At 39.8% G+C, this 288,358-nt stretch overlaps 2 protein-coding genes, 1 long non-coding RNA gene and 1 pseudogene across 13 annotated transcripts in view; 1 reads left to right on the top strand and 3 right to left on the bottom strand.

Annotated features, from left to right (window-relative positions):
* Nucleotides 1-15,409, bottom strand: part of SOX5 (SRY-box transcription factor 5) — a 993,819-nt gene extending 978,410 nt beyond the window's left edge. For 3 of the 6 annotated variants that reach the window (XM_079938029.1, XM_079938030.1, XM_079938035.1), the window contains exon 1: nucleotides 15,037-15,409. The gene's annotated coding sequence lies outside the window, so the exon portion shown is untranslated. The remainder of the gene's footprint in view (nucleotides 1-15,036) is intronic. The other 3 variants (XM_079938031.1, XM_079938033.1, XM_079938034.1) reach the window with 1 other exon arrangement.
* An 84,216-nt stretch (nucleotides 15,410-99,625) lies between these two features.
* On the bottom strand, nucleotides 99,626-110,333 carry LOC307194129. The gene is made up of 4 exons (XR_013830517.1): nucleotides 109,671-110,333; nucleotides 109,021-109,216; nucleotides 107,611-107,714; nucleotides 99,626-100,999 (listed from the first exon to the last, which is right to left on the bottom strand). It is a non-coding gene; the product is annotated as an uncharacterized lncRNA (long non-coding RNA).
* Nucleotides 110,334-137,150: 26,817 nt separating this feature from the next.
* On the bottom strand, nucleotides 137,151-288,116 carry BCAT1 (branched chain amino acid transaminase 1). 5 transcript variants are annotated; one of them, XM_079935900.1, is made up of 11 exons: nucleotides 286,820-287,137; nucleotides 286,674-286,745; nucleotides 276,626-276,826; nucleotides 269,359-269,469; nucleotides 266,591-266,710; nucleotides 257,752-257,915; nucleotides 250,295-250,437; nucleotides 244,117-244,202; nucleotides 241,338-241,478; nucleotides 237,519-237,593; nucleotides 137,151-137,260 (listed from the first exon to the last, which is right to left on the bottom strand). In XM_079935900.1, exons 1-11 carry the CDS (start codon nucleotides 286,820-286,822, stop codon nucleotides 137,222-137,224), a joined length of 1,155 nt encoding a protein of 384 aa, XP_079792026.1. In that variant the 5' UTR covers nucleotides 286,823-287,137; the 3' UTR covers nucleotides 137,151-137,221. The 5 variants fall into 5 exon arrangements, with proteins under 5 accessions (XP_079792026.1, XP_079792027.1, XP_079792025.1 ...); XM_079935901.1 differs by lacking the exons at nucleotides 137,151-137,260; nucleotides 286,820-287,137 and adding exons at nucleotides 222,945-229,147; nucleotides 287,836-288,116; XM_079935899.1 differs by lacking the exon at nucleotides 137,151-137,260 and adding an exon at nucleotides 222,945-229,147.
* LOC307193909 (MARCKS-related protein-like) lies at nucleotides 232,923-233,625 on the top strand (annotated as a pseudogene). Its single transcript has one exon. The product of its transcript is annotated as an MARCKS-related protein-like (transcript).
* Nucleotides 288,117-288,358: the final 242 nt, after the last annotated feature.

Below are 288,358 nucleotides of genomic sequence, written 5' to 3'. Positions count from 1 at the left end.
CCTATCATGTACTTTATGTTCTACCAACACCAAATTCTCTGTAATTTCACAAACACGCCACACTATTTTTCACCTTCTTGCCTTTTTACTCACGTTGTCCTGTCTGCTTGGAATACCCTCCTCCCTTCTCAAAGCACCACCCTCTTCCTTTCTTAGCTTAACTCAGAGCCTTTCCAAGGGCAGGTTGGCGGAAGCAGAGTGCCCAAGTACAGGCAATAAGGGAGCACAATGTCTGCAGAAATTTTAAGAAGCACAATATAAATAACTAAAAGTCAGTGGTCTTTTTATTATCTAATTCTAAGACTAACTCTAAATTATGTCAGTGATAAAATGATCCTTCCAACCACAGCGGACTGCCCCCAAGGCCCACCCTGGATATGTCACTCCACCTTTTTCAGCCTAACTCAGAAATTCCAGTAAACATTGGGCACTTCTAGTAAAACCTGTAAGTTTGAACATAAGCCATTATTAACTCCAGGAAAACCAAACAAGTTGTATAAAAAGTAAAAGTAATCAATATATAATATTCTCAGTGATAAATAACATTTTAAAGAGTCAAAGTAACTGTGTGCTTTTTGGGGTATTTTTTGGTTTTTTATTTATTTTGGTTTTTTGATTTTTTTTGGCCTCGGGGCTTGCGGGATCTTAGCTCCTGGACCAGGGATCGAACCCAGGCCCCCTCAGTGAAAACGCCTAGTGCTAACCACTGGACTGTCAGGGAATTCCCGTAACTGTGTTTACTGAACTGATTTAACCCTAAAAAAGGGGGGAGACGAAAGTCTATTGGGACAATGGGAAAAGGAGTATGTGTGGTTTTAGGAAGCAGGGGTGGGGGAAGAGTAGAATAACAAAGCCAAATAATAGGAGGTTAATCAATAACTAACATTTTTTGAAAAATAAGGAGTAAACATTTTATTTAGAAATACAGAGTTGGAAGTAATAGGAATGGAGTGGCATGATCGTCAGTAAGACAGGAGTGCTATTCTGTTATGTAGCTTTGAATTTTATACGATATACATACTTTATTTTAGTATGTATTTAATTGATTGATAAAATACTCAGCTCATACATCAATTCACTTAGAAAATCTTCCCCCAACCTCTCTTCTGTGCTCTCAAAATACTCTATCGCTCTACCTATCACACTGATATATAATTACCAGTTTATGTTACTAGCTTCCCTATCAAATAGAGGTTTGTGCAGACAAGAAGCAGGATTTACTTATATCTGTATCCCCCTGGCAGAAATGATACATAAATTTAAATCCGACTCTGAACTCAATAATTTTTTTGATCTCCAAGTAGACAAAAGTAGTAATAAGATACAGGTTTCTGATTTCAAACAATAACATTTATGACCATAAAATGTCATCACATGGTGGAGCTCATTATGGCCAAGGATTGTTTCATAGACTTTGTACTCCTTCTCTCATTAATCCCACACAACTGCTTTATGAAGTACATCTAATTATCCCCATTCTGCAGATGAGGAATCGCACACTGAGAGAGGTTAAGTAGGCTGCCATGCTAACGACGTAAATGATGATCCAAAAGAGGAGTATAACATTGAACTACAGCATCCACATCCCTAGGCAAATTCACAGTATCCCTCAACGGATAAGGCATATTCACGACATGCTTACGATACAGTACAGTATACAGTTAAAGCCTTAAAAGTGGTTATAGGTATACATATCATAAGATCAGAAGGAGAGATCTTCAGTCAGTATATTCTGTGGGGATGCTGTGGAAAAGCAAAATTTAATGTGGAAATTAAGGAATGGGTAGGGTTTCAGAAAATCTATATGAAGGGATGATATATACAGAAGGAAAGCATAGAAACGTGAGAGCAAATACATATGCGTAGACGGGAGGGACTGTAAGTTTTGTATCAAATCTCTCTGCTTGAATACTCAAGAGCAGGTACAGATCCAGCCAGCAGGATCCCTCGGAGGTGTATGGACTTATGCATCTCTTTTCTAAACCTATGGAACATGGAAACAATGGGTAATTCCCAGGTGGAATATTCCATTAGGTTGGTGGAGGGGGAATGGCCGGGGGGCAGTTACAAAGCACCTGAAACTGGGCAATTTCCCCTCCAAGTGTGCTTGTGAAACCTTTCCTTTTGTCTCCATCTCAAACACAACTGCTAAAGTCCAAAATCCAAGCCACTATCTTTCTCTTGCGTGAGTCGCTACAATAGCTTTCTTACTAGCTTACCAAATCCATTCCTTCCTCTCTTAAATTTGGTCTACATGCTCTAGCCACAAATTTTATTAGTCTTTTGCTTAAAACTATTCAATAGGTTTCTTATCAGCCTCATTAAGAAGACTCACCTTTACAGCCCCATCCATGTCCATTTCCCAGTCACTTTGCTCCAGCCATGCTGGCCTTCTAATTCCAGGAACACATCCTTCTCCCTCTCTCTTTGGAGCTTTGGCACATGCTATTCCCTATGTCCTCTTGACGTCATTAACCATCCTTCAAACGTGACTTCCTCATGGCATCCTCCTCTGACTGTCCTGCCAAAATATCAGATACTTGTCCTCTATGTTGTATATAATTTTGTGAAATATAGTTCCACAATTTGCCATCAGAAATGCAGCTGATTATCTGATTAAAATTTATTTACCCCAATAGAATTTAAATCCTTGCATGCAAGGTGTGTGCCTGTTCCACACATCACAGACTCCCTAGCAGTTAATGTGGCATCTGGCTCATAGTAGGTGCTCAACAAATATTTGTTGATTACTGAATGAATGAAGGGACAAAATCAAAAGAGAAAGTTGAAAGAGAGAGTCAAGTGGATTGGGAACCAAGGAAAGTCAAATGATGAGGAGGTTTGAAGCAGATGGAAAAGCAACTCCGGAAGAATTCCCTGTCAGACAGGGTTCAAATGCGAGCAATGGCTTTTAGTGCAACGCCCGTGGAAGGCCCCTGGCATGAGCATTGTGAGAGGAGTTGACAAGGCTCACATGTCACAGACAGTTTGAGAGTCATCTGGGAAACTGTGCTCAGCATGAATCCTGATCAGAAGCAAACTGTTCTCAAAAGGAAGGTTTCAAATACGAGCCTGAAAAGGTAGAAGAGTTGGAGAAGATGGTAAGGCCCTTAAAAAACAGACGTAAGGGTCTGGGTCCCATCTGTGTGTAGTATTCAGGCACCGTGAACGTTTAAGAAAGGGACAACATAACCTAAATAGCACGTTAGGAAGATTCACCTGACAATTGTACAGAGTACAGATTGTAGGGAGAGATCCCACTTTGGGGAACTTTGCAAAAGTTCAGAAATAAGCTGAAAAGAGCCTGTCCTAGAGTGACAGAAGTACATATATAAAGGAAGGGGGGAAACACAAGCATAATTTTGAGGGATGACTCAGCAGGACTTAAAATCTACTTCCTATATTACAATGGGTAAGGGCCCAAGCCTCAGAATCAGACCACTCTGGGCTCGAGTCTCAGCTCCACTGCTTTGGGCCAGCTCAGTTTCCTTATCTGTATAATGGAGCAACATCTGTATCTACGTCCGAGAATTCCTGAGAAGAGTCAATAAAAATAAAAATAAGCTGTTTGGCACAACGCCTAGCAACAGTAAACTATCAGTCAACATCAAGTGCTACTTCAAGCTAGACAGGCAAAGGGGCACAATAATGGCATGCCAAGGAACTTACTTTGGGGGGGCTTGTCTTCATGTCACAGGAAGATAGTCGCCGATATGGTAAAGATTTAACTCCTGTCCTGGCTTCTGCCTGATCTTCTTTATAACACATTCGCCTTTCTGGCTTCTGATTTGAATGCATGCCAAACACAAGCTCTGCCGACTCTTTCAGGGACCTTATTCTTCAAGCTGCTTGAGCCATTTCTAAACTTAAGCTTTTAACATTTCTTTCCAACTTGCCCTCTTCCTCTAATGCCGCCCCCTAGAAGCAATCCTGGATACTAGGAGACAAAAACCCTCCGTGGCTAAATACACCGCTTCTCTCCTCCTGAGAAATGTCAGAAAGATTATGTTGAAAGCAAGTGCAATGTTAAACTCGGTTTTTAAGAGTTAACGGAGAATGATTTTTTTTTTTCCTCCAAGGATGGGTAATAGCATCAGATTCTGAAATTAAGCACAGCAGGAAGAAAAAGCCTGCATAGATTTCACAGAGTATCACAGGCCTCTGCAATAAAGCACTTAAAAATGCCTTGTATTGCTAATTCTTTACACAATCTCCTTTTATTTCCAAAGCAGTATGCGGGGCTTGAGCCACAAGACGCGCATTGATGTTAACATTACACCGTTTGAATTAGAGCCATTTTTCTACTGAAACTCCAGTTAGGTTTAGAATTACTTTTCACCGTTTTTTCCCCAATACATTTTCCAGCCTGACTTTCGAGATCAAACGAATGGTTGCCTCTTCAAACAATGCTGAACCCACCTTTGCAGTCATTACCTTAGCAAGCATCCTTCCTCTCAAGATTACAATAACCAGGCTTTGAGTTATATGGAAAATATGCCTACTAAAGGTCACTGGATCACAGGTCACTCTGGGAATTCTAAGTGAAGGAAGGCAACTCTCTTCATCTGCCTCCAATTTCCCACCTCCCCTGCCCCCAGCCCCAGTCAATACGCTTCATTCACAGATTGAACTCTTCAGCAAATACTTATTCAATAGCTAATATCGGCAAGCCACTGTGCGAGGCATTACCGTGGACTTTCGACAACAGTAAAATGAAAGTGACGTGAACAGCAAAGCACTGCTTGGTGACAGGCAAACAATCCGACGGACAGCCTACTGAACTCCAAACAGACTAAGAACTTCCAGTTTTATGAAGATTTGCTATTTTCACGATCACCAAGCTACTGGTTAGCATTTGTAAAGATTTTTTTTTCTCTCTTTTTACAAGACATGTTTGTATCGTTTAAAAGCTTTCTTTTCCAGTCCGTGTAGAAACCCGGTCATTTATTCAATAAATATTTATTAAGTACCATGATCATTTGGAGAACAAAACAGACTCAGTCCCTATCCTCATGTAGTAATTGCTGCTTCCAAGATAATACACACAAACAGCAGCCTGCTGATTCGATCCCATACAAACCTCAGGTTTGTTTCTGCGTTGTTTATCTGTGTGTATGAAGGCACTCTCCTGTAAGGACCAGATTAGTCTAATTACAACCTTGTCCTCGTCTGATCTCACTAGGATTCCTTTCCAGCACACTCCTTCTCGATTTCTTTAACCACAATAATCATAATCAAGCTATTCTAATCTGTTCTCCACATATTGCTCTCTCCCTCCATCTGTTTTTATTCACTCGTTAAGCAAAGGTCTTTCCGCACCTACTATGTTCCAGACACTGTTCTGAACATTTGGGATACAGAACTGAAAAAAATAAATCAACCCCTCGTCTTCAGTTTACTTAACCACCTGTCCTTGAAAAGAAAGATCTTTTCAAGCCTGGAATGCACAGAACTGCCACCCTGCCCCTGCCCCAACCCACTCTGTGTTAGGTCCCCTCACTCTGGACCTTAAGCATGCTACTGTTCTATATACTCAAATGTACTTAGGTTCTTTAAATTTTATTTCAAAACTCCTAACACCAAATCACCAAAAAACTCTTTCTAGCAATCCAGCAATCACCTGTGCTTTATCTTGGCCCTGCCACTACTCTCTGAGCATCTTACTTGATCTCCGTATGCCATATATATAACTCACTACCAAACTAAATCAATAAAAGGTTTTTTATGACTGGTTCTCAAACTTTTATGTGCAAAAGAATCGCCAGTCATGCTTGTTAAAAATTCAGGGTTACAGGGCTTCAACCACAGAGGTTCAGGTTCCCTACATCTGAGGGGGAGCCAGAAAGGTAGATTTTCAAAAACATCCCAAGTGGTTTTCAGCGAGGTGACAGGGTGATCACCTTTGAGACACTGTTCTATTAAATTCCTTTGATATCAGTTTTTATGTAGTCAGAAACTCTGCTTCAAATCAGAAAATATTTCCTGTTAAGTACAGCTTAAGCAACATCTAACTGTGTGTTCAGTAAATACTCATTTGGTTAATAAATGGATCAGTGGGTACCTGATAATAGTAAGTGACTTTTAGAAATTACAGCTCAAGGGCTTCCCTGGTGGCGCAGTGGTTGAGCGTCCGCCTGCCGATGCAGGGGACAAGGGTTCTTGCCCCGGTCCGAGAAGATCCCACATGCTGCGGAGCCACTGGGCCCGTGAGCCATGACCGCTGAGCCTGCGCGTCCGGAGCCTGTGCTCCGCAACGGGAGAGGCCACGGCAGTGAGAGGTCCGCGTACCGCAAAAAAAAAAAAAAAAAAAAAAAGAAATTACAGCTCAAGCATCACTTCCAGTGACCACTTCTCACCTGCTCCTAAGTATCCCTGTGGTAGGTAGGCAGGCATTAGTGCTCCCATTTCATGGATGGGAACCCCACACCAGTATCTTGGCCGCAGCAGGATGAAAGAATACATGTGGTTTAGTCAAAAAGACTGAAATCCAGGCAGTGATTCTCCTGTTCACTAACTGAGGAAAATGAGTGAGTACCTGACCCCCTGGAGTTTGTCTGGCCATCTGTGAAAAGGGGATAATTGCCACCTAATCTGTGGGCTGTGAGGATTAAAGGGGATTATCCATGTAAAGCACCTAGCACGTGCCTGGAACATGGTCGAGGCTCAACCACTGTTAGTTTCCCCACCTCCCCATCGTGCAGGGCTGCCTTGAATAGGAATGAAGCTCAGTTGGCAAGACAAGTTGGCTCAGCAATCATTGATTCTGTGGCTGCCCTGTTCCAGGTACTGTGATTGTGCTGGAAACACAACACCGTGCCCTCAAGGAGCTTACCTTCCAAATGTCTGTCACCTATGGCTACCCCTTTCGAACCAGGCAGCAGAGTACTTAGAGAACTCTCCAGTTCTCACTTCCTCTGGTGAAGTTAACTCAATGCACAATGCTGATGGTGCCAGAAGGAGAAAGACCTTGTGGGAACAGAAGGGTTAAGAAAAGTCCAGTAAGCAGTGACAGGGGAAGGGAGGCACGTTTGCGGGGCTGAGGAGGTCCCTAGAAATAAAGAGTGAGCCCATTAACTTTCTTTACAAACTTAGAGATTGGTTTGGTTGGTTGGTTCGTGTGCATTAAAACTGTCACTTTACTTCCTGTAAAGTGTACATTTACTTAATGTAGAAAAGGCACTACTATTCTGCTAGTAGTAAAGGTACGGTGGAGAGGAGGCTGAGAAAGTGAAGTATGGAGAGTCAAGACAGAGTTATAAGAAATGGTATGCACTTGTTCCAAAGCAGCTCCCAGTGCAAGAGTAAAGTAATGAGACTGACTGTGCCAGATACACGTGAAAGGCTGCCAATACTGCACAGTGACACCGAGCATCGCCAGAACATACATGCAAACCCCAGTCAGCCCCTGATACCACACGTCAAACAAGTTCAGCTTTCAGCAGCCGTGAAGTGCCCCAGGGAATCCTAGCAGGCATCCGATCTGAGGGCAGGCCCTAACCCAGAATGGGGATGGACCAGCAACTGCAGAGGGTACAACGCCTGGCTCAGCAGAGAGTCTCTCCAAATGTTCAGTTTGTCAACCTTTTTAACTAGCGACATTGAAGCAACCAGCACTCGCTATTTGGGGAAAACTATGCCAAAAGCCTCACAGTAAGCAGTCCTTATCCTGGGCACAGATTCCCTAGAGGGGGCACTTGTCTGAGGAATGTGTCAAAAATTAGCTCTCTCTTCCTGCCTCCCATCCTCCTTGGATTCTGAAGCTGTCCCGGTGCCAGTTTCCCACAGTACCATACACAGAACCACCTAAAAATCAGGGGCAAAATACCAGTGGTCTCATGTATCCCAACATGCTAAGTCAATGTCTTCCATCCCCCAAATGCTTCCCAGCAGGCACAGAAGGATCGGCACCCCGCCAGCCGTCCTGCCACGACATTACCGAGAGCCTCGTCCTCCCCCGCAGCCGCCCCTCCCCCGACGCTGGCCCCCCAAAAATAGCAACAACTCAATTCTCAGTCCAATAACGTCTTTCCTCAGATGTTGTTCTCCCAGTAGGTAGAAGAATGAACTGCTGCAAGGCCACCAGCTCCTCTACAGTTTCTTTTAATTTAAAGTTACAACAGGAGGGAAGAAAAGAGACTTTCTATTAAGGGACAACTCCCTGAAGGGTCTCTTAGCTGACAATCGAAGGACTGCTCATGGCAGTGATCAAATCTAACGCAACAAAGTGCTGGTGGCTCTGTGACTCGTCACAGCAGGAGCTCGCGCTGAGGGCCACTTGAGTTCAGTGCTTTGTGCCGCGCGCGGCAAGTTGGTTTAGGAACAGTAACACAGGGGAGCAAAGACTCGCAAGGTGTTTGAGGCTCAAGATAAAATGCAGACTTACAGTGCAAGCTGCTTCTCAACTGAATAGGAAGCCTAGAGGGGTAAGGAAATGAAGAGACTGTTCTGTCTACCTCACGCTTTAGGGCAAATTACCAGAAGATGGTCAAGGTCAGTTGGTCTATCTGTTGCACTGTTTACAGCCTTATAAAAATAAGGACTGAAGCACGAGAACCGAAGTGAGCTATTCTGAAAAGGCATTAAGGATGTCTGCTTGCATAAACAACACCTTCTAATTACATGAACTACCTACCATTTAAATATATTTACCATCACCTGATACGATTCATCTATACCTCTCAATTGCATTTTATGACTACATTAAAAAGAGAGAAATATATGTTGAGCATTTCACCTGTACCATGCGTGGTACTATGTGTTTATATATAATCTCATATAACCTCATTTAATCTTGACTAGCACTCTGTGAGGTGACAACAATCATTATTCTCATTTTACAATGGAGGAAAATAAAGCATCAGAACTCAAAGAAATGCCAGGTCTTTTTTTTAGTGGCAGGTCCACCCAACCAGAGCAAGTGGTCAGGGCTATACTTCCAAACCACAACTACACCAGTCACATCTCCTGTGGCCAGAATATAATGGACTCAGTGTCCCACCGGCTGCCCCTCTCTGTCTCCAGTATCATTTGTGCTCCAAGGCCCTGCTTCCAGGGGGCTGCTCCTAGCTAAGGACTGAGCACAGTGGGGGCTATGAATGCAGGCCATTCCACTGAGACAGACGGTTCCTCCAATGGCTGACTCCCAGCTCCCTAGCCAAACCCTTCTCAGACTGCACTACAGTCAAGTTCTTTCTACTCAATCCTCTTTCCTTCCCTTCCTCCTTACATAAGTGTCAAACCTGGGTCATGCTAAAAGGCTCTCCCAGTCTTCTCCCGTGCCCTCCCCCCAAAAACGTCTTACATGTCTAATCCCATCTTGGGGTCTGCTTCTTCATGGACCCAAACTAATGCAATAACCAAGTCATTTATTTGCATTTTTTTTCTTCTCTTAGCCTTTTCTTTATCTTTGGTCAGCTGTACTTACAGAGAAATTATCTGAATCACTGCGAGAAGAAAACAAGCACTAAGTTTTCCATGTTACTGTACATCATCTCTTCAATAGACAATGGTACACTGATTGTACCTTTCTCCTTGCATCCAATTTAAACAAGCAAACCTATGAGGTTCCCGATGAACGAACTGTTAACTCTTTAGGGCAAAACATTGCAAAGTCAGACTTATCTCTTTTTCCAAGTGGAATTTCTCTCTATCCACATGGGCTAAACTTAACATAACCCAGTGGTACATGACTCTGAATGGATAACAGCACAATACATTTTCACTAGTTTATATCTGTAACAAGAAATCAAAAATTATAACAAGAAGAGAGATCTATAGTTAGGTCCTAAAGTTTTTGCTCCTTTCACGGAAGGAACATTTATATGAATAAAAGATAGAATTCACACTTGCACCAAACACAGCATCTTAATAAAACCACATTGTCAGAGATCATGTATAGACGTTAACTGAATCACCATTTTAAAGTGTTGATCTCAGCCTCAAGAAAGTGATATATTTTTCTTCTTGGATTCAAACAAGTTCAAAGCAAATACAAAATGAAGCTTCGAACATTATAAATGATCAAAATCTAGACTTGATTGAAGGGAGAGGAGAGTGTAGCTAACATTTACCAAGCACCTCGTTCATGAGAGACCCTACGCTAGGAATCTGATATACAATACCTACTGTAATCCGTGCAATATCCCTACAAGAAAAGGATTATAAACCCGAGCTTCAGAGGTTAAGAAAAGGGGCAGAGCACTAAATGTTCAGAACTCCAAGTGAAGTCTTGCAAGAATTATAAATAGACCTAAACTGAAAAACTCCAAACGCTAGTGGGCTGGCTTCTTTTGCATCCTGGGTCCCTCCTGAATTCCCTAGCTCCCAGACTTGAACTGCTGCTGCAGTGAGCTTCCAGGGAATGCCAGGTAGAGGTCATCCCTTTGACTGCTGCACTGTCTGTCCCCTTTGGAGATGGGGTAGCATAGAATCACGAAGTAATTGAATGACAAGTCATTGGGCCTCAAAGATATAATCAGGTAGGGTTTTTTTTTTTTAACTTATAATGAACTTTCAGCAATAAAGAATGAATGGACGTCTATCTGTAGAATTCAATACCAACACTGTCACCACCACTGCCACTTCCTGGAGACTCATTTTTTTTCTGGGTGTTTTATTTAAAGACTCAATTTTTAAAGAGTGGTTATTTCATGTATTCTTTAAATGTATTCATTTTTCCCCTAATTCCATCGATACACTGCCCCCACTGAATGTCATCCTTACTCAAAAGCAGAGTAATGACTTTCCTGTAAGGTATGCTTTGAGAGGTACAACAAAAACTCCCTATGTTTACAAGTATTTCTTCCTGGCAGCTTCACATGACACTCCACGTCTTTCTCTAAGGAATTAGATAGTCATGATAAACTGCAATAATAATAACAACTTTTAGTTAGAGAATTAACACATAATAAGCTGTTATCACCTGTGAATCCATTGGCTTATGAGCCAGAGGTTAACTTGGGCAAATGGGGCAGAAATTCAGAAGAGTCCATTAAAGCAAACTGGGAGGTAATCAAGGGCCCATCCTAAAGTTCAGGCCCCAGATCAGGAAAGCATTCAAGAGCACCCATATAGGCCGCTAAAGGGGCAGGGGTCTGGAGGAAACAACCCAAAAAAGCATATTCCCCTTTCTTTTAAAACAAGAACACTGAAAACAGCCAAGTTTATTAAAAAGTCTCACGGAAACGTCCCAATATGGCCCAGCTGAAAGTGACTAAAAGTGCCTGAATGTCCGCCCTGCTACTGAGCCTTAAGGGCTCCATTTCTGCCCCTTTAAATATAAAAATTCATTATTTTTAAGCAAAAGGTTAGATCCTTGCTTCACAGTCTTAAAAACTTCATTTTATTCTTCCATGAAGAGCAACTTTACATGCAAATGAACTGTTGGTTTAACCGAAGATTGTTAAATTGCATCTCTTCATCTAAAATCCTTCTCCTAAATGTTAGGTATGAGTGATTTAAGTTATATCACACACGGAAAATAAACAACAAAGATTCCACTCACATTTGAGAATCATTTGCCATCCCCACTCCCTAAGCACCCTCAAATGGGAAATGGAATAACAAGACTGATCATAATTGGATTAAGAACTATAATTCTTTAATTCATTCATCAAATTGAGGCATTTGGAACAGTTTATTTACAGAGTTGTTTAGACAGTTTTGCATGGTGTTTTTTAAGATAAACCAAAATGCCTTTCTGAAAGAAGCTTCAGATCCCAAATCATTAACATATGAAAACCAAATGTAGACAATTTACAAATGGGTGTTTTAAAACAATGTTTGGAACAAAATTGGACTTTTATTTTATTAACTATCTACAACTCTAAGCTCAGGGGATAGTTTATTTGAAACAGCCAAGCACTCTCTTTGCCTTTAAAATAAATCTACATTTCTCAGGCTAAAAATTGTGACGAGTATGTGAGGGAATGCACTGACTTCAGGCCTAGACAATAAGTTTTCCAGGTTACTCTCAAAACTCTAATTATAGCATTCTCTACCACTAGAGGTGATCAGATATTGGGTGAACCATCCAGGTTACACCAATCGATCGTATCCAACAATGCTACCTGCTGGAAATCTAAATAGTGTTCAACATTAGAACTCTAAGTTATTTGAAATCCAGTGTATTTTAGACTAATAAAAACAAGTTTTATCCTGCCCTGCATATTACATTTTTTATATAATCTAGACATACCTTGAAAACAATGACTGTCTATCACTCAATAAAGGGATAGAGCTTTTACAAGAAGACGGTATATTCTTTTATCATTATATTTTTCATTTGCTTTAGAAGAGAAAAAATCCTCTAAGCGTTCAAATTCTTTGGAAAATGAAATTTTAAACTCTCCCGACAGCTTGTGCTTTACGCTCAAAAAGGACAAAAAAAAAAAAAAGGAAGAAGCCATACCTGAGCATAAATTTCACTCTTCTTATTTACTGTTTACTCCATATTCTCCACAGATAACATCTTTATAAGCGTATATTCATTTTTTTTCTTTTACAAAACCATGTGTCAGTCTAAACAGGATATGCATTTACATGTATAGAACTAAGTTAACTTGAAATAACCACTGGATCTCAAACGCCTAGTTATTTACCAAATAAGTTTGAGAGTTTTGAATCCTGTATGGCATTCAACCAGAACTGCTTAATCTCAACAAGGAAACTATATAGGGTTTCCGTATTAAGAGCTGAAGTTCTTTTTTCCTGTATTAAGAGTACTCTTGCAAGTCTATATCAGATTGATTCATTATTGCCCATTCAAAAAGGCTACAAAAAGAGATTTTTTTTAAAACCCCCAGGCAAACAAAAACTCTGTTATTTCTTCATGTACAAGGTTGTTAGAAGACCACTGGAAAGAAAGGACAAAAAAGAAAGAATTTCAAGCAAGTATGTTACTATATAATTAACACAAATAACTAAATAATTATGCACATGCCTTCCCACGCCCACAATTAAATGTTTTTAAACAACTCATGTGATGAAAGATCTACCTTTTAGGCAAAAAAAAGCAATCTCCACCAGTGTAAGGATTTAACTGATGCTGTGTTGCATCAGTTTTAAGTGATGCTTATGATTTTTATCTTGTATACTTCTGAGGAATAAACAGTTGATGACATAATCTGCAGGAGAACTTTACACAGTGCCTCAGAGAACTTTCAGTGTAAGTACTTACGATTTTAAATCACTGTGGCTGAATTTATCTAGGCTTCAGCCTCAGAGCTATATTTAAATCAGGAAGAAGCACCCCCAGAAACTCTGTCCCATGTATCTGCATTTGAAACCAGATTCCTTCCCTATCAGAGCTAATAGCAGTTCACGTACAGCTGAATTCCTTCAAAATTAGATCAAAATTTAGCAGCTCTGTAAAGACTCTAAGAAATCGTCCTCCTTCTAAATGCTATAAAAGTCAAACTTAAAAAACATTTCTGTATACTTTAAAACCATCTGGCCCTTAACCTAATCACGTTTGGCAATCGAGCCTCACTCCTTGTCATCCTGATCAAAAACTGCTCTGGTTTTTCTGATTGAAACGTCCATTGCCTACAAATCTCCCACGCGCCTACTGGATTGGCCTGTTTCGTTTGTGGGGAGGGGTTTTTTTTAAGGATACTAGGGGCCATTATTTATGAACAGCAAGGAAACAAATCACTCTGTCTAGTCCCTTTGCAGATTCCCACACTTATTACCCAAAATCCCACAGATCTCCCTTGGTCTTGCCTTTGACTCAAGAACTGTGCTGGGCCTAAAGGCAGTCTCTGGGGAAATCGGCTCATGCCTTTCTTGACAAACTCCTTTGGATATCTGGATATTGTGAGGATTCCCAACGGGGTGACAACAAATCGCTAAACTTTTCTCAAGAAGTACTGTCGACTGCCACCCAGAGTGCCTGAGTTGGTGGACACTGAGAATATCGTTCTGCAACATTCAAAGAATTCCTCAGTTTGACCCCTTTAATTGAGAAAGGAAGACATCAAAATGGATTCACATTCACCACACTCTGCATTTGGTCAGGGGCCAACGTCTTTAGATATTCACCAGGGTCAATCTATTTATTAATAGATTTGCTTTGTAACGTTGAAGGAAAATGACTCAAAATATGTAAACAGTGCTTCGTGTGCATCCGATGCCAGCAGACCAATACTCAACAAACTGCTGCTATCAAACGCAAACATTTCCAAATCCAATTTGATTTCAACTCGTATAACCTCTTTTCCTGGCTTATTACTGTAGCCCAAAAGTGCAAGCGAGATTTCCCAAACCCGCGCTTAAAGTGACACAACACGTGAGCGGTCTCCACTTTGTACACGGAGTGGGGTGAGGGGGGAAAAGTAGTTGCAATTAAAAATTAAAGCTTCCGGTGTCTGAAATCCCTAGAATCCTGAAGGATGAGACTCGTTTCCGAAATTCCGCGCCGGGGGGACGGGGGAGGAGGGGGGTACTTCTGGGGACAGGGATGGCAGAAAGCGAAACAAAAAGACGAACAGGGGGAGCGCTCAGGTTGTGGGGTGGGCCGCGGGTCGCGCTTCTGTCCTGGGAAGGGTCAGGCCCTCCGGCCAACTTTGAGGGGCTGCCGTTTGGCGCCGGCCGAGATGCACGGGCGAGCCTAGGATTTTCCCTGCGCTCCTGCCCTCCTGGCTCATCACTACCTCCACCGCCACCACTTGCAAAACAATACCGGCAACAGCACGCAGGCTCCCCAAGCAAAATATAAAGTTATCGCATTTCCTGAACTGGGTCCAAGCCCGCACGCCGGGGTCCCCGCGGACGGCCGCCCCGCGAGGGGGACCGAGCGGCTGCCAGCCTCGAGCCGCCTCCCGCCTCCCCTCGCCCCCACCCCGTCCCCCTCCCTCTGTACTTGAGGAAAACTCCGGCGGCGGCCCCCGCCCTCCTCCGCCGGCTCTCCAGCTGGAGCCGCGAACGAGTGCGGAGCGGCGGGCACGGCGAGCGGCAGAGGGGAGCTCGGCGCCTTGGAGGGCTGCCCACCACCACGTCGGGACCGACAACAAAGTTAAAACGCTGCGATTCACGCACCTTACCGGCTCTCCTCAACGTCTCCTCAGGCGCGGGATGCAAAGTGGCACAGTGGCGGGCTGGGGGCCCCCGGGAGGAGACTGGAGATGGGTTTGGTGGCTCGCCTTTTTCACTCTGTGTGTGTGTGTGTGTGTCTCTGTGTGTCTGTGTGTGTGTGTGTCTGTGTGTGTGTGCGCGCGCGCGCGCGTCCCTCTCCCCCAGCCTCTCGCTCGCTCTCTCGCTCGCTCGCGCTCCCCGTGTAGCTCTCAAGGACGAGGTGAAATCCCTTTGCTGGTCATGAGGCGGCTTCAGAGACAAACAACACAATGCGAGTGCAAATAACAAAAGGCAAAAAGACAGTCGGAACAATGGGGGAGGCGAGGGCAGCGCACCCGCAGCGGGTCAGCGCGGCCGGCGCCCGCCCCGGGGGGGTGCGGCGGGGGCGGGGGCGTGCGCCGGGGGGCGGTGCCGGGGGCTCGCGTTCCCTCCAGGTCGCCCCCGGGCTCCCGCAAACCCACCCTGACCTCCTTCCTGCCGCTCGTCGCCCGGCCGCCCTCTCTGTCCATCCGAAGGGAAGGAGCCCCCGAGTTTGCTTCCCCGGCTGCTGCAGGGTAAACTAGATGGTAAATAACGCGGCGATGACCCACACCATGCAGGAATGTTTCAAAACAAAACACAACAAAACAATCTGCCCTCCACTTAAAAGAGCGATAAAATGAAATGGCAGAAGGGGAAGGAGGCAGGGAGAAGGGGAATCTCTCCAGATCTCGGTGGAGCTCGCGTTTGTAAATACGCCTTCATGTTTGGTCAAGTCCCCTTTGTCAACTTCTTCCCTGCGCTGGAACCTCACCCGCTGTCCTGTAACCATTACCTGGGCCCCTTCGCGCCCCCCACCCCCGTTTGCACGCGGTAAAGCCGGCACGGAGGGCGCGCGTGGAGGTCTGCGGGTGTCCGCGGAACCTTCCGGGAGAGGCGAGCCGCCGTCCGCCCAGCGCCAAGGCTGGAGCGGCGAGAGGTTGGGTTTTTAAAGCGACCAGTGCCTCCCCGAGAGCGGCTCTGCGCCCGCGGGTCCCCGCCGCCGGCACTTTGCACCCACCTACTCCTTGGCGGAGGGGGGAGGGGGGGAGAAAAGTTTTGAGACGCTCTCATCTCTGCCTCCCGGGCGGTTGAACTGGTTTTGTTTTGCGTGTGTGTGAAGCCCGAAATCCCAGTGCCCAAGAACCGGGGAATGATGTTCAGGGGTCTAAAAAGGCTCGGCCCTGGGCTTCGACTCCTTCGTCTGCGACAGTGGAGTCGGCGCAGGAAGGCGAGAGCGAGCCCCTCGGAGTTGCATCACCATCGGAGGAAACTCCGTAGGTGATGCCCCGAGCAGAAGCTGTGGGGCTGATTTGTGTGTGCACTGACAGCTCCCGGGCTGCTCCAGCGCTTCTCTCTACCAATCTTACTTTCATTGACTTAAAACAGCTGCCGGTTTGCCCCGGGGCGGGGTGGTGGGAGGGGGGAGGGGAATCGTATTAAATCTCAAAACTAGGGTGGAGCGGGGGAATCCTGACAGATCTTCCCAGATTTGGTGTCCAGAATGGAACAGGGAGGGAGGTGTCTCGAGGGAGGCAGCGGGTCTGGAGGAGGGTGGCGGAGAAAAGGACTAAGACACAATACGAGCAACACGTTTCTTTTTCTCGCTGTTCCCTTCCTCTTCTCTAGCTTGAGGCTGATTTGCATGTTCTCTCTCCTCTTCTGGGCGATTTTTTTCAGGCGCGCATCCATTGACTGAGCCACGTCCCTCGGCACCCCCAGCATTTCCCAGAGTGCAACAACACCACCCGGAGATCAATGGCCAGTCTGTTTATTCTTCACGCTCCTGCAAGAGCAGGGCACTGAAGGAGCATGGGAGGGAGGCTTAGGGCTTGCCTGTCTGCGATCTCTCGCAGACTTTTTCTAGCTGATTTCTAAACGGCAGCTAGCAAGCAAATAAGAGTTCCTTAAAGCACGCAACACATACCCATCACAATATATTCACCGAGAAAAGTGATACATCCTTTCTCCCCCTTTCCACCCTTGGTAGATTTGTCTCTGGAGGTGGATTGCTAATACCTGAGGTTTTTGCACTTGTCTAGGGCAGAAACTTTCTGGGGTGTTTGACGATTGATTATTTGGTACCTGCTTTCTAAAAATGGCTAAACACCTTTCCTTAGAACAAAAGTGAGAAATGCAAATCTTAATAACTCAAGGCAAAAATTTCAAAGTGTAAGCACAGTTATTATCCACTCCCACAAAGAAAACTTCCTCTTCCACAAGTATTTGATAGCATAGAGCCCAGTAATTAAGAGAACAATCAAATAAACTCCAGGCTTTCATGGGGACTCTAAATTATCATCTGCCTGGAATTTATAAGCAGGGTAGTCATTTGCCAACTTGGATATTGCTCTAGATATAGCATTCTAAATGTGTATCCTTAAACAATTTTACTATGTTTTCTTAAGTATTTAATGAGAGAGACCACGGATAATAATAATATTCAAATTGCTGGATCAATGTGGCCTCACCAACTGTGTGAAAAAATTCTGTGCATGTGTGCATGAAACATCTTGCCTGTATGTTACTTTTCCTCACATTGACTATATCATGCAAGCTTCAAGTCTGAGCCACTTGTGTAATAAGAATACAAGAACTCATAAGAATGCATCAATAATTGTATCATACCTGGAATTTAAGTGTAATTTTTATTCTAAAGAGTTCTTGGCATACATTAAATGATTTATTCTCATAATACATATGTAGCTGCTTTTCACAGTTAGCTATCACTACCCAGATCCTTATATAATGTGCAAGAAGCAAATCAGGCCGACTGCAAAAAAAAAAAAAAAAGGGGGCCCCTCACTACCAATTATATGAAAATAAGTAACATTTGACAGGGGGTTGTTATTTACAGCGAACTACTTCCTCTCAGCCCATACTCAGTGAAAATAAAGGGACAGAGTGAGTCCTTTCCCCCTACCTCTCTAGCCAATGGGTGACAAGCGTGCCTGGTTGGCCTAACCTCACCAAGCAGAGCAGTGCTGCCTTCTCAGGGTTTCAGCTTCTTCTTCAGCGTAACAGCTTCGGGGACCAGCAGGCTTCCTACTTGCAGGAGAGGAGAGGCTGGGCAGAGGGAAGGAGGGGCACCGTCACAAGCTGCCTGGTGAGATGTTGGTGAAACTTGAATTACACCAACCTCTCCTTTTTTTTTGCTCCTACAGGCAGCAGAACTTCCAACCATTTACGGTTATTGAAACCACATGGCCTTAAGACTAACACATGATCGTTATATAGCAACAGCATAGCTGATCAAAAACCTCCAATGGAATGTTTGTTTGTGTTAAAATTTTTAAAAATACCCATATTTAAAGCGGGACTGACACAAGAAAGATCAATGTTTCCATTTATCAAGCATTTACCACGTGCCCGGCTCTTGGCCAAGTGCTTTTTTTTTTTTTTGCGTTACGCGGGCCTCTCACTGTTGTGGCCTCTCCCGTTGCGGAGCACAGGCTCCGGACGCGCAGGCTCAGCGGCCATGACTCACGGGCCCAGCCGCTCCGCGGCATGTGGGATCCTCCCGGACCGGGGCACGAACCCGTGTCCCCTGCATCGGCAGGCGGACTCTCAACCACTGCGCCACCAGGGAAAGCCCCCAAGTGCTTTTTTAATGTATTTGTTCCCTACTTCTTACCACAAACTTGTAAGAAATGTTACATCCCTGTTTTGCAGATGAGAAAGCTAGAGCTCAGGAAGGTGAAATGACTTGTCCCAAATCATGCAGCTTCTGTGGGTGTGCCAGGATGCCAATCCACACTGCTCCAGCCTTAAGCTTTTCCACTGCATCTGGGCTCACTGACACTATATTAGGGCAAGTTTCTCAGTGAGAAATATTATTTCATTAAATGCGTAGATTTAAAATACGAAATTTATACTATGTGCAGTCCAGACATGAGCTATGATGCTATTCTCACTCATGTTGGTTATTAGATAACTGTGAAATTTCCAAGAAAATCTAAATGTGCCTTATAAAGGTATCCATATATATTAAATACAAAAGGTATTTAGCAATATATACAACTGTCTTATTTTGTAGGCTAAGCACTTTATATTATATGTATATATTCATATGACGTAAATAATAATAATAGCTAAAGTTTTAGAATCTGTATCATTTTACAAGCATTGTTCTAAATGCTTTACCTGTATAAACTCATTTAATCCTCACGACCATCCCATGAGGTACATAATTTTATTATATCATTTTATAGGTAAGGAAACTGAAGCACAGAGAGGTTTTATGATTTGTCCAAGATTACACAATTGGTAGGTGAGGGAGCCTGGACTCAAGCCAAAGGACTCTAGATTTAAGACCTTATCCACTTTGGTATGCTACCTTTCAATATATATTGAAATATTGTATATTGTATATGCAGTGTACATACATGTACTCATAGAAATATATACTACAGTTGTTCCTTGATTAACACAGGTTTGAACTGCACAGGTCCACATATACGCAGATTTTTTTTTTCAGTAAATACCACAGTACTACTCCATCTCCAGTTGGTGGATCCCCAGATGCGGAGGGTGGACTATGGGATTTGAGAATCCAGGGATTTTGGTATCCAGACAGATCCTGGAACCAGTCCCCCATGGATACCAAGGGACAACTATGTAGATATGACTCTCAAAATTTGGGGGAAAGACAAAGGCATATCAACTGAGATTTGTTGCATCCCCATATTCAAATTGCCTCCTAAGGCACTAGAAATATTATTGATGGGAGAGGTATTTACATTTGTCCAAGGTATTAAAGATTCTCTAAAAGTTTTTGAGGCAATCTCAAGCCCCCCAACATATTTGGAGGCATCGGGGGAGTGCTAGTAAATACGTATTAGGAGTGGACGATATTTGACCCCAGTTGACTTGTACAAAGTTCATTTTGGATGTTTTTGGTCGTATATGTTAAAAAGAGCAGAGACAGGGTGCTCGGCAATCCTAAAGAAGATCGAGAAGGATGCTAATAAATACGAAAATCTGTGACCCGAGAGGTAGAGGGAAATTTAGAGAATGCAGGAAACCAAATATGTCATGTCATCATAAGGTTTACGAATTATCCATTTTTATTATTTTTTCAAGTTAAGGTACTTTGTCAACCCTCACTCCATTAACAAGAGTATATTATAAAATGGTGATTTATGTTGAACCATTATGGGCTCAAACACTGACATCCTTCAAAGGAACCTTAAAATATTTGATAAGAATCCCAGGTATATGAGTGGTTTATGCCACGTCTATTTTTACCTGTCTCACCAAACACAGCGTGCATATCAAATTTGAAAAGTGAGCTTCTCCAAATCAAACAGCTTTGAGAAAGTATTGTGAGATCTTCTCTTTCTCTCCTTCTCTCCCTAAATACAATAAGGAAGGAAAAATAACTGACAAAAATCTTCCTTCCTTGGATGCTCTTAATGTTGGTAACTCCTGAGATGCTGACATCTAAACTATTAACTTTACTGGGCCTAATGTGCCTCTTCAGAAAAACTAAAAAAGACACCGTATACCTAACAGATGCCACACATTAAGTTCTTACTGAAAAAAACTTTTAAATCCCTATTACAGATACATATGTTTTCATTTAAAAACTACTATGAAATCGAGTGTTCTTTTATTTAAACATTCCCCTGTGGTTCTACGAATTAAGGATCAGTAGTACTATATTAACTGGGAACCAGACCTAACTGGTTAAAGACAGTTGGTAAAACTGCCAACACTGGTTTTGTTACCGAAGTTGACTGAAATGTCAGGCAGCATATACATTTAAAAGTGAATTCTAATTTTTTAAACTTTCTCATTTTAATGGTAAGTATTTAGAATGAACTTTTTTTTTATTTCAGTCACAGTTCTGGAAAGAGGAAATAATGTATAAAACCCCAATACTTTACACAACCAAAACCACAATTGCATTGCTTTTATTAGGGAAGTGTGTTTATTATTCTGATTGTTAAATTTTCCTTTCCTGGGAGAAAAACCAGAGAGAACAAGATTGGTTCTATTCAAGTGAAACAACTTGTAGTTCCCACATCTTGTCTCTTAATTTTACTGTTTTTCAATTTGACTTCTGTCCTTTAATTTTAAATAATGAGTATACAGTGTGGGAGGATTTAAACATGTAAAAATAGGTTTTTTTAATATGTGGATTTCTTTCAGGTGTAGCTTTCACAATGTAGTCTGTGTTCTCTCTTGCTACAAATTTTGTAGCAAAAGTATAATGAAGGTTTACATGCAATGAGACACATTGATTTGATTTATAAGGATAAAGGTAATGACTGATATATTTTGCTGATTTAGAACTGGTAACAGAACGAGTTATCAAATGAGACAATAATATTTTAAGCTTGAGTTCCAGTAAGTTTTAGGTATTTGGGTGTAGGAACTCATGATTACTCCCGTTTCTGTTACTTCTCTCAGATTTTTGGTACTGTATTATCAAATGCAGTATGTGAAATGCAGTACAGTATGTGAAATATGGTGGGCAAATGAAAGAACGAACAAATTGAAAAGTCAACAAAAGCACATAAAACAAGGAGGGTGGTTAAAAAAAATCACTAAAAAATGTCCTTTGTAGTTGAATTTCAGTATATTATTTGAAGACAGTAAATAAAATTTCAATCTCGAGGTATCTGGGACTTCTACCCCCTATTTTCTCATTAATGCTTATGCACTTAAACAAATTTAGAATTTAATTCATAGGTTGATTTTTTTTAAAGGATATGGTAAGTTACTGCACTCTAAACTAAACTGTGTTACATGCTCAAAATTCCTGCTTTCCAGGTGACAGAGTAATCAATTGATCACTACCCCAGAGGTCAGATTTTGTCATGCACCACTTCTAGTTACTTTGTGCAATATATCTATTAATTTTTCAGCTATTTTTAATTTTGTTACATAAGTAAATGATCAAGTATTTATACAATAAAAAATATTTTATTTCAGTAGGCCGTTTCTGAATTCTGAGTGTTTATCTGGACACAGCTAGGGCCCACAATGTTCTTTTTCTGCCTTCCTATAGCAGGAAATTACAATATATAAAGACTCATAAATCTTTCAGCCCAAAAATAAAGAAATAGTGAGATGATTTGTCCAAAACAGGATGAAGGGCAATGGACATAAATGAGTATGGTATTGCTTGTAGGAAAAAAAAAATAGCTTTAAGATGGTTTTTCAGTAATATATGTAACTAAAAGGTCTGAGAATGTTGAATGGGCTTGGGAAAAAACGAGAAGAAATCTTCAAATTAACATCAGAGGGTCTGGGTCTACATGTACAAAACGAGAGTATCTGGACTACAGAGGAAAATGACAAAACTGACAACCATTGGAAACAGAACCAATAGGGTAGTGACAGAGGAGGGGACACAGTATGGGTGATTGCATAACTTTCTTCAGGCATATTTTAAGATAAAAATATTGACCAGGTGTTTTTCAACTCACAGAGAATAGAATTAGACACAAGATAGAGCACCAAGATTAGAACACCTGGATTTGAAATCCAGTTTATTAAAAATAAAATGTGTTGATCTTTGTTACCATTTTCAATTAAAGTAAGAAAAATGAGATAAAGGGATAAAAGAGCAGAGGAATGAAATGGAACCAGGAGTGAGTTCCCCACAAAATGCACATCTCACCTGACAGTTCTGTATCCTTCCTTAACTTTGTTTATTGAAGACCTCCTTGTGCCAGAGACAGTGTTAGAATTGAGCCACATATTGAAGCTACACTTCAACCGCTCCAGCAGCCTAGAAGGAAGAAAAAGGGTCCATTTCCATATTTACAATTGTTCAGGAGAAGACCAATTATTCCTGACCTCAAGACTAAATAGAAAATTTTCTTGGGGAGTTTTCATCTCAATGACACTGAGTAACATTAAGAAGTACTTCCTAGGGGTCAAGACAGTAATGAGTTTCAGAAGACTGTTTCTTATAGTTCTGTTGGGAGAAGACACTTCTCCATGGGTCTCCTGCACTCCTACAGGAGACCCTGTAAGGGTCTTTACCACTCTTTACCCCAGGCCATTTCTCAGGGTTATGTTTACAACAAGCAAACTCTGAGGGGTGAGATAACATCTCCTTCCAAAACGAAGAGTAAGTTTACTTACTGGTTTTTATAAAAGCAGTGAATTCTCCAAGCTCAGTGTTCCTCATCCTACATGCAAACCCACTGCATGCATAGCATCTAACCTGGTTTCCTAGACGTGTGACATCTTTCTTCCCCTGACAGCATTCCTGGCCTATTCTGGTTGGCTACCCTCTTTGGATGGTAGCCCAGACAAAAGTGGATATAGGGAATTCAAACCTACCTCTGGTTCAACCATCCAGAATATCTCTCCCGAGAGATATTCAATGGGGTCTTAGATCCTGAGATGATGACCACTTGTTTTAGTGCATTGTTCATTGAGCTCCTCTACATGGCCCTCTTTGGTCAAAGTGGGGGACATAATGGGTCTCTGTAACTTTTGTAAAAATGCCTTGTTTCATGTGCACCATATCTTTCTAGACAAAAGTGCTAGGTCTGAGTCAGAGGTGATTAGAAAAAGATGAAGTTATAGTTATTGGGATGAACACACCAATTTTATGGCTGTGGAAGGAGAACAATAATCCTGGCCCTTGGAGAGGGAACACCCCAGACCTGGGGTGGTGGTAAGAGAGGGGTGGGAAACAATTAAGGCTCTCCTTGTGTCCTAGATCCAGCACCACAGTCTGGCAAGAAGCCGCTGCAGCTGGCAATCTGACTACCTGCTGGCTCATCAGTTCCATCAACATGTTATAAGCGCAGAAAAACTCAAGTGGACCTGGCTGGCCCCAAACTCTTCTGCTGTACCTGATGCCATCAAGAGCAGCTTCAAATGCGGCTCCTCTCAAATAAGTACAAACACACACACATTGTCACACTCTTGTTTCATTCTGACTAATACAAATTCAAACGCTTCCCCTGATGCCCTAGCTTCCTTGGGTTATGTCGTGTACAACATCATGGCTGTAACTACTTGGTGACACTGCTCATGTGGCTTAAACAAAACAGTGTAACGGTGATCCAGACTAAGCTCCACAGCACATCCCTGACTGGAGTGACCTGGATCATGGGCATGAGGTTAGAGGTTAGAGCAGCCATTCAGTGACCCAGAGGGACAAGTGCATAAGAAGGTTGGCTCAGAAGAAATAAGGAAGTGGTTGGGTTCTAGAAGTGATTAGGAAGTTTCCCAGGACTGCATGACTGCCTGCCTCTGGGTTTCTCATTATGTGAGACAAATAAAACCTTTATTTTTATGCCACAATTTTGCTGTCTTCTGTTACTTGGAATTGAGTACAGTTACTAAGTAAACATTTTTCTTTGGGTTCAGCATCCTTTCTCATCTTCCAGAAATTGCTCTCTATTCTCTATGTGAGCAGGTCTTCCCATTACATTAGTTATGTGGTCCTTTTCTTTCATGCTCCACCTCCTAGGAGACAGGTATAACTAGGCGAAATAGCTAGCCCTTTTTTTCCCTCAGGACTCATTTGTGAGAATTTAAGCCCAGGAACTGCTTTCAGCCATTAATCCAAGTTTATGATGGCAACTAACTTGAAAGAATAAACTAGCAACACAAAAAAGAGACTGAGAAATGTTCTTCACACACTTGAGGCCATTATTCCAACCTGAAACGTTGTCTGAGGTCAACCTAGTTTCTATTGTTCACTTTTTTCATTCTTCTCATTTTGATCCACTCTGGTGTCTTTCCAATGGATTTCATGAATTTTATTTTACTTCAGTTGGTTTAAGTTCAATGTCTGTCATATGCAAAAGTATAGTAACTAATATAGGTATTAGAGGAATCTCTCTGTAATAGACTGAATGTTTATGTCCCTTCAAAATTCTTAACGTCCCTTCAAAATTCTTATGTTGAAATCCTAACCTCCAATGTGATGATATCAGGAGGTGGGGCTTTGGGAGGTTATTAGGTCATGAGGATGGAGCCCTTATGAATGAGATTTAGTGCCCTTATGAAAGAGACCCCAGAGAGTTCCCTGCTTTCTGGAGTACCCCACATCCAGACATCTTCATGCATGTCCCATACCGGAAATTGTCTTTTCCTCTTTGGGAATGAGAATCCTAGAGACATAGAATGCAAATCCTCTGTGCATCTCACCAGGAAACATCACACCCTTATGTAAAAACTATTCCTAGAAGACTGCCTAAGTACCCCAGCAGTTCTAGATGAGCATGCAGACTGCTTACATCAGAATTCTAGCGACAGCTGCTTGCCCTCCCTCTTTCACTTGTTGTTATAAAGATCAAAAGAGATGATGGTTACAAATGTATTTTGTAACCTTCAAATATGATTACATCAAGTATTACTGGATTATGAAAGAAATCTGACAAAATTAAATATCTGTACACTTATCAAAATCATAAAGAGGTTATAGAATTCCATTCTTGTTTATTTTAAATGAAAGCCTATAAATCAGTCAGTCTTTGATAAACTATTAGAATGTAGCATACTAGGAGCTGGGCTAGACAAACCTTTGCTGTCCCTTCAAGTGTCCCACTGATGGTATAAAACCATGAAGCACTAAAGCATTTATATGTGTATAAAAATTTACCATCATTTTCATAAAGGAAATGATAGTATTATGAAAAAACTGGAATAGACTCAACTAATTGAATGTACCAAAATAAGTAAGAAATTATGACATTAAGGCTAGATTTCTCCTCTCTTTTACATGTAAATGCAGAAAACCTGCCAATTGAAAGTTCATCTAAAGACTTTTTAAGATTCAGGCATCCTTTAAAGTTGACTTTCTTTAAAAGTGCCCTGGGGGCTTCCCTGGTGGCGCAGTGGTTGAGAGTCCCCCTGCCGATGCAGGGGACGCGGGTTCGTGCCCCGGTCCGGGAAGATCCCCCATGCTGCGGAGCGGCTGGGCCCGTGAGCCATGGCCGCTGAGCCTGCGCGTCCGGAGCCTGTGCTCCGCAACGGGAGAGGCCACAACAGTGAGAGGCCTGCGTACCGCAAAAAGAAAAAAAAAGTACCCTGGTTTGTACTGGTGCTCATCATTATTCAATGCCACAGTTTTCCAGGGAGAATGCTCCCCTAAGGCATTGTCAGAACTTCCAGCCTTGGCCCCTGCTGTAAATGGAGTTTTAGAAATGGGCTTACAGTTATGCAGTTCTGAATCATGCAAGACCTTTTTTGAAATTGCTCACCCCATCTTCTTTCCACCACCAATACCTCAGTACAATACAATACTAGCAAAACCGAGAAAGAACAGATGACTTCCTAGGAAAATAGAATTAAGGTAAACCAGTTGAAATCTTATGAAATATAACATTTATATCATAACTGAAGTCTAAAAAGTTTCTTTTTTTTTTACTTTTATTTCACATTTTTAAAGACTTTAGAATTTGCTATTATAAAAAAGCAAAAAGGAACTTTAGACTACAAATAGAATATTAAATATATTTCAAATGGATTTCTGGTTTTAGCTCTGACACGTAAAGATCTTGGAAGTGATCACTCGAGATATTCTTAAGACAAGAAAACGCTGAGCAAACTGAAATTTAATGACTTTTCTTGGACCCATCAGAGAACTAAGGTCATAAGGTAAACAGTCACTCCAAAACCTGGAGAGATGGGCACATTCCAAGCATCACAGTCAAGTTCTGCTTACCTGGATCAGAAGACGCTGAAGCCATAAACTTGCAGGAACACTTCAATGGTAATTATGATGAATTGCTGGAGGCTGTATGTGAACTAGCCTGAGAGTGAGAAACTCGTATCTTAAATAGCACCCATCCCACTTGGGTGGGCTTTAACTCCAGGTAAAGTTCTCATGATGTAGATTCACTGACTCATGGCTCTGGCAGGGGGAGGAAATAAGTAATCATTGTGAAATAATATACTTGGGGTCTTCTCCATAACAAAGGTCTATTCTCCAGGGGAAAAGACTACCAGAGTTTTATTCCAGCTGGAGGAAAGGCATTCCACCCATTCAGCCCCTCTAGCCCTCTTGTCTCACCTATCTCACCTCAGAGGGAGAAAACATAGTCAATAGGACATCAAGGAAACAGACGGGGGAGCCCTGCAGCCAGGGAAGGGAGCTGGGAGGAAAGGCTATACCACAGGAGAAACACTTGTGAAGGTCATAGCCGAGCCCAAGACACAGCCCCACTAAAAAACTGAGATTTAATTCAGGTTATAGAATGTTTCCCCCTCCCGTACACCTTACCACCACTGTAGCAAGGCTTCAGTGTAATAACAGTGGATCAGAGGTGAAAGAATTGCAAGACACAGATTCCCTCTAAGTAGGAATAATTAGGGAAGCCCAAAGTAAGGAGGGGAAATAAAAATAAGGACACTGAGAGAATTTGAAGCCTCTGGCACCTACAGCTACATCAAACATAAACCCAGCCTGAATCCTAGCCATATTAATAGAAATTCTCACTGTGAGGCCCTATTTACACCAGTTTCCAATTATCTGATACACCATGTCCAACTTTCAACAAAAAAAATTACAAGGCATGGCAGAAGGCATGACAAAACACAGTTGGAAGAAAAAAAGCAACCATCATAATCAGACTCTGATATTAGAGATATTAGAATTTTCAGACTGAAATTAATACAGGTATTTTTCAGTTTTTGAAAATTGATTATATGCCACTTCACTTTTATGAAACACCCATATTAGTACCTGTTTTCAGTAACCAAAAGAAATCCAAACAGGATCTTCACTTTTACGAAAAAAAAGGAGAAAACTGAAAATAGCAATCAGCATTCATTTTTCAGTGACCCATTACAGAGGCCGCACACCCTGAGCAGTGAGAGTGGTACCACCAAGCTCCTTCCCCAGGAACCACACTCAGCATCTCAGCATCAAGCCGCCATAGCTTTGAACTGTGTCTGTGAGCATCTGTGCTTTCATCTCAATTTATTTTGTGCATCTGTTAGCAAGATGTGTCCTACGGTAATTGTTTCCTCGCTTTACACCATTTCAGCTCATGAAAGGTTTCATAGGAATGCTCTAGTTTTGGATAGCAGGGGAAACCTGTATAACTATGATCAGTATGTTAAGGGCTCTAATGGAAAAAGTAGACAACATGTAAGAACAGATGGGTGGTGTAGCAGAAAGGTGGAAACTCTAAGAAAGCATCAGAAGGAAATGTTGGAAAGAAAATATGCTGTAACAGAAACGAAGAAGATCTTTGATGTGCTCGTCAGTAATTAGAATGTCTGATGAAAGAATCAGTGAGCTTGAACATAGGTCAGTAGAGACTTCCCAGAGTGAAACGCAAAGAGAATAAAAGAAGGAAAACACAGAACAGAATATCCAAGAGCTCTGGGATCATTTCAAAAGGTGTTACATACGCATAATTGGAATACCAGAAGAAGAAGAAAGAACAAGGGAGAAAAAATACTTGAAGTAATATTGGTCAATAACTTTCAAAATTAATTGTAGACACTGTACTGGGTTGAATTGTCTTCCCTCAAAATTCATTTCCACCCAGAACCCCAGAATGTGATCTTATTTGGAAATAGAGTCTTGGCAGATGTAATTCATCAAGAGCAGATTATACTGGATTAGGATGGGTCCTAAATCCAATGAATGCTGTCCTTATAAGAAGTTTATGTGAAGACACAAACATACACAAAGGGAAAATATCCATGTGAAGATGCAAACAGAAATTGGAGTGAGTCAGCTGCGAATCAAAGAATGCCAACAATTACCAGCAATCACCAGAAGCTGGGAAGAAGCAAGAGAGGATTCTTCCCTAGAGCCTTCAGAGGGAGCATGGCCCTGCTGACACCTTGCCTCAGACCTCTACACGCCAGAACTGTGAGAGAATAAATTTCTGTTTTATCAGCAACCCTGTTGGTAGTAATTTGTTATGGCAACCCCAGAAACTTAGCAGACATCGAAGCATAAATCCAGGAAGCATAGAAAACACTAAGCAGAATGAAAAAAAAAAAAAAAAAAGACCCACACCTAGGCATACCATATTCAAACTTCAGAAAACCAAAGTCAAAGTCTTGAAAGAAGTCAGAGGGGAAATATAAACCTTACCTAGAGGAACAAGGTTAAGAATTTTAGTGGACTTCTCACCAGAAACTAGGCAAAACAAGAAAGAAAATGAAGTGAAAATCTAAAAGCATTGAAGGAAAAAAAATTCACCACTCTAGAATCCTATATCCAGCAAAATTTATCCTTCAAAAGTGAAGGAGAAACAAAGACTTTCTGAGACAAACAAAAACCGAATAATTCATTGCCAGCAGACCTAACCTGTAATAAATGTTAAAATAAATTACTCAAGTGGAAGGAAAATTAATACAGGTCAGAAATTTGGATCTATATAAAAAAAGGGAGAGAGTTAGAGAAGGAATAAATAAAAGTAAAATAAAGGCTTTTATTTTCCTTACTCTTAATTGACCTAAAAAATAGTATAAAGTAATAATAGTAACAATGTATTGGGTGATTAGAGTAAATGGATCAATGAAATGAGCAATGTCACAAAGGACAGGAGGGAAGAATTGGGAATAAGGAACCTGCACTATATGTGAAGTGGTATTGTGTTATTTGAAGATGGACTTAGATTATTTTAGAACATATATTTTAAACTCTAGGGAAAACCATTAAAAATTATTTTTAAACAGTATAATTTATACTCTAAGAGAAAAGATAAGATGGAATCATATATGATATTCAATTAAACCAGAGAATTCAGGGGAAGTGGGGGAAGGGAGAAACAGAACAAATGCAACAGAGAAAAAAGTTACAGATATGATAGATATTAATCCAATTCCATCAATAATTCCTTCAATGTGAATGGCATAAATACACAAATCAAAAGGTATACAGAGTGGATAAAAAAGAATATACAACTATATGTTATCTATAAGAAACACAACTTAAATGTAAAGACCCAGGCTAAGAATAAAGGGATGGAGAAAGATATGCCATGCTAAAAGTAATCAAAAGAAAACTAGAGTAGCTATATTAATTTCAGCCAAAGTCAACTCCAGAACAAGCAAGATTATCAGGAATAAATAGGGGTACCACATAATGATAAAGGGGCCAATTCTCCAAGAAGACATAACAATCCTAAACATGTAAGCACCTAACAACAGAGTGTCAAAATACATGAGGCAAAAACTGATAGAATTGAAAAAAACTAGATCAATCCACTATTACAGTTGCAGTCTTCACCATCGCTCTGTTAGTAATTGATTATTCCAAAAAGGTAGAAAATCAGTAAGGATATAGGTGACCTGAACAGCACTATCAATCAATTTGACCTAATTGACATTTATAAAATACTCCATCCAACAACCCAGTAGCATATACATTCATCTCAAGCTCATATAGAATATTCACCAAGATAGACCACATTTTGACCATAAAACATACCTCAACAAATTTAAAAGTATAAAAATTATATAAAGTATTGCTTTCAGACCACAATTTTTTTTTCACACACACACACTGTATTTTATTTTTACAAGAGATAAATAAACTGACACCATGCATTGTAAATGGGTGACCACAACAAAAGCAACAATGTTGCAGTTACCAAACATGAAACACACTCACACTATGTCATAATATTGACATTCAGTCCAGTAATCCTCCACTGTAACAGCTCCTTTACTTTGCAGTGAAAATTGATTTGTATATTTTTTGCCTCTGAGTCCTTGTGAGATTTTTTTTTTAATTCAAACAGAAAGTCACAAAAATTATAATCATCCTCATCAGTTCACTCAGTCCCATGTAATTAATTTTTTTTCATCTTGATCTTTTGTTAGCACTTTATGAATTCATCAGTTTTCCATTAGAGTTCTGAAAATGCTTATTCATTCAGTTCAGCAGTATCGTCAGTTACCAGAAACCTGTACTTGTCAGAGTCTTTTTTATGAATTCCTTGAAGATGAAACCCTTTTATAGGAACATTTTTGCAAAAGCATCAGAGTACGCCCAGAACTGTCTGTAAATGACAAAAGACTTAAAAGTGACCATGGTTAAAGATTTGATGAAAGTTTATAATAATGCAATTGACAAGGAAATGTAGTTATTTCAGAGATATACATTTTAAAGTAATAACTAGAATTATGATTTATAACATACCAGAACATATAAGATTTTTAGAAATTTCATGTAATGTCAGACCACAATTTAACTAAAGTAGAAGTCAATGACAGGAAAAACAGCTGAAAAATCCCCAATTATTTGGAAATATAAATGTTAATCAAGACACTTCTAAATAGCCCATAGGTCAAAGAAGTTTAAATACAAATTAAAAAACATTTTGAAATAAGTGAAACAGAAATCACAATTTACTAAGAATTGTGGGATGTAGGAAAAGAAGTGCTTAGAGGGAAATTTATAGAATTTAGTGAATATATTACAAAAAGAAAAATATCTAAAAATCAATACTTCAGCTTGCTTTAGGAAATTAGAAAGAGAAGAGAAAAACCTAAAGCAAGCAGAAAAAAAAAAATAAGAAGGATTAAAGCAGAAATCATTGAAACCGAAAACAGAAAACAGTAGAGAAAATCAACAAGACCAAAACTTGATTCCTTGAAAAGATCAATAATATTGATAACCTCTGCCTTGGCTAACTAAAAAAAGAAAAAAGAAAAAGAAAGAGAGAGAAGATACAAATTATTAGTATGAAAAATGAAAGTGGGATCATCACTACAGATCTCATGGACAAGAAAAGGATAATAAAGGAATACCATAAACAGCTACATGCCTATAAATCAGATAACTTATATGAAATGAACTAAACTGCCAAAACACACACAAGGAAACATAGATAACCTGAATTGCCCTATAACTACTAAAGAAACTGATCAATAACTGACCATCCAAAAAAGAAAGCACCAAGTCCAGATCGTTTCACTGACAACTTCTACTAAACTTTGAAGGAAGAAATATGACAAATTTTCTACAATCTCCAGAAAATAGGAGTAAAAAGACTTCCCAACTCATTCTTTGAGCCCAGCATTACCCTAACTCCAAAACCAGATAGACATTACAAGAAAAGAAACCAGATCAATATCTCTCATAAACATAGATGCAAAATTCTCAACAAAATATTAGAAAATTGAATCCAACAATGTATAAAAGAATAATATCCTTTCCAAAAAAAGTAAGAATTTCACATTTAATTTAGTATTTTACTCCGTAGATTGATCAAGGTTGAAATGCCAAAAAAGGAACCATATAAGGAAGCAACTCTACAGTAGCAACTAAGTAGTTTAGCTAATTATATATTTAACTAAAGGAGCAAATATATCGTCCTGCTCTTAAATTCATTCACTCATTCATTCATTCATTCATTCATTCATGCATTCTACTGTACTATTACCAATACTAGACTATTTAGGACCTGTAGTTCTTTTATACATGCCTAGACTATAAATATCTCTCAAATTTCATTTATGCTTATTTTTGGTATGTGAATCAAGAATTAAAACACATTTTTTAAAGATCAAAGAATTCTAGCTCCTACATATAGTTCTCTTTATGGTTTAATAGGCTACATCAGAAGCAATGATAAAAACACTCTGTTAATTAATGGGGTGCAAATTATATGTGAGGAGTGTGTCATAGGTTGAAATCAAGACCTATAAATTTACTCTTTCTCTTCTGCATTTTCCCAAGGTAACAATACTCGCAAGAAATAAAAACTTTCTAGGCACTTAACAAGCTATAACTATAGTCCCAGCCAGCAGAGAGTAAATGAGTCCTAGGAGTGTCTGTATTATGCTAAGTGGGGGAGGGAGTGGGGGAGGGTGGGGAAAGGAAGGAAGGGAGGGAGGGAGAGAGAGAGAGAGAGAGAGAAAGTGAACGAAAATCACATATGGTAGCATTGGAAGAGGACCCAATGCAAGAATATCCAAGTCAAATCCAAATTTTTATTACAAATGACTTCCAACTGTCAGAGTTGGAATGGACCTAAATCTTAAAATTAAACAAAGCATCATGTATTAAATATTTACTCTGTACTAATCACTGTATTTGAATTTCTCACTTAATCTTCTCAATAATCCTGAGTTAATTTCTATTATTTTTATTTTATAGATAAAGAAACTGGGGAACAAAGAGGTTGTATACTCTGTCAGTGTCACATAGACTCTAAATGTTGGGTCTAATTTGTTTGACTTCAGAGAATGTAACTTTATTGGTTATAATATACTGTGTCCCAGGCCTTAAATATTATCTAATACATTCATCCTTCTGATGTTGAATTCTTTAACATCCACACCAATGGTTTTCCAGACTATACTTGAATTTCCCCCAGTGGGGAACTCCTCCATAACAACCTGCTCTAAGTTCAGACTAACAGTATTTCTTTATGTTGAGCCAATACCTATCTCCTTGCAACATCAACTTATTAATTCCACCTCTACCCTTCATGAGAACATCTGATTTCTTTTCCATTTAATACACTTTCAGATATCTGATGAATAATTGGAAGTTAACTACCATTGCCCAAGAATATTCTCTTCTCTAGGCTAATATTTCCATTCCTTCAGATGAAACTCATGGAAAATTATTGTGAGTTTCCTTATCCAAGAATTGTTCTCCTTTGAATACAGTCTAATTTGTCTATGTTTCCCAGATTCTCAGAGCTGAATGTAACACACCAAGATTGTTCAAACCAGTTTCTGGAGCAGGACAATCACTTCCCTCATTCAAACCATTATAGGTCTATTACCACACTCAAAGGTGCATTAATTAGCTTTCTCAGCAGCCACACCATACTGCCGGCTTTTATTGAAATAAAATCCATAAATCTTTGAAATCTTTGTTACACAATCTCCAATAAGCCATGCTTCCCTCAACTGAGAGTAATGCAGGTTTTTTGTTTGTTTGTTTTTTTGTGGTACATGGGCCTCTCACTGTTGGGGCCTCTCCTGTTGCGGAGCACAGGCTCTGGACGCACAGGCCCAGTAGCCATGGCTCACGGGCCCAGCCGCTCCACGGCATGTGGGATCTTCCTAGACCGGGGCACGAACCCGTGTTCCCTGCATCGGCAGGCGGACTCTCAACAACTGTGCCACCAGGAAAGCACAGTAATGCAGGTGTGTGTGTGTGTGTGTGTGTGTGTGTGTGAGAGAGAGAGAGAGAGAGACAGAGAGGGAAGGAATGGGATGGGAATAGGGAAGGGAGAGGAGGAGAGGGGAGGGAAGGGAAGGGGAAGGGAGGGGAGGGGAGGGAAAGGGAGTGGAGGGGAGGGGAGGGGAGGGGAGGGGAGGGGAACTCAAGTGTTAAGTTCCAAATTTACCCCTATTAAATTTCATATTGTTAGATTTGTCCCTTCTTTGCACATGTTGGAGTTTTGGGGTTTTTGTGGATCTTAACTCTTAACTCCATCATACATGGAATTTCTCAACTCCCAAAATTATGCTCAAACACATATTTGGTAAGTATTTTTTTATGTTGTCATCTAAGTCTCTGACCAAAAAAAAAAACAAACCATTGACTAGACTAGACAGAGCCCTTTGGCTTGCCTCTAGAGACTATCCTCTAGGTTAACATAAGAACTTCAGTCCTATTTTTTGTACGTGTAACTAATAATGTATATAAATACAAGGCTATGTAGCCCATAATTCTTCATCCTATCTGGGTTCGGTAAGTGCTATGTATTAAAAATAAGCAGGAGACAGGGGAAGAAATGGTGATTTCTTTCAGGGGAGTGCTCTCTGTCAACACAACTGATTTATGTGGGAGACAGGTTTTCAAGGCAGGACAGTTGAGCAGCCCTCCTGCTGTTTCCTAGAAAAGCAGGTTTTCCATCTTTGAAGTTGAAATGAAAACAAACTTGGACCATCAGGGCAGATTTTCTTTGTTTTTCATTAGTTTTGGAAACAAAACAATACAATTCCCACCCCTCCCAGTCCTTCCGACACATGTACAAAATACATGGCAAGAATCAGAGTTATAAGTCAAATTTATTTTCAATGTATTCTAAATTTTAAAAAATGCATCCCATTTGTAAGTGCGGTATGACCAAGAAGCCACTGAACAAGGCAGAGAACTAGATGGGGAAGTAAGTTGTTGGCTTATAAAACTACCCATCAAGCAGTTATCTAAGATTTTGGTAAAAGCTACAGGATTTTCGGGCTTCCCTGGTGGCGCAGTGGTTGAGAGTCCGCCTGCCGATGCAGGGGACACGGGTTCGTGCCCCGGTCCGGGAAGATCCCACATGCCGCGGAGCGGCTGGGCCCGTGAGCCATGGCCGCTGAGCCTGCGCGTCCGGAGCCTGTGCTCCGCAACGGGAGAGGCCACAACAGTGAGAGGCCCGCGTACCAGAAAAAAAAAAAAATTTACAGGATTTTGAAGTAGATGAATTAAAAGTGTTACTTATCTATGCCTGTCTCATACCTGGTTAATGCCTCAATACTTCCTGTAGGAAGGAAAAACAAGTCTCTCAGTCCACAAAAGGCCAGAGATGACATTTGGTATTCTATGTCCTTGCCTATGTAGGTAGGGAAGAAAAAAAGTGTCTGGAAGAATTCAGAAAGAGCTACCATACAAATGCAGATTATAATGTCATAAAATTGACATTTTTCTCTCACACTCTATAATTTTCATGATTTATTTTATTTTGGTAAGAGATCTACCCTCTTAAATTATTAAGTGCACCATATAGTGTTGTTGACTATAGGTACCATGTTGTTTGGCACAGGTCTAGAACTTACTCATCTTGCTTAACTGAAACTTCATACCCGTTGATTAGTAACTCTGCTTTTCTCCCTCCAGCCAGCCACTGGCAATTGTCATTCTGCATTTTGAGTCTATGCATTTGATTATTGTAGATGCCTCATATAAGTTGAATCGTGCAGTATTTGTCTTTCTGTGACACGCTTATTTCACTTAACATAATGTCCTCAAGCTTCACCCATGCTGTCCCATATTGCAGAATTTTCTTCTTTTTAAGTTTGAATATTGTATGTAATATTAATTTATTTTTAAAAAACATTAATTCTTAGCCCATGTTCCTTTCCTAGAACTTTTTCCTGTCACACCATCCCAATCAGGCTTTTTCCCTCCTCTCTCTCTGTGTGTGTGTGTGTGTGTGTGTGTGTGTGTGTGTGTGTTACTCCTCATACTTCTTCAATCTCATTCTATTTCTTCATCTCCTGCTTTTTTTCTATTCTAGTTTCATCAACTTTTCATTCTCACCATTTTCTCTCTTTTCATTTTTAAAATTCTTTTGCTGTTTGTTTTTTTTTTAAACTTGCCTCTCCTGTCTCTTCCTGTTTTTAACTTATTTCCCAACCCATCTCCCTATCTAGGTCTTCAGACAGCATTCTCCTCCCACCTGTATCACCTCCTATCCTCTGGGTAGACTCTGGGCTCTCATGTTCATCCCTTCTGATTCAGCCACTGGGTTTTGTTCATCCTTTCATCTTCAGCCACTTGTCTTTGGTTGAAAAATGTCTGTTATTCGTTTATTCTTCTTATTTTATGCAGTTCACTTATTCTGGGAAGAAGCAGCCTCCAAACAACAAAATAAGTGAGTTTATTCTTGGACGAATGGTCAGGAATTGACATTCAGTACATTGGAAACTTTGACAAAGCCATAAAGAATACACCACTACCTAGGGCTGCCAGATTTAGGAAGAAAAAATATATTTATATATATTTTTTTCCTCCTAAATCTGTGTGAGTATATATATGTATACATACATATACACATACGGTTAAATTTGATTTTCAATTTCAAATAAACAATGAATGATATTTTAGTGCAAGTAAGACCCACCAATATTTTTATTATTTATCTGAAATTCAAATTTAACTGGTTTTCCTACATTTTTACCTGGCAAGCCTACCACTACTACATTTAGTCATATAATCGGTCAATAAACAAATACTTGCTGAATTTGAACTGTGTGTCTAAACAGGATAGCAAACAATGTGAAAGATAGCACATGTGTACAAAAGCAATCCCTGCCCTCAAAGAATTCACAATGTCGAGAGCTAAGAAGTTAAAAAATATAATAAACAATTAGAAAACAATGCAAAGTAGCACATAATTAATTGTTTAAGTGGTTCCAGTGATAAATCTAGTAGAAACTCAGGAGTTGATCTGAATGGAACAGCTCAGAAGTTATTCCTGGAGTGAAGAAGGATGTGATCTGGGTTTAAGGGACAAAATACACTCTCCAAGCAAACTAGAGAAAAAAAGCATCCCCAGATTGTCGCCACGTTTTTTTTTTAAATTAATTTTTATTGGAGTATAGTTGCTTTACAATATTGTGTTAGTTTCTACTGTATAGCAAAATGAATCAGCTATACATATACATATATCCCCCCTTTTTTGGGTTTCCTTCCCATTTAGGTCACCACAGTGCATTAAGTAGAGTTCCCTGTGCTATACAGTATGTTCTCATTAGTTGTCTACTTTAAACATAGTATCTATAGTGTCTATGTGTCAATCCCAATCTCCCAATTCCTCCCACCACGCTCCCTTTCCCCTTGGTATCCATACGGTTGTTCTCTACCTCTGTGTCTCTATTTCTGCTTTGCAAATAAGATCATCTATACCATTTTTCTAGAGCGTTAGTATATGATATTTGGTCGCCATGTTTTCCTGCCTGTGCCTTCTGATGCTATTCCTTTCTCCAGAAACAATCTCACCTGGACTTCAAGTCCTGGTTAATGCCACATACCTCTTAAGATCTTTCCTTCTTTAAACTCGCTATAGCACTTTCCATCCTCACTGTCATTCATCATTCTCTGCATTGTTCTTCTGGCTAGTTTTCATCTCTCTTAAGGATTATCTGCTTTTTGAAAAAAAAAATGCTGCACACGTGCCTAGTAAGTTCTCTATATACTTTGATGAATTTAATGAATGAATCCTGAAACTATTTCTGACGCTTCATTGATTTTCCACAACTGCCACCTTCACCACATCTGGACTTCTTAGAGGCAGAGTTGGACACTTTTTCTTCTGGGAACCCATAGCTCCCAACATCTTTAATACATGCAGAATATGCTATTGCATTGCAAATTGGATACATATTAATTCCTTCCACTGGCCCTGTTGCTCTTTGTAGCCACAGCGCCTTTTTAGTAAGTGTAAAAAAAGACTTTCTAGGAGAAAAAAAATAGCATCTTTCTCTAATTTACAGTAAATTTGTTCTTATATTGATTAAAGTAAATCATGCACTGTAAATTAATAATAAGTATCTATAACATACATAGGAAATCTTATTTATAGTAAAATAAATTATAGGTGGCACATATTTCATTGTGAAAACAGGCCGAATTCGTTTTAGATGCATATAATTTAACTTCTCAGTTATTATAAAGTCTCCATTTGAGATGTGACCTCACTGTAATTTGTTTTAATGTGTATTGTAGATAAAGCTATTGCTTACTTTTAAAATAACTGCATTTTTATGGTAATATATTTACAAGAACACAATAGTTATTTATAGGGTTTGGGGTCTATTTGGAATTATTGTTTGTAAATATTTGTTCTTGTCTATAGCAAAAATTTTTCCATAATGCTGTAAGTCTTTTCTACAAGCCTTTGTTAGCTGTCTTTGGAAAATCTCCAGGCAGCACAAATTACTAAGAAACAATACAGAACTTCAAAAGCATGTTTATTTGCACTGTAATGTGGAATTCACTATCACACATAGGTATTTTGAGGTCTTTACTCTCATTCATACAATAGGAGATTTTCCTGTAAAAAGTCATAATAATTCACAGTAATTTTCTTCTTTTGCCTCCAAAGACTTTCTAATATATACTTTCTAGGGGTCAAACAACAAGGAGAAAACCCTAGTCAGGTACAATTGGGCAGTGCAGTGACACCCAGCCAGGGCTACAGATTAGAATACGGAGATTTCTTTTTACAAGTCCCCATGCTGAGATCCCAACCCAGGTCCACTGAATCAGCATTCCTGCAGGGGGGCTCTTGGCATGAATATTTTTAAAAGTTGTATGATAAGTATGGTATTCACCCACCACTTGAAACCACTGCTGTAGCTATTATTCAAGGGAAATAATCTCCAGGAACTAGAAATATTTTTTATTTTAGAAAATGATTAGGATTATGAAAAATAAGGTTGATGTAATATACTTGCTTTTCACAAATTATATCTCTTCTTTTCGACTGAACTAATTATTCCGCATTTTGATGAGGCTTTTTCTTATTCACAGAAATAACTAAACAACTGACCTAATAGCACAGTTAATTATAATTATGACATCTCATCAGTGTGGCAACTGGTTATTTCTAACCAATTACTTTGATTATCTTTTAACAACCAAATATGATTGGCTATTCTGCCAATTCGAACTATTTTCAGTAGGTTTAAAGAAAAAAACATTCTTGTCTTATTGACTTGGAATTTATTAAAAGAAAATTTTACCATGATAAACAGCGACAATTACATAGTTATATGTGAAAAACCAGTTCTGTATATATGTATTGATCTTTAAGTATTCTGAATCCTGTATCACTATTCAACCATGTAATATGTCAAATTCATGTATTTATGATGTTTATTATAAACTTCTATAAATCTATTTAATTCTTTAATTATTTCTTAAATGCAACCTTAAATGTAAGGAGGTGATTTGCCTCCTTGCTGAACCAAACAGACAACAATCCAGTTACCAACTCTAGTAAGGAGAAATTAATCACATGAAAAAGAACACAGTACTTTTTGGAATGGTCATAGAAAACATTACTTTATGTAAAATTTTCCTCTCTTAGCTAAAACACATTTAACCCATCCTTTTTACAACCACGGATTTTGCAAAGTTTTAGGGTGGACAAAAACAACCATTTCTGATCTTGGGGTCACAAATGTTTTTTTTTTCCACAAATGTTTTTGAAGCAACTTTCATTGGTATTTTTGGCATCCATTGTATTATATTATTTAATTAACCTGGTTTCAAAAGAAATAAGGTCACTGTGCGCATTTAAATCTCATTGGGATAATTCCATGTCCTTTTAGGATGGAGGGACATTACCCCCTCTAGTGGATAAAGGCAAAACTGATGGCCTTGATGCGTGGAAAAGATAAGACTGCATTTCCTTAAACCGTCATCATCTAATAGACTGCTGGATTAATTTCCCTAGTTCATCCTTCATTTCAAACATATTGTCTTGGAAAATGTGCTATGTCGCACATATTTCTTATATTAAGATGTATAACTGTATTTGGAACTTAACAGAGTGCAATAAAGGAAATATAGTTCATGCCAGGCATCCTGTTTCATGTCGGAAAAAATGGACTTAGAGGGAGCCATCCTTAAATGTTTACGTCCACTGAGCAAAGTACCATGAAAACATGTTCTTTCTAATTGGAGAACAGGGAAAAAAGTAGTAGAAATCAAACTCACCTTTTTTAACCAAAAAGTTTTAATCATTAGGTATACCTAAAGTACAATTTAAAAAATTAAGTTGAATCAGCCACCTTTTGAGTCTAGGATCTTTATTTATATAGAAAGTTGTTTAGAATCTATCACTTTAATTTTTCTACAAAAGAATCATTTGTTTTTAGAGTTGAGTAGCAAAGTATATAGTATATATAGTATACCCACACACATATTTGGGAGCTGGTTTATTTTCTTGAATTCATCTATCAGCAAATGGTCCATTAAGTTCTGCTCAAATACAGAAATTTAAGGTCATTCAACTTACTATGATAGTTGGCTTTAGTTTCAGATAAATAGAATAAACAAATCCCTGCTCAAGCATTAACTAGTTTTACTTCCTCTATTTAAATCATCAAAGGCAAGTTTCAAAGGTAGAGTCTGATGAGCCTCTACCATTATCTTGTCTATTGTATGTAGCACTAGGGAAGTGAAGTTATCCTCAGTTGCCTCATCACTAATAGATCTCTTTAAAATATGCCGTGGATAATGTTCAATTACTCTTAATATTTTCCCCTTCATTAGGTCAGATTTGATTGGCTCATTTAAATATATTTTGAAATATTTTCAAATAGGACAAATCTTAATTATACCTACGTATAACACCCTGAGGCAGCCCACATAAGTGAGGCTTATCTCTTTTCCTTGGTAACCCCTCCATAGCCTCTTTAGTGTCAGGTATGTGGCTGCCTCCTAATAGGCAAAAATGGAGGAAAGAAAATTTTAAGCTCCTCTGATGGAAAAGTAAAAATCATCAATCAACTATCACATAAGCTGTATATCAAAATAAACCTGAAAATATTTACAAAGCAATTATTAACTCTAGTAACTATCATGAGAGGATATACTCTAAAGAAATACATAAAATCATTTATACCTTAAAATGTAGTTGGAGAAAAAGTTAAGATTGCATAAAACAGAAGATTTAATAGGAGGTCACAAACAGACAAAAACACACATTTTTCTAGCTGTTTCTCAGTTTTCAAAGTATTTACATACAAACGATTGCCTCAGTTTCCTTATCTGTAAAATGAAAATAAGATCTACCTCTATCACAGAATCACTGGAAGATTTTAATAAGGCAACACGATACCTTATTGAAACTAGCAAAGTGTTTGGCATATAACAAGGAGTCAATAAAATATTAGTTTCTTTGGTCCTCAGAAAGAGCCTACAAGTTTGAGAGGTTAGATATTTAAAATTTCATTTACAGTTGACAATCAGACTCAGAGACATTCCAAGAACTGTCGAGTGCTGCACAAAGCTTAAATCTGTAGTTGTGTGGGTGTGTGTGCGCACGCGCGTGTGTGCATGTGTGTGTGGAACAATTATGAGTAAATATATGAAACTGGAAAAATGAAGAGTGGTTAAGGAGGGGTGAGTAAACCATCCGGACTGAAATAGAAGCCTTAAAATAGTGGTTATACATAAGATGGTAAGGATAGGGGGTAGATAAATTTAATACCAAGCTAAGGGGTTCAGGTTTTATCTGAAGCTCAGCAAGGTTAAGGGTCGGCTGTAGCACAATTTGAGGTACAACAACGGCCTGAAGCTAAATTTTAGGAGTGTTTACCTTGCAGCAAAAGGACGAAAAATATGATCAAAATGATTTTATAGTGGCAGCTTTCAGGATGGATAGTAGAGGTAGAAATGCCGAAGGCAGGGAGATGACTTAAGTTGTTGATACATTAGCTCAGATTGAGGCAGAACATAGCGGGGAGGGAAGGGATCGTAGAAGGAGAACGAAAAGAACATGGCCAAAATGGAACATGGGAGGTGGGAAAGAGGATTGGAACGTGTAGTCCAAGGTGATTTTGTGGTTTCAAGTCTTGTGTCTGGTCCTATTTACAAAAATAGGGGAGTTGGCTTGATCAGGAAGATGAAATTTTCCATTTTAGATTTGCTGAACATATGCGTCTTAATATGTTGAGCAGCTTCTTTGGGAGACTAATTGGATTCTGCCACTGAAGGATTTACAGTATAACATTTTTTAAATGCTAAGGAAAACTTGTTCTCCACCAATGAAATCTTGGACTCTAGGGAATCCTGCACTTCCGAAGTCAACTTCCCTTTTTCAAGGCAGCTTTTTGCATGCTTCACCAGTTGTGGTTGAAGTTGGACACCTGTGGGCACTGCCAGTGCCAGCTTTAGGCAAAACTCTGAAGTAGCAGAGTAGATTTGGTGAATGTCTTTTCCCTGTTCCATGCCTCTTTCCCCACTTTGGGTAACTTCACCAGCTCAGTGTTCTGCTGCCAAATGGGGATGTGCTCCTCTCAAGGGCTCCCCTCAAGATTTCCATCACCTAGAAGAGCGCTTGGCCCATAGAAGGTGCTCTATCAGTTGTAGGAATCAGTTAGATGAATGAGTGAATGAAAAATTAATGAATGAATAAAATTAATGAATGAATAAAATGCCTAACAAATTTATTCACTCTAAAATTTGGGGTATTTAATTTGGGCATCCCTCCCCAAATTATTTCCAATGAAATGTAGCCATCCAGAGCAGTATTTATGTTCTCCAATGGAAGGAATTATTGCTTTTTCTGCATCTATTGAGATGATCATGTGGTTTTTATTCTTCAGTTTGTTCATGTGGTTTATCACACTGATTGATTTGTGGATATTGAAGAATCCTTGCATCCCTGGGATAAATCCCACTTGATCATGGTGTATGATCCTCTTAATGTATTCTTGGATTCGGATTGCTAGTATTTTGTTGAGGATTTCTGTGTCTGTGTTCATCTGTGATATCGGCCTGTAACTTTCTTTTTCTGTGGTGTCTTTGTCTGGTTTCGGTATCAGGGTGATGATACCGAATTATTGCTGATAGATTTCAGACAACAGAGGAGACTGAATTTTGGGAGCAAGGGCTGCCACTTACAACTTGAAATCACACGATAAAAACAGTCATTCACATGTAAAATTGGCTCCTTTGGACAGTGGTTCTCATTCGGGTTGTCATCCACTTTTTAGCAACTGTTGGTGAAATGAAATTATATTACATGTAAAGAAAATTCTGTATAACGGGTAGCATCCATTCAGTATCACTACCTAGGCCTAAAATATGGCTCTATTCTCAATATCTCTTCTTACAATAGGCAACCTGAGTGTCAGGTTGAATGTGAATGTCGGTTTTGTCCTGTCTATACTGTATGCCAGGAGGCTCCTCTGTCAGAGCTGCCAAGCTGCACAGCCAGGAACCATGAATATGATGAGTTAATTCGGGCTTCAGTTGCCTGAGTTAGTCATTGAGGAGAGAGCCTAGACTAAAAACGGAACTAAATTTCAAGTTCTGCTAGTAGCACTGTACATAAAAATACATTATAACATTTATGGTCACTGATTTTTATTACTTTCATATAAATATTTGAGTAATATTTCTTACAGTCAGTGATGGATAGACACATAATACATATTTGGAAACATAGTTCTAATGACTAGCCAGGGATTTCAATATTTCTGAATCCCTCTAATTTTGAATTCGTGGCTAGACGTCTTAGGAGAAAGGCTCGGTTTCCAGCTCTTTTCAACAATGCCTTTCCTCAGAGTTTTTGGTGTTTCTGCTTATGGCTGTGCACGTGACCAAGAATAGGAAGCACTGTCGAGAGAGAGGACAGAAAGAGCTTGAACCAAGTGTTCTGACTCACTGAAGAATTAGAATGAAATTTTGCTGTGAGTTATATCAGATAGTAATGGCATTCCCTGGGTGACTCTCTGGTTCTTATTACTCATATTCTTGGTTAAGTAATAAGTTCATATATTTAAAATAATCTATGCGTGTAATACTAGTATCCAAACATGTAATAGGAGTTTAGATTTTCTACGCTGAAAGAATGAGAACAAAAATGTGAACAGTAAACTAACATGTGAGGCTTAGAACTCACAAAATTATGTATGGCACTGTTTATTTATATTTTAAATGTGTTTAATAGAAGTGGGTAAATTGTAATTTTTGTATTTTCAAACATAACAAAATATTACCTAATGAAGTCATAACCATACATATTAGAATACAATTTCTCAGTACATTTTGGCTAACTTTTTAAAAATGTGTACAGCTTTACTTAATTTATGCACACTTTTAAGATCTGAGGCCTTATTATAATTCTCCCTATGACCAATCTCAAAGAAGGAGTAACTGAATTTAATGTGACTTGCTAAATATGAGACAATGGATTTCAGAAAATATAGAAATAAAATAAGTTAACAGAACTTGAAGTTTGTCAGTCATCTTGGTTTACAAGAAAACTAAGACCCAGAGTTTGTGTACTCCAAAAAATATATAGAGAGAGAGACTCCAAAACCACTGCATGGACTTACCCATTTAAAGATAGTGTTAATTCTTTCAAAGCATTAACAAGCTATGTAGCTCTTTATGGAATCAAATACTTAATAGAACATATTTAATCTGAGTTAACATGGGACTCACGTATTAAAAAGTTCAGTGTTTAAATGCTGCTCATAATGACATCAGTTGGAGATCATCAGAGTCAACATCCCAGTGTTCAATCCTGTTGTGTTATGGAAACAGTAGAGGTCCTTTTATTAAGTTGAAGTCTACTGATCAAGCCCCCTACAACAATAAAAAAAATAGGGTGCATAATAAGTTAGGGCAAAAAATTATGTTTAAAGAGAAAATTTAGGTATCTGCATGACAAATTTATATTAAAAAAAAGTGCTTGAAATGCCTTGCAGTTTTATGCCTAGTTAATTTGAGAAACATACAAAATACATATATTGGGAAACTAAAAATAAGTAGGGGAAAGTAAAAACATAAGGAAAGTTAGAGACCCAGTGACTCGGGGAAGGACCTAGAGAAGAGATAGAAGAGGGACCCATCTACATTAACAAACTTTCAGAGAATAATATGCTCATTGTATTGTTCTAGGACTCTGGTATAAAGACTCAAAAACAGCGCTGCAGTTATATAACCTTGGTCATAAACATGCAGATTACACCTAAGTATTTTTCCACCCAGATGAACTAGCTCTGGAAGAACTGGAGGCTAGAAATAGCTAATAGAACTGAATTCCCTATTACTCTTACTGTTAAAAAAAAGTGATGGTCCAACCTTTGCTTGAAGTTGGAAATTAAGCTTATACAAACCTGAAAGCATTGGTCTCTCTTGGCTTTAGTTAGGCTAATGCGAAAGGAGAGAGAGCTTACTCTATGTACGCCTTCTCTCCTGGTGCTGTCCCTTTGAAGCAGACTGATTTTGTGTTGCGTATCCATATGTACCATTGGTTCCTCAACCCCCTCAGTTCTCTCCTCTGTGGCTACTGTACTTAGGGCACTTTTGTTACAGGTCCATCAGAAAACACAGGGGATGTGTTTAGCGTCCAGCCAGAGGATAAGCTGGACTGCCAGACATCAACATACATCACTGCTGTGATACTTTTGTATAAAAGTGTGATGATGCCAGTGAAGTTAATCTAAAAATCAACTGTGAAAATACTGTCTAGAAAAGGTTGAAACATTGACATTTCTTTAAAAAATCGAGTAGGACTGTACCTTCAATAGTCTTTAGAATTCTTTTAATTAGCTTTGCCTACTTCCTAATTTGCTGGCTGCCTATTTCTTTATTACAGCAGATATTTTTAACCTAGAATCTATATAAAGCATCAAGATAGGCAAAGAGTGGAAAATCATTACCGGAACGTTTGGTTGTTAAAAAAAAAAAATTTGCATCTTCTCTTTTCTATTTTTTTTTTTTCTCCAAGGCATAGTGGTAACAACTTTTTAGAAATTCTAATAATGGCCAACTCAGGGTTGATAGGATGTGTTAACCATTTCATGGATTAAGCAAGGGATCTCACATGTTTTCCTGTGGGCTTTCATGTCCACTTAAAAAACAAAGTAGAAAAATACACCTTAAGTGAGCATGGTATTGAAAGGAACAATTCTCATCTCGAAAATTTATGACTGGAAAGATATAATGACTAAACCAAGGTCACTCATTTTGGATGTGGTTGCTCTGACAATTGCTTTTCCAAATGATAGTCTAGCATTTGCTACCCTTCTGCTCAATGGTTTCCATGAGTGTTGGTGTTTTTATGATGTACTTTAAGGGGGACAATTTATTACAATTAATACTTTAATTTTTAAAAATTTCTAAGCATTAATTTTTCAACCATTGATATGGTCTAAATTCATAACCATTCATAATCATATGTGGTAGATTATATTATTCTTCCTAACTGTAGCTCCCATGCATTATAAATCCACACCCTTTGCCATGTAACTTCCCATGTGTATGGCTGTTAGCATAACTGAATCCATTTTGGGCCCTTACACTTTCTCCTGTCCTTCCGCTGACCCTGGCCTGTACAGTAGACCCAGACCCAGGACTGTACTGTGCGGTAAATCACTTCTCTGTCATCAAGGGCTTTGTAGTTAATAGATATTGTTTGATAATCATTAGGACCAGGTAGGCTCTATGTTCTGCTACTCCCCAAACAATGATGAAACCCTTCACTGACTTATTCCCAGTGGCCACGAGACTAGTTATCCTTTCATAAGTCTTGACTAAGGAATGTATGTCCTGTTTCCAAGCACCTACCCCCCCTTCTCTAGGTTAACCGTAAAATTCTCCCAATGGCCTGTCAACGGTGCAGAGTGTAGCTGAGAATTTTCTGGAAGCATTGTCTGCCTGACGCTGGTACCACCCTGTACTAACTTACTGTATAAAACACTGATCCACTGATTATATGGAGCTGTCTGCCTCTTTTTTCAGTGTCAAGACACTTCTCAGTTTGGTGGGCAGTTTTCATTCTCTCTGTCCTCCAACGCCATGCCTCTTTAGGCAGCATATTCTATCCTATCACATTGTTGGGCTGGCTAAGTGATTGCTTTGGCTAGTGGAATGTGAGTGAACACAACGTATACCACTTCTGAGCAGAAACTATAAATGTATTTAAATGATTCAGTCTGGCCTCTTGTCTTCCTGCCTCTGCCATGAGAACAGCATTTCCAGCTAAGGACAGCTTCTTTAGCCTTGGTCCTTCAGCCTGGGATGTGAAGATACATAGAGCAGAACTGAACAGACCTGAGAAGCATCCAGCCGAGCTACAACCAACTGACAGGCTCGTGAACCAAATATAAATGTTCAGTGTTCAAGGCCACTGAGATCTAGGGATGTTTGTTACCACAGCAAAAATGTTTCTTCGACCATACCCTTAAAAATAAAAGAAGTAGTGATGCAACTTTGTTTACAAAAAGAAAGGAGACAGGTTGTACTGAAAATTGGGGTAGAGATAAGAATAAAATGCAGCTAGACAAAGTTTTGGGATAAGTTTCAATTCTGAATTTGGCTACTTACTTACTCTGATCGTTGGATACTGTGTTCATTTTCTATTGCTACTTAAAAACTCTCCCTTTACTTAGCAGTTTAAAATAATAAACATTTACTATTTCACAGTTTCTGTAGACCAAGAATCCAGCTGTGGCTCAGCTGGGTGTCTCTGGCTCAGGGTCTCTTACAAGGTTGCAGTAAAGCTATCAGTCAGAGCTGTGGTCTCATCTGCAGTCCTGACTGGGGGTTGAGGGGGAAGATCCATTGTCAAATGCACTCACATGGTTGTTGGCAGTCCTCGGTCCTTTACCATATGAATTTCTCTACGGGGCCACCTTACAACATGGCAGCTCTTTTCCCTTAGGGCAAATGATTCAATAGAAAGCGAGAGAGAGCACAAAGATGGAAGCTGCAGACTTCTATAATCTTATCTCCAAAGTGAAGATCCATTAGTTCGTCATATTCTATTCATTAGAAGTCATTCACTAAGTCTAGCCCACACTCAAGGGGATGTATTCCCTGCCTCCTGGAATACACAAGGCCGTGAATACCCGCAGGCAGGGATTGTTAGGGGCCATCTTAGAGGTTGCACACCATAGATACAGCATTTGATTTCTCCGAGCTTCAATTTCCAAACTTGTAAAATGGGTATACCTGGACCTACCCCGCTTACCTCACAGAACTCTGGGAAGATCAAATGGGCAAACATGTGTGACAATGCTCTGTAAACTGTAAAGCACTATACAAGCATAAGATGCTTTTGTTAGTCTGGGTCTTATAAGAAGCAGAAGCCCAAATGGGATTAAAGGTGCAAGGATTTTATTAGGGGAAACATCTGTGAAAAAAAAATGAGGTGGAAAGGGAGTGGGAGAGAGCTGTCAGATGACAACTGATGCTGAGTGAAGAGAAGAAGGTGTTATGTGGAAGCTTATTATACCACAGCCCAAGGGAGGTTGAGCCTTGGTGCAAACATGGTGATGGCTTCAGTCCCGTTAGTAAGGGTAACTAGATCTGTCTTGTTTTCTTTGCTTGAATTCTATCTTGGTGCCATTTCCAGTATTTCTAGTTCTAGAACAGGGGCCATATTAACAATTGTTTATCTCTCAACGCTCTTGTTTGACCTTTTGGAATCCCCCAACCCCAGGCTGAACCTCTTTGAGTTTGACTGTGGGACTGTACCACCACCTGTTAAATACTGCCACACCCCCTGGACACCATGCTCTGCACACAGGACTGAACTTCCTGCACCTGCATTTGGGTCTGTTCTTCCAGGGATCAGCTCCATCCTAAGGGCAATTTTCATTCTAGATCTGGGTCCCTCCCACGCTACTCCATTGGCCTGTGGTTATTAATACTAGTTGGAACCAGATTTCTTGGGTTTTCATTCTTGCTCTGTCACTCTCCTCTCAAGCTCTGCAACCTTTGGCAAGTCATTCAAACTGCGTCACTGTAAAATGGGAATGATAACGGTACCTATCTCATAAAGCTTTTTGCTTTGATTCGTTTTGTAAAGTGCTTAAGACAGTGCTTGGCAAGTAGAAAATATACTATAAATGTTAGTCATTATTATTATTTATTACCTCAAAGACTCCCCAGTGTACAAACTAAAATACCCTATGCCATTTAGAGTCCTGTGACAACTCTGATTTTTGTCAATGCAGTTTCAGATTTGGATAAGGAAAGAAATAACTGCAGGAAGACAGGGTGGGAACAGAGCATGGGGGGAGGGAGAGAGAGAGAGAGAGAGAGAGAGAGGGAAACAGAAAGAGGAGAAAGAACATTTTTAGGTACATTAGTTCAACTTCTGAAAGCCTCATTAGTTCATTTCTAGGCGGTTGCACTTACTTACTAATTCTGTGTTAAACTCTAAGCCTAGTTGGTTTAACTCATCTTCTCTTTCAGCTTTGGTTGGGTTCTTCATTGGCTAGCTGCTCACTGGTTTGGTCCTGGGTCCAGCTACCAGGCCTTTGCTCCTAATGTCAAGTTCCAGTTACCAGGTCCTGGAGCTGAACTCAGCTCCAATCTGAGTCAGAGACTAGGAGAGATAGGGATTGGGGAAAAGCAAAATTCATTCTTAGGTGTTTTTGTGCAACCTGGTCCCTTCTTCATCTGCTTTCACAATAGGTTTGTTTTCTTAATTGCCTTGTTACTCCCTGAAATAGGACCATCAATTAAAAATAAAAACAAAACCAAAACCAGTGTAGACTTTTGTCTGAAAAGATGGAGGCGCTTTTGCTGGTCCAATTTGGGTTTTTTTGTTTTTGTTTTTTAATATTATACCTGTTCCCAAAGGCACTAATTCAGTATTGTGTTTAGGTTTCATGAACACTGGGTGGAGAGGTTTAATTAAAAACACTTTTCAGAAACAGCCTCCTAGCTTAACACAGAGCTTCCACTGCCTCTTTCTCACTCACAGTTGTGCTCCCCCCACTGCTCCTTTTATCACTTCATTATCTCAAGCCAAATGTTGATTTGGTCAATTTCCTGTTTGAGTGTAAGCCAATCTCCTGAAGTTATTTCAGTATTGTGGCTCTTAAAATACAAGGCTTCCCTGTTACATTTCCACCATTTTAACACTTCATCTATTGTTTCTTTTTTTCTTAATGACAAGCACCATTGGATAGTTTCAAGTCTACCACTTAATAACCCCATGTGTTTTTGATACCCTAAACTCCACTGGTCTGTGTTGATAGTGACTAATCCTCAGCACTGTTAAAATATTCTGTGCAAATAGAGGTACATCAGAGGAATTTTTTTATATGAAAACTTTATTTACAGAGCCACTTTCTTTCCTGTGTTTTCTTATTCAACCTTTCCATTTCAATTTGTTTTGAAACACTGTCAAGCTACATAAATCAGAGTTTTCCTTTTTTCAATTTTATTAACACAGCCTGATAAAAAGGAATCAAAATTCTTGATTAAATGCTCCTCAGAATTGGCTCTCCTTGACATAAGAATACCCAACCCTTTTGTCAATTTCAGAGCTATAAAGAAAGGCCATTTTGTTCAATCTCTGCAATTTGTCTGGGAAAACTGAGGGTCAGAGAAGTTATGTGATTTGTCCAAGATCACCAGTTTGGTTATTGAGACAAGGATGCTTCTGCTCCAACAGGTTTACCTCCCTCAACTTAAAGCAGGACAGTGTCTGGTCTCTTTAATTTCTTCCTTCACTGGTTTTGCTTTCAAGTTCAGTAACTTTGAGTCAGTTTTAAAAATCAGATTTATTTAAGTATAGTTTTCATGCAGTAAGGTTAATGAATTTTAAGTGTATATTTTGGTAAGTTTTGCCCAACAGATACGGTTGTATAAACACCACCATAACTGAAACACAGAACATTCTCACTACTCCAAAAAGTCCCCTCACGTCCCCTTCTCTTTAGCCTGGCCCCTGGCAGTCACTTTTCTTTCTCTCACTATAGTTTTGCCCGCTTTGAAATTTCATAGAAATGGTATCTTTACGGCATGTAGTTTTATGTCTGTTTTTTTTACCTATGTTGTATATATGTGTCGTTTGTTCCTTTTTGTTAATGAGTAATATCCTATTTTATAAGTATACCATAATTTGTTTATTCACCAGTTGATGAATACAATAGTTTCCAGTTTCTGGTCATTTCAAATACAACTGCTATACACATTCATGTACAAGTCTTTGTGTGGTTAAATGCTTTCAATTCTCTTCAGTAAAAACTTAGGTATGGGATTACTGGATTGTATATTAAGTGTATGCTTACCTTTATTAAAAACTGCCTCACTGTTTCAAATTGATTGTACCATTTTACGTTCCAACCAACTATGTATGAGATTTCCAGTTGCTCTGCATGCTTGTCAACACTTGGCATGGTCAACTGTTATCACTTTAGCCATTTTAATTGGTATGTAGTGGTATCCTATTGTGGCTTTTATTTCCCTAATGAGTAATGATATTGAGCATCTTTTCTTGTGATTCTTTTCCATCTGCATTCTTTCTTTGGAGGAAATACGTATTCAACTTTATTGTCCATTTAAAAAAATTGGGTTGTTCGCCTTCTTATTAAGAATTCTTTGTGTATTCTAGATTTAAGCTCCTTATCTGATATATGATTTAAAATTTTTTCTCCCAGTCTGCAGCTTGACTTTTCATTTTCTTAACAACTTCTTTCAAAGAACAAAAGATTTTAGTTGATTAAGTCCAATTTATCAAATTCTCTTTTATGGTTTGTAATTTTTGGTTCTAAGATATCTTTGGCTAACTCAAGATCTCAAAAACTTTCTCCTGTGTTTGTAGTTTTAGGTTTTACATGTATGTCTACAATCCACTTTGAGTTAACTTTTGTGTGTGGTTTTGAGTCCATTTTGAATCTTTACTCTTCTCATCACAGCCTTTAACTCTGCCAATTCTATCTCCTGCTTCGTTTTCTGCTTGGAACAGTCTCTTTCTCTGATTATACCACTTTCAGGTCACAGATCTTCATCTCTAGATTCCTGAAGTCTGCTCTAGATGGTTTCTTCAAGTGATCAAATTACCCCCTTCAAAAAGTTCATCTCTTTTACAAACTTCTCTTTACATTTAAGTGTTTGTTCTTTAACTATTACTTTCTTTTTACAGAGCTCAGGGAAGTGGCCATAGCCAATTCCGTTAGGTGAAAATAGTGAAAGTACAGTAAAACCTCAGTTTTTAAAAATTTATAGGATGAAGTTCTTTTAGTTAATTTGGCTGGAGTTCAAGGAATATTTTTAAATGTGTCCTACTTCTTCAACTCAGGGAAAATGTTGTTCTCTCAAACAGAAGATACTTTCAGAGGTGCTCTGACTTAGGTCTCATATATGAATGCAGAGTCTTTGGGGATCCCATGCAGCTTTGTCCCCTTGATTTCATTCAGCATCCACAGTCCCTCAGTGAGGGACCAAACTGGAAGGAGTGGGAGCACCCCTTATAGAGACTTAGAGGTTTGGCAACATACAGCAGTATCTTCAGGGGCGTTTATCCACAGCTCACCCTGGAGGCGCTGCATACCTAGTGTCACCAACACAAACGCTGGCTCTGAGATATGTGAGATGGGTGGCTCACTCAGTTCAGGATTGTTTTCTGAAGCAAAGTAGGAAAATTGTATGATTTCTCTTCAAGCTCACCACACCTCTCAGAAGTGGGAGAAGTGGTTGTTCTGTGTCCCTTAAAATGATTTTTCATCACTGAAATCTCAAATCTTAAGGAATCTCCTTGGATAGACAGAATCCTACTGTAAAGCAGGTATGAAGATTACATTTAAATGTATAAGAAAACGTGATTCGATTTGCAAAACTATAAATTTACATATGTCTTTCAAGGAACACTATTACATTAAGCCAATGTACCTGGAGCAGGCTTAAAAGATCTTTGTCTCTTTTTAATAGAGACGCTTGAACACAGGGATCATGTTCTTGTTTGACCGTCATTTCCAAGCACTTTGAAAGTGTTCAACAAATACTACTAGACTAATCTCCCTAGAGGTACACAGAGCATAAACATACTCAACCTGGAAAAAACGGAGAATAACTATTCCTAAAGTTTCGCTATTCATACATTGCTGTTTTTCTGTCTCCAGCAGTATTACTTTTATACAGGCAATTCTATGTAAAATTAGTGGATACTTCTAAAACATGATGATATTACCACTTCCCGAGCACCAGCCTCTGCAGCTGAGGGAAGAGGAAATTCTTGCCATCTGAGGGACTGGGATTTAATATTCTTATTCTAACTGGCCCTTGGCCAATATAAGTATCTAAGGCAAGATTGTATTTCTTCTTTCATATTAGTTTTATTGTGAGCAAGGGGGAAATGACATTATTCTAAACTCTTCAGGACTTTGTCTCTTGAAATGAAGAGTAAAGCTATGTCAAAGTAAAAATTTCATAAAATAATACAGACAATAGTAAGAGATTTGTGATATATACATACATATATATATATATATATATATATGTAATCACCACCACCCCTAAAACAAGATCCATCAGTTAACAGTAATATATTTGAATGCTGAAATTTAGCAGATCATGGGTTAATTAAATCGATAGAGAGCATCTCCGGAACTTGTTAGTATTATTGTTCCAAGCTAGGCTGCAAAAAGGCAGAGGGATTAATTAAACCTAATATTGGACAAGACTAGAGCCTGAATTAAAAGGCTCCTAACTGTAAGTCCATGAGGGGCACTTACTAGTTGAAGGTCATGCTGCTGGTCACACAGCTCCATTACTCACTTTCAACTGTAAACTAACTAGACTATGGTGAGTCAGGTTTGTTTCCTTTCTCTTCTCTTCTGGCATCCCTGGGGGGCTTCTCAATTCAAAGAAACTCCAGGAGAAACAGGTCACTTACTGTGAATACTCCGAAACAATCTATAAGTTCAAAAGCACTTGAAATTCCTAGAAGAGATTGAATGTTATAAGAATAAACGGTTTAGTATTTTAAAGACAGAACTGCCCTTGTTTAATGTCAAGGGAGTATTAGCGGGACATGGGTTTTGCAGTTACTTTCATTATTTATGTAGCGGCCTATATCACTCTACACTTCAGGAAATGGAGTCTATGCACTCAGTCCAAGCAAATTTTAAAACAAAGGTTTTTTTCTTTCCTTTCTTTTTTTTTTTTGATGATAACAATAGCGGTGTCTGTAAGTAGTAGTTTTTCTACTTATGCCACCGATAAGGCCAAATACACAGAACTCTTTATTAGAACATTTAGACAAATTCAACCTGCTGCCCCAGGAGGAAAAGATAATGTGTATTAGGACACATTTCTTAAATTCAAAAGTAGAAACTTCGTAATTTATCAGAAATAAGAAGAATGTTATACATGATGGGTGTAGGGAAAGAAGAATTGTTTTGCACTAGACGAGTCTAACTAAAATATTTTATTTCAACATTTCATTTTCTAAAAAATAGAGATAACACTCTCCTGAGTCTCAAGTCTACTTCCAATAGTAAAGAATGACAATTGCAGGTTGGGAATATCTTTCCAGAAACTGGCTTCCAAGGATGCCATCAAAGGTTTACCCTCACAAGAATTAACATCATCAAATACATATTATCACTGGAAGAGAGAAAGGAGGGAAAATATCAAATTCTATATTTATTTTTAGATTTGTACAATGGAAATACTTTTTCTCGAGATAACACATGGAACTCAAAAAAAAGTTACATACCACTAGAAGCCAAATCAGAGAAATATGTCAAAGTTAGTTCATTTCCCTTCTAATATATATTGAGATTTTACTTTGTATAAATTAGTTAGTGGAAAGGCAAGCAGAATACAATTCCTACTCTAATAGAGCTTAGGATATCACTACAAGTATACAAATGCTAAGAATAAATCAAAATGTTAATTTTACAGGAATAGGTACAAAGTATTTAAGAGTATAAAGGAGAGAGTTCCCATTTAATCTGGGGGTACCAGAAAAGGCTTTAAGAAAGGAGAATTAATTTAAATGATACATATTTTCAACATGCAAAAATAACAAAGGGAGCATAGGTAGGAGGAAAACCAACAAATGAATGATGGGAAGAATTCCGCTCAGAAAGTCAAGCCTGATTTGGTTTCCAGAGGGACAAAAAGGAGAGAAAAATGTGGGCAAGATTTTGTGAAAGTAGTTTGGGACTAAATATGGCTTTGAACATCATTCCACAGAGTTTGTCTTAACTTGATAGGTCATCAGGAGCCTGTATTTTGAGCAACACATGGAGAGCTGTTATCCATTCATAGATTTTAGTTGTACTGGGTATCTGCCATAGTACATAGCGTGAATATTCATTTTCAGGTAGAGATGACTAACCTAGTAGTCATCTGCTAGGTGGCTAACGTAGTAGGTCAACAATTAATATGTGTTGAATTAACCAATGACTAATGAGGTTCTGTATGAAATTGCCATTAATCACGATGATCTCTGAAACAGCTGAACCAAAACTGAAGGTGGAAAGAAGCATCACTCGGACCTCTACTCACTCAACCCCACCCTAAAACAGAACTTGAAAATGAAGCAGCCACCCCTCTGCTATGTCCTGGAACTGATTTATGAAGAGGCTACTCTCTGTCCCGTCAGCAGTCCTCTTCCCACATTTGCTTGAAGTCTACAACTACCAGTATTGCAGCTCAACCCAGGAAAGGGACAGAGGGCAGAGTGGCATTGCATTCTGGGAAATGAAGTTGTCAGAGACAGAGGTGTCCTGGAAGCAATGAATTTGTGGGTTCTAGATTTACTCTGTACTCTTCTGGCAGAAAAATGATGACAAATGCTTCATGTCACCCAGAAACAAGCCCTTCCCTCATATAATATGAGGCAGCGGGAATAGGAGATCTCTTCCTGTCCACTAGAGCCACACTTCTGTATTTCTTTCTTTCTTTTTTTTTTTTTTTTTGCGGTACGCGGGCCTCTCACTGTTGTGGCCTCTCCCGTTGCGGAGCACAGGCTCCAGACGCGCAGGCTCAGCAGCCATGGCTCACGGGCCCAGCCGCTCCGTGGCATGTGGGATCTTTCCGGACCGGGGCACGAACCCGTGTGCCCTGCATCGGCAGGCGGACTCTCAACCACTGCGCCATCAGGGAAGCCCCATTTCTGTATTTCTGTTAGATGTTAAAAAAAAAAAAAAAAAAAAAAATCTCGATAGGGCCTGTGCACAAGGACGTGCCTTCCTGTTTAAGATCTGAGAAGATTCTTGTAGCCCCCGGATGGAGAATCAGGAGAACTGGGGTAAATATGTACGCCCTCTGCATTGGCAAATTGCATGCCTACATGACTCTACATTTCTGAGAAATAATAAACAAGGGGTGGGGATGGGAGGGAAGTCAACAAGTAGTTTACATAATAATTAATTCTTTAATATTTATCAATCTATTTATTTATTGGCTGAGCTGGGTCTTAGTTGCGGCTCGCGGGATCTTTTAGTTGCAGCATGCGAACTCTTGGTTGCAGCATGTGGAATCTAGTTCGCTGAGAGATTGAACCCGGGCCTTCTGCACTGGGAGCGTGGAGTCTTAGCCACTGGACCACCAGGGAAGTCCCAGTAATTAATTCTTGAAATACTGAGATAAATTCACTCAATTTGTCACCTTCACAAGTTACCCTTGTCCTCTTTTCTTTTGCTGGGAAAAAAGGCAAGAAGAATCATGAATGGCCTCATGATGACCATTCCTCACTTCGTTAACTTTTCATGCAAGTTGCCGTATCAATAAGATTTTTTTTTTCATTTTAAGATGGCATTTATTTTTCTAGATATAGCATCACTTTACAACCAGCTTAATAGGAGAAATGTTAACATTATATAGAACACATACATACAGAAACTTTATACAGTAACTGGGAAAAATCTTGTAGTTATTCATACTACTTGGTTTGAATATCACAGTAAGTGTTTGCATTTAAGCTTTTTTTTACAATTGGGTTCTAAAGATTCTCCCTAATTCCTTTGAGCATTGGTAGTTAAACAAATAGCAATTGAGGCAAATAAAACAGTAGGAATTATTTTTAAGAAGATAAAAGTTGGTGTTTAGCCAAAGGCTGCCCCTGTTGATGTCTCATTTGTGTTAAGCTTAACCTTTGATGAATATATCGGGAGACACATTTCCCACAGTGTGTTATCCCAGAAAGGCAGTATCCTCCCGAAGGACCGTCCATAAATCTGGCTGCATTAACTCAGAAAAGTACTCTACTCACAGGTATCCCAAATGAGGTTCTATCATGTAGATAAATAGTGAGCTAAATGTGTAAAAGCCCATTATTCAAGTAATATCAATATTTCCCAACTAAGTGCCCTTTTCTGCACTGTAGGCAACTTTGATAAAAGCATTTCTTTTTTTCTTAATTAAAAAAAAATCATTTGGAAGTAAGAAAACTTAGAAATGACTCGCTGAAATTAGATGCTGTGTATTATGCTCCCTTCCCAAGAAATATATTGTTTTTCTGCTAGTACATAAACATAGAACAATGTTCTAAGACAACTCCATTTCATATTTGGTATGTATATTATACCTATTTAGAGCAAACATGTGAATTCATTCTTAGTCAAATGAGGAAGTTTTTATAACCTTACTAAGCTCATTCCATATGCAATTTTAGAAAAATGCATGGCCTTTCACAAAATCTTATATTTGCATTTAATTTTGGAAGGTGAGAAGGTCAAACAATCTAGGTCAGATGCAATACTTGCTGATGTAACTGCACTTTGTGTTAAATGATTCCACTTCTATGCAGCTTTCTTGCCACCACTCCCTACCTTTTCCGTGTGTCTGTTTTCTTCCATGTTTTCTTTCACTGTGCACCCAGGGTTCTCTCCTCAGTGTTTTCTGAATATACATATCTTCATCTTTTTATTTTATTTTTGCTTGTTTGTTTTGTTTGTTCCTTTTGCTTTACTCTTTCCAATGCACGCACGTGCATGTGGTGAAGCATATATATTTGTATGTTGATATATGTATATATGTTTGTCTATCTGTAAATCTTTGTCTATTTGTAAAAATATATGTATGTATGTGGTTGGCTAGGATGATATAGCATGTACATATTAGGCTATGTAGGGGCACTTGGGACCAGAAAAAATGTAATTATGATCTGAATCCATGATGTACAATTTAAAATGTATGATATGATGGAACAAGTCATCTTGTAATTTTCTCCCTCTCCATTACCATTTAAAAGACAGTATACTTATAAGGAACATTTTTATGTGCCAAACTTTGTCAGAATGTTGAAACCTTAAGGCCATAGTTGTTTCGTGGCTTCATGCGGGAGTATATGGTCTCCTATTCAACAGCTTTAAGAAAAATATCATTGATCAAACACACAACTTATTTATTATTAAATGATTAATTCACTTAGATGTTCCCACTGACCTGACACAGCATAATATTTGAGAAGCCATACTGATGATGTCATTTCTCAGGATTTATAAAATTCCCCAAGTGGAGGAACTATTTGAAGATGGTTTTACTTTGCTTTCAAAAATCACTTCTGCTTACCGTTGAAAATGTTCCTAGTATTTTAAGTGATCTTAATGTGAGTAATACATGTTTTTCTCGACCTTATTAGGAGGCTGTTCATAAGGAGTTTGTAGAAATTCTTATTTTCTCCAAATACATTTTAAGTTATTTTAAGGTATGAATGATTTTCAAAGGACATTTTTCATGTTGAATAAGAAAAGATAAAAATTTCTGTGATCATTATAAACATTGATCAATAAAGGATGCAGAACTTATAACAGAATTGGTTACAGTACTTAACAAACTGATTCTAAAATTCACAAAGATACAATGTATAAGAATAAACAAGAAACTTTTCAGAGAAGGAGAAAAAATCAATACTGGGAATTTTCCCACTTCAAAACTTTAAAATATAGGGCTTCCCTGGTGGCGCAGTGGTTGAGAGTCCGCCTGCCAATGCAGGGGACATGGGTTCATGCCCCGGTCCGGGAGGATCCCGCATGCCGGGGAGCGGCTGGGCCCGTGAGCCGTGGCCGCTGAGCCTGCATGTCCGGAGCCTGTGCTCCGCAACACGAGAGGCCACAACAGTGAGAGGCCCACGTACTGCAAAAAAAAAAAAAAAAAAAAAACTTTAAAATATAGAAATTTAAGTAGTAGCTTGGACAAAGAGATAAACACTTATCTATTTGATGGAATAGAGAAGTCAGAAAGAGATACACATATATAGACATTTAGGAATGTCATATATAGACATACAGGAATATTTTCTCCTAAAATCAGGAGAAATTATGCAATAATTAATAAATAGTGTTTGGAAACTGGAAATTCTTATAAAAATTAAATTTAGATTTAATATAAGATTCCTACAGAACAAAATACATGAAAATAAACTACAAGTGGATTAAGCAAAAAATATAAAATATTAAACAATGAAAATATTAGAAGTATTTGCTGGAGAAAATTTTTATAATCTTATGGTAATAAAGGCTTTCTAAGGCAAGACATAAATCCAGAGGCCATAAAAATAATCACAGGTTTGGTTACATAAAAATGTTAAAACTTTTGTATGCCCCAACCCCATACTTTAAGAAAATAGACAACAGACAGAGTAGGAAAACATGATAGTCCTATATAATCCACAAAGGGTTAAAAATCCCCACTCAATAACAAAAGGACAGTCCAGTAGAAAAATGAGAAAAGAACACATGTAAGCAAGTCACAACATACATTGAATATATGTGTATAATGACAAAAACACGCATTTCTAAAATACGAAAGTAAATCTTAATTAGTAATTGTGAAAATTCAAGTGAAATAATTATACATATATAAAATCTCCAGTGTCAAAAATTTAGAAAATTATAATATCTAGCATTGATAAAGATAGAAGTGGATATAAACATACAGCCATTGTAGGTAAACTGGCATAATATTTTGTGTAGATTTTTGGTTGTATTTTTTAACCCAAGTATTCCACTTTAAAATTTATCTTACAAAAATACATATATATGTACTCAGATAGAAACGTGCAAAGGTGTTCATTTCGGCATAGCTTATAATAGTGAAAACCACACAAGTATTCATATTAAGAAGAATGATTAAGTAGATTATGGTATATCTGTGGTACGGAATACAAAGCGTCGGTTAGTACGAATGAAGATTGTACATGTTCTGACATTTAGCTATTTCCTAGACACATTAGTAAGTGAAAATCAAATTGTAGAATGATAAAATCTCATTTATGAGAAAAACAATCTTTACTTGTATGTATGTATGTACATTACAGTAGTCCTCCCTTATCTGCAGTTTTGCCTTCTGACGTTTCAGTTACCCATGTTCAACTGCAGTCTGAAAATATTAAATGGAAAGTGTGATGAAATTCTGCTCTGTCCCGGGGGTGTGAATCACCCCTTTGCCCAGCATATCCCACTCTTTAGTCACTTGGTAGCCAACTTGGTTGTCAGATTGTGGTGTCTCAGTGCTTGTGATCAAGTAACCCTTATTTTACTTAATAAAGGCCCCAAAGTGCAAGAGTTGTCATGCTGGCAATTCAAATATGACAAAGAGGAGCCCATAACCTACTTTTTGTTTTGGTCACACTGCACGACTTGTGGGATCTTAGTTCCCCAACCAGGGATTGAACCCGGGCCCTCCGCAGTGAGAGCATGGAGTCTTAACCACTGGACAGCCAGGGAATTTCCTAACGTACTTCCTTTAAGTGAAAAGGTGAAAGTTCTTCACTTAATAAGGAAAGAAAAAATATCGTATGCTGAGGCTGCTAAGATCTGAGGTAAGAATGAATCTTCTTTCTGTAAAACTGTGAAGAAAGAAAAAGAAAGTCATGCTAGTCTTGCTGTCGAACCTCAAAATGGAAATTTTAAGGTAGAGTGCATGATAAGCACTTAGTTAAGATGGAAAAAGCATTAAATTTGTACAATGAGATTTTTGAGAGACCACGTAACTTTTATTACAGTATATTATTATAATTGTTCAATTTTATTATTCATTATTGTTGCTAATCTCTTCCTGTGCCTATTTTATAAATTAACCTTTATCATAGGTATGTATGTACAGGAAAAAAATTATAGTATATAGAGGGTTCAGTACCGTCGGTTGTTTCAGGCATCCACTGGGGGTCTAGGAATGTATCCCCTGTGGATAAGTGGGGACCTTAAATTTAAAACAATACATTCTGTTGCCAAAATCTAAAATCTGATTAATAGTCTTATCACTGTCATGTTTTACCAATTGGTATGTGCCAACCTGTACTAGGAAAGTTATGCTCACACTGATGTTTAATTAAATACCAAAAAGCTTTCCAAATTGTGGTTTTGTCGTACAACTCCTAAGGCATTTAAAATCTCACTTTGTTACCAGCACCAAATCTTGAAATGACAATGGAAACAATGCTTAATGTCATTTTCTAGTTTCAGACAAGATGTTGTATTATGTCATTAATATCCAATTATCATTATCTGTACACTTAAAAATTACTCTGTTGCTTGACTCAAAAAGTGTTTTTCAGTTCTTATACAAATTATGATTGTTAGGATTCTAATGAGCTCCTTTTATTTGTCTTCACCTGATAACTTTAAATTGTCTCTATTGTTTGAGATTTAATGGTTGTAACCTCTCTTATTCATTTGCCAAAGCTAAAAAAAAAAAAAAAAAAAAGTGAGAAGGCAAAAGACAAGGTAGTATCTAAAGCAGAGATTTCCAGTCATTTCCTAAAGAGAGGCCATCCTTCGTTTTCTAAATTCTTATGACAACCAGCCCAAGGATCCAAATGTTACCTGTCAAAGGTAATAGCATTAGCAGTAAGAGTGGAGATGGAGGAATAGAGAAGGGCCTCTTTCCTCTCAGCTAGACTGCCTTTAAAGTGGGATGAGTGAACTCCTAGGCAAAAGCTGTCCCTATGCAATAGGAACCAGACAGTGTTAATCCCGGAAATGCATGCTTGGAGAGTCAGAAGCGTCGCTGACCGTTTCGGGGACCACCGAAGTAAATGAGTTAGAAGACGTGGCCTGGCATTCAACAGGCTGAAAACCCCTTGGGGACAGGAATTTTGTTTTATATGTGTACCTCCAGCCCTTAGTATTGTATTAATGAAATCACAAAAGAATGAATGAAAGAATAAATGAACCAATGCACATTGGAACCTCACAGGATGGTTGAGTCAGTTGTTACTATGTTAATCCCACAATTTGCCAAAGGATAAAAAGGGCCTGAGAGAGAGGATGCAGTAGATACCAAGTAGGGTTCAACAATGTTTTCCTGACGAGAAGCCATGATTGATATCCTAACAGTTTTATGAAAGATGTTTTAGTTATATATTCTCAGGGTCTCAGAACATTTATGTCCTTAGTGAGCAAAAATTTGCAAACTTCACAACCATTCTCCTTCTTGAAATATAGTCATCTAGAAGCATGAATGTTTTTTCAAACTAAAGGTCTTCATTTGCCTTCAACTACTAATAAGCTGGGTCAACCCAACTCTAATCACTTGCTAAAATTCTTAACAATAATATAGACTGAATATCTAGGGGTGGGTTATAAATTGTACTCTTCTGTCAAAGCCCCCGATTGCTTTTGCATATATATTTGTGCTTTCATAATTTATAATTTATTTCTCTTTCTCCTCCTCTCCTCCAGTACAGCTCTTGTCTATTTAAATAGAAAGAGATTTAATCTAAGTCAGAGCCAAGCCTTGAGAGTCAGGGAGAAGGCAAATCTCCTGAAGTTCAAAATCAATTTGACTGCTGTTAACAGCCTTGCTCTTATACCAGTTTCAGCACTCAGTGCTGAAACTTGGAGCTTTTTTATCTGGAGCTGCTTATTTTGTCTCAGAGTATGGTGAGGGTCCCCAAGAAATGACCCAGAATCAAGTGCTGGGGAGGTACTGAACTTTTATAGCCTGAGACTAAACACAAACTTGAAAGTAAATTTTATCATTAAAGCTAGAAGGAATGACAATAGGATTCCTGCTTCTTTTAAGAGCCAACACCAGAACACCCACTGGCAGTGAACACCAGGTATTGAAGATTTTTTTCCTTTTAACAAAGGTCATCTTCTTTATCTGCTGCCTTTTTTGCGTGGTAAGACAAAAATCGACTCAGCTCACACAAGATTTACTTTATGTTTCTCTTGAATAATAGACTTTAATGTACACAATAGAAGCCGTACTTGCCATTCCTGAAACAAATGACTGTGATTTTGAAGCTTTTCTGATTTCACCGATAATAAGTAGAAGATCGAATATGTTTTGCAGTTTATGGCGCATCGCACCAAGACTTTGCAAATTTATTTTTAGGGATCGAAAGATTCAAGTGTATTACAACCGTAAAGTAGTTCCTATTATGTGCGTATTTGACAAATGTAAACTGAGGCACTAGGAATTTGACTTACTTTCTGAGCATCACATAAGAGCAACAGAAAATTTGAAACTAAAACTCCCAGTTTGATAATTTTAATCAACAACAATGAGTGAAGAGTTGAAAAACAAAAGCTATAAGGAAAGAATAATAGAATCAAAAATCAGAGATATTTGGTTGAGAAAAACAGAAAGCATGCCATGCTATGCTTCACATTCTTGTAACCACAAAGGGTCCATTTATACTCGGGTCTTAACTACGGCTAAAAACTATGAGGAACTTTCTGACCAGAAGAATGGTAAAAAATTATTTAAAAGATATTATAGTGGGTAGGAAATTATCCATCCAATTCAGCTTCATGTTGTATGAACATGAATTAATTTCAGTAAGTTTCTTATATTGTGAATCATTAGTTCCACTGTTTCCTTCAAATTCTAGTAAGCAGACTTTTTAAATTAATTAGGAAGAACTCCTTCTTTTCATCCCCAACATAGCCACGAAGACTGTTTGGTGTAGTTAGACCCTAATAACTACCAAGTTACTACTCTGCTACATTATTCATAGGAGTATGGATCTGGAAAACCCTCCAGAAGTAATTTAGCAACAATAATAACAACAGCAAGAGCAATCATAACATCAATAGAGCTCTTACTAAATTCCAGGGAATTTGCTAAGCATTACTTTCACTGTCACATATAATCCTCAAAACCACCCTATTAGTAAATGCTATAATTTTTATACTTTACACATGAGGAAACTGAGACTTGGTAGGGTTAATTGATCTTCCCCAAATCGCACAACCAGCAGAAGTGGGATTTAAACTCATGTGTGTCAGACTTTAGCATCTGTACTCTTGACCTCTTGATCTAGATCAAGATTTAAGCAGCTCTCACCTCTTGACCCAGGAATTCTGCTCCTGGGAATTTATTCTAATAAAATAATCTTTATTGCTCGTGATGGAATTAATTTTCTTAATATTGGAGGGTTCTTAGATTTCCCCCTGTATAAAGACACTTTTATCATTTTCAGTTCAGTCCCTGCCCCAACCTCTGAGATGGGTCTATCTTGGCCAGACTCTGCTAATGTTATACAAAATCTGAGAAAGAGAAGCCAGGAACTGGAAGTTGGCAGGAAAGTAGAGAAGAAGAGATAGACTGTCAGAGAGTAAAAGCCATATGACTTACAGATAAAGGAAAGTTTGGGGAACCTAGAAGTTTTGGGGAAGTTACTAGCAAAGAAAGACTGGCAAATTTAGGGATTGAGAATTGGGGAGAAGAGGGATATGAAAATATAAGGGTGGACATGAAACAATCCTTTCTAATGCCTTTCAAGACTATGACTCTAAAAGCATCATCATCAACTGGGCATGTGTTAGAAGTGCAAATTCTCAGGTCCCAACCCACAACTACTGAATCGGAATCTTGCGGGTAGGGGGAGCAACCAGCACCTTAATGAGCCTATGAGTGTGTAAGCTTGAGAAGCACGGCTTTAAGAGACATGAGCAAGAGTGGAATATCTTTCCAATTATTTTTTCCCCATTAGGATTGTACTTTCTAAATGTACACAGGTATGGAACCAAGCTGTGGGTGCACAATTTCAATAGGGTTATACACAGTCCTTCCTATTGCTGCATCATATCATCAGTTAAAACCCAAAATATCCAACAGCATGTGAATGATTAGGTAGAAAATGTTATGCCCACTCAATAAAATATGTGACTATCAAAATGTTTTTAGCATCCTTTAAGAGGAAAAAGGCAGAATATGAAATCATATATGCAACATACTTATAGAAACTCAGCAGAGAAAAAAACCCTAGGTAAGTATATCAAAATATTAACTGTAGTTATTTTTAGATAGAATATGGATTATTTTCTCCATTTCCATTTCTTACTATATTTCTGAGTTTCTTACATTTTCTATAATGAGCATGCACTAATTTTATAAAGGAAAATGTGATAAACTTGGTTTCTGTAATAAGACACTACTTAGAACAATACTTCCTCCTGGTTGACTCTAGAAACAGACTGAAAGGTTCAAATTAGGTTTAGACAAAAGCTTTAGATTGAGGAGGGTGGTCAGGGATACCCCAGGACATGCTGAGATACTGATTTTGCTCCTTTACAACCGCCTTTAGAATTTGCTTGTAATCATTACTGCATATTGTATCAGTTAGCATTAGGTTCAGGGGCACATAACAGAAAACCCCAAACAGTAGCAATTTATCAAATTAGTTTATTGCTCTCTCGCAAAAAAATAAAGGAGAGGCAAATAATTTCTAAGCTCCTCGCTCAGAAATCCTACAAAACAATTATGCTTATGCCTCATTGACCAGAAGTTAATCACATAGGTGTACCTCAGCTAGAAAGAGGTTGGAAAATGTAATTTTCTGGCTGGATACATTGTCCTCCTGAAAAACTTGAGTTTCTGTTACTAAGAAAGAAAGGGAGGATAGATACTGGGTAGCTTCTGGCAGCCTTTGCCAAAAGTATCTACTGGCCGCCCTGAAGAAGTTGTAAAGAAATAGCAGCTATGTACTTTTTGCCTTTATATTTTCCTTTGAGTGAGGGAAGAGCAGGAATATAATGGACAGGGGACCACTGTGCTTATCAGCGAAACCTCTACCAAAATTAAATAAAGTTTCATTTGGCAAATTAATTTGACTGAGCAAATAATTGCTTGATGCTAGGTTGCTAATCCTGGATGTACATAGATCATTTTTATACGTAAGAATTTAAAGTTTTCCTCCTCTATAGTTTCCTCTAATCCATGTTTCATTTCATGGCATCTTTCTTGCACAAAAATCAAACAATTTATTTTGCAGGTACAAATATTAGTCTAGATAAGACTGATTGTCTCAATTCTAAGACCTGTATCTGCATCTTAAGGTGTGTTCAAGGCAGAGAATGACAAAAGGCAGGGAGAGACTCTAGAGATGGAAGAGGCCATTTTTTCTTAAGTACACATAACCCTGGTGGTTACATGAAAGCTAGCTAAATGCCCTACAAAACTCAGGATTCTGAGATAATTTTGGAAATTTCCATATTTCCCATAAACCTCTCTAAGACTTCCTAGGGGTCATGACCCCAATTTTGAATAAGACGACATTAGTCATTATTCTAAAAAGAACTCTGGTAGCCTATCTTTCACCTAGTTAAATGTTTAATTATAAAGATTAAACTACAAAGAAGAAATCTATGGGGAACAATGGATATGACAGTAAGTTATCGTTTTTTTCAAAAGATACTATCTTCCAGCTAAAACCCAGTATAAAGGCTAGTACTCAGGAGAATCTTCTTGCTGAAAAATTGAGTAAATGAATTCAAAGAAAACTCTAAAATATCACCCCAGACATCAATTAGAGTGTCAAATAGAAGGAATAAGCTACTCAGAGGAGATATATGAACTTTTAGTGGATTGGGGAGAAACCTGTGCTTCTCGTATTTTCAAGGGGATAAAATGAGTACCAGTTGGAAATTGCATGAAAATATTATCCAGTAACCTTAAATTATGTGAAATTCATCAACTTGTGAATTTAAGGGATTTTAGCTTCCTTGATATGATCAAAATTGTTTCAGAAAAGCAGACAAAGAATCAGAAAATAGGCAAACGGCATGATAGAAAGCACACCCAGGTGGTATCATCTTTTGCACATGCAGGGCTGTTTACTTAGTCAATCCCTTAATTTTTTTTCCTAATTGTATTGAAAATGACTCCAACAGAGCAATTCCCACTACTCTTCTTGACAGGCCACGCCACAGTTAAATCAGAAAATTTATCTGATGTTAAAGTGAGAATTTCTGCACAATATACCAAAATTAACTCAGAGTGGATTATAGATATAAGTGCAAAATCTAAAACTATAAAAGAGCCAGAAAAGAACATAGGGGAAAACCTTTGTGACCTTGGATTAGGCAAATGTTTCTTGGCTATGACACCAAAAGCACAATCCATAAAGAAAAAAAAATTGATAAATTGGACTACATCAAAGTTTAAAACTTCTGCTCTTTGAGAGATCTTGTTAATAAAATAAAAAACCAAGCAGGGACTGGGAGAAAATATTTTCAAATTATATACCTGATTAAAAAAAAAACTTGTATCCAGAATATGTAAAGAATTGATATATCAATAATAAGAAAACAACAAAAAACAATAAAAATAGACAAAAGTTTTAAACACACACTTTACCCAAGAAGATATACAGATGGCAAATAAGTAGAAGAAAAGATTCTCATATCATTAGTTCTCAGAGAAACGCAAATTGAAATCACAATGAGATACTATTATATATCTATTACAATGGCTAAAATTAAAAAGTCTGACCATACCAAGTGTTGGTGAGAATACAGAGGAATTATTACTCTCATGTAATGCAGGTGGAAACGTAAAATGGTACAAGCCCTTTGGGAAACAGTTTGGTAGTGTCTAAAAAGTTAATCCAGCCATTCTGTCCCTAGATATTTACCCAAGAGAAATCAAAGCATATGTCCACACAAGGAATTGGACAAAAATATTCACAACAGCTTTTTTGTATCATGTGAAATCTGGAAACAATGCAAGAGTTCATCAACTGGTGAATGGATAAACAAACTGTGTTATACCGATCCTATGAAATTACTTCTCAGCAATTAAAAGGAATAAACCACTGATATATGCTGTAACAGGGATAACTCTCAATATCATGAGTAAAATGAGCCAGAGGGGGAAAAATACACAGTTTTTGGTTGTGTTTATATGAAATTATAGAAAAGGCAAACTAATCTATAGTGACAGAACACAGATCCGTTGTTGCCTGGGAAAAGGGGGATGGGGAGGGAAGGGGCAGAAGGAAAAGACTACACAGGGGCAGGAGGAAACTTTTGGGGATGATGGGTATGTTTATTATTTTGATTGTGGTGATGGTTTCATGGGCATATATATATATATATACACACACACATATATATATGTCAAAACTTATCAAATCATACACATATTTTTTTAAATTGAAGTATAACTGACATATAACAAAATATTAATTTCACATGTATAACACAATGGTTCCATATTTGTATACATTGTGAAATGAGCACCATAATAAGTCTAGTTAACATCTGTCATCACTTTAAAATAGGCACAATTTATTGTATGCCATCACTACAATAAAATTGTTAAAAAAAATAAAGTGAGATTTTCCTCTTTTGGTTGACCACTCTATCACTTTAATATTGTATATTTGCTGACGTTCAACCTTCTTGTACATTACAATCTTTCAATGTTAAGTTACTGTAAGATTGTCCTTGTTTAATTTACTACAAGGATTCTCATTTTTAAACAATTTCCCTCATGTTGAAGTTACTGTACAAATAAGAAGTGATTAGTCTGTTTCTGTTTGTCACTCAAAGATTCTGCCACTGAGACAATCTGAATCTGTTTCCTCACCACTAAAATGAAAGAAATAGCAATTTACATAGGGTTATGAGGATAACTGAGATTATGTTTTTGTAAACTCTAAATTGCTATACCTGTCTGAGACGCACATTCAAGGTCAAGTGATGCCCCCCCATTTCTCTAAGCATGGGTACCCAGGCCCACTGACCACCCTCCCTGATGAAAAAGGCAGAAAAAACCATCCTGGACTCTTGCAGAAGCTTCACTAGTGCAGCCAAGGAACAAACAATTGTGAAAACAGGGCTCCTGTACAAGATGACAGAGTAAGAAGACATGGAGCTCACCTCCCCCCATGAGTACATCAAAAATATATCTACATGTGGAACAGCTCTCACTGAAAACTAACTGGAAACAAATGAGAGACTGCATTATGATTATTATAATTAAAGATCATTAGCATAATTATTATTTCTAGCCTCTGAACAGCAATAGTTTTTTTTTAAACATCTTTATTAGAGTATAATTGCTTTACAATGGTATGTCAGTTTCTGCTTTATAACAAAGTGAATCAGTTATACATATACATATGTCCCCATATCTCTTCCCTCTTGCGTCTCCCTCCCTCCCACCATCCCTATCCCACCCCTCTAGGCGGTCACAAAACACAGAGCTGATCTCCCTGTGCTATGCGGCTGCTTCCCACTAGCGATATAAGCAATAGTTTTTCTATAATCAATAGCAACAATGCAATAAATTCAGGGCTGGCAGGAATAGTGCTTTATTTCTTTTTTTTCTTTTCTTTTCTTTGTTTCTTTCTTTCTTTTTTTCTTTTTTTGCATTTCTCATGACCCATCATATAAATCTCAATGCATAGTAGAGATTCAGTGAATACTAGAATGATTAATATTTTCTCCACTCACTGTGTATAAGGTAAAACATCAAAGAAAGCAGAGAAAAGCTTTTATTACACTTTTACTCTGGAAAAATAGGCTTGTATTGAAATATTGGGTGTGGCTGAAGGAATGCTAGAATAGGTGTCTAAAAGCCTAGATTATTTTTCTGAAAACAGACTTGATGTCATTTGGCAAAATCCTGTCTTGGGCTCTCTAGATTTCAAATTCCTAGCCTAAAAGAGTGTTTAAGTCCCTGAAACTCAAATGCATATGTTTCTCATCACTATATACTTTCACCATCAATAAGAGGATGGTAGAAAGTTAATTTCATGATGAAAGTTTTGTCAACTTTAGTTCTTAAAAAAATAAATCACATGTTTCAACAGGGAGAGGGCACTAACAGAGCTGGCTCAAACAGATAAGAAAATAAGTTTGTGGAAGTTTTTTATACCTTATAGTTTTTAAAAATTCAAACATGCATCACAGGAAAAATCAGAATTTTGTTATTATTCCTTTGTTTTTCACCTTAATACTTTAAAAAATCTTTGAATTATATTTCTGGCAAGAAGAGCACCGTAAATTTTTTAGAGCACAGGATCTGTACTGAACTGACTAGAAAGGTCATTTATATAACAGAACTACTTCTCAGATGGAGGGAGCAGTATGCCATAGGGCAGGTGTGTTTAACAATTTTATTTATCTGGCCCTAGCATCAGAAGGTCCTATATGTGTCTCCCTAAATCTCCTATTGTAATTGTTCATTGTGGCATAGTGTTGAATCATATTAGAAGAGCCCTTGATTTATTTTCCACTAAAATTAGCAGCAACATTAGTTAGCATTAAAGAAAATTTTTAATTAAGTGTTGATGACATTAAAGGTTCAAGCACTTCAAGCTTGCTAGAGGGCACAGCTGTACAGATTTGGGGGAACCTCCTGACTTCCTCAATTGTTAGATGAAACACTTCTAGTTTTCAGTTCAACAAATGTTTATTCAATACGTATTATGGGCTAAGAACCGGGAATGTAGAAATTAATGGCGTAGTCCCTCCCCGCAAAGAGCTTAGAGAAGAGATCACAGAGACCAATAAACAAAATGTAACCCTATGGAAACCAGGATCTCTCGTGGTCCAGTCTCAGAGCAATTACAGAAGCACAGTCAAACAGCCAAAAAAGGGCTTTTGAAGAGGGTCAACTTATGTATCTCAAACTCTAAAAAATGAAGTACAACCTTTGTTTTTAAAAATCCCATTTTCACCCATTTTACTCTCACTGCAGCTATTCCTGCCTTTCTTCCAAACTCATGGAATATTTTTCTCCCCCTCCCCCAACTGCATAATCCCCATGAAATTTTGCTTCAAGACATCCTTATCTCCTGATTCTGCTTTAAGTCTGCCAGAGAAAATCTTAGGAGTAAGGGAAGAAACAGATCTAGCTGGGCCAGTAATCTCTTTTTTTTTTTTTTGCGGTACGCCGGCCTCTCACTGTTGTGGCCTCTCCCGTTCGGAGCACAGGCTCCGGACGCGCAGTCCCAGCAGCCATGGCTGACGGGCCCAGCCGCTCCGCGGCATGTGGGACCTTCCCGGACCGGGGCACGAACCCGTGTCCCCTGCATCGGCAGGCGGACTCTCATCCACTGCGCCACCAGGGAAGCCCGGGCCAGTAATCTCTTTAGCAGCCAGGAGAAAAATGTTGGAATTATTTACATGCTTTTTTTTTGCCTAACATAAAGGTATCAGGAAGTAGTGTGAAAGGTCTTGTAATAGAAATATGTGCAAGGTTGAGAACTAGTTCAAAGGAAGTACAAGGAAGACTTTGCCAAAGACATTTTGCCACTTAGGTTCTGATGGGTCTTAAAGTTTGTCAGAAGGGCAATTAGGGATTGTGGTGAAGGACAAAATTTCATTTACATGTATCTTTGGACATGGGTAAATTGGGAAGACCAATTAAAGCCCTTGAAGATAATAATGCACTTCTTCCTATATGAAGTTTACTCCTTGGTGAAGGATAAGGCAGAAGTGTACAGGGTAAAGAACGGGACATTTCCCTTGTAATATTTTATAGGGTAACATACAAAAATGATGATGTGAAGATGTTTTGAACATAATAGGGTTAAAAAGAAAAACAGGGACAAATAAAACTCTTTCTAATTCTAGTATGTTATATTCATTTATGTAATTCTGAATATAATTCTAACCCACATGGCGTAACTGACAAGGAGATCAAATGTAGTGGTATTGAGAGACTTCAATTATCGAGGGAGCTGCTAGCAAAATCATTCTGCTAAAAGTGGAATGTCTGATCATTTCTTGGCTTGCCTGCTAACTGCCATTTCACAGAAAGAGGAGGTGGGGACAGAGGGAGCTTCATCTCTGAAAGTAATTCTGAATATAAGGGAGGGCTACTTGGTCAGGTGGGCATCACAGGGAATTTGGGAAAAAGGAGTTCAAGGAATTATGTCATTTCAGAATTCATAACAACCAAATAAAGTAGTGCTGGATATATTTATATTCATGCCCTCCATTTGAATGGTTTTATTATCAGAAATATTTAGCAAGGACCTACTGTGTGCTGTATTTACCTATTCACCAGGTGTGTGTGTGTGTGTGTGCGTGTGTGCTGTGTGTTTGCCTGCGGTTGTGTGTGTGTGGAGTCTTTATCCTTGAAGACTTTCAAAAAGGTTAAAGGAAGAAACAAAACTCCCTCCTGCCCCAGATTCACGACTCTGTGAATTCAAAGGTATCATGTTAATGATGATAACTCACATTTCTCTGGATCTGGCTCCTAAGCTTCTTGCAGAAGATTTCAGGCTCTGCAACTTCTCCCCCAACACACACACACACACACACACACACACACACACACACACACACACATACTTCTTGGAGTATTCGGAAAATGACCCAATTCTAGGAATTTACAGACATTAAAAAAAAAAGGGATTTGGATTTTCTCATGTCATGAAATTGGGAGTGTGAGCTAAGTTTATCTATATATCTGATAGCCCCAGCTAAGAGCTCTGTCTCTCCCTGAGAATTAGACAAGGACAGGAATGAATTCAAATGACAGTCACCACCATACATTATACTCAGAATCACTCTTCTTTTTTTCTGAACAGAGCCTGTTTCATCAGAGGGTTTTTACTGGGCCAAGCTGACATGCAAAGCTCCTCAGCTCACGCAAAATAGACTTCCAGCCGGCTTGCCACCCTGGCTTACGAGACTCGTTCTAGTGGCAGCTTACGCTCCGAATGCGGGCTCCACCACGGATCAATCTGCTTCAGTGGCTCAAATTGGGGAAGATGGGGACACACTCAAATATAAACATCTCAAAATTAATTTTTAATTATACAGACATGACCAAAAGGAGGTTGAAATTAAACACAACTACTTAGGCTGCTTGGGGAGTTTTGTTGGGTTCATGTGTAAAACCATGTAAACATGTTAAAAAGTCTGAGAGAAAGGCACATAAGCAAAAATGAAAACAAAACAGAAAAATAAAGGCAGAGAATTGCATCAGGAAAATCAAGCTTCAGAATAAGTTTGAGTGTAAAATAGCCAAAGACCAGGGGAAAAAAACTTTAAAGTCTATCTTAGAGTGAAAAAGGAATAAGGTAAAAACAGGCTCGTTGTTTGATTTTCATCTTATTATGCTAACAGATTACAGCAAGAAAAAACTACTCATCTCCTAATTTGCTTCTATTTTCTCTATCAAGGAAAATGATCTTCAAACTGAAAAGAGTGGAACAAACATGGTTAAGAGGAAAATAATGCTCAAATTAGGTGAAGAGATGATGAGAGAGCGCCTAGCTGTTTTGAATAAATTCAAGTCCCCAGATTCAGGGAAATTATTCCCAGGGAACTGGGGGAATTTACAGGTGTGATCTCAGAAATACTGTCAGCAGAGGCCGTCGAGTATTTACAGAAAAGACTTATGAAGGCAGAAGACTGGAAATAGGTAAACGTTCTGATTTTATACAAGTGGAAAATGGTATATTAGAAACACAATCGAAAGCTGAGATCATCAATAATCCCTGGAAAAGTGTTAGAGAGCAGTTTAAAAGCGGTTTTGAAAGGACGTAGGGAAGAATATCGCAATCCTTGCGAAGTGGTATGGGTTTGCTAAGACCACACCAAGATGCCTCTTGGATCTTGTTAGGAACAAGATGAGGGAAGGGAGTGGAATTAATAACGATCTAAAGAAGCAAAGTAAAGCAACAGCAAGATCAAATTGGTACTTGCCCTTATGTTGTATGTATCTGTTTGCCAGAGGTGAAATTGGGAAGAGATGAAAAAAAGAACCGCAAAGCAAGCAGCCAACTTGAGTGATAGAAAGGTAAAAGACTCTGGAGGAGTGCTAGCAGGAAATGTTAAAATTAGCAAAAGTATGCTAATGTCAGACTGAAAACAGAATGGATGCAAGCATTTATCAGTAATGCAGAAAAATAGATTAGTGCTCGTGTACCACCCCTGGTCATTATCATGCGCTAATAATGTGAGGCGAAGTGCACATTTTCCTCTGACTATTTTGGGTGGGTGGGAGGGGAATAAAAAACAATAATCAATTGGACCAGAGCAGTATATGATCTTATTCTACAATTTTTGTGCTAAAAGCGTTCTTTGCACTACTTGAAGCAGCAAAAACTGATCAGGAGGCAGGTTTCTATTAGGATCACATAGGTTGAATGCTAAACTCATTTAGGTTTTTTCTGGTGTGCTTACCAACGGAAGTTCAACATGATGCCGTAGATATCTAGATTTCAGGAGGGCGTCTAACAATTCTCTCGTTTTAGCCATTTATGAACTATAAGCCACACACTGTGGTAGGCATTTCATGTTCATTACCTCTAATGCTTACAAAAGCCATGCGTGGGTGCAATTTCTCTGAATTAAGGTGAGGAAAGTGACACTGACAGAGGTTAACTAATTTGCCGGAGTTGTCAGCTAGTAAGTGTAGAGATGGGATTTGAATGCAGGGCTGCTCTACACCTGTCCTCTTCAGCTGTACTGCACAGCCTCCTTTAGGAACTGTAGGTATACATTTGGGTCAGTTGATAATATGGCTAGGAGGATTTCCAAATAAGTAAATAATTGTACTAAAAGCATTTTGGTAAATTTCAGATATAAAACCAAGGTCAAGGTCAAGGTCCTTGTGCCTTTTTAATATTACTGTCAATGACTTGGGTCAAAACATATCTCATGAAATTGAGAAGGATAACTAATGCTTTATGTAAAAGAATTTATCTTTAATAGTATGTACAAAGTGTAACGATGGACCAAAACCTACTGGGTAAAATTAACTAAGGATTAAATGATATAGCGTGCATTCAGAATTTAAAAATATAATCTTCTAAGCATGTACTGATATTTGGTTTACCGGCAATATGTATGAAAAATACATAGGGATTTTAATTAATAGCAGCGTCAACAGGAGTCAGCAGAATGATTTGGGACAAAAAGACGTGGGAGGAGGAAGAAATCTTAAGGCTGCATTAGCACTCATTCATTTATTTATTCATTTTTACTTAAAGTACACTAATCAAAGGAAATAAAAGACCATTGTACTCGATACACTTCATACCATACCTCGTATATGGCTCACAGTGTTCCAGGCGTACCATGGTTTAAAATGAACTTTTGAACCAACGGATGTGACCCAAGATGGGTCTTGGAGAGAAGCCAGGGAAAAAGTTCTGGAGCACATGTTTATTGAGAAAGAGGTATGTGAACTTACAGTGTTCAGCCTGCAAATTCCTCAAATATTTGAAGGGAGTAGATTTCAAAGCTCATCATTCACATATTCATTCTGAAATAATTCATATATATTCAGTTTTGCTGTATGCTAAATATGTCAGGCACTGTCCTTGGTACTAAGAAGAAAACATTTAAAAAGACATGATTCCTGCTCTGAAAGACTTTTTAGCCTAGTGAGAGAGTCAGAATAAGGAAAATCGAGTCTCACAGTCCGGGCTATATTAGAGGTATTCCTGGGGGCAGAGAGAAAGGGCATCTGGATCAGGCTGTGGGGTCAGTGAAGGCCCAGAGAAAAGTGCACTTGAGATAAGATTAGAGAGATGAATAGGCATTAAGTAGCTCAAGTAAGGGGAGGCAGGAAGGGCCTCTGGAGCAGAGGAAACCGCATGTGTAAATGTATGGGAAAATCAAAAGAGCATAAAAGAATTGGTGAAAACTCAAGACGCTCTGATAATTGGAAGAAAGGACACGTGTGTGGTAGCTTTGATAGGAAATGAGGCCTGAGTTGTATTCTAAACTAAGGAATTTGAACTTTATCCTGAAAGCTATGTGAGCCTTGAAGCATTAAAACTAGGCAATGACGTCATTAGATTTTCGTTTTAGAAAGATCCCTTAAGCAACAGAGGGGCAGGCTGGAGGCATTAGGACTGGTTCTCATTGTTTGCAGTAGTTTTGCTCTAGAAAGCTGTTGCAAACACTGGACTAACGAACACTGAGTCATTGCCTCAGGGGAAAGGACAGGGTTGGGCTCCTTGTAAGCCTCTGGTCACAACATTTTCACCAACCAATCAACATATAATCTGGCTTTATGTGTATTTATGTTTAGATATACCTTATGTAATACATATCTTAAAAACACTTAAATACATATATATATATATGTATAACTGAATCACTGTGCTACCTGAAACTAACATGATATTGTAAATCTACTATACTTCAATTTAAAAAAAATCACATCACAAGAAAAAAAAATTATATGCAGCATTTCTAGCTGAGAAGGGTGTAACATCTTCCTGACCCTGGTTAATATGACCATTATTCTTTGGCTTTCAGCCTCACAACATTGCTGTCCGCCATGTTATTTTTAATCGGTCATCATCTCATGAATCCACAAATGTATCCACCTTTCCACCATTTCCATAGCTTCATCACGTACTATGATGGTACTGTAGCACTTTCTGGAGTGCCTCATGTATAGATCAACAAATTTCATCTTCCTTTTTTGGATGTACCCCACTGCTGATTAACACTGAAATTATGGCCAACAGCACTGTTATTCATGCCCGAACAGTGCTTATTCTAACGTCACAGCCTTCTTGCGCTTGGGAATACTAGACAGCACTTCAGCACTGTGCTCGGTGGTCATTTTAAACAGCAGAATCACCGAAGAAAAAAGGCACAAAAATGCAAAACATGTGGCACTGAATAGACCGCCAAAAGTATACTCGTTTACAGTCTGAGAGCTGAAACAAAAAAGCAGAGTGCTGCCTTGTTCAGTCTCAGCTGGGAAAATGCTCACTGGTCACTGAGAGACTCAAATGTTTCACACTCTGAGTATGTCCAGGAATGATTGTGAACGCCTGCAAATATTGATTTTAAGGGTTATAAACAAATTTTGGCAAGTAGGATAATTTTCAAATATAGAACCCACGAATAATGAGGATCAACCGTACTTGCAGTCATCTAAGTTATAGCTGATGCACAACTGAATTAAGGCAGCAGCAGTGGGGACAGGTGAAGGGGATGGGTCTATTCAATCAAAACATTTATTGAATTTCAACTACGTACGAAGTTTAATGCTAAGAACCAAGGATATGGTGAAACATCGTAACCCTGAGGTATGTAGATGACAAGGAAAAATTGCAGGGTAGGTGCAGAATTGCAGGGAAAGTTGTATCCTTTAATAAGAGGTAGATTTCAAATATGTCAAAGGAAGTGTGGGGAATACTTTCAGAAGAGCTTAGTGATGTCTTGAAATTTTTTCTTTATGGCGCTTAGTCCCAGATGGTAGAGTAGGAGGGTTTAGAGGATAGGGGAGAAGTGCAGGTCTGGGTTAGTTTAAGAAAGTATAGAGCAATATGGGAGTGATGATAAGACAGAAAATCAGTGGCTAGAGAGAACTACATGTTGGGCATTGACTTAAAAATTAGTTTTTGAGGCATAATGAATTTACTCTTAAAAATCCGTTTGTGGGGGCTTCCCTGGTGGCACAGTGGTTGGGAGTCTGCCTGCCAATGCAGGGGACACGGGTTCAAGCCCTGGTCTGGGAAGATCCCACATGCCACGGAGCAACCAGGGCCGTGAGCCACAACTACTGAGCCTGCGCGTCTGGAGCCTGTGCTCCGCAACAAGAGAGGCCGCGACAGTGAGAGGCCCGCGCACCACGATGAAGAGGGGCCCCCGCTCGCAGCAACTAGAGAAAGCCCTCGCACAGAAACAAAGACCCAACAGAGCCAAAAACAAATAAATAAATTTATTAAAAAAAAAAATCTGTTTGTGAAATGTGAATCCTAACCTGAGTACAATTTTTTTTTAAATATTTTTTTAGGATTTAGAATCGCTTGGAGGTTTACATTGGTGAGAGAAGAAAAGCATCCAGTTTGTGTTCCTAGACCTTTGGTTTGGGTAGCCGGTTGCCTAAGAATCCCATTCACCAAGATATGAGAACAGCAGAAAGAAGGGATTTGGAAGGAAAAAATATGGGTTCTGTTTGGGATACGTTCCATTTGAGGGGCCTATGTGACATCCAAGTACAGATGAGCAGCAGAGAATTGAAATTACAGAGCTGGAGCGCTCAGAGTGCTCTGGGTTAGAGACGCAGAACTGGGAGCTGGTAGTTGAAGACAGAGGTTTATAAGAGGACACACAGCACTTATTTATTTATTTATTTATTTTTTGCGGTACGCGGGCCTCTCACTGTTGTGGCCTCTCCCGCCGTGGAGCACAGGCTCCGGACGCGCAGGCTCTTATTTTAAAATCCAGTGCAATCCCAAAGAGCAGGAGTGAGGCATAAGCAAAGTGAAGAACAGAAGGAAGGAAAAACAACACTATGGTATGTTACTGAACTGGCTGTTGCTACCTGCAATTGATTGCTCAGTGCATGGGACCATGCCCCTCCAGACCTTCTCAGGAAAACACAGCAAGGTTGCGAGGTTTCTGTACTTAGACCACATATCCATTCAAACGTTCCCACATCCATGAGCCTTCTAATCCTTTCTTCCCTACTGTGCCAAGGAAGATCTGGTGTCTTCATTTGCTGTTGGCCATGGTTACATACAAGTTTCAAGGAGCCATCCCGATAAGCTATTAGGGCTGGTTCCAGGAATCCTTGACACAATATTGAATCCTAAATGCCCCCTGTCAATAAAATCTCCCTATCAGGGCTTATACTCCACCCCTTCCAATCCTCCTTTTCTCCCCCTGAATCAGAACATATTCTCTTAGAGTTAGGAGGATGGACTAAATAGATTGTTTAATACAATCTCCTACCTAATGGAAGAATTCTCCCTGAAACACTGTTCAGTGGCTGTCACTGAGCCTCTGTCTGCACGTCCATGCACCTAGTCTATTGTTATTTCCACACATCATACTACTTAGTACTTACCATTTTCACATGTCTGAAACTTTTTAGAATTCTATCCGCCCTTAGCTTCTGTGACACCTGATTTTTTTTCTCCAGTATTTATGGCTACTTCTTATCAAGTATCCTTTGCCAGTTCCTCTTCATCAACTTGTCCCTTAAATGACTGTATTTCCCAGGCTCCAACTTTGGTCATCTGATTTTTTTCCTTCAATAAACAAGTGCTGGGCTTCCCTGGTGGCGCAGTGGTTGAGGGTCCGCCTGCCGATGCAGGGGACACGGGTTCGTGCCCCGGTCCGGGAAGATCCCACATGCTGCGGAGCGGCTGGGCCCGTGAGCCATGGTCGCTGAGCCTGTGCGTCCGGAGCCTGTGCTCCGCAACGGGAGAGGCCACAACAGTGAGAGGCCCGCGTACCGCAAAAAAAATAAAATAAAATAAAATAAGAGCACAGAGACTCTGCTTTCTGGGGAACTCAAATGATAACAGTTTTACTACAAGTATAGTCTCTGAAAAAATCTTCTCCTGTGATGTGACAAAACAATAATATAAATATCATCCCTAAGTGATGTCTTACCCTACATCCTTATATAATTTCTCCTATAATGGCATCCATGGCAACTAGTTATAATATTGTTTATTATTTCACTATGATCTCACTACCACTCAAATTTTCAGGGGAGGTGTTAGGATTCCCATGGGTATTATCTGGCAAATCCAAATTGAGCCTTAGTTTTTTGTTTTTGTTTTTGTTTTTTTTTGCGGTACGCAGGCCTCTCACTGCTGTGGCCTCTCCCGTTGCGGAGCACAGGCTCCGGACGTGCAGGCTCAGAGGCCATGGCTCACGGACCCAGCCGCTCCGCAGCACGCGGGATCTTCCCAGACTGGGGCACGAACCCGTGTCCCCTGCATCGGCAGGCGGACTCTCAACCACTGCGCCACCAAGGAAGCCCGAGCCTTAGTTTTATTTCCTGGCTTTATTACTAACCACCCTAGGATTCTTTGTAGTATTTCTCTTTCTTAACTGGTGTTTATAGCACCTTCCAATTTTGTATTTTCTGAGAACTAAATAAATGCGAGCGCGGTAGAACTCAAACAGCTGTATGTATTTAACTGCAAGTTTGGACGCCCAATTCGTGCTCTGCTTATGCAGCCATCAGGAGAGCTCTGAAAGGATAATCTGCAAAGCTTCCAGCATATTTTATTAATGACCAGCCAGACACCATAACCCACACCAGGGAGATGAGGACCTAATTAATTAGGCGTAATACTACTTAGCACTTACCATTTTCGATAAATATTACTACATGAATGAAAGAATCCTCAGAAGACTCCCATCAAGAGGAACTATTAATCCTATTTTACAGCTGGGGAAACAGAAGCAGAAAGGTTCTTGAATTTGCCCAAAGCCACAGAGAGAGATGGTATCAATCCCCAGTTTGGTTTTCTCAGAGCTGGCCCTCTAGACTATTTTTAGAGCATGGCTTTCTCAAAGGTCAAAGGGCTATAATATATCAAAGGTACTCACACATAAAGCTTTAAGAAATGGGTGGGAATAACAGTAGCCTAAGTGCATGGAAGTGCAAGACCAGTGTCAGGGGCTTTAAAAGGAAATTGACCATTTGCTTCCCCTACTTCTATTGAAGGAAGGGGTTATATGTTACATACATGGGCTAGTGAGCAGCAGCACAGTCCCTGAAACATAGTAGGTGCTCAGTAAACATCTGTTTATTCATTTTTTTAAACAAAATATGTTTTAAATTCCTGTAGTATTCTAGGCATTCTCCTTGACCGCCTTAGATTCTAGGGACAAAGAATATATAATAAACCAATAAACAAGTAAAATATATATAATCGTAGATTGTGGAAAATGCTATGCAGAGGATTACCTAAAAAGGAATGAAAATATCTGAGAAAAGAGTAATTTCCCAAAAAGGTGGTGGGAATAGCAAGTAACAAACTCCTAATATAGGAGCATCTTTAACATGCTCAAGAAATAGCAAGGAGGACAGTGTGCTGGGGTAGAGTGGGTGAGGGGAGAGTAAAAGAGGGCAAAGTCAGAGAAGTGATACACGCAGTTCTTGTGAGTCATTTTAATAACGCTGGTTATTTACTCTGCAAAGAAGTGAAGATGCTAAAGAGTTTTGAGTGGTGTTATGGAATGAAGTGACTTAATTTTTAATGGACTTATTCTTGCCTAGGGGCTAAGTGTGGAAACAGGGAGACATGTTAGGAGATTATTGCAATAATCTAGTTGAGAAATAATGGTGCCTTATACCAGGATTGTGGTGATGGAAGTGGTGAGAGGTGGTCAGACCCTAGATATATTTTGAAACTGGAGCCCAAGAAATTAGATTTGATGTATAGAATTTGGGGTCTGGAATAAAGAGCAGAGTCAACACTTGTTCCAAGGTTTTGACCTGCGAAACTGGAAGGGTGGAGTTAGTATTTAGTGAGATTAAGAAGACTATGTAAAAAGAAAATTTCAGAAGGGAAATCAAGAGTCTGTGTTTGGACTTGTTAAATATGAGAGGCCTTTGGGCTATCCAAGTGGACATGTTGAGTAGAAAGCCGTGTGTCCCAGAAGATAAGGGAATAAACTTTTCAAAAAGGAGAGGGAGGGAGCAACTGTGTCAAAAGCTGCTGATATGCTGAAAATGATGAAAGACTGAAGACTGACTAAGGGATTTAGAAAATTGAAGGACATTGGTGATCTTAATAACATAAATGTTGGTAGATAAATAGGGTAAAAACCTGATGGAGTGGATTCAATAGAGAATAGCATGAATTCATTGTGTATCTAGCTCTAGCTGTAGATGTAGATACAGACCTAGATAGATCCTAGCCCTGGCAACTGAAAGAGCTTTTGTTCTAGAAACAAAATAACCCAGCAGTAATGAATTCCTCTCATCTTGATTCAAATACCATTTTCCATAAAGGAACCAGGACTCCTTACAGAAAAAAACTGATGCCAGATCTGCTAACAAAATTTTGGACCAGATTAACCTGGGACATCTTGTCATACCAGCTAGCAAAGAGGTCTTCAGATTTCTAGAGTCGTGTCAAAAGAAGTCATGAAAGTCTAGCCATCATGGGCTAACTGGTACCATAATAAAACTCCTGCTATAAACAACCAAAAAACAGGACAAAATATTTCAACCTCTGCTTTCAGTCATTGGACAGCAGCAACTGGATCCTCTAGAGGAAGGATACTCACGAGGTGAGCCTCCCAAGCCTCCTTATCTAGAGGTACCTTCCAAAGGCAGCACAGAAAGGGAGTCCAAGAAGAGCACAGTAGCCTCTCTGAGTTCACAAGACAGAGATCGCCGTTTAGGTAGATGAAAACCAGCTGGCATTTGATGGCCAGAGCACTAGAGAGCAGCTAAGGAGACAAGAGCTCCAGAAATATGCTCAGCGTTCTCTTTGAGTCAATGACTGAAAATTAAACTGCACATTCATAGGGTGAGATCCTGGGAGGCCAGGGAAAGAATACATGCTGGGGAGTTGTGACCTGAATATTGCTGGCACCCAAACACACCTAGGAGATACTCAAATTCTGAACAGTCAGAGGAGAGCATGTGCTAGCCACACTGTAACAATAAGTTTTGATTTCTGGTGGAGAAAGTCATTTTCAAGGAGTTTTGGCTATTCCTCACCCTTTGTTCATATACATATATACATATGAACCACTTTGCCAAGTTTTATGAAGAACCATTAGGATTTTGATTAGAATAATATGGAATCCGTATATTGAATATTAAGCCTTACTCTCCAAGAACATGTGTCGCTACATATTTACATCTCCTTTAGTATCTTTATAAAGTTTAAATTTTATCTACTTAAAATTCTTGAACATTTTTGTTAGATTTATTCGTTTATGACACCATTTTTTTTACCATTCTGTTTCTTATTTTATTACATTTTCTAGGTACTTTTACATAATTTATAGAAAGACAATTAACTTTTATATGTTAGTTTTACATCTAGAAAGTTTGCTAAGCTCCTAATTTTAATAAATTGGCCATGGAGTCTTTGGGGTTTTCTATGTAGACAATCAAACCATATGTGAATAACAGCAGTTATTTTCTTTGACAATTTGAGACTTTTTTTTCCCTTATCTGCTGCTCAGGGACTCTGGTATGATGTTGGCTAGAAGATATTTTTGAACATTTTACAAAGACTCAACCTTTAGCTTTGTCTCTTCTTTACTGTATTTTTTTTAAAAAACATACTATACTGTTTTCTGCTCCTGTATTTATTATTTCCTTCTTTTTCGTTTCTTTGGGCATATTCTGCTTCTGTTTTCCTACTTTCTTGGTAGGCTATTTAGTTTATGCATATCAAAAACACAGTAACATTCCATTTCACCACATCATTCCAGATCCACCACATCTTCAAAAAGACTGATAATGTTGGCAAGCATGTGGAGCGATGGCAACTCTTTTCAAGATTTCAAATAGAAACGTACACTGGTACAACTACTTTGAAAAACAAATTGAAGTTTAATATGCACATACTTAATGCTTCTTCAGTTATATTCCTGTCTATATTTCCTGGAGGAATTCTTGAACAAGTGGATCAGGAAGTGTGATGGTTAATTTTATGTGTTGAATTGACTGGGCCACAGGGTGCCCAGATATTTGGCCGAACATTGTTTAGGTGTGTCTGTGAGGGTGTTCTTGGATGAGATTAACATTTGAATTGGTAGACTGAGTAAAGCAGATTGCCCTCCCTAATGTGGGTGGGCCTCATTCAATCCGTTGAAGGCCTGAATAGGACAAAAAGGCTGGCCCTCCCAGGAGTAGAAGGGAGCTCCTTCTGCCTGACCACTTGAGCTAAGACACTGGTCTTTTCCTGCCTTCAGACATGAACTGGAACATGGGCAGCCCTTCTTGCTCCTTAACACCTGCCAGCTTCACACTGGAACTACACACCATCTCTCCTGAGTCTCCAGCCTGCTGATTTCAGATCTTGGGACTTGTCAGTCTCCATAATTGCATGAAATTGCAGGAGCCAATTTCTTTTACTCTCTCTCTCTGTCTCTCTCTGTCTCTGTCTGTCTGTCTCTGCCCTTCTCTCTCTCTCTCTCTGGTTCCAGACTGCCACAATAAAGCAAATATTGCAAAAAAAGCAAGTCACATGAAATTTTTGGTTTCCCAGTGCATATAAAAGGTATGTTTACACTATACTGTAGTCTGTTAAGTGTGCAATAGTATTATGTCTAAAAATATGTATACATACCTTAATTAAAAAATACTTTATTGCTAAAAAGTACTAACCAACATCTGAGCCTTCAGCTGGTCGTAGTAGCAGTAACATCGAAGGTTGCAGATCACTGTAACAAATATAATAATAATGACAAAGTCTGAAATATTGTGAAAATTACCAAAATGTGACACAGAAACATGAAGCCAGCAAATGCTGTTGGAAAATGGTGCCAACAGACTTGTTCAAGGCAGGGGTGCCACAATCCTTCCGTTTGTAAAAAAAAAAATGCAATATCTGCAAAGTGCGATAAAGCAAAGCACAGTACCATGAGGTGTGTCTCTGTATATATCCTATTGGTTCTGTTTCTCTGGAGAACTATGACTGAAACAGGAAGCATGGATTAAAACATTCATAACAACATAGTTTATGACAGCAAAAAATAGAAACATCCAAATGACTCCTAACAGAAGAATGGATACACACATTCCATAATACAATGGAATAAACAGATGGTGATAAGAATATAGTGAACATAGCTTACAAACATCAGTGTGAATGAATTTAAAAATATTGTCAAACAACAAAAAATAGCAAGCTAGAAAAATAGAGAGAGTATGATTCAATTTATGTAGAATTCAAATAAGGGAAAAATGAAATACTTATAAACAGCAACTATAAACAAACATACTATATGTAAATATACTAATAACACTAGTGTATTATATATTATATATATATATATACTATATACTTTAGAATATATGCTCTATACTTGGGAGAGAATATAGAGTATATACTCTAAAGTAGATAAATATATAGTGTATACAGTATGTTACACTATAAACAACTGTAGTAGAAGTAACCATATATAAACAAATATAAACAACCACACAAGACTATAAAAACTAAAAGAAGAAAAGGCAAGGGAGCTATTTTCACAAAATTCAGGACTTACATCTGGGTAGGAGAGAGGGATGTAACTGGGGAAGGGCTTACAAAGAGCCTCAAAAGTCCTCACAATGGTCTATTTCTTAAACTGGGAGGTGGGTGAATAAATATTCACTTTATTAACATTGGTTTTAATTTAAAGTTCCTTAAATTTTATGTATACACTACATATAATCCTATATGTGTATGTCTAATCCTATATGTGTTTATTATTTCTGAATAAAAATTATATCACACACATAAAAATCAAACTGGAAAACCCAGCATCCTAGGGCAGTTTCCTGTTTAGTACATTTTCTGAAATAAAGCAGGCACTCAATAAAAATTGAATATTCAAATGTGAAGCCCAAAGTGTCTATTTTCTACCTCAAGCCCTGGAGATTGGTGGCGTCTGCCTCTCAGCGTGGTCTTAGTTCTACCAGGCTTCATAAGACATCATCCCCTCTGCCTCTCTCCATCTCCTGAATCTCTCTCAGCTCTGGCCACTTCCTTGTTACCACTGGCTTGTGCTCTAGAGACACAATTCTGAGTTTAGACTCAGACTCTGGGAGTCACGAACTGTTCATCTATGAGCTAAATGTAATTTCTGGGCATATTTCGTTTGGCCTAATTGTATTTTAAAATCTTTGAGCATAACAAAAATATCAGAAGATTTCAAGTAAAAATACTGACTTCCAGCTTCTCTTGAAAAATAGGAAGATCTGGCAACAATAAGCTCATATTCCTCTTGCCAGAAACTACCTGTCCATCTTAGGCCTGTGCTCTCTACCATGTGGTCCCTACCACACTGTTCTCTCCAATACAACCATTACCATTTATCACTCCTCTTTCATTGTTTTATTATTATTATTTAGAGAAATATCTCTCAAAACACTTAGCAAATAAACAGTAGGACTTTTCCTTAATCGAGGTCGTTTCACTTATGAAGTGTTTTGCTCGCCTGGCCCTGCCATCTCTGTTCCACGTCCTCACCTAACCACATCTGAGGAGAGTCTCCTTATTATTTTGATAATTTTGATAATCTCGAGTATTGTTTTCCCCTTCCTGGTATCAAATGGAGCTGAAGAAATTGCCTAAATTTATTCTGCTGAAAGAGGACTAATTTCAAGATCTAAAAATCTTAGGAGGCCCAAGAAGGTGAGATTGGCCTCACCTGGTGTGTGCCCGTACTCTCCAAATGAGAGAGCTGGGAAATCAACACCTCAATCTGTTTTCTTTCCCATTGCCTTGACTTTCCTCTGTTTTCTCCACCCTGTGTTCTCTTCTTGGCAGGAAATTCAAGCCTTAGAAATCTAAGTCTATTCATAAATGCACTTCTTTCAGTTACTATGGCAATGCTGAAGGAATCTGTCACGGCCAAACAGGATCACAAAAGGATCACTTTTATTTTTATTCTCAGTGTTTCCACCAACAAACAAATAAATAAAATGGTACAACTAGCAGAGTCACATTCACTTCTTGGGAAATAGCTCCTGAGGACTGACTCCCTACCCTCATTCCTTAATTTTTTCCCTCTTATTTTATACAGACTTTTATTTGTTGTCCCAGACATTCATTAGAAAGGACCACAGTGAGTGGCATTCTCTGAATTCAGAAGGTTTTCTTCCCTTAACTTTGGCCATTATAAAGGCAGCGTAAGAGTCACAATTATGTTTAAAAGAGGCAGTAGGGTCTCCCAAGGTTATACAGTTAGAATTTATTTATTAAAAACATAGGTTGCAAATTCTCATCTCCGTGAACTAGGGATAACTACCCCAGAAAGCTAATGTTTTGTCTTTAGCCCTTATCTTTGTATTTCATCATTGTCAGTTGGGAATGAAATAATTCAAATATCCTTATTTAAAGGAAGCAAAACAAGATGAACTTCCCTGTCTCATCCTTAGGGCAGGGATGACAAGTTAGGTTGACATCAAGATCAGCAGATGAGCGTTCAGCCACCTTGCCAGTCACTGCTACTGCCCGGACTGCAGCAACAGAACATTTGCTCTGAACAACCTACAGTCTGTCAAATTCCATAGCAGTTTCCAAGGCAATGATATGTTCTTGGTCGTTTCTTTATGTATTGCATAATGCTTTAGAATTGCGCAACAAAGAAGAGGGAAGGCCTTTGAACCCAGTGGGGGAAGATCCCCTGATTACCAGAAAAATGTTACTTTGCAGATGGATTCAAGTTATTCCTACTTCTTCTAGGAGGGCACCAGCTCCTCACCCTGTGGGTGAAAGTGGTGACACTCAAATCTCTTACCTTACTGCACGTTTTCAGAAAGATTTTATTTAAAATTTCACTGGCAACTGAATGGCATTGACCGCCCTATGTTTATGGGTGAAGGGAGGAGGAAAAGATTTCACCTAGGAAATAAACATAGGTATCTTTCATTGGATGTAACTCCCCATGCTGGTCACGCTGATAGGTTTTCAGCAACCTCACACGCCAGTACAGGGACCACATAGCAAAGGAAAGGATGGAGGCGTTGGGTGAGAGATACCTGGGTTTGAATCTTTAGCCTGCTGCTTATCATCTATCACCCTTGGATACATTATTTAATCTCTGAAAACCTCCGTGTTCCTTTCTGGGAAAAAGGGTAACAATAGTACCTGTAGCATAGGATCATTGTTGGGATTAAGTTGGAAATTGCATGTAAAGCACTTAGCACAGTGCATTCTGAGCAACTGTAAACTCTAAAAAAATCAACAACTATCATTGTTTTTGTTTTTATACTGTATTATTGTTTCAGCAGGAGAATGAATATTCCTGTCTCCGATTTTATCTGTTTTTGTTTTATATAATTTACACTAAGGTTTTTGCATCTGTTTACTCGTATTTTAGCAACTCAGTGTGCCCTAGAATACTCTGAAAAAACAAGGAAAGCAATTCTTTTCTTCACCATAAATGGTATTTACAGATGCTTGATATAATTTGGAAAAGCTCTTATCTCCTCACTTACTATGAATACATTGGGTAGGAAGTAGTATGCTCATTTTACAGACTAAAAAATTATGTTAAAGCGGAATCTACCTAAATACATCTAGAAATATGAAGACATTCTTGGTGTGAGAATTCTTACCCTAAACACGGATATTCAAAGTTATCCCCAAATCAGAACCTGAATAACATCCAGTCACTACTGAATTGTATTGTATTCGATTTAATAAACTTTAAATATAGAACGCTAGAGAAAATATCAGGAAGCTAATGTAACATACTTTCCCGCATCCTTTCTTTTATTTATTCAACAGATATTAATTGAGTTTATTTCATGCCAGGTGCTATGAGACACAGTAGAGGGGACAGAAACATAAGCAAGGCCCATAAACAAGGGACTAATGGAAGTTCAGTTGGAGGTATGAAAATGTACACTGAACCAAGTAGAAAATGGCAAGCTTTCCAAGAGAGGCACAGAATAGCGCTATAAGAATTAGTGTGTGGAAATGTTAATATTAATTATGCCTTATGATTGAAGTGATTTTGTATGGGGAAATAACTTTGAATCTGCAACTTTTAGTGATACCAACTACTTTGGAAATATATATGTATGGTTGTATATAACATCTTTTAAGTAGAAAGAAGTTATCAGGAAATCAAGTAGTTCAAAAGAAACTAGCATATTTTTAACATATTCTAAGAAGGAAATGGACACAAAAGCAATAAAATGCATAAAAACTGGAAGCAGCTTAGTTCTGATCTTTGTGCCTGAGTTCTACTTAGCGTGTCTGTGCAATTGAAACTCAATTTATTTTCTTCCAAAAATTTAACCTTGAGTTTTCATATTAAAGAAAAAAATTAGTGGAAAGTTGACATTTATGTGAATTCTGAATAAAAATGTGAAACAGAGTCAGTAGCACTCTAGTCCGCCATCTGGGATTTTGCACTATTCAGTCAATTCCAGAAATTAGATTGATATGGAAGAACTCGGACAGGGGAATTTCCTTTTGGAGGTAATTACAAGGCTCACCTATTAACAGTGGAAAATCTGCAGCTGCTAATTGTTCTCAAGTCAGATAGGTGACCTCAAATGAAATACAACCCCAGGACATTTTTTCAAAATGAGAGTTTTATTCCAATTATCAATGGGCGTCACCACCAATATTATTTGGAAAGGCCAAAGTGTGAAGAGATTTTCTTATGAGAATACTATAAAACCACAGGTCAAAATATCAATCTACTCTTCCTCAAACCATTTTGAAGTTATGATTTTTGCTTCAACGTTTTCACTTACTCCTAATAGCTCTTTTTATCCCCTAAATGACTTCCCGTGAATCGTGTAAAATTTGAGTTCAGAAAAATTGGTTCTGGTTTAAGATTTGCACACTCAGCACTGCTGTCAGACTGAGGGGACTCAGAACAGCTTCTCTGGACAGCAGATGCTATGGTTGGATGCTTTTCGACCAGTCAGGCTCTAAATGGCTCAGCTGATGGTCTCAAGCCCAGACTGACCTCGGTATCCGTTCCCTCCCCCCATTCTTGTTGCCAGGTCTTTGGCACAGAGGGTATTACAACACCTATGGTGGTTTCACAGACCTAGATCTCTTTTAAAATAAATAACATGCACAGTCTTTGACAGGAAACAAAGGATGCAATTATTTCCTTAGGAAATGTAGAAGTAAACAGTGTGGTGTGCAGGAGAATATTTTCATTCCTTCTGAAACTTTGGAAATTATAGTCAAACAACTTAGGACGTATGTGTTAATGAAAGATCTTTTGTCTAATTTATGTACATCACTTTCTTACAGATCTATGGAATTTAGGTTACATTTGTGTAATTCCATAAGGGGTTTTTGATTGCTTAAGCGCCACCTGTTCTTTATAAATGCTGTGACTGACATCAAGTTTTCCTCCATATGGTGATGACATTTTTGATTACTATTTGTCTTCTTACATTTTAATAGTGATTTGAGTTAAAATAATTTAAAGTCTGTTTATGAGTTTTATCTTTATGTATTTTGAGTCCACATAAATTTATAAAAGGGCTTAAACTAGCTACAGAATACAGCTTTATAGGACCAAATAAGTAATTTTTCAGTTGTGAGTTAAAATCAAGAGTAGAATCAATATGGGCGTCTCTATAATTGAAAACCAGTGGGTGACAATTCTGTACTGAAAACAAGATGTTAAGAATAAAAACGAGCCATTGGTGGGAGAAAGATAAGATTAAAGATGTGATCTCAATTAAATACGAACTATTATTAACATTGTAATAAAACTTCCACTTCTAATTTGTCCTATATTTTCTTCTTTTGGGGTATAATTATGGAGATATATAAAAATAATTTAAGTAAATCATGGTTGAATCAATTTATTATTGCCTGATAATTAAATATTTTCAGCTTTGTTAATATCCAAGTATTTTGGCAAGCAGAAATAGTTCAGGTTTTTTTGTATGTCGAGATCTGTTTTTGTATTTGTCTGATATACCATTTTACTCAGTGTGCATTAATTTCAAAGGTAACAAAAAAGGCTAAGGCAAGCCATGCGGCATTGAGACAAACAGTGAAAGAAACAGTCAATTTCTCTTACCTTCATGCCTGACAGTGATTTTTTAAAAACTGTTAAAGACCTACATGTGCCTATATTAAAAAACAAACAAACAAACAAAACTCAGGAAAATGTATGACCATTTTCCTCTTTATGATGACTTTTTCTTCTATTTTTTTTTTTTTTCTTTTTGCGGTACGCGGGCCTCTCACTGTGGTGGCCTCTCCCGTTGCGGAGCACAGGCTCCGGACGCGCAGGCTCAGCGGCCATGGCTCACGGGCTTAGTTGCTCCGCAGCATGTGGGATCTTCCCCCACCGGGGCACGAACCCGTGTCCCCTGCATCGGCAGGCGGACTCTCAACCACTGCGCCACCAGGGAAGCCCTCCTATTTTTTTAAATTGTAAAAGTTTCTAATTAACTTTTTACCATCTATTTGGTGTCAATAGACATGCGAGGCTATTTTCCATTTCTCCTTAATTTTGAGGGAACCTATTAACTTTTCTTATTTCTTCTGTTTCTTACATAGATTTTTCCAAACTTCAAATTTTCTCCTTGTTCAAGTGCATCTGACAACCTCACATTATCTCTAACCCAATAGCCTACAAATAACTCAAAGCCAGTATAACAAAGACAAAACTCTTGTATTATTCCACTATTTTTAAACCATATACTTTTTAATAGAAATAAATGCAAAGAGAAATAAACAGAGTGATCTCATACGAACTTACTAGAGAAAACATCTTTGGATGACGTGGCAGCCCATATATCATTGATTGATTAAGACATAGACTACCTCATGAAGTTTTCCATTCCTTTTTGGGGAAGGTTTCATTCTTGAAGAATTCTTTGTTAGGTTGAATCATAATTGGCCTGTCTGATTTTCACCCACAGGTAGAATGAGATATTTAGGTCTTCCCTTTCTTTCTTATAACAGGTAGATTTTGACAGCAGTTCTCACATGTCCACTAACTATTAAGAAATGCAAAGTAAAATAGAAATTATGAAAGTCTGACTGAACTTCATACATGTTAATGCATTTTATTTTATTTTTTGGACATTCCTGGTTCTTTCTCTATCATATATAATATGATATATGCTAACTTCATATACATTGGAGACAGTGAAGAATAAGAATTTTGCGTTTCCTTAGCTAGTACTACTAGACTAATATTAAATAAATAATTGGTAACTTATGCAAATAAATCTTAAAAATAAATCTAATTAAAGTATTTTAATTAGATAATCTGTAAATTCTAATCTAGTTTAAAAAAATTCTGATTTTTTTCAGAAGCAAAGAACTTTTAACTTCTTGATATATAATCTTCCAGAGAGGCCATCTGGCAAAAATTTTATTTCATTAATATTTGTCAATTAAAAAGAAAAGAATATGTGTACATACATATATGTATGGTTAAATCTAGATGGTGAGTATATTGGTAATTATTGTACTTAAGAAAAAATTTGTGAATGTGTAAGCACTCTCACAATAAAATACTGGGACAAAACAAAACAAAACATTTGTCAATTAAGTTTGACTTTGCCACATACAAAGTCTAGTCTGAGGTGGTCAAGAAAGAGACCGATGAATGTAATCAAACTGCCTATTATGAAAACAAAGTTCCTGCCACCAATTTAAATTCAATGAGAGTCATGGCTCTGTCCAGTATTATGTGCAAACACAACACTTTACATATTAAAGACTAAAATTATTGTTGTCTTATGAACATAGAAAATTGTACTTCTATAACTCTTAGGTAACTAGAAATGGAAGGATATTTCCCTAAATAAAAAAAAAAAAAAAACCCAAATCCACAAAACCTCTTAAATCAATATGTAATACGGAAGTTAGTGGTACAAAAGAAGATACATTCCCATTAAAATTAAGAGCAGATAGGGCTTCCCTGGTGGTGCAGTGGTTGAGAGTCCGCCTACCGATGCAGGGGACACGAGTTTGTGCCCCGGTCCGGGAAGATCCCACATGCCGCGGAGCGGCTGGGCCCGTGAGCCATGGCCGCTGAGCCTGCGCGTCCGGAGCCTGTGCTCCGCAATGGGAGAGGCCACAACAGTGAGGCCCGCGTACAGCAAAAAAAAAAAAAAAAAAAAAAAAAAAAAAATTAAGAGCAGATAAAAAGTATACTTGCTATCAACACTGTCAAATAAACTTATTTTCAAAGTCCTGGATAGTATGACACGAAACAGAAATAAAGGTAGTAACTATTGGAAAGAAAAGGATTAACCAATCATTATTTGCAAATTATGACTGTCTGCCTAGAAAAAAAAAGCGAGAATGAAACACTGCACTATCCCAAGTAACAAAATAATTTCGAAGAATGGTTGGATACAAATGTATGCAAAAGCAATAGCTGTATCATATACAAGAGATAATCAGGTAGAAAACACATTTTTTAAAAATCCCTTTAACAATAGCAACAGAATCATAAAATACCTAAATATATGTTTAAAAGGAAATATATGGGATTTAATGAAGAAAATGACGGACTCCTAATAAGGTACGTAGGAATTGATTAATGAAGAACTGTGCCATGTTCCTGGAAAAGAAGACTGCCTATAACAAATGAACTTTTCATTTAAATATGAATTTATAGATATAATTAAATTATAATAAAATCCAATGAGTTTTCGTAGAAATTTACAAAGTTATTATGAAGATCATGTGAACCAATAAACACATACAAATACATGAGAAATTTTAGAATGGCGGGGGGATCCTGCCCTAATATGGAATACTCCAAATTTCAGTTGTTTACTTACAGCCATCACAAATTTTACCTTAATCACGCATCACTGATAAAATTAATTATTTCAAATCTTTCAATTAAACAATATGCATGTATTACTTAAATCACTTAAGAAGAAACTTCATATCAATACTGCAACTGGTAAGTTAGAATTTTTTTGCCTTTAATAGAATGAAATTGTATAAATAAAATTATTTTATATAAAAACTTTTGTAAACTAATTGTATTAAAATTGCATAAAAGTTGTTTAGTCAAAAGTTTTGTAAAATAAATAAAACACTGTCACTAAATTTTGGCTAGCTATTGAGCTTACCAGAAGCTCTCTTTGTTAAAAAGGATGTTATGGACACCCAGGTACTAGACAGACTTTTTGCTGACATAATTAGAAGGATTAAAGGAGAACTGAAAGGGAAAAGTCATTTGCACTGGTTGATCTTTTACTTCTGAGTGTAAAATAACCTCAAGTATCCTCACAAGTATGTGTTTTACATTTTGGGAAACACTGACTCACAATAAAACAAATCACAAAGATTTTAAAAAATAAAAGTGTGTCAAAGATATTATACACAAATCACTGGAACAGTGCCTGGCATATAGGAAGCATCCAATAGATATTTATTGACTTAATTCATGAATTCAACCAAATATATAGTCAAGAGCACTAGCTGTTCCAATTTTTTGGTATATATAAAACAAATTTGACTATTCAATAAATGGTTCTTAGAAAATGGTTAACAATTTGGGGACAATATCCCAGTTTTTTCTTTGGAAGAATCATCCCTTAAACAAATCCAAATGTCTTCTGGGTTTCTAGGGTCATACATGGAGTAAGTACAACCTTGAGAATGGACCCAAAACTGAGGAAAGTAAAACTGAGAGATTCTTCTGAGCACTTAAATTCAGCTATGCCCAAAATGATTCTCCTGGGTTTCACAATTATTTAAGTCAACAATTCCGTCCCCACTTCCCCCCAACACACACACAATTATGAAAGGCTTTGCAGACCAGGATGAAGAAATAAGATTTAATGGAAAGGTAAATAGGGAAACAGTGAATGTCTTCCAAATGAACACCCTATGTTCTAGGCACTACTTGCTGCACTAAAATCTAATGCCTAGGTGCCTCCAGCTTCTAAAGTTCCCCCCACAGATTTCTCTACCTATTTTTCCCCCTCTTCATCCTTCAGCAAACACCTGTTTATCCTTCAACACTTAGTTCAAATGTTGCCTATTATTATGAACTCTTCCTTTACAGCAGCAGATTAAGTCATTTTCTCCCTTCTGCTTCCATCGCACTTTGTGTGAAACTCACTCATAATTTTCCCTGTTTTTACCGAAATTACTTGTTAACATGTTTCATCTCTGAGTGTTGAATTGCCAGCATCTAGTATAATGCCTGACACAAAGTAGGTGACTAATACATGTTTGAAAAATGAAGGAGTGAATGAATGAATGGATGAATCAATGAAGCACTAATAATAATAATATATATATATATCTACTGATCTATCTGCTAGGGACTTCTTTATTGCTCAAGTGTTCGAGTTTTTTTGTGGTCAAAATGACATGTCATGTTTTGTACATCTGGGAAAGCAACATGATCTTTTGATTGATTTCACATGAATTTCGTGGCCCGTTTTCAGGTAAATTCTTGAGGAAGCGAATATGAAAGCAAAGCCCGATGCATGTGCTTCTGAATGTGGATGGCAGATCCCATTGTCTCCTTTGCTCTTTCCTGCCTACTCTAGGAGCAAATGAGTATGGAGTTCTGTTCACGCTTCAATCTTCCTAATAGTAACAAGTCTTTCCGCCAACACAACTGTTTCCTTTCTTTTTAACAATGGCATATGGTTCATATGTTTACAGCAAATCTCTACAAAATACTTTTTGTTTTTATAGAAAGGTAGGCTGGGTTATGAACTCTTAATCTGCACCTCACTTCCTACACACAAAAACAGAATCCTTGGGGCAGCACAAGCTGTGGACACCTTTGCAATGAAAACATGGCAAAGGCGAATGTAAATTAATGAGTTTACTGTAAGCACACTGTTGTTATTTTTTTAATTGGTGGGTTTTAAATGCCCAGTTATCTTCGTATAAATGGCACCCTATCATCCTGGTAGTGTTGTACTCCTGCCCTGTGCTGTTTATTATTTTGCATTACAATTATCATGCAAAGCAGAGAAGGTGACTTTAAGAAGCTCATTTAAAGGGCTTTTTTTTCTTAAGTGTAAAATCTTTGGGAGGCTATTTACATAGATGTTTATCACTGGCTGTTAAAAATCAGTCCAATTATAAGTACACAAAAGTTTTTATTACGGGTTTAATTCTGAAATGTAAATGGCCATTATAAAGTGCCTGTTGAAATTTTCATTTGTGCTTGTATTTTTGTCCATGGATTAACAAGCTATCTTGTACTGAAATTAATTACAGAAATATACAAAACATTCAAAGGTCACAGAACCTGTATGGCAAAGTTGCCTAAAGGTATGCGGTAGGATCCCTTCTTTGGAGTTGGATATTGGAGATGCTGTAAGAAAGTGCTCATTCGCCACCCAAACCACTAGCAGTGCTGTGCCAATGACAGGATCCCACTTTATGTTGCATTCTGTTGCCATGGCTATGATGGCCCTAATACTGTATGCTCACAGCAAGGTTGCAATTAGTATTTGGATTTAGAAGAGAAACATAATGATCTCATATTGAAGAAACACTTGGTTAATACTATTTTGGATCTAGGCGTCCTTTCAAGTTGCTAACAAGCAGCTCTGTTGGTCAGGAAAAAAAAAATCACTCAACCATTTTGTACCTGCATACTCAGTTTCTTTCCAACAAAGTTCACTGGGATTGAGAGGCTGAGGTTGTTTCTGGTGTGTCTACATGTGCCCTCTGCCAGGTTTCAAAAACACACTCCTTGCATACTTTTAAATTGATAGCAGGCTTTCATACGATTTCTTACACAGTGAGCAGTGATGAAGCTGCACTGCTTTAATAATCAAAATGAAGTATATACTAGGTACCCCTAAAAATGCAGCCAAGGTATGAGTTGTAAGAGGTTTAAAGTTTGATCTATGCACAGTCAACCTCATGAAATATAGTTGTGGGATCACCAGTCAATGAAAATGGCTTATCATTTTTTCAGGAGGGAGATTCGTTTCTCCACTCAGTAATCATCTACTGTGGTCATTTTACTAATAAAATGTTCAGTTTCATATTATTCACTTGAAAGTGGTGAGAGGTGAGGGAAAATGCTTAGACAGGATAATAAATAAGAAAAGGAGTTGAGAAAGGCAGGGTGGATGCCCCACCTTCTCAGACTATAAACTATAGCTAGTCAGAGCCAAGACCCCAGGGTTCCAGTCATGGAGCTTGGAGAGGTCATGAGATAAAGCTCAAGTTTAGGGAGAAAGGCACTAGATGAATGGAAGGAAGTTTCTCTGACAGCAGCTCAAACAGTAGAAGAGGCAGAGTTGTCGGGGAGATCAGCTTTGTTTTGTTACAAAAAGGGTTTTTAAAGACAGATTTCAACTATAACTTAAAAAAATACAGATTTACCTAAGAGATGGATTGGCAATTGCAAATACATAAAGACAAAATACCTCGTTTTGCCTGCTAGAGCCATAAAGATCTCTAAAACTTTCAGCTTCATAGTCTTATAATTGATTACATTTGATCCTCTAATCTATTTGATTATTTTCATGGAATCATACTATTGGAACTCAGGGCTATGATTCAGATTTCTCTTGCCAATAAGTTTTGGTAAACCACAGAAAGCTCATGATTTCCCTGGCCTCGGTATTGTTTGAGTTCTGATGATGAGCTCAAGAGAGAGGTGACGAACTGTCCTACAGGGAAATAATCAGAAGAAGATATGCTGGGGACCAGGCCAACTTGGAAGGGACAGTATCAATAAGGCATTATGTAAAACAACCAAGCGGAAAGAGTTGAAAGAGATGAAAGTGATGAGCTGAAAGCAAGAGCCTTGAGGTGGAGTGAAGGAAGAAACTTAAGAGAAACCAAAGAGATCAAATTTCAAAGAAGTGGAGCTGTAAATAAAAGCTAGAATTAGTATTGTGGCATAAAAAGGAGAAGGAAAACGATCATATTAATAATAATAATAGCTACTATTTATTGAGTTATTTTGTACCAACCGCATACACCTTTCCATACATCATTTCATTTAACTGCCTCCCCCCAATTGTGAGCAAGATGTACTCATCCACCATCAGCTCTCTTCAGTTTTTTATAGAAGTTATTTCAAAGAATCTCCACTCTCTCTCCCCAAACTTCCAACATCAACCTCACCACTGAATCTCAACCGATGACCTCACCTCCAACTTCAAAAGCAAAATAGCCAAAAGGTAAATCCCTTAACTGTATGTTACCAAACCTAGAAATTTAGCCATTTCCACAGCCATCCTTTCTGTTTCCCTCCAGTTACAAGGGAAGAGATGTTCCTAATGTCTAATGTTAATCCCTCCACCCATTCCCTCTTGTCCCTTTAAGAAAATCCTTCCATCTGCTTTCTCTAGACCTTCTACCTCTCTCTTTCTATACTCTCCTTAAAATTAGCAGTAAAACAGAAGAAAATTTCCTTGAGTCTGTATCTCCTTCCAGCTATTCTCCTCTTTTTTCTTTCAAAGATAATTTTCCTGAAAGAACTATCTCTATTTATTCTCTTTACTTTTTTCTTTTACTCATCAACCTACCACAATCTGCTTTTTCCTACAATGGTCGTTGACACTGCTTGCTCCAACAGAAATCTCCTAAGTTATGAAATCTAACAGAAATATTTTGGTCCCTAACCTATGTAATCTTTTAACACTAGTTTTTGAAACAATCTCTTTCCTATGCTCCGTGATACCACACTCCCCTGGTATATCTGTCTTCTAATACTTCTTAGTTTCTTTCACAGTTCTTTTTCCTGCCAGACCCTTAAGGATTGATGTTTGTCTTGGCTCCATCCTTGATCATGTTCTTCCCATACAATCCCTGTATTATCAACCACTCATAGAGCTTCAGTGCTCATGTCTATGCTGACTCCCAAATTAGTACCTCCATATTAAATCTCCTTCTTGATCTTCAAGTCAAAGCCACCACCCTCTCTCATCTGAATGTCTAAAACAACTTCCTTACTTTTACCTTAACTCCCAGTCTTGACCCCACCATCTTGCTGTAGCCAGAGCGGTTATTTTAAAATGCAAATCTTATCTTGTTACCCACCGACTCTTTCAATGGCTTTCCATTGTCCTTAGGATAAATTCAAACATTTTGACGTGTCTTACAAATCCTTCATGATCATGTTCCTATAAAATGTTTCAGCCTTATTTCTTTCCACTTTCCCCCTTTTGTTCAATATGGTGGCTAACTTGCATGTACATGCTCCAGAAAAAATTTCTCGAATGCATTAATCGATGTTGTATAAAGTAAAAATGTTGCTTAAAGAGAAAGTATCTCACTTCAAAACTCATGCTTTAGTGTTTTAAATATGAGCTAGGACTTTTTTATGTTTCAAGAAAAAAATTTAAAAGTACCTAATCTGGACTGAACATATGGGAGGGGGTGGTTTTTGAAGTAGACTTTCTGGTTGTTATGTGAAGTAGACTTTCTGGTCTCTTTCTTTGAGTTCAAGTCCTGACACAAGAAAATATTGGGATATAAACTCCAACCCCTTGGAAGAACATCTCTGAGGGAGATGGACAATGAGCTTGGAGACAAGGAAGAGCCTATAAGGCACGGGGCCCATGATTCATTTTAGAGCAGAGTAGAGATATTATTAGATGACATGGTGATAAAAGCAAGATCTTTTGCTTTTCCCACTTGCTCACTGGACCTACGCCTGATGCCAGAGCAATGCTATAGACAAATCTTTAAAAGACCCGTTCTTTTTTATTTTATTTATTTATTTTAACATCTTTATTGGCATATAATTACTCTACAATGTTGTACCAGCTTCTGCCGTACAACAAAGTGAATCAGCCATACTTATACATATGTCCCCAAATCCCCTCCCTCATGTGTCTCCCCCCACCACCCTCCCCATCCCACCCATCTAGGTGGTCACAAAGCACTGAGCCAATCTCCCTGTGCCATGCAGCTGCTTCCTACTAGCTATTCACTTCACACTTGGCAGTGTACACATGTTCATGCCACTCTCTCACCTCGTCCCAGCCTACCTTTCCCCCTCCCTGTGTCCTCAAGTCCATTCTCTATGTCTGCATCTTTTTTCCTGTCCTGCCCCTAAGTTCTTCAGAACTGTTTTTTTTTTGTTTTTTTTTTTTTAGATTCCATATATATGTGTTAGCACACAGTATTTGTTTTGAGAAAGACCTGTTCTTTTGAAGAACTTCAAATTGGCTCTAGTGGACTCAGTTGGGTCTTGTGACTGACTGAGAGTGGCGGGCAAATATGACTTCTGAAGGATCTGTCTCAAACTGCCACTAGGAACCACCACTAGGCAACTCCAGAGATCCAGCCTGGGAGTGGCACATCAGGCTGAGAGAGACCATCTTGTCAAGCAATATTCTTCTTTTCCCTGTGGCAGCTCTCCATTTCTCTTGGGAGAATAAATCTTTACTGTTTACTTAGCATCTAGTGAGAAGCGTAGACACTGTATGTGCTTTATTATCATCCTCATTGATGAGGGAGAATAACATGAACCTGAGGAGTTACAAGTTGAGTGAAAGTTTAAGATAATAAAAGGCTTACATTAACTCAGCTCTCAGAATATAATTTGGCAGGGTGTAAACTGAGAAGAAAAGTCTGCACTGGGAAACTGACTTACTTTTGATTTACACAGCAGCTTCATCATGGCTTAGACACAATAGGTGCAATGAAATGACATACTAATTGGGTTGCAGTTATGGAAAACAACATACAAATCTCAGTAGCTTAAATCAACAAATAAGTTATTTCTCATGTATGCTACATGTCCAACATAAGTTGGCAGGGATGCTCAGGGTTGCAGACAATGAACAGCTAAAACTTGAAAAGTGGGTTCTGGAAGGTCTTACACCAACAATTAAACACACTGGTACAGAAGTAACACATGTTGATTCTGCTCACCACTTATTGGCCAGAAGTAGCCACAGGTCCCCTCTCCATCCAAACAGAAACAAGACCAAGAAGTGAAATCCTCTCTCCAGCCTTTACTGTCTGTAGATTTTGTGGAGAAAAGGGAACCCTCTTGCACTGTTGGTGGGAATATAAATTGATACAGCCACTATGCAGAACAGTATGGAGGTTCTTAAAATACTGAAAATAGAACTACCATATGACCCAGCAATCCCACTACTGGGCATATACCCTGAGAAAAACATAATTCAAAAAGAGTCATGTACCACAATGTTCATTGCAGCTCTACTTACAAAAGCCAGGACATGGAAGCAACCTAGGTGTCCATCGACAGATGAATGGATAAAGACGATGTGGCACATATATACAATGGAGTATTACCCGGCCTTAAAAAGAAACAAAATTGAGTTACTTGTAGTGAGGTGGATGGACCTAGTGACTGTCATACAGACTGAAGTAAGTCAGAAAGAGAAAAACAAATACTGTATGCTAACACATATATATGGAATCTAAAAAAAAAAAAAATGGTTAAGAAGAACCTAGGGGCAGGACAGGAATAAAGACACAGATGTAGAGAATGGACTTGCGAACACGGGGAGGGGCAAGGGTAGGATGGGACAAGGTGAGAGAGTGGCATGGACTTATATATACTACCAAATGTAAAATAGATAGCTAGTGGGAAGCAGCCGCATAGCACAGCGAGATCAGTTCCGTGCTTTGTGACAACCTAGAGGGGTGGGATAGGCAGGGTGGGAGGGAGACGCAAGAGGGAGGAGATATGGGGATATATGTATATGTATAGCTTTGTTATAAAGCAGAAACTAATACACCATTGTAAAGCAGCTATACTCCAATAAAGATGTTAAAAAACAAAAACAAACAAACAAAAAGAAGTGAAATCCTACTATGTGGCCTGAAGACAGAGCATCCAAAAGAATTGGGAGACGGCATGAATGAGGGCCATGATAAACATGTGTTGAATGACAGATGCGTTTTGCACTGTGAACATGTGTATTACGGCTTATGGCACATATACGCTTGAGGCTCCAAAACAGTATTTTTCAATCTCGAGAAATTTTAAACTCTCAAGAATATATGTAAGCCCAGTCTGAGAAACTAAAAGTTAAACACTGTCATGTTGGGTGATCACTCAAAGCAACTTTCAGTATAAGTGCAAATATGGGCACTGAAATGGCTTGGTAGGTTTCCAAAATAAACAAACTTTAATATTTTTGAAATTTTTCATCAAAATGAAAACACAAAATGTAAAATTCTTATACAAATGAGAAGACTTCTGAGTAAATTCCCAAGCACTCCCATTTGTTTAGACAGTCTGGTCTGAGAAATAGCTCTCTAGTTAAAGAAAAAATCTGACATTTATTGAATGCTCGCTATGTGCCATGGTTCTTAAATGTTCCGCATGAAATAATTCTTTAAATCTGCATGACAGCTATATTCTAGAGGTATTTGTTACTCAAATTATTTTCCTTGTGGGTGAACTGAGGCACAGAGTGTTTAAGTCACATAGCTACATACTGTGGTTCAAACCCAGGAAATCTGGGTGCAGGGCATTCGCTGTTCTTACCCTTTGCCCCATACTGCCTCTTTAAGAATCTCAGGAATGCTTTTTGAATTTTGTAATAGATGTGCCTACTAAAATATTCCTGTAAAACCATAAGCCATTCCAAATATATAGATAGATTAGAGACTTTCTTACATTTGTTCATTTATTTACTCAACAGATATGTTTCCTAATTTGTGCAATAGTGATCTTGATAAAGAAAACGGTAAGACACTGTTCTCACAAAACTTTTCATCGCATGGAAAGTGAGATATATACACAATTATCTAAAAAACAAAATAGAGAGCTATTATAATATACATGCAATTATTTCACTTATTTCTGATTTATTATGAATCCCCCTCCCCCAGAGTATAAGCTTCATGTAAAGAGCCACTTTTTCTATCTATCTTGCCTACAATCGTTTTCTCCATGCCTAAAAGCCTAGGAAGTTCCAGGTAATTCTCCAGAAATATTTGTGGGAATGAGGGAATGAATGGATGATTGGAAACTTCACTGCTAGCTAGATGCCCAGCACAGAACTAGGTGTTTTATGTGGTTTTTCTCATTTAATTTTCAAAACAAATCTACAAATAAGAAACTGAGATTTAAAGTTCCATCAGTTGGAAATAGCCAAGTCAGAATTTGAACCCAAGTCTTTTACGATTTTGCATTCAGTGCCCGCTCTGACTCGAAAACACTACCTCTCAGTGTGGGCCAGAAGAATATGGATATAATTCTATGGGAAATTATTTTCTTCCAAGCTCGTGCATGATAATGAACAAATCACACATAAAAAGAAACATTTCCGATGACTCCTACCATTTTTGTCTAAAGCAAGGACAAGAGGATATATTGCAAAGCCAGATGACTAGATATTTATCAGTCAGAAATGTCTCAAAAAATACAGCTTGATTAGTGGATTGCAGTATGTTCAGTAATTAATTAAGAGTTTGATTTGTAAAAACAAAGCATGATGGCTCCTACCACACCATGTGTCCCTTGAGCAAATGAAGATAGAGCTCAATGCTGAGGCTCCCAGTTCAGCTAAGCAGTCACAGATGTGACTCAAATTAGAAGGATGAACTCTGAATAACAATAACACCATCCAAATTAGCAAGTAGTATCTAAAATTTCTCCTGGAAAAGCTGAAGCCTGTGTCTAGGGTCCAAGTTTATGAGCATTATAGCCTGCTCAAACTGATTTGGGGATCTGTTTGGGCCCGTGCCACATCTCATGAGACCTCTTGGAGAAATGAAGGAAGTGCTCCCCCAAGTTGTTCAGTGGAACAGCACCTTGAGACAGTTCTAAGGGCAAATCTATAGTTCATCTGGGAAAACCTGCCTATTCCCATTCCAGGCAAATGTGTATGTGTGTGTGTGTGTGTGTGTGTGTGTGTGTGTGTGTGTGTGTGTGTGAGAGAGAGAGAGAGACAGAGAGAGAGAGAGAGACTGCGCGCACGCATGCGCAATCAACAGACGTGCAAAAGCATTTGTGGAAACAGAGAGGTAAACCCTCTGTTGGAAGTGGTTGCCTCTGTAGAAAGCAGAGTTTGCATTCGTAGAGCAGATGTTGTCTTGCTTTGTTTTGTTTTAAGCTTTGTTATAAGCCTATACAACTTTTTAAAGTATAAATGTTTATTTTTACAAAATGATCACCATAGAGGTGGATACGAAACAAAACTCAGACAAATCTTAACAAGAATTCGAAGATTATGGCTCTGCAACCAAAGGTGCGTTGTCCTTTAGGGAATAGTTATGCAATAAATACAATGAGAATTAAAATGTATTTAAGAGACAAGATATTCTTTCTCACCAAGACACGCAGAGCATACATTTTAGACACAAAGAACAAATACCTTGCATAGGTAGTCATTTCTTTTTCATTGTAAAAAAATTTTCATTCATATTATTTTACCCTCTACTGTGACAGAACACAATAAAGAGAGAGAGTCTACATTCCCTCATCTACTTCCCATGTTACCTATTATAAATGTTACTTAATTCCATCTGGATAAATGCTTTGTGTCATATATTCTTTTTAAATTAATTTTATTGAAGTCTGTTTGATTTACAATGTTCTGTTAATTTCTGCTGTACAGCAAAGTGACTCAGTTATACATATGTGTATATTCTTTTTCATATTCTTTTCCAGTATATTTTATCACAGGATATTGAATGTAGTTCCCTGTGTTATACAGTAGGACCTTATTGTTTATCCATTCTATATATAACAGTTTGCATCTGCTAATCCCAAACTCCCATTCCATCCCTCCTCCACCCCCGCCTTGGCAACCACAAGTCTGTTCTCTATGTCTGTGAGTCTGTTTCTGTTTCATAGATATGTTCATTTGTGTCGTATTTTAGATTCCATGTATAAGTGATTTGATATGGTATTTATCTTTCTCTTTCTGGCTTACTTCACTTAGTATGATGATGTCTAGGTCTGTGTCATATATTCTGCTTCTTTAATTCACAATTCAACTTCTCTGTCCCTGGCCGTGCAGTCATTCTTCACCCCCCATCTCTCCCCATCCCTCCTCAGCTATACTCTCGTTCTCCTTCTGCAACATGCTGTTCTTTCCCTCACTGCCTGTTTACTCCTTAGTGCAACCATTCCCTCTGAGTCGATGGAAGAAGAACAATACTTGCTTTTGACTGCTACCTCCTCTGTTTTGGTAGGCTACCCAACCTTTTTCCTTCATCATCCTGACTTTTTAATACTAAAATGGCATGGTTGGCCTGTCATTTCAAATTGTATCATGAAGACTGCCTTCATTTTGTACCTTTTGTATTGTGTTTTTTTATTTGTTTTGTTTTTGTTTTTGTTTTTGCGGTACGCGGGCCTCTCACTGTTGTGGCCTCTCCCGTTGCGGAGCACAGGCTCCGGATGCGCAGGCTCAGCAGCCATGGCTCACGGGCCCAGCCGCTCCGCGGCATGTGGGATCTTCCCAGACAGGGGCACAAACCCGCGTCCCCTGCATCGGCAGGCGGACTCTCAACCACTATGCCACCAGGGAAGCCCGCATCTACATTTCTGATAGACACATGAGTTCAAAATATTCAGTTGGCCATTTTGTAAAGAAAAGGAAGTTTATGGGCTTCTGGAATTTGTAAATAACATTTATTCCCAACCACTCCTTTGAAAATTTCAGCTCATGAAACAGTTTTGAAAATTGAAGACAAAAGTCCATCAGAGAGTTGCATTCCATTCTCTGAATTTAAAAAAAATTTCACAATCTCAGTGGTAAGAAAAATGCTTATTCGAGAGTTTTCTGTAATTTTCTGCTGCAAAAGGGAGAGATACACCTCTCATGACATTTAGCCCTTGTATTTCGTTTTTTAAAAAAAAAAATTTTGAGGCTGAGTTTACTATTATTTTAATATTTATTTATTTATTTGGCTGTGTTGGGCCTTAGTTGCAGCACACTGGATCTTCGTTGCAGCACGCAGGATCTATCGTTGTTGTGCACGGGCTTCTCTCTAGTTGTGGCTCGCAGGCTCAGTAGCTACAGTGTGCGGGCTTAGTTGCCCTGTGCCATGTGGGATCTTAGTTCCCCGACCAGGGATCGAACCCATGTCCCCTGCATTGGAAGGTGGATTCTTAACCACTGGACAGCCAGGAAAGTCCCCACAAGTGTCCTAGCCCTTGTATTTCTGAATCAGTCTTGTTGACTTATTCCTAGAGTTCACAAGTTAAAGCGTATGACGAATAATCAGTTTAATAATCTGGAAGTATTCTCTTAAGGCAAATGACATCAATACCAAGTTACCTGGAGGAAGCAGTTTTTCTTTGCTTTATAACAAAGATCTCAACATTAACCAAGGCCTTGCTCTCTAGACCTCGTCTCACTTTCAGTGGAAGCTGACAGGCTCAGTAATCTCCAAAACATTTTTCCTGGGTTGACTTTTAATTGACAAGCCTTGATGTGATTGTACATGTTTTCGGTTCTAACTTATTTTTAATGATAGAGATGAGCTGATAGCATATGTATGTGTTTTCCATTAGGCCAGGGAAATTAAGAGAGAAGCTTACCCTCAGTCCTTAGTCATTTAAAAATTAGTTTCCTTATTTTCCTGCCCCAGAAGAATTCTGCATTGTTTTAATGAATTCATGCACAGTGTGAGGGCACACAGCATTGAAGAGACCTCAAGCAGTTTCACATTACAAACACTGACATAACTTGCTAGCAGTCTTCAAAGGCTTCTGTACTTTATTGCTTCATCGTTTCTTGAGAAAATTATTTTTAGGCTGTTGGCCCCCCCTTCTTTTTTAAACAACAACCAAAAAAAAGAGAGAGAGAAAAGAAAGAAAGGAAGAAAAAAAGGGCAAGCAGGGGACATGATGTGAACTACATCTGTTTAGAAAGATTTACGTAACTTATAACCGATATAGATTCCTGAAAACTAGATTTACCTCATTTGTAATTGAGGCAATTGAATTATCAATGACTCTAATATTTTTTAGCAGTAGATACATTTTAAAAAAATGAAATCTTATACAGAAACCCAATAGATAAAGGGGAGTCTACTCTAGCTGACATATAAGTAGGGAACTCCCAGAAATCTGCCTTGTCACGCTACCTTTTGGCCATCTCTGGGGCACCTCTATGAGCCTCTTAGACACTACATCTCCAAGTCTAACGCTCAAGGATGCTACTTAATTTAATTTGACAAATATGTAACTGAGTGTCTACAGTATAACTGGAGATACAAAGATAAATGCAGTATAGCTCCTGCCTTAGAAGCTCCACACAATTCTATGGTTTGAACACAGTAGCTGATTATATGCCTATCGAATTATTTAAGCCCCCAAACAACCCAAGGGTCTCTAAGACAGTAACATGGACCTCAGTGCCTGGTGCAGGTTACTGCTCAATTAATGCTCTCTGAGAAAATTTACTGAGTGAATGAGAGAATTTCAGTTAAATAAAAGAGTTGAATGATTAAATAAAATAAATGATACTATGCCAAGAGTAAATGAAAATACAGTCCTAGGGAAATATTATGTTCAATACAATAGCTTAAAATAAATGTTATCCTTATGAACCCTTAAATCAAGTTTCTATACAGTAAAAAAAAATAATGAATGTGCTTCCTTGTCAGTTCCCCTATAATAAGCAGTGATCATATACTTCAAAAGAAATCCTATCTTTTACTTAACTATGGAATAGTACTCCATGAGAGGAAACACTTGATTCCAACTGACGATTAGCATATGCCTTGAAAAATAAGGAAAAAGACTCTTAATGATTCTTAAATGTTAATGGATTTTAATATCTTACTTGGGCCTCTTAGGGCCTCTCAACCTCAGCTAATATCCTGTAATATGAAATTCTCTAATATTGATAAAGCAAATAAGCAAATGTCCTGCACGTTTTAAGTTGACGGCTTAAGTACTTCTTTACTCTTTGCTTTCCATGTATTAGACACTTACATTGCTTTCCTTCTACTAGAAGTTTCACAGGGCAATCCGTCCCAGCACCTGTGACTTGCATTGTGGACCGAAGACCAGTGTGAAGGTCAAAGTCACAGGAGAATCTGCCAGAAAGTATGGGAGAACAATGAATGGCATGTTAGTGAAATTTTAAAAAAATCACTATTTTACATTCACTAATCGCTGCCTTATCCACATAACAATATCTCTATGTCCCTTTGCCAAGTACACGCATAATTTTTGTTCTTTTAGGCTAAAAGGCCCACTTTTATAGGCTTTTTCCATTTTGCTCACTTATTTTGGAAAGTAAAAATACAAATGATTAAATGAAACCATACAGAAACTTACATTTACAGAAATAACAACTTTTATAAATGGTTCTTTTAATACAACCAACTATCCTTTGGGTATATAATAGTTACTTATTACAAAGAGCATTACAATTGTCCACCAGAGAGAGAGAAAATACATTATTACAGCTCTAGACAATAAACTGGGCTAGAGCTAACCCAAATATTAGGTGTACTCATCGGGATAAGATAAGTCAAGTTAAAATCCATTTAAAGCATAAAATTTCAAAACAAAAAGAAAATAAGTATAGGATGCTATGTCCACTTGATGGAATATACTGAAGTCATTTAAAATGTGCTTCATAAAAAGCATTTGGAGAAATAAAGGATATTTCCACAAAGCCATTTTGCTGTAGCTATGGTAAAACAACAAATTTCAAATAATTCATTTTTAGAAACCTCCAAGTCATGTGTAAAGCTGATACTAATGACCCTGTTTATCCTTAACCTAATTAAAAGAGGTTTGGGGTTTCCACTTCAATTATTTGACTCTTACAGGTATATAAATAACATTTATATCCAGAAAAAAAATATGTGTAGGGCTTCCCTGGTGGCGCAGTGGTTGAGAGTCCGCCTGCCGATGCAGGGGACATGGGTTCGTGCCTCGGTCCGGGAAGATCCCACATGCCGCGGAGTGGCTGGGCCCGTGAGCCACGGCCGCTGAGCCTGCACATCCGGAGCCTGTGCTCCGCAATGGGAGAGGCCACAACAGTGAGTGGCCCGCGTACCAGAAAAAAAAATTTTTTTTAATTTAAAAAAAATACAGAGTTGTCTGTTCTCTATAGTTTTTAAAGAAAGAGGAGAATAAAAGTGATTATTACACAGATCTATGTATTAACTGAAAGCAGAGTGATATAATCTTCATAACTTTATGAGATAAATCAGAGTATTTAAGATGTGGACCATTCAAAATACTTATAACAACGTAGAAGAACATTTAAAATGCTTGAGAATACCTCACACCATATAAAAAAGTAACTCAAAATGAATCAAAGACCAAAATGTGACAGCTAAGAGTACAAAATTCTTAGAAGAAAACATAGCCATAAATCTTTATTACCGAGGCTCCTTGGTGCGGCTAATGGTGGACTCCGGGAGGGCTCACGCCAAGGAGTACTCCCCAGAACTTCTGCTACCAGTGTCCTCGTCCTCACGGTGAGGTACAGCCACCCCCACCTCTTCAGGAGGCCCTCCAACACTAGCAGATCACTGGTTCTCAAACTCTGTCTAGCGTGCATCAGAATCCCCAGGAGGACCTGTGAAAACACAGATGACTGGGTTCCAGCCCCAGTGTTCCTGATTCGGAGAGGACGAGGGGAAGATGGCGGAAGAGTAAGACGCGGAGATCACCTTCCTCCCCACAGATACACCAGAAATACATTTACACGTGGAACAACTCCTACAGAACACCTACTGAACGCTGGCAGAAGACCTCAGACCTCCCAAAAGGCAAGAAACTCCCCACGTACCTGGGTAGGGCAAAAGATAAAAGAATAAACAGAGACAAAAGAATAGGGATGGGACCAGCACCAGTGGGAGGGAGCTGTGAAGGAGGAAACGTTTCCACACACTAGAAGCCCCTTCACGGGCGGAGACTGCGGGTGGCGGAGGGGGAAGCTTCAGAGCCGCAGAGGAGAGCCCAGCAACACGGGTGCGGAGGGCAAAGCGGAGAGATTCCCGCACAGAGGATCAGGGCCGACAGGCACTCACCAGCCCGAGAGGCTTGTCTGCTCCCGCGCCGGGGCGGGCGGGGCTGCGAGCTGAGGCTCGGGTTTCAGTCGGAGCGCAGGGAGAGGACTGGGTAGGCGGCGTGAACACAGCCTGCAGGGGTTAGTGCACCACGGCTAGCCGGGAGGGAGTCCGGGGAAAAGTCAGGAGCTGCCGAAGAGGCAAGAGACTTTTTCTTCCCTCTTTGTTTCCTGGTGCGCGAGGAGAGAGGATTAAGAGAGCTGCTTAAAGGAGCTCCAGAGACGGGCGCGAGCCGCGGCTAAAAGCGTGGATCCCAGAGACGGGCATGAGACGCTAAGGCTGTTGCTGCCACCACCAAGAAGCCTGTGTGCGAGCACAGGTCACTATCCACACCCCCCTTCCGGGGAACCTGTGCAGGCCGCCACTGCCAGGGTCCCGCTATCCAGGGACAGCTTCCCCGGAAGAACGCACGACGCGCCTCACGCTGGTGTGTCACGTCGGCCTCTGCCGCCGCAGGCCCGCCCCGCACTCCGTGCCCCGCCCTCCCCCTGGCCTGAGTGAGCCGGAGCCACCGAATCAGCGGCTCCTTTAACCCCGTCCTGTCTGAGTGAAGAACAGACGCCCTCCGGCCACCTACACGCAGAAGTGGGGCCAAATCCAAAGCTGAGCCCCCGGGAGCTGTGAGAACAAAGAAGAGAAAGGGAAATCTCTCCCAGCAGCCTCAGAAGCAGTGGTTTAAAGCTCCACAATCAACTTGATGTACCTGCATCTGTGGAATACATGAATAGACAACGAATCATCCCAAATTGAGGAGGTGGACCTTGAGAGCAATATTTATAATTTTTTCCCCTTTTCCTTTTTTTGTGAGTGTGTATGTGTATGCTTCTGTGTGAGATTTTGTCTGTATAGCTTTGCTTCCACCATTTGTCCTAGGGTTCTATCCGTCCGTTTCTTTGTTTTTTTTTAAATTTTTTTCTTAAAAATTATTTTTTATTTTAATAACTTTATTTTATTTTATCTTACTTTATTTTCTTTTACTTTATGTTCTTTCTTTCTTTCTTTTTTCCTTCCTTCCTTCCCTCCTTCCTCCCTCCCTCCCTCCCTCCTTTCTTTCTTTCTTTCTTTCTTTCTTTCTACTTCTACTAATTCTTTCTTTCTACTTTTTCTCCCTTTTATTCTGAGCCGTGTGGATGAAAGGCTCTTGGTGCTTCAGCAAGGAGTCAGTGCTGTGCCTCTGAGGTGGGAGAGCCAACTTCAGGACACTGGTCCACAAGAGACCTCCCAGCTCCACATAATATCAAATGGCGAAAATCTCCCAGAGATCTCCATCTCAACACCAGCACCCAGCTTCACTCAACGACCAGCAAGCTACAGTGCTGGACACCCTATGCGAAACAACTAGCAAGACAGGAACACAACCCCACCCATTAGCAGAGAGGCTGCCTAAAATCATAATAAGTCCAAAGACACCCCAAAACACACCACCAGATGTGGACCTGCCCACCAGAAAGACAAGGTCCAGCCTCATCCACCAGAACACAGGCACTAGTCCCCTCCACCAGGAAGCCTACACAACCCACTGAACCAACCTTAGCCACTGGGGACAGACACCAAAAACAACGGGAACTACGGACCTGCAGCCTGCAAAAAGGAGACCCCAAACACAGTAAGATAAGCAAAATGAGAAGACAGAAAAACACACAGCAGTTGAAGGAGCAAGATTAAAACCCACCAGACCTAACAAATGAAGAGGAAATAGGCAGTCTACCTGAAAAAGAATTCAGAATAATGATAGTAAAGATATCCAAAATCTTGGAAATAGAATAGACAAAATACAAGAAATATTTAACAAGGACCTAGAAGAACTAAAGATGAAACAAGCAACGATGAACAACACAATAAATGAAATTAAAAATACTCTAGATGGGATCAATAGCAGAATAACTGAGGCAGAAGAACGGATAAGTGACCTGGAACATAAAATAGTGGAAGTAACTACTGAGGAGCAGAATAAAGAAAAAAGAATGAAAAGAACTGAGGACAGTCTCAGAGACCTCTGGGACAACATTAAATGCACCAACATTCGAATTATAGGGGTTCCAGAAGAAGAAGAGAAAAAGAAAGAGACTGTGAGAAAATATTTGAAGAGATTATAGTTGAAAACTTCCCTAATATGGGAAAGGAAATAGTTAATCAAGTCCAGGAAGCACAGGTAGTCCCATACAGGATAAATCCAAGGAGAAATACGCCAAGACACATATTAATCAAACTTAAAAAATTAAATACAAAGAAAACATATTAAAAGCAGCAAGGGAAAAACAACAAATAACACACAAGGGAATCCCCATAAGGTTAACCGCTGATCTTTCAGCAGAAACTCTGCAAGCCAGAAGGGACTGGCAGGACATATTTAAAGTGATGAAGGAGAAAAACCTGCAACCAAGATTACTCTAACCAGCAAGGATCTCATTCAGATTTGATGGAGAAATTAAAACCTTTACAGACAAGCAAAAGCTGAGAGAGTTCAGCACCACCAAACCAGCCTTACAACAAATGCTAAAGGAACTTCTCTAGGCAAGAAACACAAGAGAAGGAAAAGACCTACAATAACGAACCCAAAACAATTAAGAAAATGGGAATAGGAACATACATATCGATAATTACCTTAAATGTAACTGGACTAAATACTCCCACCAAAAGACACAGATTGGCTGAATGGATACAAAAACAAGACCTATATATATGCTGTCTACAAGAGACCCACTTCAGACCTAGAGACACATACAGACTGAAAGTAAGGAGATGGAAAAAGATATTCCATGAAAATGGAAATCAAAAGAAAGCTGGAGTAGCAGTTCTCATATCAGACAAAACAGACTTTAAGGTAAAGACTATTAGAAGAGACAAAGAAGGACACTACATAATGATCAAGGTATTGATCCAAGAAGAATATATAAAAATTGTAAATATTTATGCACCCAACATAGGAGCACCTAAATACATAAGGCAAATACTAACAGCCATAAAAGGGGAAATCGACAGTAACACATTCATAGTAGGGTACTTTAAAACCCCACTTTCACCAATGGACAGATCATCCAAAATGAAAATAAATAAGGAAACACAAGCTTTAAATGATACATTAAACAAGATGGACTTAATTGATATTTATAGGACATTCCATCCAAAAACAACAGAATACACATTTTTCTCAAGTGCTCATGGAACATTCTCTAGGATAGATCATATCTTGGGTCACAAATCAAGTCTTGGTAAATTTAAGAAAATTGAAATTGTATCAAGTATCTTTTCCGACCACAACACTGTGAGACTAGATATCAATTACAGGAAAAGATCTGTAAAGAATACAAACACATGGAGGCTAAACAATACACTACTTAATAACGAAGTGATCACTGAAGAAATCAAAGAGGAAATAAAAAAATACCTAGAAACAAATGACAATGGAGACACGACGACCCAAAACCTATGGGATACAGCAAAAGCAGTTCTAAGAGGGAAGTTTATAGCAATACAATCCTACCTTAAGAAACAGGAAACATCTCAAATAAACAACCTAACCTTGCACCTAAAGCAATTAGAGAAAGAAGAACAAAAAAACCCCAAAGTTAGCAGAAGGAAAGAAATCATAAAAATCAGATCAGAAATAAATGAAAAAGAAATGAAGGAAACGATAGCAAAGATCAATAAAACTAAAAGCTTGTTCTTTGAGAAGATAAACAAAATTGATAAACCATTAGCCAGACTCATCAAGAAAAAAAGAGAGAAGACTCAAATCAAGAGAATTAGAAATGAAAAAGGAGAAGTAAAAACTGACACTGGAGAAATACAAAAGGTTATGAGAGATTACTACAAGAAACTCTATGCCAATAAAATGGACAACCTGGGAGAAATGGACAAATTCTTAGAAATGCACAACCTGCCAAGACTGAATCAGGAAGAAATAGAAAATATGAACAGACCAATCACAAGCACTGAAATTGAAACTGTGATTAAAAATCTTCCAACAAACAAAAGCCCAGGACCAGATGGCTTCACAGGCGAATTCTATCAAACATTTAGAGAAGAGCTAACACCTATCCTTCTCAAACTCTTCCAAAATATAGCAGAGGGAGGAACACTCCCACACTCATTCTACGAGGCCACCATCACCTTGATACCAAAACCAGACAAGGATGTCACAAAGAAAGAAAACTACAGGCCAATATCACTGATGAACATAGTTGCAAAAATCCTCAACAAAATACTAGCAAACAGAATCCAACAGCACATTAAACGGATCATACACCATGATCAAGTGGGGTTTATTCCAGGAATGCAAGGATTCTTCAATATACTCAAATCAATCAACGTGATACACCATATTAACAAACTGAAGGAGAAAAACCACATGATCATCTCAATAGATGCAGAGAAAGCTTTCGACAAAATTCAACACCCATTTATGATAAAAACCCTGCAGAAAGTAGGCATAGAGGGAACTTTCCTCAACATAATAAAGGCCATATATGACAAACCCACAGCCAACATCGTCCACAATGGTGAAAAACTGAAAGCATTTCCACTAAGATCAGGAACAAGACAAGGTTGCCCACTCTCACCACTCTTATTCAACATAGTTTTGGAAGTTTTAACCACAGCAATCAGAGAAGAAAAGGAAATAAAAGGAATCGAAATCGGAAAAGAAGTAAAGCTGTCACTGTTTGCAGATGACATGATACTATACATAGAGAATCCTAAAGATGCTACCAGAAAACTACTAGAGCTAATCAATGAATTTGGTAAAGTAGCAGGATACAAAATTAATGCACAGAAATCTCTGACATTCCTATACACTAATGATGAAAAATCTGAAAGTGAAATCAAGAAAACACTCCCATTTACCATTGCAACAAAAAGAATAAGATATCTAGGAATACACCTACCTAAGGAGACAAAAGACCTGTATTCAGAAAATTATAAGACACTGATGAAAGAAATTAAAGATGATACAAATTGATGGAGAGATATACCATGTTCTTGGATTGGAAGAATCAATATTGTGAAAATGACTCTACTACCCAAAGCAATCTACAGATTCAATGCAATCGCGATCAAACTACCAATGGCATTTTTCACAGAACTAGAACAAATAAATTCACAATTTTTATGGAAACACAAAAGACCCCGAATAGCCAAAGCAATCTTGAGAACGAAAAACGGAGCTGGAGGTATCAGGCTCCCTGGCTTCAGACTATACTACAAAGCTACAGTAATCAAGACAGTATGGTACTGGCACAAAAACAGAAAGATAGATCAATGGAACAGGATACAAAGCCCAGAGATAAGCCCACGCACATATGGTCAGCTTATCTTTCATAAAGGAGGCAGGAATGTACAATGGAGAAAGGACAGCCTCTTCAATAAGTGGTGCCGGGAAAACTGGACAGGTACATGTAAAAGTATGAGATTAGATCACTCCCTAACACCATACACAAAAATAAGCTCAAAATGGATTAAATACCTAAATGTAAGGCCAGAAACTATCAAACTCTTAGAGGAAAACATAGGCAGAACACTGTATGACATACATCACAGCAAGATCCTTTTTGACCCACTTCCTAGAGAAATGGAAATAAAAACAAAAATAAACAAATGGGACCTAATGAAACTTCAAAGCTTTTGCACAGCAAAGGAAACCATAAACAAGACCAAAAGACAACCCTCAGAATGGGAGAAAATATTTGCAAACGAATCCATGGACAAAGGATTAATCTCCAAAATTTATAAGCAGCTCATGCAGCTCAATAACAAAACAACAAAAAACCCAATCCAAAAATAGGCAGAAGACCTAAATAGACATTTCTCCAAAGAAGATATACAGACTGCCAACAAACACATGAAAGAATGCTCAACATCATTAATCATTAGAGAAATGCAAATCAAAACTACAATGAGATATCATCTCACACCAGTCAGAATGGCCATCATCAAAAAATCTAGAAACAATAAATGCTGGAGAGGGTGTGGAGAAAAGAGAACACTCTTGCACTGCTGGTGGGAATGTGAATTGGTACAGCTACTATGGAGAACAGTATGGAGGTTCCTTAAAAAACTACAAATAGAACTACCATGTGACCCAGCAATCCCACTACTGGGCATATACCCTGAGAAAACCATAATTCAAAAAGAGTCATGTACCAAAATGTTCATTGCAGCTCTATTTACAGTAGCCTGGAGATGGAAGCAACCTAAGTGCCCATCATCGGATGAATGGATAAAGAAGATGTGGCACATATATACAATGGAGTATTACTCAGCCATAAAAAGAAACGAAATTGAGCTATTTGTAATGAGGTGGATAGACCTAGAGTCTGTCATATAGAGTGAAGTAAGTCAGAAAGAGAAAGACAAATACCATTTGCTAACACATATATATGGAATTTAAGAAAAAAAAATGTCATGAAGAACCTAGGGGTAAGACAGGAATAAAGGCACAGACCTACTAGAGAATGGACTTGAGGATATGGGAGGGGGAAGGGTAAGCTGTGACAAAGCGAGAGAGAGGCATAGACATATATACACTACCAAACGTAAGGTAGAAAGCTAGTGGGAAGCAGTTGCATAGCACAGGGAGATCAGCTCGGGCCTTTGTGACCGCCTGGAGGGGTGGGATAGGGAGGGTGGGAGGGAGGGAGACGCAAGAGGGAAGAGATATGGGAACGTATGTATATGTATAACTGATTCACTTTGTTATAAAGCAGAAACTAACACACCATTGTAAAGCAATTATACCCCAATAAAGATGTTTAAAAAAAAAGAAAAAAACTAAACAAGTCTCAGAGCTCAAAGAGGGTTGAAGTCTGGGACTTTTGGAAATCTCAGAAAGCTCTTGCCTTAGTAGTAAGAATATTCTAGCTCTAGAGAATAAGCAACTCTAAAATCAGAGAAAGATTAAATCCTGAGCAAGAAACATTAACTGCTTGATAGAATAAAGTCCAACACCCTTTTAAGGAAGAAACAAAATCTAGAAGCTCAACAATGTAAAATTCAGAATATCTAGTACCCCCCACCAAAATTTTAGCTATATGAAGAAACAGGAAAATGTGACCCATAACCAGAAGAAAAATTAGTCAATAAAAACATTCCTAGAACTGGCCAACATGATGAAATTAATAAAGAGGTTTAAAAACCTATTATAAATATGTTAAAGAATTTAAAAGAAACATAAACATGGATGATATCAAAAGAATGAAATGAAACATCCAGAGGTGAAAAATACGGTATCTGACATGAAAAGGTTGCCAGCAAAAATTTAACAGCAAATTAGTTACAACAGAATAAGAAGTGGGTGATCCAGAAGACATACCAACAGAAACATTTCAAAATGAAACATGAAAAGAAAAAAGACTGAACAAAAAAATGAACAGAGCCTCTGTGACCTATAGGATGATAGCAAGTGGCCCAATACATGTGCAATGGAATTTCGGGAGAAGTGTGTGTGTTGAGGAAGGAGCAGAAAAAATATGTGGATAAATAATGGCCAAAATTTTGTCAAGTTCAGTGAAAACTATAAACTCATATATTTGGGAATTATAAAGAGTCCCAGACATTATAAATGCACAAGAAATCTCACCAAGGCACATCATAATCAAATAGCTGAAATCCAGGAATAAAGAGAAAAATTTCAATGCAGCTAAAAAGACACACTATTTCTGTCCTCTAACATAAAAGGGGTCTGAATAAAGGAGTAAAGATAAGATTGACCATGGATTTCTTGGCAGAACTTTGTAAGCCAGAAAACAATGAAACGACATCTTTAAAGTGTTGAAAAGAAAACAGCAACCAAAAGTCTTCCCTCCTAGCATTCTACATCCAATGAAAATATTCTTTAAAAAAATGAAGGCAAAATAAAAATGTTTTTTAAAAATCAAGACCTGGAAGGATCTGTCACTAATAGATTTGCATTACCAGAAATGTTTTTTTTCTTCCAACATCCTGTATATTTTGTTTATTGTCTGTCTTCCTCATGAGAATATCAGGGCAGGGATTTACAAGAAATGTTTTAAGGTAGTTCTTTAAGTGGAAGGAAAAAAACACCACATGGAAACTTATTTACAAAAGGAATGAAGAGTGCTATAAGTAATAAATATGTGGGTAAAAGTAAAAAAAAAATACCTGACCTGATATTGTTCTATACCTTGGTTGTGGTGAAGGTTACATGAAAGTAAAAGTTTGGTAAAACTCATCAGCTTTGTGCTTTGTGACCACCTAGAGGGGTGGGATAGGGAGGGTGTGAGGGAGACGCAAGAGGGAGGAGATATGGGGATGTATGTATATGTATAGCTGATTCACTTTGTTATATAGCAGAAACTAACACAACATTGTAAAGCAATTGGACTCCAATAAAGATGTTAAAAAAAAAAAGAATGTAAAGGCTTTTTAAGTGTTCCAATGTCTTTATTCCTTGGATATGTGATAATCATTTAAAGTTATGTCTCTGGGCTTCTACTTTCTACTGGCTTTCAAATAGGTGATCACAAAATTGTATCTAGTAGTTACAGTTGCAGCATCTTTACTTACCTTCCATGCTCAAACAACCCAGCCATGTAGGCATTCTCAGCCTTAGAATCTGTTACTACTTTGGGCTCCTAACTTCTAAAAATTATACTGTTTTATCCCAGTCTCTACAAAAAGAAAATGTATTATGTTATGAATTGATTTGTTCTGTGAAAATATAACTTCAAAAATACTATGAAATACTATTAATACTATGAAAAATGTATATATACTTAGGGTCAGGGACTCCAGAATTGGGTATTTTGCATTTTCACCCTTTATTTATCTTATTATTTTTCCTAAAAGATTTGATCCCAGACTTGAAAATGGAAACAAAACATTTAGGGGAGAGAAAGAAGTAGTATTGTTGAGTTTCTGTTATGTAATATTCTGGGCTACTCTTCATTGCGGTGCACATGTTTCTCATTGTGGTGGCTTCTCTTGTTGTGGAGCAGGGGAGCTAGGTGCACAGGCTTCAGTAGTTGTGGCTTGGGCTCAATAGTTGCGGTTTGCAGGCTCTAGGGTACAGGCTCAGTAGTTGCGGCGCATGGGCTTAGTTGCTCCGCGGCATGTGGGATCTTCCCAGACCAGGGCTCAAACCCGTGTCCCTTGCATTGCCAGGCAGATTCTTAACCACTGCGCCACCAGGAAAGTCTCCTAACATTTTTTTTTTGAGTGAACTTATATCTCAAACACCAAAGAACAAATGAAAAGTGTAAAAAAAAAAGCACTGACTTTACCAACTCCCACTACAGCTTTCTGTCTTTAAACACTTTTTTAAAGTTCACTATAAATTGCTTGACAATGGCATTCACAGCTGTGGTAAGGGGATGGGAAGTGGATTTCTGTTGCCAAGTTTCCTGAGTGGTGCCTGTAGCAGTCCTTTCTAACTCTGTGGTTACACCCAACGCAGCATAGATAGTCCCCAGGAACTGCAAATTCTTTCCTTTCTGCAAATTTACAGTGGCAGCCAAGGAAAACAGAAATCACTGTGACTTGATGGGAAGGAGACAATTGCCAACTGTAAGATGGCAGTGGAAAGACATACTGTTTCAAAAGAAATAGATCTAACTTGTCAGGAAGGCATGCATCTGTATGAAAATTCATGAAGCAAGGTGTAGAAATATGGTGGAGATCATTTGGCCATTCATGATAAAGAAGAGAGAAACAGAACTGATATCGTCGTGGAAGTAAACTTCACACTAAACGGCCCGAGACTGGAGATGCATGGTGTTTTCTGAAGGCAGCCAATACCACTGACAAAGCAACAGAATCCAAAAGCGATGGGGAAAGGGCTGGGGCTTTATCTAGACAGCCATGAAAGTTTTATTCTGCTAAAAACATGTATCGGATCAATTATTGCCTTACTTTCCTAGTAGTTACATGTCTCAGATGGTTGAGGATGCAATAAGGGACCTATAACTCAATCTCATTATGAATTTCAGGGAAGGACTAGATGGTGATGTGTCAGTGCCAGGAAACTTGTGAAACCATCACCCTGATAACTTGCAGATTTGTAAGAGTGAGGGGTGGGAATTTTGGAAAGAGTCAGAAACACACCCTGGCCTTCAGGAAAATAGATCTCAAAGAAACCAGATAGAAATAGTTAACATTTTTTAAAAGGAACATAGCTCAAGAGGGAAGGGCAGTTCTAAAAAGGGGTTGGGGGTGGGGGAGAAAGTTTAGCTATCCAGTTATTACTTCCAATATATAAAAGAGTTTACAAAAACTTTTGGGCTTTAAAGAAATAAAAAGTATTCATTTGTTGGATAGTGAATTCCCCAATCACTGGAAATGGTAAACACATTCTACCCAATTGCCTCTGAATAATGGAACCAAGGGGATTACTATATTACATACGAGTCTGGACTAGATCGGGTTCTTTAAACTTTTTTTTTTATGTGTACCTTGATTTCTTTGGCAGTTTGGAGAAGCCAGTGGATCTGTTCTCCTAATAATGATTTTAAATGCAGAGGATTGCAAAAGAAACCAATGATATTGAGAGACAGTTATCAACATTTAAAAAGCAAATTTGTGATATAGTAAATTAATAAATGTGTGTCTTCCTTAATGCATTAAATAATAAGATCTAGCAGCAGGTCTAATGACTATTGTGATTTTGAACGGCAGTGAGTGTAAATGATATTTCAAGACACCTGCAACAAATTTGATGTGTCACGTGAAAATATACCAGCCACAGGTACTATTGAGGTTTGTTACCTAAATTCATAATTTAAGGAAATGGTACAGTACAGTTAGACATTTGTGTAAATAAAGATGTAATTTTTCTCCCATCCAAATTCATACATCCCTTGAATTCTATTCAGGGAATGGCTGAATCCTATCTAAGGAGCATGAGATCCTATGGAAGTGATGGCATATAAAATTTCACCAGATCTCTGTTTCCTAGAGATTAAAGCCCAAACTTTTTAGAATTGCATAAAAAGCCTTCAGCGTGGCATTGGAGGGATAGGACCCAGAGCCAATTTGCCTGGATTCAACTCTCTACTCGGCCACTTACCAGCTTTGTGATCTAGGGCAAATGACTTAAAATCTCAGTGCTTCAATTTCCGCATCTGCAAAATGGGTAATAATAGTATATAGAGCATTGTCTGAAACTTCAAAGAAATCATTCTTGTATATAATAATTATTTATTACTAATACCCAGCTAATTTCATTTCTTCCTTTACTTACCCTCTGTCTCCAAACTGTGCTCAGACATGCTAAGCTAATTGCCATTTCACGAGAATATCAGTATTGTTTCACCCCTGTGTGCCCTTACTCAGAGCACTTCTTCTGCCTGAAGAATCTGTCCTAAATATCTTGCAGCCCTCCCCGTTCTTTTTTTCTACTTTTCTCCTTCAGACTCCACCAAGCCAGCATGGCAATACTGCTGGCAATAGAAAAAAAAAGCCATTTTATCTCATCCAGAGCAGATTTACCAATTCCTACTTTTAGCCCTATAACACTTCTTCCAACCACCAAATTCCAATAAGTATTGACTCTGGCACTGTTAGGCATAATACACTTGTGTATGTATATCATAGCAAATGTTGCCCTTATGTCCTTTTGTGACTTTTTCATCCCAACAAATGTACATTTCTTAAGGATAAGTCCCATGATTTGATATTGAAGCCCATGGGATAAGCCTAAAGCCAGGTGTACTTCTGATGAATAAATGGATGGATGGATGAATAGATGAATGCATGGTATAGATGTAATCCAGGATTTTCAAATATTCGTATGAAGACAGAAGTTGAATAGCTATGCTAACGGAAAACAAAAAAAAAATGATTTAATCTCTCCAGTGATTTGCTTGTAACTGTAATCCTTGCCCTTCCTTCCTTAGGAATTGCCATGCAGATATATGTCTTCTTGACACTTCAGAACAATTTCTAACTTACTGGGTTTCTGTAGAAATCCAATGATATAATGCGTTATGAAATGTAACTGTGCATATGTAAATAATTAAACTGTGAATTTAATATGTTCTCTCAAAGTATTTCCCCTCCCACTACCTTTCCTGGCACTGTCTTTCCCCCAACACTGCCCATCTGGTCAGAGTGTCACAGCCCTTCTCTGGATCAGTAAACATCCACACATCACTGGCTTCCTGAGGTCACTGAGCATTGGTTACTCAGAAAAGAATGGATGGGGGTGACTAGGTATCACTTTTATCCTTTTCCCTGACACAGAGGTGAGTTCCGAGTCTAGCCTTGAAGTCAGGCCCCTTGGGTTCTAAAGTTGAATTAAGCTCAAACCCTGAACAAGTTACTCCATCCTTTAAGCCTTGATTTTCTGACTATTTCCACTTCTTCACCTCCTATTTCTCTCTAATCAAACTTTAGTCTCTTCGGCCTCCATGTCGTTCCGTGGTCATTCTCTGCTATTACCTTATTCAACATTTCAGCATCAATGGACACAAGAAATCACGTTTTCCTCCTTGAAACAGTTTCTCCCCTTGGCTTCCTGTGACTCCACTCCCTCCTAATACCCTACCTGCCTTCCTGGCCATTCCGTTTTAATTTCCTCTGCTGGATCTTTTCTCTCTACCTAACCTTTAAATCTTAGAGCGACTCACAACTCAGGCCTGAATTCTCTTTTCTTCTTTTTCTGTGTCTAAGAATATCTCATTCAGTCCCAAGACTTTAAATACCACCTGTAAATTAAAATGCTAATAACTCCCAAGTTTATATGTCCAACCCTGACTACTCTCCTGATTGTTAGACTCGTAGCCAACTTGGCATCTTTATTGGATGTCTAAAAGGCATGCCAAGAAAAACTCTGGATTTCCCTCAACTCAATCCTAATTAAGAAAGAAACACACACTAAAAAACCCCACTCTTCCCCCTACTCATCCTCATCTCAATCATGACACAACCTAACTGCTAAGCTAAAAACTATGAATCATCTTTCACTTCTCTTCCCATCACCCCGACCCACATTCATCCTACTACCTAATAGTTCTACTCTCAAAACTTCTCTTTTATCTGTCCTGAAGACTGAATCACTTTCACTTATACCACTAGCATCTGAGCCACTTACCATCTTTCTTCGGGACTATTCAACATGTCTATTTACAATCTTGGACCCCTGCGATCCATTCTCTATGGTGATCTTTTAAAATCATAAATCAGACCATGCCACTCTTTTATTCTGACTCTCAGAATATAAGCCAAACCCTTTCCCATTGCCTACACGGCTTTATAGGTGCTGGCCCCCAGCTACGCTCTCAACCCCTAATCTAATACTATCGCCTTTGTTCACTGTGGTCCAGAAGCATTAGTGTTCTACCTGTTTCTCTTAGATTATTTATATTTCCAAGCCTTTATTAGCACTGTTTCCTTTTTCTAGAATGTTCTTCTCCCAGATATTTATATGTCTAACTCTTCTATCATTTAAGTCTGAACTTAAAAGTCATTACCTCAAAGAAGTCTTCTCTCACCACTCTATATAATGTCCATCTTTATTGCACAATCCTATTTTATTTCCCTTATGCCACTTATTACTATCTGAAATGATCTTATTTGTCTCCTTGTTTGTTATCTGTGTCCTTGTCTAGACTTTAATCTCAATCAGACCCATGTCTTGTTAAACACTAGAACACTACCTCACATATAGTAGACACTCAGGGCATATTGTTTGAATAACTAATTGATTGAATGAATGAATGGCTGGATTTTGTTACAGTGTAGGAGTTGTTATGAGGACTAACTGAGATGGTACATGTAAATTGCTTAGCAGGCTGTCTACCACATTGTAAGCACTCAAAAATACTCAGTAACAAAGCAAAAAAGTTAGCTTTTATTTTTTTAAGTTTTATTTTTATAACTAGATTTTTTGTGGGGTGGGGGAGAATGTAGAAACCTAAAGGTATAAGTTTGAAAATAAGTAACTTTTGGAGTAAGGTAAAAGACCGTGTTGGAAAGGGATGGAAAAAGAAGAAAAACAGTGAGACAAGATAGGGAGTTCCCAAGGCACTGGTCCAGGAGATTAATTCTAGGGTAAAAAGAAATTGGAAGCAGGTACACAGGGACCTCTTAAGGGAGCTGAGTTACTGAAGACAAATCTGCCAACTTTTAAATTTTCCTAATAATCGGTTCTTCATTTCCCATCACTTTTTAAACAAACGCAAAATAATTATAATCCGGTTCTCCAACTATGGCTTCAGAAAAGATATTGCTTAGCTCACAGAGAGCTCTTTTTGGTGGAGAGAAAGGGATGGGGGAGGATGGAGACCCACAGAAAGGAGAACATCTATCTTTGATGCCATCAAACCCAATGTTTCACTCTCTGGGAGTGTGCTTTAAAATGTTCTTTCTACAGACTTGTGGTTGCCAAGGGGGAGGGGTTTGCGGGAGGGAAGGAGTGGGAGTTTGGGGTTAGCAGATGTAAGCTATTGTATACAGAATGGATAAACAACAAGGTCCTACTGTATAGCACAGGGATCTATATTCAATATCCTATGATAAACCATAATGGAAAAGAATATAAAAAAGGAGGTATCTATATATGTATAACTAAATCACTTTACTGTGCAGCAGAAATTAACACAACATTGTAAATCAACTATACTTCAGTAAAACAATTAAAAAAATTAAAATTTTTTTCTAGTGTGGCTTGCACCTGTCCTGGCCACATATGCGACTAAGCATACAGTGGTGGACACTGTGACCTTTCCCTACACTTTCCTGACCATATTTGAAAATAGCATGGAGCAGTGTCCAAGCTGGTGGCCACCACTCATGGGAGTCCCATTCAAGCAGAAACATGTGGGAGGTGTGAGAAGGGGATATGTTTTTCTTATTAATTGCCATGAATCAGGCCACCGGGAGTCATGAATGGGAGAGTTGGGGTTAGTACAGTATGAAGGAAAACAAAGTTTATTCAGGCATCCATTGTGCCTATATTTGACACAAATAATTAACATGCATTTTGCAATCAATCTATGAAAACTCGAGACGTATTAAAGTCCCAGTAACAATATAACTAAAACTGTTGAGAATTAGATCTCTCCCACTGAAATCTGTCACATATGCATTCTGCCCACATAGAGAACTGCACTCAAGACTGGATTCGACTGTGTGCAGTTTCAGCTGGCTTTATGTTAAAATGCTGGGAGGTTCAAGTGAGATGCTATCTGAACCTTGTAAGTCTGAAAATATCGCAGCAACACAATGTTCAAAAAAGTTACCTTATGCTAATGCTATAAATTCAAGGAAATGTTGCTACAGAGCTAAACCAAGTGGGTTGGAAAAGGAAAACAGTGTAGAGAAAAGATTAATCTTTTGACTCAAGACATATGAGAGTTCAGAATCCCGCTCTGCTGAGTGGCTTTGGAAAAGGTGCTGAATTAGCACAGTGCCTGGTACCTAGTAGGGATGCTGTAAATGTCTGCTGATTGAAAGAACTGCTTTGAACTTCAGTGAACCTATCTATAAAATGGGGATAAAGAAATCTACCCTACAGGATTTTCCTGAACATTAAAGGTAGTGTGGATAAACTGTCCAGCTCCCCAAATACATACTCAGTACATTGTAACTGTTATAATTTTCCTTTACCCTCCTGGCAATTGTCTCCTTGTGATATATCCTTCTACTGCTTTGTCACTTAGGATTGGCAGGCCCTTCTATTTGGGTTCTTTTGTCTCTTCTGAAGGATTTCGTAGGATAGAAGAGAAGAGCTTATATGACAGATTTGTATCCCTACACTTCAGGCTTTACTGGAGACTTTGCCTGACCTCATAGGTATATTTTTAAAGTGTTTCCTGTTTCCATATGTAAACTAACTATAGCTAAGGATGTAAGAAATTAACTATTAATTACAGATAGCTAGAAATACAGGAAATTATCACTATATGTCTCCTCATAATTTACAAATTTCTCCAAAATACCATTTCTCTTGATGCCGCTCTTGGGTCTTATAAGGACCACAAAGAATTCTGGAGGAAAGGGAATTTTAGAGAATCCAGATAGCTGGGTGGAAATTCAGATGTGATGGTGATCTGGTTATACCATCTGTCACCCTTTTGAGCCTCAGTGTAGATTCAGTGAATCTGGTCAGTCAAGAGGCTGCACCTTCTCTCTCCTGGCCCCATTCTTGTGAACACTGGGCACTTAGACAAGAGGGAGGGAGGTCAGAAGTTCAGTTCAACTTAATCTGGTAAATACACACTCAAACCTACTGTGAGCCAGGGACTGCAGATACCAAAGTGGGGAGGGTGAGGTCCCAGTCTCCAAGAGCCTCACTTTTCAGTGGGAGAAATAGAGCCATCAAAGGGTCATTTCACTGTAATAAAATACATGTTAACTGATAGGGGTTGACTGAGTCTTTGGGAGGCAAGAGGAGGGCATTGGACCTCTTCACGGAGAAAGAGGCGCGATGGAAGGAAGGAAAATAGTTCAGAAGATTCTGCTTCTGATGGGAAGGCGCACTCCTGCTTGGCAAAAGTCAGGAAGAGGGGCTTCCCTGGTGGCGCAGTGGTTGAGAGTCCTCCTGCCGATGCAGGGGACACGGGTTCATGCCCCGGTCCGGGAGGATCCCACATGCCACGGAGCGGCTGCGCCGGTGAGCCATGGCCGCTGAGCCTGCGCGTCCGGAGCCTGTGCTCCGCAACGGGAGAGGCCACGACAGTGAGAGGCCCGCGTACTGCAAAAAAAAAAAAAAAAAAAAAAAAATCTGGAAGAAGAGCAGCTCAGACTGGGGAGGGAATATATGTACATTTTGTGGACTCAGAAAGAAGCCAGAATGGGCGGAGCTAGACTTAGGCCTTCAGACAGAAGTGTCCTGTATGTCCCCCTTTTTGCATCCATTGCCTTGTTTTACCGTTAGAAGCCCGAGTCATCTCCAGGCCCTAATCTTAACCTCACTTCGAACAGCACATATACTGCCTCACTGCCCACAGTGCAATTCCTAAGTGACCTTCGGCTGTGTCTCTTGCCTCCTGAAGATATTACAGTGGGTATCTATTGTGTCTCAAGTAAAACTCAAGCTCCATGCATATCTGTCCAGAGCATGGCCCTGGTCCTCTTTTCCATCTTCATCTCCAGCCACCTGTCCTTTCCATTATATGCTCCAGTGTTTGCTTCGCATAATCATTCTCTCACTTCTTGGCCTCATACGCGCTGCTCCGTCTGCCCTAACGCTCCCTCGCCCATCTCTACCTACAGCCTGTTAAAGACTCAGCTGAGGCCACGCTTCCTCCCAGAAGCCTTTGAGGTCCGTGCTCCCCAACCTTGCCCCCGCTTTCCCTGTCACTGCAGTTCTCAATCTGGTTTAAATCTCCCCCTCTTCTCTGTGCCCACACTGTGATCCTCCCTCATGTTTTCTATCGCCCCCACCAGGGATGCAAGTTTACTGAGTAGCAGGGCTTCCCCTTTGTCCCGTTCGTATCTCCAGGTGTACTCCACTTCCAGCTGGGCTGTGTGTCCTTTGTTTGTCCCCCCCATGCCACTCTTCACCCCCTCCCGGCTTTGTGCCTTGGGAGCCGGACTTGTATCGGCTGCCAGCTGTGTGGGCCTATGGGAGGTCCCTGCTGGAGACTGGAAGACAAGAAGAGAATAAGGTCTAAAAATGAGCCAGGCTGCTGTGAACTGTGTCCCTCTCTTAAAGGCCAAGGTGCATCTCAGGAGGCCTTCTCCATTCAGCTCTCCCTCCTGGGTTCTAGTAATCTTTTCTGTCGCCCCTTCAGGCCTAGGGGTAGTGATGGCTCCCCCTTGTGACTAAGACCCAGAATTTTACACTACATCTTGCTAGTGTCCTTATCCCAGCCCACACCTTTGTTTATGTCCTTTTTATTAAACTCTATGCAAATCACCTCATTTAAATGCACTGTGTGCTGACACACCAGCACATAGAAGTAACTTAATAGACCTTTTAGAAGGAAGAAAAGAAAGAAGGAAGAAAGGAGGGAATGAAGGAGGGAAGGAAGAAGAAAGAGAAAAGTATAGCATCTATAAGGGAGGTATTTCCTGAGCTGGACTCCCTAGGCACTTTTTATATTTGTGATCATGTCTAGTTGGTACTTTCACTATTCTTTATCATCTCTTCATTATTCTTTGTCACTATTCTTTTTTAGTAGTGTGATTTGTGAAAACTGCCCTGAGAAGATGCTGCAAGTTCTGACTTCCTAGGAGGAGGAGAAGAGGAGAAAAGGGAAGGTCATAACCTTCAGAAAGAACTTCACACCCTCCAGCCTGAGTGCAAATATCTCTGGTGCCACCATGGAGCAGGGAGGACCTACAAGAGAACTTCTGAGAAAAGGCAGAGTCAGACCTGGAGGGTGAAGGAGAAAAGAGGGCTCATGCAACAGAAGGAAGGATTCCAGAAGACTCCACTGCTAACTGAAGCTGGTAGAGAATTAATTAACCACAGACCAAAATAAGTTATTAAAAAATAGTCACTGTCATTCTTGCTCAACTTTTCTCAAGATGATGAATGTTTCTGATATGGCTGCGTGTGAAGAATTTGACTTGCAGCTCCAAAGCTTCTGAGCTATGAAGCCCTTAATGGCCCCCAGCTCAGGTGGGCAGCCTGGCAGGAGACTGCCAGGACAATGATGCTGGTGTTACAGGGTCTTAGGCCTCAGGGAAGGGGAGAAAGAGCTTGGGTTAAGCCTTGTCCTTGTCTTCACCCTAAAGACTGTCGCAAATACTTCAGCACAATTTTCTTCCAATTCAAAAGCCCAGTGTTAATGAATTTGCAATTTAACATGGCATTCGAGTTGCCAAAAAAGAAAATCTCCTTATTCATGACTTTTATACATAAAAAGACAATTGATATTGCTAAATAGGGATAGCAAAGCATATTGCCACATTTTGCTCACCACAACTGAACGATTTATCATTGCTTACTTCAAATCACCGCTCCCCAAATTATTACCAAGGTGAATTTTTAACACGAACCTGTGATTTTTCTAGACCACGTGTCCTTTGAACCCGAACCTTCTCAGCTGGAACATGCCTGGAATACATGCACAGATGATAGAAAAAGACCCGAAGTCCAGAATGCAAGTGGCATTGGGAATTCCAGTCCACTGAGAACTTTTTACACCTACTTCCCTTGGCTAGAAAGTAGCTGAAGGGAACTTACTCGGAGCCGTAATTGTGTGTTTTGTAAAAGCTATCAAAAGTTGCACACAGATGCGTTTTATAAAGACCTAAGGTGTGTTCACACTTCTTGGCAGGTGTGTAAGCCTGTGGCTCTAACAAACCGGGGACAGGAGCCACAGAGGTGGCTCAGGTGGTCTTGAACATGTCTCTTTCAGATGAATGTAAACATCCCTTCTGCATCTGTATGGCTCGGCAGCAAAAGCTGCAAATGTGTTCCTGTCATCAGAGCCCTTCGGGCACTGCTATTGTCCCATAAGCCGTAATGAATCCCACAGTCAAACATCGCATGGTGTACAATCTTCCGAACACCTGCACTCTTCAAGTCCTGCATTGGACTTCTGTGGGAGTGTTTGTCCTCATTGGCATTGAATGATACAAAGTAGGCATCACTGTGACCTGGAAAGATTCCATCAGGAACCCAAAAAAAGAATAAAAGTAAAGGAACTTCAGCCGAAGATGGAGCACTAAGAACCTTCTCGGTATCAAGATATTAAAAGGACTTCACTTACCAGTGCAGGAAAACCAGGCTCGCGTTTGGATATTACTTTAGCTGGAAAACATTATTTTGTTACATTAACATCTGTGCTAATTATTGTAATAATACTGAGTTTATACCAGTAACAAATCAATTGTAAGGAGCTGAACAAAAGAATTGAGGTAGAATTCTTCCCTATAAATGTACTCCTGTCAGCGCAGTCAAAACACAGTGCCAACACACCACCAGGGTCTGGAAATAACAAATTTTAAAACGGGCCTGTCCTTTTAATCTCTTAATTGGCTGTGTGAGTAGGAAATCAGATTTAAAGCAAAGTCTCTGTCCACCTGAAGTTTTGAAGGATAGTTATACTTACAGCCGTGGCAAGTTGTCAGTATTTTGTAAAATGTCCAAGTCTGATTAGGTGTAGAGGGGAAGAGTTTTGAGTGTTACCCAAGGGGCCTCAATCTGAATCTTGGAACGTAAACAGAAGGATTTTATAGTGGCTCATATAGCTTCTTTTAAGAAGTGCGATTGATTGTCTTAAAAGTTAATCAATCCCCATTTTTAAAACGGTTTCCCAGCTGATAAACTTAAACACAGAAGAAACAGTTTTCATTCTAAAGCAACTCTACAAACTTAGATAAAATGGACTTTAAATGTCATCTGTGTAGAGGATTAAGTTGTTCGAGCTGCTTTCCTGTGCATTACTCTATTTTGTCCTCATAACCCAGGAAGTGGGTAGGGTAGGTAATAGTCTGTTTAAGAGGTTCGGAAGGGTTAGATGATCTCCAGAAGGTCACAGTACTAATTAGTAGTTAAACTATTTCTAGAACCTAGATCTGTATGCACCTTATTTATCACAACGCGTTTTCTCCTGATACGTTATTTATCGGTCAGGTCAGTCGTGGTATTTTATGCTGAGAGAACCCTGGGAAGATTTGTCTATATTTAGGTTGTTGGCATGTGTTGCTATCTATACACGCATCTTTAGAGTTTCTCAGAAATAAACAGAGTTGCTTTTGTTCCACTACCAGAATAAATAATGGATAACAGAAGAGGGAGAAATATCGCTTAAGTTTGGGGACGGTTGAACATGAGCATCTAAGTTTGTGCACGTGTGTGTGTGTGTGTGTGTGTGCAAGTGTGTGGAAGACAGAGAGGGAGAGTCTTAAGAGACTGCATTATAATACATTACAGCCCATAATATGATGTCGTGCAGTATGTCTCACAAAACGTTATGGAGCACCCAGATGTCATAGGTCAATCAAAGTCAGGTTGGCTGAAATGTGTGTTAAAGTGTAGGAGATTAAAATATTATGCCTAACACTGTATAATGCATCATGGAAAAATCCTTGTAAGTATAAATTAGCTTTACTGTTGAGTATAAAATCTCCCTTTTGGTTATTTATGAAGCTTCATTTTGAAGATTGCCTTCACTGACTAACAAGCAAATCAGAGCTTGTCATGTGCAAATCTTGTGAAGATTGCAAGGCCAGTATATAATTAGCCTCAAAAGAGTGTGACCAAATTGTGTAAAAAATAAAAACCCTGTGAAAAGGAGCTAAGAGGATCCCAAAAGAGGTCGGGGTGTGGTCAAACCATGGGAACCCTTTAACTTCAAATTTTCCTGACATGGTTCTGTTCAAAGTTCTCTAGAAAAAAGGAAAATTATGGAACAAAGATTCCTATTCTGCTATTCAAAGGGCTGCTATTTTTCCTAGATCAAAGAATCTGGTGATGAAGAGAAGTTTATACAGCTCCAAGTATGAAAAACATTCAAATTGGGGACAACAAAAAAAAAGAGCTGGCAGCAGGAGAAAATAGAGGTAAGGAGGAGAAAGGTCCAAAACAGTGGCTTTGCCCCATAACAAGGGTTTCATGAATACCTGCTGAGTGAGTGAGTAAGTGAGTGAGTGAAGCCACAGGAGCTCTTTCGCCTTAGACCGTATCATCGATCCCACCCTTCATCAGGTGACCTTTGTTCTCTCCCTTCCCCTAATTGTCTTTCTACACTAAAAATCTGAAGCAAGATTTCAGTGCTACACTTCACCCTCTGGCTAATCATGTATGTAATGCCCTGAAGTCATTTTTGCATTTCCTGTAAGGCACGTACCACCCTTTCCACCACAGAGAGTCTGGCTTGTGAGGTCAGATGGTTCTCACAGATGACACGTAGGAGACAATTCCCGACTAATTGCTGTTGTTTAAACCCTCCTCTGTGTCAGTCTCCAGGGATGGGATCCTGGTCTCCACAGGGACCATGACATAAGTAGGGTTTATCAAGGCTGTAGTTAATGAACCCTGTTGAGATCATTGCCCAGCAGGGTGGAGTACAGGCCGACCCTGGGTGTGAAGGCTTCGAGGGGGAACACCCAGGAAGTGGCCAGATGACTCAGTGGGGGCACTTTGTTGAATCAGACCGGAGAAATAATACTGTGATGTTTTAATGTGCAATGGAAGACACCAAGTTTCAAAAGAGTTTTTTTTAATGCCTATTATCCACAATATATTGTCACAAGATCCTGGGACCACTCCCTTCTCGTTTCTATCTTTTCATCATTTAAGTGTGGAATTTGTGCCTTCAGACGCACTGTTACATCCCAGCCGGTGTATCTATAAGAAATTATCTGCTCTAGGAAACTGAAATGATTCTCATTCTACCCTCATTAACTATAAATGTGTAATTAGTTTAAAAATATTTATTGAGCACCTAGAAAGTGTCAGGAGTTCTACCGCTTATTAGTTCACATTGAGGCAGTCTGCAACCCATATTCTTCTGAAAATGTTTTCAGTGATTATCATATGCCCTATTAAATTATCGGCTCTCTGAGAAGCATGATTAAAGAAATATCTTAATCTTGACACTTGAGTGAAGTTAGTTTCTGTGTAACTCATATAGAGAAGAGGAGAGGCAATGGAGAAAAGGAAATAAGTCCTTACTAACAGAGCCTTTTGAGTGTCTCCCAGAATTGAATAAGCAATAAGGAAAGAACTGCTAGGGTGGTGGTGGCGAGAATCACACCTATGATACATCCACTCATCTGGATTATAAATTGCTAAAATAAAGAGAGCCTACCCACAGAGCCAATTTTCCCAACATCTGTACTACTTCTTCTTGGTATGAATATATACCTTTTTGTGGTCCTTGTGTCCAGCAAATCTTTCTAGACACTAGAATACTTAAAAAAAAAATGTCTACTTTAGTAAAAGAAGTGTTTCAATGAAGAAACACTAGCTCAGAAGTCAGAAGGTCTAAACTCTGTTGGTTCCAATAATTGTTCCTAAAAACAAATCTTGTGGGAGTGATTTTCTTCCTGATGTGGTAGACAGAATAATGGCCCCCAGAGATATTTCCATCCTAAGCCCCCAAACCTGTGAATATTTTAACTTACATGGCAGAAGGAAATTTGTAGATGGGATTAAGTTGGTGATCTTTAGATGGGGAGATTGTCCCGGATTATCTGGGCCTAATGAAATCTCAAGGATGCTGATGAGAGGGAGACAATAGAATCAGAGTCAGAAAAAGGAGATGGGGCAAGAGGATCAAAGGTTGGAGTGATGTGCTTTGAAGGTGGAGGAAGGGGCCGTGAGTCAAGGAAAGCAAGAGGCCCTGAGAAGGTGGAAAAGGCGATCAACTCTCCCCTGGGGTCTCCAGAAGAAATGCAGCCCTGCTGCCACCTTGATTTTGCCCCCATAGGACTCTTTTCAAACCTGACCTCCAGATTTGTGAGATAATAGATTTGTGTTGTTTTAAGCCGCTGAGTCTGTGGTAATTGATTACAACAGTAACAGGAAATTTGTATTAGGATGTGCCTTAGCAGAAGCTGAATAACTGACATCCTTTCATTTCATTCATTTGCCAGATATTTCTATGCTAGCTACCACATGTTTGCTAATACTCTGGGAACTGAGGATATAAGAGTAAGCTGAATAGACATGATTTCTGTTCCATTAAGCTTACAGTCTAGTAGGGGGTAGGATTGTGTTCATTTACAGATGTGAAAACTTACAGATTTATCCAATGTGAACATTAAACCAGTTGTTTGTGTGGGAAAACAAAACAACTGGTGAACAATGTTTTCCACTTTTTAATAAGTTAGGTTGGTGTCCCACTGTGACTCATTGCATTCTTATGTCATAATTAAATTGCATTATAATTGTAACTGTGGTTGTCTGCTTGCCAGGTTCTAACTCACCCTCTGCTTTCTTTAAAACCTAGGGTCAGAGAAATAAATTAAGACCCTTAAAGGCCTTGTGATTCTTTAATTCTCATGAAGCAATCTATGTTCATAACCTCAAGGTATGCAACAGATACCTTAGCTAATAGTTGACTAAGTGCAAATACATCTTGAGCTGTCAAAGCCTTAGTGACAAAGGAGTTTGAGACATTGACAATTATTACAATGGACGGAAAGCATTCCTTTATCCAACATGTTCATAAATTGCGAAGTTTCAGGACCCTTCATTTATACAGTGTACATCCAAGGCTCTGGGAGAGGCTCTAGAAATGTGTTCCCAAGGCCACAAGTCTTTGCAAGGTTTGAAAAAATAAGATATTAACCAAAGACATTTTGGTTAAGGTAGCTCTTTCACTCCAATTTTTGGTCCTACTTTCCTCCATTCAGATGGTGTTGATGTGGTCATGGGTATTTCCTGGATCTAGCTCAGGTGAGTCTGAGGATGCACGTTTTTTGGTTCAGTGGGATGTATCTATGTGGTTCGCAGGTTACATTCGTGTGCAGCTGGGTTCCTGCCATTCATCCCAGTGTAGTGTTGGGTTCCAGGTTTCCTCTCTCCCACTGTGCTGACTCTCCTGGTGTCGTGCCATAAAGATACAGGGTCAGAGGTTCTATCTGGTATGAAAGTGTCCCACAGCACCTCAGCACCAGCTGTATGTGGAAAGGAAAGAACAGCCAAGGTTTGAAATGTATGGTATCCGAAATGTATGGTATCTGAAGTGAAATGTATGGTATCTGAAGTGAGTAATTCTATAACATGTAAATTTGTAAGTAGGAAATTGAGTTCTCCTTTTTGCTTAGTCATAATAGAAGTTCTCTCCAGTCAAGACTGTACTTGATAATGGTGTGTATACAACGACAAATGCAATGCACAATTTGTCTTTTTTGATACGAATTTCATGAAATAGAATTTGTCAGAATTCCTGTGTTTGTACAGCCCAAACCTGTAGCGACACCACCCAAAGCGAGGATGTCTGTCTGTCAAGTCACTGACGTTTTGCTCATCTCAACACTTAATTTAAAAAATCAGTCAACCATCCTAAAGAAATGACTGACTTGCTTATTGGTTGTTACAGGAAAAGGCAGTCTGAATTACGTAGGGAAAAGTAGAGGGAAACAAAGTATTGTGGAGATTATCAGGCAGTTCACTGAGACAAATATATGATTTCTATGAGTTTTAGGATATCTGTGGTACTTAGTTTCCTGACACTTATGTTTTGATTTGATTTCATTTCCCATTTGGAATAAATAAATATTTCTGATGTTGAATCCCTAATTGTGTATTTTTAAAAGGGGTCCCTCCAAAATGTTTTGAGTTTTAGGTTCCATGGAGACACCCCGCAGGAAAGTAAGCAGAAAAGGAGTAGCGGCACTTACTGGATCAGGGGAAGCTTGAAGTGCATCGTCATTCATCACGGAGAAAGTAGGGCTGTGTGATCTGCTGGAGTGAGATTGTACAAAGTGTGTTCCCGAGTGGAGCTGGTTCTTCCCTGTTCGGTGTGCGTTTAGACTTGACCAAAGACAATGGGGTGGGGTCCTGGATTGAAGGTCAGGAGAAGTTACTTTGTGTGATCAGATCTTCATTTGAGAACTGTGAATGAGTTCCCAGAATCTCTCTGTGCCTCAGTTTCCTTATCCATATACTGTGGTGTTTAAGAGCATAAGCTCCAGAGTCAGAGCACTTGGGGTCAGAGTGGTCATTTTGCCACTGACTGCATGACCTCAGAGAAAGACACATTGTGCTAAGCTCTGGCTTACCTCATCCATAAGCAAGATAAGGAAATGATAATTCTTACCTCAGAGGCTTTTGTAAGGATCAAGTGACATAATGACTGTAAAGAGCTCGGCACAAGGCTGGGCAAACAGTAAGTACTCAATCAATAAATGAGGGTTATTATCTTTCTATGTAAAAAACCCCACAACTATATCTGAATATCTTGCTTAGAGAAATGATAGAAGGGAGAAATAATTAAGTAGCGTCAGAAGAAAAAGAAATAAGACTAGGATTGAAATGTACCATAAGTGCTATAATTTCATACACATGGGGGTTAATAGTCTGTGAAAATGCTCCCCTGTTGTTGCAGGTCACAGGACTCGGTCTGCACATGTGTGTGTGTGTGTGTGTGTGTGTATCTGTTGAGAGGCAAATGAAGCATAGACAGGGAAGGGCCAGTAAGGAGAGCAACAGCTGGCCTGCCGGGGAATCAGGCCCACTACTGTTGCCTGACTCCTGCTGGCTCTCTGTGTGGACATCTGTTCAGACATCCTGGACCCCACTTTCCAGGGTCCTATCATGTGAGGATCAGTAACGTGCAAGCTGGTTTGTACTCAGTGCTGTGCTGAGTTCCAAGGCAGGTGCAAGCCCCTGGCCCCTAATCCTCTACTCAACCAAAGTTGGCTCAGAAACCTCCACACACCATCCCATCCTTCAGCCCTGAGGATGCTACAACATTCTCAGAGATGTGGACAAAATAATGCCCTCATGACACTGCCACTGGTGTTAAGAAGGAAATGGGCAGAACGGAAGAGATTTGTGCAAAGGTCTGGGCAAAGAGGAGGATCTATAACAATCATGAGACTTTCTACTCTTCCTAGGAAAGAGAATACAAACTGACACTTTATCTTGTAAGTCTAATAATTCTGTTTCATCCCTAGTTTTACTACTCTTGAAAACATAGGTCTCTTGAAATTCAAAACAGAATTTTGAACTAAAAACAGAAGAGCCCTATTGGTACTTTATGTATGTATATATATCTGCATAATGATTAACCACATTCATACAATTGCCTCATTTAAGCCTCACAACCGTCTTCCAGTCAGGAATTTCAGGCTTAGCATCCACTGTTTACATGTAAGGAAACTAGTGCTATAAGGTTAAAGGCGTTGTCTAAGATTGCCTGATGGAGATCCGTAACCTTGTCTTCCCATAAAGAGCACAGACACATATGAATAAATACTTTGAGTCTGAACACAGCCTTTAGGTGTATGAACTCATGTGAATATTTGTGAAATAGCAACTTTTTTCCTCCTCTGGTATTGCTCTCTTTCCCTCCAGTGGTTAGAGCAGAGAATCAGTCTCAGGGCCCTGGCTTAGAAGGGTTACAGGAGGGGGCAGAAAACATCCTCTGGTCTTCCTATACTTGGTTTCCAAGAGCCCAACTCTTGGGAGAATGTGGCTGATTCAGGATATTAGGCCACCTAGTGAAGAAAACACAGGGGCAGAAAGATTTCCTTTCTAGACTTCGAAACACTTTCTTTGGGATTATGGGGAGGAGAGACAGAAGGGACAAGTTAGCCCCGAGGGGATAGAGGCTGAGAATGTGTAGGGCAGAGTCAGGGAGAGATAACATGAACCTGGGCAGGGAATTAACATTCAGGCATGTGGGACAAAGGGTGGCCCGGCAAGGATTCTCATGGCCCTAGCGTGCCAAGAAAGCAGCGGCGAATTCCTGCCCCCAATGGTGTCATGGAATCAGCAGGGGAGCCACAGGCCTGAAGGTGCCACAGGGACAGATGGTTGACAGTTTCCCCGTAGCTGTCTGTGTGGAGCAGCTTCCACCCCACGTAGGGCCTTAGACTTCCTCACGACCTTCACAAACACTTGCCAAAACTTCAGGAGGGAAGGGGCCCATCAAAGTCCCACAGTTGGATTAACAACAAGGTCCTACTGTAGAGCACAGGGAACTCTATTCAGTATCCTGTGATAAACCATAATGGAAAGAAATCTGAAAAAGAATACACATATGTATAACTGAGGCACTTTGCTGTACAGCAGAAATTAACACAACATTGTAAATCAACTAAACTTTGCTAACATTTTTTTTAAAAGTACCGAAGTTAAGTTTTCTGCCATGCTAGTGGAGTGATGTCTGAAAGGAGAAATTAAGTTGAATTTTAGGAAAATAAATGGTAGCTTGCACACCTGAAGTTGTAGACTGAGATTTAAACCCACCATTTTGTCTTAAAAAAAAAAGAACAAAAGCAAAGAAAACATACGGCAGTGGCAGAAGTATACATTCATTTAGAACTGCAGTTGTTATAGTTGAACATGTCAGATTCTGTTTCTCCAAAACAATCAAGGGATAGTTTTCCATCCCCTTATCTGAGCCCTACTAAAGGTTCAAAACCTAGAAAAAGCCATCAGATAGAATCCAGTGAGCTCTCCCTCTGGTGAAACCTCTCATAAAAGAGGCTTACCCTATCCACTGTCCAGATCTCCGATATCTAAAATTTAGTGCATTCCAAGGCAGACACTGCATACCGGGTGCCTTATCTCAAAAGCAGAACTGCCATCTAGAAAATATAGGGTACTCAGTTTTCTTGTCTATCCTCTTAGGCATTTTGAACGCAAAGTTTCCTAATCCCAATGACAAGGAACATAGATTTCTCTGTAATGGAAAACAGATACAAATTATCGGTTAAGATGACCCTGCACATATACTGTCGGTTAATTTCTTTTTCATGTTTTGCCTCAATTAAAATTCTGAGCTATTCTTTTTCTCAAAATGAGTCTGGTAAAATCATCGTTTTTTTCTCCCAAGTGGATATAACATGGAGTTGTGCATACAAGACTATTATTGCATGTTTGTCCCATTTACTGTCTCATATTTTTGCTTCCCAGGCAAACACATCATTAGCTTTTATGCCTCTATGGCTTTGCTCCTGCTGTTCTTTCTACCAGGAGTGCTGTTCTCTTCCTTTGGTCCTGGGGAAATTTCCCTTCTTCTGCAAAGTCCTCGTTAGCTTCCCCGGAGGGACCCCTCACTCCCCTTTGCTCCCATCTCATTTCACACAAGACTCTGAGGTTGCACACCTTCCAGCAGTGACCCACTCCCAAGTTGGAGCCTTTGTACTTCCCGTCCCTGCTGCCGAGATGTTCTTCCCCGAGATAAATACACAGCTCACTTCTGTACCTTCTTTAACTCTTTTGCAAAGTCTGCCTTCTTAGAGAGGCCTCCTCCGACTACTCAAATTAAAAGCCTAACTACTCTCATTCCTCCCAATCCTGGCCCTTTCTCTGATTCATTTTTTCTCTTTAGCACCTATTATTTTCAATTGTACTATGTATTTCACTCATCTTATTTATTTAGTTCATTGTTTGTCTTCCTCACTCTCATGTAAAATTTCTGACTATTTTATTCACTCTTCACCATCCACAACACCTGGCACACAGTAAAAGCTCAATAAATATTTGTTGAATGAATAAATGAATGACTGTATGACTGTTATAATATTGCGATTACATATCTACCCACTTACCTATTTCTTACCCATTCTTGCATGTTCTTTAGCAGTTAGCACAGTGCTGGGTATAGACAGAGCACCCACAAATGTTTATCGAGGAAAAAAGTACATGGATAATCTGAATTAACCATGCCTTGCTTACAATTGAGATAGGATGGAAATTTCGCCCTAATCCACAACATACTTTTGTAATATCATAAAATAACAGTACTTCCTGGGCAATGGAGGCAGATCTTTTTCACCAGCAAGTAAATATATTTAAAAGTATCCAGAAATTATTCTGATGATATTGAGTATTTGAATACTTTTTCCCATAAGGCAAGTCATGAAATTCCACAGCAAATATTTACTCAGTACCTAGTATTTATCAGGCATTATGATAGACATTAAGCATTATTCAAAGTCAAAGAATTTAAATTCAGCTCCAAAGTGGTCTGAAACAATTAGAAAAGACTGAAGAGTTTTGCTTGAATGCCTCTGTTTGTGAAAAATATGTCTCAGTCTAGAAATTCAAGCCCTGTACATAGGCTACAAGTGAGGAAAAATAAAACCATAAAGTGGAATTCAAAACATTAATAAAAGAGTAGAATCTACAATAGAGAGCCGCTAAAGTAGAAATAAACCAAATGCAACGGAATTACACAAGAAGGCCATGCCACCTTGTGGGTACTGGGAGTATTTTACCATCCTCCACTTAGACCTAGAGGAAGGGGGACCAATTAGAGAGAGGGAGTCATTAGAAAATATTTCAGCAATTTTTTTATGGTAAATAAAACACATGGTACTTATTTTTAGATTCTGGAACTGTTGGGAGTGTTTTGTTTTGTTTTTTTACCAAAATATCAATACATCTTGAACCACTTTGATGAAAGAGATACACTGGAGGCGATGAGGATGCAATCTTTCAAAACAAAGATTATCTTCTTTATAAATGAACTTGAACATCTATTTAAAGATTCAGGCATGCACTCTTTCCTGCTCTTTTCTCTGAACAAAAGATGTAGATTTTTTAGACAAAAAAGTATTCAAATGAGTAAAATCAACAACACATACACTTCGATATAATGTCTTGAAGAGTAACCAGAGATTTTATTGCCTGTGTAAATTCATACCAACATATAGCTTAAAATTGAATTAGATTAAAAATACTATGTAATGAAAAATATGTTTTTTCAGAGGCATTAAAAGTAGTAGCCACGAGGCTACCAAATGTCTCTGTCGCTTGTAGGTAAATCTATTCTTATGTTGAGATGATAATTTGGGGGGAAAAATAAACATTTGTGTACGTTAATAGGTGCAAGAAGTAACAAAAGGCTTTCTAGAAGGTAAAAACTACAATTAATTTTTCTTATAGGAAGAATTGTCCCTGGTCTCAAATTAGAATCTTAGAATCATAAACTTTAATACTGGAAAGTACCTTAAATGGGACAGAGGGACTCATTCTAATGAATCCTTAGGCAACTAAATGATTTCATCTCCTGTTATTCCTTATCTGAGAAATTACCAAAAATGAACAAAAAAACCCTGTCCTATTGTCAAAATATAAAAAATAACAAAAGCAGTTGTGACCACCTAGAGGGGTGGGATAGGGAGGGAGAGAGGGAGATGCAAGAGGGAGGAGATATGGGGATATATGTATATGTATAGCTGATTCACTTTGTTATACAGCAGAAACTAACACAACATTGTAAAGCAATTATACTCCAATAAAGATGTTTTAAAAAAATAACAAAAGCAGAATAACTGGCATAATTGAGTGCTAGCTAGAAAGGGTGTCAGAGATCACTGAATCTAGAGTTTCTTAAAGATATTTGTTATACTCTACCCCCAAAAGACATTAAGATGTGTCACTAGAAAAAAAATTTTTGAAAATACTGTACTAAAGTACAGCTGGGGTCTTTAACTGCAGAACCTTCCACAGCCTTTACCATGCTAATGTAAATTTGGAGAGTATAGTATGCAGCATTTCCCAATTTATTTTAATTTATTTTATAATTTTACTTCTGCAGACAATTTCACAAGTCTAAAGCACAAATTTTGAGAGCTCTGATCTAAGCCAATTCTTTATTTGATGGAGAAGGAATTGACACCATATTGGTATGCAACTTGCCCAACACAACAAAACTAAAAAATGGCATAGATGGACCTAGGTCTGAGTTTATTCTAATCCCTAAATTTAGTAGTTTGTTCTTTGCTGGATGTCACACTGCATTCATTCTTTCCAAATTGTCATAATTCAAAATCACTGCTCTGAAAAAAGCCAATGTGTTAAGAAGAAACATTCACTAAAAATCTTTTTTCACAATTTTATGCTGTGAGTTATACAATCATTGACCACCAGAAAATCCAACACCTCTAACTCAGCCCCACCCCTAAAGCTGTGACTTCCCAAAATTACATCTTTGTGGTTTCCTCAAAGTGAGACCACCAGATAAGAATAGTAATACAAATTGATCAACTATAGTGTTTCTGCCTTTCTTGGGTTCAAACCCAGATGTATAGTCAAATTGGTTGGCTTTAAAATGTTCATTTTGAGAAAGTGTCCTTGACTATAAATGAAGTGATTCAAATATTTAGAGAGAAATTTTCATGCTTACTCAGTGATGTGAAAAACCATGACATTTACCAAAAATAGGTCTTCATATGCTTTAGCTCTTACTTTCATGTGGAGAAGTGGATAGAAGGGGAAGATGCGGAGGTCATGGTGCAGAGTGCAGCAAAGGCAAGTTTTTCTCAAGATCGTGGAGCAAAGGGATGGATGAGTTCAATGACATATCTACAGGTCCTTGGTGATTGAGGCATTGTCCTGGGAGCCGAAGACTCATCTACAGACGGCTTCAGGATGTCTTGGATGGGAAAAAAAAAAAGTGGCTCTCCAGTGTAATGGAATCCTGTTCTGGTGAAATCATTCATTCAGCTCTATTTTTTTTTTTTTTTGGTACGCGGGCCTCTCACTGTTGTGGCGTCTCCCATTGCGGAGCACAGGCTCCGGGCACGCAGGCTCGGTGGCCATGGCTCACGGGCCCAGCCGCTCCGCGGCATGTGGGATCTTTCTGGACCGGGGCACGAACCCATGTCCCCTGCGTCAGCTGGCGGACTCTCAACCACTGCGCCACCAGGGAAGCCCCAGCTCTATTTAATAAAGCAATCTTTATTGCTTTAGAAGACTGACAGACACTTACATTGCTTTTAAGAAAAAAAAAGGGGGGGGCACCTTGAATTTGATAAATCACTTAAAGTACCAATGATACAGAACCCTGGAAAGTAGGAATGTGACCTCAATGTAAGACCCCAAAACACCTATTTTCAGGGTAGGCTCCCATCCACAGATGCCACTTATCCCTCTGAGGCATCTTTACTTCCTCCCCTTGTTCCCTGAAGGTTTTTAAAGGAACTCAAGATTATGTTGACAGCATGACTGGAGCAGTTAAAAAAGAAAATAAATAAAAAGGAGATTGAAGGCTCTCATTTGGACAAATTGGGTCTTCATTCCCTGCTATTGAGGAAAAGTTTGTGGTTTTTTTTATTTTAATGTGTTTGTAATTGTAATCTTAAAATATGCATTAAAGTGGACAATTGCTCAGTTTTCAAAGTACATTTTTAGAGCTCCTGTCAACCCACCTTTTTATTAAAATGATGCAAAAAGAAGTAGAAAGGAGAAGTACTGAATATTAAATCTTTCTCCAGCCCTCTGTCTGATTCTCTTAAGGTCTGTACTGATATTTTTAGGCTTTGAGCACATATAAAATTTCATGGCTGTTTTAATATACATACAGGCTTGAAACAGATGAAAGCTTCCATCTGAATGATATAGATTCCCACTCCCACACGCAGTACTCAGACAAAACACATGAAACTAAGTTTAACTACTCCAGAGGAAAAAAAGCTAATTCAATCCTGCCAGGATCTGAAGCTGAGATTCTAAGGATTTTAGGCTTTTTTAAATCTGTTCTTTAGCTTTTTAACACACTCCCCTCTGTTATGAGCTCTCACATGGAATCAATCCCAGGACTTGTCTGCTGTCTGCGGAGTAAGCCTTCATTATTCCACATGGATGTGATCTGGGGACCGTGACAAACAACAGAATATGAAGTCAGTGAGCAGAGAAGTTTGTTCTCTGGTAGAAGGAGGCAAGGTCCTTCACGGAGGCTAAATTTCGGTTCCTGGATCAATGAGGAATCTACGAAGCAATGAGTAGCATGGAAATGAAGAATGATGACCTTCTCTCCATATGGAGTCAAACCACATGGGAAAGGTGGGAGCAGGCTTTTATTGAGAACTTATTATGTACTATGCAGTGTACAAGGTTTTTTTTAAGGTATTTAATTTTATGCCAGGAAACCTCATAAGTGAGTTATCTATAGTTTTTTTGTTTTTTGCTTTTTTAACAGAGAAAAAAAGAAGAGGGCCCAGGGCTTGCATAACTTGCCCAAGTCTACACAGTAACTAGGAGTGTCAGAATTGAAAGACCCAGAGCCAGTTAGAACTGTAAGACTAACTCAATGTACGCCGGCAATGGAAAATTCCTTATATTCTCTGTAACTAGAGTAGACACAAAATCTACCTACACAGCAAACAAACAATTGCTCTACACTTAGTCGTTACCCAAATCTTGTACAACTGTTCCAGCTATTGGGAAGACCCTTCTGAATGGAAGCATGTATATGTTTGAGTTCTCAGAGTGAGAAAAAGATGTTTTCTGTTTTATTAGTAAGTCAAAATCCCATCATGTTTCTTTCTTTTTTACCTTTTTCAGCTTTATTAAGGTATAATTGACAAAATTGTAACCTATCATGTTTCCTAAGAGGAAAATAAAGCAGCCAGATTGCCACCACTGCCCTACAGATCCAATCCAATCCTTCCAATGCCAAACATCTACCAATTTCACTTTTGTTGTGAAGTTCCATGGCTCTTTGCAACCTAAGGAACACACTGAATGGGATGAGTCTAGGCCCATTCACTAAAAGACCTTGTCTCTCCTATTAGGAGAGCACCACAACTATTGAAGCCCGCGCTCTGCAACAAGAGAGGCCACCGCATGACAATATGTCATATGAGAACTTTCAGAAGAAACCTCAGTGCATATCTTTTATAAACCTGTAAGCTTAATATAATATTTGATAACTGCTAAATATATTGTTCACTGAAATATACTTTCCAACTATCAAAAAGGAAACAAAAACTCAATTGTTCATATTTCCAAACTTGTTTTCCTGTGCTATTGTTTTCAATTGGGTCCTTATAAAACAAAGGCTACTTGTAGCTGCACTATTTCCCCTTCCTTCCAAGTGTGGGGAAACAATTCTCTATTCTCTGTGGGTCTATTGTATTTCTGCACATCTTGAAAGAGAAGCATTGACTGACCTTTGTTCCAGACTATCTTTTCAAGGAAACTTGTATCACAGACAGGCTTTGAATATAGAGACAGTTTCTCACTTCGGAGCAAAGATTAGATTTGCTTAACAGCTTCAGAAGATGGAAATAGGGCATCCCTGGTGGTGCAGTGGTTAAGAATCCGCCTGCCAATGCAGGGGACACAGGTTTGAGCCCTGGTCCGGGAAGATCCCACATGCTACGGAGCAACTAAGCCCGTGTGCCACAACTACTGAGCCCACGCACCACAACTATTGAAGCCCGCGCTCTGCAACAAGAGAGGCCACCGCATGAGAAGCCCGCGCATCACAATGAAGAGCAGCCCCCGCTCACTGCAACTAGAGAAAGCCCGCGGGCAGCAATGAACACCCAACGCAGCCAAAAATAAATAAATCTATTTAAAAAAAAAAACAAAGAAGAAGATGGAAATAGTGTCTCCCTCTGGAACAAAGGGCAGGTACGCTTACTGACTATTATAAAAGATTTTGGTTCCCTAAGCTCAGAATTCCTCTCCTGTAACATAACCCACTGTGTGTGCAGGTGTCATCCAGTCCTCTTTACATCAATCTGGGCAGACTGACGCTAGAGGAACTGGCACAAAAATGCCGATACTCTGACTGCTTCTATTGCTGTAACAAATTGTTCTTAGTCTCTGATCTAGGAGTCTTGTGTCTTCTACCTGCATCTATGATACTGTGGCAGGTTAACATTTTTGCTTGCAAGTGGAATGAAATCCCAGACCCTTCTCAGTGTTTGGCAGTTTTAGAGATGAGGATGGGAAGTCGACTGGTCATGGCAACATGAAGAAGGAAGGGTGGTGGTCTCATAGGCCAATTAAAGGGACTTGATGGAGTCCATACAATCAGTAGTGAATATGCTGGCCAAATTGTATGGTGTACTGGGCAGTAAGTATTCCTTCTCTCTGTTAAGGAGGAGGTATTTGGAAAGTGGTTGAAGACTGGACACAGGAAAAAGTTCAAAGACAGCTGCCCAAACACTGCTCTGGTTTTTGCTAACTCTCCTCCAGGTCAGGGGTGGGGATGGCAGTGGTGGAGTGGGGGAAGGACTTCCTTTCCCATCTGGTGGGCAGCCTCAGGTCCCCCACATTGTAACAAATAACAAGATTCATCCTGGTATGCCCTCTTTCAGACAAGAGTTGCAGAGACATAACACCTACACTGCACATTAAAGGAGAGAAAGTTTTGACCATACAGGTAGAACTTGGCCTAGTATGCTCAGGATAGAAGGAGGAAGGGTGCGTAATACTTATCAAGGAAGACTGGCGACAGTTGGCCCATCAAATGGCTCACACTCTGTCATCACGCCAACCTTCAATCTACTTGGAGATGACAGTAAATGTCTCAAAGTTTTTCTGTGATCCGTCCTTGTTGATAAAAGTGACCTTTGGCCTTTTGAAGGGAGATTTCCCCAAAAAAAGACTCCCAGGAGAATTGGGTTCTTTTTGTCCTGATTGGCTTTACAATAGTTGAAGATGACCCACTAAAGAGTGATAAACGGACCCAAAGAAATGTACATAACTTCTTGTAGTCAGCGTTGTTGTCCTGGAAAACTTCCCTAGCCCTTAGGATGAACCTAGGCAAGAATGTAACATGCTTTCTTAGTAACAGCCGGCAGTTTCCCCAGAGTAAGATGGATCTTCGAAGAAATGGATTCAGTCAAGCCTGAATCACCCAGAGATAGCAAACCTTGCAGCCATAGCTAGAAAGCAACATGACTTTGGCTGTAGAATCTAGGGGTCCTCAAAGTTTAAATAGAAGGTACCAGGAATGATGGACTTGGCGCTTGACATAAGGCTTTTTGTATAGCAATATCATGAGAAATTTGTTTGGTGGAGACATGAGTTCAATATCATAAAGATAAAGTCTCCCTCCAGAACAAAGAGCATAAATATTTACTGCCCATTGTGAAAGATCCAAGTTCCCTATGTACGTCAGGCTCCTCTCCTGTAACACAACCCACTGACCTGAAGGTGTGACCTGGCCCTCTTTGCATCAGTTTGTGAGAATTGGGGCTCGGGGAACTGATGCAAAAATGCTGATGATCTGGGCTTCTTTTGTTGCCGTGAGTATTAAACTGTCTTTTGTCTCTGACCCAAGAGTCTTGTGTCTTCTACCAGCATCCATGGAACTATGACAAGCCAATTTGTTAGCGTGCAAGTAAAGTAAACTCGCAGATTCTTCACAGTTCTTGACACCAGACAAATTATGACCTTCTGTAAAGATTTAAGAATTTGAATAGCTGCATGCTTTATGTGTGTGTTTTCTGTTGTCTAGGAAAACATTTAAGATGGGGAGAAACATTTCATGAAAGTAAAAATGGCAAAGGGGAAAACGACAATGAAATACAGCTCTTCTCTTGGAGTTTGATTTAAAGCTTTTCTTGTTCTACTGCCTGAGAACCCACCATGGAGCCTTCCTATTTTAGGTTTAAAAATTTGACTTGTAAACATAAGTGCTCCTGGGAGTGCAAGACACTAGGCCAACTAGTGGGTCATTCACACTTCAGGGTAATCAAAATAATTCCCTCTCTTCAACTAATTAGACTCATCACCCAGAAATAATGGTAATTTGATGTGTTTATAGAGCGGTATGGGAAGGGAGGCAGAACAAAAGGAAAAGAAAGTCAACACTGGACTAAATATTGAGCCTGCACTGTCCCACCTGCTTTTGGCAGCCAGAATGGAGCACAATTGTAAGACACACTTAAAGGAAAATGCCCGGAAACATGACAAAAATGATACTTGATAGACACTAAAGACAAATTGCTTCCACATCCCTAGAGATTATGCAGAGATCAGAGATATAAAGTGGCTGGAAGATTCAGTGAGCCTGGTCCACTGCATTTTCCTCTGTGTCCCTAAGAGAGACTCTTGACCAGGTTTTGGAGATGAGTTATTTGTAAATTTGGACAGTCCAAACATTTTTTATCACCTTCAACTTTACTTTTGAAGTATTGACATAACCTAGGAGTCCAATTTTAAGAAGTTTCAATAAACATTTGTTGCTTTCACTCAAAAGACCAATCCTAAGAAGCCACACTGACAAAGTTAAGACAGCTGAAACTTCATGAAATGAGGTCTGTTAGTACAGTTGCTAATTGAGTCACTAAACTTTTTCTCAGCTGGGTAGAAATAAAATACAGTATTGCTTAGAGACTGAAAAATATTGCTAGGAGGAATAAGTTTACAGATTTGTCATTCAAATCATCATTTTTCTGTAGCTGAGTGGTAACAAAAATATATTTCTTTCAGATAATCAAAAAAAACAGTTTGTAAAATTACCTTTAAAACTTAGTAACTTATTTTTTTCCCAGAGATTAAAATAATAGAGCTTTGCACATAGTGAACTTTAGTAAATATTTGCTGATTTGAATTGAATTCAGTATGGTAAAGAGGAGGATACATTAGCTTGAGTTCTAGGTTCAAATGATCTCTTAAACACACCTCTCTCTGAACGTTTTGCTCTACCAAAATAAAACAGCATAAATTTTCTTAAATCAATGTTTTCCTTGGGCCTGCCTGTAATATTTTGTTGCCCAAGATCCTTTAGTATTGCTGTGGGTTCGATGCCTGCCACATCAGTGACTATAAGTGGCTCTTCTGATTTTCAGAATCTGTCTACCCTATTTTTAAAATATAAAATGTGAATATCTATTCAAAGATAAGGGGTGAAGATATTACTGTATATTAGGCCTCTCTTATCCATTATGGTAAAACAACCTAGTTTTAAGTAGCCAAAATTGGGAGAAGACGGGCAGTTATCAAATACAGTCCCAGAATTCTATTTAAGTTCAATGAACTTGATGATACTGCTGCATCTTTGAAAACCAGTGGCTGTGGTCATTCACAACGCATAGTAGCATTATTTTCTGAGAAGGGAAAAACTAGGGAAGGAACAGTTTTGGGGGTGTGTAAGTGAGAGACAGACAAACAACAGACAGACAGAGACAGAGAGATTGAACATCAAAGGTTAAGAACTATAGGAAATACTCTGCTCAAGAAACCTAATGAATGTCTAGCTCTTATACTTCCCTTCTTATGCAATATGACAAAGTCTCGTCAAGAATTTTCAGTTATATCATTTTCCCTACAGATAATCCACTGCAAACACACATAGACACACACAGGGTGCATACAGAAATACAAATTTGTCTCAAGAATTACTTTGCTGCTGTAATAGGATGTTGTGTGGGAAGGACTTTTTTGTTATCCACAACTGCAGTTAAGGTTCAAAACTCAGACTGTAAAATTACACTTCAGCTCATAGATAGATGCTATTAAGTTCTGACAATTGGGGTCAGGTGTATTAGGAGGCACAGAACTGGCCCTCTTACAGACAATCACCACTACAACTTCTTTTCCCACAGTCGATATAAAAAAATGACTGAAGATGAAAGGAGGGTATGGACAGTCAACCTCATGGAGAGAGCATTGTGCTGAAGTTACTTCTTCCCCTTCTGTTTTCCTTTTTACTGTAGACAAATCAACGGAATTAAACTTTGAAGAAGGAGAGGCTATCCCATGCCACGCCATGCCTTCCTCTCTACTCCAAACTCCTTACTACAGAAATCTAGGCTGCAATGAAGAGAGCAAGAGCTCTGAATTGAATATGAGATTGAAATTTTAAATAGGTCTGGACAAATTTTTAACAACTGTAACTGATGGGTAAATCATACATATGCCCAAGATGCTATTAGGGATGAGCAAAGGGGAATTGCTGTAGTACAGTGAAAGGCAGGGTTTGGCAAAATAAAATTGTATTACACGTCTATCCCCAACAATATGAGATTCCTCAATTAATCATTTCACACTTTGAATGAATCAAAAAACATATGCTAAGTGTTGTGCAATTCACAATCACTGCACATACAGAAAAGGGCAAAATGAAGCCCCAAGATATCTGAGAAATGCGATCAATTCACAAATGCATTTTTCTGCCTGTTATCATGGAAGCATTTTTCTAAACATTTGCTGCTGTCTTTATGATGATGCTAAGAACTAGATCTCTTTTGTGGTTTCAACTGAAGGTAGGGAAGGAACACTCATTTGCACATGGTAGGGCATGGGTGGGCTGCAGGAAAGAGGGAATTTACGTGTTTGTGCCTACTAGTAGACATCTTAAAAATGTGATCCCATTTCGTCTTCAAAGTGCTACAGATAGATAGATAGACAGAGTTAATTATCAAAATTAAATATTAGGAGGTTTCAACGAAAAAACCCCACTATGAAGAACTTAATTTTTCTAAAGTATGGACTTTTAAAAAATATCTGACAGCTTTGTGGATATAAAAGAATTCCCTATTATAGTCACATAAGCCTAAGACATGTTGCCAGAGTCACCTACGAAATCAATATAAAACTGCATGAAAGAAAATCTAACTTCTATTTCTCCTTCTTGACAGTTTCCTCAATTAGAAAATGAAGGGAGCAGAAAAAACCTCTAAGGTATACTCCAACTCCTACAGTCTAAGATTCTTACATAATAAAGTGAGAAGGATAAACTCAAAAGTTCAGTTGTTTGTATAAAACAGATCTTAATTAGCCAGGTCTAAGGTTATGTCCACAAGATGTCATCTAATCAGTTGAAAAGTGAACATTTCAGCCAAACCGTAGATTAGCTACTACATAGTGGACCGACGGCACTACCAAAAAACCCCACTCTGCACTTAAAACAAAACAAAACAGAAAAACCAAAAAAAAAAAAAAAAAAAAACTATGGGTGCAGATATGACCAAAGATCTCTTTGAAATTTCTCAAGTCCCACAGCCTTCTTTCCAATGAGAAACAATATCCCCAACAAATTCCCTCCTAGAAGTGTGGTGGCCATGGATACCAAGTGGCATTTCCTCTGGAAAATTTTCCCCAGGGAGGCCTTTGAACTTCAGCCTTTTGGGTTTCACAATCTTGAGTTAACCGCATTGAATGCTAAGGCTTGAACAGATTTTATTCTCACTCCTTCATTTTGCAGATCAGGAAACTGAGGCGCAAGTCTTCATTTCTTACTCTACACCGGTGCCGATTTCGGTGATGTTGGCCACTACATTTTCACCTCTTTAAGATAACTGCCTTAGAAATGATGCAATTCTTTATGTTTCTCCTACTGAAGAGAAGAGCCCAAACTACTAAACCTATTTCAAAAGAAAGAAGTCTTTTCCATAAAGACTAGAAATGACATGTTGCAGTGAAGGGGAAAGATGTGGTAAGAGGAAGTATGATAAAGACAGGGGACTTTTTTGGTGGTTTAGATAAATTTCTCATCAGGTGATTTGTCATTTGTTGAGCTGAAGGCAATAGAAGCATAATTTCAAACTCTTCTAAGGCTTCCCATTTGATTTAAAATAAACCAAAATGGACTTAAAAAAATAAGTTCCCAAAAGAATACTTTGTTCTTTTTCTCTGAAGTGAGTCCAAAATCAACAACAACAAAAATGAAACTGCTAAGGGATGGAATGCCTTAATCTGGATTAGTTAGGTCATTGTTTAATTCAACTTAATTTAACTCAACAAACTTGTATTGAGTATGTGATATGCATAAGGCACTATCTTTTTAATTTTCCTATCTCATTACCTTGTATCTCTGAACTTTAGAAATGAGTTGAATGGGAGGTGACAGGGTGTGTAAATTAGAATTCAGGATTATATTTGGCCCTTAAAAACTAAATTCTTTGTACTTTCTTGACTGACTAGTTCCTAGTGGGGATGTGATATTGGAAAAGTATTTGGCAACCCCAAATGAAAGGCAATGCTATTACTTATATTACATTACTTACCTTTTACTGAGTTAACGAACCCGTGCCTCCTTAGTATTCCAGTTGAATTACTGTGTATGTGTGTATGTGTGAGTGGTGGTGGGGTGGCCCCTTTCTCTTGGTTGCCTCAGAACTATTGTTCAAGAGCTACATCTAAATTACTTAGAGAAATGATCATCACTTCCTATTAATGTAGGCAGAACAATCCTTCTAGATGGTCTAATGTCAATGTCTCCACTTGTAAACCAGCAGAAGCACAAGCTGTCTTCCCAATTTACTGATCTCAAATAGGTGGTAACTTTACAGTCTCTGAAGAAAGATTTAACCCAAACATTACTAAGGTTGGGAACTTTACATTCCCATCACTATAACTGTGGATTTACAAACATAAACAACAAAAGCAGAAATGCAAATATTAAATTTCTTTTAGTTCTGTGTTTTCAAAGTTGATATTAATCATCTATACAAAAGTTTGATTCATTAATGTAGGTGAGCAAAGATTGCCATGAGATTATTGTATTAAAGTTTTTCATTTAATTACTCCCTAGAGAAATACTACTTTTTTTTTTTTTTTTTTTTTTTTTTTTTTTTTTTTTGCGGTACGCGGGCCTCTCACTGTTGTGGCCTCTCCCATTGCAGAGCACAGGCTCCGGACGCGCAGGCTCAGCGGCCATGGCTCACGGACCCAGCCGCTCCGTGGCATGTGGGATCTTCCCAGACCGGGGCACGAACCCGTGTCCCCTGAATCGGCAGGCAGACTCTCAACCACTGCGCCACCAGGGAAGCCCGAGAAATGCTACTTTTTAATAAAATGTTAGATTCATTTAGCACTTTGTTACCCCTAAGATGTTTAAAGACTTCATAGATATTGGCTAATTAAATCTTACCACTGCACTTAGGTACAAGAAGACCTAGGAAGTATGGCCCTCATTTAAGAGATGAAGACAAAGAGAACCAGAACATGATGATTCATCAGGTCTGACAATAAGCAGATGGCATATTTCAGAGATGCTTGGGAACAAAGGGAGAGAAGCCTCAGAGCTTCCTACGCCAGGACACTGACTTTCCCGTCCAAGTATCTGGCTCTCGTGTCATTGCCGCAGGTTCAAGAGTTCAAACTGGAGTGAGGAGTATAAGAAGGACACTTTTTCAGAACGAGTCCTTTCCAGTGTAGTTCTTTCTCTCCCAGAAGATAATGATAGAGGAAATCTAAGCCTCGTCTTACACGCACTCACAAGTAACTCGACACAACGTGCTGTGGGGACACCCGTTGTACAGATGGAGGACCCAACTGGGAGGGCGTTAAGCTTTTGATAAAAGGCTTTCTGTGCTATTTGTTTTGTACTAGTGTTGTTGATGCACATGGCACCATGAAAAATAAACTGCAGAATCAGAAAAACAAGCCAAATCCTGGCTCTGCCCCCTACTGGCCACGTGAAATGGAGTTACTGCACCCAAAGAAAATTCAGTTTCCTGATCTGAAAAATTGGCATACTAAAAACTCATGTCCCAGCATTATTATGATACCATTGATAATGGTAAAATATTTTAAAAATTTTGGAACTTAAGGGACTAAGAAATGTTATTTTTCCTTCCAAAATAAGAGACGTTCCGGGGGCAGGGAGGCAGGGTGGGGCGGGGGAGTGGTTGGAAGGGCTGTGTTTGCTAACTGGTTTTTTGCTTGCAATTGAACCCATTTTGATCTGTGCAAGATCCCACACAGAACTCCACTTAGTTCAAAAGTCAAAAACTAGTTCAGATCATTAGAAATGCAAAGTAAATCAACTTGAAATTTTCTTTGTTAGCAATACTAATGGAGAGGTTATCATTAAGCCAGCGGTTCAGTTCAACTGGAGCTTAAATGAAGGGGAAATTGTGTGCTTCTACCCAGGGCTCAGTGTCTAAAACCCAAAGTCAAGTTATGAAACGCCTCACAAAGTGATGAAGCATTAAGTGGAAACTGCTGACCCCATAGAACTAGCTCTTATTGGCACCAAAGGGAGAAGATTCTACTCACTGTAGTATCGAGACCTAGAAGGGCTGTCAAAGTCAGTCACTGCTTTTTCAAATGGACTTTACATTTTCGGTCAAAATTTTTTGCATATCACTACACTGTCATATCTCATCTGGTTTTCCCATGTCTCCTCACATAAAAGAATCTTTTGACTAGAAATAAAACATTCCCAAATCCTTTTTTCCTTTACCAGCTCTAAAACAAAACACAGTTATTATGGAAAGCCAGAAGGAGCGCCAAGAAGGAATCAAACCTTTAATTTTTATTTAACTTTCCCATAAATCTCGATTTGGGGGTTCCTATAGTGATGAGAGTTCCTTGAAAATTGCAGGGGGAAATGTAGAATTCCCAGATTGACAACAAAAAATACACACGTCTTGTCAAAAATTTCTTCAGAGAAATGAAAACTAATTCTGAAATTTCTGAACATCTCGAAGCATGATTCTGGTTGCAACTAACCTAAACATAAATATCTTTCAATTGCCCCATAATAAATATTCTTTCTTCAGGATGGGTGCTCAAACTAAATGAAATGATTGTTTAGGTTCAATATTCTGATTTAGTTCTGGTTTATTAGTTTTTTAAAAAACATGTGAGCTTAGGTCTGGCTCAAACAAGTTCTTTAGGCTTACTTTGAAATGGTTTAAATTCAGTTGACAGTTCAGTTAAAAAAAAATAACAATAAGATCAGGTTCATATCAGGTTTAGCAAACCTTGCAGTTTCATATGGTTTGGGATTGAAAGGTGTGTTCAGGTCAAATCTGGGCCTTGGAGGCACAGTCGATGCCCCGGGGTGGCACATATGAAGAGACAGCATGCTGAGTTTTATTCAGTGCCTCTTAAGCAAGGGAAGAAAAGGGGAGCAGTGGTCTACTTTGTGAGGAGGAAAAGAGGGGCCCCAGTCTTCTGCAATTCAACCTGAGAAGTAGCTGGACTGTGAAACTTGAGATGGCGGCATTTGAACCAAGAGAGGTTGGGGGCTGGGTAGAGGAGGAAGGAAGATAGTCACAGGCCAATTTCTTCTCTTTACAATTCCTTCCGCATTACCCAAGGCCAGTCCCAGGAGGCACACCCACTTCTGCTGCCAGGAAGAGTCATCTCCCACCCCAACACTGTTCCTTGCCTAACTCAACTCAAGTGGCACTTTTCAGACAAGCTTTCCCGATTCATTTCTGAAATTTGATCCCCATGCTATACATGCTCATATCTCCCTTTATTTTTCCTTCATTGCTCTAATTACAACTGGTGTTATACAAATACTTGTGTGGCTAACACTCATAGTTGGTTTTGGTTTCCTTCGTTAGACCATTTGCTCCATCAAGTTAAGAACAACGAGTGTTTTTAAATCTTCTATTCCCAGCCCTGAAGCAGAGGGCTTGATACATAGTAGATGCCCAATAAATAGGTGTTGAACAGGTAACGCTCTGCTTGCAAATGTCAATCCCATCCATTAATGGCTTTTCCCATCTTCAAGTACTATCTTACGTTCTCAATACCCTTGGATGGGTTACATCTTCAGCAGTTGGCAGAAATAATAAGAGTCATTGCTTACCGAGGCCTTAATATGTGCTGGATATGGAACTAAAGACATTATTTAATCTTGTAATTTCAACACTGTGAAGTGTATAAAATTATTATTTCTGTTACTATAAGTGAAGAATTCAAGCCTGGATTAAGCCGGGGAGCAAGACACATCTTGGTGTGGAGTAGGGAAAAGGGGGTTGGTGAGATGTGTGGAGAGAAAGGACAGAGAGATATAGTGAAGGTAGGAATGTGCCAGCGATCATTCCTTATATCACAATCTTCTCAGAGTCAGCCCTGTCTATGCCACTTAATAACAACGCATAGCCCATAAGTGTGGCTGCTATCTGCAGCGCTGGACAAATATTCCATAGTTGAATCCTTTTTCCTGGTGCTCAAAGGAACGAGAAAATAGCAGATCAAAGGAGAATACTGAAAAGAGATTTGACTCTGTGACCCTTATTGTTTAATATCTATGAAATATGTTCTTTCTCTTTGCTTCTAAAAAATTATGGCTAAGACCTGGGTGGTCAGAATAGATAAGTCTCTGGCCCTCTTCCAACCCTGTGACTTTACAATTCTATGTTGCCATAATAATTCCCATATATCCTGTCAATGGACTCTTACTTCCCTCAGACTGAAGATTTATCTAGCAACCGAGGTCGGTCCTCACAACATCTAAAACGTCGTCTAAAATGGATGGTGTCTCAAAGATATGTTTTGAACCTCTATTTATGTACCACCAAGATAAATAAGTAGGAATTTGGCAATTAAAAAGTTAATTGGGTCAGTTGTGACAGCCACACTTTTTTGGCATCTCATTCCCATCCTCACAGCCATGATGAGAAGCAGCTCCTCTGGATTTCGTCGTTTAACACTTTAACTCTTCAGTGACATCTGGTAGACCCACGAAGTTGCAGAGCATGCCTTTCTCCTGCACCTCGGCAACTCTCTCCTCTTCTCTTTACTTCTGGGGTTCTGTAAAACTGCACTGATAAAACACTGGTCGAAAGCTTGACAATTGTACTGACATATATTTTTGTATTATAACTTTTTAAGCATGGGGGGGTTTCTGCTAGTGAACGGAAATGTAGAAGTGTCTCAGAGGGTTTTAACTACTCAGACTGTAATTATTTGGGCATAACTCAAAATTGCTGGACTAGAGACAGATTTGAGGCATGAATACATTTGAGAAATAATTATGTTAAATTTAGATGGTTGTGCTGAAGTAGAGAGAGCTGCTCGTTTAGGGTTAGACCCATAACTCCTGGATTTTCCAATTTATATTAAAAAAGCGAGGACAATAATTATCTTGTTCAGCTGCTTTCCTACTGCCCCAAGTTTTTCCACTTCCATCTCAATTCACTTACCTATCCCATGAGGAAGCAGGAAATTATAAAGTGCTCTCCCTTGGGCCACATGGCAACCTCTCCCCTCTCATTTTGCAATAATTTCCTTTTGTAAACCTCTAGTTATTTAAAGTGATATGTTTTAGTAAAAGAGAAACAAGAAAGGAAGTCATAATAATACAAAGACATTGCATCGTCATATCTGGTTTTACAGGAACTTTGAAAGAGAAAAATCCATAAATATGCCAAAGGAAAAGGTTAATGAATGAATTACTTCCACTTTGGCAGTCATTGCAACTAACACACACACACACACACACACACACACACACACACACACACACACACATATACTTGCACAAAGAATGGAAGAGAACATGAATTAGAAGAGAAAAAAAAGTGAGACATATTCACAATATTAAATTCAACAAAAAGAATCCAACAGACCAGGGCTATAGGCTTAAGTGAGCTTCTTTAAATATTTTTATTTCATTATTAATATTTTATCAAAAAATGATAGTTTTAGCACAAATTCCAATTTTCAAAGCGTGCATGGCTCCAACACTGAGGTTATCTTGTTTGGCATTAGAATAGCTCATGTCTACATTAAAGCTGGAATCTTAGAAGTGACATAAACAGGCCTTTTTCTATAAAGATAAAAGGCTAAGCTTTAAAGGATTTTATATTTATAGATAAATGTTTCCATAGTAATCAGTACTATAAAACTTGCTGGTGTCAGCAGTCCTTTGCATACAGAAATGGCTCATATTAAAATGAGCTAGATTCAGAGAATCAAATGTAGATTCTTTTACCTTAAAAAAAAAAAAAAAGACTTCTGTGAGAAGACCAGAAGTTTTTTTGAATTTTGTTGGAAACTCCTCTACTTTTGGTCACATGTGCCATGTACTCCCACGGAACACACAAGGGATGAAGGCTTGACCTTTGAAGACAGCATGGACCATGATGGAAAGTAATTTAAAACAACACACTCATTATTACATCCTCAGATGATGAGCTTGGAGCTATGTATTTTTGATTTTCCCAGCGTCTGAGGTCAGTTTTGTTTTAGGAAGAAAGGAAGTTCAGGAAGAGGGAAAGCAAAGAAGGAGGCAGATTAAAAAGAAAAGACAACTGAATTGCTTTAATAATAGAGTCAGAAATGCATGGGATAAATATCACTCAGACGAGTATAAAACAGGTAAGGAACCTGTTTTTAACATTTATGGTTATCTCAGCAGAAGTAGAAACATATGTTTACCAAGAGACATGCACAAGAACATTCATAGCAGCCCTGTTCATAACAGCCTCAAACTGGAAACTATCCAAGGCTCTACCAACAATAGAATTGAGATAAGTTGAGGTGTGTTTACAGAATAAAATAACATAAAATGAGAATGAATAAACTATTGCTACATACAAAGAAGACAGGCACACAAAAAGTACATATTGTATGATCCCATTAAAGTAGAGGTAAGAAATGGACTGAGCTAACCTATGTGTTAGAAGTCAAGACAGTGATTACCTTTAGGGTAGGCAGTGACTGGGAGGGGAAAATGGAGGTTTCTGGGGCCCTGATAGCGTTTTAAACTCGGTACTGGTTATATTGGTGTGTTCACTTTGAAAATTTGTCAAGCTCTACATTCAAACTTTATGCACTTTTTTGCATGTATATCATACTTTAATAAAAAGGAAAAATACAGCATGGAGGTGGCCTGAACATTTTTCAATAAATGAATGTGTGTGTGTGTGTGTGTGTGTGTGTGTGTGTCTGTGTCTGTGCTTCCATTGTAATCAGCTCAGTTTTATCTGTCCTGGATACTTCCTCATTTCTGTTTCTCTCGGCCAGCAACCATTTAACCATTTGACACTCATAAGAAATTACTTTCATAAGGCCAAGGATGCGCGTGTGTGTGCCTACTCCAACCCCAGTTCCCCACCTCTTAACGTTATCTTTGGAGACACATATTCAGTTGTTCAGCTGTGCAAAAGCCACCAAAGTCTGGGACTTTTTGGGGGAAAAAGAGAAATTTTTAAATAAAGAATGAATCTATGTTGCAGTACACACAGAAGGTCACAGGAGTGTTAAGTATAGGGCGGGAAAAGTGCTTCCTTTTCAAAGACGTTGTCCGGGGCTGCCCACAGGCTCTGCTGGGAGCATGCTGTGCTCAGACGGGTTGGCGGGTGGAGGTGAGACAATGTCTCCATTGGCTCTTCCTTCGGGGTCTCGAGTTGGTCGTTTTCTTGGGTTTCCATGTGGTACTCAAGGGTCTGATAAATGGAAAATTAACTGGGAACTTTAAAAAACATCTTATTCCAGGGTTTTATACTGCTTGTTCTGCAAAGCTTTTAACTGAGACAAATACTCTATAAAAAAAAAAATTCTTCAGAATCAGAAGCAGCGGGCTATGAAGAGGGAGTAGTGAGGGTGCAGTGCTAAGGAGTACAGGCACTAGAGCCTCTAAGTGACTGTGTGTCCTCAGGCAAACTACTTTGCCTCTGGAGGCCTTAGTTTCTTTCTGTTTGTTTGTTTTAATTTTTTTTAAAATCTTCTTATTAATTAGATAATTGATTTTTTTACTTTTGATGTTAACTAGCATCAAAAATGTCCATTATATCGAGTGTATGTAGTTAGTTGGAAAATGCAAAGATATTAAACTATCTTCTCTGATACAGCATATATACTTATGTATACTTCGTATGCTTTTCTTTTGGCCGCTCTGCCCTGTGGGATCTTAGTTCCCCCACCAGGGACTGAACCCGGGCCCTTGGCAGTGAGAGCACGGAGTCCTAACCACTGGACTGCCAGGGAATTCCCTTTTTAAAAAAGTTTTTATTTTAGGGCTTCCCTGGTGGTGCAGTGGTTGAGAGTCCGCCTGCCGATGCGGGGGACACGGGTTCGTGCCCCGGTCCGGGAAGATCCCACATGCCGCGGAGCGGCTGGGCCCATAAGCCATGGCCGCTGAGCCTGCGCGTCCGGAGCCTGTGCTCTGCAACGGGAGAGGCCACGACAGTGAGAGGCCCGCGTACTGCAAAAAAAAAAAAAAAAAGTTTTTATTTTATATTGGACTATAGTTGATTTACAATGTTGTGTTAGTTTCAGGTGTACAGCAAAGTGATTCAGTTATACATATACATGTATCTATTCTCGTGTAATGGTTAGCACTCTGGACTCTGAGCCGTAGTGTCTTAGCTGTGAGATGGGGGAGGATGAGACAGAACATTCCTCCAATGATCACTGTAAGGGTTAAATGAGATCATAGTAGAGTCAGGAGGTCATGACGTCTGGCACAAAGCACAGTGAACACTCAGTAGTTGTTAGCTATTGTTACTATTAGATTATTGCCCTTGAGAACTTTTCAGCTTAAAATCTGGATTTTTCCACTGCATGGGGCTTATTAAAAAAATGGAATCGTGGCTGTCCATATTAGAAGGTCGCCAAATATCATGTATAATCTTCAAATAACCACAGGTACACTGGCGATTCTTTTCATGGGTGAAAGCTGAACCCTCAGTTTCAGAGCCACTGTGAAAGAGTCATGACGTGTGTCGGAGGCCAGTTTCCAAAACGACCACAGAAAAGAAGTTTTTCAAACCTCAGCTTTTCCTTTGTTTCTCATTTCGTTCCTTTTGGTCTTGTCTATTCTCTGCTCTCACCCCTTCACCTTTCCCATCCGGGCTTGCTTCCTGACGTTGGTGGACGTTTAGGAGTCAAATATATGCCAACATCAGGAGGCTAAACTGACACTGAAGGAATTAGTCATGAAAGGAAGGACAAAATGAGACCAGAGGAAGGGACTGTGTGTGGGCAGGATTCATTTGTGTGAACACATAATACTTTTGGACTGTCTCTTGAGATGCATTGCACAGCAATTTTGCTGCCTGTACTCAAATATATTTAATAGCCCTCATTGCATGTCTATTTTTTTTCTTCTTTCCTTTTTATTGTATCCATATGAAATGATGGATGCTAAATAAACCTATGTGGTAATCATTTCACAATATGTGTAAGTCAGTCCGTCACCTCATTGCATTTCTAATCATGTTGCCCATAAGGAAATTTCTATCCTGAGATATGACAGAGGCATGACAGCCATAAGGACTAAATACTGGCGAAACAAAGAGTAAAATATTTTACCTGCTGTGCTGGCCTTCATATTTGACCAAAGCAAAACAAAAACAAAAGCAAACAGAAACAAAAAACTGACAGTTTCCTTAGGATCCAAAAAAATGCTAATCGCTAGTCTGGCAGGTTTCCCAATATTTCTTTCACTTCTTTCTCCATTTCCCTTTCTCAAGGAAAATAAGAAATATAAATGCCAGAGTTCCATAAAAAGAAAGTTTTTTCCTTTCCTTTTTTTAGCCACATATTGATGTGAGAGCAGGTAAGCAAGGTTTTGGGACAAAATTGTGGTTCGTCAGTTTTATATCATCGAGAAATCTAGGTAATTTAGATCCATAGTCAGATTCGCCTGTATCTACGAATTTAACAAATTGTACAGGTCGGGTCATGATCTCCTGCTATGGCTTTGCATGACTGAGCCATAGCATGAGATTGCTTAGCTGAAAACACTACGTTGCATTTTCAGGCATATCTTTCAACACATGTGGTGCGTTCATGGCTTGTGGGCTCCTGAAATCTTACCATGCTTTGAACCAGAGGTACCCACACAAATCCTCATCACAGAGGTGAAACTTGCCCCAGGCCCAACTGCTCTTATAATATCGTGGCAACATCTGGATGGACAAGAAAATGTAGTTAAAATCTGAATTCAGAGCAAATTCCATATGAGATGAAACTGGGGCTAACGTTATAGAAATAGGAGATGGAATAAGTTACCTAATGGTATATTCACTGTGAGCTTCATTCTCTAAATTTTGATGACTCATGTAAAAGAAACATCTGTAAACTTAAAGATGGGATGAGCAAAAGTAGAGAAAGATGGAGATCTTTTGCAAACAAGCCAAACCGTGCTTTATACAGCTTTCTACATCCATGTTACACAGGAAGTTCATTGTATTGAAGGGTCGGCTATAGACCACAGAGACCCACACATTGTGGCAGATTAATATTTTGATATATTAATCAAGGTTTCCCCAAGTGCATTTTCTTTTCCTGCTTATTTTCTTCATTCAGGAAACTTTCCAATGCCTCAAGAAAAGTAAAAAAAAAAAAAAAAATCAAACCGTTGGCTGTGGAAAGTTTCAAAAGTTTAGGTTAGAAATTGTGCTGGTGGTTGTATAACTCTACAAATACACTAAAAGATATAGAATTGTACACTGAAAATGGATGAGTTGCATGGTCTCCGAGTTATATCTCAATAAATTTGTTTTTAAAAAAAGGTACAAGTTTAGATCAGGCCATAAACCACAGATTTGCAAGAAGAGAAAGAATCAAGCTACCCTGTATTCAAACTAAATAAATATTTTTTTTGACTCAGGAAGGAGAGCAGTTTAAAGTACAGGGTTTATGATGTAGCGTGCTAGAGAAACAGGCCTCCTGGGGTCTCCACTTCCCCAACCACACGCCAACTCTTAGGAAGTGGGTAGAAATTTCCAGATAGTTTTGAGGAATGTGAGAACAGGGAGAAATCCGCTTTATTTTCTTGTAGTCCAAAACTCCAGAGCAGAAAGGCCTAGAGAGGTGTTCAGGCACTTGGCAGTGAGACAGCCTCACGGAGTTTGCTGCAACCCACAGTTGTGTGATACCGGAGGAATGTTTCCCGATATCCAAGAGAACTCAGACATGGCACAAAAAGCCCAGGGTTTGAAGGGACAAGGAGTTTATAGCAATAATCTGTGTGGACTAATGACCAAAGACCAGATAACAATGAGGGCATCCCAGCAGGCGACAACATGGGTACATTGCAAAGGAGAGGGGCACAGGTCCACTTCCAACCCCACGTCCTGGTACCACATAATCCTTCCAAATCTCAAAAATAAAAAGAGAAAAATAATAAATGCAGGACAGGGTGTGGAGAAAAGGGAACGCTCTTACACTGTTGGTGGGAATGTAAATTGGTGCAGCCACTATGGAGAACGGTATGGAAGTTCCTTAAAAAACTAAAAATAAAGCTACCATATGATCTAGCAATCCTACCCCTGGGCATATATCTGGAGAAAACTTAAATTCGAAAAGATACATGCACCCCAATGTTCATAGCAGCACTACTTACAGTAGTCAAGACATGGAAGCAACCTAAATGTCCATTGACAGATGAATGGATAAAGATGTGGTACATATATACCCAGTGGAATATTACTCAGCCATAGAAAGAATGAAATAATGCCATTTGTAGAAACATGGTTGGACCTAGAGATTATCATACTAAGTGAAGTAAGTCAGACAAAGACAAATATCATATGATATCACATACATGTGGAATCTAAGAAAATGATACAAATGAACTTATTCACAAAACAGAAACAGACTGATAGACATAGAAAACAAACCTACGGTTACCAAAGAGGAAAAGATGGGGGAGGGATGAATTAGGAGTTTAGGATTAACAGGTGTACACTACTACATATGAAATAAACAACTAGGTTCGACTCTTAGCACAGGGAACTATATTCAATACTTGTAATAATCTATAATGGAAAAGAATCTGAAAAAGAATATATATATAAAACTGAATCACTTTGCTGTACACCAGAAACTAACACAATATTGTAAATCAACTATACTTCAACAAAAAAATCAAAAACAAAACAAAACCAAAAAACAACCCTAAAGCAAATGGAGGAAGCCCTGAATTGACTGAGAGTAAGTCTTTTGCCTTCAGTTTTAAACAAATGAAGAAAGTCCCATTGATTGAGCACTGAGTTTGGAGATGAAAATTTTGGCTAATATAGGGTTATTTTTAAATCAGCATATGAAATCATGAGAACCTGTGGTCCTGAGTGCTACAAGCTCTAGTGGGCTGGTTTTTACAGAGGGTGGGGAGAGATTTTTCTGCCATCTCTGCCTCTTGAGGTAGATCAACTGGGCATTCCAGACTCAGAAGGGAAGAATCAGGAAATTAAAGATACATTTACATTTTCTTTTTAAGAAATGCTATAGTTGAATTACTTTCTCAATAAAGGTCTCTTTCCTTGAAAGGTTACACTACAATGACATCAAGTCATTTCATGGGTTGAGTTATTCTATTAAACCTTGAACAATCTGTTTAGAATGGCTTTGAGTTAGAAAGGAAAAAGTATATTAGAATGTTTATTACAGGGTTTTTCCATGTGAGTCATATTACAAAGTGCCATTCGATTTATCCATGTGTGCTCTTGATTCTTTCTCTTCTTCCATCTCAAGTGTTACTTCTTGGTTCCTTCAGCTGTACTTTCTTACAAATCAGAAGTCAGTGCTCTCAGAAAATGTACATGTTTGGTATCTACCATTGATAAAATCACATCTTTCTCTTGCAATTACCCCATTTTTCTGTTCTCCTGCATATCTGAATATGAATCTCTCAAAAGAAAGATCTATGTACATAAATTCCTCGTCTCCCATTTATATTTCAATTATCTACAATCTAATTTCTTTTTTTTTTTTTTTTTTTTTTTGCGGTACGCGGGCCTCTCACTGTTGTGGCCCCTCCCGTTGCGGAGCACAGGCTCCGGACGCGCAGGCTCAGCGGCCATGGCTCACGGGCCCAGCCCCTCCGCGGCATGTGGGATCTTCCTGGACCAGGGCACGAACCCGTGTCCCCTGCATCGGAAGGCGGACTCTCAATCACTGCGCCACCAGGGAAGCCCTCTAATTTCTTTAAAAAAAAATTATTTATTTATTTTTGGCTGCATTGGGTCTTCATTGCTGCGTGGGGCTTTATCTAGTTGCAGCGAGCGGGGCTACTCTTTGTTGCAGTGCACAGGCTTCTCATTATGGTGGCTTCTCTTGTCACGGAGCATGGGCTCTAGGTGAGCGGGCTTCAGTAGTTGCAGCATGCGGGCTCAGTAGTTGTGGCTTGTGGACTCTAGAGCGCAGGCTCAGTAGTTGTGGCACATGGGCTTAGTTGCTCCTCGGCATGTGGGATCTTCCTGGACCAGGGCTCGAATCTGTGTCCCCTGCATTGGGCAGGCGGATTCTTAACCACTGCACCACCACGGAAATCCCTACAATCCAGTTTCTACTCCAAGCACTTTTTTGGGGGCTGCACTGTGCGGCTTGTGAGATCTTAGTTCTCCTACCAGGGATCAAACCTGTGCCCCCTGCAGTGGAAGAGCAGAGTCCTAACCCCTGGACCTCCAGGGAATTCCCAACTCCAAGCACTTTCAAAGGAAAGGCATAATCACTTGACAACATCACCAGTGAACTCCATGATTCCCAATTCAATGGACTCTTTCCTATTCACAATGCATGCAGTTTTGCAGCAGTGTTTGTTACAGGTAAATACTGCTTCTGTCTTGAAATTATGTCTTTTCTTGGCTTTTGAAAAAACACACTGTTTTGATTTTCCTTTTACTTTTCTGGCATTCTCTTTTGCTGGATGCTTCTCCTATAACTAATCTCTAAATAGAATTCAAGGCTCAAATAGGAAGCCTCTTAACTTCTTTAAATAATCCACTTGGAAATCTCATCATTCCCATGGGCTTAAATACCATCTTAATTTTGATGACTCCAGAACTTACCTCACTTCTGAGCTGCATACTCATGCACCACATCGCTTATTTAAATAGGATACCTTACAAACATTTCAAACTCAGCATATCCAAAATGGAATTCTTGATTTCCCCCTCAAAACTGTTTCCCCATCAGAAGATCCAGTCTTCCCCTTCTCAGTAAATGTCACCACCATCCACTCAGTTTCTCAAGTGAGAAGTACAAGTGTCATCCTTGATTTTTCCTTTTCCTCACGCCCCACGTCCATACAACAGTAAGTCTTGCCAAATCTATCTCCAAAGTACATCTTAATCAGTTTGTTTTTCTACATCTCTTCTGCCCCCACCACAGACTAGTTCACTGTCATCTCACTGCATGGGCTATTTTAGGCTTGATTGATCTCATCTCTTCCATTCTTACCCCTCATCCTGCAATGCTCAATACAGCAGCAATAATCAGCTTATTAAAATATAAATTTTGTCTCTTGTCACTCCACTGCTTTGGTGTCTTCCCATAGCTCTTAGAATGGAGTCCAAAGCCCTTATCATGGCCTGTGAGGTCCTGTTCACCTCCCCAATCCCAACTCACACTGCCCCTGCTCTTCCTCAGTATGTGCCCACCACTCTAGTATCTCTGGGTTGTTTTTTTTTTAATGTCTCAAGTCCTCCTTTCTGAAAATGCTTCAAATTACTGTTTTCTCTGCCTGGAATGCTCTCATCCTCCAGGCTTCAAGCTAAATATCAACTTCTCAGAGATTTCCTTCATGATCTGTTAATTTTTTTTAATGTCTGAGAATTCTTTTTTCAAAAAAAAAATTTTTTTTTGGCCATGCCCTATGGCATGCAGGATCTTAGTTCCCCAACCAGGGATCGAACCTGTGCCCCCGCAGTGGAATCTTGGTGTCCTAACCACTGGACCTCCAGGGAATTCCCCTTGACTTGCTATTTAAAGTAGCCATCTCTCTGTCTGACTTACTTCACTTAGTATGATAATCTCTAGGTCTATCCATGTTGCTGCAAATGACATTATTCCGTTCTTTTTTTATGGCCAAGTAATATTCCAGTGTGTGTGTGTGTGTGTGTGTACACATATATATACCACATCTTTTTTTTTTAACATCTTTATGGAGTATAATTGCTTTACAATGGTGTGTTAGCTTCTGCTTTATAACAAAGTGAACCAGTTATACATATACATATGTCCCCATACCTCTTCCCTCTTGCATCTCCCTCCCTTCCACCCTCCCTATCCCACCCCTCTAGGTGGTCGCAAAGTACCGAGCTGATCTCCCTGTGCTATGCAGCTGCTTCCCACTAGCTATCTATTTTACATTTGCACATATTCTTTATGTGGAATCATAGAAAATGATACAGATGAACTTATTTACAAAACAGAAATAGACTCACAGACATAGAAAACAAACTTATGGTTACCAAAGGGGAAAGGTGGGGCAGGGAGGGATAAACTGGGAATTTGGGATTAACAGATATATGCTACTATATATGCAATAGATAAATGAGGTCCTATTGTATAGCACAGGGAACTATATTCAATATCTTGTAATAAGCTATAATGGAAAATAATCTGAAAAAAATATATATGTATGTACAACTGAATCACTTTGCTGTACACCTGAAACATTGTAAATCAACTATACTTCAATTTTTAAAATTAATTAATTAATTAAAAAACAAAGTAGGTCTCCTAATTTTCTATCTTAAGCCCCTTTCCCTTAATTTCATAACACTTAAATGCTAATTGTAACTACTGTACTTATTCTTGTCTAATTTTTGTATCTTTCTCCTTCACCAAAATATAAGCTCCAATATGTACAAAAGGTAAACCATGATCATTATGTTCCTTATTATATTCCTAGAGATTAGCACAGGGCCTGGCACATAGTAGGTACTCAAAAAACATTGATTAGTATTATCACAATAGAAATCGAGTTCATATCCTCACGCATTTGTAGATAGATAGAGAGGTAGATAGGTAGGTAGGTAGGTAGATAGATAGATACATACGTACATAGATGTGCACATGTAAGAGAGAAAGAGAAAAGTACATATCTGTGTAAGCATACATACCCACACCCAAAAAGACAGTGGCTGTGGCATATGCACTGTTTGATTTAAACGTGATATAGAGATAACATATATTCAGTAATACTATCACTTATCTACTTGTGGGGTTTGTTGAAATAATGATCTCCCAAGTTCATCTTTCTACCTATACCATTATTAAAGTGTTTAAAACTTTATCAACCTTATCAAAAGGGGTGATTAACCAGGACTTGATAATGTGTCACATTACAGTAGGAGCTCAATTATACATTTGTTAATGGATGTTTACATGTTTGAATACTTACTTGAATTCCGTTTTCTCACTTCCCTATTTTCATTTGGATGTGGCTTACTTACTTCAAATTTGGTCCAACGCTTTATACACGTGTCTGCGTGCTGTAGGAGAGTGTGTCATCATTCTCTGCTGATAACGTTCCAACATTCCTTCTTCCCATATATTACTTTCTTTGGGTATGAAATTTACTCTAAATGACTTTCAGAAAATGTCCCACCATAATCAATAAAAAGGAAAAGTATCTGTTTCCATCAGAGAATATATTTCCCATGTCTTGTGTGATCAGGTAGGGGGCTGTAGCTGCTGCCTGGTCTCTAGCATCTAGTTTTCCTGGGGACTCCTGGGGAGTCTCCCATCTCCATAATTACCCTGCCTTGGGTCTGTAACGGTTAATTTTATGTGTCCACTTGGCTGGGCCATGGTACCCATATATGTGATCAAACATTAGTCTGGATGTTTCTATGAAGGTTTTTTTAAGATGAGAGTAACATTTAAATCCATAGATTTTGAGTAAAGCAGATTCCCCTCCATATTGGGGATGGCCTCATCCAATAAGTTAAAGGCCTTCAAAGAGAAAGACCAACCTCCCCCAAAGAAGGGGGAATTCCGACAGCAGACTGCTGCTGGACTCATACTACAGCATCACCTCTTCCCTGGGTCTCCAGTAAGCTGGCCCACACTGTAGATTTTGGACTTGCCAGCCTTCACAATCACATGAACCAGTTTCTTAAAATAAATCTCTCTCTCTATCTATCTATCTACACACACATACACACACATACACACACACACACACACACACACACACACACACACACACACACACACACTTCTATTGCTTCTCTGGGGAACCGTAACACTGTTTCCATCACCGAGCCGTTTTCAATTTGCTACCCATTTTTTTTTTTTTTTTTTTTTTTTTTTTTGCTACCCATTTTTAAGAGTACCCTAGAAGCTGCTAACATAGAGCCCAGACTAGGGCTCATTTTTCCTCTTTTAAACTTTCACAAAGAGTAAGACTTACTGTAATCTGGGTAAATGGACAGAGTGTTCTCTGCTGTGGAACACATTAGACTCTGTGGCCTCGAGACTCACCCTGATCACCCTTTCCACCAACTCGAAGGCATCGTCTTCTGTATATAATGTCATAGCAGAGAGCTAGAGCTGGACAATGCAAGTTCTCTGCTTTCTGCTCCTCTATTGACCAGTCATATTGACTTTGACCAGGTCAAGAACTTTTCATTGCTTCAGTTTCCCCATCTCCTTGTATAACGCTTCTTTCTCCAATATTCTGAGCTCCTTCCATAAGCAGGTGCCCCAGAAGAGCAAGTGTGGCTATTGATCTGGTCCTACAGTCACAGAAAGGCTCCAAATAACACACCTGAACCCATTACCCTGCTTTGTTACACATTAAAAGCCTGGAGATTACCAGAAGTATTTGGTTTGGGTTGTTCTTTGAAAGATATGACTGTTCCCACAAATATGCATAGACTACTCGTGGAGGACTCTTGTCACAAAGGCAGGTCCTTCCCTCTTCTTGCCACAGTCTTTGATGGTGGTAAGGAATGTGTTTACTCAAGTTCACAAAGGAGAGCTTGGTTTGCTCTGTTTTAGCAACAGATTAGAATTTTCAAAGAAATACTGGCGTGGGTCATTTATTGGAATAAGCTTTGAAGCCATGCTGAAATCTTATCAGTGTGTCAAGATGTAAAAACTCCCACCTGTACATCTCCCTCCCAAGAGCTCTTTTGAGCAGCTGCCACCTCCTCCTTCGCTTGCTGATTATGTGTGAACAGAAGCAGAGCATATACTCAGCGCTGGGCACTAGAGACCACGGTAAGTCATTTCTATCTCCTCGTGGCCTATCTGGTAGGTAGCTTCAAAGCAAACATGAATTCCTAGGGATGTATTATAAATATATTATGTGATTAAAGTGTGCTGGCTCACCTGCAGTGGATTTGTACTCACTCTCTCGGAACCCCCATTTTTCCAGCCATTATCTTCCCAAAGGGAAGGCCTTGCTCACTGGGCTCTTTTTAAAAGGTGTGCAAATCTCAACACCGCAACCATTTAATGCCACAAACGTGATTGTAAAGAGAGCGCAACAGAATGAAAATACTGTCTTTTCATTACCCATCAACAGAAAGGAGGCTTATGTGTAATACACCCGTTGCAGGCGGGTCTAGTGTGTATATTCATTCGTTCAGGAAACACGGCAAATTCCTTCACTTACAAAACTGTACAAAATAAGGTCAAAAGTCAGCCCAAAAGTACCTTGTGAAGAAAAGGTCCTCCAAAGAAGAATCGACCTCCCTCTAACTTTTGACCGTTACAGCTTTCTCTTCTAGGCAATTTCTCTGCAGACCAGCCATAAACCTCTGGTTTTTAGAACAATTCAGCTCATGTGGGATAATTGCGTTTGAGGGCATTCACAGAGTATGCTGTCATATTTTAACTTCAGAACTTCTTTTGGTTGAACAGGATTTCTCCCCATCTCTCTAACTGCATCCACCCCAAGCTGCAGGCGGCTGAACTTCATTCTGTAAAATCCTCATCGCCAACACACGAAAACCAGAGAACTAAATCCAGAAAGCGTCAGACAGCAGGGCCGGTGGACAATGAAATCAAGACACACCTCTGATCTAACTTAATGCTTACATATATTTTGAAAAGGGAAAACTTCAAGCAAGCACGGCATAGATTTTTACTTTCTGGCCTACACGGCAACACTTCTCTTCCACTCTCCTGGAAAGCTGAGCAAAACCTCTTTCACAAATAACACCCAAGAAGAACTTACTGCCTAAGTGTTATTTTCCCAGCTCAACGTCACAATTACTTAGTGTGCTGAGCACTATACGTCTTTTAATTTCCTATAATCCCTCCCCGTAGTATAATGTGGAATTCCATTTATTCTATTTTAAAAGGGATGATGTCATCCAGGGTGGAAACTATGACCTGATTGAAAGTACTGAAGCCTTGCTATGTCTCAGACTGGGCTCTGGCACATGGCGAAGTATAAATTAAACTCTTCTGCAGACATTTGATCTCTTGCTATGAAAAGGGATACTGTGTTTCCTCTGTTTAACAGTATTCTCTGTCCACTGTGAAAAGAAGCCTGTTTGCTTAAAAAAGTGTGGCATATTTTTTCCACTATGAGTGGCACAGCAAATGAAATCACAGCACACCCCAAATATAGTTCCAATAGTCTATAGGAATTGTACATCGATCAAGAGAAGCCTGTGTTGAAATTGTGGTTACTTAATATGAGAGGAATAATTTAATAATATGACCGAACACAACCGCATCTCTGGATGCTAAGAAGGGCAGCTCCTGTTGAGTGTCCACCTGCAGACAGCTCTGTGCAAAGCAAGTTAAACAGAAACAGCCGTGCCTTCTAATTCCAGCCCATCTCCCTGCACCCCAGAGGCTTCCCACACACAAAGTTAGGATATCACCGTTACCGGTGGGACCTTACTCTAAAAGCGCATGCATGCTTTATCAATTGAGTAGAAACACTCTCTCTTCTCTTTGCTGCTGCAGATCCTATGTGCTTTATTAAAATTGTAATTGTTCCTTGTGAAAGGATGTAAACTCTGAAAATTTCTCTGATAGCATGCGACGAAAATGCCCTACGATAAACCTTTCGTTAGTCTCTGGCATGTGGTAGGTGCTGTTTGGATTGAGTGAACAGGGCTATCACCCTTGAGGGAAAACTCTAGCAGAGATTTTCAAACTCTGCTCTGCCCTGTCTGTGGAGGTGTTTCAGGAGTTACCAAAACACCATTTTCCGTTTAACATCGACTCTTCGTTATCCTCATGACTTGAACTCTCCTCTCCAACCACAGGGAGGCTGGTGAATTAGGAAGGTGCTGATTTAGAGCTGGGAAACCCTGCAGACATGCTCCCCTACCCCACTCCTCTAGCCCCCGATGAAAATATAGCTGTTCCTACTTGTCTATATACTGAGGTTTTGGAAAAAGTATCCAGCTGCTTTAAAACTAGTTTGAAAAAAACCATTGCTGGCAGGCAGGTTTGGAGGGATGGCATAGATGAGGATGATGACAGAGCAGGTACCACAGACCCAAAATTTCACCTTCATTGTCACATAAGCATGTATTTCATGGTATTTGGAAGAAACAAATGATTTATTTTTCTTAACTGAAGCACCAATTACAAATTTATTTCACTTAGTAATGAAAAGAAAATATCGCCTGACCCACAATTTTTTTTTACTGCAAACTAATTGGCAGTACTTTAGTAATCTGGAGACCCAATAAACAAGTTGGCACAGTGGCTTTTTATATTGCTTTCATTCCTTCTACTAAAATAACCTACAAAATTATAGAATGTGTAACCCCAACGCTTTCCTCATTATTTTGATGCTACATTATAGCGTCTCTTAAAGCTTAATGCTACATATATGGTGAGTTGAAGAATGCTCTCTTACTCAATGTACTCGATCATTTGTGCAGTGTTTCCCAAAGTTCCCTGAAGTGCAGGAACAGCTGGTGAGCTTGACAAAAACAGATCCTTGGACCCCAAACCAGACCTACTGAAGCAAAGTTCACAGAGGGCATGTCTAGTAGGCTGCACACCTAACAGGCACCCAGGATGATTCTTATCCTCACAGAAGTGGCGAGAACTACGGGTAGAAGTAAATCAAGTCCAGCCTCAATTAAAATGGGTGATTGCCCATTTCACCCTGAGTGTAGCTCTCCCATTGCAGAGCGGTCATTCAACTCGAGAGGTTAAAACCTGGCTGTCTTGGCGAGTGCACACAGCTGTCTTGCCAAGACACTAGACTAGCTGAAGTGATCAGTTTGGGATCAAAAGTTAAATACTTTACATCTAAATGACATAACAGATACGTACAGAACATATGTTTTTCCAGTGTATGTAACTGTAAGAGCATTTGCTTCACCCAAATATCCCCTTCATCTTAATGCATTGGAAAGAGAAAATAACTACCAGAATATGGCAGCAGAGATGGGGAAAGCCAGATTGTGTTTATCTTGTTTTTGAAAAATTTTATTGTGCAATTTTGCATTACCCCCACAGCCCTGGGGGACGCTTCTGAGTTTCCTTCAAACTCCTCGAGAATACCATTCCTCAGACACTAAGGAACTGGTGGTATCGCATGTTTATCCTTTTGAAAGTCCTTCATAAAATGATTGGTGTGTGTCTTCATGGGTGACAAATAACGTCCGTCAACGAATGATACATTAACTTTGCAAGAAAAGGGAAATGTTGAGCGGCTATCTGTGAATTCAAACAGTGTAGACAGTGAAGCGAGGAAAGGCGGGTCAAGAAAATGTATATTGGGCTTCCCTGGTGGCGCAGTGGTTGAGAGTCCGCCTGCCGATGCAAGGGACACAGGTTCGTGCCCCGGTCCGGGAAGATCCCACACGCCGTGGAGCGGCTGGGCCCGTGAGCCATGGCCGCTGAGCCTGCGCGTCCGGAGCCTGTGCTCCGCAAGGGGAGAAGCCACGACAGTGAGAGGCCCGCGTACAGCAAAAAAAATTAAAAAGGAAAACGTATATTACCAGTGTAACGAGATTCACTTTGGGACCCCAAATGAACAACTAACCAATTAATCACTTCGGAGCTGGAATCGTGCAGACTGGCCAGATTTATCTGCCTCCTTGCCCTTCAAAACCCTTCAGAGGCTCAGAGGATCAAGCTCAAACTACTTAGCCTGGCACAGGAAGTGCTCTGTGGATCCCGCTTTCTCCTTTCTCTTCATCTTCTTTCAGTCCTAAACTCCACTTATGATTCAGCAGCAGTAACCCCTTGTAGGTTCCTGTATGGATATTTCCCACGCCTTGCTCGTGCACCACCTCTATCTGGAGTTGCTGCCTTAGCTCCTGTCTTTAGGATCTAGCTTAGGGGTCATCTTCTTGAAGAAGACATCCCTCCTCTGTACTCCGTCTTTGTCATTGAAATAATTGGTGTCACGAAGCTGATTGGCTTTTTTTTTTTTTTTTTTGCGGTACACGGGCCTCTCACTGTTGTGGCCTCTCCCGTTGCGGAGCACAGGCTCCGGACGCGCAGGCTCAGCGGCCATGGCTCACAGGCCCAGCCGCTCTGCAGCATGTGGGATCTTCCCGGACCGGGGCACGAACCCGTGTTCCCTGAATCGGCAGGCGGACTCTCAACCACTGCGCCACCAGGGAAGCCCCCCTGATGGGCTTTTATGCCCACAACGCCCAGTACAGAGCCTAGCCCATGGAAGGTTCTTAAAAAGACGGCTCTGGACTAAAAGAATCTTCATCAATCTCTAGAGCGTTTGTGAGCAGTTGAAATGATGAGACCAGATCATCCCTCCCAATAGTGTTTTCTGTTGTCTGCTGTCCTTCAGAAATGACCACAGTAATTTTTTCTTCCAGCCTTGGAGAGCCCAGCAGTACAAACACTCCGTGCACTTCTGATGGAATATATTCTTTGGTATGCAACGTGATTCTTTTTCTGCCTATTACGTGTATGTTGAAAAAATTAGTTGCACCTTTTCCTTTCGAGGTGCTTAGAAACCATGTTGTTTCACATACAAAGGCCTATAGAGCAATGCCCACTGCACTCTGAATGAGGCCTTTGTTCTCAGTGCTGTTTTGGTAGGAAATGGTTGCTATTTAGGTCTCCAAGAGGGAATATAAACTATGCTCACCTAATCAAACAGACCAGTAAATGCAGCAGTTAATCTGACAACTTAAAATTCCTGAGCTGCATTCTGAGAAACAATCTAACACCAACGATCATTTAAAGCCTATGTAAATCATAAGCCTTTTGGTGACTAAGAGGTTTATTGTATTTTATTTCATTTCATTTTATTAATTACTGCAAACGCCTGTTTCTAAATCATATTTCAGCTTGGAGATTCCTTGCTGGTGGAAAAGATAAGAAATCACATTGGAAAATACAGCATGAAAGCCGACAAATACCATCCGTTATCCGGATGTCTAGAGAGGAGGGAGATGGGACGGGTGAAGATATAAAAGGGAAGCGTGACGCTATCATACTGGTGCTCTAGAAAGGAGAAGTGATCCTGAGGACAGGAGAAACTCGAGTGCATGTCTGGGATGCCTAAGGAGCTAGCTGGCCCATTGTTCTGTCTTTTCAGATAGTTACTTCAAATTAATCTGCCCTGTGGTTACAAAAGAAAAAGCAGTACCTGTTTGTTCAAGTTATTTACAATGCCCTCACAAAGTCACCTTGAAGGTTTAGTCACCACTTGAGGAACAAAAGCACTGAAACAATACGTGCATGAAAAAAAAAAAAATCCACCTTGTTCTTAAAGGTCACATACAATGATAGTTTAAACCCAAGCAACAACAGCAGAAAGATCTCTTTGTTTGAGGGATGGGATATAAATATCACCATTTAGATCCTACCTGTTTGCTAACCATGGCAATAGCCTCTTAAAACTATGTCCTTGCAATATATCAGGGAGCAGAGCCCAACATGCACACAGCATGTATTAAAAGCTCTATCTGAACTATTTCTTCCCTCTTGAAAAAAAAAATCTAGGGTTTCTGGTTTTTAAAGGAGCCATTGTCGCTTCTGGTAGAATGTTTATTTTACCGTCTGCACAGCGGAGGGCATTTCACCTATAAAGAGTGATTATAGAGCACTGGGGCGATTTGAATACTCTAATCAATGCTAGTTAAAGTAGGAATAAATAAACTTTCATGGCACCAGGTTTCCTACCCTTCATGGAAATTATTGTTAATTTATTGAATCAATAATCTTAAAACAATAAATTATGATGCCCTTTGTTTTACTAAGCCCTTCTTGCAGTGTGTTAAAAGCCAGGGCTTTATAAATATTGCAACAGGCGGGGAGGAGGTTTTTTAACCAAGCCTTTGTATGTGGCCGGTTATGCAAGAGATTCACTATAAAAGTGAAACGTGTATGTGTGTGGTGGAGGTAGGTGGGATGAATTGAACATGAGTAGACACTAATAATAATAACAATAATAATCCCTATACTATTTAAAGTGACTGAGCAAGGATGTTGGATTCTTCTTCTCATTAACTCTGTCACTGTTTGAGATGATTTGGTTTCACCCTTCAGCTGTTCAATAATTATTACTTATAAAAGCATATTTATTGCAAATCAAGGAGAAAGATTTGGGGTTGGTACAGGCTGGAAGTTGCCTGTCCAGAAGGAATCCTTGTCCTCAGTATTTTTCTCTTAGCCACATTCCCAGGTTTTCATCTGTTCTCCACTAAAACCCTTAGGAAAACCAAAACTCCTGGATTTACCAGGGGGTAAGAGGGGGAGGGATAAATTGAGAGATTGGGATTGACATATACACACCACTCTATATAAAATAGATCACTAATAAAGACCTACTGTAGAGCACAGGGAACTCTACTCAAAACTCTGTAATGGCCTATATGGGAAAAGAATCTAAAAAAGAGTGGACATATGTATATGTATAACTGAGTCACTTTGCTGTACAGCAGAAACTAACACAACATTGCAAATCAACTATACTCCAATAAAAAAGAAAATAGGTAAATAAAATGTACAATTCAGAGGTTTTTAGTAAAACAAAACAAAATGAAACAAAAAACTCCTGGATTCATTTTGATTTCACATCTCCTACTCGCCTGACTTCTTAAGGATAAGATAGAGTGCCTCAAATGGTGCCTGGCGCACGGCTGACTAACGCAAATAGGTTTCCTCTCTGGGGCCATCCTGGGACTGCTTCTCCACCCCACACATGTTTAACAGGTCATAAGAACTGTATCCTTGAAATCTTTCTTAGTTTTCTCATTATGTTTTTACCTTTCATAGCAATCAAAGTATCTTTGGGGTACCTATTCATCCTGTTACAAAACTGTACCCAAATGCAAAGTCTCTGGCTTTAAAAAATAAAATATAATGGAGAAAAGTGCACATTTGGGGTAATATCTGCAGATGAGGCATTACTGTAGAAGCGATGTCCCAGAAGCTCCTAATATCCAAAGCTTTCTGTATAGATTAAGCTCCTCTAATGGCTCTATAGCTACTATGTACAATTATCTGCCGGCTAACAGCATCCCTTAAAACAGACGTCAGGGATCTTTGAAGCCGAGCTCTGCATACCTTAATTACGGAACCAATTTGGGACACTATTTGTTCCAACATTTTGTAAAGGCCTTCCCTAGATTATAAGAACACATCGAATTCAGGATTATTTTTTTGTGCTTGGAGACTACAGAATTGAATGCAGGCAGTAGGCATGGCCCCCCAGGGTGCTGGCATTTACCACCACATTCTACGGGGGCGGGGGGGGGGGGCGGTTTTACAGTTTTTGTTACAGGGCTGACCTAAAATCAGAAATATTATTCCCTGGAGCTGAACCTGTGACAGAAGTTCCCAGTCCTTGGGATCCAACTCTGACGATGGGACTGTAATAATTTAGCACCTGAAGGGCCCAACAGGGAAACTAGAAGCTGACCATGTGTTCCATTAGTCATTGGTATACTGCTTTGAGGAATTCCCTGTGAGTTCAGTAAAATTTCAAGGAATCTTCCTGGGATTCTGAAGAGTTCAAGAGATGCACCTGGACCAAAGGTGGGAAAGGAAACCCAATACGTGTTGAATACCTGCAATAAGCCAGAAGTGGGGACTTCCCGGGTGGCACAGTGGTAAGAATCCGCCTGCCCATGCAGGAGACGCAGGTTCGGGCCCTGGCCCGGGAGAATCCCACATGCTGTGGAGCAACTAAGCCTGTGTGCCACAACTGCTGAGCCTGCAAGCCACAACTACTGAGCCCGTGTGCCACAACTACTGAAGCCTGCACGTCTAGAGCCTGTGCTCCCAACAGGAGAAGCCACCGCAGTGAGAAGCCTGAGCACCGCAAAGAGGAGTGGCCCCCGCTAGCCACAACCAGAGAAAAAGCCCACGTACAGCAACGAAGACCCAACGCAGCCAAGGAAAAATAGAAAAAGCCAGAAGTGATGCTAATCTAACCACATCCTTCTAGAGCTCAACATTGGCAGAGGCCCTCAGTCTGATCCACTTGGAAGAGATGCTCCAAGCAAGGAAATTCCTGGACCAGGTGTGCTTTACAGGAAGGCTATGGTTAAAGGAAGGATTCTAGCCCAGTCCTAAATATATATTCCCAAAGCAGATCAAGGGCTCCTGGAATCTAGTTGCAGAATAAGGGAGAATCGACTCCATGGGTATTAATTACATTCAACTGCTAACAAGACTACTCAGTCAGTAAGGACTGGCTATAATAAACATAAGAGGATGGATAGTACGTACTTGCTACTACGTGGCAAGCACTACCACTGGTGACGTGCGTCTGTGTGTGTATGATTTCATTAGTTCTCACAACAACTCTTTAACTAATGTGTTGCAGTCTCGATTTTAGAAACAAAGAATGGATATTCAGAGGGGTTGAGGGACTTGCCCAAGGTAACACAGTGGCAGAGCCATTAGTCACATCTGGGCCTTCTTCGATTCGAAGTCCATTCTTATGTCACCAGGCCATGCAGACAGATGTCTCCTAAAATTATTTTGTCACTTCAGTCTGTGTATCTTCAGGGACTAGGTAACTTTCTTAGAATTTTCTCTTTTACTCATAGAAATTAATCCAAACCTTGCCCTCATGGATATTCCACTCAAATTCTCATAAAGAAAGAATCAATATCCATTAGGTACAGGATTGAAGGACTTCAGTGAATTCATTCATAAATGGGAAGGTTCGGTATTGATTTAACATTAGTGGGTCTATTAATATTAAATCTGATTAATGGTGTTCTTCTGGCATCTTCTGGCATAGCCCTTTGAGGTTTGTTCTCTTCTCCTTAGTGATCAATGGAATGGATTCTCCCTTTTTGTTTGGTAAGAGATTCAGGCTAGCTCAAGAAATGGGAGGAGAGGTTATTATACGGTGAGATAAATAAAATACGATATATATATATACAATTATACACACAAAACATATTATATGTACATATAATGTATTAAGTATATATACACACAAACACTGTATCTTGGGGGGGATCCAAGAACAGCCATACATCTGGGCTTCATGGCCAGATGTATCTAAGATAGCTCTAGAAATTGAGTTATTTTTGTCACTTTGTGTTGTGGATACCAGGGCTCACTGCTCAACACCCCCGTCAGACTGAGGTTCTCATCCCCACTCAGGTAGTGTTGGTTTCTGGTGACTGGTAATTGGGTCCCTCTCCAGGAATCGCCCTTGGTGAAAAGGAGCCACCTAGCTCAAAGTTACTCATCCTCATGCAAGGACTCGTCTCCGTGAGGGTGTAAAGGCTCTGCCTCTTGCTCTCTTGGGCCCAACATTCTAGCTCCAGAGCTCCCACTGGATCAGATGAGGTTCTGTTGCCACTGCATCTGACTTGTCTCTCCCTCTGCCCAGTACTGCTTTTCTTTCTCCCTCATAGCTAATTTTCCAGAGAACTTTCCCCACTAAAACTCCTGGTAACTCCAGTAGTTTTGCTTTTCCTAAGGGTTTTAGTGGAGAACAGATGAAAACCTGGGAATGTGGCTAAGAGAAAAATACTGAGGACAAGTATTCGTTCTGGACAAGCAACTTCCAGCCTGTACCAACCCCAAATCTTTCTCCTTGATTTGCAATAAATATGCTCATGCCTTCCTTAAAGCAAGTACTCAAAAATGCTTTGCCTCTGCCCTTAAGTGATAGAAATCAGACCCAAACCTTCTTCTTCAGACTCATTTCCTGGGTTCTTTATTCTTGACATAGCTCCCCAGAATGTGAGTGGATTGTAATGTGTATAACACACTATTTGATCAAATAGACCATCGTCTGGACATATTGTTTCCAAATTTCAGCCAACTTTTGTTTCTCTGGGGTTGCCATGGTTAACAGAAGATGCATTGGGCTTGGAATTAGAGAACCTAGGCCAAGTTTCTGCTCTACTATGAGCTGGGTGGTCCACAGTCATGTCTCATGCACCCAGCAGTTCTCAGTGGTAATTACATAGAGAGAATCGAAGACTCCATTCTACAGTAGGAGCTGAAACAGAGAAATTAATATAAGCCAGAGAAGCTAAGGGAACAGATGAAAAACAAGTTTGAAGCTACCTTCTCTTCTCTTGACCATTGAGTGCTACCCGTCCCCACCACGCTAGACAACTCTTCGGCTATTAGTGTATCTTCCACTATGATTTCCAAATTAGCATTTATTTCTGGGCTTCTAGATGGGTATACCAGGACCACTCAACACCACAGGATGAACATGCTCTCTGGAGCATCAATTTTACCAGAATATACATTGAGAAAAATATGTAAAATAAAATGTGTCCAGCTATGGCTCAAAAGTGCTACATTTGAGAATGAAGTACCTGCTTCTGGCATTCCACACTGTATCCTTTCAATCACCTCCGATAACATCTGCTCTAGTGAAGGACAGCTCTCATGCAAGTTCACAACATCCCAGCCTGAGTGCCCACCCCATCTGTAATTTTTCTGTCTCAAGCCCTTTCCCCAAACCACCAGTGCTTTATCAAGCTGCCAGAAGGGCAGACCCAGAAGTGCAGGAGAGCTAATGTCCTTGGGCAGAATCCACAGCTAATGAGGGGTAAGTACCCCAGCCCCTGTCCTTCAGAGGAACAGTCCTAAGGCGCAATATACATGGTTCTGCAGAGGGTTGAGCCCCAGTGCCTGCAGGAAGAAGGTCAGTGATGCATCCTTTACTGCCTCTCTTCCTTCCTTGCTCACTCTCCCACCTCTCTCACCTTCCAAATAAACTACCTGTACCCAAGTCCTTGTCTCAGGCTCTGCTTCTGGGCTTAAGGGCAGCCAGCTGGTTGGAAGAATGGACTTGAGCTACACTTGCCCAGCACTTTACAATAAACTAAAGAGATGCAATTGTATGCTTAAGGACGTTGAACTGCCAACAGATATATGATAGACTGGAAAGCAGCATTCTCATCTACTAAATTTTAAAAGATGTCAAAAAGTTTCTCTCTTATGGTAGCTACTTTGGACCATGCTCTAAACTGCAATCTATTCTTCTCTCTGATTAAGGATCTAGGGTGGAAAAAATAGAATAATTCTAATCTTAATTATCAATATTCACCACTCATATGACCTATCAGGAATTAATCATAACTGAATTGTCATTGCCAAGTCTACCAAACTGCATTTCAGCAGGTGGGGCTTAGGGATGTTTAAGTGTTTGTTTCACTTCGTTACTTTACTCGCTATGAGGCTGAAGGAGGACCATGTTACAAGGAGCCTCTGCCCTATTTCTCAGGCAAAAGAAAATGCAAGGCTGATTCAGTAACGTGGGCAACCGTGGCTATATGAGCCACATTATCATAAAATTAACTTCCCTGAAAATCTGACCAAAAAGCTATATACACAGGGCACATTGCTGCTCGTCCCTAGAGGATTTCAGGAACCATCGCTTAATTTAAAAACTACCATCACAATTAAGCCTCTTCCTAAACATAAAAAATACTCATCGCATCCCAATTACATATATATGTATTTGGACACTCTGTCCCTTATTGATCATTTGTCTTGGGGAAAGATGGGTAAAACATTGTTGACGCTATTTCAAGGTGAAACTGAAGAAAGGAGGTGAATGAAAGGAAATTAGTGGCTGGTTTTTAACTCTTCGTTGTGTGATAGAATTTCAATTTATATCCATTAAACTATTCCTCAGGATGCCCTGTGCCAGATTATCTGATTCATCATCCTTCACTTAATCTTGTAATCTGCATTGTATAAATTAGGGTCTTCTTTAAGTTTTATGAGAGAGATTTAAGTACTGACTTTGGCAAGGCATGTAGGTCGCTTTTGCTCTACTGAAGTTCAAGAAAAACGGTACTGTTTGTACAAGACTTCCATCCTCATCCTCACTGGCTTGAATTTTGTTTTGTTTGGAGAGAAGTGACAAACAAAACCCTCTATCAAAAGCGATGAGGAAGTCACAGTTTACAATAGCTCCTCTTTTAAAAATTTAACATTGTTACTTTAATTCCTTTTATGGTCAGTGATGCGTGCACCCCTGCATCCTCTGAATGTGGAAGACTTAGTGGTGAAATCAAATTGAGGCCCTGTTGTTGAGATCAGGCAACAAATTAATGGTCTGGTTATGGACATATTGTGTGTGTTCTGTGAACTTGTAAATTAGGGATAGATTGCTTTTGTCTTATCCTCTTTAAAATACAGAGACTGGACCCAAACACTGCTATTTGATGACCAAAAAAAATAAAAAGAAGCACAGCCACACTACTGTCATTCATCCAGCTGCTTCCAGCATGTGCTGATTTCATGCAGTGTCCAAATAATGACCCTTCTCAAACCTGGGGGATGGAATAAAATGGGTGACATGATAAACTCTACTGAATCACACCTCTCCTGTGTTCTAGTAGTTTGAATCCATCGCCAGAAACCATGTGTCCTTGGCATCAACGGGTTCAGGAAGAATTATACAAATTACTCTGACTTTATTTTTCCCTCTTTGAAATGAAGGAGAATTCATTAGAATCTTGGTGTTTATACAAGAATATGTCATTCATATTGACGTACACCTGAACATAAACACTTTTTTTTTCACTGAGAGCAGTTTGAAAATGGTAATGTTCCATGTAAATGTACTTATAATTTTGTTTCTGGGATGTTTCACTGCCTTGTTGGTAGTTATGTGTTAACATTTCTTGCAAGCCTACTTGATGTGAATTGATCTATAGTTTGTACAGTTCCCGTACCACCCTCTGCTAAAAGGCAGTACAGAGTTTTCCAGCTCAAGCCACTGAGGGAACAGTAAGGGTACATAGTTCTGGGGTGTAGTGACAGATTATGTGATCTTTTAAAAAATATAGGGGACTTCACTGGCGGTGCAATGGTTAAGAATCAGCCTGCCAATGCAAGAGACATGGGTTCGAGCCCTGGTCCAGAAAAATCCCACATGCCACGGAGCAACTAAGCCCGTGCGCCACAACTACCGAGCCTGCCCTCTAGAGCTCACAAGCCACCACTACTGAAGCCCACACGCCTAGCGCCCGTGCTCTGCAACAAGAGAAGCCGCTGCAATGAGAAGCCTGCGCACTGCAATGAAGAGTAGCCCCCGCTCGCCGCAACTAGAGAAAGCCCGCGTGCAGCAACGAAGACCCAACACGGCCAAAGTTAATTAATTAATTAATTAATTATTTTAAAACGTATAGGATTTGACACAGACTTCAATAAGAAGTATATTCTGGGCTTCCCTGGTGGCTCAGTGGTTGAGAACCCGCCTGCCGGTACAGGGGACACGGGTTCGTGCCCCGGTCCGGGAAGATCCCACATGCCGCGGACCAGCTGGGCCCGTGAACCATGGCCGCTGAGCCTGCGCGTCCGGAGCCTGTGCTCCGCAACGGGAGAGGCCACAACAGTGAGAGGCCGGCGTACGGCAAAAAAAAAAAAAAAAGAAGCATATTCTAATGTAACTCATTCATTGATTCATTCATTGCTCAAACACTTACCACCTATTGTGTGATCCAACTATGTATGCCTGGGGAGTTTCAAAGTAACCAAGACACATTACTCTTTAAGAACTCATGGTCCAGTGAGGAGGGAAGGTCAACAGTCACAATCAGAGAGATAAGGCTCATATAAGATGCACAAAGGGCTAGAAATATGGATGACGGATGACGAGGCAGTTGTATTTTATAGTTCCAGGAGAAAATGAACCTGATTTTCATTGCTTCAAATCCACGTGGCCTTCCTTGGAAATATCTTCTCGGTAAATTAAGAGAATTCAATAAAAAGTTCTACCTTTTTAGACTCTGATGCTCCAGTGCAGGGAAGAAAAAGAAAATGATCTATTTTTGCTCACATGGCTGCTTGATGGGCCATCATCTTGGTCAGAGTCAACTCTGCAGCATAACTCACAGTTCTTATCTCTGCAGCTGCACACAGGGCTCTGAATGTTCACACAGGGAAGCAAACCGATGATGGAAATCTCTTTCTAACAGAAATGTAGGCTAGATGAACTTTCTGTTACTTTAGATTTATTCTCCTTTTTGGAGGCAAATTCTAAGAAGGATGGATTATAGGCTCCTTGAAAGACCCTCATTTTACAGAGAGCATTTGAAAAAGACTAGAAGGTGGGGGGAAGTAGGGAAAAAGGAAGGAAAAAAGGGAGAGAAAGAGAGAGGGAGGGAGGGATGGCAGGAAGGAGAGAAGAAGAAATAAAGGCATGCAAGATAGCGATAGTATTTGGAGTAAGAGATTTTTTTTCTGCTACAAAAAATAACACAAGTCACACCACATCAATTAACACAGGAAGTAAAGAAATACTGGGGAATAAAATCTAGCCCACAGTCCTTCTGTAAATTGACTTTATCACTGGACAGTCATCTATTATTGAATATACTGGGTCAATTCACACTTGTCTATCCTGTTATCAAATGCTGCCTGTTAATTTTTCTGTGACCAATTCTGATGTGTGGAGCATACTAACCCAACTGAAAAATAACCAGGTCTTTGGAAGCAAAAGCCAAATGACCACAGCATATAATTCTCCCATTCTGGAGAGCACAGTTCACAGGAATGGTGGAGGTCATGCACAATCACAGGAACTCCTGCTAAGTATCCAGGAGGTCCAAAGGCTATCTCTGAAAGCCCTTTCGGAAGGGAGAACAGTCCACTGCGTCTTGGGCCCAGACCCTGAGTACACCTCCCTTCATAGACATTCTTTTGCACCATAAATTTTCTTTACTATAGTCAAGCAAAACAATAGAAGGGCATTAACATGCTCTAAGAAGGGAGATTCTAACTCCATTAAAACTAGAGACAGGTCTCCTTTGGCTTAATACTGATTGAATGTTTCCTAAGACCTGCAATTTGTTACAATTCTCTGATGTTTGTCACGGTGATGAATTAATACAGTTGTTAAGCACATCAAATAAGATTTTTCTCCTGGAGGGAAATCACAGAAGAGGAGAATTGTTAGGAAACTATTTTGGAAGTTTCCACTACATCGGAGTCATTTATTGTTGCTGTGCTGTTAAATGATGAAACTTAAAAAGGGAACAGCTTTTCAGTATTTCCTTTAAATTGGTATTTTATTTTGGCAAATTATCTCTAGGATAATTAAGATAATAATAATATTCAATAGATATTTATTGAGGACCCACTATGTGCGAGGCACTGTTCTAGGTTCTGGGGAAAACTAGTGAAAAAGATTGCCCTTCTTAGGGAGTCTATTTCAGTACAGAAGACAATCAATGTGTAAACTAACAAATAATTATGTAAGATGATTTTGAATATGTATAAGTGCTAAGAAGATATTAAAATATAGCAAGGGGATAGAGAATGACCGAGTCAGTATGGGGCATGGGGGCCACTTTTGTGTGCTCAAAGAGGACCTCTCTGAGCTGAGACAAGAATGATAAAATCAAGAGAGATGTGCAAAGAACAAGAGTAAAATTATTCCAGGCAGAGGGAACAAGAAGTACAAAGGACCTGAGGTGGTTAATACTCGTGCTTATTACACCGTGGTCTGTAGAGTTCTTTGTAGCTTGGAGCACTTCCATATATACGGCTCCATTTGATCTTCACAACAGCCCTGGAAAAAGGGCACTGCAGGTAATGTTATTCTCACCTAACAGATGATGAGTCACACACCCAGTGGAGGATCACATGAGGCCTTAAGATGCCCATGCTTTCCATCACATCATGATGCATCTCTGGGTTTCCCTGATTATGACGGGTACATAGATCATCTGAGTGGGTCGTTTAATGCCATGATTAGCTTCATTTTTTCTTCCCATCGTGTAGCATAGTGGACAGAGCTTGAACTCTGAGTCCAACAGACCTTCATTTGAGTTCCGGTCCTGCCTCAGTCACATATGCTACCTTCCTGCTGGTTACCATAGGTGAATTGTCTGCTCTCCTGTTCAAGCCTGACCTTCCACTCAGACCCTGGATCCCAGTCCCTCTAACCTACTAAAGACATCACTGCAGAAATCTGCCCCTCCCTCCTGCATCATTAAATTTTCCATCTCTAGGGCTTCCCTGGTGGCGCAGTGGTTGAGAGTCCGCCTGCCGATGCAGGGGACAGTGTTCGTGCCCCTGCGGCTGGAACCGTGAGCCATGGCCGCTGAGCCTGCGCGTCCGGAGCCTGTGCTCCGCAACGGGAGAGGCCACAACAGTGAGAGGCCCGCGTACCGCAAAAAAAAAAAAAAAAAAAAAAAAAAAATTCCATCTCTAGTGCATCATCCCCATCAGCCTATTAACATGCTATTTCTCCCACCTAAAATACTGTTCTCCTGACTCCATGTCTCCTGTGATCGGTGCGCCATTTCTTTGCTTCTCTCTTCATGAATACTGCTTGAAAGAGTTGTTTATACTTGTTGCCAACCTTTTCCTTCCTATTTTCCATATTCCCCATATTCCAGATGATCAGGATGAAAACCTTATCATTATTCTTCTCTCTCCCTCCCTCCCTCCCTCCCGTCCTCTCTCTCTCTCTCTCTCTCTCACACACACATACACACACACACACACCCCTTATCTAATTTAGCAGGAAATCCTATTAGCTCTACCTTCAACATATATCCAGATTCCAAACCCTTCTTACTGTCTCCACAACTACCGCCCTGGTCCAAGCCATCATCCTCTCTTACCTGGATTACTAATAGCATCTTAACAGCCCTGCCTGCTGCTACAGGCTATGCCCAGGGCAGCAGCCAGAAGGATCATTTTCAAAAGTAACCCAGATTGTATCACTCCTCTGCTCAAAGCCCTCCAGGGGCTCTCATCTTGCTCAGAGTTAAATCAAAGAGCTCACGATGGCCTGTGGGGCCCACATGATCTGCTCCCACCAAGCCCCTTTGACCTTATTTCCTCCTCCCCTCCCTCCTGCTCTCCAGCTCTTGCCACATGGCTCCTATCCCCTGACTCCACTGCTAGAATGCGAGCCCCACAGAAGCAGGGATCTTTGTCTGTTTGGTTTACTCATGAATCCCGAGAGCCTGGAACAGTGCCTGGCATATAGTAAGCATTAAATAGATATTTTTTATTATTTTATTTTATTTTATTTTATTTTTGCGGTACGCGGGCCTCTCACTGTTGTGGCCTCTCCCGTTGCGGAGCACAGGCTCCCGACGCGCAGGCTCAGCGGCCATGGCTCACGGTCCCAGCCGCTCCGCAGCATGTGGGATCTTCCCAGACCGGGGCACAAACCCGTGTCCCCTGCATCGGCAGGTGGACTCTCAACCACTGCGCCACCAGGGAAGCCCCTCAATAGATATTTTTTAAATGAATAGTCCATGCCTTCTTGACATAAAGTTAGCTGTAGATTTGCCTGGTTTTCACTTAATCTTATTAGTGTACAGAACTGCACCAGATGACGTCACAACCTTAATTACTGAATATAGTTCTCTCTTGAATATAAGGATATAAGGTGTAAAGCTCCATCTCACTTTGTATCACATAGACTTAGTCATTTATTAAAATCTCTTTTACATGGAAAAACTGCTCCATTGGCTGCTACCTTGGTTTAAGGATCCAGTCTCCATACTGAGGGAAATACTGCTTGCTTTTGTTCAGGTTATTGGTTCTCCACTACTTGGGGGCCTAGAAATAGTTAGGAAATAACCTTAAAATAGGCAATTTATTCCTTCCCAAACAGAATCAAATCTACTGTTGAGTTTCTGTTTGGATCAATGAAAGCTGCCGTGCGAATATATAGTAGTTTTTAACTTGTTCATATAAAATAGAAAAGGGTTACTTACGAAATAGAAACAAAAATATTTCCTTTTAAAATGCTTCATGACTTAGTAATTGGACTAGAACTTTCTCTGGATTAATCAAGAACCTTTCCATACACATCAGAGATGATGATAAAAACAACAGTGCTCTACTTATTGCGCTAATCATGGCACAATATATACATATATTGAGTCACTATGTTGTACACCTGAAACTAATATAACATTGTATGTCAATTACATTTCAACTAAAAAAAAAAAACCAAGGGTGCTCAAATATAGTCATGATACAGGGAAAAAATAATGTACCTTAGACAAACAAAAAGATGGAGGAAGTAAAACATTTAACATAATAAATTACATCTGACTCTGATTTGAAAAATTATTTCATTGAAGTCGCACAATTACTCCTTTTACCTCTACAACTGAAAAATGTTACGGCAGTTTTATGGAGTTTTTGCTTAACATTCTTAATGAGTTCACAATATGAGTCATTCACATATCTAAGATAAAAAAAAAAAATTTCTCAGAATGTATTTTACACTCTTCCAAAGTTCTTCTTCTGTGGAACTCTCAGAACTTTGAAATCTGGTTATTAGTCCTGATACTTTTCCCCTTTTTATTCTCCCTTAAAGAAGAAATCAGTAAGGAGATCCTAAACACTAGACACAACCCTGCTGCCCTCTTCTGCAGCCATGTAGTTCACAGCACAACATGCAAACACATCTGGGTGCAGACCTCCTAAATCAGGCCTATCCTTGCAGGGTTTGTCTTGCTTTTTTTAAAAAAAATAAAGCAGGATTCTCAATTTTCCACAAAGCTCTACAGAGGTAATTACAACTGAGGATTGAAGGCAACACACAACTGATTGCCAAAGAGCTATGTTTGGATTATCTAGTCTTAATTAGTTTCAGTTCAGTTCAGTCCTACAGATATTTGTCCAACTCGCGGATAAGGTGCTAAGCATTAGACAAGTAAGGGTTGGTCCTGCTTTTAACACAGTATGTGTAATGGTGGGAATCAGTACAGGGTGCTCTGTAACACCAACGAGGGGTGCTTGCCTAGTCTTCAGTTCAGAGAAAACTTTCTGCACAAAAATCACACCTGGGCCAAATTTTCAATATGAGTGAAGTGTAAGCTGGGCAAAACGGGGTGGAAAGGGCATTTCCAAACTCCAATGATCCGTTTTTACCAATTTGGTTTAAAAATAAAACTGGAAAATAGGAAGGTTGAGACCTAGTATTTTAAAGGAGGCTGGATTATCCATGTGCCTTAGTTTACTTTTGGTTTGTTCACTTGTGCTGAGCTAACTTGGGGTTAGCTGTAGTCCCATATTTTAAATGCTTGATCTATTTTGCCTTGCATGGTATGGACTTCTTCATAAAAAAAATGAATTGCCGGGCTTCCCTGGTGGCGCAGTGGTTGGGAGTCTGCCTGCCGATGCAGGGGACGCGGGTTCGTGCCCCGGTCTGGGAGAATCCCACATGCCGCGGAGCGGCTGGGCCCGTGAGTCATGGCCGCTGAGCCTGCGCGTCCGGAGCCTGTGCTCCGCAACGGGAGAGGCCACAACAGTGAGAGGCCCGTGTACCGCAAAAAAAAAAAAAAAAAAAAAAAAAAAAAGAGTTGCCTTGGTCTGAATTTTGAGAGTAAAATTAATATATTCTGGATTAAGTCTGAGTGAAAATACATTTTAACTCAGTTAAAAAGACATTCATTTTAACAGTTTTAAAATTTTGACTGACTGTGTGAGATTTTTAAAAGAAGTATTCAGTTTGAGTTTTGTTTACCAATATTGGAAGAAATACTAACTTTAAAAAAAAAAAAAGAAGATTGTATTCCAGTTTATTCAATCCTTTGTTAGTTTTTCTTCCTTTGTGCACCACTGTGCTTGTTTCTATAACATATGGGACTTCATACATTAAAGCAAAGATTTGGTTTGTAAAAAAAAAAAAAAATCTGCTGGTTTTAAATTCCAGTTTTTATTCCATGTATGCTATAGCCTGTTATAAAAAAAGTTACAGATCATTTCTATTTTTTCCCAAATTTCACCCTACAGAAGTCCCTTTATTAAGAAATGAGAGTTAATGAAAAGAAAAGTAGGGTTACTGTTTATATGGCTGCAAATATCACTGGGGAAATATTTCATGTTTACATTTTGCTGAACTATTTATAGCAGGACACGTACTACAGTAAAGCCCTCTTTTCCCCATATAATGGATAGCTTTGTGCCTGAATTCTATATACTTATATGGTTTACATTTTTATTCAGTCTGACCACATTTCATCCCACATTACTTTGTCCTCCAAGCCCAGCTATATTACAGCAACACCTTCTGGCAGAACAGAGACTGGAAATTTGGGGAAATAAAACAGCATTTTAAATCCAGACCAAATTTAACTATTTAACAAATCTCTCATATCAATTATTACAGTCTTTTCTATCCCCACTGGTGGTCTTTGAAAACTCTCAATTTTAAGCATCTGAGTTTCTTCCTCTGAATTAATGGCTAACACCTATTGCTGTATTTTATCCATATTTTAACTATTTAGCGTATTCCTAAATCTGAATCTTCTAAAATGTTTCTTGCTTGGAGTACAATATCAATGAGTGAACTTTGGAGTCCCTCTGGTGGTCATTTAAGTCAGTTTTAAATAAGACTGATTTTTTTGTCACCTCTCTCTGCCACCAGCCCTCTGTTGCCTCCACTTCCACCGTCCGCCACCCCTCCCCCTTGCCATACACAATTTCCCACCCGTTCCTATAAAGTATATAAATACACTGCAAATAATTTTATAAATTCCTAACAATTAGGTTGTGAGAGCATTTTGACCATGACATTAGATTTATAAGAAAATGCTCTCAGGACTCAAATCAATAAAATTAGAAATGAAAAATGAGAAGTTACAACAGACACGGCAGAAATACAAAGCATCCTAAGAGACTACTACAAGCAACTCTATGCCCATAAAATGGACAACCTGGAAGAGACAGACAAATTCTTAGAAATGTATAACCTTCCAAGACTGAACCAGGAAGAAATAGAAAATATGAACAGACCAATCACAAGTAATGAAGTTGAAACTGTGATTAAAAATCTTCCAACAAACAAAAGTCCAGGACCAGATGGCTTCACAGGTGAATTCTATCAAACATTTAGGGAAGAGCTAACACCCATCCTTCTCAAACTCTTCCGAAAAATTGCAGAAGAAGGAAAACTCCCAAACCCATTCTGTGAGGCCACCATCACCCTGATACCAAAACCAGACAAAGATACTCCAAAAAAAGAAAACTAGGGACCAATATAACTGATGAATATAGATAGAAAAATCCTCAACAAAATACTAGCAAACAGAATCCAACACATTAAAAGGATCGTACACCATGATCAAGTGGGATTTAATCCAGGGATGCAAGGATTCTTCAATATACACAAATCAATGTGATATACCATATTAACAAATCGAAGAATAAAAACCATATGATTAAAAAAAAAAGAAAGAAAGAAAATGCTCTCACGTTTTGTGACACTGCTAAAAGTTAAAACTTTTGACAATTCCCTGGTTCCTCAATTGAAAATCATAGCTCTGGCTTCTTCCTTACTTAAACAGATTTTAGAAATTGATTTTAATTTTTTTTTTTGGCTGTGTTGGGTCTTCATTGCTGCACGTGGGCTTTCTCTAGTTGCGGCGAGCGGTGGCTACTCTTGGTTGCAGTGCACGGGCTTCTCATTGCGGTGGCTTCTCTTGTTGCAGAGCACAGGCTCTAGGCGCAAGGTCTTCAGTAGTTGTGGTGCATGGGCTCAGTAGTTGTGGCACACGGGCTTAGTTGCTCCGCAGCATGTGGGATCTTCCCAGACCAGGGATTGAACCCATGTCCCCTGCATTGGCAGGCGGATTCTTAACCACTGCGCCACCAGGGAAGTCCTGATTTTAATTTTTAAAGAATATCTTTCTTTATTTGTGTGGCCCTTGATGACTTGTATTCCTCCTGATTCAGTCCCTTTAAACACTTCTTTAATTTCACTAATTCAAGAGTGCAAGCTGAATATAATTGTACTCAGAATACCCCGCGGTATGGGGTAGTCAGTGTGCGTAAGTACTGTCTCTTGGCCTGATTCTTACCTATGTAGGAGGAGAGTCTTCCAGGGACTGGCCCTTGAGTAATGGAGGAGGCTTGCAAATAGATAAAATCTTGAATTGTGCTTAGAGGAGACTAAGAAGTTATTTACCTAAAGAGAAATGAGATGTCTCCTTGGCATTATGTGCTGTCCCCTTGACATTTCTGTCATTATCTATGTTTCTAGTCGATGGTCTCAGAATTTCAAAGGATTCATCGTTCAGTTCCCAAGAGTTTGTGGTTTTTCTAAGTGGATATGTATTGCCTGCCTGCACTCTCAGTTGAAAAATATTCATCCTTCAGGGTTGTGTTTGCTTTTATTCAGAAAACGAGTATCTTTAATTTATCGTTTAGAAAAGGAAAAGGATGGAAGCAGTGATCATACTGATTGAGATCATTGAGTGCTCCTAAATCTTTCCATTCACTGGCTCCCCAAAGACCTCAGAATGCACCCTCTTTCCCTCTTCTTATAAGAGGGTTTACTTGAGTCCCGAAATGATACATTATACAACGCTAGTCATCAAATCCAAGATGCCAACCACCCGTCTTATTATATTAGACTGAAGAGAATTGAATATAGAGCTGTGGTCGAAAATATTATCATAGCACAGATCATGCTTTTACAAATTGTAATAATATCAAAAATCTACATATACAGATACTTTAGACTACTAAAAATTAGTCAAACTGATATAATCTTGCCCATTAGGGACTAAATATAAATAACGTTGCATTTGTTCAAAGTCAGCACTAATAAGAAAACATACAGTGAATAGTTTGCAAGAAAAACATGAATGCTATCTTCCACTGCTTTTCTTAAGTGTCGCATCACACCACATGTAAAAAAGCCAGCAACGGCAGCGTAACTCCTTTGGCAGCATCTTTTCCCTGTAGTTTCTCATCTCCAATTCACTTTCATATACTGTGTGGCCTCAGGGTGTTCAGTGTTTTTGAAGGAGAATTGAAGTTCAAGTTTTAATACTTTTAAGGGTTGTAAGCAATTCGATATAGCAAACAGAAAATATGTTTTATTGTTCTTTGAGTTTTTAATAAGTAGTTACTTTTGAATTATAGCAACCCAATCTCCAACATCCTGGCGTTCATCGCTACTCTGAGGAAGGTTTTCTGAATCCCCAGCTCTGTGATTTGTAGATTTTCATGAGTAACTGTTTCAACTGTTGTCATATGGTCCTAATTATTTCCAACTGGAGGATCTGGCTGACGACACTAGAAACATGGCTGCCTAGCACCATCTATTGTTCAAGAACAAAACAACTGTAGGATAAATAAAGGGGGAAATTGTTCTGGGGGAGGACTTTTTTTTTAAAATTTTTTATACAGCAGGTTCTTATTAGTTATCTATTTTACACCTATTAGTGTATATCTATATATACACACATGTGTATATATATATATATATATACACACATATATGTGTATATATGTATATATCCCGATCTCCCAGTTCATCCCACCACCACCACCCGCCACTTTCCTACGGGGAGGGCTTTTAAAGACAGGATTTTTTTTTCTATTACTGCTGTAACAAATTATCACAAACTCATTGACTCAAAACAACCCAAATTTATTATCTTTGAGTTCTGGAGGTTAGAAGGCGGCAACAGGTCTCACGGGGCTAAAATCAAGGTGTCAGCAGGACAGCGTTCCTTCCTAGGGGAGAATCCTTGCATCTTCTAGCTTGTAGTGGACACAGCTTTTAGCAGCTACTCACATTCACTCATGGTTCCCTTGCTTCATCTTCAAAACCAGCCATACTGCATCCTTCCAACTAATCTTACATGGTCACATCTCCCTTTGATTCTGACCTCAGCTGGGAAATGTTCTCTGCTTTTAAGGACTCATGTGATTAGGTTGGGTTCTCCCCCCCAAGCCCCCAATCTATCCAGAATAGTCTCCCCATCTCAAGTTCATTAATGAGATCTGCAAATTCTCTTTTTCCATGCAAAGTAACATATTCACAGATTCCACGGATTAAGACCTAGACATCCTTGGGCAGCCATTATTGTGCAGGGTCTGTGAGTTAGAGCATTAATTAAAAACCTTGAGCAAATATCCAAAATTCAAGTCCTTGACTTCTGGTGGCATCAACATGTTGGCAGTGGTTTATTACCATTTATATTGGAGACAGAGTAGAGGAAAGCTGCCTTCTAGTGTTTGCAACATTTTTTATTTTTATCATTTTAGTTCTTGTGGACTCAGGGTACAGCTGGTTAATTTTCTCTCACTAATGCACATTAGGCAAAGTATTCTTAACATGGCCATCTCTTAAGAAAACGTCCAACTAAGTTTAAAATTCCTTGTGGGAAGGGTCAGTCCTTATTTCTTCTTATCTTCCAACACCCAACCTTTGTCCCTCACCTCATCCTACCGTTCAGCCTCGTCACCAACGCATGCGTGTGCACACAGAGACGTACAAACATCTACAGTTACTGACACATTCAATAAATGTCGTTATTTTCTAATGTTAATTTCTGTTCCGTGGAGAGCCTCTGCTTTGAATGCCTCTTTTAAAACATACAGATAACTTTCCCACCAACCTTACAACACCGAAATGCCATTTATGATGAGTTACTTTCTTTTCTATGGTAATGCCATTGATAGGTTAGTGATGGACACCTTCGACAGTGCTCAACACCCAGTTTTATTGTATTTATAACAGCAATACAGATCACGAGCTGCCGGAGGCTCAGCATGTTGCTGGCATTTCATGACTAATCTAGAAGAGGAGGCAAAGGGTGGGAGCTAGAGTAACATTCCACAGACTCGCTCCATCCATACCCATTCCCTATGTGACCAGAGACACGGGTGGTAGTTGAAAAAAGAAGGCATCTTTTTTTTTATTCCAATTTTTTTAAGTTTTTTTTTTTTTTTTTTTTGATGTGGACCTTTTTTTTTTTTTTTTGGCGGTACGCGGGCCTCTCACTGTTGTGGCCTCTCCCGTTGCGGAGCACAGGCTCCGGACGCGCAGGCTCAGCGGCCATGGCTCATGGGCCCAGCCGCTCTGAGGCATGTGGGATCTTCCCAGACCAGGGCACGAACCCGTGTCCCCTGCATCAGCAGGTGGACTCTCAACCACTGCGCCACCAGGGAAACCCCGATGTGGACCATTTTTAAAGTCTTTATTGAATTTGTCACAATATTGCTTTTGTTTTGGTTTGGTTTTTTGGCTGCAAGGCATGTGGGACCTTAGCTCCCTGACCAGGGATCAAGCCCGCACCCCCTGCACTGGAAGGCGAAGTCTTAACCACTGGACTGCCAGGGAAGTCCCAAGAAGGCATCTTTTGGCTGACAACTTTGTTTAAGCTCTTGTTGACTTATAACCTGTGTCCACCACTTTAAAATCTCTGGGGGAGAGGAAATATCCAGAAAATAGTTTACTCTGGCCTCATTCACTCCGGGATGTGTTTGATGTTCCTCACTTCAGGATGGGGAGAACGGACATTTTGGAAAATAGCAGTCTTTTAAAGTAATTTCTCAAATTTGGTAATAAAAGAAAGGCACTGCATTTTTGAAAGGACTTGAAAATGAGGGTAGCCATTCAAGGTCTACCGGAACATCATTCTCAAAATAACTAGAATGTATACAGAGATTAAAATTTATCAATCATGTTCCCAGCCATCTAACTTAATAATGACACCAACCCTAAGGGATAGATATCATTTTACAGCTGAAGAAACTAATGCTCATTTCTAATTGACTAGGATTCTGAAAGAGCATACTTGTTGGGCTTTCCTGGTGGCACAGTGGTTTAGAGTCCGCCTGCCAATTCAGGGGACACGGGTTCGTGCCCCGGTCCAGGAAAATCCCACATGCTGCAGAGCGGCTGGGCCCGTGAGCCATGGTCGCTGAGCCTGCGCATCCGGAGCTTGTGCTCCGTAACGGGAGAGGCCGCAGCAGTGAGAGGCCGGTGTACCGCAAAAAAAAAAAGTATGGAAAAATGATTACCATTATATAATGCTGGTGGAGAAGACATTTTTTCTGTGTGAAATAAAGTCAGTCAGTTTTAGTGACAGTAACCCACCTTTATTAGTATATAGGTTCAGTGGTTGTAACTGAGATTGCAAATAACAGACTTACACAGGCTAGAAATCTATTTCTCTGACATGTGATAGTCCTGTTATAGGTAGTTCTGGACCACTGTGCTGTCACTAACAGACACAAACATTGTCCTTCAATGTTCTGGTCTGGAATCCCTAAGGCAGTAGTTCCCAAATTCTGTTGCACATTGGGTCACTTGGAGACTTTTTAAAACACTGATGTCTGGTTTCACCCCCAGACATTCTGATTTGACTGGTCCACAGTGTAACCTGGGCATTATGACTTTTTAAAAGCTCCCTGGGTAATCCTAATGTGCAGCAAACTAATCCAACTTTTCAGAAGGCCAATTGACTATATCAAAATGCAAAGATGTGTTTTAAAGTTAGTCTTTGGCTAAATTTCCACTGTACATAATGCATCCTAAGGAAAAGTTTAAGAATGTGACCAAAGATTGAAATAAAGTGGTGTTCATCTCAGAGTTGTTTATGATAGCCATAAATTGGAAATAACCTATGGTAGAAGCTGCTGGATCTTCAGCAAACTCTGTTTCCTGGACACACAGCTGGATGACATTTCCCAGCCTCTTCTGCTGGTAGAGATGATTATAGGACTGCATCTCTGGGTGATGGAATGTTAGCAGAAGCGATACCACTCAATACTCTGTAATGACCTATATGGGGAAGGACTCTGAAAAGGGATGGATACATGTATATGCATAACTGAATCACTTTGCTGCACACCTGAAACGAACACAACATTGTACATCAACTATACTCCAATATAAAATAAAAATTAAATTAAAAAAAAAGAAGTGATACAAACAGCCTCAAGTTCTTGTCCCTAACTACCTCCTGAGTGATCCTTCATGCTCTCTTGTCCTGATGTTGGTGAGATACAAGGAATCCAGTGAAGAAACCCAAAGCCCTAGACGATGATAAAGCTACTAGAGGAAGAAGCCTGGGTCCTTCCCTGGAACAACCATGTGGAAGACCATCCTGACTAGGAACATTGTGCTTCATGTGAGCAAGAATTAACTTTTACCAAAATTTTAGGATACAGAAGCCAGGGTTGACCCTAATACAAAATTTAGATGTCCAATAGTAGAGAAATTTGTTAAAGAATCTGAAGTGACTTTCTGGCAACATAGACTTCCTTTGAATGACTTATCGATCACAATCTGGGCAGTCGCTAAACCGGAATAGATATAAAAGCGTGTATTTCTGTCCTACTTTATTATCATCAATTTGTATACCAGGCTATTAAATGAATGCACTACCATTCACTTAACTGCACCCTTTGAGGTCATTCTGCTTCACATCTGTTTTTGACACAATAAGAGGTAACCAAAAAAAGAGGTGCAGAGGGTAAAGTTACCCGTAACTAAATCCTTTAAAAATAAAATGACACATTCTGATCAGTAATTTGTCATGGAATCATAGAAGTGGAGAGTTAAGGTGAATTAAGTGTTGGTGAAGCCAGTAACCCAGATGGCCTGAATCCCAGCCACAACATTCCATCAAGGAGTCATTCATTTTTTTCTTTGAACACCTCCAATTATGGGGACTCAAAGAACATAGAATAAAAAGCAGCTTAGGGTTTTTGTGTCCATTTGTTTGTTTTTGTGGAGCTAATAACAAAGAAAAAAAGAGAAAAGTAGGCAAGAAGAAAAGCTCGCATTTATTGAACGCCCATTGACTGGGCCCTGGTAGAGCACATCCATGCATATTATTTTGTTTCATCTTCACAGCAACCCTGTAGGGTTGATGTGCCCATTTTTCAGAGGAATTGAAGCTCATAGGGTTGAAATAATTGATACATCTGCCAAGTTCATGTATCTGCCAAAGCAACAGAGACAGTGCTTATCCCACCAGAGCATGCTACCTCCTGAACCTTAAAAGGAGGAAGTAGTAAAAGGCAGAGGAGAAAAGAGATTTGGCTAGTGATTGGCCAGCTGACATTTAACATTTGTTTCACAGGAGAACTGGGCAAAATAGCATCATGGTAGGCACTTGGTTGCTAGAATTAAAACCCTAGGGGCTTCCCTGGTGGCGCAGTGGTTGAGAGTCCACCTGCCGATGCAGGGGACGCGGGTTCGTGCCCCGGTTTGGGAGGATCCCACGTGCTGCGGAGTGGCTGGGCCCGTGAGCCATGGCCGCTGAGTCTGCGCGAGCGGAGCCTGTGCTCTGCTACGGGAGAGGTTACAGCAGTGAGAGGTCCGTGTACCGCAAAAAAAAAAAAAAAAAAAAAAAAAAAAAAAAAAAAAAATTGATGAATTAAAACCCTAGGATGTGTATCCAGCTTCCTCTGTTCCCTAGCAGTATCTCCTTGGGAAAGTTTCCTAACATCTCTAGGCCTTAGCTTTCCTATCTGTACAATGGAATAATATATGATAGCTACGTCCTGTCATTATACTGAGGATGGTTTGAGATGATGCACATAAAGTGCTTTGCATGATGTTTCACAGATAATGGGTAAAAGGTACAGGGTTTGGTGCTCAGACAAGGGAGGGGTGGCAATAGTTGCATCAGTTGAGAAATTAAAACACTTCAGGGTGTCTGCAGTTTTCTCAGAGACATATTTCATAACTATATATGAAAGTGATGTAAATGCATATTAAAGTTTTAAAATAGTATATATTTTTTTCAAGTTCATATAATTCTCATCAGGCAAAAATTCTGAAATATTCTGGGCTTTGTATGTGAGTGTGATGTGATTGGTGTGTGCTTTGCAATCCATCTCTAGCCATCATCAGGAATTTTACTTGGTACTGTTCACTCTCCTTCCCTAATTCCTTCGACTCACAACATAGAATCTATGGTCTCTAGTCATTAAACACAGGGGAAAAACCTAATAGTTTCATTAAATGACAGAAACCATTACTTTAGCATAGTGATCTTAGCTTTTAAGTACACTTGACTCACGACTTTCCTGGTGGCGCAGTGGTTAAGAATCCGCCTGCCAATGCAGGGAACACAGGTTCAAGCCCCGGTCTGGGAAGATCTCACATGCCTCGGAACAACTAAGCCCATACACCACGACTACTGAGCCTGCGCTCTAGAGCCTGCAAGTCACAGCTACTGAGTCTGCGGGCCACAACTACTGAAGCTTGCACACCTAGAGCCCGTGCTCCACAACAAGAGAAGCCACCACAATGAGAAGCCCGCGTACCGCAACAAAGAGTAGCCCCTGCTCGACGCCCCTGCTCTTCACAACTAGAGAAAGCCTGTGTGCAGTAACAAAGACCCAATGCAGCCAAAAATTGATTAATTAATTTTTTTAAAAAAGTACACCTGACTCAGATTTTGAATATTATGTCAAGCAAATTAAATACTCCTTCTGTTTTCGGAACATATTAGTATAAATGACAAACATAAACAAGGTCACATAGATATATGGAAATCTGTTCAAAGAAAAACCAAGGAGCTTTCTTCAGTGTTTCCATTGTGTAATTATATGCATGCAATGATTTCATTGCTGAGAGAAAAGTAAAGGACTGTGTTTCTAATTGGGAATATTTTCAGCTCAATTCCAGTTACCTATGAGAATCAGGAAGAGATGGAATGCAAAACGGAAAGAAGTGTCCTGGTGAGCTGGGAAAGAAAGGCATTTGGAACTTTGTGCTGCTGCTGAGGAATTAAACAGGAAAATATGTAGAGTTGAGGAGAGCTATTCAACTGAGAGAATGGTAGTGGTTTAAAAATAAAGTACTGGAACTCTTTTAGCAAATAAAATCCAATGGCACTCCAATGTATACACAAGCTAAAAATGGAATTGCTTTGTTTGAAGCAGGGTATGTAGAACTTCCTCCAATAACCCTCTCCTCTGTTGAAATGTTAGTATCTTCAGACCACAGGATGGGGATCAGCATCTATCGGAATGCATGATAATCACCTGGGGATGCTTGTTAAAGATGCAGATGTCTGGGTCCCATCCTCAGATTCTGATTCAGTAGGTCTGATGTGGGACGTGGGGATGCTTATTACTGAAATGTCCTCCTAGAGACTGGAGTGTACAGTGAGGTCTGGGAAGTGCTAATAAAGCTACCCCAGTACAGTCTCTCTAAGCTAAGGTTGTTAAATAAATTCTACAAATAAGGTACCTCTCCAGGCTTTCAACAAAATAGAGCCTTGCTTTAGGTTGTTGCGGCTGGCAGAAAGGACAGACTGTTGCTCTATTTTGCCTTAACAGAATAATGGAAGCAATGGAAAAGGTTAACATTATACAGTTAAGGGATGGTCAAAGGTTGGCCTGAGGATTTGTCAAAGATGAAAAGAAAATACAAGAGCACTTGAAGACAGCGGAATAGCATCCCATCTCCACTCTGTAGCAGTCACTACAGAGAGTGGCTAAAAGCATAGGCTCTGGAGTTCAGTTCTTGAACTTGAATTCATGCTTTTTTTTGCTTAGCTGTTTGACCTTGGCCAAGTTATTTAATCAGGAAGTACAGGGATCACAGGAAAACCTCCACTGGAGATCTTCAGCCACCTGTGGCACCGCAGTGGGTAACTCCCAGCAGGACCCCAGAAGACAGAGGAAGCCACCATGGATGATCCCAGCTGCCACTGAAAAATAACGGCTCTCCCTTTGTGCACCCTCCAAACCTCATGGGAATGTCTACCATTTAGCAGAATCTAATCCAGAAACATATTAGAGAGGGATTCTGAGAACAGTATTTCTGGAGTTCGTCCCTGCAGGAGGAAAATGTTTAAGGGGACATGAGTGAAGCTGAGTTGCTGACAGACAATCCAGTGTACCCATACCTGTTCCCCATGTTTCAATGTCTTCTGATTCTGCTCACTCACCCTCCCTGTTCCTTCCTGCTGGTTCTCCCCAGCCTATTAAGAGTCCAGAATTTGCCACAGCCAAATGTTTGCACATTGCCTACCATAAATATGAATGTCACAAAACTCTGGCAAGCATACAATGGGAAGCAAGAAATACCGTACATATTAAGTTTTGCAAGGGCTTACTACCTGATTTCTATGAAGATGACCTGATTTCTCTCAAGGCTCGTGGGCACATGGTAATTTCCTCAGCTAACTTACACAATATTATTTTACTCTTCTCAGGCAAAGGGAAGACCATTTTGAGAAAATGTTATAGCAACAGTGTCTTGGGTCACTTGAAATATGTGAGTCCATGGTTCCTTGACCATGTATAATTGGTACTAACTTAACTCACTCCTGTACGCCCTACCCATCCTGCCCCATCATTACACAAATACACACCAAAGCAGTCATGTTTGGCAATGAAACAGACATTATTATTCTATAAGGTTTATTAAAGTCCAGATCCTGATTTGTGTGTTTGTGTGTGTGCATGTGTGTGTGTGTGTGTGTGTGTAGCGTTATCCATATCCTAAAATAAAATGGAGAAATAGGTTTACCCGCAAGTAGATCCTTCCTATGAAAACTTTCCTAAGTCGAAATGGTGTAAAGTGAAGAAGCAATTACTGTAGAACACATCTTGCTAATGGATGAACAAAATATATTGAGATAAAGCACAGATGCTCACAGACACAGTTCAAAGCTATGGTGGCTTGATCCTGAGATGTTGCATGTATTTCCCTGGGAAGGAGCTTGGCGGGCCCACTCAAGCTACTAGACCTGTGATGCCTCTATAACAACTCCCTGCAAAACAAATGCTGATTGCTATTTTCACTTTTTTTCTGAAAGTGGAAACCTGTTTGGATTTCTGTCCATTAGCAAAAACAGGGACTAATGAGGGTCTTCCTTAAAAGCAGCATGGCTTAAAGCAAACTTTTGAAAAGCAGTGGATACCAGTGTAATTACACTGACATCCCATTCCTTTTGGAAGCGGATCGCTGTGCTTGCTGATACATAGTACTATGTACACTTTAGAAATACATCCAGGAACTCACAAATCCATGTTAAATTTCTACATAGGTAGTAAGTTGGCAATTAAATCCTCGTGAGAAATAAATTCCCTATAGATATTTTAGAGTATAGACACAACAAATAGATAAAACAAAACATAGCAGTATTAAAAAATAGCTTCAAATACACATTCATCCTGCAGTATCCATGGGGGATTGGTTCCAGAACCCTCCCTGGATACCAGAATCCGCGGATACTCAAGTCCCCTGTATAAAATGGTTAGTAGTCGATCTTCCATTTGAGGGGATGCAGAACCTGTGGATACGGAGGGCCCACAGTACTTATGACCCTGAACGTACACAGTGCCCATGTGAAAAACTTCCAAGATATGTTTCTTTCTAAACTTTTCCGCTAAATATTTGAAAAATAGAAGGCACTTCTAGAGACATGTGCACATGGAGCCTAGACACAAAAACTGCTCAAAAAAATTATAATGTCATATGAGATGTTTCAAATTGCTGCATCTAACTTAAAATATTTAATAACTTTAAAATGACTCAAAGGCTGCATAATGAAACAATAAAAGAGAACACACCTATCGAAAAATCAGCTAGTGAGAGGAGGATTCAGAAGATAAAATTCTTGTGAGCAACAGAGAGTATATGTTAATTTTTAAATGTTTAACTTCTTAGAACAAGGAAAATTACAGCACTCTTCAATCAACTCAAGAAATACTTTTGTATGGAAATATGTTAATATAAATGTTTCAGACATTACATGAAATTTCTAAAAAAAAAAATTATCTTTTGTAAATTCTACTCTCTGAAATTTAAAAATGTAAGGGGGGACTTCCCTGGTGGCGCAGTGGATGGGACTCCGCACTCCCAATGTGGTGGGCCTGGGTTCGATCCCTGGTCAGTGAACTAGATCTCACATGCATGCTGCAACTAAGAGTTCGCATGCCGCAACTAAGGAGCCCACGAGCTGCAGCTGAGGAGCTCGCCTGCTGCAATTAAGGAGCCCATGAGCTGCAACTAAGGAGACCGCCTGCTGCAGCTAAGACCCGGTGCAATCAAATAAAAAAATAAATCAAATTTAAATAAAAATAAAAATGTAAGGAAAATGAAAAGTAATCTAGTATAATACAGTAATGGGTGTGTCATACATATATAAATAGAAGAGTTCTTAAAAGCTGTGAGTTTAAGTTTTATGAAACAAATACTGCTTTAAATGAATAAGGGGGAAAACTAGCTCTTTTGGAGAAAACTATGGTTATGTTTTATGAAAAGAACAGTCATTTATTTATGTGGATTAAGAATCCACGGTTTGGATACTTAAGATTTTCTTAAAATAAAGTGAATCTATATCTGAGCATTCTCTTTTTCTAACATCTTTTAATAACCATTAAAGACAATGCAATAAATAAATTGGTTGTGTTAATATGATTCTTCACTATCTGAAGGTCTTTTGAGCGTGGAGAAGAATATTTATAACGCTTTGTGCTTTGTTTTATATATATATATTATATATATACACACATATATATTACATGAAATAAATATGATTTGGTAAGCACATTTTTCCTAAGTATTGACTATAATTTAATTTATTAAATTCCCTCCAATAATTTAAACTACAGTTACAAAGTGAACATAATTAATTCTTTGGATTATGGAAAATTTCTTAAGCAGCAGAAAAGCATAAAAATTCAGTAATTGTAAAATGTTCTATCATATTTCTATGTAAACATATTTTAAAATATGAAATATAATATTTATTTCTTAATTATTAATACATTTGTTCTAATGCCTTCCAAAGGTGTGGCACTGCTTATTTTGACACCATCCCATGGTCTTAATGCTACCATATCTGAAATTAAAAAAATTTCATCTTAGGAAAAAAAAAAAGAAAGAAAGAAATACTGCTCCTTGGACTTCCATGGTGGCTCAGTGGTTAAGAATCCGCCTGCCAATGCAGGGGACATGGGTTTGAGCCCTGGTCCGGGAAGATCCCACATGCCATGGAGCAACGAAGCCCGTGCACCACAACTACTGAGCCTGCACTCTAGAGCCCATGAGCCACAACTACTGAAGCCCGCACACCTAGAGCCCATGCTCCGAAACAAGAGAAGCCACCGCAGTGAGAAGCCCGTGCACCACAATGAAGAGTAGCCCCCTCTCGCCGCAACTAGAGAAAGCCCACGTGCAGCAACAAAGACCCAATGCAGCCAAAAATAAATAAATTAAATAAATAAAGAAGAAAAGAAAAGAAAAGAAATACTGCTCCTTTGCGTTTAATCACTCCTTGCTTCAAGGAGATTGGTAATGACATTTTCTTCGGTCAAGTTGTCCTTGTTTCCATCCCAAAGGTTAAGCATTATCAGATCACTTTAGAGGTATAATTATATTCTTTACGAATTTGCTTTTTTTCCTTATTTTTTTACAGGCAGAGTAAGCTTATGCAATTTTGTATATGTAATGTCATCAAAATTTAGTTCAAAAATAATCAAATATTGAATCTTGTAAGTAAAATCATTTGTATAATACGGTATTTCAATTTTGAATGAATTCCCATTTATTTCTCCATCAACTGGGGCAATGGCTATTCCATAGCAGTGAACAAAATTTATACTTCTGGGCTTCCCTGGTGGCGCAGTGGTTGGGAGTCCGCCTGCCGATGCAGGGGACACGGGTTCGTGCCCCGGTCCGGGAGGATCCCACATGCTGTGGAGCGGCTGGGCCCGTGAGCCGTGGCCGCTGAGCCTGCACGTCCGGAGCCTGTGCTCCGCGACGGGAGAGGCCACAGCGGTGAGAGGCCCGCGTACCACAAAAAAAAAAAAAAAAAAAATTTATACTTCTTCGTAACCAAAGAGGAATCTCTAATCTTTTCTTAATAAAAATAATCAAATTAATCGGCCTCCTATTTATTGGCCTCCAGAAATTAATCAATGTTCCTGGTTTTTAGTTGAATATTTCTAAAACTCACTCATGATCCAGTTACTCATTAAAAAATGAAGGCAAAATTAAGGTCATTTGATGACAGAGATTATAAGCTTATAATCTTTGGGCTTGTTCAACACCTGGTATTCGAGTCAAAAAAGCAAGTGGAGAAAATAATATGTGCAGGGAAGATGCAGGGAGAGAAAAACACTAAGGAGAGAATATTCTTAATTTCCATAAGTAGACCCCTATATATCTCAAACACTCTCTTAGTGAAAACCCATTAGAAATAATACTTCTGTTTTGAAGTATTTATCAACAAAACTTGTGATTTATGGGCCAAGCATTCTGTATGAGAACTCACTCTCTCATTTTGCATGGAAGTAAAGAGTAATTAGGTGAACACCTAAACATAGCCTAAACTAAGGAAAAATAAAAGTACCTCTCTTCGAAATCCATCAACCACCTTTTTGAAACATTCTTTTCACACGCTTGGCCCTGCCTCCTTCTTCTCTTGTTTCATTTCTCCTCCGCCCACTCTGGCATCCTCTTGTTCTTTCACACCATCTATGTGTGTTGCATATGACACCTTCCTGTGTTCCCCGGTTTACTGCTGAGAATTTCACGTGAAACACCTGTTGCTCAGATGTCCAGTTTCTTTCTGTCTTAATCACTTCTCATTTAAGCCTTGGAATCAAGGGAATTCACTTCAACTAACATGAAATTACAAAATCACATTGATAAAACCAGACCTGAACTTCTCTGCATTTCTTGAAGGAGGAAAAAATATGCATATACCTTAAATTAGAAGGCCCCCATATTCAATCCACTAACTATAATCATATCAGTTATCTCCCATGACATATTAAGGTTGCCAGGTCAATATTATATAAGAAATAAGCTCGGGGACTTTCCTGGTGGTCCAGTGGTTAAGAACCCACCTTCCAATGCAGGGGACGTGGGTTCAATCCCTGGTTAGGGAACTAAGATCCCACATGCCGCGGGGCAACTAAGCCTGCACGTCGCAACTACTGAGCCCTCGTGCTCAAGAGCTCACATGCTCTGAAGCCCGCGTGCCACAACTAGAGAAGTCCGAGTGCTGCAATGAAGAAGAACCCGCGTGCCACAACGAAGACCCAGGGCAGCCAAAAAAAAAGAAATAAGCTCAACAAGTGTTCCAATATTCTGAGGAAGTCAGAAATCTCAGGGAAGTTATCCATCCAGCTATATACTACTAGACTACAGCTGTAAATCTACGTAATCTAAGAAGCATTTCCAAATTAATTCTACCCATTCCTAACAAGATAAGGTAATATTTGATTCCCTCTTCCAGCTTCCCCATATTAAGTCATAAATTTCTTGAGGAAAGGACAACATTTTCTATGAATAGACTGTAAGAATTCTGAGGGATTTGCAGTCAAGGACTAGGCTTCAAAGACAGAAAAAGAACTTTCAGAGACTTCCCTGGTGGTCCAGTGGCTAAGACTCCACACTCCCAATGCAGTGGGCCTGGGTTCGATTCCTGGCAGGGGAACTAGATCCTGCAGGCATGCCGTAACCAAGAAGTCTGCATGCCGTAACTAAGATCCCTCGTGCTGCAACTAAGACCTGGCGCAGCCTAAATAAATAAATAAATAAAAAGAAACTACAGTGCAGAGTTCCTTGTGGAGGCAGAAGAGGGCAGAGAACCCACAATATCAACCAACAAGAGAGAGCTAACAATGGACATCTGCCAAAGTAGAGAGCAATCAGTATCCAAAACGCAGCCCTGGAAGAAAGACCAAAATGTCCAGTAGTAACAAACCCAGCAGGAATATCCAGAACAACTAACAGTAATTGAGTAAATGCTTTACATAAATGAACTCATAGAATCCTCACAACCACAAATCACTATTAAAATAAAGTCATTAAGGGCTTCCCTGGTGGCGCAGTGGTTGAGAGTCCGCCTGCCGATGCAGGGGACACGGGTTCGTGCCCCAGTCCAGGAAGATCCCACATGCCGCGGAGCAGCTGGGCCCGTGAACCATGGCCGCTGAGCCTGCGCGTCTGGAGCCTGTGCTCCGCAACGGGAGAGGCCACAGCAGTGAGAGGCCCGCGTACCGCAAAAAAAATAAAATAAAAAATAAAGTCATTAAAATAAAATTATTATTAAAAAGAAAAAGAACTTTCAGGAAAGTCACTGATTGGGAGGTGTGAAGATATCCAGCATGAGCAATATTCCTTTGTGTTGGGTAGAAACAAATCAGATCTCAAAGCTAATTTAAGACAGGAAGAAGAGGTCTGCATGTCTTTTGGAAAATAAAAAAGTAATTGTGTCCACGTCAACAAAACCAAGCCTATGCAAAGTCTGATATGAAGAATAATCTGGGGGTGATCCTGGTAGCTGAAATCAATGAGGACCTCCAATCACTGGAGACAGGACACGTTTTAAGTGTTAAGTGAAAGGAGTAAGGGTTGGAAAGTGCGTTTTATCAGGAAATGTATGCTCAAGTTATGCAAGCCATGAAAATGAGATTATTTTAGGAAAGCCAAAATAAGGACAAGATAAAAGCGAAAAGAACAGGGGTTGCCTGGAAAGGCTGCAGAATAAAACACTAGTTTAAACTCTTACGGAGGAAGATACAGAAACTGTACTCCATAAAAGTATTCATCTTCCCCACATTAAAGAACGAATCTTTCTCTACCAAAGGACAGATTTTGTATGAGGACAGATTTTGCTCTTTTAAGAGAACAATATTACTCCTTTACCTTTAAAAAGCCCAAAATATTGAGCTGTGATACAATTCCAGTTGTACTAAGCATGGCTTAGTATGCTGCTTCAAGTGCAAGCTTTTAGGAGCTTACCTTCAAAACCAAACTAAATGAATCTAGTATCCGCCTGCCAACGCAGAGGACACGGGTTCAAGTCCTGGTCCGGGAAGATCCCACATGCTGCGGAGCAGCTAAGCCCCTGCGCCACAAGTACTGAAGCCCGCACACCTAGAGCCCGTGCTCAGCAGCAAGAGAAGCCACCGCAATGAGAAGCCCATGCACTGCAACGAAGACCCAACGCAGCCAAAAATAAATAAATACATAAATAAATGAATCTAGTAAAAATGACACTTAATGGGAAAAAAAACACCTACCTGATAATATGTACTCAAGTACGGCTAACTGCCCTATAGCTATAACAACGAAAGGCTAAAGGAAACAAGCAGTCCAATTAAAGCCATCAAAGGCTTTAGAGAGAAAAACTGGTCCATTTATTTATTTATATAAAGGTATAGTTAGCATGGTCTATATTTTTATAACTGTAACTGACATTCGGCTACGTTATATCTATCTTCCTATCTATCTATCTAGAAATACAATTTAATCCAGGTACTTAGTTTCTAAGTACAGCAGGTGTGTGTGTGTGTGTGTGTGTGTGTGTGTGTGTGTGTGTGTGTAAGGCACTCAAATTAATTCCCTAAATGAGAGGATCTCAGAGAAAACTACTTTTATTCTACTTATTCCAAAGACAGATTTACCTTAAAGAGCCATATTGTTCTCTGGATACCTAATGCTGGTACCACTGTTAGTTTATCAAAAACTTTGACTTAGTATGGTTGTAAACTTCCCCTTTCCATCTCTCAGAATAATGTCTCATGTTTGTTGACTCAGAGGAAAAATGATAATTTTATTTATCACTTAAACTTCAATGGGTTTCAAGGCAAAGTAAGCTAAAATTTACCAAAATAGCTTTAACTTTGTGCCAGGAAAAATTTAAATCTGGCGAAAGCTAAACCAACTGGGACATTTCAAGTTGAGAAGAGTAGTTGGGAAGATAGAAAATTATCTTTTAAAACAGATATTAGATGCCACAGCTTTCTGGGTATTCTTCTGAGCTACTAATGAGTTGACTCAAAGGATATGCAATCTGAAAGGGAAATAGAGATTACGTGTTAATTGTTAACAACTCCCACCACCCCCTTTTTTTGCAAAAGGGGAAATTGTGATTGATGCCTAAACCATCACCTGAACAAACACTTCTCCATTTTCAGAATTTAAAAAAACCAAAAAAGCAAAAAACTTTAACGCATGAGACAATATTTTCATTGCAAACAAATGAGAAGTAACTTGTAATATATGGGTAAAGCTGCTGAAGGAAACAATACTAACCAAGAGAGAAACTAAATTTGGTAGCCCAGGTTACTCGTATGTGATTTAACTGTTCTATTTAATCTATAAAAAATAACTCCCTGAGTGTTGACGAGCTACTACTGTGGGTGGAGTGTGGATGGTACCTGTCCTAAATATCTGATCCGTGAAGCATACATTTAAAAACACATTTTATAGGGACTTCCCTGGTGGTCCAGTGGCTAAGACTCTGCACTCCCAATGCAGAGGACCCGGGTTCGACCGCTGGTCAGAGAACTAGATCCCTCATGCAGCAACTAAAATCTCCTGCACGCCACAACGAAGATCCCACGTACTGCAACTAAGACCCGACACAGCCAAATAAATAAATAAATATTTTTAAAACCCCACATTTTTATAATTAAAATATAGGAATGGAAATATATATTTAGTGCTCGCTTCGGCAGCACATTTACTAAAATTGGAACGATACAAAGAAGATTAGCATGGCCCCCTGTGCAAGGATGACACGCAAATTCGTGAAGCGTTCCATATTTTTTGAGAGAGTGACATGGACATATATACACTACCAAATATAAAACAGATAGCTAGTGGGAAGCAGCCGCATAGCACAGGGAGATCAGCCCGGTGCTTTGTGTCCCCCTAGAGGGGTGGGATAGGGAGGGTGGGCGGGAGACGCAAGAGGGAGGGGGATATGGGGATATATGTATACATATAGCTGATTCACTTTGTTATACAGCAGAAACTAACGCAACATTGTAAAGCAATTATACTCCAATAAAGATGTTAAAAAAAAAGAAATATATATATCTACACTCAGGAAGAATAACCCACGGGAGCTTATTTTCATATTTGAATTCAAAATACCTTTAAAAATTTAGTTTAACGTAACAGTTCCAGGAATACCACAAGCATGTTCATGCTGGTAACTTTCTATCAGAAAAGATCAGAAAGAGAGGAGCCTGGTCGACAAAAGATCTTTAGAGAGGAAAAAATGCATATGTTATTACAATTCTTTGAAGGTGAGATAGAGCAGTTCTTTATCTAAAACTTCTAAGCAATGTGAATATCTTCAGTAGGTGAAAAGGCATTCCCTAAACTTTCATGCCTGGAAATGCACTCCTCGGTTGCAAGAACTTGAAAGTTAGATAATAAGGAAATTCCCAAGATCTAGCTGTTTATGGGAACAAAGTGTTTTACAAACAGGGGCATTAAACGCCTTGGCTAAAGTCGAAATGACACTGTCTAAAGCATACAGTCTATCACTGTGCTGAGTCATAATTACTCATTCATTTGTCTTGCTGGGAATACATCTGTGGCATTCAAATTCAAGGAGGCTGAATCCTCAGTAGAGCCTGTTGTTCCGTTTTGTATCTGGGTAGTTCATTTTGGGAGGAAGCTTGCACATAATGTACGATTAATAATCCCTTATTGAGAATATGTCCCGTAGAGCTGGTGACCCTCTTATAGAAGGACTTTTTGTTTGCAGTATCTAAAGGCTTAGGTCTTGGGCAAAATAATGGCCTGCTGTGGCTTTTTGAGTTTCTCTTCTAGAAATTTTGAGCAGACATTGAGAGCGTGGTGGTGATTATAACTCTGAAATAAAGAGTTATGTTGGGGGACTTCCCTGGTGGATCCAGTGGCTAAGACTCTGCATTCCCAATACAGGGAGCCCAGGTTCAATTCCTGGTAAGGGATCTAGATCCCACAGGCTGCAACTGAAGGTCCTCTGTGCTGCAACTAAGACCCAGTGCAGCCAAATAAATATATATATATATATATATATATATATATATATATATATATATATATTAAAAAAGAGTTATGTAGGGAGGCTTTCTAATAATCAGCTTGTCACAGCCTTGCAGGTTCAGGCCATGAAGCGTTGAGGCACTAAATTCATCTTTTTTTCCTTCTATCACCACAATACCCAGGTCATTCTAACAAAAATAAGAGCACAATTCTCATTCTGTATCCAAATTTCCCCAACTTTTCCCAAAGGCCCTGATGGCTGATTTTGGTTCCCAGGTGGGGTGTGATCAATGATTCCCCGTTGCCATTTCTCCATCTCTAACTGGTAAGCCCTAAAGCACTGCCCCCCCACCCCCCGCTGCCTGAATTACTTTAAATTGAAATTGTTATTGAGACCATTGTAGATTCACATGCTACATGTAAGAAATGATAGAGCTGCACTTTGCCCAGTCTCCCCAGTGACAATACTGTAGGATTCTATCCCAACCAGGATGCTGACATTGATACAACCCACTGAACTTATTTGGATTTTCCTAATTTAACTCGTACTCATGTGTGTGTATATGTGTGTACGTTCATTTTTGAATAATCATTTCAGCTAAAATGTATGGAGTACCTGCTATCTACCTGGCACTGTTCTAAGTTCTTTATGTGTATAATCTCATCTAATACTCATGTACCAAGTACTGTATACTTAGCTCCATTTTACAGATGAGAGAGGCTAAATGATGTTGCAGTGGCAGAGCAGGGCCAATGCACTTTACCACCAGGCCACACATCTCTCATTACTACAGAGCACCTCTTGGCTACAGAATTCAGCCCTGTGGAGCTAGACTGTGTCCAGAGGGCCAGGAGGCTGGGAACACACTTCTTAAATAGCTATAAAGTCAATGTCTCTTACAGGGGATTTTTAGGTGAAATTATTCTATCTGATACTATAATGGTAGATATAAGACATTACGCAGGCTTCCCTGGTGGTGCAGTGGTTGAGAATCTGCCTGCTAATGCAGGGGACACGGGTTCGAGCCTTGGTCTGGGAAGATCCCACATGCCGCGGAGCAACTAGGCCCATGAGCCACAACTACTGAGCCTGCGCGTCTGGAGCCTGTGCTCCGCAACAAGCGAGGCTGCGATAGTGAGAGGCCCGCGCACCGGGATGAAGAGTGGCCCCCGCTTGCCACAACTAGAGAGAGCCCTCGCACAGAAACGAAGACCCAACACAGTCAAAAATAAAAAAATAAATAAACAAATGTGGGGTTTTAAAAAAAATTTATAGTTATTCAATTTCAAATATTAAAAAAAAGACATTACGCATTTGTCAAAACCCATAAAACTGTATAACACAAAAGTGAATCCTAAGTAAAGGATCGGTTTTAATAAATAATAACGTACTGGGGCTTCCCTGGTGGCGCAGTGGTTAAGAATCTTCCTACCAATACAGGGGACATGGGTTCTAAGCCCTGGTCCAGGACAATCCCACATGCCGCGGAGCAACTAAGCCCGTGCGCCACAACTACTGAGCCTGCGCTCTAGAGCCCACAAGCCACGACTACTGAGCCCACGTGCCACATCTACTGAAACCCATGTGTCTAGAGCCCATGCTCCACAGCAAAAGAAGACACCACGATGAGAAGCCCACGCGCAGCAACGAAGACCCAACACTGCCAAAAACAAATATAAATAAAATAAATTTTAAAAAATAATAACGTATCAATATTGGTTCATCAATTGTAACAAATGTACCACACTATTGCAATACGTTAATAATAAGGGAATGGGGGAAGGAAGAGAATGGGACCTCTGTACCTGTGCTCAATTTTTCTGTAAACCTAAACTAGCTCTAAAAAATAATCTATTAATTTACAAAACGAAAATAGACCCACAGACATAGAAAAAAAACTTATGGTTACCACAGGGGAAAGGAAGGGGGGATAAATTAGGAGTTTGGGATTAAAATATACAGACTACTATACCTAAAATAGATATCCAACAAAGACCTACTGTATAGCACAGGGAGCTATACTCAATATCTTGTAATAAGCTATGATGGAAAAGAATCTAAAAAAGAATATATATATGTGTGTGTACATATGTATATATATATATATATATATATACACATACACACACACACACACACAAACTGAATCACTTTTCAGTACACCTGAAACTAACACAACATTGTAAATCAACTATATTTCAATTAACATTTGAAAAATAATCTATTAATTTAAAAAATATTTTTAAAAAAGTCAATGGTTCTTTCAGATGGACCTGCCCACAAAGTAACTGAAAAAACTTTTATCTTTGGAAATCTCCATACTGTGGTCACTGAGCATTTATATTTCGCCATTTGCCTTACATTATCTGAAGTGGCAGGAATATAGTGACAAAAACTCAGGCACTTAGAGGGTGCCCTGGGGATGTGTATGGCTTTTTTCCCCTTCCACATCTTCCCCTGCACCGACCTCAGAAGCTGAGCAGAACGCGGGCAGACAGAGTAAAGTGCCTGTAATTCCCATCCATTCCTGGGCCCTGTGGAATTTGAACTTATGTTTACTGCGTTGTCACTCGGACATTAAATCTTAACTGTCAAAATATTCTTCAAGGCAGAGAGAGGAGTTCAACATGGTATCCCAAAATGTCTTTTCCATACTCTTTTCGGCAGCTCTGAAAGAAAATGTTGCGACTACTCTCAAAAATACTGTTTTTATGTTCCCATGGAAATTCACAAAGGGAATATTATATTTAATCTTTACCACAAGCAGAAATACTTATTTCTGATGGAAATAATATTAGACATGGAAATCATGGAAAATATTATCTAAACTTTTATATTGAGTAAGAAATCCATCCTGTACCTCTTGAGTATTGTACACCTAGAGCAATCAGGAAAGTGGCCAATGACTACCCACTGTGGAAATTGTTCCTTTGACAAACATGCTATGCTCCCAGGCAAACTGTACCTCTACACATTATCATATAAAACCAGCGAGACAAATTAATCTTAGGAGCTATTTGGAGGAAGATATCTGAACAGACCTCACACTCCTCCGCCCCAAATCACAATCCAATATGAACTCATAATCTTTTTCATTGGCTTTGGTAATTGTACCCTTTGAAGACAATCTGTGAATATGCGTATAGCCCTTAGGCACTTTAACTGCCATTTCATCCAATTAACAGATAATTAAAAATGCTTTGTGTGAGTACCTTTCCCCCTTTCCTTTTATCACCAAAGAGTGAGCAGTGCCTGTAAGGATGAAGTGCAGGAAGCAGTCACAGCAATGGGAGATGTCAGATGTATCAAAAGCAAACATCCTCCCATCTCACTTTGTCACTTGACCCCCGAGGTTTGGGTTTTAATGATGAGCTATTCTCCTTTAACGAGTCAACTAGTTCTTATGGGACTAGTCATGAGATGTTCCCAAAGTTTCAGTATGTTGCTAGAGTCATCCTCACGTAGAGTGTCATGGACAGATTATTTTCAGAGCAAACGAGGACCAAATCATACTTACAGCTAAATTGGCGGCAAGATCTATTTAATTCTGCAACCAGTCTTTGCCACACTCATCAATGGGAGGAAATGGGCATAGATAGCCTCAAGAAAAGGAGCCTGACTAGATAGAATAATCAAGTAACTATATTTTAAGGGATTCTTTTTTCCTATAACAACCAAGATGGGCTATCAAGTTAACCTATGATAATGAACAACTATCAAATCTCAACCTCCATCCAGGTTTATTTCTCATTCATGCAATGAGTCCAACATGGATCAGCAGAGAGGTCTCTGCTTCATTTAGTCTCTTGGGGCCCAGGATAATGGAGGCTTCTTGCTAACTCATGATCCCACTATCACTGAAGTAGGGAAAAGAGGTGTGCAGTTGACACCACCAATTAAATGCTTCCACTTGGAAGTGACACATGTCAATTCCACTCATATTTCATTGGCTGAAGCAAGTCACTGGCTAAGCTTAACTTCAAGGGGACTGGAAATTGCAATCTTAACAGAGACCCAGAAGGAGGAAAACCAGAATATTTTTGAGTAGATCTGCCTGTTCCCTGTGACTGACTCATAGAAGTTTAATAATACTGTGCAGTTTGATAATTTAGCATCTAGCGTTTTGATGCTACGTGAGTGACCCTGAAGGTCTATGATAAGATTTGTTGTCTTGCAGGAGGCAGATATTTAGCTAAAGAGTTAGCTCTGTGGTTCCCCACTTGTCACATTCACTGTAATTCAAGGAAAGTGATTAAAAACTGTGTCTTTTATAAGCATACTTAGTTGTCCGTTATGAGAACTTTTTATTGTTTTAGGAACTAAGAAAGGCTTTGTCTTCCATTGAAGAGTTGGCATGTTTCCTGTTGGGAATTAATTAGAATCTGTTGACCCTGCAGAGAACCAGGTTATAAACTTTGAATTAGCCCCAAGAGTTAACCTTATTTTCTTAGCTGCTTTTAACCTTGTTTTCCTCCTTTGTAATTAATTGTAAAACAATGGTATTATATTTATTCTTTTTATATACCACCTCAAGCTCTTTTGTGAAAGAGATGAAGAATGAATAAAGAATTGGAATTGAAAAAGACAAAACAAACCTGTCACTTTGTTAAAAACAATCATTTTCCTGGTTGTGATGCTGTACTATAGTAATGCAAGATGTTACCACTGGGGGCAACTGAGTGAAGGATACACAGGGTTCTTGTGAATTATTTCTTACAACTGCATGTGAATCTGTAATTATCACAAAGTTAAAAGTTTTTAAAAAAAATCTACAATAGCCTCCCAAAGATGGTTGACTGCTAGTGCTGGTGCTTTAAGTCTATTTAAAGGACTTTAAAATGTCAAGATTCTCTTTCAAACCAATAATTTAATGAAGAAATGCCCAATTTACCATACAATAAGAGTCATTGTGGCAAAGACTTGAACCACAGTCAAGGGATATTTCCATGAATTACTAATAAAAAAAAAGACACAAGATTTATACAGGAAGTTAGTACTCACTTTGTCTCTTTCTTTTCCTTCCTTCTTCCTTCCCTCTCATCTTTTTCTTTCTTTCTTTTCTTTCTTTCTTTCTTTTCTTTCTTTCTTTTCTTTCTTCTTTCTTCCTTCCTTCCTTCCTTCCTTCCTTCCTTCCTTCCTTCCTTCCTTCCTTCCTTTCTTTCTTTCTTTCTTTCTTTCTTTCTTTCTTTCTTTCTTTCTTTCTTTCTTTCTATCTTTCTTTCTTTCTTTCTTTCTTTCCCTCTCTTACTTTTTTTCTTTTAAAAGATACAATTAAATCCCTCCTATTGCTAAAGACTATGGTAAGCAATTGGTAAGGAAGACAGAAAGGTGTCTGCCCACACAGTGCTTATGTTTTAAAGGAGGAGACAGTAAAATTGCAATTGTGATACATGCTTAGAGGAAAACTAAGAGAGGGCTGAGATGAGATAAGGGGAGTGCAGATCCACTGTAGACGAGGCGGCCATCTGAGGAGATGGAGGAGGAGAAATAACTAACACTGTGAAGAGCAGAAGAAGAGCATGTGTGAAAGGCCTGGAGAGAGATGGATCTGCATATTTTTGAGAACCCGGAAGGTGTTCAGTATGGCTGGAAGATGGTTGGTAAGGAAAAAGCAAAGATGATGTTGGCAACATTGTGGGCAGAGCAAAAGCCTAGTAACTCCAAGTGTTGTTATAGGTGATTGTCAGCTAGGACTGACATAATTACTGATATGTGTTCTAAATTAAACAAGTTTGTTGTTGAACTAATAAATCGTAAAGTAGTCATTCTTTGTCTCATTCCTGTAGATACCACTACTGTTCCCATATTCCTCCATATTCAGTTTCCAAAGAGAAAGCTAATGAACAAGGATGTTAAGCAATTAAAAAATGTGAAAGAAAAGTTAGAATTAGTACTGTTGCAAGAGCCCTCCATATGTAAATAAAACACCGGCAACAGGAAGTGTCCACTTGTTGACACACGTAGGACAAAATATAGGTATATTATGATTCTCAGCGTCAGCTCTTCCCACTGGGATGGACACTCTGCTCCTCGCGTCTTTTCCATCTGCCAAAAATTCTGATAAATGTATTTATAACTTATTTATTTTATTATTAGAGCTTAGGCTAAAATACAATAGCCCTCGCAAAGATAACACTATGACTTGAATTTACATTAAAGGCTAAAAGACTATCTTGGAGAGAGGTTACCTCCTAGGTATAGAGAAGGAATGGCAATAGATGAGAGGATTAAATTAAAATATTGAGTGGGGCTTCCCTGGTGGCGCAGTGGTTGAGAGTCCGCCTGCCAATGCAGGTGACACGGGTTCGTGTCCTGGTCCGGGAAGATCCCACATGCCGCGGAGCAGCTGGGCCCATGAGCCATGGCCGCTGAGCCTGCGCGTCCAGAGCCTGTGCTCTGCAATGGGAGAGGCCACAACAGTGAGAGGCCCACGTACCGCAAAAAAAAAAAAAAAAAAAAATTACTGAGTGGATTAAACTTTAATGGTGATATTTTATTTATTAAAGTTGTGCATAATGATAAAAGTATTAATCTTTATAATGTTTTGGATTTTTGTATATATTCCTTAATACTTCCTTTATTAAAAGTAGATGATTACCTTCAGATTCTCTCCTAAGAGTAATTTTCAAGCAAATGAGCTCTTAAAAATAGAAAAATTAAAGGAGAGTGGAGGGATGGAAAGGATGGTGAAAAAGACTGAGTCCACTAATGACAGATTTCTCAGACTGAAGGAAGCTTAGAGCAAGAAGAGACTTAAGGAGTCAACTAATGGAAGTCCTTCTTTTTAGAGCAGTAAATCTGTTCAAGGTCACGGGGCCAGTTGGCGGAGCTGGTGGAGGAGATAGGGGGTCAGAGACTCACGTCCAGAACTCCTGACTTCAGTCTGTTGCCCAGCATTACACTACAACTGCTTGGAGTTTCCTCTTGGTTTAATCACTGGTGACACCAAATTTCATTTTAGCAACACAAGGACTATCTGGAGGTTAGAAGTAGACCTGTTATTTACTGGCGAACTGGAGAAAGTACCTTAAACGAGGATGAAGAGGGGTAAAAGGGACAACCACAATGGCTGAACAGAAAAAGCCACTGAAGAAATAACTACAGTTGATTCTCCAGGGGGGAGGAAAGCAATGTAAGAAAAAGAGCATCATATCAGGAAGTATAAAAGGAATGCTGCCTGTAAGGACTGCGTCCTCTCCATTGCCCAGAAGGTTACTAAAGCTCACTGTCCGGGTGCAGAGTCTGAAGGCTGAGAGAAGAGAGCTTTGAGAGGGTTTTTAAAAAGACACAAAAGTTAAAGAGAAAAAATGAGGCACAAAGAGAATTGGAGTTTCACCTAGAGAAGAATTATTGAACACTGAATACTAATATTCTATAATTTTCTCCAGTGTGTAGATGTCTGTCTGTAGATAGAATATGTATGAAAATGTCTTCATTTGGCAGCAAAAAGGATTTTAGACTTTAGAGAAAAACAATTCCTAACATGTTAAACATAAGAATGATCTAAAAAAAAAAAAAAAAAAGAATGATCTAAAAGGGCCAGCTGTTTCTTCTGTCTGTGCTGGTGTAGGTGTAGTGCAGCCAATGTAAGAGTCACTTCTGGTCCACAGTAGAGCAAGAAACATTCTTCTGGTAGGAGCTAAACCTAACTGACTTGCCTCTCAGCACCCTCATTTCAGGTTCTAAGAAAGCTACTACACTCAGAGCTGGGGAAGGAAAAGCCACCGGGATCCCTTGGGCCCAGCGCTGCACCTGCACTGCCTCACAAGCACATTCCAGTCCCTCAGGTTATTAGACAATGAACTGTCACTGGCAGGGAACTTACTCTGATATAAAAGGAAGCAGTTATCCAGGTTAGTGTTCCAAGAAAGTTAAGAACAGCTGCAACTTGGCTGGGAATCTTGTTTATCTTTTTAATTGTGTATATACGTCCAGAGGCTCTCCGATGGCTCTAATATAAAGAATAAATGCTGTGTGGGAATTCAGTAATTAAGAGTCTCCTGTTGTTTCCTGTGTGGTAATTTTCACGGAGACCACTGTGAAAATTTACTCACATGAGGCTGAGACAGAAAGGAAGTACCAGGAGAAAACTCAGAAATAATTAGCAATTCAGGAAGTGCATTTCATAATCAAACCTGCACATGCTGGGTTTTGAGCAAACTTGACTACCTTGAGTACAGTGACGTAAAACCATTTCGACTTCAGAACAAATGCCTTTGTTGATAAAATTGATTCTATCTTTCAGATGAATGTTCTTCTGGGAACTCCCTGGTGGTCCAGTGGTTAGGACTCTGCACTTTTACTGCTGAAGATCCGGGTTCAATCCCTGGTCGGAGAACTAAGATACCACAAGCCTTGAGGTGCGGCCAAAAAATATAACAATAATAATAATAATAATAATAATAATAGAGGGAAGAAAGAGATATAACCTAAACAAAATAAAGAATATCTATACAGAACCAACAGAAAATATTTTTAAAAATAAACAAATCTTTTTCTAACCTCGCAATAGTTTCTCAGGAGTACCTCCATTTGATGTTTGCTGAGAAGTATTTAGATCAGCGTTTTCAAATGTGAATGTGCAAATGAATTACCTTGTTAAAATGCAGATTCCGATTCAGTAGATCTGGGGAGGGGCCTGGGATTCTGCACTTCTAACAAGTGCCTAGGAGAGGCTCATGTTGTTCGTCTAGTAACGATGCTTTGGGTAGTGAGGTTTTAGATAACTTCGAAACTCATCCAGTAGTCGTTTTAGATTTTAAAAGTCACTCTCTAAAAACAATAAATTAAATTAATCCCAAGCAACAGGAAGCTAAGATGATTTTCAAAGCTAAATGCTTATGTCTCTTTGGGCCAAGAAGGAGCTCTTGCGAGTTTAGATCAAGAGCAAGCTGGCAGACAAAAACAGTGCCAGGCAAGATGCCACCTGATGGGGGAGATAGGGCTCAGCCTGAATTACCTTGTCCATGGGTTTTGGCAAACTCAGGTCTAATCAAGGTCATTTTCAATAATGAATGTTTACAGTCTGGTTGATGGGGTCCAGCAATCATCATAATCGAGCAATAGGCAATGATTTTGTTCCAAAGGAGTCAATCTGGATGGAAACTGGATTAGTCTATGTCTAGGTAGGAAGAGACGATGTCCAAGCTTGAGGCAGTGGCTGGGCCCCGGTCAGATGGGCTGAGGCTGTGAGCAGGGTGATTCTTACAAAGAACTGTATCAGCGCAGAAATCCAGTCAATCAGGATGGATGGACATGCAGGTTGAGGGTTAGGGAGAAAGCGCAGTGGGATCCAGGAGCTCATCCAAGAGACACCAGATGCTGGGATTAGGACAGCAAAGCTCATTTCATGCTTCTGAATTTCTGCTGTTAATGTACTATCAGACCTGTTTCCAATTAACTCATGAATGAGGTGAGATTAAGTCTGCAGATGAGATGTCTTCAATACTTGGAGCTAAGTGGTGCTTCAAGAAAAAGTGTGGAGCTGACAAATATTGTGTACCTCCTAGATGCTGAGCACTACACAGGGTGTTTAATACACACCACATAATCATATTTAATACATACTTGTCAGTGTAGGCTGCATCTGTAAGATAACACCTGTCCGCTGCTGTGCACCATTGCACATTTTCTAGCACCACACGTGAGTATGTTGATGGGAGTTTCTTTTTCTTGTCTTATTTTACATCTTGAGTTTTGGTGCCAAGTTTTCTTTTTCATGTGAGGTTTTGTTTCTGCTTATATGATTGTCATTGTTATTTGCCACTGTTTACAATTACATAATAGGATTGATTATATAATAGGATTAAAGAATTTTGCTCTGAGAAGATAGGAGAATGAGGAAGATGTAATCCTTTGAAGAGTTATCGGTCAAGTGGTAGAGGCAACCGTTGACATAAAAAATTATAAGTTCTCATGGTCACCTAGATGAGCGCGGAAGGATGAGAGTAGAACCATCTGTGGCCTTCATATGCTCAGCTGAATACTAGCCATTCAAGTCAGTGAATAGTCATGAGAATAACTGTTGAAGTGTGTTGGAATTATTGACATTAAAGAGAGTTTGCAGGGACTTCCCTGGAAGTCCAGTGGTTAAGACTCCAAGCTTCCACCGCTGGAAGCACGGGTTCAATCACTGGTTGGGGGACTAAGATCCTGCATGCTGCTCAGCACAGCCAAAAAAAAAAGAGAGAGAGAGAGAGAGAGAGTTTGCATTAAACTGGGGCGGAGGACTACTCTTGCAGAAAATGCAAACATTAACCTCGTGCTTATGGCAAAAGCCAGCCCAAGAAATATACCATTTCTTCTCATAGGAAATACGAAATCACCTTCTCATGTGACAAAAACCAAACTGATGAGGAAGTATTTTGGATGTTCTCTGTCCCCATCACTTAACCTCATTTGGCTTCTTATTGCCTTTAAATTGCCTTGTCAAATATCACTGGAGAAGCAGACCGATTGGTTCTCTTTACTCAGGAGTTTACAAAGACTGTCTTGCAAAATATAACTTTAATATATGGGGAAGGTAGGTAAATAAAAGTCCAGACAACTACAAAGATGATTCCTAAATTGAGAGTGAGAGCATCGGTAAGTATGGGGTTGGACCTGGTGGCCGTGCTGTGTGAGGTCAGCACGGTCCAGACGACTCCATGATGACCCTTGTAGCCTAGTGGGTCTGTGAAACTGATTTCTGCCACCAAGATGACTGCTCACCTGACAAAATAACCCCATCCCTTAATTATACCAAAAAGGGAGTTCTTACCATCTACTTTCGGCCGCATTGCATTCTAAGGACATTGATTCAGGCAAGAAACACTAAGCTAACGGTATTTTATGGGGTATTTCATGACCCAACACTAAAAAATATTTTCCTCACTGATGCCTGAAATTTCACTGGTGAGGTCTGCCTTCATTTAGTCAGTTTGGGTTGTATAACATAGCTAGTCCTGGAATTCTGAAGAAACTATCACTGGTGGCTTATGCAATGAACAATTTTCTGAAAGCTAGGCATGCCTTAGGTAAGACACCAGAGTCAAAAGGAAATAATATAGCACATGATTTTCTTCCTTAGAAGAGGGAACCATAAGTAAGAGTGTTAAGAATGTTGTTCATTGTTGTACTAGTCAGGGTTCTATAGAGAAACAGAACCAATGTATACAGAACCTATATAATATTTATGTATAATATATAACATGACTTAAGGCCTTCAAATGATTGGATGTGGCCCACCCACATTAGGGAGAATAATCTGTTTTACTCAAATTCTACTGATTTAAACGTTAATCACGGACTTCCCTGGCGGTCCAGTGGTTAAGACTCGGCACTTCCAATGCAGGGGGTGTGGGTTCAATCCCTGGTCGGGGAACTAAGATCCCACATGCCACATGACACAGCCAAAAAAAAAAAAAAAAAAAACGTTAATCGCATTAAAAAAAATACTGTTTGCACAGCAACATCTAGGCTAGTGTTTCACCAGACAACTGGATACCGTTGCCTAGTCAAATGGGCACATGAAATTAACCATCATGGTTATATTCATGTGGAACATGAAACAATTTGTATTTCTAAAAACTGAAAACACCTGATTACTTCTCAATAATTTTACCAACCACTGCTTAACGGCTTTTATCTCCAGGCTTGAGCAGATCACACGTTTCTAAACTCACCTTATGCAGTAAGGGGAGCTAGATGATGCCACTTGTCCTGTAGCAAGTATTTGCACCCTGGATCTGGGACGTTCCACCACCCCCCCCCCACCAGGCCTAGAGGGAGGGGCTGATCCCAGCTTCTTCACCAGTATATGGTGAAGTATCTATTAGCCCCTGTGTCTTTGTGTTCACTCTCTTATTTTTAATCAAATCTCATCAGCTTTACACATGAACTGTTGTAAGCGCCTTACAATATTAACTCATTAATCTTTGTAATGCATGAGGTTGGTACTACAAGGATCTCCATTTTTTCACTAATTTAAGTAGCTAGTTGAAGATCAAAGGATCAGTGGGTGGCTCTCAACCATTACTTGTTAGGCAACCTGCACAGCAAGAGGTTTCGTTACATCCAGCTGTGGCTTGCAGGGTGCCGGAGAAAAGCATGCACTACCTCTGCGTATCATTATCATGGATATCGATGAGAAATGTTTACTAGATTATTGTAACTATCTTGAAATCAATGCAATTTAATCTCTTAATTCAATCAGTTCAGTTTAAAAATAGGTATATTGCATTTAGGATACAATCAGCCTGAATCTTGCAACTCTAAAATGTTTTCATAAGTGAAGCTCTTGTGTTACACTCTACCCACCTCTTTAGGGTTGTAATTTTTCAAAAATCCTATTGACTTCCTGATGACGACCTTTGGAGAGAAGGAACCATGGGTTTCCATCAAAACTATCCTTGCTGCCTAAAAGACATAGTTAGAGAACAAGCCCAGTGATGATTCTATACACACAGAAGAGTCTACGTGTTGGCTGTGGGTTTGTTGGTTACAGGAGTGACTCTACAAGTCGTCACAATTTTAAGTAGTGTCAGGCTACCATAGAACATTTCATCTAAAGATATGATGGTGTCAAGCACCTATGAAAGGCCATGTATGTGGAATCAATTCTTGATTCAAAAAATATGCTTAAGATCAAATCGAATCAATGTAACAGAAAAATAATTACAAAGGCTGAAAACTGCCCCGCTCCCCGCTTTTTTTTTTTGGCTTCTGTTAGTAAACCCATGTAGAAGAGACACTTTCTACGCTGAAGGAGACTGCTGTCTCATCTGATAAATCATATAAGCTCCAGTGAATGTATGTCATCACCCGCAGGAATGACAGGTCTATCTTTGTCGCTCTTGTGGGATTTGAGCATTGACACTGTCAGAGAACTTGACTAAGAACCTTCACCTGGACCTTCCAAACTGCACATAACTTCTTGATAAAAATCTTGATAAAGGCCAATATTTTCACAGGTTGGCAGGGTCGGGAGAAGAGGGTCACTGAGCACTTTGACACTTTTAAGTTCAGTTTACAGTAACTCCTTGAGAAGCCTGAGGTTTTGCTGCACTTGCAATTGTTGGGACAAATCACAAGAATATGAATGAAATATGTGACTCTCAGAGATACTGCATCTGGCTTTATTCTCTCAAAGATATGTGCTCATGAGAGTAATTTATACACATCACTGTTTGACGAAAAGGACACATCATTGATGTTCTCTAAGTTTAACTCGAATGCCTTTCACTTTATACTGTGTTTTATTCTAAAGCCACATATGTGTGTGTGTTGTTTCATCAGTGAGATTCATGACAGTGAATGGGAAGAAGTAATCCATTCCCCTTATTCTGCTCAAAATGCAAAAGACAAGGCTAAATTTTGCTAAGGACGGATCCATCCCAGAGGAAAGGACAACTCTTAAATGCCCATTGAATTTCTCATCCACATGTTTGAAAATATGAGACGTAGTTAGACTCTAGCCAGGGGTATGGTTTCAGGTCTTTCTGGTGTGCTTAATTCCTTCTCTCTCTCAAAGTCATTTTGGTTTAAAAACACCACACCACATTTACATCCCATGACCAAAAAGTTTGGAACATCAAAAAAACGGTAATTGAGCATTATTATTTTATGCATTCAACAATGCTGATTTCAAGAGACTACACAAACAGGAATCCTTGAAATTGTTTTATTGATGACAGAATCAGTGTGTAATTTGATGAGGATTTGATGAGGAACCTGCGAACAATAAAGAATATGTCTATTGCCAGCAAAATACAATTATTCCAGGTCCTTTAGACGTTACAAATACAGTTCTTTCACACCAGACGGTTCATACGTAACAAAGCCATTTAAGAATGCTTAATTGTGCTTCTACAAAACCTTCGAAGAATGAGGTAGTTTCCTTTACCCACCATATTTTCCACATTTCCATCATTACGCTTTCAGTGAGCTTAAATCCTTTTAACATAATCTTTAAACAATTGCTCATGAGAGCCCAGGCTTATTTATAAAATGTTTATTTCTTTCTACTTGATTATCCTTAAAGATAATCTCAAGAATACACAACCAGAGAAATTTGAGACAAGCAATGGCTGGGGCTTTTTCATTACAATCAGACTTAGATGCAAGAGAACACGTTCTAAAAATTCCATAGTTAAGCTGGTATTCTCCCATTTCTAACTATAAACTGATTTAAAAACTACTTCCTCACACTACTTTTCTCTCAGCCACCATATCAAGTAAGCACAGATTCTTCAGCCTAGGGCGTTAGGCTCCATTTATTGGCTAACTATGGGATCATGCATTGTTTTACGTCAACAGGGGACCACCTGAATTTATAGGTGCATACAGATTAGCCAGCTTATCCTTAAAATTTCATTCAGAATCTACTTACTGCCATATTCCTGAATACCAACACCCTTCAAACACTTATCAATGAAGTAGAAATTGAGGCAGGTTATTTGTATTCCCGTCTTGACGCTGAGAATGACTCTAACGACCATTGTGAAATTAGCTTGAGGAAATCGCAGCGTGTTGTACATTTTAGTTAAAAATAAAATGATAATATTCAACTAATTTCCAAATCAGTTAACCTTCACCAAGGCAAGGGGGATGGTGGCCAATAGTATTCCCAAGGGGAAAAAGAAGTCACCATCTACTCCTTGCCACTTATTCTTTTATTCAGTCTCAAGAAGCTTCACAGACCTTAAAATAAAATGGTTGAAGAAACGACAAAATAGGTCTTATAGACTATGCAAGTATAAAGTCTTAACCATATTGGTAGTAATCTAAAGTAGTTCCCATGTAACAAGACCGTTAGATCATTATCTCAAGAGTATCTGATAAGCTGACCACTATATTTAGTCACTTTCTAACTGGCACTATTTGTACTTGGCACCTATGTTGAAAGATCCCGACGGCTGGCAGAATGAGGAAAAAGAGCTCTCTTGGACAGCACAGAAGCAAGTTCGACTTTTTGCCTTACTTTCTCTACTACCATTTGTTCTTCCTCTGACATCTTCTGTAGTTAAAATTGTCTCCATTCAATGATGGGTAACAAGGAACCTAGCCATTGTGACAGTGGACATGTAGAGAAAATACATGTCAATGATAATACATTTTAAATTCATTCCCGTATCACAGCTCACAATTTTTACCATCCCAACAGTGGGTTCCATAGGTAGAACATTAGGTAGCTCATGTTTTAGACCTTATTAATCGGTATGTGGTATGCAAAACAAACTTTCAGACAGAAAGTATACAAAGATTGCTTAAAACTTCAATACTTGTATCCAGCAGATTTTTAAAGACCACCTCATTTGCTAAGACTGAATTTCATGCCTTTATCATTCACTAAAGCAAATATGTTTACATATATCTGATCCCAGGGAATTATTTACCTCCAAACACTTGATATGTTTCTATTCTATTGATATGTTTCTTTATCACTTCCTCAAATTAACATCTGAGAAGTTTTTTACTATGGTATGTATACTGAAGATGGAAAATAAATCACTTTCTTCTACCTTTGTATTTTTAAAAGAACTTTCTGGCAATGATAAAAAAGAATCTCTTTGAAATACTTTAAATGGCCTTTCTTTTAAAACCTCACACTTTGAAAAACTGTTGTATTAATGTTAAGTCTTCCACCTGCTATTTTCTGAGTAGCTGTAATCCATCATTTTCAAGCCAACAGTCTCAACAGTTTGATTCATAATTGACATTTTCCAGAAAAAGTCACTCTAGGAACATTTTGTTTATTTCAATAATACCTGACTTTAAGATCAGCAAGGATGCTGTAATTTGAGGTGTTCTTTTGTTAGACGAACCATGACAACTTAACATCGCTCCAAAGGGATGCAGTTAACAAATGTATCAGGTTAGCAGTAAACAGTAAACCGGGAGGTAATTCACACCAAGAACCCCTAAATACTAATCTACTGAGTAGTTTCCCACGAGAGGAAAGAAAGGAATGGGAAAAAAGGACATTATTTCTTTTAAAAATGAGATGAAAATGTTTACTGTGATTTCTTGATAGCACACCAATAACAGAGGTGTGCTCTGGCCTTTGTCTCCTTATCATCTAACTGTATTAAATATTACTTTTATACCTAAAACTTCAAGTAGGAGAGTAGAAACTCCACGAGGGTAATGTCTTTACACTACTTATTTTCTAAAACTAACTTTCTAATCCCTACTGTGAGTTGTGTTAGACACATATTTGTGGGTATTCAATCAACATTTCTCAAGTTAACTGATCCAATTAATTATAATCTCTGTGATCTTCGTCAATTAATAAGTAATGCTTATTCAGAGAGTGGTACTCTCTGCCTCCTCTCCTTGAGGAGATATCTGGAAAACAGACAGCTGAACAAATTCTACTTGTGGCAAAACAAAGTGATAGGTGTTATAAACATCTGCTAAAATTATGTGCCAGGATTACTATTTATAACTTAAGTTTTTGCATATCCTAAATCCACATTAAAGGAATAATTCTTTGATCGTATTTAGAATCAGGACATGAAATCAAAGAGCCCTCTTACAATGTTTCTCTAACCCCTGTCTAAGCTTTAGTGCCTCTCATGAATGTTTATTGCTCTAAATATTTTAGAAAATATCACTCATTGACAGTGAATGTTGTCGTTTCCTGCTTAAAATAGATTTTTCCCAATCATAAGGGTAACGTGAACATATAATTTTAAAAAGGAACTTTTAAAGGAAAAAGAATACAGTGATTGAGCACTAAGTGGGAATGGGGAAAATAAATAAGCTTATGTTGGCAGCTAACTTTATAGCACAAACTCCCTAAAGCAGAGCTGAAACCGAAGCTTTAGTAAAGTTCCTACAATTCTTTTGACCAAGATATACTCATTAATTGCGTTTAAGTGCCCCAGAGTACTCTGATTTCAGGAAAGCTAGATATGAGGAAGAGTTTTCACCCAGGGTGTATAATGTAGGCTTCCCAGATCTTCAGGAGGGCTGACATTGCCAAGTTATAGAATCGATGTGACATTGCGCTTTCTTGCTACCTCTGATCTTTTTTTTTTTTTCTCGTGACAATCTTTTGAGAACAGAATAAACGGTGTTTACCAGGTAGAAAAAATAGTGATTCCCTAACAAGTTTTCTCAGTCATTTATTCCTCTTTCCCTTTTACTTTTCCTCTGTACTTTTGAAAGTAAAGGTTTTATTAGGTATTACTAGTTTATTCAGTCCTGCAGGTTCTGGGGAGCACGATACACATCCCTGAAATGGACTCTTCTTTTGGTGTATCATGAGTTGAAGCCTTGATAAATGACTGTAACAAAGAAAATTCCTAAAGCTTTAGGAAATGCTCAGGTTTTGTCTAATGCCTGAAAGCTTCGTTTTAAAATCTTGGTTTCTACTGATGTGTTTTGAAAAAGGCTGATGAACTTGGTCTGAAGTGTAAAAACTGAAAAAAAAGTGGAAGGAAGAGAACACGCAAAATAAGTTAATCATTATCATTTTAAGTGCCACCAGTTCTGTTTATATTCATGCACATGTGAACTGCTGAATCCCATTTGATCAACCCAATTAAACATTAACTAATTGCAGCCAATTATGCAAATATCAGCAACAATATTAATTTGTTGATCTTTTTGAGCAGATTAGCCTCACATGTTCCTAATGCTAGCCTATCTTACGCCTTAAATGATCAATTAGTGTTGCGATAAGTAAGTCTTGAAGAATGGATAATTGCCTAGTTATAATGTGCCACTCTTGCTGTATTAATCCACTGCAATTAAACAAATAGTGCACAAGGAAAAGAGATGTGCAGATGTTCCCTTTAAATCTATTTAACAAGTTAGTGTCAAGGTCAATTTCCTGTCTTATTACTTAAACGAGAATGGCAGATTGTGTCCTCTGTTTTAGGAGACCTTGTTTCTTTAAATGTATATCCTTCATCTTCACAGAGTCTGGTAGAAAGGGCTTAAAATGCTCTTAAGGTCTGATGAAAGAAATCACACAGACATAATGTCAAGACATATTGTTCTCGAACTCTTACAACGAACATGTCTCGCCATACTAATTCAGAGATGCAAAGTATAAAATGTATTTGTGGCAAATAGATGATTTCCATTTCTCATAGGAATGTTGAGTCTGGTTATCATGGGCTACTTGACAGGTTAGGATTACCTTAAGTCATTTCTAGCCTACAATATTGAAAATAAGGTCCCAGGATTTGGCCAAGGCAAATGTATACTCTCAGAATGCTACTTGGTGAACAAACTTGTGCAGAGCATAGTTGAAGCACTTCAGCCCTACCTAAAAAGAACAGACTCTCCCAAGATTTCAGATCGCCAATTAAAAGCCCCCTAAAAGACATTTTTACCATTCCTTTTCATCTTATACTTCCCTCATTTTCATTTTACCGTTCCTATCTAAAAAGATTCTATGGCCAAACGTCTTGGAAAAGAATCAAAGCCCCATTTGCTATGTGTTGCTAAATGCCTTAAGGAAAATTTTCCAGCACGGCAAAACTTTTAGAATTTTTTTCCTTGCTCTGAAAAGACGATGAAATATGATCAGCAAGATGAAAGTTATTAGGACTAAAGGAAACCAAAATATAATGTCTGAGAGTTGACCTTCCAAGGGTAAATGTTTTCTATCAAGATTTGACTTTCCCCTAGATAAACCAGGATACAATTTTAACTCATGGCTCCTAAACAAGGAAAATGTCATCTATAATCACTCTCCCTGTACCCTAACCATGTGCTTATCCAATCCCCATTCAACAGAAATGAGCACCTATAAAACCAGAGTATAAAATCCAGAGTATATACCTCTTTGCTTTCTATCAAAAAACTAAATATGATTTATTTTGTATTTATCACAACATTTATGTGTTTAACACGAAACCTATATCATTTCCATTTGGTTGGTACGGTATCACGATCTCTCTAGAGCTATTACTTTAATTCCAAGACAGTCTTCAAATAAAGACAGTATGAAAATTGTTAATTAAAAATAAAATAAGTTAATCATTATCATTTTAAGTGCCACCAGTTCTGTTTATATTCATGCACATGTGAACTGCTGAATGAGGTAAATACAGACAAAGTCAGAATCGATCACAAATTCTAATAAAGAGGTTTCACAATATAGAAACAAAGAAGGTACACTTCTATAGAAGGTACATGTTCATTCATTCCTTGTTATGTGACAGGCAGGGGAATGCAAAGATCTATAAGGCACAAGACCCTCAGTCTTGTAGTGAAGCCTGACTGCTGATTACAACACAATGTGGAAAGGGCAGGGGTGGGCCTTGCTGATGCACCAGGAGAGCCTGGCGCAGACCGGGACGTCAGGAAGGAGGGAGAGATTTTCCCTAAGACGGACTTAGGGGACCTGGAAAGAAATATGAGGGGAGGAAATCCAGTTTCTCAAAGTCTTGATTTAAAAAAAAAAACAGCAACAAACACTTTCTGAGGATGAAGATGTGTGGCAGGAAATGGTACCTATGAAATTTACTCAGATCAGCTTTTCAAACACAAAAACACTCACTTGGTTGAGGAGCAGAACGTAACTTATGTTAAAGAATAAACACTTTTTTATCTGATTGAAGTACCAAGGGAAGCACTCAGGTTATGGAGGAAAATTCTATGCTTAGATGGCTTCCATTCTCATCTTTCTAGAGAAGGTAAGGTAAGCTTCTAGGAGCAAGTTTATAAACTACCACTGGATGACTGCAATTCATCTTCTCTGGCACGAGGAAACAATCGCCCTGGAGACACTGATAATACAAACTACATTATGCACAACTAAAAACAGGTAGCCAAAGAAATTTCTCATAATTCAAATGCAACAGTCTGTCCCAAGAACACACAAATGATAGCCTGTTCTTTTCCATTCAGGATACTGTGATTGTCCAATCACTCTCTTCTCTTCCGTACTACAACAAAAGCAAGAAAACATGTTTCAGTGTAAAAACTCACAGCGCAGGGGCAGCTTATCAATAAACTTAATGATATAACCAACGTTGTACAAAAGGTTCACTTCTGTTTTGAACATTAAAAGCATATTCACATTGAAAATAAGACTATGTGTAAACAAATACCTGGAAAGAATCACAAATTTTATAATTACTGTGGAGCTCGATGTATAGCTGGTATAGGTCCCTTACATATGCCTTTGCATTGCCATTCTGTATTTAGCGTCTCAGATCATGTCCCCCTTCCACATGAATTGCCTCTTTAGTACTAATATAACTTGAGTTGAAATGAACACAAACAATAGAATTCCTGAACTGGAAAGAACATTAATGACCATCTAGCATGCAGGGGATGAGCCACATAAGTGGGGCTCTGGATTTCACTTCAGAGCAGTTCCACTTCTACTGGTTTTATATAGTGGGATTCCAGGAAAGGTTTCATTTGTAGAAAATTTCTATGGCTTAAAAATCAAGTGTGAAGAGCAATGAACTCAAGCCCAGCTTCTCATTTAAGGACACTGAGGCTCAATGAAACTCTTAAAAAAAAAAAAAAAAGTATTGAAGTAAAGTTGATTTACAATATTGTGTTAATTTCTGTGGTACAGCGTAATGATTCAATTATACATATATATATATTCTTTTTCATATTCTTTTCCATTATGGTTTATCACAGGATTTTTTTAAACTTTTTATTTTATATTGGAGTATAGCCGATTAACAATGTTGTGATAATTTCAGGTGCACAGCAAAGGGACTCGGCCACATATACATGTATCCATTCTCCCCCAAACTCTCCTCCCATCCAGGCTGCCCCATAACATTGAGCAGAGTTCCCTGTGCTGTACAGTAGGTCTTTGTTGATTACCCATTTTAAATATAGCAGTACAGGGGCTTCCCTGGTGGCACAGTGGTTAAGAATCTGCCCGCCAATGCAGGGGACACAGGTTCGAGCCCTGGTCCGGGAAGATCCCACATGCTGCGGAGCAACTAAGCCCGTGCGCCACAGCTACTGAGCCTGCGCTCTAGAGCCTGCATGCCACAACTACTGAGCCCACGTGCCACAACTACTGAAGCCCGTGTGCCTAGAGCCCATGCTCCACAACAAGAGAAGCCACTGCAATGAGAAGCCTGCACACCGTAACAAAGAGTAGCCCCTGCTCGCCATAGCAATGAAGACCCAACACAGCCAAAAACAAATAAATGAAAAATAAATAAATAAATAAATATAGCAGTACATCACAGGATATTGAATATAGTTCCCTGTGCTATACAGTAGGACCTTGTTGTTTATCCATTCTATATATAATAGTTTGCATTTGCTAACCCCAAACTCCCAATCCATCCCTCCCCCACCCCACTGCCCCCCTTGGCAACCACAAGTCTGCTCTCTTCTAGGAAGCTCTTAATCACAGCCCAGTTCTGCCTCTATGCAATGCTATTCCTTCTACATCACAATGTCCATGTGCTGGGTGCCTCTTAAAGAACTTTGAAGACCTCAGAGGGGACTTCCCTGGTGGTGCAGTGGTTAAGACTCCATGCACCCAATGCAGGGGGCCTGGGTTCGATCCCTGGTCAGGGAACTAGATCCCACATGCATGCCATAACTAACATTACGTATGCCACAGCTAAGGAGCCCAAGAGCTGCAACTAAGGAGCCTGCCTGCCGCAACTAAAGATCCGGCACAACCAAATTAATTAATTAATTTAAAAAAATAATAAAAAAAGACCTCAGAGAACAGAATCTATCAAATTGGTAAAAAAAAAAACTGGAAGCCAGGAATGGGTCCACCTACAACCTTCTGGTTTACATGAAAAGGAGAATGAAGGAAGCCCAATGACTATAAGTGACTTGCTTAATCCATATCAGAAAGGGTTTCCTAAAGACGGTGGCCCCCCACTGTTGACTCTGTTGATTAATGATGAACGCTGGATAAAACATTCCCAAATTCTGCCTGATTTATAGATGGTGGCGACACAACTTAGGGGTAAGAGCAAAATATATGTTTTATTTTTCTTATGTGGATTCCCATTAATACATCAGACACTAGTCATTAATAATAATTGGGCATCAGCATACTGACATTTTAGCAGATCTTGTTACAAAACTTGATTCATGACCGCTATAATTTCATCTTGAATCTCACCAGTTAAAGTGAATTTGCTTTCAATTAGTTGTTTTAGTTTTAAAAACAGTCAAGATCAATTTTCAATACAACGACAGTCATAGGCGTGTAAGTCTATGAACCTGCAGAATATGTGCTAAGGTTTATCTCTCTCATCCTATAATTTATGCTTTTATGTAAAATCATAGCATTTCGAGATGTATCCAAGAGATGTGATAATACAGGTCATTCATAATGTCTAGACCTAGGTGGTTAACAATCACCTTTCATTTCAATGATGGATAATGTCACTTAATTTTCCAAGGCAAAATAATTCAGAGTAGAGATGACAGATTCTAGCAGGGATAGAAATTTTTCCTCAAGAGGTGTCCAGAGAAGCAGGGGCAAGAAAACACTCATGTGCATGAGCCAGGCTGTCCTTATACCACTGGCAGTGTCGTTAACACAACCACAGTGGCAGTCCCACACCTTTAATGTTTGCAACACAGCAAATCAAATCGAGCCTGTAGGATGGTACTTTGAGTCCACCTGGAAGTCTCAGTGGGATGCGCAGAATTTTTATCTTTTCATCAATTCCAGTTAGAACACTGAACTAAAACATGACTAACGACACGCTTATTATTTGCATTCAATGCATGTATGGCAAATTTTACAAGGCCTTCGCTAAAATACTTTCTACATTCAGCAGAAAATTCTTAGCAACATAAAAGGTGAATCTTCACATCAGGTACTTACTCTCCACAAGGTCCAAAAAAATATAACCAGCACTGCTCACCAGGTAGCACTTCACCATCCTGGTTCTAAACCGCACTCGATGGCCATGCAAAGTTCTGTGATCCCGTAACAAGGGGAGAAGTGTGGATTAGGGAACAAGGAGGGGCTGGGAAGCTGGTCAAGGGACTGAGCCATCAAGGCAATCTGGAATGTTTACCAAGTCTGCACACGAAAGGGGTGGGACTCTTAACTTCCAGAACTGAAGTCATCAAGTTGTTCCACTGAAAACAAGAAAAATCCAGTAACAACTAATGGCCATTTATTCTTACAAAGTTGTAGCCACTGGTGGGAAAACAGATTTTTGAAATTCTATCTGGTGATGTGCAATCAACACAGATCCTGCTTCTATCCCATTCAGCTTCCCTTATTTTAAACTGTTGAAGATGTCCCGCTCTGGGTCTTGGCAATCACTCCTCCCACTTTCTGAAATGGTAATAGCAGGACTGCTAGTTAGTCAGACATGCTACCCGGATACCGAAGACCCGGCTTCCAGCTTTTATCTGATCTTGACAGCAGTTGATGTGTATCTCACTTTGAAAAGACCTAAATCAGATTCTCTGAAGGTTTTTTTGAAAAATAATTTGACGTTATTCAAGACCTTCCTCCCATCTCTTCTCAGAATGTGTTAATATGCAAAAGGCTTTACTCTTTAGTACTTGCTTGGTGTGTCAATCACCCATTCATTCCTTTATTTAAGAAACATTACTGAGTGTGTACTATGGCCCAGGCCCTGTACCTAATACTAGGTTTACCAAAAGAGAATAAAACAATGCCCACCCTCAGACAACCACAGAACAAAGTTAAGTGTGTGACTAATTAGAACATAATATAAAGGTCATATGTGGGGCATCCCGGCGCGGAGCGGAGCTGCAGCTCGGTCTCCTCCGCCAACCCTCCCCCTCAGGCGCCATCCCTCCTGCTGGTCAGGCCCACCCGGACCGATCGATAAGATCCACTGCGGCTCGAGCCCCGGGCAGCTCACGGGCAGCCAGAGCTCCAAGGCTCCCCGCGGCGACGGGAACGGAGAGGAGGCAGCCGGCGCTTCCCCCCCCCCCCCCCCCCCCCCGCTCAGGTCAGTGGACCAGAGGACCGCCACGCGAAAAGCCATGCAGACTCATCCCCCAAAGGTCAAGGGAGTCGCCCTCCGTGAACGGAACAGAGGAGGCAGCCGGGGCCACTGGCGATGCCATCGAGCCGGCACCCCCCGGCCAGGGCGCTGAGGCCAAGGGGGAGGTCCCGCCCAAGGAGACCCCCAAGAAGAAGAAATATCTTTCAAGAAACCTTTCAAATTGAGCGGCCTGGCCTTCAAGAGAAATTGGAGGGAGGGGGCAGGGGGCATCCGTCTGCCTCGTCACCCACAGAGGAAGGGCAGGAGCAGGGGGGTCGGTGCCTGCGGCGAGGGAGGCACCGCCCAGGGAGGGAAGGCTGCCGCCACCCGAGAGCCAGGAGCCCCAGGCCACAGGGGAGAGGCTGGTGCAGGGCCCGGGTGCAGAGCCATCCACCGCTGGGGGCCCTACACCAGCGGGCGGGCTGAATGAGTAGCCGGGTGAGGGCAGGTGGGTGGTCTCTAAGCTGCAGAAAACTGCGCTGTCCTTGTGGTCACTGCCTGGACCTGGTGCCCTGGCTGCCTTCCTGTGCCCAGAAAGGAAGGGGCTGTTGCCCCCTCACCATGTTCCCTTTCCTCTTCTCCCTCCTGTGGATTCTCCCATCATCCAGCTGGTCTTCCCCTTAAGGCCAGTTGAAGATGGTCCCTTGCAGTTTCCCAAGTTGGGTTAGTGATGTGAAATGCTCCTGCCCCTGTCCCTGCCTCCTTCCCTGTCCCCACCCATGCAGAAGGCAGTTGCTGGTTTTCTTCCCCAATTCTTTTCCAAGTAGGTGTTGTTTATTCCCCAAATCCCTGAGCCCCACGTAGGGGTGGCTATACTCCCAAACCCTGAGTGGCCAGCCTTCCCCTGTTGAGTTTTCAGTCTCGTGTTGTGCCTAGTGGCCCCTGGGCTGGGGAGGACACTGCCCCTGTGTAGGTTTTCATAAATGTCTTACTCGAGTTCAAACCTCCAGCCTATGAATCAACTGTCTCTTTTTTGACTTGGTAAACAAGTATTAAGCTTTGGGGTCGAGGGGAGGTATGTGATGTGAAACAACTTCTTGTTGTCTTTTTTTCCCCCTCCCATTGTTGTAAATAATTTAATGGCCAAACCCCAAATTTGTAATTTTTTTTTTTTTTCCTAACTGCTAAAACCATTCTCTTCCACCTGGTTTTACTGTAACATTTGGAAAAGGAATAAATGTCATCCCATTAAAAAAAAAAAAAACGGTCGTATGTGATCATCCCAGGGGCCATGGAAGCTGGAGGATGAAGCAGCACTTAAGTGGGTGAATCTGTGTTTGTACTGGGGGAAAGGGACGCTGTTCAAGAGACTGAAAAGATTCCTAAAGGAGATGTGTCTCGAAGGATAACCAACACCTCATCAAGTGGGAAAACTGTAGAAGATACAGAAAGGCAGAAAGGAAGCAGCAGAGAGCAGAGCATATTGGACGACAGAGAAGACCCCTAATGGCAGCGGCAAAGGTGAAGATGATGGTAACTGGAATAGCAAAGAGCAATGGGAGAGAGGGGAAACATGGGCAATGTGGAGATGTTCTCCAAGTTCAAGTTTGGTTAAGTATGAACACAGAAGTGTTTTTCTTTTTTGCACTAAAAAAAAAAAGGAAGAAATAAAAAGAAAAACAGGACTTCCCTGGTGGCGCAGTGGTTAAGAATCTGCCTGCCAATGCAAGGGACACAGGTTCGAGCCCTGGTCCAGGAAGATCCCACATGCCGCAGAGCAACTAAGCCCGTCTGCCACAACTACTGAGCCTACGCTCTAGAGCCCGCGTGCCACAACTACCGAAGCCCCCGCGCCTAGAGCCTGTGCTCCACAAGAAGAGAAGCCACCGCAATGAGAAACCTGTGCACCACAATGAAGAGTAGCCCCCGGCTCGCCGCAACTAAGGAAAGCCCAAGTGCAGCAACGAAGACCCAAAACAACCAAAAATAAACAAACAAACAAACTTATTTAAAACAAAAGAATCCTGTCATCTGAAATGTCCCCCTCCTAAGAGGTATTTGTAGGGCAATCTAAGATCCAGGGAACTATGTGGATAATTAGCCAAATGGGATGAACACTCAACCTCAGAGGTTCTTACTTGTATATGGAAGTACACAAGTCAAATAAAAATCAGATCTGTGGTTAAGAAGGTATCTTGCCCTCTAGGTCACACTGTAGGAATCTTGAGGTTTCTTGGTTATTGTTGTTCTCTTCTTCAATTCACCAGAGCACTTTGGAGGAAACACGACGTTTCCACGCAATGTCAGAGAGATCAAATGTAAAACATGATGCAATTCTACGCTTTTTCCTCAATAATTATACTTCAATTATTTTTCTTGGAGAGAAACAGACAATTTAGTAGCTTGGCTGACAGCACCAATTTGCCAGCTTGTAAGAGAGTAATTTCGAAACTGTAGGTTCCATGCCCACAGGCACGAAATAATTGAAGAAGAAGAAAGAGGTGGTCTTAGATTCCAAATGGATGGTCCTTTGTTACTTAACAATTTGGAGCAGATTTGGTGCTTCTGGTTTGCAGTTTAATTCAGAATCCTTGTATTATCTCATGTATCCCCTTGTTTCTTTTTCAGTGTGGAGCTCTGAACGTATCATTAGTTTTTAGTGTTACTACCATTTATACTTTACTACCTAGAGTATTAACTTCTTGGCCACAAGCACCAAGTTATATAGAGCATATACACAGGTAAGAGGAAAATGGTCTATTTCTTCTCATTTTCTGCTTCATATATAACTTTTATTTTTAAACCTTTTGATATGGTCTCACATTTAAATTGAATAAATTTGTCTTTCGTCTACATCAGTGTGCTTTGACCTCTCTAGTTTTTCGGTCACTTTTTCCACTACTCTATCACCAGCACCTGGAACTGCCTCTGGCACACAGTTTGTGCTCAATAATATGTATCTGTTGAATGAATGAATCAAAAGCATTCACTTCCCTTACCTACATTCCTGGCTTCTGTAATCTTACCCAGACAACTCTAAAAATAAAAATACCTGAACCATCTATGCAGAAATTTTTATTAAATTTCTTCGAATTACTTTGGATTGGTTCTATGCAGAAACCAACTCTAAATAAATTTTAAGTCTTCAATGTTAAGATATTCCTTTATTTAGCTTACAGGAAATTCCTATAGAACACTTCTATTGAAGAGTGTAAGACAACTCATTGGTTCTAAAAGCACAATAATTCTTTTCTTTTAATGCTATAAATTTTGCATAACAGTGGCTAAGTCTTCAAAAAATAGCATTTTCATCCAAAGTTCTCTGTAGGGACCTGCTGCTTTCCCAACCAACTTTACATTTTTGCTTACTTTTTAAGACCCCACACGATTTGATGTCACCCAATCTATCAAACTTTATTTCACATTTCAATATGAATCTCAGCTCCCTCGGGTATTTTCACTGACTGGCAACGATGGCATCCGGGCTCAGCAAACTTTAGAACAATATCTTTTATAGGTGACCCAGGTTTACCTGGTATATGATATGTCTACCTAGAAAGATGCTTAACTGCCTGATGACATTACTGTAAATTGTTGCTCAGAAAAAAATAGGCAAAACAAAGTTAGCAGTATTAAAAAATAGGTGTGCACACTCTTTGACCTGATAATTACAATCCCAGGAATTTATCCTAAGGAAAAAATCAAGGATGCACTGTTTATAATAGTGAAAGAATTTCCAACAACTTAAATGTTCAATAAGATTTCTTTAAAAGTTATGGTATATCAACATAGTGGAATTTAATTAAACTTTATATGTAGAATTTTAAAATTTATTGATACGAAAAAGCAAATGATTTATTAATTGAAAAAAAGCAGGTTAACAAAATTACGTACGATCCCACTGTCAGAAAAATATCTATCTAAAAATACACTGAGTGCTCATAAAATACTGAAAGTTGAGATATCAAAAGTTAAGTGATTTTATCTGTGATGTAATCACAGGTAATGTTAGTTTTTTTCTGTGCTTTCTTCTACTTTAAAGTCTTTTCTTTTATAAGAAGTCTGTTATACTTTTCATGAGATTTTTAAGTGTTATCAAAATTTATACTTTTTAAAAATGTTAAGTAATTGAGTCCCTGACTATATATATATATATATATTTTTTTCCCCCTTCTTTCCTTCCTTTTTTTTTTTTTTTTTTAAACTGTGTATCTTTTTTCTCATTTCTGCTTTGCTCATGTCCACACATACTACTGGGAACATCTTCCTTAAATTTAATTTGTTGACCTCAGATGGTAGCACTTACTCTCTTCTCTCCACTGAAGTATGATTTGGTTCTAGGCTTTGAATGAAAAAAAGACAGCATTTTAAAAATAGAAGCCCTTACCTGAATATCAGTCAATTTGTCCAAGATGCGGCTTGCAAGCTTAGGCCCATTCTCCATAGTTGGGATGTGTATAGTCTATGAAAGAAAACCAGACATGAAATCATTTGAGGATATTCATATACACAGTAACAACAAGTAAGAAACTCAGCAATTTTACCGAAATAAGGAATGGCACTATGGTAACCTCATTACGGATGCTAACTCCTTATGCCAAAGACTCTTTTCTATTCTGAATTTGAATAAAAATGAACTAGCCAGTGATAGGTTGTTCATTTCCTACCAACTGATTTCAGGGCATAACTGGTTTATATGCCAGTCTTCAGGCTGATTTGAGGAACCATGAGAAGCAGGGGTACCTAGAATAGGGGCTAATCTTAAAGAACCCTACCTCTTCCAGCATCCTGAGAATCTATGAGGATGAATGATTAACCTCCACATCTAACGCTCTTGGCAGGGAATGAGACCTCAAAAGACAGTGTGCCGCAAATTAAAGCAAGTCCTTTCAGGGACATAAACTGAAGCACGTCCATATCTTCACAAAAGGGGCTGCCAAATCTGTCTGTTCTAAGCCAAACTTCCAGGGGCCACAAATTCCACGAAGTTGGACAGCATGGTTAAATTCAGGGCACAGAGATTTTATGTGCCCTAATTTATACTTTGAGTCACGCCCATTCATGCCTTGCTGGCTTGCAGGCTTTTGATAGTTTGATTTTAGTAGAGAGTCCGTACTCTTACTTTTCTTATTATGCCCTTTAGGGTAATAGGATAATTCGATGTACCTTTCGGCTCTGAATGGCTACCTAAAACAAAACCATAAAAATGTATTAAACTTTATTAACTTACTTCTAGAGGAGAAGTAATAACTGGACTTTAAAAATCTGACCTAATGACAACTTTAGTTCATTTAAAAAGTGGACTGATAATATATTACCTAGATACTACCATAGTAAAATGTGAAACAGTAGCTTTATAATCAGTGTAAGCATTCATATATAATAGAATAATTCATCTCCCTTGAAAAATCAATCTGTAGATGGAATTATGTCAGGAGCCAAGTTTGAAAATCTCAAGCAATGAAGCAACCACCATTAAAATTAGCAGGAAAAAAAAAAATCAATCCACCCAGCTGAGGAAAAAATAATTATAATGTTGAATTTAAAAACCTATAGAATAGGGGCTTCCATGGTGGTGCATGGTTGAGAGTCCGCCTGCCAGTGCAGGGGACACGGGTTTGTGCCCCGGTCCGGGAAGATCCCACATGCCGCGGAGCGGCTGGGCCCATGAGCCATGGCCGCTGAGCCTGCACATCCGGAGCCTGTGCTCCGCAACGGGAGAGGCCACAACAGTGAGAGGCCCGCGTACCGCAAAAAAACAAAAACAAAAAAACCCCCAATAGAATAGAGATAAACCCATGCACATATGGTCACCTTATCTTTGATAAAGGAGGCAAGAATATACAATGGAGAAAAGACAGCTTCTTTAATAAGTGGTGCTGAGAAAATTGGACAGCTACATGTATAAGAATGAAATTAGAACACTCCCTAACACCATACACAAAAATAAACTCAAAATGGATTAAAGACCTAAATGTTAAGGCCAGACACTATAAAACTCTTAGAGGAAAACATAGGCAGAACACTCTATGACATAAATCACAGCAAGATCCTTTCTGACCCAGCTCCTAGAGAAATGGAAATAAAAACAAAAATAAAAAATGGGACCTAATGAAACTTAAAAGCTTTTGCACAGCAAAGGAAACCATAAACAAGATGAAAAGACAACCCTCAGAATGGGAGAAAATATTTGCAAACGAAGCAATTGACAAAGGATTAATCTCCAAAATATACAAGCAGCTCATGCAGCTCAACATCAAAAAGACAAAGAACCCAATCCAAAAATGGGCAGAAGACCTAAATAGACATTTCTCCAAAGAAGATATACAGACTGCCAACAAACACATGAAAGAATGCTCAACACCGCTAATCACTACAGAAATGCAAATCAAAACTACAATGAGGTATCACCTCACACCAGTCAGAATGGCCATCATCAAAAAATCTACAAACAATAAATGCTGGAGAGAGTGTGGAGAAAAGGGAACCCTCTTGCACTGTTTGTGGGAATGTAAATTGATACCGCCACTATGGAGAACAGTATAGAGGTTCCTTAACAAAACTAAGAATAGAGCTACGTTATGATACAGCAATCCCACTACTGGGCATATACCCAGAGAAAACCATAATTCAAAAAGACACATGCACCCCAATATTCACTGAGACACTATTTACAATAGCCAGGACATGGGTGCAACCTAAGTGTCCACTGACAGATGAATGGATAAAGAAGATGTGGCACATATATACAATGGAACATTACTCAGCCATAAAAAGAAATGAAATTGAGTTACTTGTAGTTAGGTGGATGGACCTAGAGTCTGTCCTACAGAGTGAAGTAAGTCAGAAAGAGAAAAACAAATACCATATGCTAACACATATATATGGAATCTTAAAAAAAAAAAAAAAAGGTCATGAAGCATCTAGGGGCAAGACGGGAATAAAGACGCAGACCTACTAGAGAATGGACTTGAGGACACGGGGAGGGGGAAGGGTACGCTGGGATGAAGTGAGACAGTGGCATGTAAAATAGATAGCTAGTGGGAAGCAGCTGCATAGCACAGGGAGATCAGCTCGGTGCTTTGTGACCAGCTAGAAGGGTGAGATAGGGAGGGTGGGAGGGAAAAAGACCAATAGAAGGGACTTCCCTGGTGGCGCACTGGTTAAGAATCCGCCTGCCAATGCAGGGGACACAGGTTTGAGCCCTGGTCCGGGAAGATCCCATGCCACGGAGCAGCTAAGCCCGTGCACCACAACTACTGAGCCTGTGCTCTAGAGCCCATGAGCCACAGCTACTGAGCCTGTGTGCCACAGCTACTGAAGCCCACGGGCCTAGAGCCCGAGCTCTTTAACAAGAGAAGCCACTGCAATGAGAACCCGCTCGCCGCAACAAGAGAAAGCACACGTGCAGCAACAAAGACCCAATGCAGCCAAAAACAAAAACAAAACAAAAACCAAAAAAAACAATAGAATTTGTATTTATTATGAGTAATTTAAGCCAATTCATTCACATTATAAAAATAATGCCCACATGCCTCTGAATTACGAAAGTTAGATGACGACGTTAATCATAAGTATTGGAGCTGTGTTGTAAAGAGGAAAGTAAAAATACTAACAAGAAAATGGATGTACAGCACATATAAACAAGATTAATTTACTAGGAGGAAATTTCTTCTAACTAAATGCTTGAATTCCTTCTGAAAGATTTTAGTAAATGCCATGAGGTTTGCCAAATGAAAATTTTTTATGAAGTGGTCTAATTAATAATGATGAAGATGAAAAATGTAGGAGGTGATCATTCAAATGAGTTTTCTTTAATAATTTGCTATTCCTACTCCAGTAGTTCAGAAGTACTTTTGGAAACCAGAGACTGAAATTTCACTTAGTTGTAAAACCTTCCTTAGTGAGATGATAGAAAGAAATGAGTGTAGGTCTATTGGTACATCTCCAATCCCTAAACTGATGTAAGGCAGGTATGATAACGAAGGACAAAACTGTTGGAGTTTACAGGAAACCACTGGAAAGATGAATAAGTCATTTGCTAACACAAGTTCATCGGGACAAACTGCCACAGTTAACAGAACGCTAAGTTATTTAAAAAATCCTTCGCATCCTGGGTCCAACTAGCACTCTGTCCACATATTTAAAGAATTAAATTACAGGCAAATGTTTGAAAATGATAGGAAGTGAAGAAACAGTGTCTTACCTCACCCTTGTACAGTATATTCGAAACTGGGCAAACAACACAGGCGGTACCAGAACCAAACATCTCCCTCACGCGGTTCTCCTCCACGGCAGTGTTCAGGTCGTCCATGGTGAGGTACCTCTCTGACACCTTAAATTCTCCCTGTTTGGGATAGAAATAAAAATAAATATATTTTTAAGGAAAAGGCATATAAAAAAATGCCCGGTGGTATGGACCATTCTACTTTACATTCTGACTGAACTCAGATAATGTCATAATTGTCCTCAGAGGGAAAGCTGGAGAGATCGACACCATCTTATGGAGAAACACACTGAGATGCTAAGCAACCTACTCTAAGGTCACAGCATCTTTAAATGAGATGATGAGAATAGAAAATGTAAGATCAGCATGACAGAGTACATGGTATGTTTTAATACACGCCTGCTTTTCTGCCTTTTATTTGTTATCATGGCCAAAGTCTCACAAGTTGATGCACCCCAAGTGCTACTTAATGTGTATTCTAAACCCTATTTATCATAAGAGAAAATATATTATTATCTAATATTAATAATTATAGCCACCATTTATCGAGCATCCACCACATGCCACGTCCTCTAATTTTTAAGGTGGGTAATATCATCCCCATTGTACAGATGAGGAAATTAAAGTTCAAGGAGGCTGAGTGACACCCTGAAGGCCACACAGCTAGTAAATGGCAGAAACTGGATTTGAACTCAGGTCTGATAATGACTGGCTCCAAATGTGGTCCTCTTTCTACTGTTTCTTTTATGGAGTAGAAACAGAGACTGAATTTAAATATCGGAAACATTTCATTACTTTAAAACATCGTGTATTTGGACTTTATATGAGAAATTACATTGTATATTTTTTCTTCCTAAATTCACTGATTCAGTCGACTTCACAGCAGCAATCCTCTTCCTTCTCTCTGGTGCTGTATTAGGTTGAGTTTAATCATAGAATTACTGGTATACCCGCTCATCGACTTCAGCTGAACTATTTATTTGCTCAAGGATAGGAAGTGGAAAAAAAATCTGATGCTTTTAAGCTATGTTTAAACTATCTGTTTAATACTCATTCTTTAGTCTGTTTAACTCTCATTCTCCTATGTTAGTGGTTAAAGTTCAAAGCTTGTCAGGAGGCTATTTGAATTAAGGGCAACAACGAATGAATCCATTTTTTAAAAATAAGATGAGAGTATTTTTTAAAATCTACAAATCCACAATAGATAAAAATGGAAATCACAGCCCTTGGAAAGATTCAAAACATTAGAAGAAGAATGCATCATGCTGTAAGTATATTTGGAAGGGTAGGGAAATACGCCTGCAACAGAAATATGGCTTTTTGTAAGTTTCAACCTATCTCAGTCTGCGATTGCAATTAAGTTGTACAAAGGCAAATAAATAAATAAATAAATTCCAGCAAATCAGCCAAGTGAGAACAAGCTGAGTTCTGCGTTGTGGAAAAGAAAAGAAAAGAAAAGAAAAAATCTCTTGTACATAAACAGAATTCTTTTTACTCTGCTCACCCTCACTTATTTTTGGACAATTTCCCCTACCTGGCAAACAGTGGTAACCCCCCGCGGGCCTCTTGGCATTTGTGTCTCACAGTTTTAAAAATAAATTACAGCTAAGGAGTCAGGAAGAAACTTCCTCTATAATAACCTATTTTTCACGCTAGCAAATCATTAGTGTGGGGGAATTTCCACTTGGAACTTCTCATCAAACCTTCTGTACTTGGTTGATTTTTTTCTTTAATAAAACAAAAATCACTGAGCTTGGAAAATGCATCTTTCCAATTGAAAACACAATTAGGACAGGGCAAGCTGTTTGAAATTATACCAACAGTTTGTAAATGTCATGCCCAATGCGCCAGCCAGCATGTGGCAGTTGGGTCTTGTCTACTTCAGGATTTTGAGAATTATTTATAGCACGTTTTCTCTATTTCCAAAGCCTTTTCCAGAGAAACTGTACTCTCGTAGACGTGTGTGTTTCTAAACATTTGTCCTATTAGCACTGTTTCACCACAGTCTGCTCAAAGCCTTTTCTTGTCCCTTGGAGACCATTTCAATACATGGGTCAAAAGTCCCATCCAGGAACCTTTGCCAGATTAATCAACTCATTCAATATTCGTCTTGAATATGCTAAGTCACTTCCAACACCGAATGGTTTAACACACGTGCCTGTGTCACTTGAATCAGAAAGGCTACTGAAAACAACTTTACATTTGCTTGAATGTTTAGATGTTAAAATAAGCATGTATGTGAATTTGGGAGGACAGGGGGCAGGAAGGAGGGAGAAAGAAGACCGCGAAACTAATACTGTCATGTTAGAAAGCATTTATATGTCAGTAAAATTCTTTAACTTCTAGCATGGTTACACTGGAATAAACAGAGGAAGGGAAGGACTACGTACCACTGCCATTTGGAAACAACACACTCAGACTTGAAAAGTTAAAGGCTGGCGAAAAGGAAGCCCTCGGAGGATAAACCAGATGAGTCGGTAGGAGACACCTGGTATAAAGCCTGAGACTAGCACTAGAATACTTCTGCACTAGGACGACCTGCTGAACTGGTTTCTACCTGCCCTCCCTACAAATAATACTTACTTGATAGTCTCACCAAGACAGTCCTTCTAGAAGAGTTCTTTTCACTCAAGTTAAGATTTAAAGATTAGACAGCACTGGTTGGAACTACAGGATATTATTTCAATACTAAGCTGGACTTTTTTGGATTACTTTTTGTTCCATGCTTATAAAAGTGGTTCATGTCAAAGGCACCCACCCACTTGTGTGCCAGGTCCAGGATGCTCTGCCTTGTCACTCCTGGAAGAATGATGCCATCTAGCGGAGGAGTTGCCAGTTCTTCCTCTGTCAATTAGAAATTGGAATCGTTTCAAACTTTATTAGCCATGCCTTTTATCAATACCCATTAAAAAAAAAAAGTTTCTTGCAATTTTGCTGGTGATAAACATGAAAAGGAGGTCACTGTTCTGCATTGTCAAATTTTCCAAATCAACTCATACTTCAGGTAGATCCTTATGTTTTTTTAAAAAAAAAGGAACAAGAAAGGAAATCAGTCATCCTACCATCTTCAATTTATCCTTAACCTGTGAAAAATGAGATGGCTTCCCACTAACAAACAGTAAGAGTTATAAAATACTCTTAAGAGGAACATTCCAAAGTCAAAATTTACCTCAGTGGATTAAAGCTGGTTAGTAATTAGGATAATGTAGATAGACCCTTACTCAGAAACACTGGGCATTACCAAACCTTCTATGAATACTGAGGAGAAACCCAGCCCTAAGAGGTGTCCGTGCCCACTCAGGCCATCACTGCTCCCACACTGGCCTTTGACAAGTCTATCCAGAGTGATTTTCAAGCCTGGTGAAGTATCCACATCAAATATGGAGATGTTGACTCCACCCTCTGAGATTCAGATGTAACGGGCTCAGAGTGGGCTCAGGCATGTATATGGCTAACAAAGAAATAATAAAGAAAGAAGGGGCTTCCCTGGTGGTACAGTGGTTAAGAACCCGCCTGTCAATGTAGGGGACACGGGTTCGAGCCCTGGTCCGGGAAGATCTCACATGCCGCAGAGCAACTAAGCCCGTGAGCCACAACTACTGAGCCTGCGCTCTAGAGCCTGCAAATCACGACTACTGAGCCCGCAAGCCTAGAGCCCGTGCTCTGCAACAAGAGAAGCCACGGCAGTGAGAAACCTGCGCACCACAACAAAGAGTAGCCCCCACTCGCCACAACTAGAGAAAGCCTGCACGCAGCAACAAGACCCAATGCAGCCAAAACTAAATAAATAAATTTAAAAAAAAAAAGAAGGAAAAAAAGAAATCCAAAAAAACCAAAATAACACTCCACGGGTGACTCACAGACCCAAGGCCCAGACACTGGTCTACTCTGAGAATGACCGCAGACACTCCCAACCGTGGCGAGGGCTGGCATTATGACCTGTCTGCAGGAGTCAGTGTGGTCCGCCAGCCACAAAGCCTCCTTACAGAAGGATGTCTCTGGTGCTCAACATCCGCCCTCCTCCTCACCTCTGGCACTCAGGAAGCTGAATCTAGTGAGAAATTCAAACCTTCAACCATCACTTTATATACACGTTGAGCCTTGTAACAGATGATGGGTTGCCCATCATGTGTCTGCAGAGGAATTCACAAGGGATGCTGGGAAGGATCACTGGGTAGCTAAAGCAGTGTAGAAATCAGTCTTTGCGCTCCAAAGCCATTTGATGCAGGCAAAAAAGACTTTAGAAATCACCTAGTGCAATCCTTATTTTATAGAAGGATAAACTGAGGCCCTAAAAACATAAGTGACTTGCCAAGGTTGGTGACGCTGGGGACCAGTCGGGACCAGAGCCTAAGTCTCCCAACACTGTGGCCACCGCCCTTTCTTTCGTAAACTGTGGTCTGGGCTCACCCACTCCACTGTGGCCACATCAGACATCCTCGACAACCCAGCTCTCTGGAAGACCAAAACTCTTCTGTTCATTCCTGTGTCCCCTCAGCAATGTGCCTGGCCCTGAGTGGTATGTAATAAATGTTTTTGAATAAGAAAATAAATGAATAATCCTTTATGCTAGGATACAGCAGTATGATTTCTTTGAATTTTGTTTCTAAAATTATCTGCTGAAAATCACTTCTCAAAAGAAGAAAATTTGTTCTTAGGGCTACTTTTTGTCTTGTTTGGAAGTGTTTGTCTCAAAATAAACATGTGTTTTGCAATAGCAAGCTCGCTGGATGTATAAATGTATAGATCTATATGTGTGTACACGTATGCATACACACTGCACACATAGAGACAAACACTTCTAGTGTTCCCAAACGGGACCATTCCTAATACTCGCTGAGCTCTAAGACGGCATAAAGTTAAATGAAAACAGCGGCCCCTCATGTGCAAATGCAGTTTTGTGAAATATATTTAACACCCAAAACTGTAACCACTAGCTTGAGGTCAAGGAACAGAACATCTGCTTCTCTGGTTGCCAGACAGAGATGATGACATGACAACATTTGGGTGAGAAATATTCATTTTCCTCTGCAACCACAAACATGCTTACAAGAGCCAAAACGGGCTCCAGATTGCTCAACAGGAGGAAAAGTGAGCCTACGAATGAAGCTTGTTCTTGACAGAGAAATCATTTTGGGGAGATGAAGGATTTAGAAGCAATAACAGCTGGATTCATCTGTGACTTCCCAAATTCAAGCACTAATGGGAACCAGGAATACCTCAAACACCATCAGCACAATTCTTCATTCGTTCAACAATATACACTGAGTGTCTATCAGTATCAGTGCCGTTGGCTGTTCTAAGCACTAGGGATACGGCAGTGAACCAAACCGATATAACTCCTTGCTTACTTTCTAACAAGCAGAGGCAAACAATTATATTAAATTGTATGTCAGATGATGGAGGCAAAAAATGGGGAAGGCGATGGGGAGTGCTGGGGGGGAGAGTTTAAGATTTGTATTAAGGAATCCAGGGAAAGCCTTTCTGAGAATGGGGTATGCGGCAAAGACTTGAAGGAGGGGGGCAAGCAGCGATGCAGGAAGAGTGCTCCAAGCAGAGGTGGTGTAAATGCCTCCAAAACCAACTGTGAACTCAACCACAACAACTGAGTCTTACTCTCAAGGTAGCTCCGGTGACTGGCACAAGATAAAACTGTTTTCTCAACAGTGGATAGCAAGCGTGTGTGTTAAATTACTCATCAACGGAATAAAAAAGGAGAATACGGGGCCGTGCGATCTTACAACCAGGGCTGCTGTTACTGGAATCAAAACCCACATGAGTAGATAACCAACAAGGACCTACTACTGTATAGCCCAAGGAACTATACTCGGTATTCTGTAATAACCTATAAGGAGAAAGAATCTGAAAAAGAATATATATACACACACACACACACACACACATATGTATATACAACTGAATCACTTTGTTGTACACCTGAAACTAACACAACATTGTAAATCAGCTATACTTCAATTTAAAAGCAAAAATAAGAGCTCGAGGCTTTTCAGGGCATGAGCCATCTCACCTCCTTGCACGGCCTTGCAATAAACCTTTCTCTGCTCCAAAAACAAAAACAAAGACAAACAAAACAAAAAACCACATGAGTTTCAGGCCAAGTGCCACAAAATAGTGCACAGCCCTGTGGCAGCCACCTTGTCCCAAAGGAGCAGTGAGAGTGGGTGCTCATGGGAAGAACTCTGCTTTTGGTAAAGTTGGGGAGGGGGGAGGAAAATCAATATTCTTCTGATTTTCAACACATTATTCTTTGTATTTTCCTAAAGCCACATGGTGTAAATCAAAGTTACGGGAGTTGCTTCAATGTCTTTTGTTTTTTTTAAGCCCAAAGGTTATTCCTGACTTTCTACTTACTTCTCAGAGTACTGTTCAAACATTTATTCCATTTCCTTTCTCCTTCCTTCAAATTTTATCTGATCTGGCAGGTGAACAGCCTCAAATTGACGGAGGATCTTCACATTAAAACTAAAGTTATCTCAGGCAACCATAACCTGAAGAGTAACTCTTAAGGTCTTGTGTATTTTATAAAAGCCAGAGAGAAATTCATTCATTTCTCCTCTGACTTTTAAAAGCCATGGTGCAAGTGGTTCATGATTACTGTTTGCATAATGGGTCATTTTTCACCAGGACAGTTTCTGGTGTTTCTGGTTAAATCATGTAGCTCTGATTCAGACTGTGCTTAAATCCTGACATCTCCCATCCATAAATAAGGATGGTGCCACTTCTGTATGATGTAACTGGTTTTGTTTGGGGTTGTGTGGGTTTTCTGGGGGGTGGGGATGGCAGTGGGCAAGTGGAAAGAATGAGTTGAATCAATTTATTATCTCCTAAGTAATACTGCCTGTCCAACACTGGCTGTCAACATTCAAGCACGGCTTTTTTTTTTTTTTTTTGCGGTACGCGGGCCTCTCACTGTTGCGGCCTCTCCCGTTGCGGAGCACAGGCTCCGGATGCACAGGCTCAGCGGCCATGGCTCACGGGCCCAGCCACTCCGCGGCATGTGGGATCCTCCCGGACCGGGGCACGAACCTGTGTCCCCTGCATCGGCAGGCGGACTGTCAACCACTGCGCCACCAGGGAAGCCCCCAAGCACGGCTTTTGATACAGGTCATATGAAATAACTCAAATTTAGAAATCACAAATATTCCAGTACAAATTTTGTTTTTCAAGAGTGTCAAGTACAAACAGCAGGTATGGAAGAATGAGCATGATCTATACCTGGCTTTTCATATGCTAAGGATTACCAATGGTCAACCCCAGGACACGGTGTACTCACTACACCTTCTGTTTATTCTAACTCTGACTGAAATATAAGGCTCATCTTATAACTCTGCAAGTAATGCTCAAATTAGCTCTGAAGTCACATTTGAATCACCATTTTCCTCTATTTGTAGCCAAATAACAAAAGAGCAATAGAGGCTACTATAGCTGCTTTAAAATTAAAATTTCATTTACTATTTGAATTAAAACCAATCCCGAGACTTCACAAGTATTTAGAAACTTATTTTACATTTCTAGTCTCAGCACTCAGTACTGTGAAATGAACAGCCTAAAGAATGTAAACAGGCCTAAAAATGTTTTTAAATTTTTTGACTATTAAAATTCTAATGAAAATAAATGCATATATATGTATTTTTCCCTCCATTATTGGGAAAAATACCATTTAATCTAATACCATAGACTTTGCCAAAACATCACCGAACTGCTATGGTCTCTGCCAACTAATTAAAAAAAATAATCGCAAAGAGGGATAAAGTGAGCATTCAGGATATTAAAGGTAACAAAGAAGTACTGATTTTTATAGTAACATATATTAATAGTTTCAAATGAACCCGAATCTAAAAACAATACCCAAATAGATCGATCTGTCCTTAAAAATAGTGTTCTTCATTCAAACTGAGCTCCAGAGTAAATATGCAAGGCTTCTAATGTATTGTCAAAATATGCAGAAAGGGCACGGGTTCGTGCCCCGGTCCGGGAAGATCCCACAAGCCACGGAGCGGCTGGGCCCGTGAGCCATGGCCGCTGAGCCTGTGCTCTGCAACAGCAGAGGCCACAACAGTGAGAGGCCCGCGTACCGCAAAAAAAAAAAAGCAGAAAGGGCAATGATTGTTCAATGAATTACAACAAGAGAGTACACTCAATTTCGTATCAGTAGAAACAGCAGACTGTGTTTATTACTACAGCATTTTATACATAGTATATGGTAAATAACCACTGAATTGATCCGGGACCCATCTCCAAATGCAAGGGATTTCAGATAGGAAAAATGATAAGATGGTAAAGGGGATAAGGCAGCATATCTTCAAATTGTGGAGATTTAAATTCCTTCAGTTGGGACTTACCTGGTGGCGCAGTGGTTAAGAATCTCCCTGCCAATGCAGGCGACACGGGTTCGAGCCCTGGTCCGGGAAGATCCCACATGCCACGGAGCAACTAAGCCCGTGTGCCACAACTACTGAGCCTGCGCTCTAGAGCCTGCGAGCCACAGCTACTGAGCCCACGTGCCACAACTGCTGAGGCCCGCGCGCCTAGAGGCTGTGCTCTACAGCAGGAGAAGCCACTGCAACGAGAGGCCTGCTCACCGCAACTAAGAGTAGCCCCCGCTCACTGCAACTACAGAAAGCCCGCACACAGCAACGAAGACCCAACACAGCCAAAAATAAATAAATAAATAAATTCCTTCAGTTGACATCTCAGTAGTAAGTACATCTAAAGCCAAAAAACAAAAATAAAACTCAAAATCTTTATAAATGCTGTAAACTTAAACGCATGTTTACTTGGACAGCAAAAGCACAGAATTTTAGATTTTGCAAGCGTGTTACTTATTCTCTTGTTCTAAGGTTCTAGTTCTTTTCTTTCCAGTCCCACTGAAAATGACTCAAAAAGAGCCAAGAGCTGAAATCTGAGTGGATTACCTCCATCTTCATTTATCCAGTAAAGAAAAAGATTCATTGTTCCAACTTCAGTTATCTGATGATCCTCTCCATAGAGCCACAGAACCTGCTGACACGCGTTATCCATTGCTTCACATTGGGCAAAGAGAGATGAGCCGTAATTCCTTTTAAGAAAGAGGAAACATACTGATTATGACTATACTTTAGCTCCTACCTCCCAGTAAGTCTTTAATTCACGTGTGGATGTAGTCAATGTACTATGTTTTTAATAACATATACTCTCTAGTTAACTGCATAATATTAAAGGAAACCCATTAGAGAACCTAAATGGTCTAATTGCACTCATTTGAGAACGAGAGAGCAAAGAAAAATCATGGAATTCTAACTTGAAAAGTTAAACACAGGTAAAGAGACAAGTTAGCAACACTTAAAAACTTATTATGTTTTTCACATACCAATCAATTTTACATTTCATTTAAACCCCACACCAACACTGTGAGTTAGCCACAATCATTATTTCCATGGTTCAGATGAGAAACTGAGGCTTAGAGAAGTAACTACTATCAAGTTACAGCTATTAATTAGCAGAACACCAACCCTGTGCTCTGAGACCTCTTTCAGTATAACCAAGAAACGCCTAATGTCCAAGGTCTAAATTCCCTTAAAGGTGAGGCAAGATGTTAAAAATCCTGATTTTAACCAAAAAGTATTCCAAGAGTCTGTTTTTCTCAACCAGCACTATTCACCTTGGATTACTCAAAATCAAAGGAACATGGCATATCTTCCTGGAATGACAATGTAGTTTAGTAGTTTATTCATTCATTCATTCATTCGTTACCTGACTCCTAGGAGAAGTTTAAGTAAACTTGTTAGGGGAACACTTTCCTCTGTGAATCAGAGTGTAAGATACAATTGACATTTAACACACACACACACACACACACACACACACACACACACGGCCCGTGGAGAATAAACTCAAACTACAGAGATAAGAAATTGAAATATCTTGGAATTGACTTTTTTTAAGAAGGTATATTTTCACAAATGGTCTATCATTTGGAAGGAGAACTGAATTCTAAACTAAACAGAAATATTAATGTTCTTTATACCTTAAAATTTCATTTGGAGGGTGGGAAGGAGGGAGATGCAAGAGGGAAGAGATATGGGAACATATGTATATGTATAACTGATTCACTTTGTTATAAAGCAGAAACTAACACACCATTGTAAAGCAATTATACTCCAATAAAGATGTTAAAAAAAATTTCATTTGGCATGGGTAGATTCATTCATAACGATGCCTAGCTCTCACTGTCTTCATTAACGAGTTCTCCAATTTTATGTTGCTTTAGGAGAAAAGGAAGTAATATTTAAATTTATCTTTTATTGGGCTTCCCTGGTGGCGCAGTGGTTGGGAGTCCGCCTGCCGATGCAGGGGACACGGGTTCGTGCCCCGGTCCGGGAAGATCCCACATGCCGCGGAGCAGCTGGGCCCCTGAGTCATGGCTGCTGAGCCTGCGCGTCCAGAGCCTGTGCTCCGCAACGGGAGAGGCCACAGCAGTGAGAGGCCCGCGTACAGCAAAAAAAAAAAAAAATTTATCTTTTATTAAACTTAAATGGGAAAATTATGGAGTATAATACAAAATATGAATCAATGTTTTAGACAAAACATGAGAGTCCTCAAATAAATGTGATGCTCGCTTGCCTTTCTATGCCCTTGGTTATATAATTCACTTTCCTTGGCTTTCAGAGGATAGTAGCAAACAAGTTTGAGAAGAACTGCCATGACAATTAGGCATAGGAAATAAACCCTAGGCCCACCTCGGACCATGAACCCCCAGAAGTACACAGAAATAATCAAACATATAACAATAACTGCTACAAAGCATTAATGTTACCTTCTACAAAATACCCACCTAGGCCTTTTAATGATCTCTTTTACACCTGGGCGAGATTAAAAACTATAGTATTGTCTAAGTCAAAGTGTAAGGTAAGCACAAAAGCCATATATCATAGTGGCTACGTGCCATTCTCATCTGCACACGTACTCTTCCCACTATATTCTCTTTGGCTCTTCCCACGGAGCCAAGTCATTCTGCTTGGGTTGACAATCATAGCATCTTGTCCTGCCACGACTGAACAAAAGGGTGGGCAAGTAACTAAGCTGCTCGTAAGTTCTTATTTGAGTTCATTCACCCTTCATTTTAATGTATGAAACCTGAAAGATGTATTTTCTCCCTTTGACAGTAGCGGCAGCTTGTGTGCTATGACATAAGCCTGGGTCTACTGTGTCCATAATCACCAGCCTTCAAAGGAGAAGGCGTCTGAAGTAGGAGGGCCCTAAATTAACACAAAGCCAGAAGCTATGACAAGAGACGGAGGTAGGACGGAAGCAGAGGCAAAGGGAGGGAAGAGGGACTGGGGAGGAAGCAGCATGGGCAGGACACATGCAAGGGCAGAAGAAACCTGGCAACAATGATTTGAGCTCCTATTAGAACACAGCTACCATCCCACTTACATGAGCCAATCAATCCCTTCTCTGCTTAAGATGGTTTGAGCTGGTTTTCTGACTTGTAACTCAAAGACTATTGACTAATAACTAAACTATTCTAGAAAGCTATGGGAAACAGGCATCATACTATAGGGCTATTGCAATCTGGGGCATGAAGGGGTTTACTCAATCCAAGATGTTAAGATTCCTTTAAAAGACCCTCAATATGTATACTTCAAAACACAGGTAATAAAACGTAAATTATCGGTCAATCTGGAGATGACACAATTCTGATATGCAGAGGCTTTTGTTTTTAATGGCAAATAGGCAATAACTGAGTTACATCATGAGTACTTTTGAATGAGTCTAAACCAGGCTGCAGGGGGAGTCTGGTAGAAAGAGCATGGGTTTGGAGCCAGCAGGCCCAGATGCAGCTCTTTTGCTTCTACTATTGGGTTATAAATGAACTAAAGCAAGTCAGTTCATATTGTGCATCACTGAATTCGCTTGGCAAGTAAAAATACTTGCTTGATATACTGCATAGATTGTTTGGCAAAAATAAAATAATAAAAGTCAAGAAACAGGCTATATAAGCCTGTTATAGCCTAATGAAATTAAGGTTGTTTTTTAATGACTATTTTAATTGACTTTTCTCTAGTTCATAAGATAAACTTGTTGAGACAAACATCTGAAGACAAAGAAACAATTTCTCTCCTAAGCATAATGCCCTTTGGTCTGTTCAAAAGCACATAGAGGGCTTCCCTGGTGGCGCAGTGGTTGACAGTCCGCCTGCCGATGCAGGGGACACGGGTTCGTGCCCCGGTCCGGGAAGATCCCACATGCTGCGGAGCGGCTGGGCCCGTGAGCCATGGCCGCTGAGCCTGCGCGTCCGGAGCCTGTGCTCCGCAACGGGAAAGGCCACAGCAGTGAGAGGCCCGCGTACCGCAAAAAAAAAAAAAAAAAGGCACATAGAGAATTTTCAGTGTGAATATCTAGCCTTTCAAAGAAACTTCTAAAAACAAACATACACTTTTGAGAGTATGGCTGAATCAAAACCATGGCTCCCCAGCATCATAAAGCTACTTGGGCAGGAAAAAGAATTAAAGATCCCGACTGCTTCAGTGCATTGAAAGGAAACGGAGTACTTATTTATAGGTGGTGTTTTTCCCCAAACACAAGTGTGTATCAAAATTCTCTCTCAGGACTTCGCTGGTGGCACAGTGGTTAAGAATCCGTCTGCCAATGCAGGGGACACGGATTTGATCCCTGGTCTGGGACGATCCCACATGCTATGGGGCAACATGCACCACAACTACTGAGCCTGAGCCTCAACTACTGAAGCCCACACGCTCTGGGGCCCGCGTGCTGCAACAACTGGGCCCGCGTGCTGCAACTACTGAAGCCCGTGCACATAGAGCCCGTGCTCTGCAATAAGAGAAGCCACCGCACCGCAATGAGGAGTAGCCCCCGCTCGCCGCAACTAGAGAAAGCCCGCGCGCAGCAATGAAGACCCAGGCAACCAAAAAAAAAATTCTCTCTCAGGTGTAAACTGTATTATTAATGGCCACAGGGTAATTGACACCTTGGTAATATATTTGGGTTTCCTCCCATGTGCTGCCAATATTCAGAAGAGAAACACATGTTCTTGGAGGAAAGAGAAAAATGAAAAAGTGGGAAAACTGTCTACATGGAAAATATTTTAATATAATTTTAAATAGAATCTGGGAGATGGACATATTAAATATATCCTTCCCAAAGAGTAAATTCTATTGTGTGAAATCCAACTGATTGCTCTTAAGATAAAGAGAGTCCTGGAGATGAAACAAGAAAGAGAGCCTTACAATAGAAACTATTGTCTGTTGAGAGAGTACCACCTACCAGGCAGGGTACTAAGTGCTTAACCCCATTATTTCAATGAATTGTCTCAACACAACCCTAGACTTTAATATACTTTTGAGGACCTGAAGGAAGAGAGGACTTAATTGTACAAGATTACGCAGATGTGTGACGTGTATGACTATGTATGTGTATGACTCTCAGATATCTGATTCCCAAGTCTACTCTGGTAGGTGCTTGGTTCTAACACCACACTTGCTGAGAGCTCCCTATATGCCAGCCAGGGTCCTATGCACTTTATATTATCTCGCTTCATCCTCACAGGTAAAGTGGGCATTATTACCCTGACTTTATAAATGAGGAAACTGAGGCTTAGACAAGTAACATGCCCAAGGAGTTAGGTTTTTGAGCCAGGTCCTTCTGACTTCAAAGCTTGCACTCAAATGCAGAAAGAGAATATAAGGAAAAAAGGAGGAAGATTAAGATGGAGAGAGGGAGAGGCCTGAATCAGTGCAAATTAACTAAGAAATTGCCTGGGAATCAAGATGTTCCTCTGATGAAAGACTGACTTCTAGCTCAGTGCTTCTCAAGATTAGCTGCACAATAAAAATAATCCTGATGCTCAGGCTATCTGCCAGACCAACTAAACCAGAATCTCTAACGGGGGACCCGGACATCACTCAGTGGCAAAGCTCCTCCAGGTGATTTCAATTTGCACCCACAGGTGAGAACCACTGTGCTAGAACTCTCCTTCAACCGTGTGCCACTGTTACTTTTCTCACTAAAGTACACTTAGAAATAAAAGGATAATATTATCTCTGATGGCTTCAAAACAGTGAAATAATCTTAGAATTAAATATATATATATATATATATATTCTCCTCTCCCTTCCTCCGATTCACTGAGATAGAAAGCAGAAAGTTCTTGAGCTTATGAAAATCAATAGCTATTTAACAAATACTAATTGGGGGCTTCCCTGGTGGCGCAGTGGTTGAGAGTCCTCCTGCTGATGCAGGGGACACGGGTTCGTGTCCTGGTCCGGGAAGATCCCACATGCCGCGGAGCGGCTGCGCCCGTGAGCCATGGCTGCTGAGCCTGCGCTCCACAATGGGAGAGGCCACAACAGGGAGAGGCCCGTGTATTGCAAAATAAATAAATAAATACTAATTGATTTTTTAAAAAAAGCTTAGAAGGTAACTAATAAATTAATTATGTTTAGAAAAGAGCAATAATACACAAATCTAAGGTTCCTGACAAAAGTCTTTGTCAACTAAACTGGATGATGGTAAATGCAAAATCCTTTGTTTCCCTTGGACTCCTCCAGGTGGGAAGGACAGGGGTAGAGAGCTTCGCAACTTCTTGGAAACAACAGGCGTGTGTGGGACAAGTCCATTCTTTGGTTCCCGCCTGCCCTCTCGCCATTTTTCCTTTTACTTATGAGATCTAGTACTCTCTCCTCTAAGAGATTTCAAGTCAACTTCCACTGATCCTGGTCCAACTGAGCTTAACTATTTTATAATTGACTTTATTTTTTAGAGCAGTTTCAGGTTTACAGAAAAACAGAGCAAAACATAGAGCTCCTATATACCCTTACTCCCCCACTTCAGTTTCCCCGCCAATATTGATACACTAGGTGTACATAGTAACACTGGGGCTCACTCCTTGTGTTGTACAGAAAGTTTGTTTATTTGTTTTTTTGGCCGACCTTCATGTTATGTGGGATCCCAGTTCCCCGACCAAGGATCGAACCTGCGCCCCCAGCACTGGAAGCGCGGAGTCTCAACCACTGGACTGCCAGGGAAGTCCCAGAAAGTATTTATTTTTAATTGCCCTATAGTGATCATATATTCTGTGAGACTGCATTATATCTTCTTTATAACAAATAACAATCTGCCTAGACACCAAACTAAAGATTTCCCTCCAATTTCTCAGTGTTCCCATGTTAACTTTTCCCTAAGCAGGTAGGGGGAGCTAGAGAGCAAGGTTTAAAGAAGAAAAACGTTTAAGTTATTATCTCTTCATCGAGATCGTTGCTTTACTGCACCCTAAGAGAAGTTTTCATAGAGTAATCCAGGTGGTATGCAGTGGTGCATATGCATACGCTCTGTGAAGAAGTCTGAACAAGTAAAAAAGACATCAAGAGAGCAAACAACAGTAGTTTTGGACCTGGCTAGCCTAGGACATAGTCAGGAAGGAGTGCTCTAGTGCAGAAGGAAAAAAGTGACTTCTTTAGTTTAATGGACTCCAACAGGGTTTCTCTAACCCCTTGAGGGAATGCAGTTATGAGGGAACACCAACAGGGATGACAGGACATAGAATTTTGTCAACATGCTATTTTCTTGGTAGAAAAGAAAGAAATAAAGTCTATGGTGGGGTCAAAGCCAGCTGTCAATGTCTCTCTGGCATCCCAGCAGCACATCCTTCAATTCTGCCAGGGCTCCATGAATCTACATTTTGTTAACAGGGCCCAGAAGACGGTCACTGAGTCACCTTGTGGGCCTGCTGCTGCCCTGGGTGTGCGATACACACAAAGGAAGAGCCATGCCGGTTAATCCAGCAATTCTTGTTCACCCATCAGGGCATTCCCGATTCACGGCCAAGTCCACCCCTGAAATTGTCTAACACTTGCAAATGCTCTTTTATTTCCAGCCAGCTACATATGGCCTATGCGACTGGCCTGACCAAGCCAAAGCACGGCTATCCCTCAGCCAGTTGGCAGCAGGTATGTCTACAATCTGTGGCAATGAAGACAGCACTTCAGTGAAGCAGGCATCTTCCCCAGACAGGACTCCCTGGAGCCAACTGGGAGCCTGGGCCCCAGCACCAGATGCTCTTGAATGCCAACTTTCAGCCTGCGGCCAGGGCCCAGCATCCAGGGGTAGTTCGTTCAAAGCACTGCTTTTATTCCTGGTTTAGTTACTTTAGCTCTTGCCTATGTATAACAGTCAATGTTTCTCCCTTACGAGGGGGCCACAGAGGTTATCCTTTAAACAACCAGCACATTCAAAACACTGAAAACTAAACACAGAAGAAAAATGAGCATTACAATGTAAAAACTAATATATGTACTTGTATTGAAGTGAAATGGCAATAACTAAATGGTCACGAGGGACTCTTTCCTTTAGACAGAAACACAGACTGACTTACCCTCCCATCTTGCAGTCCCCGGTCCCACCTTTCCAGGCTCTTACGTACTTCGGATTGGCCCACAGGGACACTGGATTAAAGCTCCCACTTGAAAAATAAGGTCCCACTGGGCTCAAGATTACAAAGAGCAGGGCTTTAGTAGGCTTCTTGACTCCCAGAGAAGGCTGTAATAAAGCAAAAGTACACACAGCTGTTAATTTAAAATGCAGACACCAGTCTCAAAGTCTAGAAGAGATTTGTAACCATCTCCCAGAAGGGACTACGGACAGCTGTTACTTCTAAGTGCACTTTTTTCTTTTTGCGGTACGCGGGCCTCTCACTGCTGTGGCCTCTCCCGTTGCGGAGCACAGGCTCCGGACGCACAGGCTCAGCGGCCATGGCTCACGGGCCCATCCGCTCCGCGGCATGTGGGATCTTCCCGGACCGGGGCACGAACCCGCGTCCCCTGCATCGGCAGGCGGACTCTCAACCACTGTGCCACCAGGGAAGCCCCGGACAGCTGTTACTTCTAAAGCTGAGTTACACAAGCCTGATGGTCTTCTCTTTCAAGAAGAGAACACCGAGAATGGGGTACTCTGGTTCCATTTTACTTTGCTTTCTAAGTTAAGATTTTAAAGGAAAAGCAAATTTGTCAACTTTTTTAATAGTAGGCTTTATCAGAGGAGTATATTTTTAACAACTAGCCCTATAACACCTTTCAGTGTTGCATTGATTGGGAACTGAAAAAGGGAAGAACCTAGACATGATTTCAGTCTTTGGGGGTGAAACCGAATATCTGCTTCTCTAACTTGCTCTTCTGCTTCTGGACGTACCAGTGCCTCCCGCAGGCAGTGGGCTCAGGGGAGTGTGCCGTTAGCACACCTGACTGTGAGAGACAGCAGACAGCAGGAGCGCAGCTGCACCAGAAGCAAAGACACCAGACAAGGTAACCGCCCCCGCCCAAAAAAAGACAAGGGGATGAAGGACTCAGGAACTCGTGTCAGGAATGACAAAGATAGAAAATGGCCTCTCCCACCAATACTGGAAAATCACAAGCCAACAATGCGAAATCATACAAATTCCTCCAGCACAGAAGCGGTTCTAAGTAATTACTGCCAGTTGTTTTTTGAGGAAAACTGAGAGACTGAAAAGTTCTGAGGGCTACGTATTATAAAGGCAAAAAAGGCCACTGGGCTATCCTGTGCAATTCAAGACCACACGAGTAAGAAAACAAGTCAGGACTCTTACATTAAGTATTGGGATATAAAATACTTGTGTCTAGTCTTCAAAAGGAACCTGGTCTGCCTGGATGGGGTGGTAGTATGGCGTGGAAATAATGAGAGGAGACTCCGTTCCCCTGATTTTGTGGCTGTTGCAATATTCGATGAAACTGACTGAAAGTGGACCTAGGGATATATTTTTTTCTGAATTTCAATTAAATCTCTTCCTCCACTACCTATTAGCTCAAGGCCCCGCACCCACTACTTGTGCCCAGATCATCAAGAATCAGGTAGGGAAAATATCCGTGAGCAGAATAAAATGTGATTGTACATGTGCACACTGATGCCATCGGAAAGGCGTAGGAAATGGGAAGCTGAGTCCATTCACACTCCATGTGAACGTGAGGACCACGCGGGGCTTGGCTGGCCCCAGAGCAAACGGATTATAGGTGACGGATAACTGAGTTAAAGAAATGAGTCAGGGCTTCCCTGGTGGCGCAGTGGTTGAGAGTCCACCTGCCGATGCAGGGGACACGGGTTCGTGCTCCGGTCCGGGAAGATCCCACATGCCGCAGAGCGGCTGGGCCCGTGAGCCATGGCCACTGAGCCTGCGCGTCTGGAGCACAGGAGAGGCCACAACAGTGAGAGCCCCGCATACCGCAAAAAAAAAAACAAAAACAAACAAAAGATATGAGTCAGCAAGCGACCACAGGTTTTGGTTTTTTTGCTCATTTGTGTCTGTTCTTTAATGGGGACTAAAGAGGACACCCCTACGAGGGAAGAATGAGGAGACTTAAACTCCATTTGCTTTTTTTGGTTTCGTTACTTGGAAAAGAAATCCTCAGAATAACACACACATCTGCCTTTCTTCCCAACTTTGATAAAAATTGACTATCTTATCTCTGCACTTTTATTTACCTATCAGTTACGTAAGTACACTTCATATCAGCGATGCTTTGAAGCTTAATATTTAAAAAAAATTTTATTGACCATTATAATGAGGAATTAAGCTTCTCAACATAATTTAGAAATACAATATGCAGGACACATCTCAGTAATTTACCTAGCTTCTAGTGTTCTAAATAAAATAGCTTATTTATGGACAAGCTAACAAGCATTTTATTAGATACCACATGAATGCCTGGACTTTTCTCACTCACGTATATTTTGCAACCTACACACTATTAAAAAAAGTAACAGGGACTTCCCTGGTGGTCCAGTGGTTAAGACTCACGCTCCCCATGCAGGGGGCCCAGGTTCGATCCCTGGTCCGGGAACTAGATCCCACATGCCGCAACTAAGAGCCCACGTACCTCAACTAAAAGATCCCGCGTGCCGCAACAAAGATCCCACACACCACAACTAAGACCCAGCGCAGCCAAATAAATAAGTAAATATTTTTAAAAAAGTAACAATAACTCATGATCATGGAAATATTTTTCAGAGATAAATTTCATCTTATTCATTTACTTCCCCTGATTTAATTGACAGGTAAACTTGCATTTATTCCACTAGGTGGTAGTAGAGAGAGCACAGATGGAAAACAGAATAACATGCATTAAATCTATTTCTAGAAAAGAGTATCTTGATAAACCTTCAAGCAATACTTTTACTCTTAGCAAGCAGGTAAATAATAGACTAGAGTTCTTCAGTGCTGAGAAAAAAATGTGTTTATGTGTACTAACATTTTATTTTAAATTTAAGCAAGGTCAACTCATGCTCTACAAGCACTTCAAGTACTGGTGTTGATCATAGCTCAGTCACCTTCATCCTTAAATGATTATTTATGTCAAATGTCTTTTCATGAAAAGAACTATGACTTTACTGAAAATGGTCACTGCTTCATGAGTGAGAATAAATAAAATGTAACTTTATGGAAGGGAAACAGGGAAACTTTATGGAATGTAACTTTAAGGTAGGAACAGACCTAATCACCAAGTTCCCTTCCTTTATCAGGAAGGGAACTTGGTGATTAGGTCTGTTTCTACCCTCAAGGAACCATTATTTGTTCCTTTTTCTTAATTCTCCCTTCTTTCATGGAAAGCAATTTAAATTCTGCACTACTCCTACAATTAAGAGTAGTTTATGATAGTATAATATTAATCAAAAGGGACCTCCCTGGTGGCGCAGTGGTTAAGAATCCGCCTGCCAGGTGGCATGGACTTCCCTGGTGGCGCAGCAGTTGAGAGTCGGCCTGCCGATGCAGGGGACACAGGTTCGTGCCCCGGTCCGGGAAGATCCCACATGCCGCGGAGCGGCTGGGCCCGTGAGCCATGGCCGCTGAGCCTGTGCGTCCGGAGCCTGTGCTCCGCAACGGGAGAGGCCACAGCAGTGAGAGGCCCGCGTACCGCATCCTCAATAATTACACAGTACTTTTCAGTTTCCAAGACATTCCATAGCCATTATCTCAGAAAATCCAACAATCCAGGAAGTTAAGGGTTATAATTCCTATTTTTAAGTTGAAGAAACTGAGGCTCAAATGATTCACCCGAAGTTTCAGTTATTAAGCTCTACACCCTCTACTCTTAGTCCAGAGCTCTTTTTCAATATGAGTTTGATAAAAAAAAAAAAAGTGAAATTCCCAGGATTTCCTAATGTGAAGAGAGTTCAAACCAGACCTTCCTTCTACCCTCAGCCTTCACCACAGCTCTCATAGTCTAGGCAACCCATGTTCAAACCATACAGAACCCTTCAGATTCTTCCTCAATTTCCTACTTAAAATGTATACATTGAAGCCCTGACCCCACAATGTGAATGCATTTGGAGATAAGGCTTTTAAGGAGGTAACTGAGGTTAAATGAGGTCAAAAGGATGGGGCCCTAATCCTGTCAGCCTGGAGACACCAGAGCAAGTGCACCCTGCTCCCTCCCGCACCCCTCTTCCTCCCCCAACACAGAGGAAACGCCCTGAGGGGCACAGTGACAAAGTGGACATATACAAGCCACTAAGCGAGGCTTCACCAGAAACCTACCCTGTTGGCACTTGGATATTGGACTTCCAGCCTCCAGAACTGTGAGGAAATAAATTCTGGTGTTTAAGACACCTAATCTTTGTATTCTGTCATGGCAGCCCAAGCTGACTAAGACATTCCTTCTCTGGACTTCCCTGGTGGCGCAGTGGTTAAGAATCCGCCTGCCAATGCAGGGGACACGGGTTCCAGCCCTGGTCCAGGAAGATGCCACATGCCGTGGCGCAACTAAGTCTGTGTGCCACAAATACTGAGTCTGTGCTCTACAGTCCGCGCACCACAACTACTGAGCCTGTGTGCCACAACTACTGAGCCCATGCGCCACAACTACGGAAGCCTACATGCCTAGAGCCTGTGCTCTGCAACAAGAGAAGCCACCGCAGTGAGAAGCCCACGCACCGCAATGAAGAGTAGCCCCCGCTTGCCGCAACTAGAGAAAGCCCACGTGCAGCAATGAAGAACCAACACAGCCAATAAGAAAAATCATTTGAAAACAGTCTTGAGTATTGGCAAAAACTGGGCAAAGAGTTACTGCCATTTTTGTAAAAAGAAGGATAATACTTAATATACAAACACATGTAAGCAGGTAAGAGGTGTGTATATTTATCTATATATATCTCTAGACAGATATAAGAAAAACCAGCAACAGGAATTGCTCAGAAGGAGGTGAACTGTGGACTCTGGATCAGAGTAAGAGTAGGAAGGAAACTTCCTTTCCATTGTATACTTTTGGTACTATCTGAATTTTCTAATCAAATTTTTCCCTCCCCCAAATCCCTCCTTTAAAATCCCAGAAATATACTGGCAGGTTTCATGTGAAAACTGATATTCCTAAACTCAGAAGCATTGTGAATGAACTTTAGACTTAGTGTGACTATACATGTGTTATAGAATACATATAACATATTGTAAAATATATAATACAATATATAAAATCTGGAATGATTATGTCAACTATAATTGAGAGCAGGAAAGCTGGTAGCTCAGAGGAGGAAAGGAAATGGACATGAAGGCAGATTTACATTAAAACGAGACGGGGTGTAGGAATAAACTGGGAGATTGGGATTGACATACACACACTACTAGATATAAAATAGATAACTAATAAGAACCTACTGTACAGCACTGGGAACTCTACTCAATATACTGTAATGACCTATATGGGAATAGAATCTAAAAAGAGTGGGTATATATGTATACATATCGATATAACTGATCCACTTTACTGCACAGCAGAAACTAACACCACATTGTAAATCAACTATACGCCAATAAAAATTTTTAAAAAAAAGATTATACTTTTTCCCCCAATGAATTGTATTGACATCCTTGTCAAACTAAATTACCATAAAAAACAAAAACAGAAACAAGACGGGAAAGCACTTATTAGCTCCCATCCGAGTTACCACAACAAGCAGTCTTATTTGACCAGGCCCCATTTCTTCACCACACTGACCTACATCTATCAACACATTCATTCCATGGGTCTGACACTCCCACAAGCTCCATGAGACACTGAGTTCCATGAAGGCAGGGAGGTAGCATCCCTAGAACAGCACAGTAACCAGTGCATAAAACATGCTACAGCACAGAGGCAAGAACACAGGGGTTCTGATTTCACCTCTGTGGGCCTCAGTTTCCTCATCTCTAAAGTGATGCCAGTGGCACCTACTCACAGGGCTGCTGTCAGTCAGTGCAGGGATGGCACCAAGCATAGCGCCTGGCACTTAGGAGAACTTCACAAAGCCAGGTGATGGGGGTGATGACAGACTGGACCACTGTGTTTCATCAAAGAGAACCAGGACCTCCCTGAAAGGCAGCAGGACTTTCCTGGGATTGGCCTACGACATCTTTCAGGGAAACAGTAACTCTTTCAGCAATTCCCTAGGTTGCATATTTTCAAACTGCTCATTGCATATAAGGAAACAGGGAAATGGAATCCCAGTAAAGGAACTAGGACAAAGTGTGGTTAGCGTCTAGCATGGGGAACTCTGCAGCAGTTAGAAGTGATGGACTGGATCTACACGTAGTAACCTGGATAGAAATGAGAAACACAGCACAGAGGGAAAATGTTAAGAGACACAATGAGATGTGTAAGACAAAATCATTTATATAAATTAAAATTACAGGCATCCAAGGTAATAAGAGATACTTAAAACCCATATAAACCAAAAGAATATTCGTTCAATACATAAGAATGATTTCCAACGGCGGAAGAGGAGATGAGAGTAGGGAAGATAAAAGGGAATTAAAAAACAAAAAGAGAGGGCCTCCCTTCTGCCCGGCGATGGTAAGTGCATCGAACTGCGCGGTATCATTGTTAACCATGTGCACCAACACTCCAAAAAAGTAAAAACAAAGAGAATAAAAACAATCTTCCCCTGTAATAATGTTGAAATGGGCAAGAACAGCCTCAAGAGGATGTCCATTGTTAAGAGTGGCCTGATAGGGCTTCCCTGGTGGCACAGTGGTTGAGAGTCCGCCTGCCAATGAAAGAATCCTAGTGACCTAGAACCCACTGGCTCCAATCCTCCAGCCAGTAGCTCACATATCAAATGTAGCCACCATGGAAAGGCAACAAGTGATAATTACCAGACTGGACTGTATACACATTCATGTGATGCACAAATGTTTAAACCCATATACTTCACTGAATGCTATCTGTATCATGCTCATTTCTGAATTACACGTTATTGTTTTTTCTGCCTATACCATGAATTAGAAGATTCTAGTTGATATAAACATACCAACCAAATATAAATAGTGTTGACTCATCAGATGGTATCAGTTATTGCTTTCAATTCTTGGAAAGCAGATTTTTAAAAATTCTTGATTCTTAGGTCCAAAGCGTGATCCAACATGTAAGTTGATAGAGTGCAGTGGGAGAGGACTGCTTGGCAGGATTTTTATCACTGAGGTTCTTAAATCTGGGCAGGCATCAGAATCACCATCCAGACCTACTCGACCAGAATTTCTGGGGATTGGGATAAATATGTGTATTTTAAACAACACCTGGGTGATTCATATGCAAAAATTTGAGGGCTACCAATAGACAGGATTATTGGGACAACCAGCCAGACTATAAAATCAGATTTAAAAGCTTGTCTAACTCTAGATTATAGAATTCCAGGACTCTAAAGAATTGACTAAATCACAGAACTAGGTATGTTAGAAAACTACAGACCAACACCTTTCATGAGCGTTGACACAAAAATTCGTAGCAAGATATTTGCACGAAGTGAATACAGCAAGATATAATGTGAATTATTCACCATGAGCAAGTATGATTTAGCCAATGAATACAAGGTTGTTTTAACATCTAAAAATGAGTTAATATAATACATTATAATAAAGGACAAAACCACATAATCATGTCAAGACATTTAGAAAAAGCATTCAACAAAATCCAACCTGCATGCATGATAAAAACTCTCAACAAACTAGGAATAGAAGAATCAGATCTCAGAGTGGGAAAGCACCTCAGGATACCTAGAAGGTAGTGCTTTGAGATTAGAAACGTTTCAACAAAATTAAAAAATTACTTCTTCTTAGTCTGAAGTTAAATAATAATATTTAAAAACTCATCAATATTAAAATGTCAGAAACTTAAGGAGAAGATGACTCTTTAAATTGTCCCAATTCTTTAAAGCTTATGAGGGAGACTGCAATTCATGAAATTCATTATGTAGGCTCTTAATAGTATTTCAAAAGGCATCGAAAAGGATCCCAAAGGACCACTTAGGTACTTATCCTCTGGCCTTACTGCTGGCATTCATACGACCTAGTGGAAAATCTGGTAACCATACAATTACCTCGTAGAGAGCAGAATGGTTAGACTATGGCAAAAGCTGTCTCCTTGCCCCTATCCTTGAAGATCTCCATATGCCACACACCCCCTCACCCCCCCACCCACATTCAACTCCCCCCATCAATTATCTCTCATATCACCCATTCTCCATAAGGCCAACCCTACCCAGCAGAGGAAGGAGATAGGGACAGGGTCTTTATATTTTATATCACATATTCACCCGCACAGATGGCCTTGGCCACTCCAGGCATGTCCTTCCTTTGCAAGGGCACCAACCAATAGACTGTGAGCTACTGGGAGATCTCACAGCCATGTTGTTTAAACCTGTTCCCCTAGCTCTCAAGTGCCTCCCCTAATATCCACCGTGAACTTTATTTCCAACATTTTCTGTGGGGGAAGAGGGCCCTCCACTCCCTCTCCTTACCAAGTAATCCCAAAAACATGAGGAAAATGAAGATAAAAAAGTAGCAGCTCTCTCTCCTCCAAATTTCAAAACCATTACCACTCTTACCTTGGAGGAGCACTTACCTGGCATTACACCGCTAAGCTGAGGAGATCATGGTTAGTCTTGATTAGCAGAAGGCAAACAGCCTCGCTCATTTCTTTACTTATTTATGTTGGTGTCTGTGGCTGTGTTTGTACCACAGTGGCAGAGCTGATTAGTGACAGAAACCATATGGCTCACAAAGTTTAAAATACTATCTGGCCCTTTAAAAAAATGTTTACAGTCTTAATAATCAAGGGAAAGGAGCATTAATGATGCTACTGGGGGGGGCTATTTTCAAACTACATATTAGAAGTTTCAAGCATAAACAATGATAACTCCCCCACCAAAGTACCCCAAAACAGGAAGTCAGTCTGCACCTCAGTTCCAATGAATGTAGGACGAATATACAGACTTGCAGATGTTGAGTAGGGGACCCATTCTTGATCCAATTTCACAAGCTGCTGAATACACTCTAAAAGCTCTTCCTTGTCAAATGCCTGAAGGAATGAAAAACATAATGAATAATGCAATGTTCTTCCATTGTAGCAGTAAGAAATGATCCTCATGAAAGCTTTGACTATTAAAAAAGTAATAATAGAGAATTCCCTGGTGGTCCAGTGGTTAGGACGCGGTGTTTTCAGTGCAGTGGCCCTTTTTCAATGCTGGTCGAGGAATTAAGATCCCACAAGGCCGTGCAGTGCGGGCAAAAAAAATTTTTTTTAATTATAAAATAATAAGGGGCTTCCCTGGTGGCGCAGTGGTTAAGAATCTGCCTGCAGGGGACACGGGTTCGAGCCCTGGTCCGGGAAGATCCCACATGCCGCGGAGCAATTAAGCCCGTGCGCCACAACGACTGAGCCTGTGCTCTAGAGCCCGCAAGCCACAACTACTGAGCCCGCGCTCCACAACAAGAGAAGCCACTGCAACAAGAAGCCCGTGCACCACAACGAAGAGCAGCCCCTGCTTGCCGCAACTAGAGAAAGCCTGTGCGCAGCAATGAAGGCCCAATGCAGCCAAAAATAAAAATAATAAATAAATTTATTAAATAATAATAATAAATAAATAAATATTTTAAAGTAATAATAATAAACCCAAACAAGAATTCTGTTTTCTGTGACTTTTCCCCAAACTGTGATGGAATGAGAGATTATCCACATGAGAAAGATAAAAAAGTGGTTCCCTACCTCTTACCATAACCAAATACCAACTGTAGTTGGATTATACACTTAAATGTGAGAAAACATTAAGACTTTTATAAAAAAACATACAAAATATCTCTGTCACCTTAAAGTAGAATTCTTAAATAAAAGACACAAAGCATAAATCATAAAGGAAAAAAATGGACAAAATCTGACTATTTAAAACTTAAGAACTTCTGTTCCTCAAACGATGTAAGTGACACACTGGGTGAACTTATTTGTAACATAACCAACAAAGGATCGTAACAGGAAAATGTTAAGATAACCTGAAAATCAGTAAGAAAGAGACAGATGATCCAACAGGAAAATGGGCAAAAGCAAAGAGTAGTTTACTTCTAAGGTGAAAAAGGGTTTTATATACTAGATGGGTGACATTTTGTAAAATAAGTAGTTTCTATTCACTTGGCAGGGCAAAGAAACATACTTTCAGAGATGCTATGGGTTATTCAAGGTAGAAAATGAGTCAGAAACATACATGAATAGAGCTCATGACATCAGGATTTGGCTATTTAAATACTTACTTACAACAGCAATCACAGTGTGGTAATGTTATAGAAATCGGGATTGCCAATCATATAGGACATATCATCTCCCTGATACTGCTGTCTAGATGTAAGATTTAGTGGAAAGAACTTCACTAGGGATTTTAAAACTTACATCCCTAGTGAAGCTCTTGCCCTGTCCCATTAGACTGTCATCTTAGGCAAGTCATTGAACCTCTGTGGGCTTGAGTTTTCTTCTCTGTACAAAGGTGCTGCTAAAATTTACAAAACATACCTTCTTGACAATAGCTTACTGTTATGATTAAAATGGCAAGGAATGTAAAACCACGTAACACAGTTTGTGGCAGCTGCTGTCCAATAAATGTTACTTCCCTTTCCTTCTGTCCTCATTTTAAAGGATTTCCCAATGATTTGTCTGTAATGGGTAAAGAGTGGAACTAGGACGGAGTCCAAAGAAATTTCCTGAATTTCCCTTCTGCCTCTGAAGAAGGTCGGTGAAGCGTGTGTTATAAAGGGAAGAAGGAAGGGCTTCCCTGGTGGCGCAGTGGTTGAGAGTCCGCCTGCCGATGCAGGGGACACGGGTTCGTGCCCCGGTCCGGGAAGATCCCACATGCCACGGAGCGGCTGGGCCCGTGAGCCATGGCCGCTGAGCCTGCGCGTCCGGAGTCTGTGCTCCGCAACGGGAGAGGCCACAACAGTGAGAGGCCCACGTACGGCAAAAAAAAAAAAAAAAAAAAAAAGGAAGGAGGAAGAGCCTGGCTAAAAAGGAGTCATCACTTGGGCTTCTTCAACGCACAGCTGAAGGTTAGGGACAAAGTATGTCAAAGGGGGAAAAGACTTCTTTCAGTTCAGAAAGACAGCCTGGTCAAATCTCAGGGAATGAAAGTAATCTAAGTTACCTCCTACCTAGACATGAACCTTAGGGTCTAAATCCAACCCACCTTAGAATGAATTCTGCTCCCTAAAAAACAATGTTACAGCCAGGACCCAGTGGCCATGAGAAACCATTTTATATATCCTTTCTTTTTTTCTTTAAATAAAACTTGGGCTAAAATATCTAAACAACTACTTAAAGCACTGCATACTTGCTAGTGTCTTAAGCAGTTAGGCAAAACGTCCCACATATATCTGTGCAGTACACCGTATTTTCATATCATAATTTCATATGGTCTTTAAATTTTATTATTTCAGTTTGAGGCATATTTTTCTTCCTTATCCCATTATCTCCCACAGACACTCATAAAGAAACAGATTGTGGAGTTGCCAAATGGTTATTTCCTTGTATTTTTAACTCACTGATTAAAAAACAGATCAGAAAGAAATTCAGTACTCATATGGTTTATACCAAATACTGATCTAAGTATTCAGAAATGGTTTGTCTGGTGGAATTCAGTGACCCATTACAGCAAGAGAAACACAAGAGAAACTCCTAAATATACATACCGGCAAAGTGGCCCTCATAGCAGACCGGTACATTCTATCCATGTTGAGCCTTGGCCGAAACAGACGAATTTTATTATCTACTCCCCGAAATGCCTTCAATCCTTCAAATAACTGAAGATAAAAGAGAAATAAATGTTACAAGGTAACTAAATGAAAACAATCCCTGTGTTCAAAAGACTGACTTTTCTATGGGCCCTCATCTCCTTTACCATGTAAAGCTACTGACACAGACCCTAAATCTAGAAAAGCCGGACAGACTGGTTACAGTCACTGGGATCATAAGAAGTCCCTTTATTACCAAGATCTGGTGGGAATTCAGAGCTATCCTTTGCTTAACAGGAGCCAGATGTTAACACACATCAGTGGAGGCTGGAAGAAAACATCTCCACACAACATGGACTGACTGACTGCCTAGAAAATAGAAATGGAATCAAAGGCCCCGCAGTACCCGGCCCCCAATCCACCCCCAAACACCCATGTATCTTTTCATTTTATCTGGCTCCTATGAACTCTGGAGAGCGGGTAATCTAGATGTGACCAGAGCTGGTTCAGTCTCCCAAATCACAGAAACCAAGCAGGTCAAGACTACACTATGTTAGGGCCACGCCACCTTCTCAGGGAGCTGCCACAGACAAACATGGGCAGGGACGTGAAAAGGCTTTGAATTTAGTGCATACTGACAAATACAGAGAAAAGAGGAAAATCAATCATTTTAAAGGGAATTTTTTTCTGTGATAACCTACATAAGAAAAGAATCTAAAAGAGGATGAATGTATGTATATGTGTAAGTGAATCACTTTGTTGTACATCTGAAACTAACATAACACTGTAAATCAACTACACTGCAATAAAATTAAAATTTAAAAAAAAAAAGGGAAATTTTTACCACAGGTTCTCTAAGTAATTGATAGAACAAATAGGCCAAAACATGGTAAAGATATGGACAATTTGAACAAGAACAACAAACTAACCTAATGGACACACAGAGCCCTGTGCACACCACCTGTAGAAGGCATGTTCTTTTCACATGTTTTCTGACCTTAAGATAAGCTAGGTATCAAAACCGAAACTATAACCCCAAGATATCCACATTTTGGAGAAGAAACCCATTACTTAATATTAAGTGTGAGTCAAAGAAGAAAAATGATGGAAATTAGAAAATATGTTGAACTGAATGAGAATGAAAAGGAGGGCCTTTAGATGCTTACAGCCTTAAAGCTTACATGAGAAAAGACATATAAATCCTGGAGCACAATTAAAAAGCAAAAACTGAGATGTTTTGTTGAAGTGCAAATATATGGGTAATTTTTTAAATGTAGTAGGACTAAAGCCTTAGTTAAAAGATATGGTTGTCAGATTAACTCAGCTGATAACATCTGAAACCCAAAAAAGCACAGAGAGCAATATATCGTACAAATACTTTTTAAAATAAAGCTGGTGAGGCTATATTGCTAAATATAAAACAAAATAGACTTTCAGGCAAGAAGCTTTACTGGAGATAAAGAAGGTAACTTCGTAGAGTTCAATTTCCTTCCCGGTTTAAAAATTATACACATTTGATATAAGTTCAAATTTATGCAAAGATTGTATGATAATCTCACTTGAAAAATACAGATGCAAAATACACAAAGGATAACACAGCCTAACTCAGCTGGATTTATCCCAGTAATAGAAGTTGGGTTTAACATTAGAAAATACAGTAATGAGATTCATTATATGAAGAGTTTATGTGGAAAAAACTATATGATCATCTCATTGTAATAAATGCATCTGATAAAACTGAACATTCGTTTATGATTTTTAAAAGTTTCCTGGATAACTAAGAAAAAAAGGAATCTTCCTTATGTGAGAAATAAACTTGTAGCAAACGTTATACTTAAAATGGTAAAAATTTTTTTTAATTGAACAGGAACATTGTTGATTTACAATGTTGTGTTAGTTTCAGGTGTACAGCAAAGTGATTCAGATATATATATATATATATATATATACATACATATATACACATTATATATTCTTTCTCAGATGTTTTTCCATGATAGATTATTACAAGATAATAGTTCCCTGTGCTATATAGTAGGTCCTTGTTGTTTATCTATTAAAATGGTAAAATTTAAAGCTTTCCTTTCAGATTGAGAACATCACACACTGCCTGCTGCGACTACTTTAATTCAATATTGTACTACCAATATAATAATAATAAAATAACAAGCATAAAGTTAGGAGAAGAAAAAAAATAAAACTGTCATAGATCATGCAACACAGATAAGATTAAACGTAGAAAATACACAAAAACTGATATAATCTTTTGAAATTATCTGTTTAGGCAAAGTAACCAGATACAAGATTATATTCCCATGTAACAGCAGCAGTTAGAAAATACAAACACTATTTATGGTAGAATTAAAAGGAATACTTAAGTGGGGAAAATCTAAGGTAAGTGAAAGACCCATAAGGAAACTATAAAATTTTACCAAGTCATTAAAGACATAACTAAATGTAGAAAGCAATCCGCCACTCATAGATTGAAAGATTCAATATTATAAAGACTCTCTCCAAATTGATTTATATATTTAATGCAATCCAAATGGAAATCATGTCAGGGCATTTATTTTTCTTGTAACAAACTGAATGACAAAAGTTGACTGACATGATAAACTGAATCTAAAAGTAATATGGAAAAGCAAATGACCAAGAAATATCCAAGGCACTCTTGAAGAAACAGAAGGATTTGTCCTAGTAGACATCCAGACTCATTATAATGATTTGGAGATAAAGACAGTGCGGCATTTGTCCAGATAGACAAGCAAAATGATGAAACAGAATAGAGATCCAGATAGACAAGACAATGGAATGCAAGTGGAGATCGAGAAGCAGACCCATGTGTATATGTTAAGATGTGACAAAATGTATCAGGAGGAAAAGAACAGTCTTTTTAATGGTGCTGTGACAATTGGGTATCTGTAGGGGAAAAAAAAAATTGGACCCTACTTCATACAAAATTGGACCCTACTTCATACAATAATATAGGAAGATGTCTTCATAATCTAGGAATAGAAAAAGAGTCTTTAAGCAAGACACAAAAGGACCAAACATAAAGCAAAGATTGATAAATTCAACTTTTTAAAATTTAAATGTATTTCTTGTCATCAAAAAATTCTGGAGAGAATAAAAAGTGTCGAAAAAGATACTTAAAACACATAACTGATAAAGGACCCATATCTAAAATATATAAAGTACTTCTGAAGATCAAAAAGAAAGGGAACACAATAGTGAGCAAAAGATGGAAACAAGCAGGGACTTCAAATAAAGAGATATCCATTGAAATAAACATCACAATAATATGCCATTGCATTAAACTGGCTAAAAATTTAAAATCAGGTTATACTCAGAGTTGGCAAGGTTGATGAGTCATGGTTGAATGTGGTTGCTAATTCATGGCTGGTGGGTGTAAAAACTGGTAAAATCACTATGGAAAATAGTTACCCTTTTTGTGTAAAAATGCAGCTAATATCCAGTACCAGCAGCATATTCCTAGACCCTTAAGCAGCATTTCTCAAATTTTCTGGTGTCAGGATGTCTTTACACTCTTAAAAATTATAAAGGTCCCAAAGAGCTTTTATTTATAAGGTAATTCTATTAATATTTACCATTATCAGTAGTGAGAAATTTTAAATTTATTTATTTATTAACAATAAACTATGACATGTTAAAATATTTTCATTAAAATTATCTATATTTTCCAAGAGAATGAATGTTAAGTGTGGCATTGTTTTAAAATTATTGCAAATCTTTAATTTTTGGCTTGACAAAAGACAACTGGATTCTCATATCTGCTTCTGCATTCAATCTCTTGAAATGTTGTTTTGGTTGAAGTACACAAAGAAAACCCAGTCTCACATAGATATGTGGTTGAGAAAGGAGGTATTTTTGATAACCTTTTCAGATAATTGTGGATTTTCTTCTCTGATACTCCTCCAAAACTTGACAAGTGGCAGTCCCTTAAAGGTTAGTTACACTGTGGAATCAAACCCCATCAATGAGGTTTTCATACTCTGTTAATTCCTTAAAATTCAATGGTCCGTCAGTCAGAGTTCAACTGAGAAGAAAGAGAACCAGTAGAAATACGTAAAACAGGGACTTCCCTGGTGGCGCAGTGGTTAAGAATCCGCCTGCCAACGCAGGGGACACGTGTTCGATCCCTGGTCTGAGAAGATCCCACGTGCCGCGGAGCAACTAAGCCTGTGCACCACAACTACTGAGCCTGCGCTCTGGAGCCCGCGAGCCACAACTACTGAGCCCGTGTGTCACAACTACTGAAGCCTGCGTGCCCAGAGCCCATGCTCCGCAATGAGAAGCCCGTGCACTGCAACAAACGGCAGCCCCCGCTCGCCGCAACTAGAGAAAGCCTACGCACGGCAACGAAGACCCAACGCAGCCAAAAATAAATAAATTTATTTTAAAAAAACAAAAAAAGAAAAGAAATACGTATGACATTTACAGATTTATTAGAATAAAATGCCCAACGCATTTGTGGAGGCTGGCTAAGCAAAGTCCAAAATCTGTAGGACAGGCTGTGAGAAGGAGAAGATCACAAGCAGGCTGGACCCAGGAGGTGTGGGCTGCAGTCCATCTGCAAGTGAGTCAGGAAGGAGGGGCAGCGGAAGAGATTGAGTGCCTGTGTAGGCCTAGCTGCTGCGTGGAAGTCCTGAGGTCAGGCTCACCCAGAATAATCTCCCTTTTGATCAACTTCAAATCAACTAATTAGGGACTTTAACCCCATCTGCAAAATTCCTTCAAACAGCACCTAAATTAGTGTGTGACTGAATAACTAGAAGAAGGCGTGTGTACGCAACAAAACCGCCACTGCCTTCCTATGTCCTCCAGTGCTCACAAGACAATGTCCTTGTAGTCCATCCCCAGCAGGAGGTGAAAAATGTTATTCTGGGGACTGTGGTTCAGAATAAGCAAATGAACACATCAAAAAGTCATCATAGGGCTTCCCTGGTGGCGCAGTGGTTGCGAGTCCGCCTGCCGATGCACGGGACACGGGATCTCTTGAAAGGGGAGCCCAGGGGTCTGTGGACCACACTTTGAGAACTGCTGATTTAAAGAAACATGTATACAAGCACACCAGCATACTATGTACAAGAATGTTCAGAGAAGGAAACCACACAAGCGCACGTCCACAACAGACTGAATATATTCACATAACGGAATCCTATTGCTTCAAGGAGCATATGATGTGGTACCTACCACTCTTTGACCCAGATAACCTGGGCCTCTGCCCGGAGCCTCACACTTCAGAGGGCCTCTCACTCCTGTCTTTCTCCAGCTGTGACCCCCTTGGAGCAAGTAGTTGGCTGAATCCTTTTTCTAGACAGACACCAAGTACTCAGTTCCCCAGAATTCCCTACCCAAATGGCCCTGATCCTATTTTCAGGGCCTCAATGGGCATCCTTGGTTTCATCCTCTTAAGAACGGACAGGACTACTAGGATGTAGTAGTCTAAGTCCAAGGATGGCCAAGGGTCATCCATTTGCAAGTGGTGTGGGCATCTACGTGTGTGCGCGAGGCCTCCTGTGGTACAGGATGGAGCCAGGACAGAAAGAGATAGAGGGTGGACTTTGGGGTGGCTCTGCTTGTACATTTGTCCCAGGACCCACAGATATTAGGGTTGGTCCTGGATGCTTAGAGCTCACATAACACTGAGCTCAAACAGGGTCACGGGTGCACGCACACACACACACACACACACACACACACACATGCATGCACACTATAATTCCACTTATGCAAAGTTCAGAAAGAAGCAAAACCATAGTGTTAGAGATACATACAATCCAAAAAGAAAAGCAAAGCAAAGTTACCACAAAAGTAAGAATAACGAGCGCCAGAAGATACGGGTTTATGATGCGGAAGGGACACGAGAAGGCTTCTGGGATGCTCAAAGGGTCTAGGTCTATTTCCTTACTCGGGTGGTAGCTACGTGGGCACTCATTTATAAGTATTCATTAAATAGTACATGTTTTCCATTTTTTCAAATTACGTTTTATCTCACTAAATATTAATATCAACCTGAAAAATGAAGTAACTGTAATAAAATTGCATTTTCTTTCATCCAGGTTCCCTACTCACACTTCACATGTCTCTCCTTCACTTTTCGAAATCTTCACATATTTATCAAAAAATACTTTTGAAATCAACAAAACCACATGTAATTGTAGCTCTAAAAATAAAATCAATAGGATTCTAAAATCAATAGGGCTGATAAGTGGAGGAGAAAGAAATCCAAGGACATTATTCGTACGTTCACTTTTGGATTAAAATAATATGACCACAGACAGGCTTTGAGCCCAGGAAGTTTGACTCCAGAACCTGAATAATTAACCATATGCTTTTTCACTTAAAACAATTAAATGAAATGACCCGTATAAGATACCTAGGTACAGGGCATATTGCAGGATTTCAATAAACAAATGTAGTTATTTTATCATTATCATTCTGAATATTTAGTATTACCACCTTTTAGTCTCCTAGTAAGTAGGCCATTGCTTCATTTCTATACCCCAATATTCTAGGAAAGATATTTAACACATTAAAAAAGAGTAAAATATACTGGGGTCAAGGGAATGGGGAGTGTATTGTGTATTTGGCTAAGTGTGTATCCTGAGAAGGACCAGAGAAGCACCCTCTAACTATTTAATATTTTATGCTTATAATTATCCCACTCGTGCCTGAAGGATGACATTTAATTACATGTCCCTTAACATGCCTAACTACAAGTTATTGCTGTCATAAAACCATGCAGTTAGCATTAAAATTAAATATAATATTGTACTCAATGACCTCTCCTCAATCATTAGAAGATCTAAGAGAGGTGATTTAGTGAAATATTAACAGTACAGGCTTTTTGGTTGCTAATTTTTTTGCCAACTGTCATTCCCATCTGCTCTAAATAAGTTTTTAAATGATATTATAAGCCGATGTTACAAGTTCATGTGCACATTATATTTTTATTTCTGTATACCCTACAGCGTGCTTACCAGCTACATGATTTTTTAATTGAGATGTTAAAAAATTCAAGATTATCTGAAAATTTAGTTCTTAAGACTTACCCTCAATACAACTGTTTACAGGCCATTTATGATTGCCTCTAGTTAATACGGTAAAGCCCTGCTGCCCTAAAGCTATTTGAGCGAGGGAGCTACCTAGGAACCCCAGTGAAGACCAAGCATGTCGCCATCATTAATTCCCAAGTACTTACTTCCACTGCATAGTGGAAAGCCGACGAACCTGGATGCAATGACAGGTTTTGAAGAGGCTTGATGTGTGGTTTCTCCCATCCAAACTCCAAAGACCACTCCACTGTTAACATGTGATCCGTAAAAACCGTTCCAAAAACCAGAGTATTGGGGTCTGGTTTTTCCTTTAAAACGGTGGCTGGTGTGATTATTAGATCTTTAGCCTGGGGAAGAAAATCAGCACCATTAAAGAAAAGTAACTGAACATCCATGGCTAGATGAGACAGAGGGTAAAAAGACAGATACAATTTAAGTCACTGGCCGTCATTTGACTTTTAAATGTTGGCAACTAACGCAGAAACTTAACACTGTGTGAGAGAAGCAAATCATGCCTGCATTCAGAATTTGGACTGTTGTTTAAAATCTCTTCAATGTAGGGAATTCCCTGGCGGTCCAGCGGTTAGGTCAGGGAGCTAAGATCCAGAGGCCGCAGGGCACAGCAAAAAAAAAGAGAGATCTCTGCAAGGTATACTGCCGAACAAATATCAGAACCAAAATTCAGTGGCATTTAGAAACAGGGACAAAAGAGTAGATGGAGTTAAATGACGCTAAAAGAACATATCTCTTCTTCACTCCCACCACAGAACCCATGTGGATCCTTCGAGAAAGAAGAAAGAGGGGTCTTAGAATGAAAACAGCAACACTCACAATGACTTGTTACACTAAAAAGAATGTCATTAAGAACTGCAGCTCTTGGGATGGTTATACTCCAGCTCCCCCAAAGAATTCTTGGCAGAAGGCTTCCAAAACCCTCTGGGTGCGTCGTAGGGGACAGGCAGCAAGCAGAGTGAAGCAAATGTTTTCCTCGTTGAAAACAGAAGTAGAGATTGAACACTAAGATATAAATCCTCTATTCTGTATTGAGGAAACAGTGAACAAAGGACCCCTTATTCAAAGAAAGATAAATAAGAGTAATAGGAAACAACTTCACACAGCCCCATTTCACCAGCTCTCCACAGCCGGCTTGCCTATTACAAATGGCCCACACGTAAGCATCCGGATCATAGACAATAGCACCACTAACTATACAATAGCGGTAGAATACTGACAAAAACCACAGGGGAAGGAGCTTTTAGACCACTTAAAAACAAAACTAACCAAGGACAAGTTCAAGCTGTTAATAGGTTCTAAGGAAGATCGGACTCCACTTCTTTCTATACACAAAAGTAGTCATTGCCCCCCAAAATCAAATACAGAATTTCACTTCGTATCACCAGCTCTGATCATTATTTTTTCAAATAATCTAATTACTTCGGATTAATTCACTGCTTTATAGCTGCTTTAGTCATTTGATATATTATGAATGATAGTTATTTTTAGAAAAACATTTAGGCTACAAATGTTATTTACTTTTTGTTTGTTTAACTTTTTATGTTATCTTGGAGTATAGCCGATTAACAATGTTGTGATAGTTTCAGGTGCACAGTAGAGGGACTCAGCCATACATATGCATGTATCCGTTCTTCCCCAAACTCCCCTCCCATTCAAGCTGCCAAATAACATAAAAATGGTATTTATTTCAAAACAACCAGAAAGCTCACATTACAAAGTATAAGGCATTAAGGACAACATATTAACTGTAATTTTCAGGCCAGTCTAGTAACGCTACTTTGGAATATGCCAGTAAAATGCAAAACTTTGAGGAAAAAATTTCTTCTATCAGTACTTAATCCAAGTAAGTTAACCTAAAACCCTTTACTAAGTGCAAGAAAATAAATTTATTCCAGCTAAACTGTTTTGATCTTTGAATTCCATTTCTCTCCCCTTATCCTCTAGACTAGGTAGGATGTTGGGCAAATTTCACCTGATGGCATGGTCCATTAGCTGTGACAGAAACCTGATGACCCTCAAGCCAAAAATATTTATTATCTGGCCCATTCAAAAAGCTTGCCAATCCTTCTTGACTGTTTAGATAAGAAATCTGGGGCTTCCCTGGTGTCGCAGTGGTTGAGAGTCCGCCTGCCGATGCAGGGGACATGGGTTCGTGCCCCGGTCTGGGAAGATCCCACATGCCGTGGAGCGGCTCGGCCCGTGAGCCATGGCCGCTGAGCCTGCACATCCGGAGCCTGTGCTCTGCAATGTGAGAGGCCACAACAGTGAGAGGCCCGCGTACCGCAAAAAAAAAAAAAAAAAGAAATCTGGTTAGAGTATTTGCAGTTAAATCTCCAGCCCTAGCACAGTGCCCGGCACACACAGCAGTAAAGTTTTCTTAAATGCTGAAAATAACTTTGGTTGATTTCAGATGCACTCTGTAATGAATGACAGACTTATTCACAGAAGATGGCCGGGATTTAAAGTGAGTGAAATTCTAACATAAACTTTTTATTACATGAATGGTTTCACAGTATTCTTTCACAAGTACCTGTGCTTTTGCTTTAGTTAGCTTTTTTGAAAAAGTGGCTGGGGGGATCCTGGGCTAAGAAAAATCTAGAACTATATCAATATAGTAAGACAAACAATGCAAAATTTTACCTATTAACACTATTAATAAAAGTTTCTTAATAACGGGAGAGCAGTAAGATACAAAACAAAAGCAGAAAGATGAAAGTAGAAGAAAATGTAGCAGAGAGAGTGAGTAGAATGGGTGAGTTTTTTATCCCTGGATTCTGGATACATCTGAAATATTGCAAAGGCAACAGACCTTAGCTTTTTTTTTTTTTTTTCCAGTGACAAAACCAGTAATTTGCATGGTTCTTCAAACGTAAGATAGGGAGGGAGGAAGGGGAGGGGGGAAAAAAAGTAAGATAGGGCTTCCCTGGTGGCACAGTGGTTGAGAGTCCGCCTGCTGATGCAGGGGACACAGGTTCGTGCCCGGGTCTGGGAAGATCCCACAAGCCGCGGGGCGGCTGGCCCGTGAGCCATGGAAGCTGAGCCTGCGCGTCCGGAGCCTGTGCTCCGCAACAGGAGAGGCCAAAACAGTGAGAGGCCCGCGTACCGCAAAAAAACAAAAAAAAAAAAGATTAAAAAAAATCTCAACCTCCCATCTGCTATTTCTTCCTTTTTTTTTTTTTTTTTTGGCCATACCCCACAGCTTGCGGGATCTTGGTTCCCCAACCATGGTTCAAACCCGGGCCCCGGGAATGAAAGTGTGGAGTCCTAACCACTGGACCACCAGGGAATTCCTCCACCTGCTATTTCTAACATTAGCTAAACAATTCTATCATTACCAAAGAAGACATACAGATGGCCAACAAATACATGAAATGATGCTCAACATCACTAACCATTAGAGAAATGCAAATCAAAGCCACAATGATGCAAATCAAAACCACAAAAATGCAAGTCAAAACTACCATGAGGTATCTATCACCTCACACCAGTCAGAATGACCATCATCAGAAAACCTAGAAACAATAAATGCTGGAGAGGGTATGGAGAAAAGGGAACCCTCTTGCACTGTTGGTGGGAATGTAAATTGTTACAGCCACTATGCAGAACAGTATGGAGGTTCCTTAAAAAACTAAAAATAGAACTACCATATGACCCAGCAATCCCACTATTGGGCACATACCCTGAGAAAACCATAATTCAAAAAAAGTCATGTACCAAAATGTTCACTGCAGCTCTATTTACAATAGCCAGGACATGGAAGCAACCTAAGTGTCCATCAGTAGATGAATGGATAAAGATGTGGCACATATATACAATGGAATATTACTCAGCCATAAAAAGAAACAAAACTGAGTTATTTGTAATGAGGTGGATGGACCTAGAATCTGTCAGAGAGTGAAGCAAGTCAGAAAGAGAAAAACAAATACCATATGCTAATGCATATATATGGAATTTTAAAAAGCGGTACAGATGAACCTAGTGGCAGGGCAGGAATAAAGACGCAAATATAGAGAACGGACTTGAGGGCATAGGGGGTGGGGAAGGGGAAGCTGGGATGAAGTGAAAGAGTAGCATTGACATATATACACTACCAAACATAAAATGGATGGCTAGTGGGAAGCAGCTGCATAGCACAAGGAGATCAACTAGATGCTTTGTGACAACCTAGAGGGGTGGGATAGGGAGGGTGGAAGGGAGACGAAAAAGGGAGGGGATATGGGGATATATGTATACACATAGCTGATTCACTTTGTTGTACAGCAGAAACTAACACAAGATTGTAAAGCATTTATACTCCAATAAAGATGTGAAAAAAACAAACAATTCTATCATTAGCTAATCAACAAGAAGCAAACCACACAGGGTCCAGCTACCTTTCAGGATTTCTAGGCTTTCCAGTAACCCTACCTGCCATGAAACCAATAGGCAATGGAATATATACAACTTTATTCCAACAACAATCTGCATAGAATATTTTAAAAACAAGACTATGGCTTTGCCTCATATCAAACTGTAGGGTGATTCTTTTTATTTTTTCCTTCCCTCACTCTTCTTCCTTCCTCACCTACTTTATTATTCTTAGTATTTTGCCTTTTTATTCACTCAGTGAACACTGCACCAGCACAGTGGCTCAGGTAGTGCACTTAACAAGCACAGCAGATACCAAGATGCAAGGGCTCAGCCTTCCTTCTCAGGCACACTTGCTGCCGGCCAAAGACAGGTGGTAGCCTCTGTGAACAAGTGTTATTCATTCATTCTGTTACGAAGGTTGTCGCCCCAGAACCATACCCCTTCCCCTCCCTTGAATAGAAACCAATAGAAACTCATCTAAGTTTCAGGATGAAGCTGAAAGAAAAAAACAAGAACTGGTTAGAACCAAGTAGGCCCAAGATGGAGGAAGATGTGACTTCCACTAGACCCTGGGCCCCATTATACGCTCATTGTAATAAGTTAGCTAAATGCCACCCTCATCAGCACCATGACAGTTGACGATTGCCATGACAACAATCGGAAAAGCACAAAAAGCATGTACAAGGACTGAAAAGGAGAGCTGCATCAGTTCTGGGTTCAAATCACACCCCTGTTCTCATATAACTCATGAATATTCCTCCCACTCTTTCCAATTCCCTCCCTTTTACCTTGACCCTCCTATACAACCCGCCCAACTTGGGTTGAGAAGTTGATTAATGAACTAGGTTCCCACTTCTCCATTCTTTAACCACTGAATGAAGCTTGTGCTGTTCCAATCTCAGCGTTGGTTTTGTTATTGGCTGCACAATCTGATTGGAAAAAGAACCTCCCTGGGGGAAAAACTGGGGTCTTGGCCCAGGCTAGGACCCCGGCACAGGTCTGGTTGATCAATTCAGTAACATATTAACCGAACAATTTTTTTTTTTTAACCTAACAGTTTTTGAGCTACTATGTACCTGTATTGCTATAGGCACAAAGAAACTCAGGGGAGTCCTCTTCTCTTAGCGAGGGGGAAAAACAGTATGAAGAAATAAACAGATAAATAGATGTCAGGAGGTGATTAGTGCTATGAAGAAGAAAATGAAAGCAGCTTGAAAGGATAGGGTGGGAAAGAGAAGGATTATTTTAGATAGAAGCGTTAGGGAAGGCCTCCCTGATGAGGTGACATTTGAGCAGAAACTTGAATGAAGAGGGTAGGTCATTTAGATATCTAGGGGCAAAGTCTTTCAGGCAGAGGGAGCAAGTGCAAAGGCCCTGAGGTGGGAACACACTTGGCATGTACAGGAAACAGCAGACAGCCAAGTATGGTGGGGATGCAGGAAAGGGAGGGGCTGAGAGAGCCAGTTACTCCATTGTACACTGACCGACATTCCAATTCTCCATGAGCCCTGGCTCTGTGTAACCAAGACTGTACGCCATCTTCTTTCTTTCCCTGGGACCGGTACCATAGACACTGCTGGCAGTTAGGGTAAACCCAGTTTCTCTCTCCATTCCAGGTAATTTGAGGGATAATACTAGAGCCAGGCTACCATGCTTTAATTTCTCGCTGTTTTTACTAAGTATGGAAGAGCAAAGTTGGAGGAAGGAGGAGAATTTAAATGGTGGAAAAATAAGAGAATCTGGGTAATGCTGAGCTTTTTCCTTTAGCCTCTACACTTCCCCCTTGGCATCTGTGTTCTCGACCCTGGCCAAACACTGGATTCAACCATGGAGGTTTTTAAAAAACATTAAACTGGACCCCATTCCAGAATCCCAGAAGGATGGAGCAGGGGGGTGCTTGTTTGTTTAAGTTTACCCAAGTGGATTCCAACTGTGCAGTCAGGGCTGAGAACCACACCACACCATCTCCCCTGAAGATTTCATCAACTTGAACAGCAATGGTTCCCAACATTGGCTGCTGAGTTGATTTACCTGGGAGGATTTTTTTTTTTTTTAAGAAAAATATCAATGCCCACGCCCTACCTAAGATCAGTGCAAAAGAAACTCAGGAGTGGGGCTCCACATCAGTTTTGGTTTCAAGCTCTCCAGGAGATGCCAATGCACAAGAAAGGCTGAGAACCAGTGACAGAGATTCAAATCTCACAGATTTGTGAATACTTACCAAAAGCCACTTACTCTCTTGCAATCATATGAATTTGGTAATCTCAAACTGAATATGTCTAAAATGGAACACATAATATTTCCTTCAAAATTGGGTCTCTATCTCTGATACTCATATTACTTTCTACTTCTTGACTTCTTTTTTTTTTGCGGTACGCAGGCCTCCCACTGTCGTGGCCTCTCCCGTTGCGGAGCACAGGCTCCAGACACGCAGGCTCAGCAGCCATGGCTCACAGGCCCAGCCGCTCCACAGCATGTGGGATCCTCCCGGACCGGGGCACGAACCCACGTCCCCTGCATCGGCAGGCGGACTCTCAACCACTGCACCACCAGGGAAGCCCTGTTCATTACTTCTGAGCTTATCATTCTCACAACATTCTACCAACCCTGCTTCCCATATCGATCACTGAATTAAGACACTTGTACTTTCAAGTATCACATGTTTAATCATTACTTTCAGAAGTCCACGAACAGCTAAATGGCTACAGACTCGAGTCCAAATATTTTAACCCCAAAATCAAGGATCCCAAGCAAGGCACTAACTTCCTTTTACAATTCTACCTGTCACTAATGTTATGCATAAACCTTTTATCATTTACCCATCAATGCATTCAGCTGCAAGTAAATCAAAACCAAACAGGAGCTGGTTTTCTCATAACAAGTCTGGAGGAGCCAGGCCTGCCAGCACCTGTTAATGTCAAGGCTCTGTGATTTTCTTGGCCGTCTCCTCCGGGTCAAAAGAAGGCTGCTACAGCTGTAGCTGTAGCTTCAGTGTTAATGATCTAATCAAAGTCCAAAGAAAGGGGAGGAAAAGGACAATACCAGACAAATCTGTTCCCTTTGACCGCAAAAGCAAAAATTTCCCAGAAATTCCCTATGCCTTATTGGTTAGAAATCTGTCATAGTGATCTCTCTAGCTGCAAGGGAGGCTGGGAAGGCAGGTTTGTCATCCAGGGCCGGTTGGAAAACTGTGAATCAGAGTTCTGTTAACAAGGAACGTGTCTGGGGCTGTATTTGCAGTACACATCAGCCTAGTGCCTGAACACTTACATATTCTTGTCTAACATGGGAAGAGATAGAAGGACTAAAACTTGGCTACAGATGTCTTCCCACCCTCACCTGCTTTTCTCCATTATTTCTTCCATTTGTAAAGCAGAACATCAGGTGTCTCCAGTTTATCCAAACTCCCTCCTTTCTTCCTCCAGCAGTGAATGTGGAAACTAGTACCCTCACCCAGCCCAGCAGTCTGGGGTATCCTCAGCTTTCCAACTGCCTAACACTTGCCTTACCTACTGCTCATGCAAACCCTCCAGATAGACAGCCCACTCTCCAAAATGCTTGGTTTCCTCTATAAAATCCTTCAGATTGATTTGAACAATTGGGAAATGGGAGTCATTTCTCTTTATCATTTTGGCCTCTCATTTAGCACAGTATCATGTCCGATTAATTCTGTTCTAAACTTCACTAAACCTAGATTTATCTTCACGGTTTTGGATATCTCAACATAACAGACTGTGTAAAAACAAAACTGAAAACAAAAACTTGTACTACTATAATTCATAAAAGACCTTTTTGTTGTTGTTGTTATTCCAAACCCTTAGACAGCCAACTTGAAGAATGATCAAGGCCTAGTATATATTTTTTACTTTTCTGAATCCTCTCTTTAAAATACCTCTAAGACCACCCATAGTGGGTAGGACCCTCTTGCCCTGAGATCAGGTTAGTTAATGGCAAAGCCTTTTTATGTTTTTATGCTCAACTTAGTGCTCTTTCCCATGCTCCAATGGTCTCTGATGACTTCAAAGTCAGGATACCATATACTTGTGGAAGAATTTGGAAGGCCACAAAGACTGGATTGTGAAATGGCAAGAAATATTGACAAAAACAGGGCATACTAAAAACCACAATTTCTTGACTCAAAATGTGTGGTTGGGGAACCATTTGGTCTGAGATGGGGAAGCCACAGCAGGCTATTGCAACTGGACTGAGAGCACCTGAGGGCTGTATCAGCCAGCATTCAGGCAACATGGCATCAGTACTTCTCTGAATTGGCACTTACTTTCGAAGGCTATCTCTGCATTACAACTGTATCAGATGTTGCCTAACTTTGTTCTAAAACAAGTGTGTTTGTCTTGCTCTATTTGGAAAACCATGGGTGCTACGTTCATTATCATTTACAGACACTTTCTAAAAATCTAATAACGAGGTACGAATAGGAGTAAATTAGGGCTTTTGGAGCGGCACATTCTGTGGAAGCAGGGGGGATGGGAAGAAACAGATGGGGGGGATGGGGAGAAACATTTTTCTCCCCCAAATTATCAATTTCATTTTTCGTTTACCTCATCACATTTGCACAGTGAATACAACCACCATTACCACTCATGTTTTGATATGCAAAGACATGAGTATAGACTATCAATACACCCCTCCTTACCTGAAATCTAAACTAACAAAGAGAAGATTACTTACATGATGAATTAACTCTTCACTTTGCAAACAATTCTTCTATGTATGAAAGTATAAAGGCCTTTGGGGGAATTTTTAATTTATCTATAACCTTTGAGGAATTTACTATATAAGATGACCCTCAGAGATTATGAAGTAGAATTCCTCTTTATCTCATTCTTTCAAGGACCCACATCTCAACATCTAAGTCCCTCAAATGTATTAGGGGCTTAGTCTTCATAGGCTAGCAGAGTAGATTGACTGTTGGGTTATAGAGGACATTAAAGGACAAGGAACAAATTCACAAACTTATTACTATATCCTATTATATTTTGGTTTTTAAAAAGTCCTGAGAGCAGAGATCTTCTATTAAATTTATCTTTGGATTTCCAATGCCTAGCACAGTCCCTGGCACACAGTAAGAGCAGGGTATGTGTGGAATTGATGAGTCAAGTTTCACTCCCTCTCTGAACCCTGCCAGGATGTGAGATCATTAGGACACTCTGTGCTATGGATGACAATTGACAGTGACTGAAACAGGCAGCAGAAGAGCAGAAGGAGACAAAAAAAAAAGCAAAAATCTCTGTGGTGTGGGGGGTTGGGAGTAGGTGGAGATAATGAATTATAGAGAAAATGATAATAAACCTTACATTTATGATTTTATGATTTTTAAAGTACTTTACAAGATTCGTTCTCTTTTGCTCCTCACTATTCCTCTGTGATGTATGAGATTATTTAATATATAAATTCCATAATTTAGAGAGAAAAGAAGGAAATACTGCCATTTTTCCTCTTTTACTGTAAAATGTTAGCTGCTGCTTAAAGAGGAAATACGTGAGTTTAACTTTTTCCACAAATAGGGTGAAGGGTTAAAAGTATTATATAATCATGTAAACCTCTAGGTGAAATTCAGGAACTGGTTACTTTCCAAGAAAACTTTTATAATTCATGAAATAAAATAAGCAATTAACTGCCAGGTAATTTTAGACACATCCGTACTGCACTGCTCTCCACTTTTCCCCTGGAAGAGTGGAATTTAAAATGCATGGCAGCTTATCTAAACTACTGTATAAACCCGTACAGTGAAAACTGCCCCAATCTCAACAAGAAATGGCTGTATTCAATTGAATTGCTGTTTCTCTTAGCCTCTGGCAAATAACTTACCTTAAAAGTCTCCACCACCTCTTTTGATCCTCCTTCTCCGGTACATTCCGCGGAGCATCCATTATTGCAGTCCTTAAAAGAAGAATTAAATCCATTAAGTAAAACTAGGTGGGTAACTGGGGTCTGGGGTAATCAATATCACTCACCATCACACCCTTCGCTCCGCTCCGGTCCGGTCCCCAAGCAAACAGGAAAAGGAGGATCAAACACCCAGGCACGAGCCCCAAAGGAGAGCGTCCTGCGAGGGCTGCCCTTCTCTTTCTGCCCTGCCGGAGGTCGCGGCTGTTTTTGTCCTCCACAGCCGGCTTCGGGCAGACTGGTTAAATTCCAGGTTCGCCCTACAGAGCCAGGGTTCACCAGCAAAGAACAAGAAGGTAATTGTCTCCCCCTTTTATCCGAGAAAATAGTCTAGACTAGGGCTTTAAGCCATTTATAGAAAAAACCTCCTGGGCGCGCTCAGCCTCGTGGTCTTGTCGATCACGGGCGCACAATAGCAAGCCTAGAAAAAGGATGGGGACCAGAGTGAACCATTTTCTCTACGGGCAGGGTCCTCCGATGCAGGCGCAAGGACACTAAACCCCACACGTGAAAGACAAAACCGCATGGAATTAGGGGGTAAATTTTAAACATACTTAAGGACACAATGGAAACAGGTCGAACTGGAAACGGTGAAGACCTTAAAAAAAAAAAAAAGCCTAATCTGGTACAGCACTAGGGGAAAGAGGAAGAAAGGGAATCCAAGGAGGCAGAAGGCTGCGGTCAAAATATTTTGGGGTGGCGAAGGCACGCAGGATGCGGCTGTCAGTTCTGGCAGCCCAGAAATTCCGCTTCCCCCCACCAACCCCTCCTCCACCAAAGCGGCTTCCATGGCGACCCTCACGCTCCCCGTGGCTGTCCGCGCCGCGCTCCGGAGCGGGTCCCCGGCGGGACTTTAGACCTGTCTGGCGGGGGCTTCTCCGAGGAATTCGCAGGCTGGGACTCGAGATTTCGGGCAGGGCTGGGGAAAGAGGAGACTCCCGGATGGAGACAGCACGGTGGTGCAAGGCGAAGCAGGATGGTGCGGGAAACAGCAGCAGCGCGCCCGGCCGGGCCCGTGCGCTTCCGGGACCCGGGGTCCAATCCGCCCCACCCCTACGCCCGCGAACGCCCGGGGTCGGGGTACCTGGCGGGCGAGGGCTGCGGCGGCGGCGGGGGGAGGGCTGGCCATGGGGCGGCTCCGGGAGCGCGCGGCTGCGGAGAGCTGCGGCGGCACGCAGCGCCCGGCTGGACGCGAAAGCGGGCGGCGCGGCCAAGCTCCAGCGCACGGACCGCGCGGAGCCGGCCGCCAACACCCGGAACCCCAGGCCAGGGCCAGGCGCAGGGAACAGCGCAGCGCCTCCAGCATCCCTGGGGGAGAAACCTTCAACTGTCTGGTCTCTGTGGTCCTTCGGTCGGGAAACCCCAAGCCGTAGTCCCAGCCCCCAGGGCACGAGAGTGCAGGAGCGCCTTTCTGGCTGCAAGCACTCAGCAAGCATCCTTATTTACCAAACAACGCCTGGGTGGGCCTGGAAACGCCCCTCCGCCCAGGGGAAGGCAACCTCGGGGAAATTAATTTACATTAGGGCAGATTTTCCTTCGACCAGACCACAAGAGGCAGTTTCTGCTTCCCTCCCCCTTCCTGCCCCGAGAGTTTGCAGCCGGGACTG

The sequence above is a fragment of the Stenella coeruleoalba genome (assembly GCF_951394435.1).
Source record: "Stenella coeruleoalba genome assembly, chromosome: 11".
NCBI lineage: Eukaryota > Metazoa > Chordata > Mammalia > Artiodactyla > Delphinidae > Stenella > Stenella coeruleoalba.
Note: the sequence above shows the minus strand (reverse complement) of the source record. Positions and strands in the feature narration are given on the sequence as shown.

What these genes read in the sequence shown, in the direction of transcription:
- BCAT1 (XM_079935901.1), bottom strand. Translation starts at nt 288,057, where the DNA reads ATGCTGGAGGCGCTGCGCTGTTCCCTGCGCCTGGCCCTGGCCTGGGGT. An exon ending in CTTTCCACTATGCAGTGGAA is followed by an intron (nt 269,470 to 276,625) that starts GTAAGTACTTGG and finishes TTTTATCTTCAG; the next exon opens with TTATTTGAAGGATTGAAGGC. An exon ending in ACAAATTGACTGATATTCAG is followed by an intron (nt 229,148 to 237,518) that starts GTAAGGGCTTCT and finishes CTTTTGTTGTAG; the next exon opens with TACGGAAGAGAAGAGAGTGA.